Source organism: Ochotona curzoniae, unplaced genomic scaffold (genome assembly GCF_017591425.1).
Source record: "Ochotona curzoniae isolate NIBS_2020 unplaced genomic scaffold, NIBS_Ocur_1.0 scaffold_3223, whole genome shotgun sequence".
NCBI lineage: Eukaryota > Metazoa > Chordata > Mammalia > Lagomorpha > Ochotonidae > Ochotona > Ochotona curzoniae.
Genome location: NW_024467108.1, coordinates 13693485 through 13981842, shown reverse-complemented (window position 1 = coordinate 13981842; position 288358 = coordinate 13693485). Strand labels below are relative to the sequence as shown.

The 288358-nt window shown below is 41.2% G+C and overlaps 3 protein-coding genes and 1 pseudogene across 7 annotated transcripts; 2 read left to right on the top strand and 2 right to left on the bottom strand.

Moving 5' to 3' along the window:
* The first annotated feature begins 68221 nt into the window (after positions 1–68221).
* Positions 68222–231968, top strand: ME3 (malic enzyme 3). The gene is made up of 14 exons (XM_040964089.1): positions 68222–68421; positions 149952–150085; positions 152583–152732; positions 180184–180259; positions 186998–187159; positions 192824–192927; positions 210035–210144; positions 223451–223548; positions 223811–223924; positions 225713–225818; positions 226415–226557; positions 227133–227306; positions 230273–230371; positions 231732–231968. The coding sequence occupies exons 1-14, from the start codon at positions 68239–68241 to the stop codon at positions 231891–231893; spliced, it is 1815 nt and encodes a 604-aa protein (XP_040820023.1). The 5' UTR covers positions 68222–68238; the 3' UTR covers positions 231894–231968.
* Positions 231969–236624: 4656 nt separating this feature from the next.
* On the top strand, positions 236625–238142 carry LOC121145234 (annotated as a pseudogene). Its single transcript, XR_005881993.1, has one exon. The product of XR_005881993.1 is annotated as a cellular nucleic acid-binding protein-like (transcript).
* Positions 238143–240468: 2326 nt separating this feature from the next.
* Positions 240469–241060, bottom strand: LOC121145444 (protein tyrosine phosphatase type IVA 1-like). Of its 3 annotated transcripts, none has more exons than XM_040964287.1 (2): positions 240877–241060; positions 240470–240807 (listed from the first exon to the last, which is right to left on the bottom strand). In XM_040964287.1, the coding sequence occupies exons 1-2, from the start codon at positions 240997–240999 to the stop codon at positions 240478–240480; spliced, it is 453 nt and encodes a 150-aa protein (XP_040820221.1). In that variant the 5' UTR covers positions 241000–241060; the 3' UTR covers positions 240470–240477. The 3 variants fall into 3 exon arrangements, with proteins under 3 accessions (XP_040820219.1, XP_040820221.1, XP_040820220.1); XM_040964286.1 differs by having other exon boundaries at positions 240478–240606; positions 240664–241060; XM_040964285.1 differs by having other exon boundaries at positions 240469–241060.
* Positions 241061–249156: 8096 nt separating this feature from the next.
* Positions 249157–285726, bottom strand: CCDC81 (coiled-coil domain containing 81). Of its 2 annotated transcripts, XM_040964100.1 has the most exons (15): positions 285579–285726; positions 277025–277086; positions 276000–276156; positions 272813–273069; positions 270513–270592; positions 268686–268804; positions 265902–266025; positions 263012–263105; positions 262431–262577; positions 261004–261108; positions 258667–258839; positions 256771–256849; positions 256322–256542; positions 251879–252004; positions 249157–249684 (listed from the first exon to the last, which is right to left on the bottom strand). In XM_040964100.1, exons 1-15 carry the CDS (start codon positions 285655–285657, stop codon positions 249543–249545), a joined length of 1965 nt encoding a protein of 654 aa, XP_040820034.1. In that variant the 5' UTR covers positions 285658–285726; the 3' UTR covers positions 249157–249542. The 2 variants fall into 2 exon arrangements, with proteins under 2 accessions (XP_040820034.1, XP_040820035.1); XM_040964101.1 differs by lacking the exon at positions 272813–273069 and having other exon boundaries at positions 270513–270594; positions 276015–276156.
* Between the last annotated feature and the right edge of the window lie 2632 nt (positions 285727–288358).

Below are 288358 nucleotides of genomic sequence, written 5' to 3'. Positions count from 1 at the left end.
TAGATGGGATCTGCATATGAGAAGGGGATATGTAACCCTATATTTGCAGCAGCACAATCTACAATAGCAAAGACATGGAAACTATCTAGATGTGCATCCAAAGAAAAGTGGTTAAAGAAACTATGGTACATCTACTCCATGGAATATTATTCAGCTGTTGAGAAGAATGAAATTATACTATTTACAACTAGGTGGTCCCAACTAGAGACCATTATACTCGCTGAAATGAGTCAATCACAAAAGAACAAATACCATATGTTCTCTCTTACATAAGGAAACCAGCATGGGAAGTGTAACTTCAATAATCTGATCCATACTGTTTTTGTTTTGTTTTGTTTTGTTTTGACTGCATCCCATGTGCTTTGATGTTTTTTATTTCAGTTTTTATTTATTCCAAATACTCTCTTTTCTCTTGTAGAATTCATTGCTGGCTCATGGATTATACAGTGGCATCATTTTTCCTTTAGCTTGAAAGAAATGGTTATTGTAACACTAATGTGTATTCCTATGCCATCATTGACAAGCCCCATGTCACTTAAGATCATGTCTTCCTGGGTACAAATTGTAACTGTGTCCCTCATTGTTTTGTGACCTACAGATGTATACTTAATATTTCCATATCTCAATTTTATCATCTTTACAATGAAGACAATTAATGTATTACAAATTTGTTGTAATTAAGGATTAATTCAATCACATGCTTAGAACAACACGTAGTACAGCATATACATACAGAAAGTGTTGTTACAATTAGAATTATAGTTTATACTCACGGAATGCCATGGTAAATGATAAATAATTCACCATGTTCAATTTGTTGTAACTCAATAATGAGGTACAGCCTCTAATATAAAATTGGGTTAAATGTTTTACTTTTCAGATAATTAAAGCAGAGATGTTTCTGGGAAATTAGCATAGAAAAAGCAATGCCCTCACTGTGTGAATGAACATGATAAAATATGGTAATTTAAGGCATTTGAAATAGGGTCAGGGATGAGAGAGACTTAAAGGAGATGATAGCATGAGGTTGAAGGCTTTGAGGAAAAAAAATGTTTTTTCATTACTGTTCGTAATTACAAAAACAGAAAATACTGTATTAAGTAAAACTCTACAGATAAGGGAATAATAGTAGTCTGGATAGCAAGAAAATGCCATTACACTCCACTTATAAGGAACCCAGGATCCAGTAGTACGGAGAAGGAGGTAATTAAAAGACTTGCACCTCTTGTTTGAAAGCAGGTTGGAGCCACTAAGCAAATGAGAAATTTATAGGATCAGCAGAGGTAAATATGTGTTCTCATGGGTATTAGAAGTAAGTACTTGCATTAACTTTGTAAAGAAGAAAATCAAGAGTGTTCTAAAGTGCAGAATTAGGAAACATTTGTATTCAATTATATTCAGAAGAAATACAGATTCTATTTTATTTATTAATGAAATTAAAGAAACAACAGAAAGTAATGCTGGAGAATTTAAGAAAAAACATAAAATATGTTTTTTTTTCTTTATTAAAACTTTGTTTTTCATTTACTTGGGGAGGGAGGGTGTAGACAGTGAGAGAGAGAAACCTCTGATGTGATGACTCACTCTCCAAAGACCCGCAGTGGCTAAGACTGTGGGTCAGGGATCTATCTGGGAGCTGGGGACACAACTCTAGCCTCCAATGTGCGTGGTAGGAACCCAGCTCCTTGAGCCATCATTGCTGCTGCCCAGGATCTGTCTAAGCAGGAAACTGGAGTCAGGAGCTAGTGACAGGAATTAAACCTAGGCATTCTGATTTAGGATGTGGATATATTAGCTACTAGACTAATACCTCCATTTCTTTTCTTAAAGTAAATGTGTGATGCCAAAGAAATTGCTTTTAAAATGCTATATCCTTTTTTTTTTTTTTAAAGATTTATTTTTATTATTTTTTCATTGGAAAGGCGTATATACAGAAGGAAACAGAGAGGAAGATCTTCCATCCGAGATTCAACTCCCCAAGTGAGCGCAACGGCCCGATACTATGCCGATCCGAAGCAACCTCTTCCGGGTCTCCACGCGGTGCAGTTTTCCCATAAGTTTGGCCGCCTCGACGCCCCCCGGCCACAACAGGAAGCTGGAAGAAGCGGCCCCATAAACCCGCCAGCGTGATCCCCTGCAAGTGAGGACTTAACCACTTGCGCCACCGCGCCGGGCCCAAAATGCTATATCCTTAAATAAGCAATGAAGATGTGCATTTAGTGTGTTCATTTTTAAAGTATTAGAATAGAAACTTTGAGCTATTTCTAGGAGCATTTTAATTTAAAGGTAACTTTCTTTGACTTTCTGTATGGTAAAGGTGGTTTTAAGTTTTGTCTTCAGGGATTGGGTTTGGCTTAACATTAAGTCACCAGCTGAGACACCCACATTTTCATGCACTCTCCCGGAGGCAGCAGGTGATGGCACAGGTGGGTGGGACTCTGCCTTCCATGAGGGATATCTGGATAGAATTCCTTCCTAGCTTCTGACTTAGGCATGACCCAGCCCTATCCCTTGTGACCATTTGAAGAGTGAATTGATACATGGGAACTCACTCTGTCTCTCAAATAAACTACATTTTAAAATTTAACAGTTGATGTGTTGTTTTTAAAATTATGAAATACCCACTAGTGTAAATAATCACAGTGACCACAAAAAAGCAATCTAATTAAAATATGTAAAAGACTTGTATAGACATTTTTTTCCGATGAATTTCTACAAGTGGCTAGTAAGCATATGAAAAAGATTCTCAGTGTTATTAGTCATTAGAGATATTAATCAAAACTACAATGAGATATAACCAGCAGGATATTATCAGCAAAACAGAAAAGCATGTGGCAAGGTTGTAGAGTAATATGATTATTTTTATATTCTGTGGAGGTAAAATGGTTAGTTTAGTGTTGAACAAATATGAATTCTTTAAAATAGTGCAGAATTACCATCACTTACAGTTCATTTCTAGGAATATATTCAATAATTGAAAGTGGAGATTCAAATATTTGTACATCTATGTTCATGGCAACAGTGACCCAACAGCACAAGTTAGGAGTTACTCAAGTGTCCATAAAAAAAAAGAGTGGACAAATACAATGTAATGTGTACATTTAGTGGATTATTCAGTCTGAAAATGATGCATGCTCCAGCATGGATGAATCTGGAAGACACTATGTGAAGTAAAACAAGCCAATCACGAAAGGACACATATTGCCTGGTTCTACTAATATGAACCACTTTGACTAGTAAAATTCAACAGAGTAAAAAGTAAAGCAGGGGAGCTACTGTTCGGGAGGAAGGCAGAAGGGACTTACCGATGAATGCACAGTTTCAGACTAGGGAAGATAAAAACTTTTCAGAAATGAACAGTTATGTGACTAGTGTGTATGTGCTTAGGGACTCTGAACTTTATACTCAAAAATGGTATATTTTATGTTCTGTATATTTTACCACAATTTAAAAAGAAGTCATGTTCATATCTAGACAATAGGATGCTGGACTGTTTGACATCATCTGTACTAGCAATGTAGGCACACTTAAATAACAGACTGATGGACTTAACAACTGCTTATCAAGGACTATACTATTGTAATAATATGTGGAAAGTCAGTCAGGGGAAGGGCATTTGTGGAGGGGGTAGGGAAATCCCAACCCTATGGAATTGTACCATAAAATTCAAAATTTTAAAAAATATTTTCCTGTTATGTATGTTGAAAATATTTATCTTAGTCTTCCACTCACAAGTGGAAGTTTTAGCATAAGTTTTATTAATTAGCCTTAATATTTTTCTTTACTTTAGGTCATCAAATTTCTACATCTTGGTGGTTTTATAAGATGTTCACATTGGAAGAAGCGGGAGAAGGGTATGTAAGAATTCCGCACTATCTTTACAACTTATTATAAATAAAATATTATTTCAAACTGAAAAAAAGTCATGTTGATTAAAATTGACCAAAATATCCTAGAGAGGATTGGAGTCGGCTTATCTTTGTTGGGGTCATTTCAGAAGCTGGTGCTAGAAGTTGGATACAGTCCCATTGGCACACATGAGATGGGTGTGGGCTAACTGATCCAGACTGCAGCACTCACTGGCAGTTGAATGAAACTGCAGTACCCCTTGGGCAAGTGCAAGATCCAGGGCTGAGAATAGACTTGGTAGGGAAACTGTGGGTACTACCCTGCTAGTCTGCAGCTCCTTCTGGTGAACATAAGAGCCAGAACTTGTAGTGGACCTGGCTGGGCAAGGCAGAAGCACCACTCATCATGAGTGTGGGCTGTGTCTGGTGGTGGAACAGGCTGAACTAAGCTGCAGCATCCATGGATATGCACAAGAGTCAGATGGGCTGCAGGAGAGACTAAGTTAAGCTGCAGTACATGCAAAAACTGGGACGGGGGTGGGCCTATTGGGGGTTATTAGGGATTGCCCCAACAAGGCCATGGTACCTCCTGGTGGACATGAAGACCAGACCTATGGCAGGCTGGGCTGGGCTACGTTGCAGCATTCTTCAATTAGTGTGAGATGTGGGGCTGGAAGTGGAACAGATCAGGCAGCTGCATCCAGAGGTATGCGTGTTGGCTGTGCAGGTGAAAAAACAAACCTGATTCTGTAGTGGCTGGAGCACATAACAGTCAAGCCTGAGGTCACCCCATATGGATGGCAATATATGTGGTCCGACCTTGGAGTGTATGTGTCAGGATTGGGCCTCTTCAGTTGCTGATACCTGTGTTGTGGACAACTTGCCAAGATGCATGCAGGGCCATGACAGCCAGCTCATGTAGGTCAGCAAAGTATGCTGAGTACCCTGCCAGAGGATGAAAAGCAGAATAGGTTGGTCAATTCTCCTGGCTGAGTTAGCAGCCATGTTCTGGGTCTGTAGATGTACTAAGATGGGCTTGGTCAGCCAGGAGACCTTGGAAAGATTTTTGCAACCCTGGTGCAATGAAGCCAATGATGTTTCAGAACTGTTAAAACTACTCAAGCAATGTCCTTGGAACACAGTTTTCCACACTGTCCATCTCTGGATCGTCCCCCATCTCCAGGTGCTGATATAGTTTGACAGCAAGAAGTGACTCTCTTTCTCCTTCCCTTCTTGAAGACACAGCAGAAAAAAAAAAATGAAATATTTGTTCCGCTCACGTTCTTCCATACCTCAACCTTCCCCATGCTAATCGGAGACCCACATGGATGTGTATCCCTCTCAGCTATGTAAACAATGTTGAAAATAAAATAAAAAAGATTGTTTCTTAAATTTGGGAGTGATAATGTAGAAGAAACCAGCATAATACAAATTTAATTTACATTTGAGACTGCAATGGTAAGCATGGTGGGTATAATCAAGATGAAGAAATAACTGAAATCTGACTCAGAGATGCTATAAATAGCTTCTGCCTCACAGCAATTTTAGAAAAGAGAAAGAGCAGGCACAAGTCTGATGCTGCACATTTAACTTGTCAACATTGGTTGGAAATAGGTGTGGTATGGTGAGAAGAATGCATTAAGTGTTTTTTGCAGTCAGAAATCCTCAGCTCAAATCTAATTGTGTCTTCCAGTAGCCCTGTGAATTTTAAAATTAGGATCATAAACCAAAAGGTTCTGTGAGCATGATCTATTCTCTGAAAGGCTATGAGAATATTTAATACATTGATGCCCCAAATAATATTTATTGGAAATAGCATGATACAGTGGAAAGAACAACACATTTAGGAATGTATAGACCTGAATTCACCAGCAATTAGATTGCATTTTTTCCTCTTGGAGGCTATTACACATTGAACAAGTTTGTCTCACAGAGATACTCATGAGTATTGAATATTTATATGTATATGCAGTCCAAAGAGTCCTTACTAGGGTTCAATGAAATAATCTACCTGCATAACCCCTGCAACAGAAAATTCAAAGTGAGGTTAGTTATCCTCCTTCCTCTAACTCTGAATGGAATATGTGATTAATACAAAGGTATGTCAAATCACTATGGAAAATAAAATTAAAAGGTAAGCTTATGGGCCCATTGTGATAGCCTAGTGACTAAATCCTTGCCTTGTATCTGTTGAGATCCCATATGCGTGCCAGTCCATATTTTGACTGTTCTGCTTCTCATTCAGCTCCCTGTTTGTGACCTGGCAAAGCAGTAGAGGATGACCTAAAGCCTTGGGACTCTGCACCCACGTGGGAGACCCAGAAGAAGCCCATGTCTCCTCCCTTCAGATCAACACAGCTCCAGCTTTTGCAGCTACGTGGGGGAGTGGACCAACTGATGGAAAATCTTTCTCTCTGTGTCTCCTGCTCTCTGTAAATCTGCTCTCCAATAATAATAATAATACAATAAGCTTATTTGGTGAAAATAAAAAAGGTTGAAATTCATGGTTATGAGGGACTCTTCTAGAAACATTCATGCAAAATGTGCTATGATAAAATAATGAATGGATTTCAAAAAATTTAAGATTTTTTTTTCTTGAAAGAGTTACAGAAAAAGAGGGAGAGAGGAGAAAAGAGAGGGAGAGAGAGAGAAATATCTTCTATCCACTGGTCACTCAACAAGGTCTCAATGGGGCTGGACCACGTGGAAGGCACGGGCCAGGCACGTCATCTAGGACTCTCACAGCAGGGCAAGGGTCCAGGCACTCGTACCATCATGTGCTGTTTTCTCAGGCTGTTAACCAGGAGTTGAATTAGAAGCAGAGCAGCTGGGACTCAAATCAGTGGTCATGTGAAATGCTGGTATTGCAGACAGTGGCTTTATACACTATGTTACAACACCAGCCCCTCAAAAAGCTGTTTTGAATATAAAAAATTCCATTTCCACCACTTTTTTGAAGTACCCTTGTGTGCAGGGCAAGCATGATGTGTATGACACAGTCTTTGTGTGGAGCTGTGAAGATGGTGGACAGTGGCAGGTCTAACAGAAAGCAGACTTTGGCAGAAGTTCAGCACTGTATTGTTTTCTGGGGGCTCATGGCTGAGTGATGCTCTCAGAAGAATCATGAAAGATGATACAGAGGAAGTGAACTACATCAAGGCCTTCAAAGTGATCAGTTAGGAAAGGGATTTTCCTAAGATCAGAAGAAGGAAGCTGGTGAATTGGGGCATCTTGAGTGTGTCTGATAAGTAATAGCCAATATTATTGATCAGTGTGTTAGCTTTTTTATTGCTGCCATTGCAAAGTACCATTTGTTGTCAGTGAAAACATTTCTTACTGGACGCTCTAGGGAAGGATTCACTTCCAAGCTCATTCGCTTGTTGGTCAAATCAGTTTGTTACACTTCCGTACGATGAAGTCTTTGCTCCCATGTTGGCTGTTGGCTGGGGTCTCTTATTAGTGCGTAAGCACCCATCTGCCCTTCTCATTTGTGGATTGCTCCATTCTTAAGACCACAATGGCAGCTCGTCTTTCTCATGTTTTGAACTTCTCTCAATTTTCTTTCTGTTGTATCTCTCTCACCTCGAATCTGAGAAAGTTCTGTATTTTTAAGAGTTCATGTAACTAGATCTGGTCTCTCCAATATTCCAGGATATAATCCTCCTGAAAGTTTTAACCTGTTATACAGCTATTCCATTTTCAGGCTCACAAATTTAGCAGGTGGACATCTTTGGGCAACCATTCTGCCTACAAAAAGCACTTGCTTTGGCCCAGGCACTCAGCTAAATACTTTCCATGAGTTGTGCATTTAATTCCCTCAATAACTTCATGTAATTTAATTTTGCCACTCACTTGACAGGAAACTGAGACCCATAGATGTAAATTGGCTAGCTCAAAGTCACATTAAGAAGTATAGGAACCAGAATTTAAACTCAGATTGTCTCAGTCTGGAGCACATGTTTCGGAAGGCTACCTCATCAAACTATAGGGCCTTGAATGCAAGGATGAGATGCATGGAGTTTTAAGGGTGCATCAATGCTCTTTGTAATACATGTCGGGATAGAAATATTTAAACTTTAGGTACATTGTAGAATATAGAATGCAATTTGGAAAGCATGGATTAGAAACTTTGAATGAACAACAAAAGGATTGAAATGATAATAGGACATTGAATTGGTATCATTAAATTCTGTTAGTTTTTATTTTAAAGACTGATTTATTTGAAAGAGTTACTGAGGCAGAAGGTAAGAGATGGACAGACACACACACAGAGGGAGAGAGAGAGACAGTGAGAGAGAGAGAGAGAGAGAGAGAGAGAGAGAAAGAATCTTCCATCTGCCTGTTTACTCCCTATCCCTAGACGGCTGCTGTGGGCAGGGCCAGGCTGAAGCCAGAAACCCAACACTTAGGCTATCTTTAACTGTTTTCCCAGGTCATCAACAGAGAGCTGTATTGGAACCGGAACAGCTGTGATGCAAAGTAATGTCCATATGGGATGCCAGTGTCAACAGGTTGCAACTTTACCCGCTATGCTGTAATGTCCATTCCACAGATTAAAATATCTGATACAGCTTATGAAGTCACAGAATGTAACTACAATATGGAACAGATATAACTACATTTGCTAAATGGTGTTATGGGAGGTCTCAAATGCATGTGCTGGACCCTAATGTTTAATCTTATTCCATTTATCATCCACTGTATGATCTAGAAACAAGAAATAGTCATTCTTGTTAATGAAAATTACTGAGGTAACCAAATGGTTGGAGTTACAGGAACCAGTGAGGACAGAAGAAATGTTGACAGGAAACATTGCCTGTTATGCTTGGAGGGGGGCGGTGCATAAAATAGCTAGGAATTCAAAACATTGATAGTCATTAAGATAAGGGATTCTGGATGGAGCTATGGCAATTAAAGAGGCCCAAACTAGAAAGGGCAGAGCAAATCATACAGATAGTGAAATGTGGTAGCTAGCCTGAATATGCTTGCCCAAATGTGCAGATTTCCAATTGCCACAGAGTTCCATGTCTGGGGACACAACTGGGGGAAGGTCCCTTGTTGTACACTGTGCTGGCTTACTGGGTACTAGAGAGAAAGGAATGATTTTAGAAGATGCTGAGATGAAACATACAGGGGTGGGTTGAAAGAACAGGGTCAGAATGTGAGGTAAGTGCACATTGTGGAGAGCAGCTGTACTTCCTCTCAACTTGGTGGCCCTCCCTCTCCAGTGAGCCGGGAGTCATGCCACGCCAGCCCCAATGGCAGGGTAAGGGGACACTGTGCTTCTCCCTAAAGAATCCCTCAGGGACCTCCTGTATCTTCACAATGCCAGTGCATGTCTCAAGTTGATTGAAAATCATTGGCTTTCTTCTTTAAACAGGGAATTTGAAAGACTACTTGAGGGAAACACAAGTTAGGAGACTGTTTTAAGACATAGCTCTTAATTTGGGGGGAATCCAAGATGCCTTTAAGAACTTAGCAAAAGCAATGATCTTGTCTGAAAAATTGCGTTACACTAATATTGATGTACACTCTCAGAGTCTCATGGAATTGGATTATTTGGGAATATCAAGGGGCTCTCCTGATCTATAGCTTCCAGTTTAGGAAACTCTGGATACAATGATGGCAAATTTTGACTTTCTTGCACTCATTTCAGTTCTCACACCCTTATTCCTAGTGCATCAGTGCATTGAGAAATATTGCTAATTAATCATATTGTTCTGCTATGCTTGCTTGTGGCTTAAAAATTCATCTCCATGTAGTTCTCTTAATAGTCCTATCAGTTCTTTAGAATTTGCACCCATGCTCACTCCTGGAAAGTAGAGGAGCTAAGAGATTTATTGAAGTCTATGGAGATTTTATAGGTGAAATGAATGGATAGGGATTGAGCAGGTTGAGACTGGGAAAAAGAAGAATAATATTAGGCCATTAGGAAAAATTTAATGACCTCAAGGAATGCCAAAGCTGTAGGGTTGAGCAAGACTGCAATAGGTTAAGTTGATGGGCTTCTTTGGTATATTCTAATGACTAAATTAGAACATATTCTAAATATGTTTTTTGAAGGTGTTACGAACTATCATACATCTGTGAGTTTATGTACAAAGATTTATCATGGCTTTGATAGAATAAATTGAAACAGTTTAAAGACTTAGTACTGGGAAATTCAGTTAATTTTAATTTACCTATGTGGTAAAATAATATTTTATTAGAAGGGATCTTTCACTTTAAACTAGTTCAGCAAATAAAGAAAGAAAGAAAGGAAGGAAAAAAGAAAGAAAGAAAGAAAGAAAGAAAGAAAGAAAGAAAGCAAGCAAGCAAGCAAGCAAGCAGGAATTTAGTAACTGATAAAATTGAGACTCCAGAAGCTAAGTGGCTTTAGGCAAGTCTGGAACTAAATGCTCACATAATATTCTCTTATATTTATTCTCCACATTTCTCAATGCTCTTCTCTTCTGATATGGGCTCATTTTTTTTTAGATATGATCTTTGTTTTTCTTTTTTAATTTTCTTTTTGATGATTTTTACACAGTTGATTAGGGTGCAAAGGGTCAACGGCTACAGTAAAGTGAGTAAGACCATTGTTTACACATTCCCTTTTTTCCTTCTCGTATCTGGGGGAAGGGGAGAGATACAGGGAGAAGCCACACTCAGCCTTCCAAACCTCCCAGGGTCCCTAGTGTGGGTCATGCTCCTAGGGCACTGCTCAAGTGGTTTTGCTAATTCAATAGTACTGAATTGCTGCTGATCTCACCACTCCAAGCACAGTGAAATCTCTCCAGAATCCACTAGATGACATAGTCAGTTCACCTTAGAGCCTCTGTTTGCCCAGATTTTCACTGCTAACACTTGTCTGGGGTAGTTGATCAATTTGTTCTGTCCTCTATCCTCTGTTATGGTATCAGGTGTCCTTTACAGGTTCTAATGTACTGCCGTATCCTCCATGTGCATCTGGATATGCTGTCCATTGTTCCATATAAGCCACTTAGGAGGCCTAGCTCTGACACATGCACGCCATGGTCAGACCATGGAACCTGCTATTCTCCTCATGATTGTGGTTCTGAGTCCAGCGGTTCAGTTGGGGGACTGCAATCCCCAAAGCAACCTCATCTGAGGTGATCTCAGACCCAATTCTTGGGTGTTCTTGCCAATACAGGGTCTGGCATAGTTTGTCACCCCAATCAGCCCATACGCACACTGGTAGCTGCAATTGCTGGGTCAGTTCTGTCTCCAGCCCTATCTTCTATGCAAATCAATGGGTGTTGCACTCCAGCTCGATCTTGCCCACTACACACTCGGCCCTGTAAACCAATGGGAACTTCAGTCTAGTCAGAGTGACCCGCAATAACCCCACCAGGCCCTCACCCATTCCAGTTTTTACTGTTGGGTGCTACAGCCCAGCCAAGCTTGATCCACACCCAGACACAGTTCATGCATGGCTTAGCAGGAATAGAGACTTAGCCTAACCTAGCCTACACCCACCCTGGTTCTCACAATCTCCAGTGGGTGCTGGAATCTAGCCCAGTATGGCACACCCCAGACCCAGTCCACACTTGTGCCAAGATAGATTACAGCCATGTCCAGAGCAGATCACAGCCCTCATTCCAGCCCTAGTGTCCACCAGTGGCAACCACTACCCAGCCAGGGCATCCTTTTAGCTCCCCAATCAAACCTGTTTCCAGCCACAGATATTGTTCATGTCAGTGGTTGCTCTGAACCAGCTTGGCATAGCTCCTCACCTAGACAGGATCTTTTCAAATGACAAAAAGAGATGGCACTCAATGATTCTTGCATTTCTGGAGTTCACAGTGTCAATAAATGACAAAACTTCCTGGGTCAGCATCTAAATCAGGTCCCTTTTGCAAAGAATCAATTGGCCTGCTTATTCTCATTAGTTCCTCAAACAACTGCTAAGCTCAAAGGGTTAGAATACAATGTGTGATTGGTCAGCCTGTTAACATGCTAACCACATGGTAGCACTGGGTAGCGTTACAGGCTCCTGGCTTTAGCCTGACCCAGCTTTGGCCATTTTAGCCGTTGGAGGGAATGATTTGTCATATGGAAAATCTCTCTCTTGCTTTATCTGCAACTGCCCTTGACATAAATAAATACATTTTAAAAAATTAAAGCATTTGAAGTCAACCTCCCACAACTTTTAAGCCAAATATAATCCTCTTTATAAGGAAAGTTAAGGTATATAATTTCCTCTAGCTGGTTCTAAAAGGATTAAGATAATGGCAGGCTCTTTAATCTGAAAGAGTAAAACCACACCAGTGTTTGTAGTGGGAAATCATCCCTGGAGAATTAAATTGTTTTCATTAATCCCTGAAAAAGAAATGTGTCTCAGAACCAAGGTTAGGTAGGAAGGAGAGGGAGTTTTCTTTTAGCTTTGTCAATAAAAAGAATCAAGATGTTTAAAAGAAAGTCCTGAAGAGTGGGTGTGGCAACTGGTGGAAACTTGGAAGCAAAAGCTTAGGCTAAGACCCTGGGAAGTGGTGCCAGCTACTTAGATGTTAGCTCATAGCCATTCTTACATCTCAAAGAGACAGAAAGAGATAAAAATCTCCAAGATGAACTCAGCTTAGAGCCCTATGCTGTGGATGTTGCATTATTTAAGTGATTCGTTGTTTTTTTTTAACATTTAGTTGCTTTGAAAGTACCAGTCTTGTTTCAGTTGAGCAGTATTTGGAAGTGACTTGTTGCTGTTATAGGTGAAAATGAAAGGATGCTTAAAGACGGTGGAAAATGCTGAGGACCCGCAACTCCCTAGGTTCTAGGTGACACTACAAGTGGAAGATGTGAGCAGGTTGATAAAACTCAAAGAGCAAGGTGAAACTCAAAAGCCTGAGAAACCAAAGAAGGGGGTTTCAAGTGTCAATAACCAATCTCTTACACAGCATAAGCATTTCCAGATTAAACAGTGAATTCAGTGTTGGATAAAGCACAGCCAATAACATTTAACATCGAAGCTGCTTTATTCAGTTCCTTGTCTTTTCCACCAAGTTCACTCAGGCTTTTTTTTTTTTTTTTTTTTAATACAGAAAATAAGACCTAACACATTTAGGAAATCTGTCACTATAATAGATTGTACATTTTATGTTATTGTTTTTAAATTACCCTAGAAAACTTTAAATACAGATAGAACTATTGAAAGAAATTTAAAAATGTTATGAATATATAGTTGTCAAAATAAAACATTCTTCTGTAAAAAAAAATAACCAATCTCTACTTGGAAAATCTCTTAATAGGCCAAACAGCATAGAGTTTGAATTTTATTTTAGTGAGAGACAGTGGTAGTGCCTTCCCTTATCAAAACATGGTTGCTATAACTTGAGACAGGACATTTCCTGTTTCTGACTTCTAGTAAAGACAGATCTTTACATTAGGGAGGGACTGAAACATCTGTTCTCAGTGTCCACTTGCAACCTCCACCAGGGATCCCCACTTTCAGTCTTCCCAAATGCAGAGATGTTCAAAACACAAAACAGATAAAATTAGACACAGTTAGATTGTGATTGAATGGGACTGGGGTTGTGAAGCCTGTGCATACCTATTGGCCTCCCCCTCATTCATGGAGGAAATTCTAAAGATTGAAGGGACACCTGCATCCCATAAGAGCACCTGGGTAGCATTCCATCTACTTATCTTCCCATCCAGTTTGCTGATGGATATCTGGGGGTGGCAGATGATGGTTCCAGAACTTGGGTCCTTGCCATTTATATAGTCTTCTGAATAGCCTTGATTGTTGCAGGTATTTGGGGAGTGAGCCAGTAGCTAGATCTCCCTGTCTCATTTTGTTTTTCAGTCTAAGTTTCAGATATAGTTGAAGTAAATAATTTTTTAAACCCTCCTGGGTACATCTGATGAGAAGCTGGAGTTAGGAATTCCTCCTCTAGATTGTGAATTCCTGGAAGGTAAAATTTTTGCTTTATTGTTCCCTCAATTCATGGATCATACAAAGAGTAGCTGTTGTTTGAAACCAGGGATGGACACATAGCTGGAAGCATTACAGAGAGTTGCTATGGTAGGGTGGATACCTCTTAATATTTCCATGGAGTAGCTATATAACCTTGAACGCAGCAGGATTTGTGAGTCATTTATACAATGAGTAGTAATATAATATCAATCTATTATGGATGTTGTAAGATTCAGCTAAGATCATTTAGCTACCAAAAAAAATCTTGGTAACAATAAAGACTAATTAAGCATCCTTGATTTTTAAAAAGTTTTATTTTAGTTTTACTTGATAGATACAGTTACAGAGTGGAGAGTCAGAGCAGTTGGTCTTCCATTTACTAGCTCACTACCTGCATGACCACAATGGCCCAAGTTGAGCCTATCCTCAGCCAGAAGATTCTTCTAGGTCTCCCACGTGAATAAAGGGGTCCAAGGCCTTGAAGCACCCTCTTCTTTTTCCCCAGGCCATAAGCAAGGAGCTAGATCAGAATCAGAGAGCCAGGACACAAACCAGCATTCACATGGGATGCTGGTGCTGCAGGCAGAGGTATAGCTGACTATGCCACAGAACCAGCCCCAAGCATCACTGTTTCTATTAAAAATGGAAATGGGGCAGCTTAAAAAAGAAAAAAGGGGCAAGCATATACCATCAGAGGTTGAGACTCCTTCTTTCATAGTATCTGGGTTTCATATCTGACTCGGATTCTGAATAAAGGCACACCGAGAGGCAGCAGGGATAGGTCAAGTGATTGGGTTCTTTCAGCTACATGGGACACCTGGATTCAATTCCTGCATCCTGGTTTTGGATCAGCCCTGATGGATATAGGCATCTGGTGAGTACATCGATAGATAGGATGCTATATTTCTTTCTGCCTCACTTTTTTCCCCTCTCTTAATCTCTGATTTTCATAGAAACAGGTAAATTTTGGCTAAAAGAGAAAAATCAGTTATATGTAATTATCAGAATTTCTGTAATAAAAAAGTAAATACCACCTGTAATTCCTCTATAAGTATTTTGTCATTTCCTCTTCCATTGTTTCCCTTTGTTGTTTATAGTTGTATCAACACAAACACATGTTCACGAGCCTGGCATGATTACCTCAATGACTAAATCTTCACATTGCACAAACCAGAATCCCCACGTGTGCCAGTTCCTGGCTGTTCTACTTCCCATCTTGCTCACTGCTTATGGCCTGAGAAAGCAGTAGAGGATGGCCCAAAGCCTTGGGATCCTGAACTTGTGTGGAAGACTCAGAAGAGACTTCTGGCTCCTGGCTTTGGATCAGCTCAGCTCCAGCCATTGTGACCATTTGGGGAGTGAACCTCAGTGGTTTAAAGATCTTTGTCTCTTCTCTGAGTATGAGTAAATCTGATCTGCCTTTCCAATAAAAATATATAAATCATAAAACAAACAAGCAAAAAACACACATTCACAAAACACAAATTTCTTAAAAAAAAGATGGAATTGTGCTCACCTTCCATGTTGACAACTGTAGTTCTCTGTGATCATGAGTTGTTTATTGTAACATTTTTCTAGCATAATGATTTAGTGAGCAGTTGAAGCAGATAAAACAAACAGGAAGAAATGAAACAAAAGTGAAGCCAGTTAAAATGTGCAGAGAACGACATATTTTTTCCGCTTAATCATTTCTTAAAGCTACTTTTAAGTTTCCACTGAAGCACACCCACTTTCCTGCATGAGAATACAGATGTTTCCCAAAAGAGCTTGTGAACTGACGTGGATGGCAAGGAACTCTCATCCCTGCCCTCTCTAGAGAACTTCTTTGTGTAAAAAGAACTTGACCATAGCCTGAAGATCCTTCCCAGGAACATTTACTTACACATGATTTACAAGATAGTGAGGAATATAATGGAAGGAGGATCATAATGTGCTTGTTCAAATTAACAATTCACTGGGGAGAGGGATGCAGAACAATTTTTATACCCAGGTCAGCCTAGAGTTGATCCAAAAGACAGCAGTTGAAGAAGCCAGATCAAACACCCAGGCCAAATATCCAAGACTGATGTTGCCTGGCAAAGAATCCAGCTTTCGGAAAGACATGAAGACAACGGAACCCTTTGCAGCGCAAGCCTCGCCTTTTCTGGACTGAATTGCTGACAGTGTCAGGGCCTGAACATGTCTGTTGCCTGGGATCCTTGCCCACAAGGAGTGTGTGTTTACAGAACGTGAGGAACAGGAGAAGGGTGACCATAATCTGAAACAAGAGGGTCTTTTTGAAGGATATTCCCAGCATGAGCATGCCAAGGGAATGTGGCTCTACCACAAAGTCCATATCCTTGTCTTGTTCTGCTTGGATAGTGCTGCTTAGAACAACCTTGGATTTTTCTTTGAACCCCATCATCACAGCCCATTAAAAAATTTTAGTCATTTTTTTCTGAACATGAGCGTCTTGCTTAGAAAAATAAAAAAAAATTAGATTTGTAGAAAGTTGTGTGTAAAACCCAATTAACACAAATTATAACATATGATATTTGAAAAATCATATACCCTTTGCCTTTCTTAAGTTCCTTATCTAATAAAGTCTTATTACCTAATCTCCATGATATGTTAAGTGGAAAGTTACTTTGATGCAACGGTAGTCTCTCCCGGGCAAAAGTCACTGCTAGGCAATCTGGTATTTTCTATCAGAGGTCACAGCACGAAATGTCTCACTAATCAAATCTAGATGCTCAAATCAATGGAGTATTAAAAGATAAACTAACACTGAGCAACAGAGACAAGATAGATCGTGATTAGTATAGTCACTGCCTGGATGCTGGAGTATGCTCTGTTCCCTTCTCAGCCACATTGGCCTTTTCCACAGGCCGAGATCTGAGCTGCAAGCACAGGGGCTCAAAGACAGGAAGCACCCTGGGTAAGAGTACATGCTTGCTATATTGGAGAGAAACAGAGACAAGTAATGAGTAATAGCTGTAGTTTGGCTGATGAAGAGTCAGCTATGAGTTTCATTGGTACTTCTTGTGCCAGAAATGATGTCATGGATACATGGTTGAATTAAGTCCTCACAAACATTAATTGTTCATGTATGTTTATTAGACCCATAATGTTTGGTATAGTATTCATACCACGTTAAATATGGTATGAATACTGTCATTCATCATCGTATCATATTCACATTGTATTATTTATCCCTTCATAACTATGTGAAATATACACATAGTTTCTATTATAGTTTGTAAATTTCATCCATCTAATTTTCTTCTTGTATAGCATGTATGTTGTCAAGTACTACAACAAATTTGTTACTCAACATTCTGTTAAAGATCCAAGCTAAAAGGCATTTTACCAACTATGAAGTTTTATAAAACTTGAAGAGCTTACTTATATTTACCTTAATATGATGAACACAATTATTTGTGGCCATTTGGAAAAAATAAAATCTGCCTATGAAGTTCAAAATGGAAGCAGTTTAACTAATGAAGGAGAGTTGTGAATTCTGCTTTGCTCAAGTTCAGAGAGATATATAACTTCCTTGACACTCAAGTTTCCTCTTTTGTAAAATGACAATCATAACATGGCTACTTTCATAAAATTATGACTATATGAGACAAGACCTGAAAAACATTTAGGCATTGATTACTTCATAATAATGGTGATATCTGACTTTTGTTTTGTGCTGACTGTGACACAGGTCCTATAATCATGCTCATATTGCAAGTGAAGGTTTTAAGGCAGAATCAGAATTCAACACAACATGACTGCAAACCCTTGCTCTTAATCATTCTACAACATTGACTCTTGCATGGCAGATATTCAGTATCAATTTCATGTTAATAAAATTGGCTCCCTGAACACATAGCATGTGCCAAATAAACTCTATTGATGTGAATATTTGAAAAGCAGAGAGACAGAATGAGATCTTCTAACTTTTGGTTCATTCTCCGATGCCTGCAGCAGTCAGGGCTGGGTCAAGGAGAAACTAGAACCCAGAACTCCAGTTGGGTCTCCCACATGGGAGGCAGGGATGAAATTATATGAGCTGTCATCTGTTACTTCCTTGAATGTGTTTTAGCAGAAAGTTGATTGGAAGTGGAGGCAACCAGAACTCTAACCTGCACTCAGACATGGGGTGTGGCTGTCCCAGGAAGTGAGCAAACTGCTGTGCTTAATGCCTACCACTGGTGTTAATTTTATAAATTGACTTTCTCAATATCAATTCTACCCTTCCCATGATTGACTTTTCCTCTTCAGCATGGTTGGCAGAGGGGTTAGGGGGCAGGGATTGGGGAACCTGTGGGTTGCTTCTAACCAATTCAACATGGCAAGTATTAGGTATATTTAATGATTTTGCATTAAATTATAACATCAGGGACTGGCACTGTGGTGTAGTGGGTAAAGCCAACCGTGGTGCCGGTACCCCATTTAAAAGTAAATCCTGGTTCTTCCACTTCCAATCTAGCTAATATCCTGGAGAAAAATAGTGAAATATGGCCCAAATGTGGCAGTTGTGGCAGTTATCTGTGATAAAAATAGAATCAGTATCAGCTTGCTAAAGTGGGTCAGCAGTTCTGGTTGACTGGAAGTCCTTGCACTCAAGTGTCTAGTGGTGGCCCTTGATAGCCAACTTTGCATTTCCCCAACTCCCTGCATTAAATCTATTTCCTCTTGAATTGGCCAGAGTGATTTCCATTAATTTTGGATATATTATTACCCTATTTCTGAACTGTGACCTATCTGCTTCAATATTTCATCCAGGTTATGCTTTTATTTCAAAAGATCAAAGGAGAAAGAAATGATAGCAACGGTCTTGCTGTTTCTTTGAACAGATACCTTTTAGGAAGATGATATAAAATCTACTTTATAGGGGAGCAAACTGAGCCTCATACCTGGAGTGATTATTTAAACTGCACATTGGGGCTGGGCACGATAGTGTAGTGGTTAAAGTCATTACCTTGCACACACCAGGATCCCATATGAGCGCAGGTTCTAATCCTGACGGACCCGCTTCTCATCCAGCTCCCTGCTTGTAGCCTCGGAAAGCAGTCATAGATGGCCCAAAGCCTTGGGACCCTGCACCGGCGTGGGAGACCCAGAAGAGCTCCTGTCTTCTAGGTTTGGATTGGCTCAGCTCCAGCCATTGTGCCTGCTCGGGGAAGATCTTCTTCTCTGTCTCTCCTCCTCTCTGTATATCTGCCTTGGGGAAGATCTTCCTCTCTGTCTCTCCTCCTCTCTATATATCTGCCTTTCCAATAAAAATAAATAAATCTTTTAAAAAACAAAAACAACCCCCCCCCAAAAAAAAACCTGCATCTTGAGTGAGTAGCCTACTCAGCCATTATCCTTTACCCAACAGACATCTGATTGCACATTCTTTCCACCGCATCTTGCTGTTCATATTTTGGGTTCCTATACATCTCTTAGTCATTCCTCTCTCAATTTTCTATTACATACTTATCAATGTTTTCTTTTTTGTGCTAAGTGCATGGATCAGACAGTACCTTTCTCTAAAGGATTTTGCTAACCACTGAGGCAGAAAATGAGACCAAAAAAAAAAAAAAAAAAAGCAGGCATTCGTGCCTGTGATGGACTTAGGCACAGAATGCCAAAGGAATAATGCAGAGACATCAAACTATCTGACTTGGGGGTCAGAGAAGATTTGGGAGAAAGGTGTAGTGGTGGTGTGGGATAGCCAGATTCCTCCTTGGTCAGTAACACAGCTCTGGGCACTCCAAAGCAATCTTGCCAGACAGGGGCAGTGGCAGAAACGCTGGTATAGGTCAGTCAGAGATCAGGCAGCCTTGAGTGGACACAGAGTTGACCCGACAGAGTTCTGTTCACACTGCCAGGCCACAGTGCAGATTCTTGGAGTTGCCTTGCTTATTTCCAAAGCTGACAGGTTAGCAGGCCATAAACTTTTACTTTTTAGTTGTTGCTCTTTGCAATGTGCTTCCCACTAATTGCAACTCTCAGAATTAAATTAAAAGCCTTTGATTTATTTTAAAGATAGATTTGGTTAACTTGGGTTAAAGTTTAACTAGTTCTTCTGTGAGGAGAGAAAGAAAACAAAGATTTGGGAATTTTAAAATTTTATTTTATTATTTTATGATACAGTTCCATAGGCTCTGGGATTTCCCTTTCTCCCTCCCCAAACCCCCTTCTTCCCAGTGATTTCCCCTATATTATTACAATAGTACAGTTCTACATAAGCAGTCACTTAAACTCTCACGTTCAAGCAGAGTTTAAATTAGGTAGGGCACCAAAATATCTTAGCTTTGACAGTGTATGGATAGTGTCTGTAATGATAGTTCAATGGCTAAATTCTCAACTTGTAAGCATTGGGATCCCATATGGATGTGATTGTGTCCCAGCTGCTCCATTTATTTCCAGCTCCTTTCTTATGGCCTGGGAAAGCAGCAGAGGATGGCCCAAAGCTTTGGAACCTTGCACCCATGTAGGAGACTGGGAAGAAGCTCTTGGCTCCTCACTTAGCATCGACTCAGCTCTGGCTATTGCAGCCATTTGGGGAGTGAACCAGTGGATGGAAGACCTCTGTCTGTCAATCTCTGTAAATCTGCCTTTCAAATAAAAATGAAATAAATCTTGAAAAAAGAGAAGGTAGTAGAGATTAGAAATATATAGAGAAGTGTGGTGGGACATGTTGGGGATTCTTAGTACATGTCTGGCAAACAGGTGTTCAATAAATTGTGGCTATGATGAGTAGGATTCTTGCCCTTCTGCCGTGGAGAATATAATGAGAAACACTACTTTGGAGTTAGAAGAACAGAAAGATCCAACAGTTTCTGTTGCCAATTTAGCAGCCCTCCAATGCCTAGAACCTGGTTCTGAGTGCTGGGAAGAGCTGGCCTCACCCAGTTTAGCGTCCAAGATGTGACCATTGGACCACCTAGCAGGGTTGATCCTTCTGCAGTGTCTTTCTAATGAAGAGCAGAATTTTTCCACCCTCTCAATCCAGGGTGAGATTCTTCCTCTTGACCCAAAGAACATAGAATAAATGTTTCAAGCATGTTTGTTGCAGTGATTTCTCTAAGATCTTGCGTTCACATTCCTGTTGATAGCTTTCCAGCCCCATGTCAGTCTGTTGTTTACGTGCTGTGACCATCCTACTTTCATTGCCAACAGAAGCAGAGTAGGAGAGTTCATAGCATGCCTCAGCCCAGTGCAGTAAGAGTTTGACATGGAAGGAAATTGGACAGTTACTGGACTGAGCTTCTGGTGTTGAGAGGCAAGTGCACAGAGTACTGTCTGGCACACTGGGAATGGAAGTGTGTCAAGTATAGACCTGATGGGAAGGCTTTGAAGGGAGTGTCCCTCCATATATCATCACCAGAGTCCCTGAGCAGCAGCCATGAAGGCGTCTTATACACACCATTGCTATTCTTCATACTAATCTTACAGGACACGGTTCTCAAGCTCACTTTACAGTTATTGAAACTGAAGCTCAGTTTAAGTAAATTTGTAAGCTGCACAGCTTGTCCTTGACACAATTAGGATTCAAAGCCATGTCTTTCGGATTCTAAAACATGCTTTATTTCAACAACTCCACCCTGCCTCTGACACTTCCATGGTAGTGTATGAATATATTCCATGAACCACAGCACATAGTTTGCAGCTGCCTTACTGAAAGCCTGGGTGGGTCCTGGTTGGCAGAGCAGAAGACAGAATTTTTTTGAGCCCAGTACAGACCACTGCAGTCTGATTTCTAGGGTCTCTCCTGCAAATTTGAAGCTTAAAACCAGCCTTGTCCCAAAAAAGTGAAAGTCAACTATGCAGGACATCTGGAAGTATAGGAGCTCTGCAGAAAGTTTGTTGTATATACCACAGCTCCCGTTGTTCTCCCTGGGGTTGAATGATAAAAAAAGAGGTGATAGTTGTGACTGGGGAGAACTAGCCTTTTATTGGTAAGACTGGTTAGCACTACAGTGAGCAACCATTAAATTAACAGAAACCCAAACAACAAAATCATAGCTTGTGAGTATCCACTTGATGAATTTCCCCTTCCACCTTACATTTTATGACCTGAACATTCCAAGCATTATAAAGGCAAGGGTACCGAGTCTCCACCTATTTGGATGCCGAAAGACCAATTATTGATGGGAACACACCCCAAACATTTCTGAGAAGCCCCAGGGATGCTTACACATGTCCAAGAAGTGGTGTAGATTGTTTCTTGCCAAATACGACAGCTGCTGCCTGAGGCTGAATGTTGCTACTGCATGAATGAAGAGAATAAGGGAGAGTGCCTTGTATCACCCTCACCTAGCAATCCACATCTTCAGCCAGTTGGGCTGGTGTTATTGGTGGCAGAGCTGCCTAAGTACACACACCATTTACATTCCTGCTGTGCAATGTGACTAGGTCAGGGCATGAATAGTTGTCAGCGAATGCAGTGGATCTGGAAACATGGTTCCCCTCTGGGCTCAGCCTGAGCTAGATCTTTCCCCCCACAACTTGATGTGCACTTAAATCACAGGAGAATCCATAATTCTGCTTGGCAAAACTGGCTCTTACCTGAAAATCCATATGGTTCAAATTGTATATAAACCTTACAATATGCAAATTTAAGTTCCCTCTTTCTGTGATTTATTGTGGAACTCCTCCTTATGTAAACCCACCTATTTTATGGATGGGAGAATACAAGTTCATTGGGGGTAAGACTAGACCAGGGTCATAAGACGCACAGAGAATCAAACTTCATTTATCCCCTTCCTTATCCTTCTTAGGCCCAACCAGAAGCTCACTGATGAAGGCCATAAGACTCTCAGTTTGTCGGCAAGGAACGGTTTCCAGTAGGTGCAGATGTTTTCTGCAGCATTTATACTATTCACTTTCATCTCACAGACTTCCCAGCTCATTATGGACATTCAGTTCATTGATCTGTCTAGGTTTGGCATTTTCTGACTCTTGACCTTGGCCAGTACCTCTGTCCTCCAACATTGCCTGCTCCATCTTGCCTTTTGGTAGATATCACCAGTCCTCCCAAATCTTATTCCCAGCTGTTGTAGGGTGAATGTGTATCCCCATAATTTTTAAGGTGAAGTATAATGTTCAGGTGATGTGACAACTTCTTTAGTGGCTTAATGAGATTATGAGGATGATATGCCCTTGCTTGGGATTAGTGCCTTATAAAAGTGGCTGGAAGGAACGTCATATTTGAACCAGGAAATGGGTCCTCTCCAGATGCTGAATATCCTGGTGCCTAATTTAAGTGCCCCGAACTCCAGACCTGGAACAGGATAAACTACTGCCAGTGAGTCACATGGCTTCTAGTGTTTTTGCTCTTTAGTCAGAATGAAGCACATAGCAATTTTGCTTCAAAAATTTTTGCAAGACCGTTCTAACACTACTAGTCACTTTTTGGCCTTGAATCTTCTCTACAACTTAGTATATTTTTATGACATTCTTTGTGTGGATGGCTAAGATATGACCCTCCATAATGTGTGGGACATAGCTGTACATACAGTTTCTTATTTGATGAATGATTTGTCCAAATAAAATGGTGCCAAACTAGAAAATTTTAGTGAGAAAAAATAGACAATTTAGTCTTTTATAAGTCTATAATCACTTATTGAGTAATTTATGTCAGGCTCAGATCAAACATCACCTCAAGGAATTTGTGTATCATGGGTAGGTTAGTTTCTGGTGCTATTTAACTTCTTTTTATAAGTTGGCATAAGATTAAGCTCTAATACAAAATCATTTTATTTTATAAGTAAAATTATAAGTAAAAATAATAATGGATATAATTAAATATATTTATCATGGATAATATAATGTATATTCAATTATTAGGTACATCCTTTCTGAACCATTTACAAATGATAGCACATTTATTCATCCAGGCAGCTCTATATGTGTACTGTCATTTCAGTTTTAATGGCAGAAAAAACAAAGCCAGTTACTTGGTCAATATTCCATCAAATGTAACATCAAGTTCCAAACCCAGGTTTGTGTAATAGCTAAGCCTGCGCCCTTAACCATCGCTGGCAACCACTTGGCATCAGGATTTCATAAGTCGAGAAGCTCATGCAGTTACCAGAGGGTGCTGAGCACTGAGCAGTCACCAAGAACAGCGGAGCTGAGGGAATCAGTTTGCTATCAGTGAAAGGGATCAGGGATTGCAAAACATTAAAATCTGCACATATCCCTAGTCACTCATGGAATTGTGCAAAAGCTCTGATGTGTCATTCCTCTTGGAGGAGAGGCTTTGCATTTCCTTAACCCCCTGCCCCATACCATTTGACCTGGAGCCTTCTGTCCTTCCAGGGTGATTCTCTAGGGGCACTCTGAGGAATTTCTATCTTAAAAAGTTTGTCCCCAGGCTTCTGTTGCATGACTCATTGTGTAGTCCCAAGCCAGTGAGTCAGCAACCAGTGACTCAGTCTTAACTTCCTATGTAGGGCTCAGAGTGACTGTTGGACCACCAGGGATGGGTTTAAGTGGATGTGACAGAAGGTTTTCTGTACACCGGTATTGTAGGTTCTACTTCTCTACTTTAGCTTTAAATATGGTGGAGGTGCTCCTGTGGGTGCGCTAAGAATAAGGAAATGAAAGTGCTCACACCTGTGGGCACAGCCTCCATTTCTGATGGTGCTGAAGGTGGATGCTCCACACTAGGGGTGTCCCTCTGTGGCACTGAGCTGTCTGAGAGAGACAATACTGTAGAGACAAAGAAATCCTCTGTGGGGAGAAATACAGGTTCACTCTACACCTGTCCTTTCTCAGCTATATTGAGAAAACAAGTACAGCTTACATTTCTCAGTCTAAAACACAACACCGGGCCCGGCGCGGTGGCGCAAGTGGTTAAGGTCCTCACCTTGCACGCCCGGGATCCCATATGGGCGCCGGTTCTAATCCCAGCAGCCCCGCTTCCCTTCCAGCTCCCTGCCTGTGGCCTGGGAAAGCAGTCGAGGACAGCCCAAAGCTTTGGGACCCTGCACCCGCGTGGGAGACCCGGAAGAGGCTCCTGGCTTCGGATCGGCACAGCATCGGCCGTTGCGCTCACTTGGGGAGTGAATCATCGGACGGAAGATCTTCCTCTCTGTCTCTCCTCTCTGTATATCCACCTCTCCAATAAAAAAAAAAAATAAAAATAAATCTTTAAAAAAAAATAAAACACAACACCACTCACAGTCCTCTAGGTAAGCTCTGGAATTAATAAATTCCAAGGGATATGAGCAAGGTGATCAAAAGACTAGATCTTTGGGGTATATGGATCTTCAAGAGATCCTTGGCCTCTTGTTTGAGAGTAGGACGTAGCTCAGTTGAGCATTCCAGGACATGCCAGTAAAGGTTATAAGCACAGAGTGACATTATGAGAGATTGTGAATGGGGTTCTTGCTATTATCTCACCTGAGAAACCAATATAGCAAATATTATTATTTAAAGGTGAGTATGACAGGGCCTGGCACAATAGCTTTAGTAACTAAAGTCTTCACCTTGAGTGCACCAGGATCCCATATGGGTGCTTGGAGAGTGAATCAGTGGATGGAAAATCTTTCTCTTTGTCTCTCCTTCTCTCTGTAAATCTGATTTTCCAATACAAATAATTTTTTTAAAAAGGTAAGTATGACAGCAGACTCCAAGAAGCAGATTTTCAAGAAAAAAAGCTCATGTAGTGTTGACCTTCAATGAGGTAAAGAATAGAAAAAAATTGATCAGAGAGTCTTGAGTCAGAATGGAGTCAGAGAGCTGACTTTTTTCAGAGAGCTGTTATTGCTCTTTCCCTAATGGAAAAGGGATGAAGTGCTGCAGAATGTGGAACGTTGCTTCCTGTGCCTGCCATGATAGAGAGAGCATGACTAGGCCTTGGCCCCTGCTTTCCAAAGCAGAGGATTAGGGAAAGGTGAGTTGATACCAAGGTACAGGAGGCAGGAGACTTACTGGGTAAGTTGTAGATAGCAGTTGTAGAGTTTTTTGGGTAAGGCACTAGATATTAGATGTGGGTCACTCAGAGAGTGATCCCTGGTTGGATCATCTTAAATTCTAGCTGAAAGTATCTTCTGGAAGAGTAAGGGGCTTGGGCAGGAAAACAGGCCATGCTGCTCTTCAATGCAGTAGGTGGCATCAGGAACTGAAATCATCTTTCACTGTCAAAGGAACTGCAGGTTGAGAAGGGGACTTTGGAATTTTCCATCGCAGGGCTCCATAAGAAAAGGTCTTCTCTGGTTCACCCAAGGAGTGCTTTCTTTGGCCAAAGATGAGGCTCAAGTCTGAGCTAATCTATACTCTTACCTTTGCTTCTGCCCATGACTTTAAGCATGAATCAGCTAAGACATAGGAAGAATATTGTCAGGTATCTTGCTTGTTCAACCTACTGATTATGCAACGCAGAAGTTTCACTTGTTTTTTCTTTATTTCTTAATCACTAACAAACCTCGTAAAGAGGTTTTTATCTTTTTGTTCTGTATCTTGTAATCTGTGCAAGTTTCTAGGACAGCATACGATTTTGCAGCACAGATAGCTCTTTACTGGTATTCCCATATTAAAGCATGAGTTTTGGGCCTGGCATGGTGGCCTAACAGCTAAAATCCTCATCTTGAACATGCCGGGATTCCATATGGGCACTGGTTCTAATCCTGGCAACCCTGCTTCCCATTCAATTCCCTGCCTATGGCCTGGGAAAGCAGTTGAGGATGGCCCAAAGCCTTGGGACCCTGCACCCACATGGGAGACCTGGAGGAAGGTCCTGGTTCATGATTTTGGATTAGTGCAGCACTGACCGTTGTGGTCACTTGGGGAGTGGATCATCAGATGGAAGATCTTCCTCTCTGTCTCTCCTCTGTGTATATCTGACTTTGCAATAAAAATAAATAAATCTTAAAAACAAAATAAGACATGAGTTTCTTGTGGCAGTAGATTTTAATAAGACAACTTGCTTATATCTTATTCATGTAAATATTTTCTATACCCAGCATGGTGATAGCATATTGTTGGTATGCAATCAATTTGTATTAAATGAATGTCAAAATGAATGTATGCTTATTGATAGAACTTGGCAAAAGGGAGACATATTCCAGCATTTTGCACTTTCTGGAATCTCAACAGTTGAGTTGTACTGACAGCTTGTCAATCCAATATTGCTCCACGTAGATCCAGATAATTCTTCACTCAATTCAATTTATTGAGGTGAATCCTAATTATAACCATGAAGCAGCATGTCCCTGACAAGTCGTGGATACATTGAAGAGAAAAAAAAATCTTCATCAGGGTAAATAAAAAGTGGGAACTGAGCCATGCCTGCCCCATTTCAACAGAACCCTCTGTTGTACAGGGAACAGTGGAGAAATTGTTCATCTATGTCGCATGCCTGGTGGAAATTTTCTGACTGTAAAGTCAGTGTCAGCTTTGATTTCTTGCTTGGTCAAAAGGCACAAAGTGGGCCTGTGCAAAATTAGAGGAATTAGGTTGGATTAGGGGAGACCCTCACACTCCATCTTTGTTCAGTGGTGCAACTTCTGCTCTGGGGTGGTCAACCCAACCCAGCCTTAGCCCTGACTGCTCTGAGAATCTCTTCTTGGAGCCACAACAAGATCACAGACAGAAACACAAAGGTCAGAGCAGGCCTGCAGGTCAGGGCCCCAGTGCACAGAAAGACTCTGGAGTTTTGGCTATCTGAGAGACTAAGGTCGGGCAAATGAGGGGAAAGTTCTCTCAATACTTTTGAGGTCCCCTTAAAAGGCAGACCAATGAAAATAACCCGGTAAAGGTGCTTACAGTGCAAAAGCGGAGCCAGTTGTTGTCTCAAAGCTAATTTTAAGAATGTCCTTTTCTCTTGAAATTTCATCACCATGACTCATCACACCACAGGCCAAGATTCTGAAGCTCTGAGTCAGACTGGACTGTGGGAGCTGAGGCTCAATGGGAGTTTTACCTAAATAAAGCCTAAGGGCCCAGCTTGTTATGATCCAAGTATTAAGAACACGTGAATCTAGCAATGCATATGTCCTGCACATCTGCTGTCCATACAGTTGCTCACATATGCTTGAGGCTATTAGTGACAACTCCTCTCTTACAAGTGAGATCCCACCTCCCATTTTCTTGAAGTTTCAATTTCAAGAGTGTTTCCATATCTCCTGTGCAAATGCAGTTCCTTTTCCATACCTGCTAAGCATGGCTAGAAGTGCTTTTTTGATACATGCATCCAGAACATGCAATAGTAATATGCAAGAATTCAGTATCCCCTTCTTTAAGACATGGTATTTGAATTTGATCTTAGAAAGTCAGAGTTCAACTCATGTCATCAGCACTCCCTGTCATTATAGATAAGAAATTCAAGACCTTGAGATGTCACCCAGCTTATCTCAAATAATACAGCTGGTTAGAAAGAAAACCTAGATGAGAGGCCAAGGTATAGACGTATCTTAATCTCTTCATTAAAATGTTTCAGCTTTCATTGATCATGTTTGGATTTAAGACTAATTTCTACTAAACCCACTTTCACCTATAGAAGGAAGAGGGTCACTCTTGGGGGACCTATAGGAATGGACTAGAGACAGTGTTCAAGACTGACCAGCTGCTCCTTAGTGTATTTTGAACTCTAGGATAGTGGCCCTACAAAGTGGCTATCACAGCCATGGAGGCAAGAGGCATGGATATAGCTATTCTTCAACTTGTGCACTTCTGCAATTTGACCATTTGTATTTTGCTCATGATTTGGGTCAACACTCTTAACTTCTCTGTACCTTACTTTTCTTGTCTGTAAAACCAAAGAAATTACTCCTGCTTCACAGTGTAATTGAACAGATCAGATTAATAGATATCTAATGAACTTATACCTTGTACATAAGAAAACACTTAATAGATTATTGTGATTATCGGTTAGTACTGCTTATAAGAACCAGGGTCTTCAGTGTTTGCAACAAATCCTAACCTACAGCCTTCTGCATTTGTCTGCTTTTCTTATTTCTCTATTTGGAATCTCTTTTTGTGTTTCTCCCCTTGATATTTCTTAACTTTTCATTTGTTTCCAGTACTGTAACTCAGTGTTTGAGGACTTCACAACATGATGCATGAAAGCCATGGTTTTCCATTTGGATGTGACTTTTATATTCTGTCAATAGCATTAAAGAGGTTGAGGGTGTGGTTTGTTATCCTGAATAATGCTGCAATCTGCGCCTTTTAAAATTGTTCCAGCAAAGGAAAGAAGTTGTCTATGATGACATTACTAGCTTTAGTAACATAAACATGAAGGTCTGATAGTGTTTGGCTAAAATCCTGAAATTTTCCCCAAGCAGTTTAGGGCCAGCAACAGAATACAGAGACATATTTTCATAAAATAAAATATCACTCCAGATGCCTTAAATTGTTATAAACAAATATCTTACTAGATATACACAGTCTTTCTCTCCCCATCAGTCCCTCTCTGTACAGATTAAGAAGCTACTGTTTATGAAGCTGAATGGGAGAGACACACACGAGAATGTCAGGGTGGAGGACTGGCTATGGGGAGGTAGGTTACTGGGAATTCAGGAAATCAGAGGAAGAGTTACAGAGTGTGGGAGGGGCTGACAGATGAAGATCAATCCTACCAGAGCCATGGTGAAGGCTGCTCTGTTCTAATGGAGGTAGCCACGTATGGTACAGAAACAGGAGAGTCTGTAGTGAAAACAGGGATTATTTGAAACCTTGCTGTGAAGACTGTCTCAGTGGCTTTATGGACCTGTGTTGTGGAGAACTTTATGCTACATTTAATGTTCTGCTGCTGCCATCTTGACATTTTAAATTAATTTCGATCAAAAAAGTCTACATCTTAATTTTTTAAGTTAGTCCCCCAAAGTATGTGGCTAGGAGCAGTAGAAAATGTAACCAAACTCACTTCCAGGAGTTAAAGCTGAGAGGAAGATGGAGAGAAGCACGAGAGAGTGGTCATGGAAGGAGGTAGAGAGAGACATGAAGTGATTTTGGAGCTTACCAGGAAAGGGTCAAGGGTATATGAAGTATTTTTTTTAAAGTGATTGAAAGTAGAATCAAAAGATAACATTGCTTTGGTACAAAAAATTCTAAATCCACATCAGAGTCTTCAGAAAGTTTCTGGAAAATGTATTATGAGACTACTGTACATGGGTTCTTTTAAAAAATCTGTATTAAAATAAACTTACATCTTAATTCAAAATTTCCCTGAACTGTTTTTCAGCACCCTTGTATCTTGAATGGGCAAGGGCTGTGACATTAAATGACACTCCCAATAGAAAACATCTTGAAGTCTGGCTTGAAGTCGGCCTGGGCTCATGTCGGGAAAGCTACTTTTGTGGCAGGTGTCATCCATTATCAAGTCAGCTATACTGGCAGCAGCAGGGCTTGTGGGTACAGCTGAGGAACAGGAAGGAGAGTCCGAAAGATGGAACAAGTTCAGCAGGGTTCTGGGGGGATAGATCTAGCCATGGACTCCAGCTTTGTCATTTATGGATGTCGCAACTTCATGAAGGCTTCATTAAGCCTGGTTTCTTCATCTATAAGGTCAGGGGAAATAATACCTTTTTATAAGGTGGATGAGAAGATTAGCTGAAATCTGTTATATAAAGTTTCTATCGCCTTGGCTGACATCTAATCAACAGCTGTTGTCATAACCTAGCATTGCTTTAAGAGAATCAAGATTAAGAAAAGTAGAGTCTAATCTCACAGACTGTGACATTGAGCAAACTATCTTATATTTCTGAGCCCCAGTTTCCTCTAAAATAACAGAGAAATAGAAACACAGTCCCTGGAGCCAGAACAGTGGGATATCAGGCTAATCAGCTAATCAGCCGCTTATTCTTGCAGTGCCGGCATCCATGTGGATGACAGTTAATATTAAATCATCCCCATCTAGCCCACTTTTGGTCCATTTCCTTGTTGATGCCTGTGAAAGCAGCAGAGGATGGCCCAAGACACTAGGCACCTGCATACATGCAGGAAACCTGGGAGAAAATCCTGGCTCCTGGTTTCAGATCAGCCCAGGCCTGACTGTTGTGGCCTTTTTGAGGAGTGAACCAGTGGATGGAAGATTTCTTTATCCATCTCTCCTTCTCTCTCTCTGTAACTCTGACTTTCAAGTAAAATAAAATATTTTTTTCTTAAAATTAAACGCAATGCGTAACACAGTGTCTTATACATGTAGGTGTTAACTAAACATTCATTAAACATGCCCCGCTTCACTGTAATAGGAGATCTGCACGTTAGTTGCAAGAAAAAGCAAATGACTTTCTTTGTAATTTTTTTTGAAGATTTACTTTATTTTCATTGTAAAGTCAGATATACAGAGAGAAACAAAGACAGAGAGGAAGATTTTCTGTCGGTCCGATGATTCACTCCCCAAGTGAGTGCAACAGTGGGTGCTGCACCGATCTGAAGCTGGGAACCAGGAACTTCTTTCAGGTCTCCCACGTGGGTGCAGGGTCCCAAGGCTTTGGGCCGTCCTCGACTGCTTTCCCAGGCCACAGGCAGGGAGCTGGATGGGAAGTGGAGCTGCTGGGATTAGAACCGGCGTCCATATGAGATCCCGGGGCATTCAAGGCAAAGGCTTTTTCTGCTAGGCCACGGCTCTGGGCCCAGACTTTCTTTGTAATTGTAATAATTTTTGTTTGACTTTAGAGAATAATATGTATCATTTTTCTGGTTGGAGATGAAATATGTTTGGGATCACCTCACCCTGAAAATAAAACAGCTTTGTGAACATTTGCCTGCTTAGGATTTGTGTCATTTTTTTGTTACTGGCATCATCGCATAGCTAGCTAATCCCAATGTAACCAAACTGCGCTGGGAGTTTTCACATCGTTTTCCTTTCTCTCCTCAAGCTTTATTTGTAGCATAAAAGAGAAATACTGTTATCGCATGCATTACCACAAATCCAAAAGCATAAGTAATGATAAGAGAGTCAATATGTATAGATCTGAATCAGATGGAACCAGAGGATGCCATTTCTTTTCATCATGGCTCCTGAAGCATGAAAAGTATTTAGGGAGAAAAAAAAATCTCATTCATTAAACTCAAAGATGTCAAGGGCGGAAATACTCAATGTACCGATGACTTAAAGCACATACTTTTCTTGCTCTGAGTTTACACGTCCCATATGCGATAAAAGAAAACCTATATCATCACCATGCCAGAAGTCTTAAATGAAAGCATCTCCAGGCTTCCAGAATAGAAGAACAACACTAATTGCAAGGACACCAAATGTGAGCCTTATCAAATAAGGTGACCTTCAGACCGAGTAGACTCCTTAGCCATACCAGGATGTATCTTCTGCTTTGAATGAAGGCGGTGTGATATGGTTAACACTTGCTGCTTGAACAGACCTGATTCCTCTTCCACCAAAAGTCTGTATCCTCCTTTCTCTGTATAGAGTTGTGGCTCTTTAAACAGGTGTTGTGCTTTCGGTCCTCGAGCATTTGGTAGTGCTGTGTGGATGCATTCTCCCAGTTAAATATGAATGTAAATGATGTATTTCCTTTGGAGAAATGTCTATGGAAATCCTTTGCTGACCTTTATTAAGTTAGCTGTCTCTTTGCCATTGAGTTGTAATAGTTATTTGTATAATTAGTCTTTTATTACTTATGATTTGCATATATTTTGTCCAATTTTGTGCTTCTAATTTCCTTAATAGTGATCTATGAAACCCCCAAAATTTAATAGATAAAATCTATTTTTTTCACCTATGTTTTTGGTGTTATATCTAGACACTATTTCATAACTCAAGATGACAGTGATATATGACTACTTTTTTTTTCTAAGAGCTTCATAGATTTAGGTCTTATGCTTTGATTAAGTGTGATTTTGAATTAATTTTCTATATGGTATACAATCCATGCTGTTTCTGCATGTACACATCCAGTACAATATGTTGAAGTGACTCTTTTTTCTCTGTTATGCATTCTGTCATTTTTGTTCAAAAGCAGATGATTTTCTGAACTAATTCTATTCATTAATCTATAGGCTATACGTACACCTTTACCATAACGTTTTGATTACTGTAGTTCTATGATAAGTTTGAAAACAGAAAGTAGAAAGTATTAATTTTTCTATTTTGTTCTTATTCAAAATTGTTTTGCTTTTTTTGAATTCTTACACCTGAAATCTACAAGCAGATTTTCAAATCATGTGAAAAATATGAGAGCTGGGATTTTATTAGCATTGTGTTGATCAACTACTTAGATCACTTCAGAAAGTATTGTCATCTTAACAAAACTAAATCTTCTGTGAATGTTGGGAGTATTCCCATTTATTTAAATATTCTTTAAATTATTCCAGCAATATTTTGTACTTTTTAATATTGTGTTTTGCAGTTTTTATTCCTTTATGGTTTTTTTTGGCTAAGATCATGTGTATTTGTATTTATTTAATACTTATTTTTAAATTAATTAATTAATTAATATTGGGAAATCAGATTTAAAGTGACAAGGAGAGACAGAGAGAAAGGTCTTCCATCACTCGTTCACACTCCAAAAGGCTGCAATGGCCAATGCTGAGCTAACCTGAAGCCAGGAGGAGCTTCTACCTGGTCTCCCACATGGGTGCAGGGTCCCAAGGCTTTGGGCCATTCTTGACTGCTTTCCGAAGCCACAATCAGGGAGCTGGATGGGAAGTGGAGCATCCAGGGCAGAAATCAGCACCCATATACGCAAGGCGAGGATTTAGCCACTAGTCTATAGCACTGGGGCTTTTGTGCTTTTTATGAGCTTTAGCTGATCTTTTTTTCTTTCTTTTTTTTTTGGAGTGGAGTAATTTCTTCTTTATGATTTTCAGTTTTGTGTTTCTAAGATTATATTAATATAAATGGATCAAGTTTCATATATTTCATAGATACAATTCCAAGAAGATAATTGATTTTCTTCCTCTCTCTCTGTACCCAAGTCTTTGTACCTGAAAACAGAAAAAAAATTTACTTCTTTCTTTCCAATATGGATGCCTTTTGTTTGTTTGTCTTGTACAGTTCTCATGGTTAGGATGTACAGTCACGTAATACAGTTAAACAGAAGTGACAAGAGTGAAGATCCTTTCCTGTCACCATGAAGTGTGAGGGTAACTGCAGGGTTTTCACAGATGCTCTTCTTTAGCTTGGCATTCCCTTCTATTCCCAGTTTAACAAAAGTGCTGGAGTTTGTCAAGTATCTTTTTTTTTTTTTTTTGCCTATTGAAAACATCATGTAGTGATTCTCAAATCTTTATTCTATTTACACAGCATACTACATTGTTTGGTTTTTGTATGTTGAACCAAACTTGTATTCTTGGGAGGAATCCCAATTGGCCATGGTACATGATAGTATTTTATATTAAGCAACTTTATAAAAGTTTATGTGAAAGTAGATTAATTGAGCTTATTTTGGTTCTAAACTTTTTGAAACCTGTATCATTTTCGTATCACACATCTTCCATGAAATGTTTGGAGGTTTCTCATACACAATCAGTTTGGGTTTGCTTCTATTTTGTTGAGGATTCCCGAGAGAATGCTTTCCTGAAAATTTTGAAGAATTTGTGAAGAATTATTGTTAAGTTCTATGAAGAATGTTTAGGATCAGCAAAGAATCCATCTGTGGAATTTTTTTATGGGAAGTTGTTGATCAGTATTTCAACTTCTTCATTTGCTCAGGATCTATTCAGATTTCCTGCTTGTTCTCAAGACAGAATCAGTGTTTTGTGGCTTTTTAGGGAAGTACATGTGCTGTCAGGTTGGTTTATATTGAGGCTTCAGAGGGAAGGATCTGTTCCAGGATGTTCTCCTCTCCCTTGTCTCTGCCTTGTCTTCCTCCTGAGTGAGTCTCAGTGTTCATATTTCCCATTTTCATACAGACACAAGCCATATAGGATCATCTCCTACTCCCATTACCTCAACTTTAACTTATTTCCTCTCTAAGGAAACAATTTCCAAGTAGATTCCCGAGATACTGGGATGTAGGACTTTAATAAAGAAATTTTGAGGGAACGCAATTCAACTGATAACAAAATGAAGGATAAAATGTATATTTCTAAAAGGGAACACATATAACACTGACATTTGGCAAACTGTATTTCTGTTCACTGACAGGGGCTTTTCAGGGTATTTCAGTTTTCTTACCACTTTGATCTTTGTCTTGGCCATGTCATCTGTTTTAGCCCATGAAATGCAAGCAGATTTGACAATGTGTTTCCTCTAGACAGGGTCTTATGTGTCAGTTTGTGCTTTGTCATTTCACTGCTAGTGTCTCCGTGTCAGGTGGTTCCTGCTCTATCAGCTTGGATCCCAAAATGAGGCCAAATAAGGTGAGCAATATCTCAAGGAAAAATAATGCTTTGTTTTATAAGCTGCTAAGACTTGGAGGTTTTTTGTTACCACAACCCAGACAAGGGCTGACAAACTCTATGGGCAAAATCCTTGCCACCACTATATTTGTAAATAAAGCTTTATTAAAACATAGCTATGCTCATTTATTTCCCCATAGTCTGTGGTTGCTTTTAGGGTTGAGTAGTTATGGCAGAGACTGTATGGGTATAGGTTGCAAGTCCTAAAATCTTAACTCTGCCACTTTTTATCCATCTCTGACTTAAATAATTCTTACTGATGTAATATAGTTAAGACTTAAGCTAGTTTTTAAGCCGTTTAGATTCTGTTGTTATTTTGTTCATTATAGTTCTATTGAAGCAATTCATCTGAACTAATCCTCAAAACTTTAGTTATATTTATAAATTAAACATGACTGGATGAATTTTTAGGGAGAAGAAAGCACATGTATTTGTTTCTAGGTCAATATTGACTTCTTCCATTTGCAAAATTTTTTTTTTCTGCAATGGAAGCTTCTGAACACACACAAAGCTACAAGGTAAGAAAAAGGACACAGTGGGACTGCCTCTCACCAGGGTTCAAGTTTCTTCTTTCCTAATTATGATGCATTAGATATCTTTATGAGTTCTTGCAATTCAAAAGGGACAGTCACATGTACTTAGCATCTGCATAGCTCAAAAATCTTATTTCCGTGTCTTAGCTTTTTATTTCTCTTTTTCTTCTCATTGCTAGTTCATTCTAATTTCCTCACATTTTGTGTGCCTCTCATTGATGAACTCATTTGTTCTTTCACTGATACAGTCAAAACTCTCTGAATACCTAAAAAAGCAACAGATATTAATGACACAAATATGAACAAAAGATATATTTATTTTTCTTTAAAGGCAGAATTATATAGACAGAGGTGAGATAGGGGGAGGAAGAAAGTGATATCTTTCAACAACTGGTTCACTCCTCAAATGGCCTCATGGCCAGAGCTGAACTGGACTAAAGCCGGGAGCCAGGACCTTCATCCAGATCTCCCATGTGGGTGCAGAGGTCCAAGCACTTGGGTCATCCTCCTTAGCTTTCCTAGGCACATTAGTTGGAAGCTGAGTCAGAAGTGAGCAACCAGAAATAGAACTGACTCCCATATGTGATTCTGACATGCAGATAGAGGCTTAATCTTTGACTCCACAGCATCGTCTCCAAGAGCTTGTTCTTCATTGATGGACAAGGAATATTTTATACAAAAGGAAGAAATTCTTAACAGAATGAAAAGTATGTCCAGAATTTTTCTCTTCTCCCACAGTTCTTCCCTAATAAGTCTGAATGACTTGAAAGTTCTAAATGACTACAAAGGAAATAGGAAAGTCTCTCTACTGAGGAAATTTTGACAAATTTCGACAAACTCATTCCTCTGGCAAATTTCTTCTGGTGGGAAACAGCTCCTCTTCTTAGATTTTGTCTCAGTCTTTGGGGGCACTGTGAGTAGTTTCTGGAATCTGTCAGAAACACCAAACAGGGTGACTATAGACATGGGAGGAGGTAGTGCTCAGTCATCAACTCCCACTTCTGGAGGGATCAATGCACAATCCATGAAAGCTAACATTTCTTTTCTTTGTAGAAAAATCCTACTGAAGTTGGGCATATCCAAATTCTTTGGGATCTGATAACTGCATAATTTGGGTCTGGAAAGCTTTAGGAAAGCAATACAAAATAACAAACTGGAAAGTAGAAACCTTGGAAGTGGCCTGTGCAAGTAAACTGCCCTGGAAGTTTCATTCCATTAGCTTCGTGGTAAGTCATCACCTCCTGTGCATTTAGGCCATGAACACACCAGTATCTGTTTTTGTTAGCATGACATTTTCATGACACAGCCAGATACTTCCATGACATAACCTTTAGTATCAATTTCACTAAACCCTGCAGGGTATCAAAGTTTTGAAATATGGGATCCAGGCAGGTGATCAAGAAGAGGGTGTGTTGAACATTACAGGGGACTTAATACACAGATTTCTTTCCTGGCATGATTGTTGGATCTCAAAAGAAAGAAAAAAGTTGTCATTCCTTTTGGAGCCTGTGTGCACTTTGAATCACCAGGACCATCTCTGAGACTCTGTTCAGTGCAGATCAAGCTGCTCTGCTCTGAGTCGTTAGGCACATTCCATGTATACTTATGTGTTAATGAATTCAAATTCTGCGTAAAAGGAGAAAGTTTTATCTTGAAGACTATGTTGGGGTGCTTGTGGAAGTTTTCGATGCCCCACTTGGAAACCAATACTTGGCTAAACTTTAGAATAAAAACAAATATATGAAGCATGTTAATCAGGGTTAATGCTTACTAAGGAAGACTCCTAGGCTGACCTGGCAGAGAAGGAATGTCTACAGGACACAATGAATTACCCATTGGACTTAACATCTCCACTTCCATTTGATTTCCTTTTTTATAATCCAGGAATTTTAGCTGGTGCTTTATGTGCCTAGTCATTTTGTCATGCATCAGTCAAAGACACAAAAAATACCAGGCAGTGAGGTAGAAATAGGTCTTGTCTTTTAAGGGATACTAGACAATAATCTGAGAAAGACACTTATTAAATGTCACTAAAATAAGTAACACTGGATTAAACCAAATGAGCACAGAGCTGAGGAAGAGTAAAGAGTAAAAATGTCTGAAAATATAATATATTTTTAAACTTAGAAAAAAATCAGGATTATGTAGAGACTAAGGAATCTAGATTTATTGATTGGTAGAAATCCAGGCTCTAATCTTTAATCTTAACTCTGTCAATAAACACCAGTGTGCCCTTGAAAAACTGCATGATAACTTTGAGTCTATTTCCCCATTGATCTAATGAAATTAAGGAGAATATCTGAAAGTGCTATTTAAAGTCACCAGAAATAATGCATATAAAACATATAATAAGATATGTGATAGTATAGCTAGTATCGAGTGCATTTGTGTTGCAAAGGAATTTTCAAAGACAAAGAAAGTACCCAAAAAATGGAAGGGAAGGAAGATTTGTGTGTGGATGGTCGGGGATCAAGAAATGGTTTGGGGTAGATATTCAGATAGAGGAATGGATGGAGGAAGGATTGTGTAGATGAATAGAGGAATACAGGATGGTATTGGTGGCTAGGGACAGCAAAGAGGTCAGCCCAGGGTCTCTCGTTTTGTTTCTTTTTGTGTGCTATTGCCTTTCAAACCATACAGAGGATGGACAAGGTGGGACAGAGGCCTGCTTAGGACTCTGTTTCCAGTTCTGTACAATTCACAAAATATGACCCTGGAGCAGTGAAACACATGAAGGTTTAAGGACTTGGCTCAGACAGCCAGATAGAAAAGGAAGATTCTCGGGGAAGGTATTGGCAGTTTGGTGACCTTCAGGTGATTTGGGGACATTGTTCGCCATGGGCATATGAGTATTTTGAATTGAAGGGAATTGGGAAGACCTCAGAAGCAGGAACTTCTCTCTGATTCTTTCTCCTACTCTCTCTTTCCCTTGCCACGCTTGTTCTCCAAATTCAGGTAAGAGAAAGAATTCCTCTTCCCTAGAGCAAGCCATAAAATATAGTAACATCACTTCGTGGCATCTACCCTCTCCCTTGAAGACCCTCATGTGACAGGTGCCCCGCCCTTTACCAAGAAGAATCTGACCAGACAGGCCTTGCTGAATTTTCCCACAGTCTACTATTTTTAGATCATCTGCTTATTGTTCAGTCAAGTTTTTACACAGTTGTCCATTGACAGCTTTCTTGAACCTTTGAGTCTTCATTTCTGGAGGCTCCCATATCATGTAAAATTCTGGTTAATAAATTTGTTTGGTCTTTCTCTTAGTTGGACATGGGACTGTCAGTCATGGGTTGTGATGGATGTGGAAAAGGTGTTGCTTTTCTACCTGTCCACTCCTCTTGATATACTGAGGGTTACACACAATTCCTTCCTTGCACGTTCACTGTGCCTTGACCCCTCCTTTTTGACTCAAGAAAACTAACAAAAAAATTGCATGACAGTAATGGTATTGTAATCAGAAACTTAAGTCTATTATTGCAAATATTAAATAGTGCTAAAATACACATGACATAAAATTTGCCATCTAAACTGCTTTAAGTATGAAGTTCAGTGATCTTAAATTCTTTCATATTAGGTTGTAACCATCACCACTATCAATCTCTAGAACTCTTCATCCTATAAAACTAAAACCCAGAATTTTTCTTTATAGCTCTTTCTATCTTCATTGCAAACTGGGAGGCAGCAGTAGGATCTTCTTCACATTCTTGGAAAAGTTTCTTACACACTATTCTTTCTGTCCCTGCCATCCTGTTCTTAAAATCAAAAGAAATATATTCATCTTTACATGTTATCTAGTAATATTATATGTTTGTTGCCCAGCTAAATGAAAAGTCTTTTCTCATTTCCATATTTTCAATATTCAGTGGTATCTGCCTCTAAAGTACAACAAAGATCTAAAATAACCTTTTACCTTGTACAACCAATCTCTTGGTGTTGGCAAGAGATCATTTCTGTCACATTAAAATTTTAACAGTGGCCAAAGTGAAGAGTTAAATATATGCATATTATTGACCTCAGAAATTTTCGTATATGAGGGTACTTTAGAAAGTTATGATAAAATGAAATAGAAGTTTATTTTGGTGCAAACATTTGTTTTGAAAATCATGTACAGGGGCTTAGAAATTGACTGGACAGGTCATCAGAAAGCCAGCATCTCATATGGACACCAATTCTAGTCTCATCTAGCTCCAATTCCCATGAAGCTCCCTGCTTATTATCTGGGAAAGAATGGAGGTTGACTGAAGTCATTGGGACCCCGCAAACATGGGAGACCCAGAAGAAGCTACTGGCTTTAGATCAGATCAGCTTTGGCCATTATGGCCATTTGGGGAGTGAATCAGCAGACAGAAAATGTCAAGCTCTGTCTCTTCATATCTGCCTTTCAAATAAAAACAAATAAATCTTTTTTTAAATTCATGCACAGTTTTTTCAAAATATGAATTGCATCTTTTTTCTCTAAATACACAACTGATCACTGTCATAGCAGAATATCAGAAAGAGAAAAATAAAGAGGAAAAATCTTAAACCCTAAATAACATAGTTAGGACCCATGTGGTGGCATTACAGACTAATCCTCTGCCCTGTGGTACCTGCGTCTTGTATTGGTTCTGGTTCTTGCCCTGGCTGCTCCATTTTTGACCCAGCTCCCTGCTGTGACTTGGAAAAGCAGCAGAGGATGACCTAGTCCTTGGGCCTTTGCATTTACATGAAAGATGGGGAAGAAAGTCCTGGTTCCTGTTTTCTGGATGGGCTTAGCTCTGGTTGTTGCAGCCATTTGGAGAGTGAGCCAGTGGAGGAAAGACAATTCTCTCTTTTGTTCTCCCTATAAATCTGCCTCTCAAATAAAAATAGATTTTTTTTTTTTAAGAAAAGGAAAACAGGCAATAGCAAAACTTCCTTTACTATACTTCGACGATTCATTTTTGCCAGTGCCCTGCTAAATGCTTTACTCTTTTTTATTATCATTCATTTTCCATTCACAACTACCCTCAAAGAAAGTATTTAGTCTGATTTTAGAGATGGAGAAAAGTAAAGCACAGGGAGATTAAGGAATTTGTATACAGCAGAGCTGGGAATCTGGCTTGCGTGGTGACAGATGACATTATGTGAGTATTGACAGGTTCTTTGCTTGGGACTGCTGAGACACATTCATTGCAATCATTTTGAAAAAAAGTATCTCATCCTGGTGTCTCATGATGTCTTGCAAATTCCTTGTGACAACACCGCAAACCCAGGACTTACTGCGTGTTCTCATGTTGGCTCCGGCCAGTAAGAATTGCTGTGCTTTCTGACTACAGAAAGTTCCAGCTTCTGCAGCCCAGAGGGTCAGGGATCATATCTATTTCTAGTCCTCCAAAACGGCTGAAGGCCAGAATGTAAATAGCCCATCAGTATGAAATAGAACAGGGCAAATCCACCTAAGGGCATTCACAGGCCTCAAAGTTTGTTCAATACACTGAGCTCTGCAGCAAACACAGCAGAGCAAATGTGACAAAGAATAGAAAGAAATAATGAGACATGGGAAAAGCCTACTGATTGTACATAGAGGCTTATCTGCCTGAATATCAGGTTCCTTGGAAAAACAGAGCAAGGAATCTGGGCTACCCATATATACTTCTGACACTTGCTGGAATAATTTTGGCCTAATCCACACCCGGGGCAGTGAAAGTCATTTGAGGAGGGACTTAATTTGTCCATATTCCAATTTGGTTTCCAGGATGAAAACATCCTGAATGTTGAAATTCACCTCAGCTGAATTAAAAATGAAATGAAAAACTTCAACTGAAATTATGCTTAACTTCTAAGGCCCACAGGCAATGTTCAGAGTTGCTTTTCTTGGATTAATGAAAACTTTGGGAAATGGAATGTGTACTGATGAGAACTTGGGAGCACTTTGTCTAAAGAAATTCATGCTATCAGCTGCTAAATGCACTTTCTTTGGTAAAGGTTATCTCCAGTAGGGGTCAACAAGCTAGCAATAGAATCACTCCTGTTGTTCACCGACATACATTATCCTAATATCTGAATCTATCAGAATTAATAAATGTTATAATAACCAGTAGCTTTTTAGTAACTGTTGATCAATTGCACTAACATATCTGATGGAGTCAGTTGGATACTAAGAGATAAGCCTCCTCAAACTTTCTGGTTTTTCATTTGCTAAGTAGAAAATAATATCACCTGTGGATTAGTCAAACATATTTGTTGACAGGACTGGAGATTCCCTTCAGATGAATAGTGAATAGTACTAAAGGCCAGCTACAGAAGGTACAAAATGATAAATGGAGATCACTTTTTAAGGCACCTTTTCATAGTTCAGTATGTCTATGGTCTGTCTTAAGAGGTAATGGGTTTTTAAAAAAGAAGGATTCACACAATTCTCTGACAAGTGTGGGAACTACTTGACCTTCAGGCATTCTGATGACTCTGAGATCCTGTTTCTTCTAATGTTTCCTGAGCTTCTTCTCTATGTCCTAGCCACAGTGCTAGGTATTGGGGGCCCAGAGTTACTGCAAGAACATAAAGAATGGGTGTGAGGACAGATACCCAGACAGACATGTTCCATTGGGAAGGTGGATGCTAGATAACAGTTGTGTGCAGACACCATTGAAGCTTGATGGAAGGGCTCTTTAGCACAAAGAACATTCTGGTAAAGGAAAGAGCCAGGAGGAGCTTCTTGGGAATGATGACTGAGATGAGTGTGAAGAGTGGGCAGGAGATAGCCACGTGAAGGCAGAAAGTTAAAAGCACAACAGCAGTATGGATTTTTTTCCCTGAAGTTAGAGATAGGAAGAATCTGAAAATGATGCTGGAGACAGGCAGGACCAGGTAACAGAGACATGTGTGTGAAATAGACAATCTTACCTCAAGTACAGATGATAAAAGTGATACTTGAAGAGGTTGGGTCAAATGCTTACACTTTGAAACCAGACAGTTCTATAAGAAAGTCTCAGATGTGCAGCTTGTTCATGAAGGGAGCACCTAGCAAGTTCCTGACTTCCCTGAGCCTGTTTCCTCGTCTGCAAGCTGGAGATGATGACAGGAGCCACCTATGAAAGTTATTGTGTACATTAAATGATGCAGTGTATGAAAAGACTTCAGTGTGGTCTCAGCCACATTGTAAGCGCTCAGTAGAGATATAAACTAGGTTTAAGAATTTATAAATTTGTTCGAGATATGACTTCATCTTAAGTGACCATGCAGGTGACACAGGAGTGACATGCCCTAAGTGCTGGCAAGGATGGGGTATGTGGTAAGCGAAGAATTTAAAAACAATGATACTAGAGCTGAATAAGTGATGATCTGCTTTTTATTATTGTCAAGCCTAGAGAATTCCAAACAATGTCAGTGATAAAATACTCCTCTTTCAAATCTCTTTGTTGGTCTAAGAATTTCTAAACAATTGCTTCATGGTTACTCTTGAGTTTTATGTAAGATGTGTGAAAACCACAGGGGCCTCTGATGCACTTTATGAACCAGAGAGGGTGGCCTGGACCTCCCTCAGCTGACTCTGTCTCCCTGTGTAAACGTTCAACAGATCAACCTTCCAAATATAAACATGCAGGGTGATAGAATGGAGATCACTCAGATTTTGTTCCTTTATTTTTTTTTTCAACTACTGTGCTGAATCTGTTGTGTCCAGGAGCAAATATATGCAGTTGCCCTCCCTCATCTGTGGGGCATATATTCCAAAACTCGCAGTGAATGCCTGAAATTATCATGTAGTGGCAAATACAACCTGTTCTTAAACACAGGAACAAGTGAGCTGATAACTGAGACAGTTACTAAATGGCTAACGGGGGTGGGGGTAGCACTTGCAAACTGAATATGCTGGGCAAAATTTAATTCATGTCTTGAGTAGGGTGGTTGTAAGATGTCATCACTCTACTCAGAATGACACATCACTAAAACTTATGAATTGTTCATTTCCGGATGTCTCCATTTAATATTCTCAGTGGTTGTCAGAGTAACTGAAACTGCAGAAAATGAAGCCATATGTGGTGGTAGCAGAGAGAGTATTGCACGTCTATCAATATTGGAAACACACACTGCACCCAAACTGTGCCCAGGTGATAGGAAACAAAGGAATTCTCTCAATTAACTTCCATGCAAGCAAAATATTCAGTTCACCCCCCAAATGGCTGCAACGGCTAGAACTGAACTGATCTGAAACCAGGAGATTCTTCTGGGTCTCCCATATGTGTGCAGGTTCCCAATGACTTGAGTTACCCTCTGCTTTTTTTTTTTTTTCAGATAATAAGCAGGGGATTTGCTGGAAAATGGAGTAGTTGGGACATGAATCGGTGTCCATATGGGATGCTGGCTCTTTCAGGTGGAGGATTAAACAATGCCAGCCCCCAAGTATCAGGGGTCTCCCGTCCCGTGGAAGAAATCACCCGACACTTGAGAGAGAGTCTCCGAGGCACTTTATTCCGATCCTCCGTTAAAACCGTTATGTCCGTTGTGTCCGTTATGCTGAAGCCCCTCCCCAGCCAAGCCCCCGCTTTTCTGTCAAACTTGTCCAATCAGCTTAAAGATAACCAAGGCAGACCAATCAGGGCAAAGGGCCAATCACAGGGCAGGAAATGGTCAGTTCCCCCAACACCCAAGAGGATGTTTTAAAAGCTATCTGCTCCCAATGTCTAATATTCAAGGGTGTCCAGCACTTCAAGTCTGTCAGGCTACAATGCCCGTGAGGTTTACTGTATTCCTTCCTGACCCTTGCAGGGCTGCAACTACACCACGTGTCTTCCCATTTACCCTAGAAACCTGACATCCTTTTCAGTCAGGTATGAGTTACACGTTCATATTAAATTATGTCTGTCCAAAGCCTCACAGAAATGTCAGGTTAGCACCCTGGCAAGGGCAATAGTTTAGTGCTTAATGATCACAGTTGCTTGGTGCTCTTTGGAATAGAGGGCTCAAGGTAATGGGTTAAAATGGGCACTGTAAAGATAGGAGAGACACAGGGTTCAGGATGAGGGAGTTGGTCACCTGAGAGTGACAGTGGGGAAGATGGTCCAAGTCAGGAGGTAGAATCCAAAAAAGAAAAGAAAACTGACAATGTGGAGTTGAAAGGCAGCATAACAATGAAGATTTTCCATTTCCAAAAGTTTGCCCAAGGCAGGAATATAAATTTATTCTTTGTGTTCTGTTTGATTGGAGGAGTTCCAAAAAAGAAATACCTTAAGTCTCGGCACTTACCATATGAGATGATAGACACTCTTGTAAACACAGAGGACAGGAACAATGCTTTTTTGAAAAGAGAATTTGCATGAAGTAGCCAAAACATTGACGACGACAAGAGTGTGGTATCTACTCATGGAAACTCTACAAGCTGAACTTGTTGGAAGCCAACGTCTACCAAGTAATCGGATTTTAGCAGTTGATGAAAGGTGAAATGAAAGATCATTGCAAGGCTTATGGACACAATCTACAGCACAGCAGTGTACTTTTGGGCTAGTCAGTGCCACCAACTCTCCACTATTTAACAACACCAAGACTTAAGGCAGTCAATGATTCAGTGAGCTTTATTTCCTGGTATTTTACTTTGCCTCAGGTATTTTATTTGACCCTGGGCTTGCAGTTATGAATACATTCCTTATACTTACTAGGGTTAGAGTTAGCAGTGGTGACAGGCTTTAAACAAATGGTTATTTATACAATAACAAATTAAATGACTCAAGCGGACTAAGCACCGCGAAAGAAAAAGTACAGGGTGTTAAAGGAGTGTGTGAAGATGAAGTAGGAGTTAGAGAGGTCTTACTCTTACCTGACTTTCATATGATTAGATGATTCCATGTAGGGAATTAGAGGAATTCAACCATGGCAAATCTTAGTGGTAGAGCAAGAGTAACATGAGGTTATGAGTAATGTGATGGCATCGTGTACCCCCAGATGAAACTTGCTGTCCACATTAGGGGTGGAAGTTTACTGGTACATTCAGGCTAAAGTATACTGAGGAATTACTTAAACTCATATAACTTTACCTTGTGGAGAATAGCATTTATATCTCTAAGTAGAGACATATATATCTGTGTCTCAAAAAACCTATTAGGCAATTAGTACACATTGGCAACATCTATGTTAGAAAAACTTTGTACTAGGGAAATTGATCCTACCCTGGGGGACCTAGGAAAGGTGAGTACACTTGTAGTGAGGAAAGACACCATGAAAAAGGACTACTCTGTTGGATTTAGGAATTGAGGGAACAATTAACAAGTTTATTTCAGGAGGACAGAAAACGATGTTCAACAGTCTTGAACAACAACATAGAATTCACAGATTGTATACCACAAACAGGACAAATAATTACCATCGTGTGCTAGATGTTGGAGATGGGCAAGAACTTGCACTGTGAAGCAAGAAGGACTTTTAAGGCGATTAATTCAAATGGGAGAAGAACTAGCTAGAAGTTGTCCAATTTAGGCTACAGAAAAATGCAGAATAAATCCATGAGAAACTTATGGTTGGAGAAATGGTGACTGTACTTTACATAATGTTATTACCAACATTCTTCAAATTAAGAAAAAAAAAAAAAAAACCAAGGCAGGCCCAATTGTACATTTGTTGTTGATGGGAATGGGGATAGAAAATGTATTAAATTTTATTCAGTGTTCCACTGTATGGAAAGGGATCTAAAGCAATGAAAGAGAATTACATTTTTACCTCCGGAAAAAAACAGATTCATTGTATTGACCTTAATTTCCCACTGTTTTTAATGATCTGGAGTGATTTCAACTATTAATGTATTTATTGTAAAAACTTATATATTTTTGTGAAAATAGTTTCTCAGGGCCTGGATCCTGGTTTTCAAGTACATCCTCAGTTTCTCACCAAACCCCTAAAACAGGGTAGGCACTGAAGTATTTGAAGAATGAATGATTAAATGACATAAAACACTGGGATATAATGAATAAGCCAGATTTATTAGGCAATGAAAGATATATTTTCCAGTAATACTGAGTGGAGATAAGGCCACTTGATTCAACCCTAGAAACATCACACAATGAAGAAGACTCGTCCTCATGTCCAGGTTGAACATATTCCCTGTGTGGGAAACCAATAAAATGTAACAAACATTTAAGCTTTCCAGATAATAAGCCAAAGATAATAAAACTAATAAAAATTTAAGAGTTTACATTTGGATATTATTGGTCTGAGACTGCCTGTTGTCCATCCAGATGAAGTTAAGTATAAAGTTGGATATATATGTTTAGAGTTCAGGAGAGAAGTTGAGATTCAAACTAAACTGAGAAAACAGATGATATATAAATTGAATTGTAAAGTATGAGGAAAATAGTAGTGGAAGACACATCTGTGAAGGTCGGCCAACCTATTTGAAAACTTCAAATAATAAAATACATCCTGGGGCCGGGCGGCATGGCCTAGCGGCTAAAGTCCTCGCCTTGAACTCACCGGGATCCCATATGGGTGCCGGTTCTAATCCTGGCAGCTCCACTTCCAATCCAGCTCCCTGCTTGTGGCCTGGGAAAGCAGTAGAGGATGGCCCAAAGCTTTGGGACCCTGCGCCCACGTGGGAGACCCGGAAGAGGTTCCTAGTTCCTGGCTTCAGATCGGCACAGCACTGGCCATTACGGTCACTTGGGAAGTGAATCAACGGACAGAAGATCTTCCCCTCTGTCTCTCTTCCTGTCTGTATATCTGACTTTGTAATAAAAAATAAATAAATCTTTAAAAAAAATACATCCTAAGCCTTGACGATGAGAAAGCAGAGGATGACAATGACCAGTTATCTGTTGGACCAGATTCAACGTGAGTGAGCATCAACACTTGCATTTGGGAACATGTGCCTAAGGTCACAGACCATCTGAGCTGGCATGACCACGCTGTGGGTCCTTGGACGCCCATGGATCTGCTGATGCACTTCCACTGTGCTTCATTTAAGGGAAAAGCAACAGGAGTTGATGAATATGATTATACTATGCTCAGTCTAGCTCTCTGTGCAATCTTTCTTCTGCTTGCAAGGAACTGAATATGAAATTGTTCATACAAAAATACATATAGCAGGAACACTTAAAGAGGATATACAATATAAACCTGTTCTCTCTATCATGGATAAGAAATTGCATAGGATGTAAGTACTATTTTGTATGACCAGAATCGTAGAATTATAATATATCAAGCATTGGATTTTGGTAATTTATTTGCTTAAGTCATGGATCAGAGACTGTACTGAAGAGCCAGGCCACCAAAAGCCATTTGTGGTGGTAGTTCCATCTGTGAAATGACAGAAAGAAAATAGAGAACGGGGTACTAACTTGGGAGAGCTTCTGAACATGGATGTTATTAAGTTCTTTGTGCATGTAAACACCTTGGCTTAACCTTTTATATACATTCCCATTTGATTTACTTTTTAAATTTTGTGTTTGTTTATTTGATGAGCAGAGACATAGAGAAAGAGAGCTGCCATCCCATGGGCCATTCTCTAAATGCCTGTATGCTCAAATGGACTGGGGTGAAGCTGGGGGCTAATAATTCAATCCAGGTCTCCCGCATGGGCTACAGGAACCCAATGTCTTCAGCCGTCATGTTTTCCCTCAGCCTTAGCAGGAAGCTGGATTCAGGTGCCAGAGCTGGAAGTCTAACCTGGGGACTTGATAAAGAACTCAGAGCATCTTAGTCAGGTTCTTAACCCCTACATCTGTTAAATGCTTGTTCTTCCTATTTAAACTGCAATAAAAATATTTTCTGGTAGCACAACTAGTAGGTGGTTAATAATTTACAGTCATGACTCTGGTTGAACTCAAGGGGTGCATTCTAAAATAAGGACTGCAAGATTTTGTAAGCTTCAAATTCATCATAAAAACTTTCGGTTTAAATTCAATTGGAGACATTTATTCCTGCTACTGATTTATGATTTAATGTATGTAACCCTATAATTTGCTTAAGTTTTCCCTGAAGGTATGGAACAAAAAGCTAAACATTTTAAAACTTCAGTGAAATAATTAATTGCAACCCTGAAAAACTACATATGCTATTTCATGAGTTTTGGCCTGACTCCTCTTCGTGTGTGGGGTAGCGGGGGGGTTGCATAGTTCTCTTTTCCAATTACTTAGGAGTGCTAAGAAGTCTTTGACTCAATGTGTTTCAACACTAAAAAACTGGTTGCTAATTTACATGTGACAGTACCATTTATGAGAATTGTGTTTTAATTCAAAAAATTTCTCCTCTGTTTTGGGTATAGGAACATTCTTGTAAGGAAAGAAAAATTGCACTGTTTTGTCAGCTTATACTCATGACAGAACAAAGTCATCTTTGTTGTGGGCTTTTTTATTCTACAAAAATGTATGTTTTCAGCCAGTCTTCAGAGGGTTCCAATAACTAGTAAAATTGCAAGCAGTATGCATTTGTTATACATGCGGATTATTTTAGATGGGTCCACAACTTTCATTTTAGTCTCAAAGATGTTTTTGACCCAGCCAATGATTAAGATCATAGTTGAAGAACTTTCTAGAGATATAACTACTCAAATACATGGAGTAGAAAGATTCATTATACTACTTTTATGTACATAATGCATTGAACCACTTGATCTTGAGAGTATGGAATGATTTATATGGTCCATGCATTTAATCACATTTTTTTCCCTGTGAGGCTGTCTGAATCTATCCCTTTGTCCCTAATATCCCACATATACTCTTGTTATTATTTCAATGTTTTGTTGTTGGCTGAGATTTAATGTAGTGATGGTAGTTTGAATTTTTATTTCACATAGAGAGGATGGATTTGCTCCAATACAACTGTCCTCACTTACTAGTTTCTCTTGGATATCAGAAATTAGTAACTGCTCAGGCTAAGTAACAGTGTATACAGGAAAAACCTTTGAATGTATACATGATAGTTATAAAAAGTGTCTGCCATTTACTACTTAATATGCAAACCACCCAAATCTCAACTACCTCTTGACTTCAGCACATGGAAAGCAATTAAGTCCTCATCCAAAACATACAGGAGAAACTCAAATTTTATTTGAAATTTGCCACAAATCACTAATTGGAAATTACTTAAAGCCATATAAACTATTTGACATTCTGTTTTTGCATTTCATAAACTTTTAATATCTCTTATATGAGATACTTATTTCAAAGTATTTCCCCTCACTCTATTTCAAGATCTCCACATTTCCCCCAATTCTGCTGTCTATCTTCTGGTGTCTCCTTAACTCCCTGTGTTTAATTTTGTGTCCTATGGATCCATCTAATTTCTCTTGCTGACTTCTTCCACTTGTCATTATCCCTCCTCTTACTATTTTCCTTCCCTCAATTTGGGTGAAATGGGGGTGGGTTTGAGAAGTTTTTATTTACATCTTATTTTTTTTTGTCTGTGACACCAGTGTAAGGTAAATGTAACTTAAATCTGAGATTGTAGCTATTTTGATTAACCAGGCCAATTAAACTGTTTACACTTGAATAATCTGTAAGAATTGACTATTTGTACATAATAGTTAATACCTAATTGCTTTGGATCACTGTTAGCAAATTGACTCACTGCATGTAATACACACACAGAGAGAACTCCCTTTTATGTTCAACTTTTTCATGTTAATTAAACTGATCTTTCAATCTGAAAGCCTTTGGCAAGAGGTTGTTCCAGAAAGGAAGAGCCTCAAGCCTTAGGCAAATGGAAAACAGAAATGCATAAAAGCATCTCAGCACCAGTGAAAGTTTGGCACATTCTGTATCCTGTGAGTTCTTAGTCTCCTTTCTTTCACATTAAAACCTGGAAAACAAACCTTTTGGGGAAAACGTCATGACGGAACTTGTGGAGTCAGGCACATTAGTAACTAACACATTTCTCTTTTTATTCTGCAAGAAGGGGGTCTGTGTGCCACCTGCCACAAAGCTTGGACATGTATATACATGGCTTTCAAAACATGCCAGAGCAGAGTCCCAGCAGCCAGTAATCCTTGAAATGATTGCTGCTGAAACTTGTCTGGGTTTTAATAAGCGATTTTCTTGTTTCATTGATTAATATGTAACACTTGCACATTTTATGGGCTATAGTGCACTATTTCAATACATATAGACAGCACTTACTGATCATGTCAGGCAAGTAGCCATTTGTTTCTCTATGTTTGTGTTTGGGCCTCTTCCAGCTCCTTCTGCAGTGTATGACACACAGCCAAATTGTGGTCATCCCTGCTGTGCTGTGGATCTCTAGAGCTCGTTGCTTCTGTGTTCTAGTACCTGTTATCCAACTTTCATCAATTCCTTATCCATCACCCTTCCAAATCTCTAGTAATCACAATTCTAAGTCTAGATTGACTTTTTAAAAATTAAGCTTCCACATATGGAGGAGGGCATATGGTATTTGTCTTACTTGGTCTGGGTTACTTTAACAGAATAATCTCTAGTTGATTCATTTAACTACAATGTCAGATTTTCATTTTTGCTTATGGCCAAATAACATTCCATTGTGTAGCAGGGAGAACATCTCGGGCCTATCAAACTAGAAAACATCTTTTTATAAGTTCACTCTGGCAGGAAGAACAATTTGAACATGGTGAATCAACAAGTGGCCTTGGGATGATTGGCTTTAGCTTCTCCATTCTCCTCCATCCCAAATAGGAGTATTATCTCATCAGAAACAATTGTCACGCATTGCAAACCGATCAACAGTTAATCAATAACTACTATGAGATAACCACAGAGAGTTTGAGATCAAAGAACAATCAGACTAGGAATTGGAAGATGGTAATTTTCTTGATTCTGCCATCAATTAGTTGTGTGACCTTTAAGTCTATTATTGTCTGATGGGAACACCTTCAAAGTCCATGATGAACATCTTCCAAAACACATGACAGTTTACAAAGCAGCATGAACATAAAGATATTTTCTGGCTCTGGACCTTCGCTTTATCATTTGTGAAATGAATGGAAACAGAGGGAAGAACCAAAATTGTCTCCTAACCTTGAGTCTACCTTAATGTATCTGACCATTCTTACAAAGAATACACAAGAAAGTTCCAATCCAGCTAATGGGAAAAGATCTGTGCATACACACACAAACAATTTAATAATTTATAAACAAGAATTTGACAATTTGGTATGTGTCAATTTGAGCAAGAGATTATGTGAAAAAGGTTGATAGGAAGAAATAATAAGATAATATTAAAGGAAACTTTTAAAAGTCTAGGGAAAATGGGATTAAAAAGATGCATTCACTCTGTTCAAAAATCTTTTAAATATTTACCTTTTACTATTTTAGTTGCACATATTTATGAGGTACAGCATGAAAATTCAATATGTGGTCAGTGTGTGAAGATTAAATCACATTAGTTAGTATTTCCTGTTCCTCAAATACTAAACTTTTAAAAATAAACACTTAACAATTGCACTTATTTAGAGTACGGTATGACATTTCAGTAAGGTATATCAGTGTGCAAATCAAATCGGAATAACTGAAATCTCTCCTGTTATTGCTTCATTTCGGGGGAGCTTTGAACAGCCCTCATGTCTTTGCTAATAAAATTTGCAATAAGCAATCATGAACTGGTTAGGTCACCAGAGCACCTTGACAGATTTGAAATTCATGCACAAATTTTTAATAATCTACATTTTCTATAAACTTTTTGAAAGATTCCACATATAAAAACCACTATTTGTGTAACATAAGAAATTGTGTGAAAAATAATAATCCTGCATTCTTGCCCTGGCTTCGAGCTTTCACATGGGTTCAAACTTTTCCAGCTTTTACAAGTAAATCTGATAACTTTCATTTGCATGTAGCTCCAAGCACTTCAATTCGATCCCTGATCTAGGGGGACCACATCACCAGAGGAAAGGTGCAATGATTATAGCACCTGAAGGGAAAAGCTAGGATAGGAGTACGCACAGGGTGTGCCCAGGGTGCTGGAGGAAGCTGAGGAGGCTGTAACCTTCCCTGTAGCCACAGTCACTGGCTGAGTTGCTGTGTCCTTGAAGTTAGATGGCGTACATCTTTAGAATTTTATTCTTCAACTTTATCTTAGAAATCTAACTGCTACACTGGAGCAATGGTCCCTCAGCTAGCTCTCAGGTTTTCACTGGAGTCCTCTGCTCCCTCCCACTGCAGGTCACCTCAACTCTCAGTCTCCTTCTTCTTCAGTCTTGGCCATCCAGTGCCAACCAATAGAGCCAAAATATTAGGAGCAAAGCAGAGAGCTGTACATTCTCCAGTCAAGATCCCAAGATCCAAAAGTATGTGGTTTTGAATCCTTTGAACTTAAGGGCACAGTCAGGCCCTCAAGAGGAAACTGTGTGTCTTCTGCTCTTATTTCTCCTGCAAGGCAGGCCATACAAGTTAGACTTCCTCTTCCGCAAGATTAATTATAGAATCTATTACACCATATCCCAAAGCCAACAATAAAATACAGAAATAATACTCTAATCTCCCACCAACCTTATGTCTAGAAGCTGCTCACAAAAAACAAAAAAACAAACACAAAAAATATTTGATCTACGTGGTCTGACTTTGAATCATAAGATTCTTATTCCAGAGGGGTTTTTACCCAAAACTTGGGAGGCTAAATATTACACTGCGAAGTCAAGAAGAATCAGAACAAATAGGTCTTTTTGAGTTTTCCTTTTCAGCCTATTGCTGGTAGATCAGACCCTTTTAGTTCACTCACATTTCTACTTGATTCTTCACTGGATCTAAACATAAAAGTGGATATCCTTGCTTGAGTTTTTGGGTCTTCATTTCTAAAGACTCCTGTGTCATGTAAAACTTTAACTAAAACTGTTATGCTTGTCTTTTAATAATTTGTCTTTTTTTAAATTACAAAGACATGCAGAGAGGAGGAGAGACAGAGAGGATGATCTTCCATCCAATGATTTCCTGCCCAAGGGAGCGCAACGGCTGGTGCTGGCCCGATCTGGAGCCAGGAATTTCCTCCAGGTCTCCCACACGTGTGCAGGGTCTCAAAGCATTGGGCTGTCCTCGACTGCTTTCCCAGGCCACAAGCAGGGAGCTGGATGGGGAGTGGAGTTGCCAGGATTAGAACCGGCGCCTATATGGGATCCCGGCGAGTTCAAGGCAAGGACTTTAGCCACTAGGCCACCACGCTGGGCCCTAATAATTTGTCTTTTGTCATAGGGGTGTCAGCCATGACCCCAATAATGAATGAGAAAAAGTATCATACTTTTTTGCCACTGCACAGTCAACCAGTCAGATATATTCTGACTCTGGTGTAAGGAGGAAGGAGACAGAAGAAAAGATGCTTCTTGTTGGGTTGATAGCCTACTTCACTTGAGCTCTTTGGTTTTCCATGTGTAAAACACAAGTTAATAACAACAGCAGTGACAATGATCTACTATGTGAACTAAACTATCTGGAGTATTGGTCTACAGCTACAGAAATGTTATACTTTCCTATCACAGGATTTGTTGGGCATTGGTTGTGTTTGGCTTTCTCTGCTTAATTAGTTATGGCCTGACCTTGAATTGGCTCTGAAGGTGATTTCATCATTGTAAAAACAACGAAGAGGCGAGCTAGAATGAGGAAGTTTCTCTTCTTACACTGACAATGTCTGCTGGAAACCAAGAAACAATTTTTCTCGCCATGCTAATAGTGGACTATGTGTTTCATCAAGTAACTTCTGGAAACACAGCCCTTTTTCTTAACTCCAAATGTTTACTGTGTCAATCTTCCAGAGTCATTCTATTTCTGTGGCAAATTTGGCATATATTCAGGACTTGAAAGGAGAAATTCTGAACATGGGCTGTAAGCATGAAGAACTGTCTCTTTTTGTGAGGTATTGCCATTGAAGAAGTCCTCCTATCTTGGGATATGTGTGAACTCTACACAAATGGAAGAGATAATCCCTGTTAAGGTAACATTTACTGCTGCAATACATAAATTCCAGAACAGTAATAACTTAAAGAAAATAAAATGTGCTTCTTGCTCACTTAAATGGGTGTGCCTTCCTAGTTGTTCTTATTCTATGGTATGATTAAAGCATCCATACTCCCTCCTTTTTGGAACTTCTTTGTATATGGTATATAGATCCCAGGGTGGTTGTCTTAGGAAGAAGAGCATAGAGGATATCAAGTGAGTGTTTTTATAGACCAGTTATACAAACAGCTCCTGCTATTGTTGCTATTTGGGCAGTGAACCAGCGGATGGAAAAGCTTTCTGTTTCTCTCTCTCTCTCTCTTCCCTTCTCTCTGTAACTCTGCCTTTCAAATAAAAATCCGTCTTTTTCTTTTTTAATAAATTAGTGAAACCCTTCTTTTTTTTCATAGAAATAAAAGAATAACCAGTTGTCAGCATGATTCTCATACATTTACATAGAATTAGCACAGTGCCAATGAGTTAAGCAAGTTTTTGCCTTAAGGAAATATAGTGCTGTGCTACAAACATAGCTCGGAATTCTATCTGGGTTTAAATTCTATCCAATAATAGCTGCATTCGTTTACTGCAAGTAGTAATGGCAAACTTGAGCTACTCTAAATTAAAAAGGGGTATTTCTCATAAGGAGATAGGAATATCTTACAGAATTCAGAAATGGAAATTCCTTGAGTCTCAGCATGGTAAGAAACAGAAAATATGAGCTTGTCAGCTGTCTCTTCTCTTTTCCCTGGGAATGAATTCACAGTGATATCAAGCCTTAAGATATGTGAGGGGAATAGGTACAGTGTAACTGCTCCTTTGTCATCATCTGCTACCATATCCTTCTCTCTGGGTGACTGTGTCCTCAGATCTGCAACTATGTGGTTCCACTTCCACAATGATCGCAGCACAAGAAAAAACATTCTGCTGCTCACTGAGTGGCATTGAGGTCCATAAAGACTCAACTAGCATGCTGAAGTTCCATTTTTAAAAAGATAAAACAAAACCAAACCACTATGTTCCATACTTTGATCCCAATGTTCCCACTTTCATTTGAGGCCACAGCAGGGCACCCAGTTAATCCTCCTGCTGGAGACCAGCCCCCAAAGCTAGAGAACTGTAAAATGAAATAGAAACCTGCTTTTTTGAAAGCTACAAATAGGATCCTGGAGAGAATGGAAGCATGCTACAGTAAGCATGGCTCTACACTACTTATCCCGTGAGGCTTTCATTCATGAGAAGCACGCATGTCTGGAAAAAGCTGAGCAGGAGACAAGCAGAGGCCGAAGCTGGAGTTAGGCCACTAAATGCTGTTTTCTAGTTTTTTTCATTGTTGTAATTAGTGCCAAAAGAAGAAAGTGACTCTTGTGGTTAAAAATTTCATAATTCTAAATAACAAGACATAACTGAACATTTTAGTTTTCATTTATTTGAAAGTTGAAAAGGGAGAGGGAGAAAAAGAGATGTTTCTCATTTTCTGATTCATTACCCAGATCTCTGCAACAGCCAGGGCTAGGCCAGACTGAAACCAACAATTGGCAACTCAGTTTGGTCTCCCACATGGGTGGCAGAAATGCAGCCGCTTGTCCTATTACCTGCTTCCTCCTAGAGTGGTTAAAGTCATTATTATTTTTTGCTTAGAGTATTCCCATTTATGCTTCTGTCATGGCTGCCTATGTCTTTTGTGTGGCAAGCATCCCAAATCTAGATGGACCAACAGATGTAAGAATGGGACCTGACTTAGATGAGGAGTTCCTTGGTTAATCTTTATGACCAGCTCAGTTCCAGGGTGGAGTGATGAACCCCAAAGCCTCTTGCTGGAATGGTTCTCTTTCCCAAGCAACTCACCTTCAAATGACTCAAGCTCAGCCACTTTGTGTGGTATCCCTTTGGCCTTCAAGAGTCTCCTCTCATCTTGGCCATGGTGAAGAGTAGGATGCTATTGGCACCTGCAGCAGATCTCTCATTGACTGCTCCTGTCAGCATTTCCCACCTCCCAGGGCATCAGGATCTCCCATTAGTTGCCTCACAGTGTCCTCATGAGAATCCACACAGTGGGCCCACTTTGGCTGCCCTGTTCATTCAAGCAGTTGGCTAAGTATGCACACAGAGTCTGAGGCACCAGGTTGGTCTCCTATTGCAGCCCTCATCTCTCTGTATGGCCAGCCTGGAGACTTCTTTATTTGTCTCTCAGTTCTTCCCAGTTGTGAACTCTAATAGTCAACTAATGGAATATGAGAGGTGGTGTAAGGGTAAGAAGACCTGTGGGCCACTTCTCAGAGCACTGGAGCCCATGTCTGGTTTCTCCTCAGTTTCTTTATAAAGAAGGGGTACTGCCTACTGACCTATTGATATTAGCTTGGGAATTTCACTGCAATCCTAAGATAACAACAAAATCCCACTCAATATCCTGTCATGCACTAAAAAGAACTGTAAGCAAAACTTGAAAAATGCAAACATATTGTTCCAATTTGACAGTTTTTCCACTATCTCCAATTCATTATCCATTATTTTTATTCCATCCAGGATTTTCATCTTGTTGATTTAGTAAGAGCTGATTGAGATTCATGATTACTTTTAAAATTCCAAATTTAGGCTACATTAATCGCCTTAAACTTTCCCTCTGTTTTAGCTCCAGGACTCGGTACCTAGATTACTTATCAATCCAACATTTTGCTTTACTCAAGAAAAGAAAAAAAAGGCCTATCTGAAATATGAAGCTTCATAAAAGTAGAAAAACAGGGCCTGACACGATAGCATAGTGGTTAAAGTCCTCATCTTTAACACACCAGAATCCCATATGGATGTCTATTCTAATCCGACAACCCTGCTTTTCATCCGGCTCCCTGCTTGTGGCCTGGGAGAGCTGTCGAGGACGGCCCAAAGCTTTGAGACCCTGCACCCATGTGGGAGACCTGGAGGATGTTCCTGGCTCCTGGCTTCAGATTGGCTCAGCTCTGACTGTTTTGGTCACTTGGGGAGTGAATCATCGGATGGAAGATCTTCCTCTCCATCTCTCCTCCTCTGTGTATACCTGCCTTTCCAATTAAAAAATAAATAAATCTTTTTAAAAAAATGAAAAATGAGAGAGGAAAAAGCCAGATTGCTGAGTGTGACCCTCTGGATTGAGTCAAAAGGAATGATCTCTCAAAGGAGAGGGTCTTCCCCATCTCCTTGGGTGTCCTAAGGGATGCAGAGTGTCCTTGTCTTCTTGCATGCAGAAAACTCTTCCCAAGGAGGAGGGTTCCTGTTCTTGGCACTATCACTGATTTATTATATAACCTAAATGATTTCTAATGTCCCTGCCAACTTTGGAATTATGTAATTTTGTACACCATGCAATTATCAGGAGATTTTGAAAGCACCTGACTTGCATATTTCTGATTCATAAAGAAATTCCAATCCTCCCTACATCTCTATCACACTCATCTTGTTACAGCAAATGTTTTTGGAAGCTTTATGACAGGGCATCTCAGCTAGACCTGCAGAACACACAGCTTCCCCTGGTGGCCCCCTGGATGTATATAACAGGCAGACAAATGTCTTTCAGGTGCCACAGTGCTCCAGGACATTGACACATTGACATAGCTGTCCGGGCACATCACTGATTGGCATAGGAACCTCATGAAGAAAAACTTGAGCCTAGTTCCAATTGGCTGACAGATTCTTACATTCTTGGATCTGTCAAACATGGCAAGCCTATTACAACTCAAATGCAGATAAATGTCTCCCCCCCACCAGAAACACCAGAATAACAAAAAAGTATTAGCAATATGGTTTGCTGTCAGAGGAAGGGACTGGAAGAAGCAGAAGCTCAGAATATAGTATAAGTTTGTCCTGGGATTCACTTTTTCTTGGTCCTCCAACAGGATCCTTTGTAATTGGATCTGTTGAATCCCATGATTGCCTTTTAGCGATCTGTCATATTTCAAGACGGTGGAAAATCTGAAAGAGCCATGTTGAAAAGACCTTGACTTCTGGTTCCCTGCTACAACAAGGCAAAAACAGAGAGAAGAAGCACAGAAATGCAGAGAAGAGAGTTTCCAGCAGCCTGGGCTTCAGACATTATAGTGACCAATGCTACAAGTGGGCATCTAAGAAGGATTTCAACAGTGCAGAAGACTGGAACAGGCAGCCACAGCCTCAATAGCAAAGGTGGACCAGAGGAGCCACAGCTGTTGCTTGGGTTATGTATTAAATCTGCCTCTTTGCTTAGCAGACTCCTAAGTATGCACACAGTAGGGATGTGCTGAGGTTCTGGTATTTGATAGGTTAATGTCTGTATAGGAAGCTAGTGGTGCAAATAAACTTACTTGTACTATGAGACAGGTGAGGTCTGGGGGACAGTCACATGACTGCCACTCTAATAAAGTCTAAAATAATATCTAACATTGCGCATGTGCATGTGTTGTATAATAATTTAAATACAAACACTCACACTCAACATCTCGACTCTTCCTATAGGCACTACTGGCCTTGGGGATATATCAATATTTTACACTCAGTCTTTGGAAGCTGGGTCTTTGAAAACCCAGGTAAAATTTAATACTTATTCAGCAATTACTACACATTTAGAGCTGTTTCGTAAGAATTCAGAAAAATATTGAAATGGTAATACTGGGGCCCAGCACAATCCTCAGCTAGCAAGTGCCAGGATTCCATAGAGCACTGGTTTGTGTCCTGGCTGCTTTACCTGCCATCCATCTCCCTGCTTGTTGCCTGGAAAAGCAATAGAGGATGGCCCAAAGTCTTACAACTCTGTATTCGCATAGAAGACCTGGAATAAGCTCCTGGCTCCTGGCTTCGGATCGGCTCATCTCTGTCCATTGTAGCTATTTAGGGAGTGAACCAGTGGATGGATGGTCTTTCTCTCTGTCTCTCCTCTCTATAAATCTGATCTGCCTTTGCAACAAAAATATGTAAATCTTAAAATGGTAATATTGAATATTTACGGCAAATTTACTGTGGGCCAGGTATTTACTCTTTACAATCACCTTTGTAGCTAGATGATATTGTTTTCATTCTCATTTTATAGACAAAACTGAGCTTCAGAGAAACCAAGGAAACCCCCAGGATCACTCAGCTAGTGAGTGGCAGAGATGGGATATAAACCCAAGCGGATGTGGCTGACTCCAAGAACACTATTAACCACTGTACCAGGAATGTAGGATGCATATTGGCAAAGCATGGAGATAACAGCCTGAAATGGCAAGTTCGGTTTATATGCTTTATGTTATCAATCAAATCGAAGTGTTTAAGTAGTAAACTTACAAAGTGCTTTTCAAAATCTGCTTTGAAACAACAGCCTCAAACCTGTGAAAAGCTAAAGAGGACCAATGTGGTGTGTGGTTAATTATGATGCTGGAAAAATAAAGTGGAGTCCCTGCAGCCCCTAATTCTTAATCACAGCTGGATCTGTCTCCCTTTGCAGCTGTGCTGAGCCAAACTTTGAGATGAAATGCCAAGCCCAAAGTTGAAGCTAAGGGAAAGTAAACCTCCCCTGCTGTTTGAGGGATGGATAATTCCTGACACTGAGGTGCCTGTGGTGGACAATGGGTACGACCTGGAGGGAGAAATTTTGGCTTTGGGGTGAGAACCCACTTTCAGATTCACAGCTCAGTGAGTGCTTGTTTCTAAGGCTGCCTGATGACACAGATAACATCTACTACAATAATAAACCACACATGCCTGTGGAAGGACAAAGGAAACAAATTACTTCGCTTTGCAGGAAGGCTCCTGAATCAGGCAAAGGGATTTGAGGCAGAATAGCGGCTGAGAGGAGGGGGTGGAGTGGTTAAATCTTGTGAGAAGGGAAAACAAAAAACCACTGAAGTATTGAAAAAGCTGAAGAGAATCTAGGTTCACTAGGCATAGCCTGCCCTTTTCTCACCAATTATACACATAAAAGACCTGCTTTAAAAACCACTTAAAGATAACTCAAGCTTAGATTCCTCCTGATGGCCAATGATTTATTGTCCCACTCAGAAATAAGAACTGAAACCATCAGTGGGAAGAACTGTTTTCCCTGGTATGCAAGTGTATCAAGACTGATACAATGTCAATTCGGAAACTGGAGGATATGCTCATTACAGTTTAACAAGTCCAGAGCATGGGAAGGAGCCCATGAAGCGGCCGGACGCTGGGGTCAACTGATTCACGGGATGCTGAATGGGCCAGATGGTCAAATCCCACAGTGGACAATGCATCATCTCCTTATCCTACTGGGCTCCACCCTGACCTCCAAACGAACGCTTAGGGCACGAATTTGTTCCCCTTTGTCAGTTGCTTAGCTCAGCAGCTCCTGCCTTGGGTTTTTGCTTTCCTGTTTTTCCTTTTCCCAACAGTTGCCTTTTTGTCCAACTCTGCCTAAAAAAGAGAGGAGGCTGGGAGGCCCAGAGCATAATGGAAGAATGATGCAGTGGTTGTCGGGATGGAGTACCTGACTATAATGTTTCAGGGGGAGTAGAGAATAGATTTTTAAAATAACCTCCAGGAAATCCGGAGGCTGAAAAGGTACACAAAAATACTGACTATTGGTTCCCTCCTGGTCATTGCCATCAAGGACAAGACTTCCTTCTTAGAACCCCTAGTGCAGGGTAGAAGTAGGGGCGTGTATGAAATAAAATAAAGCTGCTTAGATCAGCCATGAAGAGAAGAGGTTACATGTATCCAGGCTAGGAACGGAGACAAGCCTGTTAGAACATAGCTGAAGGACCAACCAAAAGTCAGGCAGACAGGCTGGTGAGAAACACAATACGAGAATATTGCAATATTCTTTCTGGAAGCAATATGCTTGGTGCAGCAACAACTTGAGTAGATAGATGGCCAAATGAGTTTACAAACTAAGATTTCAGCATATTTTCCTGAGTCTGATGGGCCATTGTTTCAAAATATTCAAGATGTTCTTTTTTTTGTTAAAAAGATATTAAAATCACAACAGTGGAACTAGCTTACTGTTGTAACTGCTAATGTGCTAGTTAAGGCCCTGGCATCCCAGATAGAAGTGTGTGAGTTTGATCTTCAACTCCAGCTCCACCAAGTGCAACCCTACTAATACAGATCCTGAGAGGCAGCATTCATGGCTCAAGTAGTTGGGTGGACAAAGTTCCTGGCTTCCCGTTTTAGCCTGGCTTAGTCATAGCTATTGAGAGAATTTAGGGATTTAGTGAGAAGACAGGGTTACTCTTTCTCTCTCTTTGAAATAAATAAGAAAGCAAATAAAATTACTGCAGTGAAGCAAAAGAATAGAGAAAAAGAATGTAGTGCTACAGAAAAACGGTTCTTCTGCTATCTAACAAAATTGTTCTTTCAATTTTTTTGTGTGTGGCATTTTTATAATGTCAGGGAACTGTTTATTCTCACATAACAAATGCAAAAGCTGAAGTCAAGAATCTAAGACATAACAGTAGCAGAGACAGACAAAAGAGAGGTAGATAAACATAATAATTATCCTGATTTGATAGTTACACAATATATATGTATTAAAATATCACATTGTTTTATATATAACTATTTCATGTCAATTTAAAACAAGACTTTTAAAAATAAATCAACCTGGAAACAGCTCCAAACACCCAACATCAAAGGAATAAGACATTGTTTTCATGTCCCTACCACAGCCCCATGTGCTTTTTTCACTCAAGTTCTTTCTATGCTACTTTGCCCTTCCCTAGTCAGATTAGACCAGCTCAGTCCAGCAGCCACTGATCTCACAAAACCCTGTGGTAGGTGTCCCGCAGGATGCGAGGCTGAAATGAAATGAAGACAGATCATGGAAATGACACATGAAGATCAAAAGACTTCTTTTTTTTTTCCTTTTTCTTCCCCCCATTTTTTATTTTATTTTGACAATCTTTACATAGTTAATTTGGGTAAAAAGTTTCAAGGGCTATAGGAAAGTGGGTAAGTTCATGTATCTGAAGTAAATGGGGATATTGAGGGAGAAGATCAGAAGACTTCTTTCCATGTATGACTCAGCACATGCCAGCTTGGCTGAGTACTTCACAGATGTGCGCCCTTATTGCTTTGGGACCCCTGTGTCATCCAAAGCCTGGGTTTCTGCTATAGTCCAATTCAGGCAAACTCTTTGTTTCCTCATCTGTAAAGCGGTGGGGGATAATTGTACCAACTCTGTTAGACCTGGGCCAATAGAAACAATTGAATCAAGCAGGTTGCATCCAAGAAAAGAAATTTAATACGAAGGACTGGTTTCACTGCTGCTAGAAGGTGCAATGAGAAGGAAGTGATTGCTGAAACAGCCACAGGTGGCAACTGGAGGAAGGGCTCCCATCTCTAAGGCTGAAGGAATAGAGTGAAAGGTTGGGATCTCAGCAGCTAGACACATGGAACAAGAGAGTCACTACTTAGTCTGAGGGACTGAGGAATCCTGGTGTGTTTGGGAATGGGAAAGGATGTTGGCAGCTGGGACCAAATGACTGGTGCAGAGTCAAGAGTAGCTATTAGGGTCCCTGAAAGGAACCAAGAGCAGGAAATTTCCCTTCTCCAGCCTTCAGTCTCCCTCTAGGTCCCCTACTGGCAGAAGTTAACAGGAAGCCACCTCCAAAGGAATTCATAGGACTCAAGCTCTAGCCATAAATCAGAATATAGGAATCTGGAGTTAAGAGAAAGAATTAACCAATTCAGTATTTTATAAGAATTATGAGGTTGTGAGAGTTAGTATTTATTAAGTGCTTAGACCAGTATGTGGCAGGGAGGAAGTACCTTCAAAATTTCCTTCAGGAAACAGACATCTGGCTTAACAGTTAAAACATTTATATCCTACATTGAAGTCCCTGGGTATGATGCCTGCCTCAGAAATGCTGCTAAACCCACTTCCTGATAGTGCCGACCCTAGGAATCGGGAGTCAGGGGCAGCTGTAGCAGCTCAAGTAATTCTTGTCACCCACATATGGGATATCTTGATTAAGTTTTCAGGTCATAGACTCTCCATCTAGGGAATGAAACTGCAAATGGCAATTCTCTATCTCTGCTTAGAAAATGAACCGAAAACAGTAAAAGGCACTTCTTTTTTTATTACATTGCATCATGCGACACAGTTTTATAGGCACTGGGATTCTCCCCTCCCCTCCCCAAAACCTGCTCCCCCCCATGGTGGATTCTTCCATCTTGTTGCATTACCATAGGTCAAATTTAGTTGAGATTTTTTTCCTTGCAAGCATCTACAAAGAAAGCATAGAGTCCAGCATCTTATTGTGCAGATAAGTTCAACATTTTCATGGGAAGACAGTCTCTGGTCTGAAGGTATAGCCGAAAGAGTATCATCCCAATCAATTGTAAGCCCTGACATTACATCAGTAACAATTTATAACGTAATGGAATTAGTTGGCATGGTATTGTATAACCAGCATGTTCAAAGAGAGAGAGAAACAACAATAGCAACAAAAGAGTGCAAGTTCTGAACCACATCCTATGACTTCTACATTGATGTTACAATTATTAGTTTATATACAGCTGGGTTCTATACACCTTAAAATGGCTATAGATTACTATTCAGCTGTCTCATGTCTATTTTAATTTTAGTATTTAGCAGTTCATAGCATTGAAGCATGATTTTGCAGAACCTGGCTGTTTTTTGGGTAGTCTAACTCTATAACTGTAAAAAGATATATGTCAACAATTTAGGTGAACGGTTTTAGGAGGGGTGTGCAGAGAAATCTTCAATACCCTAGTGAGGAGTAACTAATCTTCGTGTCCCACCCAGTGAGTTATAAGTGCATCCCCACTGCCCATTTCCTGTTTCCAAGCTTTCCTTGCTATTCTCCACCTATTCTAGGTTTTAGTAAAAGGCACTTTAAATAAAAAAAAATTCCACCAAAAACCAGTGTGGGAAATCATGTTAGGATCTCAGTTCTATTCATGAGGATGGTAAGTCTTAAAAGGGTCATACAGACTGCTCAACATCACACAAGCTAGTCACTGACAGAGTCTGAACTACCTGAACCCAAAGCTATTGCTTTGCCTCTGTGATCCTCTGTGAGACTCTGAAAAGACAGACACATTAGTAAATCACAGAGAAAGAGGGTGCAAAACAGCAATAGGAGAGACACAACAGGACTTGAGGAGTGGCCGAGAGGAAAAAGCATGATCTGCTGGCTGGGGAAGCTGGGAAGACAGGGCAGGAGGTAATGTGTGAATGCAGTTGTGAAAGTAAAATAGATATCTCTGGAAGATGCAACACATATCTACAGTTGAAGTGTTGCTAAAAAAAAAAAAAACTTGCAACAGTATGAATTAGTGAATTCTCTTGGGGCAATCATGATTATATAATATTAGAAATTATGACTAAATGTGTGAAGTAATTGAATTAGCTGGAAAATAGTAAATTTTAAACTGACCTTTAAAAAATTCATCTGTATGGTCCTAAAATATGTATTCAGAAGACAATTTAAGTTTCAAGTTATCACACTGAATTAAAATGCTAACTTGTAACTCTTATGAAGCCTTCCAAAATCATAAAATACTTGGTTACCTTTAGGTCCTCTCCTTGGGAAGTTATGTACAAATTTCAATCATATGAAAACCTGAACCCATTCTTGGTGCTAGGCACTGTCCTAGGTACTGGAGTTGCAAAGTCAGTCGTGGTTTTAGTTCTTAAGGAATTTGCAACCTTATTAGAGCCATAGGTAGAGGTGTAAATCTCCATAATTACAGTGAAAATGTGTTAAGTGCAATGAGAATAAGGAGCCTATGTTCAAGACAGCATAGGATGGAATCCCTTCCTGTCACTCCAGGAAACAATACTATAATGATGGCAAAAATCGTAAGTGGGATGTGCAGGGAAAGGGGCCAAGACAAATTACAGACTCACTAGTTTATCTAGTGCTGGCCAGACTCCAAGGCTTGCTAGCTAAGGAAGTCAGAGCTGTGTGAAGTTGGAAGGAATTTTGGAAGTTTCTGTCATTCTAAATCTGGTCTCTGAAATCCTATGTCCAGCTTTAAAAACAAGGAAATTGCCATAAAACTAGAGATGGATGCCACAGATGTCAATAATAATAATAATTGCTAAAAGTTTTTGAAGATTCACTGTATGCAGAGTATTTTCATATAAAGGTGAGTATTATATAATCTAGGCTTCCAGTTACTGGTCTTCAGGAAGCAATCTCCCTCAACCCTTTAGTAACAGGCTCCCCTGGTGAGATCTGGTAGAGCAAGTATATGTCTTTCTTATTGGAAACACTGTTTACCAGCCCCTATGGTTTGACATGCCTGTGTGACAGTTTTCACCTAAACGACTGAGGTAGAAGTAATGTGTACAACTTCTACATCACTTTGTTAAAAGGAATTGCTTGCTTGTTATTCCTTCATGGCCCTTTCCTGCAGGCTAGGATGCCACTGTGGTGCCTGTGCTTCTGTACAGAGAACATCAGTGACTGGGTAAGAGAAGAACAGCAGAAGAAGAGGAACTTGGGTCCCTGGGCAACTCTGGGACCAAGAAGCTTCATTTACTGCTCCTGCTGCTGCACCCGGTTCACCCGCCCTTCCCATATTCCCTTTATTGTGGCCAAAACACAAACACATGAAACAATATTGTGAGAATAATGCTTGGATTAAGGGAATACAGACCACAGGTGAGTACATGAAAGAGACTTAAATATAAATTGCACAAATTTCAGCGAACTGATGCTGTAAAAATTAAATATATATATTTTTAGACCTGTGTTTACGTCCTCGTTTCTAGCTGAGTTACAGGTAACTGAGATTACAATTTAAAATTTCCTGCAGGTGAACAAAAAGTCATTGTACTAAGCAATGGCAGACTCATTCAACAAACCATTTTAGATAATTTACTAGGTACCAGGTTCCAAATATGAACACACACACACACACACACACACACACACACACACACACACACTCTGTTTTCAAGCTGCTCGTAGAGTTGTGGAAGATATGCAAATATAAAAAAGTGTTGTAGTGACTTAGTTGTTCTTGTTTGCAGATAATCACAAATCTGACCCACACTGGCTTAGGGGAAACAAAAAGGTCATTTGCAGGCTTATAAAAAATAAATGGAGAGTTCAAGAGTAAACCTGACTTCAGGATTATAAACTCTACTAAATGAAAATCTCCATTGGTGGGACCTCGATATCCGCATTTTTTCTCTCTCCCACATCTGGCCCCTTATTAGGTAATTCCAATTTCATTTCAAAAAACACTGCTTGGCATTCATTTTACAGAGTGCAGCCCAGAGAGAGGGAGGAGGCTCAGTGGGAAGGTGATAGCTAAGCTTCAGGACACCTAAACTCAAGGCAGGAGCATCCTTGAACCCGTTGTAGTGTATGTTCATAAAGACCTCTGAAGGGAAGTCGGTAGAAGGGCATGCCACCTGTTTGGCAGTCACTGAGAGTGGCTGCCACTGCCCTTCATCAGCCTCACAGCTGTTTATTGTGCAGCTGTGAGCAGGCAGCATGTTATGCAATGAGGAGTTCCATGCAGAGCCTCTTGTTGTGAAGTCTGCTTTCTACGTGGGAGTCAGGAGACAACCAATCAGAAGAACAAGCTATTACCACCTGTGTCAAGTTCTGTGGAGGCAAACTTACTGCACTCTGTATTCCCTAGTGGAGTTTTAACCCTGGATGGGACAAAGGCAAGTCGTTACAGTTGAGGGATTCGTGGAGCAATGAGAGATGGGGGTGAAACAGTCGTTTGAGAGGCTCAAGTATGAATGCTCAGAGAAACAGCGGTTATGGCAAGCTCAAGAGCTCTAAGGGATCTGTGTGGGGTAGAGAAACAGGGAGGAGCAAAGGAGGCCAGAGCCCAGGAGAGAGCCATGAACTTGCAGAAGTAATTAGGCGCCAGAAGCCCCCCAAACAAATAAAATGCTTGCTTCGAAACTCATCTTGCCTACTCTGAGGGCAAAGCATATTAAGTTCATGGTGAGAGATACCAGAATGGCCCCAATAATCCGCGGCAGATTCAGTGGATCCCTGGGAGCACTGACGTCCACTGGACCTCCAGGGAAATATGGAAGTGCTTTGTGTCTGGGAACAGGTGGCTCTCGAACACGAGTCACATGGCCGGTGTGATTTAGGAATTGGATTTTTAAAGTTTTTCTACGTTAATTGATTTTATTTAAGCACACACAGCTGCATGTGACTCACGGCTGTTGTGTTGCACTGCACGAAGCAGAGCAGGGTCCCAGACCGCCGACCATCCTCCGTACTTTCATTCCGGTCGAGGTGTGGAGTCTCAGGGCATCCTTCTGAGCCTCATCTTGTCACTGGCGGGGCAGGTGCAGGCAGAGGTGAGGCGCTTCGCAGAATCCTCAAGGCAATTCCGCACTGCGCTGCGAGGAAACCTTTCAGGGCATACTAGCCCCTGGAGCTCCAGGCCACTGCAGCCGCCCAGCCATTGGCAGGAGAGAAACATCGAACCGCAGCGTGTCGCCCCGCCTGCCCCGCGGGGTTTGCATTGACATCAGCTTTGGGACCAGCTCAGGTGGGCCGGGAGAGGAGCGACCCAGGGAAATCGCCGGGCGGGATTTGCGCTGCGCAGTCTCGTCTCCTGGATGGGGGAGGGGTGGCGCGGGCTGTCACCCGCACAGAACGGCTTTCCCGGCTTGCTTTCTCTTTGCCCGGCATTTGGCGAGGGAGACGTGGCACCTGCAGCAAGAACTGAGCTAGTGGCCTTGATCTGAGGAGGGGTGGTGGAGAGGCAGCGGGGACTGGAGCCGTTAATCCTTGGGGGCTCCTCTACTCTCTCTCGGAGGACCCGTCCAGGGCTCAGGCCCAGTGCCCTACCGCGCCTCGGTCCTGGCTGGCTAGCAGGCGCCCCTGACCTTGGTCTCTCCCTGGTGCCAGGTCTGCTCAAGGACCATGGGCGCAGCACTGGGAACAAGTTCGCTGCTGGCTCTCCGCCCCGGCCAGGCCTGTGGCTCCCTCGCGCGCTGGGCACCCTGTGTGCCCGCGCGAACCTGCTATTCCAGGTCTGGTCTAGCGCGCCCTGTGCCCCTGAAAAAGCGAGGATACGACGTCACCAGGAACCCGCATCTCAACAAGGTAACGGGCCCTGGAAGGTAGAATGAGCCAGTGGGATCTGATGGCTGGCGGGGACAGGCGCCCCGCCCCCAGAGCTTGGGAAGGTTTCACCGGGAGCTGATCTAGCAATTTTCTGCTTGGCCTTGCAGGAGCTTGGTGTAATTTGCTTTGACTTTCTTTCCCCTCCCTTCCCCCTGCCCCCTCCCCCAACCCCATCCTGGTTCTTGTAATGCAGGGAGCCTTGTTTCTTCTGCAGTAACAATATAGACCAGGTTAAGGTCAGGGTGGTCAGTCTGATCTTCCTTTGATGTTACTTCTCTTTTCAATTTGGGGTAGTTCATTTAACTACATCCTCCCTTCTGAGTCTAAGTTTTCCTATCTGTCAAAGAGGTGGAATTGTTCAGCAATGCTGTGAGGTGTGCAAAGAATGTGGAGGTGGAGATTTTAGCACAGTACCTCGCAACCTATGAAATAAATGTCACATAAGGTTTTGATTATTATTCTGAAAAAAAAGATTAACATTGGGTACAGGAAGACCAAGAATGACAGAATTTGCAGAGTATGATGAGGCTTTGGGAATCCTGTTGAAGCATCCCCTTTCACTGAAAATAAAGAAACTAATTTTAAAAACATGAAAGGGACTTGCCCAAGGTCACCAACTGGATAGTGCTGGCTCTGTCTCTAGAATCCAGATCGCCAATGCTCAGTTCCTGCTTGGTCCACTGCTAGTGCTGGGTAATTTCATAACAACACGCACAGTTGCCCTGGGAACATGGTTAGTATCTTTTAATTAGGGGATTGGGTAAGGAGTAGAAATAAGAGCCTCAGATTTGAGATCTGCCTGCCTCCTGCCTCCTCAAATTAACATGAGCATCTCCTGTCACTTGCTGGAGGCTCAATTTCCTCCCATCTAAAATGGATGCTTAGGGTAAACTCAACATGCCTACTTCATTTGGTTATTGTAACAATCAAGGGAATCCTCAAATTTGAAACCCTATTTTCCACTATATAAACTACTGGATAAATATAAAGTCTTGCTGCCAAATAAAAAATGTTATTAATTGCTTTGTTTCAGGATTGTGAAACTCAAGTGTGCAAAAGCTAGTTTTGAAAAGTGGGAACAGTTGTATAAGGCTAAGTAATGTTATTATTTACTAGAGAAATAATTATAAGCAGCCAAAGAACACGTTTCTTGTCCTTTACCTTTCACATTTACTATCTGCTCTCCCTGCCCCAAAGACTTTAATTTCTATGTCTATTACTAATCTTCTAAGTTTTTCACATATTTACACCACTTTGACTTACTTTGTAGTAAGTGATAAAAAGAGATGCATTTAGATGCATTAATTGTCCTTTCTCTTTCAAGTAATTGCATTTGAGAGGCTGTAATTTGAGGTCAAACCACAAAATATTTAGAGGACGGCTTGCAACAAGGTTTGACCCAGAAGTCCAGCTGACATTCGTCAGGATATGGTGTCTCTGGCTCTCACTTTTGTCTGCAATGTCAGCTTCAACCCAGTACTGCTACAACTGCCTGTCCTTACACCACCCCATCTAGCGAGGAGAGAGAGACTCTTCTAGCAACTTCTGCGGAAGAGAAAGGGCAACTTTCTTCCTTTTTTTTTTTTTTAAGATTCACCTATTTTTATTGAAAAGACATATCATAATTACAGAGAGAAAGATTTTCTGTCTGCTGGTTCACTCCACAAGAGGCCACAATGGCTGGAGCTGAGCCATAATGGAACTGGAGCAGCAGCCAGGAACTTCTACAGGTTTCTACATGTGTGCAAGGTCCCAAGGCTTTGGGCCATCTTCCATTGCTTACCCAAGCCACAAACAGATAGCTGGGTGGGTAGCAGAGCTGCTGGGACACAAGCTGGTGTACATATGAGATTCTGGCACTTACAAGGTAAGGATTTAGCCACCAAGCCCACTGCACCAGGCCCAAAAGGACAATTTTCTTAAAGCTTCAGAAAGTGAATTTTCTGCCTTATTAACTATGATTGGATTGTCTTCCCATTCCCAAACTAATTACCATTAACTTAAGTCAGTTGTATCCTACCTTGGAGTTAAAAATAGAGATTAAGGTGGGGCTGCCTCCACTAACCAGCTTAGAATAAAGGGAACATGAATTCCTTACTGAAATGCAGATATTGTTATTAGAGGTAGGAGAGATGGAAGCTGGGGAGCAAAACAAATACATTCCCACAGTATGCTTCACTCATGTTGGCAATAACTGCCTTGGAACTGCCAGCATATCACTAAATGGCACCTGTTTCACTGTGAATAGATAAGAAAATAAAAAAACTCAAATGCAATTTGTTAATTCTAGATTTTAGAACTCAGGAAGCATACTTGACCCTACTCCCATCCATAATGTCAATCTTTTATTCCCAAGTAATATAAATGGGAATCTATCCATAAGTCTAGGAGACCTGATCTTTTCATGATGTTACACCTTGTCTGTATATCCCTGTAGCCAGTGGATGCCTGTGTGGGGTCGGGTGATCATCTAAGGTGATGCTGTTTGCCGTTGACTGACCACTGAGGAAAGAGGGAGGCTGAGAAGGGAGCAGCCTAGGAACCTCTGCACATGCCACCCTTCCTCCCAGTGGACTGCCCTCTTAGCCTATCCTGCTGACTTTCTGTGCTCAGTATACTGTCCAGGGAAGGTCTGAGATTTGATACTTGCCGTTGGCCAGATGAAAGGATTCTGTGGAGGAAACAAAAGTGAAGGAGAGATTTGTAGGATCTTCAGGGTTGCAGTTAGGGTAGGCCTGTGGGTGGACTGTTTTCTGCTAGAAATTCAACTCTTCTGGCTCAGGGACTGAGTTTTGAGCATATGTGACTGCCAAATATACTGGTGACAAGAAAGTTCCTGAAGAGTCTAGCAACCAGCATTGAATCCTTAGAATGGGCCCAGTAGTATCTGCTTCCTATGTCTGACAGATCACGCAAGGTTATTTAGTAGAGCTGGAGGCCCAAGGGAGGCCAGGAGAAAAGCTACCAGGCAAGGCAAACCTAGTGCCTGGACTAGGTCTTGGGCTCAGCTCTGTCAGGCCTGGTTGTGTGATCTCTGATGAATCTCAGAAACTGCTCTGCTCACATTAGTTCTCTTCTGTGAGGACTGTAAGAAATAGCCCGTATGAAATCACTTTACAATGTTTTGACTACTGGTGACCACATGTCCCAGAATTGGGGTGGGAAAGGCCCTAACAGAAAATCTAGTGCTGAGTTGTTCAGAAGGAGTTTCACAAGGTATAGAATGTAAAACTATCTCAGTGGATCTGTCATCAGTTTTTCCTCCTAGCAATGAACATGCTAGCAGCATGGCATGATTAGTTTGTCTCCCACACAGGACCTGGAACATGGTAAGGACAGATGCTCTTCACTACATGACAATCTGTTTGACATGAGATGCTTCATGAACATTTACTCTTTACAAGGTCTCAGTCATGTTAGGGCCTCTTTCCTCTTCACTGTATTAATTTAGCATCATGACTTCAGGCCAATTGCTCTCATTGCCTAGGTAAGTACTTATATTTGACCCATTTTGGAGGAAATACACCTACTTGGCCCAGATCATTAGGGATTTCAGTGAAGATACCTATCATATTTTTTTCCAGACTGCATCAATCTCTCCCTTTAATACACATACCAGTGGTGATTTTTGCCATAAAATTCCTCTAATCTTTTAATTTCCTATCTGCATTTTTAAAAATTTCTTCAGCTTGCTATTCAGGGAAATTATTTATAAGAAACTTTCAATCAAATCACTGTGACTGTGGGCCAGTCACAATGCAATCACTGTACTTTTCATGCAGTGGACCCTCAGACACTGCAAGGCAGTACGGGTGATGATTTTCCACACAGACTGCACGTGTTCCGCTCAGCGGCCCTATAGAAGTGGGGTAGTCGGTAGTCACTGCTACAACATTGACTGAACATTTGAAACCATGAAGGTTTCAGCCAAAGCCCTTCTGTGATTTATTAGAATGCCACCGCATCAGCTAAGATTTGCCTTTGAATAACATTTGTGTTATTTGATGTCACCCTTGCTTCCTGTTGGTAAGAAGGAGTTGGCCACACAGATTTGGCTGAAAACTCAACCAGGACATTATGACTAGGTTTCATGGAGCATCAGAAGTATGTTGATGGGACCAGCACTGTGGCATAGTGAATTAAGCCACTGTCTGCAATGCTGGCATCCCATTTGGGTGCCGGTTCATGTCCTCACAGCTCCACTTCCAATACAGCTCTGGGAAAGCAGCATTTGATGACTCAAGACATAGGGCCTCTGAACGTATGGGAGATGTGAGAGAAGCTTCTGGCTTTGGACTGCCTCAACCCTGACTATTTTGGCCATTTGGGAAATGAACCAACAGACAGAAGATTCATTCATTCTCTCTCTCTCCTCTCTCCTTCTCTCCTGTAACTCTGCCTTAAGTAAATGAAACAAATCTTAAAAAAGCAAGAGATGTGTTGGTAGTGCTGTTTTCTGCCACGAAGGCAGGTAACATATATCTCCCACAGTCCTCTGCTTTAGATTTGATGTACAAGCAGATCTCCTGACTAAAACAGAGGCAGGGGATTATTAAGTTAACAATAGGCCCATGAGCAGCAATTTCCTACAATCCTCACCTCATGTGCAGTGACTCAGAGCCTTGAAGCTCAAATACTGTTCCAATATTTTAGGAACAAACAAGCAGTGGCAGGTTGGAATCAAATCCTTGCCTGCTGAATACTGTTCTAGGTTCATGAGATTAGTAAGCATGTGGAGTTGGGGCATGGTGCTGGGAATTGTTGAAAGAATCTGTATCAGACTGAGAAATGAAATGGGTAATTATAAAGAAGCAAATTCTGAATATAGAAGTTTACTAGAAAGAAGTATGTTTTTCTCAAGAACAATCTCTGAGCAAATTTTTGGGTCTTGGTAGGCAGCTTGATCTTATTGCTTTGCCATTACCATCTGCATTTTACTCTTTTATTGTGAAAGACGGCTATTCTTGCTCACACTGTCAATTTTATACAGAAGGCATTAGAAATAGAAAGTGCCTCTGAAGGGCACAATTTGGAAGTTGCAAACATCATTTTTACCTGTCTCCAGTGGCCAGAAACTAGTCATGATGTTCCTGCAAGAACAATCTGAGAAACGGAATCTTTGGCTGGATACTCAATTATTCAAACACCATTAAAGGAAAGGGAGATGGGTATTGAGGATACTGACACAAAATGATAATCTAGAACTCATTCATTTGTTCTGTTAGTTCACCCAGTCTTTAAAATCCCATATGGGAGACCTGGAAGAAGGTCCTGGTTCCTGGCTTTAATTGGACCCACCCTGGCCCTTGTGGCCATTTTGGAAGTAAAACAAGAGATAAAAAATTGTCTCACCCCTTTTCTGTAACTCCACTTTTCAAATAAGTAAAATATTTTTGTTCATCCTCATTACCATCAGCTGTGTTCACTCCTTCATTATCAAATGTCTACCTTAGTGATGAACCTCCTAATTGTTTTTCCCGTTCCTGTTTTTTTTTGCAAGCATTGCCTCTGTCTGTCTGTTAGGCACACTTTGAAGGTGGAGACCTTGTGCACATCCTTGACCATTCTCTTTCTTTTTAACTTCTTTTCCAATGCATTAGAACATCCTGTTGCTCTGTCTTCAGACTAAACTTGGAGTACAGTCCCTGTTTGAAGCACTCAGCTTATTGTTGCTGGTTGACTGTGGGAAGTCTCCCTGTTAGCCTTCCATTTTGCCTCCTTGTGTTTATTATTAGCACAATGGTATAGTCATGCTTTTTTATTCTGTGGTCATTATGAAGACTTTAGGAACATTGTCTTCTGTTTATGATCCCAGGATTTGACCTTATTTTTGGTATTCCTCTTCACTGTTCTAAGTACACTGGCTCTCCTGCTTTTCCTATAACATTCTAGGCTGCTTCTACCCAGAGTCTTTGTGCTGGCTGACCCCTCTTCCTAGCTTATGCATTTCCTGAACAATGACATAGCTAAATATTTCACTAATTAGAGCTTCTCACTTCTCAATGAGACTTATTCTGACCCAGGTAAAATCATAAACAGTCTAGTCAACATTTTCTGATACTCTTTAACATATTCTGCCTTCTTTCATTTGGGGCTAAGCATATTCTTTAACTCATTTACTATCTGTTGTGTGCTGTTTACATATCTTCACTGCTGTTTAGCATTCATTTAGGCAGAGATTTTTGTCTATTTGTTGCTATATTCCAAGTATTAGGTTGATGTTCAGATGGCAGGTAGTAAACAAATAAGCCATTCTGAGATATTTCTGCTGAGACTTCTTTCTTATTTTCCTTTGCCTCCCCTTCAGCAAAGCCCTCTTCTTTCTGCCTGGGGCCTACCCTCCCCAATCTGGGATGTGGTTCTATCTCATTTCAGCCTCCAGAGGCCCACCACAGAACGAAGTGCTGGAGAAGCACAGCAGAAAGGTTTGCTCTGTTTATTTCCAGCTTTCCCAGCATGAAACAGAGTCCAGGAAAAAGGAAGCCTCTAGGTGCCTTGGAACCAGAGGTTTCACAGGAAAACAAAACAAAACAAAAAAGGGAAGATATTGTCAGCATGGGCCAGGTGAAAGTGGCCCAGCCTGTGCCAGCATCCTCAGCTCCCACCCCTTCGTCCCAGCTCTGAGCCATTTCTGCTGTCCTGTGATACAGCCCTACAACTGAAGACAGGGAAACCATACCAGGAAAGCCCCTTATCCCAGGCGTCTAAAGCTGAGGGAGTCATGCATGGGGATTTAAGAGTTCAGAAGGAAGATTTGCCAGTTTTTGAACTTGGAGTTCATGTGCAGAGAAGTGTTTTATCACAAATATGTTGTTAAACATTGCCAAATTGTTCTCCAAACAAAGGATATTGGATATTAAATGCACATTTATGAGTCATTATGAAAAACTTCAGAACTGTTGGCTCATGTCAATGAAATCTAAGTTCAACATGTAAAATACTAAGTGAAATCAATACATGTTACTGCAAAAATAGGTAAGCCTGTAAAAAACTTAGGAAGTAAACATATGAAAATGATTGTTAGGGCAATGGGATCATGGGAAGTTGGCGTCCCCCATTCTGTAATTTTTATACATTTATTGTCTTTCCAATTTTAGGTTACAGTTTCTGTTAAGAATTAACTTTCTAAACTCAGTAAATAACATCCAGACCAACTTTTTGAAGTTAACCTATCTGTATTCATACATGAAAATCCTTCTGGAGTAATCTTAATCTTCATAATTAGCTGTCTTCTAGAGCTTCATGTAATAACAAAATGTTAACACAGGAATCTGCCGCCAGTTCTAAAAGCAGTTATAAACAGCAGTATCTAGATTCCGTTAGCAGCAGTACTGGAGGGCATATCTCATACAGAAATATGTGGTGTTGGCTCAGGTCTGGGCCAACTGGCATCTTAAATCAGTCTAAGTCTGGACTCTATATATAGACTTTCTTTGGACAATTTTTCAGACTCATCTTGCTTCTGTTTATAGTTTGTCTTGGCTGTCTTTGGCCCTTGTAAGTTCTGGGTCTTAAGGCTTTATTTTAGTTCATATTTTTGTGATTTCCATCAGATGTTTCCTTTAGAATATTTCCTTTTCTTTCAAAATCTGTATTCTGTGAGAGGTGGAAAGCTCTTTTGATGTATGGTTGCTGTGTGTGCAGTTCCCCTCCTTTTTTTTCTCTTTTTGAAAAAGCAAGAGTTACAGTCAGCTCAAAAACTTTACTTTGATGTGTAGAAAGTACATTGGGAAATCCTTTGGGGTAGTGTTTTAAACGCCTTTCTGGTGCAGAGCACAAAAGATGCTCTATGATTGTGTGCAGGAAATCTGATGAATACCCTACAATTGGGGGTGCCAAGGTCAGTGGTTAAAAGCACGCATTCATTTTGTACTCAGGAGTTGCTGGGCAGCGTGATTAAAACACATTCTGTACCATAGGATACAATGAAAGAGTAAAAGGTACCCAGTCATTTGAGGAGAGGGATTTTTGATGGAAAGATCATCTTCTGAGGAACTTGAATAAAAGAAAATGGAAGCTGCATTTGTTCTTCAGAGTAGCTACTGAAAGCTAGAGGGGATGCAGTTGAATAATCAGCAACTTGAGAATATTATTTAGTAGAAAGCATTTGTCTGGTTCTGTATGGTTTGACTGTGAGCCACATGAAGCTCACACATCATTGGTCCCGTGGGATGGAATTCTGGAGAAGGAGGTCTGTGTTGACTCCTTTGTTGTGTTTTGTTTTGCTTCACTCTTTCAGAAACCAGAAGAAGAAAATTCACATCTCCACCAACTGACATTTTTTTTAGGTCGAGGGGCTATCGTGTGACTTCCATATCAAGAGAGGACCCACCAACTGTACAATGGGACTAGTCTCCAGGCAGTACACAGTCTCCATTCCTTCTAACTCTCCGGTTTTGAAATAGACTATTGAGAATTCCAACCCAGATCATGACTGAATTTCCTTTCACTATTCGGCAAATGATAACTAATGGTTTTTAAGATATATAATGTGTTGGGAATCGTGCTAAGTGGTTTATATAGATTAGCCCATTTTATACAATACCAAAATTTTTGAGGTAATAGACACTGATATTATTTGATTGTTATAAATAAGATGCTTCAAATAAGAAATCTGAGGCAGGAAAATATTAATTACCTTGCCAAAGACATGCAGTGTGTAACCGGCAGAACCAAGTCTTGAATCCCTGCCATCTGTTTTTACGACCTGCACCCTCACCCTCTGTGCTGGATTGTCACTTTCTGTGTGCAAGTTCCATCTTATTTTCTATGAGTGCCTGAAGTTAGAGGTGTTGTGACTTTAGGTGGTAAGTAGGTTATTCCTTGCTATCTGTTATAAACCTCCACTGCTCCTAATAGATTATTAGAATTCTGAAGTTAGAGGGATTTCAAAGGTCACTGGATGCCTTATCTTCACCCTCTAACCCAGCGATAGAAGATGGCTGTCCCATGGGCCTAAAAGGCTTACAAATAATTTGATCTAGCCCAGCCAGGCAACTGTGGGAGAGATTGGAAATTTGATAAATATATAGCAGGGTAATTTTTAACTTGGTAATTTTATATGGCCTGTGAATGATAGCAAAAATATCCAAATGGCCCTTGGCAAAAAAAGTTTCCCAATCCTGCTCTAAATACATGTAATTATTGCAATTCACATTGTTTATATATTAAATCTATTCAGGGGATAGTGGCTGAGTTCCTATTCTGTTTTAGGCAGTGGAGACACCATGGAGAATATAGTATTTCTTCTTCTGCCTTTGAAAAACTCATAGAATAAGAGTGGTATGAGAAAGCATCAGTTGAAAAGAAGACAGTTTCAGCTCAATGTGGCAATATAATGGGAAGGATATTTATAAAAGTGTTATAGAAGACAGGTGCAGAAACTCTTCCAGTAGCTGTCCTGCAAGTGGGGGAGGAAAAGCTGTTTAGACGAGAGAATGACATTCTGTCTGGGAATGGCCATCTATCATGTTGAGAAACTCAGCAACAGATCTGTAGCTAGAATGAGCTACATTTACAGGGAATCAAACAATATTACAAAATTTCTACTTCTATAGAGTCACTGTCTCCAGGAGCTCAACATGACTTTGATTTTATCCTTTTCCTTGTGTGCTTGCTGCTCAGTGTTGGGGGACACCATCCACTTGTCAAAATTGTGTGCAAACTTCAGGACTCAGCCTCTCCAAGGTCACCTGCACCATTAGCCTTCTTCAAAAAATGCCTTGTGGAAGCAGGTTGTTCGGTCTTTGCATTTCTTTAGTGTTCAGCATATGTCTTGGCTATTTTCCATGTGTATCCTTATGGTACACTTATTAATATGTAGGTCTGTCTCCATCACTCCTGTCATCTTCAGATCCAGGAGACTAGCCGGTATGAAAGCCTCTTCACAGCTCCCGCTAGAAAAATTAGTAGCATGAGCACCTTGCACATTCCCTCCTCCTTAACAGACCAGAAACCACTGTGGTGAAGACTAACAATGCACTACCCCAACCTGCTATGTTTTCTGAAAAGATCATGGGAAACTTGGTGTGATCACGTAAATTATGTTTAGAATTGTTCAGAGAGCCTGGAGACATTGAAAATCCAAGAGAATTCATCCATGATGGCGATCTGCATTTCTGAAATGAATTCCATTAAGAGAGATCGTTTCCCATTCTAAAGCTTTGCTGGGGTAAATTTTTTTCCTGAATACCCCCTTCATGATGACATCCTCCATTCTCATCCTTGGGCTGCTGTAAAAACATCAACTTTATACCTGCTCTAACTAGCAGGTGGTAGTGGCAAAAGAAAAGTAGTCAACTAGAGTTATGTGTGTGTGACCTTTGGTAGCCATAAGCATAGTGTAAGACCAGGTATTTGGAAGCAGAACATGTGGCTTAAAAATAAGGAATTTGGAATTTTAAAATAAACAAACAAACATCCCTAATTTCTAATCCCAGCTCTGATATTCTCTAGCCATGGAATCTTAGGAGGGCACTCCCTTTCTCTGAGCCCCGTTTTCCTCATATGTGAATGGGCATGATTTTTAAAAAGAATGTATGTATGGGCCCGGTGCAGTAGCTCAGAAGCTAAAGTCCTCACCTTGAATGTGCCAGGATCCCATATAGGCGTCAGTTCTAATCCTGGTGGCCTCATTTCCTGTCCATCTTCCTTCTTGTGACCTGGGAAAGCAGTTGAGGACAGCCCAAGACTTTAGGATCCTGCACCCACATGGGAGACCTGGAAGAGGCTCCAGGCTCCTGGCTTCAGATCGGCACAGTACTGGCCATTGTGGCTGCTTGGGGAGTGAATCATTGGATGGAAGATCTTCCTCTTTGTCTCCCCTCCTCTTTGTATATCTTACTTTCCAATAAAAATAAATAAATCTTATTAAAAAAGAATATATGTGGCAGATTGCTGTAATAATTAAATGAAATGTGCTAGTTTAAGAACATTGGGAGTATTTGAATAATTATCAAGTACTCTGCATCTGTCTTAAGCTACTACTGTCTCAATAATATAGTGTGAAGCTCTGTGTGGGCTGCAGAAATCACAGACATGACAGCCATTTGAACCTGCTCCACACTCTCCTGGAGCTCCATTTCAGAGGAAGAGGTGAAGACTGAGGGGTCAGAACTTGTTCTCCTAGGGCATAGGATGAGATAGATTTGGGAGGAAATTTGAAGAAGGGTGAGACCAAAGAACAGCAGGTTAGGTGGAGACTTCTGTTACTTTGATTTCAAGCCTGAATAAATCAGAAATTTGTTTGAAGTAACCTTAAATAAAAATGTCACTAGCAGCAGAAATTCAAGTATGCTTTAAAAAGCTGACACTTTTGAAAGTTGAGGCTGGTGTTGAAAATGGGCCCAGACCAGGAATTTCAGAATTTTGTTCCAAAATGTTGACACATTCTAACCAAGGTTTTAAAAGCTAAGTCTGAAAAACAATTCAAATTTATTTAAATCTATCTTTGTCTATCACTATCATGTCACATTTATGAGATGATATAACAAGACAACAAGATAAGATAACATCTGCTATGTTAGTTTAGCACAGAAGTTAAAAGTTTGTATTAAATCAGCCCGGCGCGGTGGCGCAAGTGGTTAAAGGTCCTTGCCTTGCACGCCCGGGATCCCATATGGGCGCAGCCCCGCTTCCCTTCCAGCTCCCTGCCTGTGGCCTGGGAAAGCAGTCAAGGATGGCCCAAAGCTTTAGGAACCTGCACCCGCGTGGGAGACCCGGAAGAGGCTCCTGGCTTCGGATCGGCATAGTATGGGCCCGTTGCGCTCACTTGGGGAGTGAATCATCGGACGGAAGATCTTCCTCTCTGTCTCTCCTCTCTGTATATCCGCCTTTCCAATGAAAAAATAATAAAAATAAATCTTTTAAAAAAAAGTTTGTATTAAATCAGCAGGGTATAATAGGCTAACTTCTTCCATCCAGCAGTTCTGTAGTCTCCACACACATAGCTGTGGGTAATTAGTAAATATTCGCATCTACATTCTTTAAATGGACAATGCTCCTCTATTAGGACTAAGGAAGAGTCTAAGGCAGAGGTCATCTCATCCAGCCCTTGGTCCCTGGGGAAATTTTTCTTTTAAATTAGCTTATCTACTAATGATACAGTTCCATAAGCTCTGGGATTTCTCCTCCTCAAAACCTCTCCCCTTCATTGATTTTCCCTATGTTACTGCAATAATATAGTCCTTTATAAATACTCATAAGTCCATCATTCTGCTATTTAGGTGTATCTTGACTTAAGTGTAACTGTAGTTATGGACAATGGCAGAGAGTCCAGTATCCTGTCATCAAGATATATTTAACACTTTCATTGGGAGTCCATCTTTGATTTGGGTGTAGAGATACATACTGCATTGTATCTTCACATCTGAATATGGTAGTATCCATTATACAGTTACTATACATCCCCCTAGATGAAAAGCCATAGAACAAAATCAACAAAAGAAAGAAAAATAGAAAATTTACAATATGAAGTTAAATAACATCTACTGAAAGAGCAATGGGTCACTGAAGAAATGAAGAAGACAACCAAAAACTCCTTGAAACAAATGATGCTACTAAATGGCCTATGTGTCACTAAAGCAATTAATAAGAAAAAACATTTTCTTGAACAAATGAAAATAAAAACCGAAGTATCAAAAACCATGAGATGTAGCAAAAATACTATTGACAGATACATTTATAATATTAGGTGCTTACAAAAAATAGAAATAGTTAAAATAAATAATCTAATAATGCATCTCAAGAACTTATTTAAAAAGAAAACGAACAGGAAGCATGAAATTATAAAAATTACAGCAAAAATAAATGGAATTGAAGTAAAAGAAAAACTATAAATTACAAAAAGGAAGAGCCATTCCAGGAAGAGACTCCGGGCTCCTGGCTTCGGCACAGCTCTGGTTGTTGCGGCCACTTGGGGAGTGAATTATCAGATGGGAGATCTTCTTCTCTGTCTCTCCTCCTCTCTGTATATCTAACTTCCAAATACAAATAAAAGAAATCTTAAAAAAAGAAAGAGCCATTTTTAAGAAGATAAGCTAAACAAACTTTTAGCCAGACTAGCAATGAAAAGCAAGAGAAAAACCGAGTAAAATTGGAGATGAAAAAGAAAACGTCATCAACTACTAAGGTGATCTCTTCCTCTAAATGGATCCTTTGCTCGTTATGTAGTGTCCTTCTTCATCTCTGTTAATATTTTTCACATCAAAGTCTATAATATCTGATACAAGAATGGCTACACCAGCATGTTTTCCTGAGCACCTTTTTGACAGATACAGACTTTCAGTGGTTCCGGGGTTCACTGTCCTGCCCAAGAACTGAGTGGCAGTTTCTCTTCCACCTGTTGCCTTCACCATGTAGCTCTTTGCTTGGCATCCTTGAGAGGGCATTGAGTCAGTTCCTTCCAACTTAGAAGTCCTCTTGACTTTGTCTATAGAAATACAGAGGAAACACCTTGATAGGAAACATTTCTGCATGCTGTCAACCTGAACGCCTTCTGCGTGGCTCCTGCTGACACCTGTATGTCTATTTCTCATGAATGGATATGTTCTGGACTCCCATTTTCCTTTCAGGCTCTCTGGTTTTGTTTACAGTAACATCATTCTGAAGACAGTCCACAAACTGTCTAGCAGAAAACTCACCATCATTTCATTCTCGTCTTTCTTATCTCTCTTGTGTTATTTTTGTCTGTTCTACTTCAGTTGTTTGTTTTGGCCAGGAAAACCACTTGGGTTCACAAATATAGTGAGTAGTAATGCTGTCACTGATTGGTTAAAAAGAGGTAGAGATAGCTGGTGTGCAAAAAAAAATGTTGTTATCAGCTGATTTTAGAAACATGTTTTAAAATCTACCAACAAAGCTAAGACATTTTCTTGTTTTTCAAGAACTGCTGGCAGCTTCTCCTCACATGTAAGGAGCCACTGAAGTTGCTTAGCTTTGCCTGTGGAATGATGGTGTAGATCGTGGTGGGGCAGATGAATAGCAACTTCCAGGAGGAAGACCCTTACCTAGCACAGCAAGGATCCTCCTGAAACTTCCAACTATCACCAATAATTGGTCACCCTCACCAAATGGGCTCAGCTTCAACTCTGGAGAGCCTTGCATGATTATTGACTAAGCTTTTCAGTGTTCTGACTAGTAAGTTAACTGGGCAGAGTTGTGTTTGGGCTTCATAATCCCTTGGACCACAGCTTTAGGAATAATGATAGCAAGCATTTATATAATGCCTGTCATACAAAGTACTCCTTTCAAAAATATGTATTCATGAGGGAAGAAAGAAAAGAGGGAGGAGGAGGGGGCTGGCAGTTCTATCCACTGGTTAATTCCCCAAATGTCCTCAACAACCTGAGCCTGTCAAACCAAAGCTAGGAGCCAAGAACTCATTCCAGGCAATCAGCATGGTTGCAGTGACTCAGATACTTGAGCCATCATCTGCTACCTCCCAGGGTATATATTAATGGGAAGCTGGAATTTAAAATGGAAGTGGAACTTGGAACTGAGACTTGAACCCAGGCACCCCCACACTGAATGTCAGTATCTTGCCTAGCATCTTAAACACTAGTCTAGTACAGATTCTGCCAGATGCTCTTATTATTATGTTTCCTTTGTACCTATAAGGGGTTACACTGGGGCCCAGAGAACTATGTTTTGCACTATCTTCCAGAGAGTAAGTGGCATCAGGGAGACTTAGTCCCAGATTCCATGAGATCATTCGATGATTTATTTAACAAACACTGAGCATCTGCTATATTATAGGCACTGTGCAAGGTTCATGGTCCTAGTCCTCAAGGAACTTGGAGTAAAGAAGGGACAGATTCTTGCTTCTCAAGCAGAACACTAGCTTTGTGGCATGAGATTAGTAATGTGTCCAAGTAATTTTTACCTTGACAAGAAGAAAGGAAGGGTGGAAAAGTTCCTAAATGTGAGTGAAATTTAATCTTTATATTAACTTATGTAAATAATGTGTTGCATAAAATAAAAAAATCTGCTCTGATCTCTATCCTAGGGTGATTTCTTTCTTTTGATTTGCTATTGCTAAGACCAAAAAGATGCATTTAGGAGAAACTTCTTGGCAGACAAGTTGGGCGAAATATGTTCCTAGCTTATGCACTCAACCCTTCCCAGCTGTCTTTTCTATATCCAACCAACAGAAGCTTGACAAAAAAGTGATTTCTGTATTGAAAACACTCTCTTCCTGGACAATATTGTTTTATAAGCATTGATACCATTGACCTTTATTGACTAACCATTTATATTTTGGTTCTGGTCTCACAAAGCCATGATCTGGTTATATGTTTATCTCGCAAAGTGGAGACCTGGCTCAGACTTGCTGAGGACATGGTGTCCTAGCTAGTATTCTTGACATTATGATGACAGTGCCCAACTTCCTGTGCAATAATTAGTAGCACTGCTTTAAGCACAAAGTCATTAGTGAGATTGTATCTTTTAGATGTATTTATTTATTTGAAAGATAGACAAACAGAGGGAAATATATCATCTGCTGGTTTACTCTCCAAATGGTCACAATGGCTGAGGCTTGACCAGGCTGAAGCCAGGAGCTTCATCCTGGTCTCCCATGTGAATGTTAGGGAAATAAGCACTCAAGCTATCTTCTGCTAATTTGGCAGGCATATTGATATGGAACATTGGAAGTGGAGCAGCCAGGACTCAAACCAGTACCTGTATGGGATGCTGGTGTTGCAGGCAACAGCTTAACTTGCTGCATCACAATGGGACTCTATTACAACACCTGTAGGAACTTAAGAGAATTCCTTATTTTTCATGTGTGTGTGTGTTTCCCCAAATCTCTGGAAAAAGAATAATCCTTTATGTTGAACATGAAAAGAATGTTTATACATTGAAAAGAATGTTTATACATTGAAAAGTATATTTTCTAGATGAAAATATTCTTGTGTTTTTTTTTTTTTTTTTACTTTCTTCAGTTTTTAAAAGAAAAGTTGAGTACGATAAAAATAAGGATTTGGAATTCATGCAGTATGAACATTTCATAGATTTGGCCCTCTGTAGGTAGAATGTTGTCACTTTCTCCAGTGGATTGAATTTAGCTTGCCTTTTTCTTTGCCAAGTCCTAGTTTGTCTTTATGAACCATGATTCCTGAAGAACCAAAAATAGAAAGTCAGAAGCTTGCAGGAATAATTTTCTTGGCTAGTTCAACCCAGTATCAGCCACTTGTCTAAGCAAAAAGTTGTTTAAGATGTTTTAAATGGGGGAAGTTTTAATAGAATCTGCAACAAGAATACCATAGTAAGCCTACTCTTGTTTTTCATGCTTTTTTTGTGTATCGTCTGGGCAAGGTCATCTGTCACATGATATGACTCCAATCATGATCCCATACACATCATGGAAAGTCCAATGATGGAAAGTTTTCTGGAATGAGAAATTACTAGGAACCAATTGACTTACAGTTCTTACACAATTATAAAAGCTCTTTGGCTGTACATTATAGATTTCCTGAGACTTTGATCTTGTTTAACTTACTGTGTGCAGTATAATTGTAGTTTTTTCTTTAATTTGCTTCCTCCTCAAAACAGCAAATTTTTTATAATAGAATCTAACACTGTAAACATTTCATGATATTGTAACTTCAAAGGAAAAAGGCTGTAAACACATTTGTATCCATTTAGCTGCTGGTTTATATATCTGAGGGGTCCATGGGTCTCTACTTTTCCATGGGGAAGCATTTACTGCACTGTTTTCACTTCTAAAGTACAGTTCCCACCAGCACACTCAGGCAGGAAGGGCTCTGCTAGCTAGCATTTTTGATCAGATACCTTTTCTGTGGTATTTCCTTTGATTTGAGTGTTATTACTCAATTTCTGCTTTAAGTTGTCTCAACAATTTTTCTATTGCTTTCTTAATGTCATTAGCATGTTAGTTAGGACAAGACTCTTCTACTTACTTCTTTTCTAGCTGTTATCAGGACATGATACTGAGCCTGGAGAATTCTATGAGTTTAAACAAATTTATCCTTAATTTAAATATATATTGGACATTCCCTTTTTGAGATCTACTCCTGTGTTTTCCATTGATCCTTTTAATGCATTAGAAAAAAATTTACTTATGTAGACTGTAATCCCCCGCCCCTGGGGCTCACGAACCCAGTACCCACCTAGTATGAGGGCCCTGATACCTGGGTCAGGAGACCCAAGCCCCACTAGATTCCCCATCCCAGAGTTCGCAAAACCAACACTCACCCAGCAGGCAGGCTCCAGGATCTGGCTCAAGTGACCCACAACCCACGAGTTCATATGTGGGCTCCATGGCCTGAACTAATTTACCCAATCCCTGTCAGATCCCCTGTCCCTGGGATTCACATACCTGACACCCACTTTTCCCAGGCTGACATGATTTGCCTCACCTGACCTTCTGCAGTCTTAAGACACCACCAAGCCTCGTCTAGTCTGTCTCCTGTTTAAGCACCTCTTGATGGGTGCTGCAGCCTATCCCAGACCAGCCTGATTACTATCCCTGTCCCGATGTGAACTGGCTGGTGTTGCGGCCGATCTGGCTTCTCCTGCCCCCTGCTCTGGTTCTCAGAGCAGTGGATGTTGTGTGCTGACCCAGACTTGTCTGTCCCCAGACCTGACTTTGTCCACCTCCTGTCCTGGCCAGAATAGTGGCCTTGATCAGCTGGCCACTCCCATTCTGGTTTTTGTTGTTGGTTGTTGTAGCCCAGTGCTGCCTGGTCCGCATCCAGACACAGCTTTCATAGTTCAGTGGGAGTCAAGACCTAGTCTGGCCTGTTCTACATCCAAACTGACTCTCACAAGTACCAGTGGGGGCTGGAGTTAAGCCCAATCTGATGCTCCACTGTCCCAGGGCACACCCATTCCGGTGCAGTCTGTAGCTATATATAGTCTCACCTGCTGCACTCAGTCCTATTCTTGTACTCACTGATAGAAATCCCAACCCAACTGGGGTATTCCTTACCTCCCCAGCAAGGCCTGATCCCATCATCGGTTCTAGGAGTATCCAGCAGAAATTGCAGTTCCACAGGGGTGAGCCCACATTGCCCCCACAGATTCTGCTGACAGACCAACTTCTCTCTTGTTCTCCCTTCCAAACCACTTTGGTGTGAGTCCCACACATGCACATGTTAAGTACTTGTCTATAGAAGTTCCTCAGCTGTAATTCCTAACCTGGGCATAAAAACCAAAGGTCACCTCCCATTGCCAGCTGAATTGCACACCTTTCTTACTAGTAAGGGAATGGCAGAATCTGGGGCAGAAGCCTGTGGGTAGCTGAGAGTTTGCCTGAATGTCCAAGGCCAGCTCTGGCCTCACATCCATTCTGTCTTTCCAATAGTAAATGTTGAGATCACACACAGAGACGTGGGTTCCAATTTTTACCAGCTCTGCTCACTCACTTTTCTCCCAGCTTCACCCAACCACAGCCTGGTGTAGTCACTCACCAACACCAAACATACAGGAAGATTATGTTCCCCATTATTTCCTCATCTCAGAGACTTTGAACCACATAACCCTTAGAGTAAAAAATGATGTCTGAGGTCCTGTGCAATAGCCTAGTGGCTAAATCCTCACCTTGCACCCACCAGGATTCCTTGTGGGCACATTTTGTGTCCCAACTGCTCCACTTCCCATCCAGCTCCCAGGTTGTGGTCTGGAAAAGCAGTCAAGGACGGCCTGAAGCCTTAGGACTCTGCATCTGCATGGGAGACCCAGAAGAAGCTCCTGGCTTCAGATCGTCTCAGCTCCGGCCATTATGGCCAATTAGGGAGTGAACCATTGGATGGAAGATCTTTCTCTGTATCTCATTTTCTCTATATATCTTCCTTTCCGATAAAAAATAAAATAAAATGTATCTTAAAAATTATGTCTGTAGCTAAATGTGGAAGGATAGTCAACGTTTTTACCTTGAGTATTCTGCTTTAATGTGCAAAAATTAGAAGCAATTTCTGTCTAAGATATTATCGAGGTCCACATTCTGGAGTCTATGAATTATTTATTCCTTAAATGGAAGATTGGTTTTGTATGCAGACCCAGAATGAACTCAGCTCTAGGGTCTGGAACAGGCACCACCACATGGACATTTCTTCCGAGCCCTTGTTATGGGGGAAATCTTTGTTTGCTTAGATGTATGCTTTTACACCAGCAGGAACTGGTTACAAAAACATGTGGGGGAGCTGTTTATTCTGGAGATAAATATTTGGGTGGGAGGTTTGTGTTTCAAGACACTGAGCACTAATTGTAACTAAAGCTGTTTTGCTGTGTTTTAATCACTCCTTATTCATCATCTTGTAGGATCCTGTGGAAGCAGATTATGTGCATTAGGGAGTTATAGCTCATGCATTTCCATGGAATAAATCTGCAGAACTAGGTAGTATCACTTTCCCAGCTCCTTTTTAGACTCAGGCAAAAAACAGACACCTCATTTAATTACAATAAAACCACAATAAATTTTTGTGAGAAAACATTAGTTTTGGAGACAAGAATGCCTTCAACCTGACATAGCTGAAAGAACATTGGCCAGGGAGAGAAAAAATATCAATGATAGAGTTAGTGACCCTGCTTCTTAGCTCTGGGACCTGGGATGTTGCCCTGTTTCTGAGGCATTGGTGATGATTACTCCGAAGTTTCTTATAGTCCAGCATTCTCTAAACACATGAGAAAGCTCTGGAAGTGATTTCCTGAGGGGATTTGTAATCAGGTTTGGAAATGTGTCTTTCAGGTAAATAGGGTAGTGCAATGGAAGAGGCTCAGGCTTTGGAATTTAAGGGACATGGCGTTCATCTTGACCTTGCCTCTTACTACCTGTGTGTTTTTCAGAAGGCTATGTAATCACATTTTCCTAAAGTTTCCTAAATATGGAAGGTGGATAACAGTTCCAAACTGCTTCAGTTATTTCGAGGATTAAAAGAGCCTCTCTTTGTCTCTCTGTCTCTGTCTGTCTCTCTCTCTATATATATATACACACACATATATATATACATATATCATATATAATTTATATTATACATATATAATATATAATATTATATATAATGTTAGTCAATTGTCTTAATAGACACTGATACCCTAATAGTAAGAGTCCCAGAAACTTGAAAAATGTGTTGTTCAAATTCATTCTACATTCCACAAATATTTCTATGTTTTCATGGATAAGAGCTTTATTTTAACAAAGACACATTAAGTACTACCTATTTTTTCAGTGTATACTCTATCCCTTCTTTTACATATTTGTTTATAAAAATCTGGAGTAAATACTAACAGTTACTTCCCTTGGTAACTGTAATTGCCATGTTACTTAGAGATCTGCTTGCAGTAATGAAAACAGCTGTGCTGCTCTTCAGCCCTATGTGTGTTCGTGTTTGTGTGTTCGGACACAGTGCACTCTCGGCATTTATGTTACTGGGGAGGAAGTTTCCACTACCGCAACCTCACAGGCAGCATTTAATCACCTCAAATTCTGGGTTTGAGGTTAGCCTGGAAGTGAAAAGCCATTTTGGGTTCACCACAGCTAAGACATAAGAGAATGTGACACATCCAAGGCAACCAAGGTGGAGAGGGGTCAGAGTGAGGCTGAGGGCAGAGCTTCCTGTACAGAGCTGGGAGCCATGTGAGATGCATGCTAATGTGTCACAGTCAAGATAGAATCAGCTAGTCCTCTGTGTGTGTGTACATGTGTGTGCATATACACATGTATTCACGTATTCACACACAAACCCATACATACCAGTTCTATATCTTGACTCTCTGACTTCTTCAAGAACTATATGTCTATGATTGTGTAATTTAAGATTTTTTTTCTCAGGTGGACATTTTCATTGCCTCTCTATTAGTTTCCTTATCTAAAATATCTCCTCACTCCAGCCTAATTTCTACTTCAATCTCCACCAGATGAAAAAAATATATAAAACATGGACTCTCCTTACAAAGCTTTCTTATGGCCTCCATGTACCTGGAGCCAGCACTTAGCCTCCCATAGCACATATCTACAAGGTCCTCCTTGGAGGTAGTCTCACTCCAGCCCTATCATCTCCCTTCACCAAACACATAGTTCTCAAGTGTGCTCTGGGCGCTTTCTTAGTCCGTATTTTTGTCCCTGTTATTTCCTTAGTTCCCTGAGCTCTGCCAGCTAATTGTTACTTGCCCTGGAAACTTCCCCTGACAGCTCCAGACCAAATACATATGGGCCTTTCCCACTGTGTATTTCATGTGTGTTCCACTGCCATCACTGTTATCACATTCCTATTGTTGCTTTTAAACCCATGAACTGCTGTATGATTCCCACAAGGACAGCACCTGCTCTGTCATTTTCTGTGCCCTCACTAGCCTGGCATGGTGCTCCACACACATAACCAAGGTGTTTGTTGTTTGAATGGGTCAATGACGCCTCACCCAATGTCCATGTGAAGATAGGAGTGTAAGGCAGAACCACTACTACTCTTAAACACATCTGCAGTTCATGCACCATGAATAATTTGCTCTGTTTTTACCCTACTTACACTTTTATTTCTGAGATCAGGCGCGTTCAGGGTGGTATGGCCGTAGACGCACTTGTACTTTTATCTCTTTCACATGTTCAAGAGTGAAGATAAGTGAACAGAAAATTCTTGACATGCCATTATCCAGACTCTCACATTCGCCAATGCTGTGTTCCCTTCTATAGCCTCTAAAACTCTAGATCTTAGATCCACTCTGCAGTTCACCAGCTCCAGAGTAGAAAAAAAACAGCAACAGACATTTTGCAAGACACCTTCACACATCTTTCTCACTGAATCCCCATCACACTCCTTGGGCAAGTTATTTTTCAATTCTGTTTCCTTTTAGGATGAACAAACAGAGGATCCCAGAAGTTAAGTAACTTGCCTGAGATTCCATACAAAGCAAATGGAAAAGCCAGACTATAAAGACAGCCCCGATCCCCAGACTTGTGCCTGTTCTCTATGGGACTGCTTTGTACTCTCTGAATTTCAGTGTCCCCAGCTGAATTCTCACAGGAGTGCTAGGATGGTAAGGAAGGGAGAGAGGCTGTACAGTGCCCTCCAGGCTGTTGCAGAGTGTGAGTTTGGAGAGTGTTGTCACTGTGTACTGGCTTCCCCTGAGTAGGCACTGGTTGCAGCAGCTCCGGAGCACTCAGCTGTTGCTCTCCAGGTCGGGCCATGACCTTGCTCCCTCTCCCTGTGAGTGTTTACTGTTTGCCAAGTAGTGCCTTAAACATACTTCACAGACATTACCTCATTGCATGTTTATGAAAACCCTAATGGGCAAATACCGTAACTAATCCCAATAGACAGGTAACTGCCCCCTGCCTTCCCAGAAGCAATGAGAATATAATGGGCATCACTAAGGTCTTACAGGGGTCTTAACCTGGGAGGTCTCAGACCAGACATCCTTCACTCACCCCCAGCCCTCTGACTCACATCACTGGATTGCCTCCTGTCCCTTCAATGCGCTGGTTTCTCCAAGAGCCCAGATGTCTTTTCTCTGCCTCTTACGAGCAGGCCAGTGGCCTCTGCCATCTCTGCAGGAGCTATCCCAGGACATCAGAAACTCTGTTAAACAGAGCAGCCCATGAAGAACCAGGAATCAGTGACCCTCCAACCTTGGACCTGCCATTTGGCTGCACTGTACTTGCCTTCCAAGCTCTACCTAGTCTGTGTGCTCATCAGTAAGATGGATCAAATACGCCTCTCAGTTACTCTGGAGCATGGCAGGTAGTCTGTAATCTGTAAAGCCCTAGACTTAGTTGGCTCATGCTTCCAGACAAAAATACCATAGTCTCAGAGGCTTAAATTTCAGATACTTATTTCTCATCACCCTGACGGCTCAAAGTCTGAGATATGGGTGCCAGCATGGCTGGATTGGAGCCCTAATCATAGGAAGGGTCCCTCTGTGACCTTACGGAGCCTTTCTGTGGTGTGTGGAGATACAGATAGCTCCCTTGTCTTGTGTCTTATAAGGACACTAATCCAAAGATGAGGGTCTTACCCCCAGAATACCATGTTAAATATGTGCCAAGACCTCACTTGCAAATATCATTGGGGGGTGAGGACTCCAATGTATAAATTTTGGGGTGGGGACAATCAGTCTTTAATAACTCAAGTTGGCAATGATCATCCTCATGATGCTAAAAGGGGTTGGGAGAGAAAGAAGGCTGTAAATCGGAGGGGCATATAGACCTGTCACTAAGACACCTCTGTTTTGGAGACATAATGAGGTCATTTGCAAATCTCTCCCGCCTTAGGCCCTTGGGCAGGTCGTTGTTTTCTAACAGTGCCTGGTAACATCCAGAGTTGCCACTTGACATTGTTTGAGTTGTTTTATTCTCATTATAACAAGTTAATAAAGTCAGGGAATGCGTCTAAATGAACTTTCATTGTTCCTTATCACCTATCACAGTTTCAGTTTGCCCTAAGAGAGCAAGCCAAGGATAGTGTTTAAAGAAACTTGCCGAAAGGTTTCCCAGAGAGAAGATAGTGGACAGAGTCGCTGCTGTCTATGCCCCCTTTTATTTTTCAGAATAAATAACAAAAAAAAAAAGTAAAAAAAAAGAAAAAGGCCATTTTACAACATGTGAACATGATCTTCTTTCTAACTTGAGCTTTCATGCACAGTAAACAATGCCCCAAGTAGAGGAGTAAAAAGCTACCATTCAGGCATTGTTGTTTGGGGAAGTTTTCTTTCAGAGGCCAAATCATTTATCTCAAGCCCAAACCCCATGGCTTTGCTGAGAGACAGGTAAGTTGAGCAACAAGCAAGGGAGAAAATCTTGAATCTGATCATGAGCTATGAAGACAGGGAAGTCTGTGTTGAAGAGGCTACCCCCAGGGCGCATGCTGTCCATTGGCTGGTAGTGTCCTCAATGTTAGGTTGGGGGACTCACGGCTGCCCAAGTGCTGGGTTAAGAAAAGGAGACCAGACAGCGCTAGCAGGAGTGATGATGGCTCACAAGCAGAGGCCTGTCCCCTGGTCTTGGCCTCACACAGCTTTGCTCACTTGGGAGGAGGATGTCAATCAGGGCCCCCTTTCTGGCTGACCAGGTGAGACCTCTCTCAGGTTTCCCACCTCTTTTCTCACTCTTCTCTTTCTTCCTCCTTCCCTTCCTCATGCCCAGGGTGGCTGTGTGTAGGCATGAGAGAGTGAGAGGAGAGCTCTATATTTAGGGAGGGCTTTGGGTGCCCTATGATTAGAACGTACTGGCATCATGGGAGAATAAGTACGAGAAGGAAATTCTGATTTCTTCTCCATCCTTCCTTCTGGATTGAAAAGGCAGCAAGGTACCAGAATCTTCACGGGGCTCTAAGCTGGTGACTGTGCTCTTCGTCTCTGCTGTACCTTTGATGGTAGCAGCCCGTTCATTTAACCATTAGAAGCCTCACAATATGATCACGAAACGCAACCAGATGTATATCGCAAAATTCCTTTTGGAGATAGGTACTGTTATATCCAATTTACAAAATTTGAAACTGAGGCAAAGAGGCTTAAGCAACTCACTTTATAGTGGAGCAGGGATTCAAACAAATCAGACCACTCCAGCTTGAGCCTGTGCTCCTACATACTCCTGGGCAAACACTGCCTGCAATCACATTAGGAGAAAGATGCACCAGTCCTGGTACTGTCCTCCCTGTACCTTAGTCCTCTTTGTCTAATGGCCTCAATCTTCTTTCCTGAAAGCACCACCCCTTGTCCCTAGCCTCCAGGCATCCACCTTATTTGCTGCATTACTAGGATCTTCTCACCCTCAATAACCTAAACAGTCATAAATCAAAGTCGCCATCTTCCCACCTACTCTCTTAGACACCAGAGAACTCTGGTTTTTGCTTCTCTGCCCTCTGTCCTAGTCCTGTCCATTATTCTTTCTCAGTGTTCCTCTCAGATTGGATTTCCCGGTGCTACTGTCAATGCAGTCTCATCATGTGCTGCTGTCAGTCTAGCACCCCTTTGCCAAGTCTTTTTGTTTACAGTTCTGCTCCTGTGTCTGTGGCCACACGCTCTGCCCCAAGGCAGTCCCCAAAATCTTTCCTCTATTATGCTCTGCATGTTGGGAAAGATTCTCAGCTTCCCGATCAGTACAACCCATCCTCCTTATTATGGGTTTTAGTTCTCTGGCACTCTGGCTTCCCCAGCCTAGCTCCACATTGTCTCTCCCCACCCTTGCAACCTCCAGTTCCCTTCTCACTGAAATTCAAGAAAGCACAGCTCCTCAATCTTGACTTTCTGCCTCTTTGACTTTGTTCATGCCTCCCAAGATTGTACTACCAATTCCAGGCCACCGCCATTATCATCTGTGCCTAGAGAGCATTATGGCCTTTGATAGATGCTTCTGCCACGTGAAACTCTCATGGTTGCTTCCATTGGACACACCATCTTCCCCTCTAGCTGTCTGCTGTTGGCCTCTGACCTAGGAAAGACCATGCACTGGGGCTTTAGATCAACCTGGATTTGGCATCCAGTTACCAGGGAAAGTACTTCTTATCTTCACTACCCATCCCATAGCAATCAAGTCTCAGTTTTCTTCTATGCCCTCTCTGGATTCTTTTTAGTCTCTCTAGTTATCTATCTTCTCCATGCCCTTACTTGCTAGTAATTTTAATGTAGACAATGGCCCAGGGCATTTACCAGCAAGGACTCTAGAGTCAACATGATCTGGGCTCAAATATCAGCTTTGTCTCCCTAACCAAAGAGACTATGGGCAAATTAGGTAAGCAGGTTACACAATATTTCCATCATTTGTAACATAGGATTAACACTAGAACCTCTCATGCTTGAAAGATTTTAATGAGCTGATAGACTCCCAGTTCCCAGAACAGTACCTGACAAAGAGCGCACGATGAGCTGAGTGTCCGCTCTCTAGAGACAACAAAGGGGCCCATAATGCAGAGAAGAGTCTGTATGGCAAAGTCTGCAGAAGCAGACCCTGAGCCATGCCACACAGTACTTGATGGTGACTCAGTGGTCACAGAATGTAGTTCATATCGAAAACCCAAAACATTTCTCTGTGGAAACCTGCCATGTTCCAACTCCACACTCTGAAATGGGGACTCCTTGTGTGGTATTCTACTGGGGAGCAACTAAGCTGTGGTGAGTGACTCAGGAAGAGAGGGTGGATGGGTGTAGACGCTGAAAGCCCTTTCTCCCTGTACTCTTCCTGTAAATACAGGAAGGTAAGCAGGTTGTCACAGACCTGATCAACCCTTTAGCACATAGAGAACTGGTACAGGTGGTCCTGGGAGGCACACTGGGGTTTAGAGTAGCTCCTCATTGTGCAGATTTGTGGAGAATGTGCAAAGAAAAGGGAGTTAACATAACAACCAGGGCTGGAGCCCTCAGGACTAGCCTCAGTCTCCTGATGTAGCAAAGAGTGAATGTACTTGGCTGTATGTTGAAGAAAAGGCAGAGAACGGCATAGGAGAGCATGTGGCAGGCACACAGCTTCAGTTTCCTCTGTGCAGCTCCACTGGGCTGCCTGGTTTCACTTTGTAATTAAGCAGGTTTCCCTTGATTTCCCCCAGCAAACAGTGAGGCTTAGGTGACCCTACTGTTCCTGGGTGGGTCTTCAGCTATCTTGCTATCACCATCTCTCTAACATCACTTTTTGAGGTATCTAGTCCTTGATACAAGCATCTTGAAATTAAGCAGGTCCAAGCTGAGGCTGCAGGCTAGGGATAAGGCCTTTGTGAATTGCAGCTTCTTCAAGGGCAAACTTTAGCAGTAAAGATTAAATGAAGAAGCTTGTAGCCGTTTCCCCCATAAAAATAGCATAGAAGGTGCACTGCAATTCCTGTATTATTATTGCTTGTTATTGTAAAGACATCCTCCCAGAACATCTTTATTATGCTCATGGCTCCAAATGCATCAGAATTCTCTGATGAGAGTGGTAAACAATTTGGTTCAACCAGAGCTCTGGGAAAGGGCTAGCAGATTTTATTCATTTAAAAAATTTTTTTTTTTTTTTGCTTCCCAAGGAGATCATAGTATGTGTTTGGATTTGGATTCAGGAACCACTAAACTTTGTGATCACCCACAGTAACCCCATCAAGAATGTGGCTCTAGTTCTTTCACATTTTTAATTGCCTACAAGTTTAGGGAAGTTTTGTAGGTGGGCTGACCTTAGCTTTCAAAAATCCTGACTCAAGTCTCTAATTTTTCTATGCCATTTAATGATCTACATTCCTCCAAGATATCAACATGTGGAAAAGAAGGAGGCTAGAGAGCAATGGGATTGAGAAGACTGCTTCAGAATCACAAATCCAAGCTCTATCATTTACAGGCTATGTGACCTTCGGCAAACTGCTTAATCTCTTCAAGCCACACTCCAGGATCACCATTTTCAAACTGCTGACTAAGTATATTTTGTGTTACCCAATACTTGCAATTCGGCACACAGCATCCTGCCCCTAAATCAGTGGTCCCTCCAACCTCCTGCAAAGTCTCAGGCCCCTGACCAGGGCTCTTCCGTTGACTCAGTCCTTCCATCCAGCATCGTCTCTATTCACACCCTTCCCACCAATCTCACTGTTGGACATCCAGCAGCACTTCCTACCTCCTGCTGTCTCTGTCCTAGATCCTTTCCAGATCCTTTCCCAGAACAGTCTCCTCATGGACTCCTGATTCACCCTTTCCAGCCTCCCCTCTAAGCTGCGCTGGACCCCTAGTGCCCTTAGACCCCTGGTGCCCCTGCATGCCCTTAGTGCATGCAGCGCTACATACCCCGCAAGCTCTGCCTTTACAAATCCAAAATCAGCTCTCTAACATACTTGCATTACTCACACTTGTTACTGCAGTTACTCAAGAAGCAACAGCAGTGTCAGAAGAGAAACACTGGGAATTGATATTCCAAGAAGGTGCCAAGGAGTGGGTTTCTTCACGCCAGAGACCTCATTGGATCAAATCTGCCTTGTCCTGTGGATTTCACTTGGCATTTAGACTTGTTGGAAGCAAGCACCATGGGAGGTTAGGTTTTACCTAAAATTACAGTGTTGCTTTGGGACTGGGAAACCAGTGTGTAGAGCACTGAGTTGCTATTTGAACCATCTCTGGGACAAAGAAAGAGCCAGGAACATATTTCATTGACTGGCTTCACCAAACTCAAAGAGCAAAACATTATGGGGACACAGGAAAGTCATGGGAGACAGAATCCACTCAGGTGTCTGCCTCAGGCCCCTTTCACTGGAATGAGGACCCAAACCTACAGAAGTCTGGCTCAGAGTTGTCAATCAGGGCCTCGTATTTGGAAATCCATACTTGTTGGTTTCTCTTTTTTATTTGATAGCAGAGGAATGTAAGGCTTTTGTTCATATGCCATTAGCCTGGCCTTGAACTCTGTTCTTCAAAAGAACTCTTTTGAGAAATCTGCACATAAAACAGATCAAAGCAATGAGAAGTTCATCAAGGAATTTAAAGCCTGATTGTTTGTGGCAAGTGAGCCATTGTTTGCAGGTCCTCTGAAGTCCCTCTGGGTCTGCAGTTCTGAAGCCCGTGCTCATTCGATGTTATTCAGACTCAGTTTGCTCCACTGTGTGCCTCATACTGCCTCATTATCATAGTGTAGGCTTAGCAGAATAAAGCCTCAACAGTTCACATTTAGACTGTCTATCACATCCCACTTCAATCACCATTTCTCAGCCATCAGTGCGGGCTCAGGTGGCACCTAGCAACAGCAGGTGGATGGTAACCCCAGCCATTCTGGCAAATTCTATGGGCTGCTCCATGGAGTGGAAAAGATTGCTTTGCTCAGGATTCCTGGGCCATTGCCTGGAAGAACACTCTTTATCACTGGAAAAAATGTTGGAACACCAAGGTTTAGGAGATAGTGAAGACAGTGAGAACTAACTTTACTATTGGAAGACAATGTAGACTGCTATTTTTCCCATCAGATAGGAACACTTTCTGTGTGGTTTTATCTTCATGCAATGGCCAAAGTTCTGAGTGATAAAGGAAGTTGTGACCATTGTGAGCATGCCAATCCTGGTGAAAGAAACCACAGCATCTTTTTTCCCTAGGGTGGGTAGGGAGAGGTTCTTTTCCAAAGCTTGGCATTTAATCAGCTTTTTTTTTTTTCTTTAGCTGAGAGGATTGTTCCTCTGTTTTTGATTTTTTTTAAAGTTAAGATTTCTTGTGAAAACAAATAAAAGAGTACATATTCCGCATCTTTCTCTCAAAATGTGTTTTGAAGCCCCACAGACAAAGTCATGCTTCTGGGAATAGTACAGCTGCTCCAAATGTTATGAAAAAAGAACACAAGTCCAGGGACATGAACTTGAGATGCTAGACATTCTCATGACCCCATTAAGAAAGATAGCAGGGCTCCAGTTTCTGGGACTCGGTTTTCTTTCCCCAAAAAGCAAATCATCAGTCAGTCTGGTTGAATGCTCTCTGACACCAGTTAGCAGCAGCAAGGGCTAAGCCTGTGGCTTCCAGGTTGCTCTTTGCAGATAGTGATTAATTGAAGTGTGAATCCAAGACAGCACAGGAGATAGAGGGACTTCATGCTTAGGGAAAATCATGGGATGATCACAGTCACCTCATCTGTGTTTGCCTAATCCATCCCTTATATACTGATGGAAAATGCTAGATCTGAAAGTTTTTATTCATGCGTAGCTTTTTCTTTATCTTTATAGTCTTTCATGTAAATAGGACTAAGAAGCTGTGTCTCAGAGGCTCCATGCACTGGAGGGGTTGGAACCTGAGGACACAGAAACCCAAAGTTTGTATCTCCTTCCTGACTTAATTCCTTAATTAATTACCAAATTAATTTAAAGAACTTGGTTACTAGACAAGTGGCCAGAACAGAAACATTATTTTAAGTTTCCAAGTAAAACTGATGACTGGATCAAGCAGGCCCTATTGTCAAATAATGTATAAGGCTAGAGGGAAACCCCAAATTTCAACTCTGATGGCACTTGACAGCAATTTGAGGAACTAAAACATTCCAAACATAGGCCCATCTTTGGAGATTCTCATTGAAATGGTCTGTATCAATGGCATGGGCATTGGAGTTTTCAGAAGCTGCCCCTGTGATATAAATTTGCAGCCCAAATTGAGAACTTTTGAGTACAGAAGACAGTGAATATTTGCAGTCCTGGGTGGCCATTAGTGTTCAGAGAAGGTTGAAAGTGGAGGCAAGCAAGAGAGCTTAGATAAGATGGAAAGCAAATAGCTTCATTGACCACCCATAGTAACCAACATAAGAGACAAAGGATTGACTTTTTATTTTTATTCAAAAGGAAAGGCAGAAAAGAGAGAGAGGAAGAGAGAGAAAGAGAGATCCCATCTGCTAGTTCCTTTCCCCCAAATGCCCACAAAGTTCAATTTCAAGTCTGGTTCAATGCCAGAGCTTGAGTCTGGGAACTCCATGCAGGTCTCTCACATGGGTAGCAGGGACTCATTTCCTTGAACCATCCTCCTCAAGTCTTGAGTTGGGGTGCAGCTGTGTATTCAGTCCGGGCACTCTGACATATGGCACAGCTGTCTTAACCAGTAAGGCCAAACATCCACCCCAAGTTGACTTTCTTGTATACTGAGTTGTAATTGTTCTGTGTACTTAAATCTTTACTCTCCAAATCAATTATAAGCTCAGCTTTCAATGTCATCCCCCCAGTCTACCACCTTCTCCATTAATCTGCCTGCTCTGGAGGACAGGAACTATTCTTCACAGTCTCCCAGGTTGCATGGCACAGGGCCTGGCCCATGGTCACTTGCAAGGAGAAGTGGTGGAGAACCTTTGCCTGAGGCACAGACATCCCTGGAAAGGATGAGATTTTTATGCTAATTGATTCCAGAAGCCATTCTCATTTGTCTCTGAAATTGGGAATGTGTTTATGCATGGTGTAACTGAAGCCACCCACTCCTCATGAGTGCTTAGGCCTTGTGCCACATGTTTTGCCTCCTCTGCTCTTTGCTTGGTCCAGGTGCACAGACTTCTGCTGCACAGTAAGTTTTCTGTAAGAATGGGCTTGGCAGAGGAGCCCTAAGGATAGTCAGTGGGTCCCGAGGTCTATGATTTTGAGGTTGACACTAAATCCTTCAAAATGAGAAAAACTGACAGGCTTTGCAATCAGCAGAAAAGTTGCCAAGAATGTTACTTGCCAAATGGCTATGTATATGACTCTTAGAACTTTGGTAATTTCATTGTATGTCTGTTTGAACAATTATATTGTAGACTTGGGCAAGGCAAGAATAAAGAAATAATACACTTAATATTTATATGCATATTTGCAGAGAGGCTCTCACTGTTGGAAAGTCATTCTTCCAAAGTAAAAAAAATCACAAAGGATGAACAGATTTGGTCACAGTTTTATCTGAAGTCCAGCATTAGCCCATATTGCCATGATAGAGCAGTAGGAGATGGTGGTTTGTTGAACGTCTATTAGATTTGTTTTATGTTAGATCATTTTATTTTGTCACACTCTGTTACTCATGAAGATATTTTCAAAATACAAATATGAGTCTGTAACTGCAGGAATATTCTATGAATCATCAAATTAGTTGACACTCTGTGTCTCTGGCTCCTGTATCCCTGGATCAAAAATCTTTGGAAAAACAAATTGCTTCTATACTAAGCATGTACAAACTTATTTTTTTGCCATGATTCCCTAAATAATAAAAGTTGTTTACATAAAATTGACATTTTATTGGATATTCTAAGTTATCTAGAGACGGTAACAGTAGGACTGTGTGGGTTATATGCAAACACTACATTGTTTTGTATAAGGGACTTGAGCATCTGCTGAATTTTGGGATCTGCACAGGGTCCTGGAATCAATCCCACACAGACTCTGGGTGCAAATATAAGCACAAATTCATTAAATATGTAAGATTCAGGAAGTAAAACTCTAAGATGGGGTTGTCAAACTAAGCCTTATGAGTCAAGTTCAGTTCATGATCTGTTTTGCATAATCAGTAAACTAAGTATGGTTTTTACACTTGCATAAGATGCTAAGAAACAAAAATGCAATGAATATCACATGGGATACATGAAGTTTCAGGCTCTTTAGAGAAAAAAATTTAGTGACCAGAGCTCTAGTGTATCTCAAGGATAGTGCTGAGGCAAGTGGTTGCCCCCTCCATGTATGTAGGAACAGAAGTTGGAATTATTAAAATGTACACTTAAAAGGGTCTGGGAAAGAGATTCCAGTGAGAGGGTCTGATGCAGCTCACTTTCCAAACATTCCCAAAGCTGCACACTCCACTGGGCCACTGCCCAAGGAGAAACTGCTGCTGCCCAGAGCAAGAAGCACCACCTGGTTGTCCCTCACACGTACCAGAAACCACAGAATTCATACAAGAACTGGATGGAAAGAAGGAAATTCCTTCTCTCTTTCTACGCTTTCAATCTCTCTTTAGTGTGCCCTCTTGACAGAACTAAATATAAAGACAATTTGCACAGCAAAGCCATGATAGGCAGGTTCTGACCCCAACATTACACACACACACAAGGGTAGCTTTGAGGCAGAGCAATAATAGGGCAGTGACTGGCCAAGGGAGCTCTTCCTGAACTCCGTGATGTGACCAGTGCCCTGTCATACCCTTCCCCTTCTGTCTATCTTTTATCTATATCGTTTAACACAGTGAATGAAAATAACAAGCATTATATACCAGAAAGGTTCTCAGCGCTTCTCAACATTTAAAGCTTACCAAGACTGAGTGGTGATACACACGCATATGATTCTCAGTGAACAGGAGAGGAATCTGACACATGAGAAGCAAAACAATGTATGCTCATCTGGAAAGTGTAAGAGCCAGGCCTTGCACTCAGATTGTTCTTAACACCATATCACCTCTCACATTCAGCTTTCCATTCGTTTGTGAAGCGTCTGTGTCTCTCATTAGACTGACTTTATGATAGCAGGGACTGGGTCTCTTTCTACTGACCATTGAACCTGCTGTGCCTGGTTCAGGATTTAGCATACAAAAGGCTACTGACATCATATATACTTATCTATTTATATTATATTAATTCATTTGTTTATTAATTCTATCTTTCTGTATGGTAAATAAGTTATTTTTATTTGATTCTGTATTTGTTGACTTTGAACGATTTGTTAGAGAATTCCAGATTTTTTTTGCAGCCACCATATCTTTTCTGGATAGAACAAAAACAATTTGCAGAATATGAAACATTGGGGCTATGTGATTGCAAGTGTATCTGATGGACCCTGATAATAGATTTCCAACAGGGGAGAGAAATGCTGTAAGCTAGGGCTAGTAAACCCTCAGAATACTTTAGCTTCTTTTTGATTGCCAGCAAGCCAGCTTAGTTTCTCAAGTCCTTATTTGTGTGGGGAACATGGGAACCCTAAGCTCCCCAAAGACATTCCAGCTGCTCTGTCTCTTAGTCCAATAATTAGATTATGAGAGTAAGCATGGCTTGAATATGCTCAGGTGACCATTTTTGGTCCAGTCAGTGGCTAGAGGAAAGAAATCACATTATATACATTATCATAGCACTGGAGGACAAATGTATATGGACGACACTGATGGTGAATTTGAGGGGAATGTGTATTCCCACAACACATCTGGGCACCCACAATGTACCTGATTACTGTTACTGTTGACCCAGGAAGGGCTGTGAAATGAATGATCGGTTGGGCCATGCATTAAGCAGATATATTTATTATGGTGCTGTTTCTATGATTATGCCTTGATTATTTGACTTTTGACTATCTGGTAACCTCATTCAATATGAAACTAGAATGGGGGGCGGAGAGGAAAGACAGTGATTGCTTATATAATACCTTGGCATGTCAGACTCACTAATGTTAATCCTCACAACAGTGCCATGATGTAGTATACTGAGTGTAATGGGAGAGGCAGAACCTATTATAGGACATACATGTATATACAGGATGAGATTTCCCAGGCCATAAGCAGGGAGCTGAATTCCAGCGGAGCAGCCAGGATAAAACTGGTGCCCATATGGAATGTTAGTACTGACAGGAGAATTAGCCTGTTGAGCTACTGTACCAACCCAGGCAACTATTTCTATGTTCTGATTTATTTTGAGCAACATGGAATCACCCTCTCCATTATCCATTCCAATCTAGATTTTAATTATAATTTATCCTCAAAATCATCTAAATCCTTATTGTTAAATTTGCTAATAAGTTGGGCTACATTACCTTAAATTATAAGATTAGCGTGAATTTGTAAAGTTTCTATTCAGAGAAGCCAATTCAAAGTTTAAGAACTTGCTATAAAGGAAGAGAGGGAGGGAGGTAGTAGCATAAAGGGAGGAATAAAGGCAGGGAGGGAGGAAGGAAAGAAGGAAGGAGAGATGCAAGGAAGTAAGGAAATCTAAGGACAAAAATAAGGAAGTTTTAAAATACCTTATGAATTTTAAAATATTTTAGAAAAAACACATAAATTAAAACTTTCTGAAGTGATGAAACCAGTCTTGGCCTCTTGATGACTCTAGAGAAATTCTCGGGCCAATTAAGTCAAAGGTTTACATTTTTCTTTTCCTTTAGAATCTTTGAGTCATGCTTACAAGTTAGTCAAGATAAAGGAGGAAAAGTTTTAAAAATATCTGATGCATCTGACTTCTATTATTCTTAAACTCCATGAATTTTGTGCCAATAAAAAATTTTTTTTTCACTCATCTTAGACCTGGATTGAAATTGCTGAAAATGATGATTTTTCTCTCTTATTAATCTCAAGGAATATTCTGTCAGGATGGGAAATGGATATTTCAAGTTGGCAAATAGTTTTCCCAGAGAAATTTGGAGATGGCATGAACAAATAGGTTTGATTTTCTGATCCAAACTGAAAACAGAAACATTTTGGTCTGACCACTAGATTTTGATCATCTGATCCGGCCTTGAAACAGAAACATTTTGGTCTGGACACTGCCTCATGATGCCTGGAACATCAGTCATCGTCTAGATCCAAACCCAGACTTTATTTCAGAGGACACTGGGTTAGAAGCTTGAACCATGTTCATTATTTAACCGATCACAGTCATGCAAAACCTCACACTCTAATGGGAAAATGTACCAAGGCAAGCAGCCCTGGATCAGATGAATCCTCTCCCCGCCTCCCTGCCCCGCTTTTCTTTCAAAAAACCGCAGGTCATTGGACTGCGGCCATGGAAGGCAGAGAGATTGGCTGAATTAGCAACATATTTGAACTTTAAGATACTGGAACAGAAAAAAAGGTCATTGTGGCCAGTGTTGTGGTACAGTGGTAAAGCCATCACCTGCAATGGCAGCAGCTCAAATGGGCACCAGTGTCCCAGTTGCTCTACTTTCAGTTTAGATCCCTGCTAGCATTCCTGAGAAAAGTAGTGGAAAATGGTCCAAGTGCCTCCGGCCACCGAAGTGAGAGACACAGTCGAAGCTCCTGGCTCCTGGTTCCTGGCTTCAGCCTGGCTCAGCCCTGACTTTTGGGGCCACTTTGGAAATGAACCAGGGGATGGAAGGTCTTTGGCTCTCCTTCTTTATATTAATTCTTTCAAATGAAGAAATCACTCTTAAAATATGCATGTGATGTGGTATACAGGATATAAGCAGTTGAAACTAACACCTTTAATGGGTTACCTAGGGGAAAGATGGATATATTCTGGGAGGAATAAAAGTAATCCTTTGTAAGAACCAAAATGGGTGGTTAAATGCATCCTGTAAGAAGAACCCTTGAATAACTGCTCTCTTACATATAATTGGCACTCTCTCTACTGCAGCATGGCATGATGGAAAAGGATGGTATTTTCAATCCAATGATCTGAGTTCAGGCTCTAGGTATAAAATCCCTTTTATAAAATCTATTTACTCTCATTTCTGAATATCATTCTTTAATCAACCCCTTAATTTTCAAGAACACAACGTATTAGAAGTGAACAGATTCTTAAAGGAGGAGATATGATAATAGCTAGCAGTGAGGGCTGAGGCTATTTCAATAGTAGACTAGGTGAAACACACACACACACACACACACACACACACACACACACACAAGCACTTTTAAAACAAGCTGTAAAATTTAAGAGATCAGGTGCATGAAACTATTTTGCAAAGTCTTCATTCACATGACATGATATGCAGTCATTGGGTAGGTGTAATGGTTATAGCCATTAAGGCAAGAGTGAATCACATTTATGAACATAGGAATTAGGAAGATGCATCATATATTTCAATTTAATAACACATATAGTGAACACCCAAGCGCGTGGCACTGTGCTAAGAGTTAGGGTTTAGGGAAATATGAGGCAAGGGTTTATAGTCTGGAGTGTGCATTACATGATGGAAACAACTGAATTTTACCTTTATGTTCAAAAATAATGAAAGTTTAGCACTTCAGAGGCTAAAACTCGGTACACTGAAAATTTATGTAGAAGAGCTCATCCCATAGGAAAATGGTTTGTTGTTGTGAATTGTTCATAGTTGGAAGAACATTAATCAGCTAATTAGGCTCACACTCAATGAATGAATTTCATGCCCCAATTAATGAATGATATTTAATACAAATCCTCCCTTCTCTTCATTTCCAAAGAGTATCAAGTTAATATGTAAGATTGAATTTGTCAGTCAAAAGGAAATAAAAATTGGTACATTTCTAAATCTCACCTTACTACATTATCACGCTGTTTTATTATTATTACACACCTTTTCATATGATAATTCTTTCACCAGCCAATAAGGTCCTATTTTGTGATAAGTTCCACAGATGGTGAGACTTAAATTTGATAAGTATTTGTTTCCTACTATACATGAGCTCTCTGCAAGTTGTTCTTCTAATGTTCCTCAATTAATCCCTGTAATAACACTGCAAGAATCTTGTTTTGGAAACTGAACCTAGATGACCTGGGTTAAATAATTTTTTATCCTACCTTTAGTAAGTGAATATGAACTCAGGTCTCAGATGACTTAAAGTCTAAAGGTATTGAAAAATGAGTTTTAGCCATGCCATTCACTGTCAGTTTAATTTCTTAGAACGTTTTTTAGATTTGGATTATTTACTTTTCCATTGTCATTTAAACCCTAACTTGTAGATCAGGTTGCGCATCTGTGCTTGAGTTTAACACCCAAAAAGGAAATTTTATATATGAAAGAGCCACAGTGTATTTTTCTTTATCCTTCAGTTATTTTTTCTTTCCTACCCATGTAGCTTGTGGGTAAATTATTTTCCTTAGACTTTCATACTCAAATAATTTGCCTTTGGGCAGAGGCCAAGCACAGACCATTTTCAATTCTCCACAAGATTGTTTTTCTAAGCAGCTCACATGAAAGAATTCCCATGCCATGTACTTTAGGCGATAAATGGTAGAATGTAGGCTCTATGAAACTTTGCCTCTTCTTACTCCATACACCCTTAAGAAATAATCTAAAAACTACATGGAAAACAAGAGCAATGACCCAATAGTCTGCAAAAATTTCCATTTCCAAATTCATAAAGCATCTTTTTTACTTGAGTTTAAAATTTTAATGAGGCTTTTTAAGTTTATAATTTTTTTTACATATCTGTGAATTTCTATGTTATGAAACTCTAAATTGCCTAGATAAAAGTAAGAATTGCAAAAAGAACCTTCAAACTAAATTTTAAAAACATATGGATTACATTTACAGAGCATTCAGCTTGTGCTAGAAATAATGATAAGTGTTTCATCTGCATTATTATAGTTAACAGCATAAAACACCTTGTAGGAGGTAATTTTCTTCATATATAATGGAACTGAAGTGCAAAGAAATCTTTTTTTCTTAGATTGCTCAGCTGTAATGAATGCCAGATTCAGGATGCAAAAACAAATCAGACTGGCTCCCCAACCCTGATCTTCATCTTTTTCTTTTTTTTAAAGTAAACTTATTTTGGAACACTTAGATTTATAAGAAAACTGTAAAAGTAGGAGAGAGGATTAATGTGTATGTTTTATCTAGTTTTCCTACTGGTTGACATTTTCATGCACACTTGTCAAGACTAAGAGACCAACTTAATACATTCTTATTTAAAAGTTCCAGGAGTAAGTAGGATTTCACCAGGTTTTTCCACTAACAACATTTGTTTTTGTTTTTGTTTTTGTTTTTTTTTCTTTTCTATGATCTGTTTGAGGCTATTATTCTGCACGTAATTGTCATGTCTCTCTGCCTCCTTTGGTCTGTGACAATGGTTCTATAGCTCCTTATTTTTCATGATCTTAACATTCTTGGAGGAGTACTGGCCCTCTCCACTCACTAACTGATCTTTTCCAGTGTTTTTCTCTTGGTTAGTCTGGGATATGAGGGTTTTTGAACGTATATTAGATCTAGACATAGAACACTGTTCTTAACCGCCTATTATCGCTGTTCCATTTTCAGACATGCCTAAATTGTAAGTGGACAGGATGTAGTTATTTGCCATTCTAATTACTATTCCTTTAAAGGATAAACTTGAGTTCCTGCATGATTTAGGAAATTATTATTAGTTCAAAAAGATAATCAATTTTTAGACATCATGGTAACTTATTTTCATATTGACAGTGGAAAGCTTGATAATTAATGAATTATTTCTTTTTATTTTATTTGAGAGGTATATTTACGCACACAGAGAGAGAAAAAGAGTCAGAGAAAGATCATCTATCTACTGGCTCACTCCCCCAAATAGCCACAATGACCAGAACTGAATCAGTCCAAACCTAGGAACCAGGAGCTTTCTCAGAATCTCCACCTGGATGTGGGGCCCCCGAGGAATTGGGCCGATCTCTGCTTCTTTCCCAGGCCACAGACAGGTAGCAGGATTGGAAATGGAGCAAGCAGGACTCAAACCATGCCTACTTGGGATGCAGGCAGTACAGGCAGTGGATTAGCCTGTGAGTCACAGTGATGGCCCCTAATGGGTGGTTTTAATGAAGGAAAGTGTCAGGTGAAACATTACAGTGTTTCCATGTAGAAAATCTTATTTAAAAAAAGTAAGCCTAAATATCACAAAAGAAATTTCATTCAATTGAAAAAAAACTGAATGTAATTTACTACATAGAAGAATATGAAAATAGCATAAAAACCTAATGGCTAATAAATATGGCTTGTGCATCTAATGTTAAAATTTTTAAAAAGATATTTGGGGTTGGTGTTGTGGCACAGCAGAATAAGCTACCACATGCAACAGTGGCTTCCCAAATGGGCACCAGTTCAAGCCTCAGCTGCTCCATTTCCAATTTAGCACTTGGCTAATGTGCCTGGAAAAGCAATAAAAAAAAAAAAAAGATGACACAAGTATCTGGGCCCCTACTGCACATGTGGGAAACCTGTATGGAGTACCAACTCCAGGCTTGGTCTTGACCCATCCTTGACTGTCAAGGCTATTAGAGGAGTGAACCAATTGATGAAAAATTCTCTTCCCCTGTAACTGTGTTTTCAAATAATTAAATAAATCTCCTGGGAAAAAAGTAAAAAGATGTTTACAAAATGTATATCATAACATAGGTAATATTTAGTGGAGAAAAGCAGGACATAACCCTAACCAACAGCATGTGAGTCGTCCAATAGCAATCAAGAGAAAATGTACTGGAATGTCAATAATACTTGTCCTTGGGGTTGAGATTTATGTTTTTCTTCCTTCTACTTTTCTATACATCCCATGCAATCACAATGCTTATGCTTTCTTTTGTTGTTATTTTTAAGTCTTTTCAAAGACTATGCTCTTAAGCCAGGGCAGGAGTATTTTGTGACTTAAAGGAATTGTTTATACAAAATAACCCTTAAGAGCGAGACTCATGAAATTGGCTTTATTTTGCCTCCTCTCAACTTCTAAAGCACCTCACTGTAAAGATGCTAGGATGACGTTAGGATGATGGGGACTTAAAAAGAGGAAGGAGGTAATGTATAACTGTTTACCTCCTATTAACTGTGCAACCCTTGAGACCTCAACCGCCTCCAAAAGGCAAGGCATACACTCAGAAGTGTACTGATACCAACCTGGTGATCAGCAATGTCTCATCGCACCTCAAAGCCTCTGTTTCTACCACAACTAAGAGGCACTAAAAGAGCACCACCACCTGGATTTGAACCTAAGATGAGTTACTTAGCCCTCTGTGCTTCTATTCTTGCATCTATAAGATAAAAACAGCAAGATATGCCTTACAATACTTGGAGGAGGAAAAACAAATCTAATACATGCAAGCTGCTTTAAACAGTTCCTGGCATGAGGTAGGTAAGTCAATGCATGGTATATTACACAGTGTTTTATAGCTGAATACTCTGTTTCTGCTTACCAGGAATTTGGGAATACTATACTAAATGATTTCTCAGGCTTTAAAGTGGCATAATTCCAATTATCCATGGGCTATAGCTTCTCAAATGGTAAACCTGAAAAATATTTGCAGGATCCAGATGTGGCCAGAAGCTCCCTATCATTTATTCATGTGGAACATCATTCATAAACGATTACTTTGACTGCAAAAATCAGAAAAGGGTGTCCCAAAATGACCTGCAGTCAAAGGAGATAGCTCTGGGTTTTTCATGCTTGACCATTAAGGAAAAAATGTTTCTGCCAGAATGGGCATTTTTAAGGTTTATTTATTTTTATTGGAAATTCAGATATTCAGAGAGGAGGAGGGACAGAGAGGAAGATCTTACATCCAGTGATTCATTCCCCAAGTGACTCCAACAGCTGGAGCTGACCCGATCCAAAGCCAGGAGCCAGGAGCTCTTCCGGGTCTCCCACGTGGGTGCAGTGTCCCAAGTCTTTGGGCTGTCCTCAACTGCTTTTCCAGGCCACAAGCAGGGAGCTGGAAGGGAAGCAGGGCCACCAGGATTAGAACCGGCGACCTTGGGCCCGGCGCAGTGGCTCAAGGGGTTAAGGTCCTCGCCTAGCACGCCCGGGATCCCATATGGGCGCCGGTTCTATCCCGTGCGGTACTTACACAGAACCGGCGACCACATGGGATCCCATTGCTTGCAAGGCGAGGACTTTAACCACTATCTTATCGTGCCGGGCCCCAGAATGGGCATTTTCTTATAGCCAGAAACCCTAAAAATCTTCTTGTGGCCACATATGATATGATTTAACATTTTAAATGTTTTATATATAAGCAGCTCATTAATATATTTGAATTGTTAAACAGTATGGAATTGGAATGCCAACCACTTAATATTTAATACAATATTAAGAATACTAGCATTGGAGAAATGACTTGAACCATTTATAGATTACTGAAGCACAGAGAAGTTATTGAAAAGCTCAACTTGCAGGCCACTTAACTCAGAAAAATGTTTGGTGGATGAGGTGAATAGTTGAGGTTTAAGGACTTAGCTTTTGGAAGTTGCTAAAAGAAATCTGGTTGGTGATTATTGTCAAGAGGTTGAGAAGACAAGGTCTAAGATTAGAACAAGACCCTGGGAATCAGGAGACGTGGTTTCTTCAAAGAGGGTGGTCCTTGCTGGGAGAGCCCTTCCTGTCCTAGAGAGAAAGGAAAACAGGTTCGCAGTCTGCCCATATCGACTAAAGGAGCACAGTGGACCCACAGGACACAACCTGTGGAGTTTAAGTCAATCCCAAGTCAGGCCAGTTCAAGAAAGAATGTTTCAACTAGTCAAGGCAAGTTTACAACTTCTACATAAACTTTATATAGCACTTTTATACAGAACTTTGCAGCCTTTGGTGCAATAGTAGTCTTTGGAGCCAGGCAAACCTAGATATGGATTTCAGTTCCATAACTTCTTAGATGTATGACTTGCTCTAATCCTTAAACCTGGCCTGACTTGGACCTTTCTGGTAAGTGGCTGGAATATGATGGGAGATTATGTTGTAAAGTGTTCAAAGTAAAACAGGGCACGTGGTGAACACCCAATCTCTGATAGACATTGATGTGTTGTCCCAGTATTTCACAGCAACCTTCTGATTACCTCCATTTTACAGGCAGATAAACTGAGGTTTATAGACACCAAGTTTGAGTTGTCCAAGATCACACGTGTAGAACTGGAGAAAGAGTCACAATCAAGGTCCTGTTCTTATAGTGAATATGATACTATTTTGTACAATAGAACTCCTGAACTTACTCATAAATAAAACTTTGCATTCCTCTGTTTCCATAAGTTCCACTTTCTCATTCTCATTAATTTATTTTTTATTTATTGAGTTCTGCTTATTTGAAACACAAAGAGAGATCTGTGCTGGTTCACTTCCCAAAAGCCTCCAAGAGCCAAGGCCAGGCCAAGTCGAAGCCAGGAATCCATGGCTCCATCCAGGTCTCCCTTGTGGGTTGCAGGGACTTGACTGACCCAGCATCTGCTGCCTCCCAGAGCATACATTAGCAGGAAACTGGAATTGGGACCAGAGTCAGGACTTGAACTCAGGCACTCTTGATATAGGAGTCCTGAAGTCTTAATTACTATACCAATTGTCTGCCCACAACTGTTATAGATCCATGCAGTGTGGTTTTCTGATTCTAGATTATTTCATTCAGCAGTGTCCTCCAAGCTCACCCATTTGTTACAAATGCCAGAGTTTCCTTTTTATTTTAGGAACAAATTTATATTATTCACAAATTAATATTATTCAATATGTAAATATATAATACATGTGGAATAGATATTCACAGATACATGTGTGTATATACTCACACATGTATATCTGTACATACATGCCACATATTCTTTATTGTTTTCTCCATCGATAAGCACTTAAGTTAATTCCAAGACAGTTATTCATTTTTAATTAGTCATTTTTTGAGGGGCTGAGGGGCTGTGTATTTTGGCGTGACCAGTACAGCCACCGCCTGCAATGCCAGCATCCCATTTAACTGCAAGGCAGAGTTCCAGCTGCTACATTCCCAATCCAGTTCCCTGCTAATGGTCCAGGAAAAGCAGCAGAAGATGGACAAATCCTCAGGCCTCTGCCACCCACATGGCAGACCCTGAAAAAACTCCTGCTTCATTGCTTTGTCCTGGACAGCCCTGGCCGATGCAGCCATCTGGGAAGTGAACCAGTAAGTGGAAGTTGTCTTTCTCTGTGTCTCTCCCTCTCTGTAAATTTGATTTTTCAAATAAACAAAGAAAGAATTTATTTTTAAGATTTAGTTTATTTTTATTGGAAAAGCATATTTTTTACAGAAACAAGGAGAGACAGAAAGATATTGCATCCTCTGGTTCACTCTCCAAGTGGCTGCAACAGCCAGAGCTGAACCAATCACCAGGAGCCACGAGTTTCTTCCAAGTTTTTCATGTGGGTAGAGGCTCCCATGGCTTTGAGCCAACCTCCACTGATTTTCCAGGCCATACACAGGGAGTTGGGAGGGAAGTTGAACAGCTGGGACATGAACTGATGCCTATATGGGATCCCAGTGCATGCAAGCAAGGATTTTTAAAAAATAATGATAACCTTTGAGTAACTATTTCTCTTTGAGAATCCAGTTGGGAAATCAAGTAACAGCTGTTGTCTAGAGCCCCTGGTGAAATGGCATAGGTTCTGAGTTATGTCTCTTCTAATCATCTAACCAAAACCATAGACAGTCAAATAGCAAGTGAGAAGAATTCAGCAAAGTGACCAGGTATGGTGAGTCTCCATAGGCAGTGGAGTAGATTCTAAAGCCCAAATCCAGAACAGTGTCTGAGAAGTCAAATTGACTTGAGAAAATATCTGCAATTTGGGGATATTGAGACCCAATTCAGCAGCTGCCTAAAGACTGGGCCACTGTTCTTTCACTAAACTATACCTTTCTGGTTAGAAGTTGGCTAATTTTTGTTCAGTAACATTTACTACCTGTAATTGTCAGTAGGTCACCATCTGGGTTTCAAGTGGCATTGAGTCTTCATAATTTCTCCCAAAATTCAGTGGTAGACACTGTCAGTCATGACACATGCATATGAACAATCTCCCATCCCAGACCGTCTGCCTTTGTGTTGCAGACAAGAGACCCTCCCACCTGCGATCTGAAAGAGGACCACAGGTTGCTAGCAGATTCTTGCATTCACTAGGAAACCAAGTCTAGAGGCCTGGGAATCTGCTTCCCAGTGTGGCCACAAAGGGGAAGCCATGGAGGTAGTGTAGCTCCAGGTGCTGTTCATGGAGGCATTGCAGCTGCAGGTATTGTCATTTGTGAAGCTATCATAGTTCAGGGACTGACACCTTTAGTGGAGCTTCGAAACAAAAAAAAAAGAACTTCAGTCTGAGTCCTGCTGCAGCTGTCTCACTCACATAATGCTTGCATAGATATTTACATGGACTAAATCTCCCATGTTATCCTACTTACAATATTAAGCCTTAATTTAAATGCTCCCTTTTCCATGAAATATCAGGAGTAATGTCTATTTCCTACGAGTCCCCAGGGTGTTTCCTACTTGAACATCATCTTCCTTATAATGAAATTCTTTCGATGCAGAAAAAAGTATTTCATTATAAGGAAGATGATGTACAATTAGGAAATAGACATCACACAGCTTTTTTTCTTTTTGCAATTTTGTATGTGTGCGTGTGTGTGTGTTATACAATTCCATAGGCTCTGGGATTTCGCTTGTCCCCTCCTCAAATTCTCTCCCCACCCTCCCCCCACTAATTTCCCCTATATTATTACAACAGAATAGTCCTTTATAAGCAATCCTAAGTGCATCATTCTCCTATTGAAGTCTTTCCTGACATTCTGGATATGGACAACGGCAGAGAGTCCCGCATCCTATTGTCAGGATACATTTAATAGTTTCATTGGGAGTTCATCTTAGATTTGGAAGTAGAGATGCATACTGCATTGGTCATACAGGTTTCTTATGTGGATGGCAGGAACCTGAGCACTTGGACCACTTTCTGCTGCTTTCCCAGGCATATTAGTAGGGAGCTGGATCAGAAATAAAGTAGCTGGGACTCATACTGACTTTGCTTTACTATGCTGCAATGTCACTCCAAGTCATCCTATCTCTGGGATGGAATTGCTGATAGTTTTGACCTATCAGGGACTGTTGTGAGGACTAAATGAAAAAATACCTGAAAAATATATAAAGTAATTGCCTGTTACAAAATAAGTGTCAAATGAGTGTTAGCTATTACCATTTGTCCTTGTTGCTTTCTCAGTAGTTACCCATGCTATACATTTACTTTTAGATGATTTATAGTAACTACTATATAGTATTCCATGGACTTGATGAACTAAAATACACTTACCCATATCTGTGTTGGTAAACATTTAAGGGGTTCAAGTTTTTTGATATTGCAAAAAATTTGTGATAAATATTTTTATATATGTCTCCTTGACTTGAGCAAGTTTTCCTGGCTTGTTCCCAGTGTGTAGAATTGCTAATATATGAAGAGATTTTGTTTGTGGAAAATAGAATTAAAAGACAACAGTAAAAGTGTAGACTTTGTTTCTCAACATAAGCTCTATCTAATTTAAGATTATTTTGGAAGTAACTATTGCAGCTGTTTGGTCTTTCCCTAAAGAAGTGAGGGTTCTAGGAAGCTAACCATGTCAATGTAGTTATTTCTACATTATTAACTAAGAGACAGGTGTCCTTTAAAGGTTTTTTTTAGGTGAGGGATGAAAAAGAAATCAAAAGTGATTCAACTCAGAAAGTAAGATCAAAGTCAAATCATTTTCTATTCAACTCCCCAGATCGCCCCCTGGCTGACGGGAGGAATGTGCAGGAGAACTGTTGTAGAGAACAACGCTCATTTCTCCCGCCAGCCTTCTCAAACCACTCATGATAAGCAGAAATTAGTACTACATTCTCTGGCCCTCAAAAAGTCTACAAAATGCCCTAAGCACACCCAAAACTGTTGCCATGACTGAGCTACTTGTACTTTGGCGGCATCACTTCCACCTCTGGGCAGCCAAGGCCTTGACTGGGCTTCGTATCAGTGAATGTGTCCTCTCTCCGTATTTCATTTCTCATTACAATTCTTTGAAGAAATGGTGCAGGATCTTGATCCCATTTGTGTAACATTTCCTTTAAAATTCTAGCTTAATCTGCGGCTGCGAAAATTCTGATACCCAGCGAGCAGAAAGGCCACTCCTCTTTATTTTTTTTAGTTAGAATTGTGAAGCTGAACCAATTGAAATGTCAGAGATGCTGGTTATTGATTCTGCGGTTGTTAGTCCTCTTCAGTCTAAGCATGAACAAGATGGAGTTTTCTCATTACAAATTGGTATGGATGGTCTGTTACCATGGATTTCATTTTCACTTTGTCAAAATAACTTGTGCATTTGGAAATTGCTGATTTAGAGCAGGATTGCTGCATAAGTATTTCATAAAGCCCCAATGATGTCACCATCCTCCCTCCAAAGATCATAAATTTGTTCTTTGTTCTTTCAGTTTCATCAGAATTCAGCTTGTTCTGATAGGCAGTCTACTCAAATGAACTTCTCTTTCTTAGCATCTCAAAACTACATCCTGTCCAATTGTGTTGTAACAAATTAGTATTAGTTTACTTTGGTACAAAAAAGTTGAAATCCATGGTAATTTTTTCATAATATCCATTTCCCAAGAACTTTTCAAACACCTCTTGGATACAACTCAATAAATTTAAACTCCTATCATTTGAGAGTGGGAAGCCTTTGTGTACACAAATCTAATCTTTCCTAGTAGATTCTAAGATACTTGGAGACTTAATGGAATTAAATCATTCACTTAGCAGCTGTTCCTTGAGTACCAAGTATAGAAAAATTTCAGCTCAGTAAGCAGGATGCAAGGATTAAGTGACATAGGCTGTCTTCCAGGGCCTTTTTATGCTCTGTAAAACACATTCCACACTTGTATCATCAGAATCACAATTACTCCACAGGCGAAGGGCACTGGTTTTCATTGAGTATTAATGCTGGAGTAGGTATCGTTTTGTACTCCATGTTAGTGGCATGATTTCTTCATTGGGTATCAGAGATGAACCATTTATCTGGTCTAGCCCAGCTTCTTCTAACAAGAAAGAACTGTTTTTGTTGTGGTCATGAGCACAGACCCAAGTTCATATCCCCAAATCACTGTTTTTCTTTTTTTAGATTTATTTTATTTTTATTCCAAAGTTAGAGACACAGAGAGAAGGAGTGTCAGAGAGGAAGATTTTCCATCTGATGGTTCACTCCCCGAGTGGCCACAACGGCCGCAGCTGAGTCAATCCTAAGCCGGGAGCCAGGAGCTTCTTCCGGGTCTCCCACATGGGTACAGGGTCCCAAGATTTTTGGCCGTCCTTGACTGCTTTTCCAGGCCACAAGCTGGGAGCTGGATGGGAAACAGGGCTGTCAGGACTAGAACTGGTGCCCATATGGAATCCTGGAGCATGCAAGGCAAGAACCTTAGCTGCTAGGCTGCTGAACCAGGCCCATCACTGTGTTTTGACTGGATAAACTTGGTTGAAGATTTTAACTTCTGTAAGTTCCTTCTTTCTGATGTGTCCAATGATACTAAATATTCAAGATGACATCAAATAATTCATGAAAATACATTTTATCTAGTAATTACACTTACCCATTAACTTTCTGAAACATCCAACACAATAATTATCTAAAAGAGTTTGGAAGATTACATGAGAAAAAGCAAATAAATCATTTGCACAGTGCCTGACACATAATATATGCTTACTTATTGGTGACTTTCATATTGATCAGGTTGTTGATATCATTTGCTAACTGAATTAGCCGAAAAATACATGCCTTTGTAAAAGTCAGCATCTCCAGGAAGTCATGAAGTTTTCACTTCTTCATCACACGGTGAATTATCAATGATCCTATTATCAAATTTTATGATCAGACATTATCAAATTACCTAATTTGAAACTTTAAACTATTATCAATATTTGCCTTTCCTTATGGTTGTATATTCACAATGAATTTGGTCTCAACCATGCTTTATTTACCAGCATGGTGAGATTTTATTTCATCTTAATTTTTTTCAACAAACTAGTTTTACCATCAAATCTCTGTGTTCATCTTGACTCCTCTGGACACCGACGGGTTGCTAAGTCCAGGAGCTGAATTGACAGCTGTGTGCATCAACCTCCAGGGGGAGCTTGGTGGATACTTGAGTCCATTGCTCTGACTTAGAGCAAAATGGCATTTAAACTCTAAAGTATCAAAATTGTGAGTGGATCTTCAGTGAATAATTCCAGAGTCATCTCCAAAAATCAATTCAGGTAGTTCCCACACCACTTCTATATCATGCATACTTAGATTTCCCAAAATTGAACCTGTTTTCCAAGTCTCCGGCTCCCCGCAGTGGCCCCTTCTAGGAATTTTTCCTAAATTAAACAAGGAAGCCTGAACTTCAAGAGATGCATACTTATCTCTTAGCTACCGTTTTGTCCCTCTACATTTCACAAATAATGTGCAGCTTTGCTTTAATCTGCTGGATCCAGAATGTATGGAACCTTCCTTGTTTCTCTAAGAAATACTTCCAGTTTCTGGAATATCTGATTTTTGTTTTTGTTTTTGCACTGCAACCTGATAGGATTAATAAGGGCCTTCAAAAAGTTTATGGAAAAAAGCATATTATGAAAAAATTATTTGTGGATTTCAAGATTTTTTTTACCAAAATAAATATCTTTTAATTCAATTTATATCTTCATAGAAAGCAGCCTGTGACCACATACTTGGGGAGTATCTAGTAGGTGTATTGAATTTATTGGGACAGTCAAGGCATGCCCCTCTTCCTGGTGTGCCACTAAGAATGACTCCAGGAACACATTATCCTTCCAGAGGGCAGAAGGCAGATAGGAGTCCTCCACGGATGTCTGAAAGGCATCAAGTAGAATGAATAGTTAACTTATTCTGCAAGGTTCCAGAAGACAGACCAAGGACATATAAGTAAAATTTACTGTAAATCAACTTCTGTGCAATGTAAAGAAAATATTTCTTAAAACAGCAACAACAAAAGACAAAATCCTGACCTCCCTGTCTTTGAACATGCCCAGCTACAAACTTAAAAAGTATCTATTGGAAGGAAGTGGGAAGTACCCCATTCAGTCCCCTCCGACTCTCGAAATCTGTACTTCTAGCATGGAAAGATGTTACTTTACTATTTTGCCTGTTTCTTGATGGTATTAAATTGGCTCCTTTTGGATTCTTCCCTCCTATACTGAAAGGTCTCTGCCCTTTCATTCATTGACATGTATATTATACTCTGGAATAAATGAGGATGAAATTACTAACAATGTGCGCGATTGGAAAAGGTAAAAGCCTGAGGTGAGAGGATTCCACAGACCTGAGAGCATTTAAGGATGAGAAGAGTCCGAGAAAGTGGAGGGCTCCCCAGGCAAAGGTATGAAAATATAAAGAAGCTTTGTTCATTCCAGCCATGATGTGTTTGTTTTCTGGGGTGACTTGACTTAGTGCCATAAAGGGTAAAGGGAGAAGTAGAGGTTAATATAGTAGGGCTGATATCCGAGCTACTTAATGACCAGTGTGGCATGGATCTTAACCAACCAAAATGGAGGTCAGGCAAGGCAGAGTGCTGATGGAATTCCAGGTAAATATCAGCCCTGCCAATAAGTCTGGAAAATAATTCACAGCTACCATATCCCAAATATGGAAGCAGAGTTACATTTGCAGTTTGGAAAGGCCATGCTGCAGGGAGGACATGTTGTTTAATTTCTTAACGACTGTGAATGTGTTAAGCCGATAGAATCTATTCTGCAAGTTGTTTCAAGAAGCAGTGCTATATTTAATCCAAAGCCCAGCTATAAAAATAAACCTGTTCTTCAGTTCAGAGCAACAACAATAACAACAGCAAGAACCCACAATGTGCCAAAACGAAAATCAGGCTGTTCATTTATAAGAAATGTAACTCTATCTCCTTCTTCTGGTTTTCAGGCAAAGCCTGGTCTGGCATTGCTTGCTGAAAACTAACTCTGATGTTTACATTTCTTTCTTTAAGTAATACATGAATTAGGAAAAGAAGAGAAGATTAAGGCAGCCAGAATAAGTATCAGTTAATCCAATGCCAGATTTTCCAGACAAACGATCTCCAAATCAAAACCAGTCTACCCACCCCAGGCATCCAGACACTGCCTTGCAATTCCTCCACTTTGCTGTACAGGAAGAGTCGTCAGGACTCTGGACCAGCTGCCACTCAGCGTGTGATGGATTTCTTCCATTACACTGTGAAGCTTAAACAGTGTTGGTGGACAAAAGTCACTGGGCTTGTCAAGGATATTTTGGGGGACTGTCAAAGTCATAGGGCAGATGGCATAGCCTGTGCAGTGGAATAGAAGAGGGTCAGGAATGTGAGAGCTCTTACAGCACCCTCAAAATAGCTTCTTCAGAGGTGGCACTGATCGATTGTTTAGGGTCAGGCCAGTGTTCTGAGACATACTGCTGTGTGTAACTATATATGGCCAAAGATACTCCCCTCTCCCCTTTGCTATCGACATTGAGAACCTCAGTGAGACAAATCCTTGAGATTTTGGGTTTCTTTGTTTGTTTGTTTGTTTGCTTATGTTTTGTTTTTTACGTAGAATCCAGTGGACTTGAACTCAGATATACAATCTAAGGGGAATGACTTCTCTGAGCCTGAGGCCTCTCATTTATAAAATCAATCTTCACTTAATTCATGGAACTGTTGTCACAGCTGCGTAAGCTAATAGAGAGTAAGCCCAGTGTAATGGCTCAACTGACTAATCCTACCCTTGCAAGCACTGGGATCCTATATGAGTACTGATTTGTGTTCCGGCTGTTCCACTTCCCATCCAGCTCCACTCCTCATCCAGTTCTCTGCTTACGGCCTGGGAAAGCAGTCGGGGAAAGCAGTCGGGGGTGGTCCAAAGCTTTGGGACCCTACACCCATGTGGGAAACCGGGAAGAGTCTCCTGGCTTCAAATTGGCTCAGCTCCAGCTGTTGTTGCTATTGGGGAGAGCAAATCAGCAGATGGAAGATATTTCCCTCTGTCTGGCCTTCTCTCTGAAAATCTGCTTTTCCAAATAAAAATTAACTTTAATAAAAGATAATAATGTTTAGTAGATAAAGTGATCATTGCTGTGAATCACAAGATATTGCTGTTATTGTCATGTGGGTACAGGCAGTTTTGGAGTAGGGTGGAGAGGAGAAGCGTGGATGCACTTACAATTCTTTCACTGGAAGGATGAATATCAGCTTCTAGAAAATGGGTACAGTGGAAATAGAGTTTTGTAGTCTTCCATTTATATGAAATATCCAGAGTAGAGAAATCTATGTACACAGGAAGTACATTAATGCTTGTTTAGGGCTGGGGATGCTCAGACTTTAGGGAGCAGGGGAAATGGGTAGTGGTTGATTTTATAACAAGATGAGTTCTATAAATGATACTAAATTGTTCACTTTAAAATGGCTAATTAGGTAAGATACACTTGGTTAACTTAAATTATAGTTACTGGCACATAAATATTTAATAATTCAGTAACAGGTATACACATTTTCAAATAATCTTTTTCTTAGCTATCTGTTTCAAATCCAAAAATTTGGTGTTCAAACTCCTTGGGAAGATGCTCTCAAATTACTCATACTTCTTGTCTATGTCCCAGTTTCTTGATTTATAAAATGGGCTTAATATTATCCATTTCATTCCTTTATTGAGAAGACCGAGTGAGTTACAGTTGTAAATATATTTAGATCTATATTAATCTGTTCACATAAAATTATAGCTATATAAATCTATTTACATTTATGTAATGGTTTGTACATTTATATATCTATATAAGATACATTTATATGTAGTCTAATACACTACATGTGCAATATATAACATAATATCTAACATATACATGTAATTTATCAACTTCATACTTACACATGTTTTTCATTGTTCTCAACTAAACAGGCAAATATCATATGCAGAAAGCACTGGTTTTATGAGAGACATGCCTTTGTTCTTCCTTCTTACAGAAGACAATCCCTATATGACAAGGTGTACTTTCATGTTCAAAGGCATTTTCTATGAGATGTTAAATACTCAGACTTAAAAATCATGCTCCAAAGAGAACACAGCTCAGAGCTGGCATAGGCTCACTCATTAAGTAGCTGATAACAAGCTTGTCCTCAAAGACTTCTGGTGTTCCCCCTCCCCACCTGGATGTGTGACTGACATAGGCTCCACTTCCACTCACAGTCCTTTGACTTGATATAGGTCACATGGCTCCAATCGAGCAACCAAGCAGACTATTTAATGACTACCAACTATCACTGCCTTAACTTTTCTGGGCTCATTTAAGGAGTGGTAGGCCAGAGGTTCACTGCTGGTTCTATCCAGACCCCTGTTCCATGGAAGTAAGCTCCCGGTTATGTTTCAGTTCCCTGGGCCCCTGTGGCTCCATCCCCACCTTGGCATTATCTTTCTGTGCTCATGAAGAAGAGTCCTGTCCCTGAAATGAAGTGAGTGGTCTGGTTCTGTTACCCACTGACTCCTTCACCTGCTTACTGCAGTTCTGCAACCTGAGGCCAACTGTCCTGCTAACCCCATACTTCCTGGTTCCTCCCGGACCTTGGCCTTCTCTAGGCTTGTCATGCAGACATTTTCTGGATGCCACCTTCCTTTGAACCTTCATATCCTCTTCCTCTCTGAATTTGATCTCTGCAACCTTGATCATTCTAGTCACAGACTAAAGAAATGATCCGTGAAAGTATAGTTTTAACCTTGATCATTCTAGTTTGGTTAGTTCCATCACATTCAGAACCTGGTTACAGCACTGAAAAGAAAATGGTGAAGAACAAGAAAAGACACATTTATAAAGCAAAAGAGATGCAAAGTGCTATCATAAGTGGGTAGTATGCAGAGAATGAGGTTCAGGCTTATACCTCATAACTTTGGCCAAGTCACCAAATCCCTGAGATTGCAGTTTCTTCTAAAACATGGAAGAAGTAGTAGACAAGAGATCATTAGCATCCCTCCAGCCCTGGCACCTTATGACTCTACAGGTAAGTAAGAAATCTTCTTAAAGAAAGATAGGGAGAAGAAGGCCAGGTCACAGCACTCACTGGAGAAGTCACTTTGGAGGAATTCTGGGTAGAAACTGCTTAGGAGTATGTGTTCCTTTGGTTAAACATTTCTCTGCACTTTGTTGACTGAAACCTGGAGCCTGGGCTTTCAAAATGGAGGAAGAGCAAAGTTGGCTTTAAATACTTTTCATCTGATCATGATACAAGTATTTAAAAGTGCACAAGTGGGCAATGTGTAGGGCACTTTACATTCTACCCAGTTATGCACTAGTCAAAAGAGACAAATTCAGTATGTTCTCAAATTAGTCGAAGATATGCCTCATCGAAGTCCTTCCAATCCATCTGGTTATCATTATCAAATCCTTGTGGGAAAAAATGAATAATCCCTTCAAGTATGTAATTTCATAGACTCTGAATATGAAGGCAACTGCTAAGTGAGCTATCAAACAAACCTGAAGTACAATATGAGTTATGAAGGGAAATGTATTAGAAGAATTTTCTTTTTTTTTTTAAAGATTTATTTTTATTATTGTTTTATTGGAAAGGCGGATATACAGAGAGGAGAGACAGAGAGGAAGATCTTCCGTCCGATGATTCACTCCCCAAGTGAGCGCAACGGGTCGATACTATGCCGATCCGAAGCCAGGAGCCTCTTCCGGGTCTCCCACGCGGGTACAGGTTCCCAAAGCTTTGGGCCGTCCTCGACTGCTTTCCCAGGCCACAGGCAGGGAGCTGGAAGGGAAGCGGGGCTGCCGGGATTAGAACCGGCGCCCATATGGGATCCCGGGCGTGCAAGGCGAGGACCTTTAACCACTTGCGCCACCGCGTCGGGCCCGAGAAGAATTTTCAATAAACAAATGTTCAACAGACTCTAACACCAAAGCTCAGGATTACAAGAATACCACATGGAATTCCAAAAGACTCTGCCTACTTACACAGAAGCATCTGAACCCAATAGGTAAATGCTCAACCACTGATGCATATTAGGGTGTCTGGGACTCAGATGTGGTGAGGGGCCTTCCCAGAGGTGCCATAACACAGCCACTCTCCCAAAGCATGGAACTCCTAAGAGCTCTGCTCATCTATCTGTGACGTTTGCTGCAAGAGTGCCATGCCCAGTTCTATCCTTGCCTTTTACATGTAAACCAAAAGAATTAAATATTTTCCATTAAGCAAGATGAAGTACAGAGATTAGGGGCTTGGATGCAGGGAGATCCTGAGCCAGTTCCAAGCTCTCAACCCTTCCTCACACAAACTGTCACTCTGAAAGGGCAATGTCTGTTTCATAGAAGAACTGCATTAAATCCTCTTCACCTGAACCAAGACATTTACTTACTGGATCTGTTCATCAGTTTCTTTCTTATAGGCTTGTGTTCAAGGACACCGATTCCAGAGGCAGAGTAGCTGGGGTCAGATCCTGATTTTATAGGTAATTAACTCTATGTTTCAATTTCTTCATCTATCAGATGGAGATAATGGCAGCATGAACTTCATATGCTGATTATGATTTATAATGACAAGCTTGAAGTGTGGAAAATAATGCCTGGCATTAAATGTGTATATACATATACACATGCATTTACATATACATATATATACATACACATTTTAAAAATAGGGCGAGTCTCCTAAAAATTTCTAACATTTGGTAACACCTCCAAAACATTATAAGCAATACTTTTACTTTGTTTATTTGTTAATATTTACTAATTCAATTTTTTTCTTAAATTTGAAAAGCAAAGAGAGACAGCAAACTTCCATTCACTGATTCACTCCTCAGCTGCCTACAATGGCCAGGGCTCCACAGGGCTAAAGCTAACAACTGTAAACTCAATCCAGGTATCCCATGAATGGCAGGGATACCATTTCTTGAGCCATCACTCTTGCCTCCCAGGATCTGAATTAGCAGGATGCTAGAGTAAGAAGCTGGAAGTAGGCACAAAATCCATATCGTCTGATATGGGACGTAGAAGTCCTCCCTAGCCTCTTGAGTATTTGGCTAAATGCCTGCTCTTATGGGCATTTATTCTCTGTCCCTCGTTTTAAGCTGCTGTCAAAGTTTTCAACATCCTCCAGATATCCCAGAGCGACATTCCATTTTTTCTCCTCAATTTACTTGACTTTAGTGAAACAGCTTCATTTGATCCCGCCTTCACATCACTTCCAGCACTCCCAGCCCACCCCGTGAAGACCCCATCTGGGGTGTCCTGGCTTATCCATCAGGAAACTTGGCTGAAGATACCGCCGACTTACCATCCAGACTTGCCAGACTCTAATGAGTTACAATTTTGTCTTCATCGTTTCCTGTTACCTTCAAGGGCTACCTTACAAATCATGGGATGTGATCTCACTGCTGCATCTCTGCTCTGGAGCCGAGATGGTTTTCTCACGGGAGGGCGTGGGTGGGAGCTTGAAATTTGCCATTCTGAGAGCAAATTTTGGATGAGTACTTAAATGTGTTTTCAATTTACTAGCGTTGTTGAGTGAGTGAATACATGGTTGGAGGGGAAACGCCCTGGAGGAATGCAGCGTTGCCGTTGAGCGCTAGGAAATTCACACAAAATCCATGTAAATCACAGTACTCTACTGGTGAAAGGCAAAGAGACAGTTATTACTTATACACTGATAGTGAGCTATAGATTACTCCAGCCTGATCTAGCAGTCCTGCTTAAAGAGACTGAAAATCATTTACAGTTCTCTAGAATGGAAATTTCATGAACACAGGGGTATTTTTTCAGATTTTTTTTTCCTTTTCTGCTTATTACTATATTGCTGATTTAGAATAGTATTCATGCCTAGTGGGAGCTTATCGAATATTTGTAGAATGAATGAATGAGACTCCTCAGTCTCTTAAGTACACTTCTAATAGTTCAATATAAAAAAATAACCAGAAACACAAAATTTTATGTGTGTTCATCTTATTACAATGAAAGTTTGGAAACAATTATTCGAAACAGGGGAATTATGAGATAATTGTTTGGAATGTTTTTCAGTTTTGTAATGATGTCTTTGGCTGAATTTTTAGTATAGAGAAAGTGCTAACCATATACTCTTAATTTAAAATGGAAAAATATAGTGTCTAAAAAATTTTGCATATGCAATGATCTCAAATTTGCTTAAACAAACTGTTTTTAAGCATAGAAAATGATTGGAAAAAGATCATCCGAAAGGATACAACAGCTGTCTTTCAGTACCCAGACCAAGATGCAACTAATTTTTAAAAATTTTTGTGTGCCATAAGCATTTATCCCTGTTAAATTGGAAATGTTTCGAAATCCCTTTTGCACTTAGAGAGAGGAAGAGCAGGTTTCCAGCCCAGTTCTGCAGCTTGCTGAGTGGCTGTTGAGGTTCATAGGACACCCGTTGGGGTTCATGGGACACTCGTGAGTGCTGTTTTGCACAAAATTAAAGAAGGAAGTGATAGCTGTCATTCCTACTACCGCAGTAGTATGTAACATCCCAAACATCATGAGATCTATGTGCAGCTTGCAGCCTGGGAGACTTGTAGGAGTAGAGGATCTGCCTTTGTATGGCATGCTTGGCTCAGTGCAAGTGCTCCCTCACTTTGTGTGAGTGAAGGGAGATTAAAGCATTTTCTGATCTCCCATATTCGTTTGTCAGGGGAGACACCAGAGCACAGGAGTAAATTATTTTCCTGGCAGTGATACCAGAAGATTGTCCCACCTCCATGCAGTTTCTTCGTTCTTTCATCCGCAGTCACACTGAATCCTCATCATCACCTGGGCAGAGGAGTTCATGTTAACGCTTAGCTCATACATGAGAAAGCTGAGAGAAATGGAAGAAGGTTTAATAGCCTTGTCAAGGTCACATGATTTAGAACTAGTAGAACCAGGATTCATAAGTTTTATTTCATAAGTTTTATACTCTTCTCCTTTCACTATATGCCTTTCCAGTAAAGGAACTAAAAGATACATTCTCAATGATTTGCTGAATTTGGATGTCTTCCTTAGATATTCTAGACTGCATTATTTTTTTTAACCTTTTTCTGTTTTTTATTATATTTTGACAATCTTTACATAGTTAATTAAGGTAAAAAGGTTCAAGGGCTACAGGAAAGTGGGTAAGACCACTATTTCCACACTGTTTCCTTCATGTAGCTGAGGTAAAGGTGGATATTAAGGGAGAAGTCCCACCCAGGCTCCCACCCATCCCAGGTCCCGGATGTGGGACATGCCCTGAGGGTCTTGCTCAAGTCGTTTTGATAGTTTAACAATTATGAATTGCTGACAATCTTGCCACTCCAAGCACGATGAGGTTGTTGACAAATCCACTGATTGACATAGTCCATCACAGAGTCTCCATTTGCCCAGTTTTTCACTGCCAACATACAGCTGAGGTGGTTGATTGACTTGTTCTGTCTTCTGTCTTTTCATGGTTAGGGTTCTGAGTCTGTTAGTTCACTTGGGGAGATCCCCAAAGAAACGTTGTCTGAGATGTTCCCAAACCAGATTCTTGTGTGTACTAGCAAGTACAGGGCCCAGCACAGTCCATCGCCCCAAGCAGTTGGTGGTTGTAATTGCTGGGTTGATTCTGTTTTCAGCCCTGACTTCCACTGGAACCGATAGGTGTTGCAGTCCAGCCTAGTTCTGCCCAGCACACACTTGGCCCTCACATAAACCAATGGGAGCTGCAGCCTAGTTGGAGCAACCCCACCAGGCCTGCCCCTTACCCTGGTTTGCCAGTATGTATAGCAGACTAGTCCAGTCTGTCCCACACCCCATTCAGCTGTTGTACATGTCAATGGGTGTAAAAGCTTAGTTCCATCTAACCAGTTCAACTATCCAGCCCTCACGGATGTTGTTGGGTGCCTCTCTTAGACTGCATTATTTTAAACTTTTCTGTTGCTAATCAGCCACTGGGCAAATATGGCTTCCCCGAATCTGGATAGGATTTGGAAAAAATGTTACTTTGTTAGGGGTTCAAGTAATAACCCTTAACAATAGCTCATCTCAAATCTCAAGATTGACCTGGTGACATGAAGCAATTGTCTTTGAAAACCTTGTCTTTCCATTGGTCACAATGAGATCCCAAGCAATGTCTTTGTGTTTGTCTGCTTCAAGCCACAGGTTCACAGTTCCCTGTGTTAGGATATGGAAATGGGGTCACCACAGCCAGGAGGAAGCATGTTGTGTGAAGTGTTTCTTGACCCCTCTGATGACCTTTGCCTTCTTGAAGTTGGATTCTCTTTATACTATTACTCCAAGTGGTATTTTGTCAATGCAGCACAATAGTTATTCCAGTTTAAATGGAAAATTCATCCTCCCCAAGGCCTAAGGAGCTGCCTTTGAGCAAGTGCTGGGAGAGGAGTTATTGTGAGCTTTGTGAAGGAGTTCGCCGGCTCTTAGGAAACAGCAGCAGCCTGGATGTTATAACCCAGGTGGCATTCTTATTCAAGGGATCAAATTTTTATGACTCATTTGCCTTGGTTGTCATGGTGCCCAGGACTATGATAATAGACTAGGCCACTACAGAAGCTGGGCTAGCTAGCGAAATAAAAACAGGGAATGTGGTCCTAGTCACAAATGTTTCTTTCTATCTCCTGCATCAGGCAGGCTTGGACTTGATGAGATTTTATTAAGCAAAATATTCCTTTTCTTGAGCTGTCATAACACAATACGCAGGGTGGGTGGTGTAAGCCACAGGCATTCATTTTTACACAGTCGGGGAGCCATGAATCCAAGATAAAGATGCCAATAGATTTGGTTTCCTCTGAAGCAACTTGCCTTAGTTAGTGGATGACAACTTTTACTGTGTCCTCATGTGGTTCTCCCTCAGTCTAGGTTGTCTATATCCTAAGGACCTTTATCTAAAAGTTCATCAGTCAAGTAGGTTATAGTCCACCCCCAACAGCCCAATTTTAAATGAATGACTTCTTTAAAGGAACTACCTCCAAATATTGAAGTACTAGGTGTGAGAACTTCAGTACACAGATTTTGGGGACAACGGGTCAGAACTTATCCTATAATAGAAATCTGAAAAGAATACAATTGGTATATGACAAACCATAAGAAATGACATCAACAACTCCTTCCATGTAGTGGCATCTGTGACCCCTCCCCCCAGGGAAGGGAATGCATCTTAGGGATGCTCATATTACAGATGTCAAATGGGGACCAGCCCAGTCTCCTAGACTGGAAACATCCAAGACCTCTCTGTTTTCTACCTCCCGCCATTGCTGAAGACACAAGGAGGACTCTATCCTTTTTCCTCCACCACATTTTCTCAACCCAGTACTGCATCTTCTTCTTACACACACACACACACACACACACACACACCACCATGACAACAGGCTTATCACTGCCTCCCGGACTCCAAGTTCAGTTCTTGTGCAGTATTCCACTCAACTCATAGAGTGCTTGTTAAAGGGAAATGTGGACCAGTCTTTCCTTGATGAGTTGTGTTCAGTTTGCCTTCAAAATGATCAGCTATCCCTTAGTCCAATTCACAAGGCAATATTTAGAACTGTCAGTGGTTCCCCACTGCTTCCAGAGTAGTACAGTTAGAAGGGATTACACAATGTACTTCCACCTGCTCTGACTCACCCTTTAAGTTCAGGGTCCTACTAGTCAAGTCTCCTAGCTGGGTTAACACCCCAAACCTTCTCATCCTAGAGGTGCTCTGTGGTGGACACCTCCATTCTTAAACTGCTTTCCCTCTCCTGTGTCCAGGCTTAACGGACTAGCAAAGGGAATGCTCAACTCAAGTTTCATTTTTCTACAAATCTTTTCCCACTATTCTTTCCAACCCACAAGAATTTTCTTTTCCTTACTCTGAATTCCCAGGGCACCTGATATACATATGTGTCAGTGCTGCATTTCACCTTTCATTTTTTCAGCTTTGTCTCCCTCCGTGGGATGGGAACTCCTTCCCCATCTTTGTATTGCCAATGCCTGCACAATTCCCTAGAAAGCAAATACTCCATAGACGTCATAGGAGTCTCTCTGACCTTGGTGGTAATCCATGCCCTTGGGTTTCTGGGTTTTCTGATGCGAACCTTTTCAAGCGTAAGAAACCAACTCCCCTTCCGTAATGACCTATCTGTATCAGCACATCAATCTCGCATGGGCCAAGTCACCACCCAGCTAGGGACAGTCAGCAGAGTGTGTGAAGTTGAGTGCCACATATGCTAAACTTAGGAGTAAAGAGACAGAGCTGGAGAGAGATGTTAAACATCTCACACCCAATCACTATGATGGGGAACAACACACTTGAGGGAACCAGGATGTGTAACTGCCTAGCAGCCTAGTTTTCTGAGTTCTAGCACAGTAAAACACACTGTGGAACTTTACAAGTAGAGTCCCTTATTTTTGTCATTCTTTACACAGCCTTCCAAGGCACCATGCAGAAAATGCTGTGATGGTTGTCAAAAGCAGACGCAGTGCTTCCCCATCATGAACCTATCAAAGCTGGAAGAGATCTAAGAAGAGGAAATACCTAGCCCACGGTTTCTTTCAAGAAGTTCTCTTAGACACTGACACATTTATTCAAACAAAAAGCAGATGTGGGTTAAAGCACAGTGGAGAAGTGAGGCAGGCCATTGTCATGACAGCCTTTCCGATCCCTGCTTGACTTCTCTGTGGAGCCTCTGGAAACCTACACAAGTCTGAATAGTTCAGATTCATGTCTTCTAATAATTTGGAGACCGATATTCATTCACTTGCTCACTTACTCATTCACTCATTCATTTATTAGTAGTCTCTCTCCCTTGTCTATTTCATTATTTACTCTGTGTCTACTACACACCAGGCTCTAAGGTAAAAAATAACTATGTGTAAGACATAGTGGTTGCTGCAGGAGACCCAGAAGTAATTGGACAGAGAGACTTGTAAGGGAACGATTTCAGTAAATCTGAAAAAGTATTTTTAGGTTATTTTGCAGTAACCTCTGACAGCAAAATTACCAAGAAACTAGAAAGCAATTGTTTCACCAATCAATACCTGGAGCAAGATTGGCTGAACTCCCAGGCCAGTGAGCTTTATTCTCACACTGCTGCCACCATAGGAATGAAATCAAAGAAGCAGCTTTTCTGTTAGGAACTTCTGTTCTTCCTTCTCACTATGACCAGCCCGCCCCCACTAACACACACACTCTGCCATTATCCCCAGAAGTGCTAAGTGCGAGGGAAGCTGTGGGAGGAAATCTCTCCAGCACTGGTGACACAGCTGCTACCTCACAATCCTCAGGGTGGGGAGCAATCCTTTTGTTCCCATCCTCTAGGGAGTTGGGAGAAGTATTGTCTCCAGAGATCTTTAAATAATGTTGTCACTCATGAGGAAACTTCAGGGAAACTCAGGCTTTATTTCAAAGAAATGAACTGAGGCCATGAATAGAAGAAAAATCCTTCCACCGTCCTTCATACATTGGTTGATGGAAAGGCTAAGGACAGGGTCAGGCCTCTACATTCTGTTGCCACTTTCCAAAGAACCACTTGAGGCTGCCATTTTTGCTTACACACAATCTAAGTCTTGGGACAATGGCTCAATCAATTGCTTAGTGTGACTGCGGTTTTTACTCTGGTGAGCAATGGTTTTGACACTGAAATAAATGATTTGATGCTGTCATTTTCTATTGAACATCCTTTAACCCAGGAGCCTCAGTGGGGCATGAATCTAGTCATTTTGCTGTGATTTTCTCAGTGCTTCATCCATATTTGCAGGGGCTGGAGCTAATCCTTACTTACCCCAAAAATTCTGAAATAAGCAATCACTGTATATTAGCAAAAAATATATATTACTTAATTTTGACTGAGAGAACCTAAGAAATAAGGAAACTAAAGGGTTTTGAGAATGACAACAGAACCAATCAGTGCACTTCATGTCTCCCAGATTGTTGTGGTGTTCTTTGTCCCTTTCTCCCTTGGGTCTGGAAGATCCATGAGGGCAACACTTGCATGTGTTGTGCATTGCCATAGCCCATCATGACCTAGCGTACTGCCTGGCACATAGTAAGACACACAAGAAATATGTTCAATGAACACAACAGTGAAGATTTTACATGATCCTCTCATGACCTGGTAGAATTTGGTTGGTGCTTTTATTAAATTCTTTTTAAAATGAGATTTGAAGAAGTAAAATTACTTTGCTTCATGCCATTCAGCCAGTCATCGACAAACACAATATTAACCCAGGACTTTTTTTCTTAAACACTTATTTATTTATCTATTTATTTATTTTAAAGTCAGCTCTAAAGAGGGAAGGAGAGACAGAGAGAAAGATCTTCCATACGCTGGTTCTCTCCCCAAGTGACCGCATGACTGTAGCTCATCTGATCCAAAGCCAGGAACCAGGAGCTTATTCTGGGTCTCCCACACAGGTGCAAGCCCTAAGGCTTTAGGCCATCCTCTACTACTTTCCCAGGTCACAAGCAGGGAGCTAGAAGGGAAGTGAAGCAGTCAGGATACAAAGCAGCTCCTATAAGGGATTCTGGAGCATGCAAGGTGAGGACTTTAGCCACTAGGCTACCACACCAGGCCCTAACCCAGGACTTCCAAAGATGACCAAAACTGGGGGAAGTCATGAAGGGTATTGAGTTGGGCATTCAGGATGAGAAGGATTTACTTGGATGGTCGAACATCAAGTTCACTGTGAAGAAGAGAATGATGGCAGAGCAACCAGGAACCATGAATACTTCTGTGTCATATCCTTCAGGAACTCTCCAAGACATATGGTACGCCAGTGGGGCATCAGAAACCTCTACAGCCTTGACTTTCCCGTCTCACACTTGCCCAGGCCTCTAGTCTCATCCTGCAGCATGGTTCCTCTGTGACGCTGCAGAGCAGCCAGACACACTGCAGTAAACCACACTGGCCCCGAGCATCATGTCACTGCCTGGAATGCTTTCCCCGTATTTCCCCTATTAGCACAACTTATACTTGATCTAATCTAAGACTGCAAATGTTCCCAATTACCCCCTTTGGAAGGCCCCTCTTCCACACTTCTAACTCCTTCTTCATTCTCTTTTATTTCTCCACTTGACTTTTAAGGCTGCACTTTCTTGTTCCTAACCCAGCCTTCCATTATTCACTCTATTTTGTTGCCTTTCATGGACAACAACCCTCCTCAATACTTTCAGATCTTTTTTTAAGTTTTTCTTTTTAAGTTTATTTATTTTTATTGCAAAGTCAGATATACAAAAAGAAGTAAAGACAGAAAGGAAGATCTTCTGTCTGATGATTTACTCCCCAAGCGGCTGCAGTGGCTGGAACTGAGCCAATCTAAAGCCATGAGCCTGGAGCCTCTTCCAGGTCTCCTTTGCGGGTGCAGGCTCCCAAACCTTTGGGCCATCTTCAATTGCTTTCCCAGGCCACAAGCAGGGAGCTGGATGGGAAGCAAGGCCGCCGGGATTAGACCTAGTGTCCATATGGGATCTTGGCACATTCAAGGCAAGGACTTTAGCTGTTGAGCTACTGTGCGGGGCTCTAATTTCAGATCTTTCAAGAACATTTACTTCAACTCTATCCATCAACTAGGACCTACCCTTATCCTGAATTGACTGTTCCATTCTAATACTTTGCACATGTAAATGGCTTATTTTTCCCCCAATCCTCCTAGTTAGGGTATAGATAGATCTCCATTTCTTCCCCAAAACCACTTTTAAAGTTGTGATCTCTCATCCTCTTGTTTAAGGAAACAGCCACTGTCTTAACAAAATTTGTTTCTTGTTCCCTTTTAATGAATTGTGAAATTAGAAACACTGCCCTTTTGTCTTTTCCATCACTTGGATTTAGCATTTTCCATTGTTGAGAGCTTTGGGACTAGCTTATAGCCTTCTCCACCCGACTCTGCCATCATCCTGGGTGACTTCCACATCCATATAATGCTGGCTCCACTCAAACGGAATACTTTCCCTCAGCTACTCCCAGAATCACACCCTGGACCTTGGCCTCATGTAAAAGTAATCCTCTTTGGTTAGAAAAAAAAAATGACTCTTCCAATGCACGGTTGCCTGAGATGCTTCTTGGCCAGTTGTGCCCTGTGAGCTCACTAAATATGTGTTTCACAGAAACACACACACAATTAAGAAAAAGTTATATATACACAATTAAGCAGAAAGTTATCAAATGTAGGTATCCTCACTAAATGTGATATAATTGATCTTTCTTACTACAGTCCATTTAATTGTTTAGGTTGTTCCCTATTCTTTGTCAGATGGAGGTTGATTGAGATGAACACTGCTCTAGTTTGTTCTAGAGAGCATTTTTCATGTCTATCTCCAGCCCTTGTCATACTGCACATTGGGGAGACAGCACTATCACAGCATGCTCCTCCATTTTTTTGTAGGAAAATAATCATAGGTAAAAGTCAGTTTATTGTGGGGTAAGACTGACTAGGAAACACTTGCTTTGATAGACAGATCAGTCTTTAAACTGACTGATAAAAGTTATTATAGAATGTTCAAAATCACAGCATAGAGTCTAATGCTATAAAGTTTGTGCAACATAGTAATTACAGGCACAGGCTTTAGCAGCATGTAGAGCTGGGCTCACATTCCAGCTTCCAGCTCCGAAACAATGTAATCTTGGAGAGATTTTTCTCCTGCATGAGAATGTTGTGGAAGAAATATATAGTTCATTTAATACATGCCATAATTTTGTCTCATAGTAAGATTAAAGAAAATAATATTAATATTTATCAATTTTGTTATAAGATATAGATTAACTGCAAGCTGAGTATCCATCTGTAAAAGCAGCTGTAGGATTCTAGACTCCTCAATAATGGGTCAGTTCATCACTCAATGAGCTACGTAGTCAATCAGTATTAATTTAGATTGTTAGTAGGTTATTCAAAGGAGACTTTAAGTATTTGCTTTACTTATCACAGATACAGGTTTTAGAAGAGCCTAGTCACTAAATGGTACTAAATATCACATAAGGAATGGAGGCGTTCCTTTTCAGGAACTTAGAGGGAAGTTGCACCTTGAGGTCACTGAGAATGTCAACATGTCCTCACCTAGAGTGGATGATATCCGTCTAGAATAGCCAAGACCCACCTCAAGGACATCCCATGACTTTTACAGAAATCAGGAAGAATTTCACCAGATACATGTAGTTCCTAAACAGAAATATCTCAACAGTAGCCGTGTTTATGAAATGAGAAGCTTTTTATAAAGACCCTCAACTTCAGTAAGTACATAGATCAGATTGTGTCTCAGGAGGGAAAACAGAAGACGGCTCAATGCTGATCATATAATCTGAGCACTGACAAGATGAAATGCTCACTGGCTTGCCGAACTACATTTCCCATTCGTTTTAATATACTCTATTTTAAAAACCGGCAATCTGTTCAAAAGCATTTCCTGTACTTAAAATTTCCACTTTTGATCCAGTTCCCCTTCAAATTGTTCTCATTAATTTTAAATCCACTGTAGATCATCATTACTAGTCAAAGTTTATATTTCAAATGTGTGGTATTCTGTTGTGAGTATCAAGGAGGGTGGATAGAACAGATTGACAGTAGAGATTAGAGAGAGAGAGAAGATTGCACAGAATGACAAATCCTGGGGATCCTCCCAGGCTGCGCTCTGCTCAGGAGCATGAGAATCACTAGTCCTAAGCATATGGTCAAAGTTCTGTTTACTGGTAACGCCTACATGGTCACCATTAGCTAGGGACGTAACATTCAGGGTATTTCAGTTGCTTCTCATGGCTCTATTTTGAAATGGATACTGTTCTCTTCAATTGAGAGATAAGGAAATTGATGATCACAGAAGTTAAGATTGTGCATGATCATACAGTTTGTTGTAGCAGATCCTGGAACCAACTCCAAGGGCCCATCTCCCTGCTCTGTGACCAGTCCCTTTCATGACATACTTCTTAAATGAGAACATAAATTGATTAATGAAGCCACAAACTGAAAAATTCATGATTCAAATCTCTTTTGTGCAACTTCCTAAGATTATGGTTTTAGGTAAACTATTGAATTTCCTTAGTAACAGCTTTCCTATACGCAAAACCGAGATGGCACTCACCCAGCCTACATCATAGAGCAGTGTTTCTAATGGGTAGCAAAGTTTGGGAATCACAGCCATAGGAAACTGAACTGTTTTAACTCTGGACCCAGGACATAACCTTCCTCTGCCATTATCTTGTTGAAGTTCAACCAGTTTAGAGAGCCATCAGAGTGCCAAGAACAATATTATTTAAATTTTAAACAATAGTGTCTTGGGACTAGGGGTCACGAAGCAGTCAGACTGCTGCAGGGAACATTTCCAAGAGAGTGATTCATAATCTTTCCAACCATCCACCTCTGTACCCTTGTTCTCTGAGGACAAAACTCTGCAGTTACCAAGCATTTCAGGAGCAGATTCTTCCATCTGTCTTCTATGCTGTTATGCAGCAGCTTCATATAAATTAGTCTTTCAATGGCAAAACAATTGAAGTAAATATGATTTTTGAATGCTTTTGAATGGCATTTACTAGTTATATACCCTTGGCATGTCATTGACCCATTGGCACATCAAATTCCTCTTCTATGAAAGAGGATAATAACAATTTCCCTGACTAGGATCAAATGACATTAGCCATTTGAGAGTATTTGAGAAGCAATAGCTTAGTGAAAAATATCCAAGGTCTTTTTATCATTGGCAAGGATATTGGGCAAGGCATGTAGTTTCTTGTGTAATTCATTTCTTAAAAGATTGTTTTTTTGAAAAGCAGAGACATGGAGATGGGAAGAGAGAAGGAAGAAGGGAGGAAAAGGGATAGGGAGGAAGGAAATAAGAGAGAGAAAGAGAGAAGAAAAAGAGAGTGTATGTGTCTTTCATCTGCTGATTCACTCGCCAAATGGATACAATGAGTGGGACTGAGCTAGGCTAAAACTAAGAAGCAGGAACTTGACTCAGGATCCCAGATACCCAGGTCATTTTAAATTGTTCTCCCAGGTGCATTAGCCAGGAGCACTAGCCAGGAGCTGGTTCAGAGGAGAACAGCCTGGACTTCAACAACCACCCATTGCAGGTGGTGGATTAGTGTTGACATTGCACCATATGGCTTAACCCACCTCAGCAAATGCCATCTACAGTGAATTTTTTAACAGAACATTTGAGAAAATAATATGGAATATAAATATTTGTTCACTTAAAAATTAAGATTCTTTTCCCTTCCCTAGCAATGGGAAATTCATGTTGGCTAATATGCTGCATGAGGCACAAGCTTGCTAACACCAATACTGAGCTCAGTGAGGTTTTTAATAGCTGACTTAGGAAGGTAGTGGCAGCAGCCCTCAAATCCAGTAAAACACCTAGACCAGAAGAAGCATCCAGCACCTATTGAATGAACAAGTGAACAAATAAATGGGTGTCAGCTGTTCCTTTCCTCCAGGGGTGGAAGGCATTGTTAGGATAGAAACCTGAGCCACAGAAAATAGTGAGGGCTCAAATGGGTGTATGCATGTACACTGGGGACATCCTCAGCATTGAATTTCTGCTCCTTCTACTGTACAATCTATTTGGCAATGACTTAGACTAAAATGAACCTGAGCTGAGGAATTTTGTTTTTGCCATGTGAATTTTGGGTCTTTGCTTTGTTTCTGTTGAAGGGCAACACAGGCTACAGAATGGGAGCAGGGGAGGGTTAGTCCTGCCTGAAGAATTGTGGGCATGTTGTTTTTCCATCATGTCTTCTAAACCAATAGTTCAGAATACTTGGTTGCTGGCTTGAAGTGGGAAAAAAAAATGGCAGAATAAGATTCTGGGCATAATGAACTTAAATTTCAGGTAAAGAAAAAGACCCAGTCCAGTAGTTCCAAAAGCTGAACAATACCAGAGTCATCTGAGTTTAAAAAGATACAAGCTCGGGAGCCAGTTAGGTGGCATAGCAAGTTGATCCTCTGTCTGGGTACTAGCATATTGTACGGGTACCTGTTCCTGTCCCAACTGCTCCACTCATTATTCAGCTCCCTGCATATGGCCTGGGAAAGCAGTGGGGAATGGCTGAGGTCCTTGGGCCTCTGTACCCATGTAGGAGACCCAGAAGAAGTTCCTGGCTCCTACCTTAGTGTTCAATTGCTCATCTCTGGCCATTGTGCTCTTTCCTCTCTGTCCCTCCTTCTCTCTGTAAATCTGACTTTTGAATAAAAATAAAGCATGTTTTAAAAGATACAAATTCGCTGACAGCCATCTTGAACTCTCAGTCTTCTGATCATCTGTCTGCCATGCTAACACAGATGGGGCTTGATGAGGTCTGAATTAGCAGGGGCACAGAAAGAAGCTGAGCCCTAGGGTACTTCAGGCTGGACCTGTTGAAGGGTACCTGAAGAGTGGTGTAAAGCATCTCCAAGAAGCACTGTAAAGGTAGGAGGGAAGACGACACATCAGCAGTGTGGAGGAGCTGAGGGATAAGAACTACCCTGAGAGTCTCTCCAGCAGCTGCAGCAGGGATGAGTCTTTTTTAGGAGCTGCCTCTGAAGTTCCAGTTGCTGAAGGCTCTGAGGAAAGTGGGAAATCAGGAGCCAAGCAGGTGGGAGGAGTTGGTTGCTCCAAGAGTGGATGCCTTTGGTCTCCATCTTGGTCTTCTCTTACCCCTTAGGACCTGAAGTGTGCTGAATGGGAGGGCTGACAATGAGGGCAGGTACCATCATTAAGATGCAAGTAGTAAGGTGTCTGGGGCCTCTATCCTCTGGCTATCTGCTGGAATTTAAGTCTGAGAACAACTTGGTTATCTGCTTCTCCCATCCAACCCCTCCAAAAGCTTCTCACAGAATCAATCACACCCCAACCTTCATTTTAAAGGAATGAATAAGAATATCAGCTATCACTTGGTGTGTTTAGATATTAGATACTTCACATATCTTAGGACATCTAATCCTCAGGGACTAGATGCAGAGTTGGGTCTATGAACCAAATGGTGTTTGAAGAACTCCTTAGTATGCATAATGCCATAAAGTTATAAAGTTATAGACTTGCAGATATTAAAGTGCCTGACTCCACAGCTCAACTCTCCATCACTTTTGCAAGTCAGGAAAGAAAACCTCAATGTAGAGTTCTTTGGCAGAATGAGTACTTTGAACTGAAGACACTAGAAAGTTTCAGGAACAGAATTTCTCTGACCTCCTCTCTTTCTCTCTCACTTTTGAACAGGGAGTTGCCATCATTCCTCTTCCTCAAGATAAATCCTAGAAGATAGAACTCTTCCCCTACAAAACCTAGAAAGTTTATTCTCTTCCCTCCTCTTTCTTACTTTCCAAAGGGGTCCTGTTCAGTATTTGAGAGGAAGGAATCCTGCCTGGAGGGGCTGAGGGATCTGAGCAGACAAATGCTGGGTCTGCTGTCCCTGTCTTCTACCATAATGTCATCCCTTTCTGTCGAGTCATATGTCATATGTCTACCATCCCTGCCCCTGTCTGCTACCATTAGGTCATACCCTTGCTCTCCAGTCATATCTCTACACAGCTGTTCCTTCCTCATCCTTCCTAAACATAGAAACAGACATTTTTCAGTGGATTTGGAGTCATCATTTCTGAAGAATTTGTTATGCTCTTCTCTGGTTAACCTGTCTTTTGTCACAGGAGTGTCAGCAATGACACTTAGATGAGGAAAGCTATCAGATGCTTCAACATCACCAAATTATGCACTAGTTAATACACCAATAAGTGCCTCCTACTCCAGCTTCCTTAATAAAGGGGAATCATATAATATGATCCATCTTTATTCATTTGCCTCATCATGAAACACCTATTTTATGTGATAAATTTGTCAGAAATGCAAAAATAGTATCCAGTCCCTACATTCAGGGGGGACAAGCACATAAATAGGTAGTCACAAGACAACATATTGAAGCCTGGTAGAAGTGTGCACAGGGATCTTTGAGGACCACAGCCAGCCTGGGAAGGAAAACAAAAGCTGCAGACCACTTCCTTGCTTTTCTCTAAAAAGCTCCACGAAAGGGTATTCAAGGGGCTGGGCTTTGTGGCACAGGAGGTTAGGCTGGCATTTCAAATACTTTCATCCTACCTTAGAGTACTTGGTATTGAGTCCTCTGTTTCCTGATTCCATATTTCCACTGGCATGCCTGGGAGATAGCAGGTGAGTGTCCAAGTATTGGAATCTTGCTATCTGATCACGAGACATAAATGGAGTCCTTCGCTCCTGACTTTGGCCTGGCCCAGTCCAGGCTGTTAATCTAGGGAGTGAACCAACAAAAGGAAAATCTCTCTCTCTCTCTCTGTTTCTGAAAATATAAGCAAATCTTTTCAGAGTGATTGTTAACAGCCCTAAATATAATCTTTCCTTGAAGGAAGGAACCAATAAAGCCACAATGGTAATTTGTGTTATTAATAATATAAATAATATAATATATAATATACTCAAAATCACAATAATATAAATACACTCAAAATCACAGTTGCTTAATCTACATCCTGGTGCCCATTCATATAGTCCCCTTGTCCTCAAATTTCTTTCCTGCCATTGAGTTCATCGCTAACCCCAGGCTGCTCCACATACCAAATCACTTCTTTCTGCACTAAGATAGACTAAGGTATCTCTGCTGAATGTCAAGAGACAACATCTAAAGTCAGGGTTTGAATTTTTCAGTTCTGGGCTTTCTACAGGGCTAGGCTGGCATTGATGCCCAATGTGGGAGGTAGCTGTGCGACCCAGCACAGTATATGGCTCTCTGTAACTTGTATATATTTTAAATTAATTAAAATCAAAGAAAACAAATCATGAAGTTTCCCAGTTGTACTGGCCAGATTGCCTGTGCTGGATAGTCACATGAGATCAGTGGCTACCATGATAAACAGAGCCAATACAGTGCTTTCCCCTTATCACAAATGTGTTGATGTGGTAGTGAAAGCAGACTGGTAGGGACTTCCTGCAGAAATAATTTACCTATGGCCTATGGAAAGCTGAAACCATCTGTCTTTACACTGCTGTTTCTCAGGATCTGAAATAGGAGGAAATTTCAAAAAGTTCACAGGAAGTTAAATCAACATGTAAGTTTATTTGGGTATAAAAACTTTGAGTCCTGTGTATGAATGATATTCAAAAACTTTGTGGACATATATTTTATTAAAAAACAATGAATGGATTTCAAAAGTTTTCGTATCAAAATAAATACCTTTTAACTCCATTTTCCACTTTCTGAAGTTCTCTTGTAGCATCTTGCACATAGGTGACAAGTCTTATGTTGAATGAATGAATGGGTCCATCTATTCATCTGTGTTTACTGAAAGCTTCCTGTTTACACTAGGGAAAAGAATCATTTAGACATGATCCCTACAGTCAAAGAGAGGAGACAAATATTAAATGTACATCATAGAGTGCACTTCCTAGATTGTTCAGCTACTCTACTTCCCAACCAGCTCCCTGCTTGGGGCCTGTAGAGGATGGCCCAAAGCCTTGGAACCTTGCACTCACATGGAAGACACAGAAAAATGTTCATGGTTCATGGTTTTAGATAGACTCAGCTCCAAATATTGCAGCTATTTGGGAAATGAACAAGCAGATGGAAGATCTCCTCTATCTCTCCTCTCTGTAAATCTGACTTTCCAATAAAAATAAATAAATCCCTTTTTAAAATCTTTACTATAATCCTTCCTTGCAGTGATGATTTTGCTCAGAGGAGACCTAGCTGCCTGTATGCCCAAGGTCAAGAGTGTAAACTTAGAAATACAGGTGCATCTGTTTGCATATGAACTGACCAACCAACTGATGTGAAAAAAAAGCAGTAGCTGAAATCATTAGATAGCTGACTTGACATGTAGAAGTGGCATTATCATTTCTAATCTGGCAAAGCCAACTGAGTCAACAAATTTTTCAGTGTGTCCAGGTTCAAAAGCTTCTTATAGTTCAGAGGAAAGAGTATGTATGAACTTGGGAAACATTTGGGCTTTGGTTCTACTCTTGACTTTTCTGCCAAGTAGCTGGGCTTTTCTAATGACCCTGAGTAAGTGACCCCTCTTGCTACCCCTTTTCAGCTTCCTAATTAACAAAATGAAGACAACAGTGCTAACAGATTCCTGAAAGGGTCACCATAAGGGTCTGATGACAAGAATAAAAGTGCCTGTATCTCAGGGACTGTGCACCCGAACTCCTTGCTTTTTGCTCAATGAAGGTGATCACTCACATTCTTGTAAATAATGATAGTATTGTGTTCCAGCCTTGTACGGTCCTGTTCAATGAGTCTGCTTTGTCACCACTCTGAGTTCATTGTCTTCAGAGAGCACGTTGCGTGTGCTAAACTGTGTGGTACTCACTCAGAAGTGAGAGAGTTGTGGGAAATAGGGTAGGCAAGGATGCCTGTCTGGACCCTGACTATTGTGGTTGAAAGACATGGGAGGGAATTGGTCAGAGCATCATGAGCAAGGACACTGTTGTGAGTCTACATGTGACAGTCAGAATGAGTATATCTGTGGGTCCACAGAGGTAATGCATGAGATCACAAAAGTAGGAGCTTGCCTCAACCTGCAGATGAGCAGTTACACTTACATGGCAATGACATGTCCATCCCTGTCTTCCAGTCTCTTCTGCTAGACTGCCTTCCCACTGTCACTCCAGGCTTATCTCCAGCATCTGCTGATTAGCTCTTTTTATACCACCTGCCCCTTGAACAAAAAAAAATAATTGTGAGGAACACCAGCTGGTGTTTCTGGAGCGCTTTCTGTGCCAGCATCTACAGTAAACATCTCACATGCATATTTCTTTCTGCCCCACAACACAGGAAATGAGCAGCACTCTTGTTTTGAGGTGGGAGAATTGACTTGTCTCGGAGGTCCAGGATTACTATTAAATGTTAACTCCTGTCTCCCATTAGAACTTCCCAGTACCTAAGGTGGCAGGCCTGGCACAAAGCAGACTCCTGGATACCCGTAAAATGCACAAAAAGAGACTGACAGGTACACAGCAGAGCTCTGCATGCAGAGACACTAGGCAGATCTCCAAATAAGGCTGAGTGATGACTCTGGGAAAGCTCAGTCATAAAAAATTAGGCATCTGGGGCCCAGCATCGTAGCTTCATGGCTAAAGTTCTCACCTTGCATGCACCAGAATTCCATATGGGTGCCGGTCCATGTTCTGGTGGCCCTGCTTCCCCTCCTCCCTGCTTGTGGCCAGGAAGGGCAGTTGAGTATGGCCCACAGACTTGGGATCCTGCATCCACATGGGAGACCTGGAAGAGGCTCCAGGCTCCTTGATTTGGATCGGCTGAGTTCCGGCCATTGCAGCCACTTGGGGGGGTGAATCATTGGACAAAAGTTCTTCTCTCTGTCTCTCCTCATCTCTGTATATCTGACTGAAATAAAAATAAATTAATATTAAAAATAAATTAATATTAAAAAAAAGAACTGGGCACTGAGAAGCCTGGGACTCCCAACACCAAGATTCTGGGTCAGAGGCACAACCTGGTACACTTACTGCCTTTAAATTCTGTCATTTGGTGGTGGAATCTATTCAAATATCCTCTCTTGGATGCCAGCAAATTTTATCTTGGTTTCTTGGACAGGCCTGCACCTCTTGGTAGAATTCTGCAGCTATTCCAGGGAAAAGGTGATGAAACATGATATACGTCAATGATCAAATGTCTACAGCATAGTCAATCACCAGTTGAAATGATTACAAGCCTTTGGTGCTAGAGCAGGGTCTTGAGCCCCCATCTTTGCAGGTATTAATCCACTGGTTAACCCATTGCTGTCCCTTGAAAGAAGTTTAGATGCTCCCTTGGAGAAACATGAGTAAGTAGGGAAGAACACATGGCTGGAGCATGGGCGAGGGTGAGGTAGGAGGGACGATCAGAGTGCTGGCTCACAGGAGTAGGAGGTTGAAATAGAACCATGAGAGTCAGCCATTTTTCAAAAGCCTCTTGTCCCAGTCTGTGAGTTTACTTGAAAACCAGATAATAGAATCTGTAATTGTGTTTATGAGGCAAACAAAGTTACTTTATCAGTATGGGAAGAGTAACTAAGAGCTCTGTTGTCAACCCCTCGTCCATTCTGTGTGATTTGCATTCTTTCCTTAGAACTCTCAGTATAAATCATAAAAACTGTGACATTTTGATATGCTTACAAAAAGCCAGAGTGCCAATTAGCTAAGTTTATTTCTCATGCAGGTAAATATAAATTCTAATACTTCCCCTCTTGGACCTAGTAAATCATCAGGTACCTATCCTATTTGGGAGGCCAGGTTGCAGCTAAAGTGCCTGCATTAATGCTTTGCAAACTTGTAAAGCTGGGACTGCTTTAACATTAACTTCAGGATGAAAAGAAGCTTCTAGAAGCAATTTCTTGAAATCCCTGAAATTCTCAGTTGCTAAACAGTCAAACTTTTACCTCAAATGCAAAAAAGTTGGTGGCAGTCAGCCAAGAAAAACACTTAGCCTTGTAGAGAGAAGCTGACTGTTATTAAAAGCTGCAGTGATCATTAACAAAGATGATGTCATTATTAAATGCCTGGTCCTCCTGGAGTCTTGAGGACCAAGCAGAGGCAATCGCAGTCTTTACCAAAGCACTAAATAGTCACCTACTTAATGGTGTTTGGTGAAAGTGTCCAGTCTCTGGGGTGAGGTGGTTTCCTGCAGAAGGATAAGGGATCTCAGTGTTGCTCCCTGCTTGCAAAGTTGGTGGTGTTATAACAGAGAGAATTTATGGACTGGTAATCCTGGGTTTTAAAGAAGAAAGTTTGGAACTTTCTGTGCACAGTGCCTTGAGAGTTTATGTTAATTATACTTTCAGATCAGAGTCTCTCGGATGGTTTCCACAGATTTCTGGGTGGAAGAACAGTTCAAGATCTCCATTAGTTGGGTTGTCATTGTCAGAATACTTCATGTTAAATGAAATAAGCCAGCCATGAAAAAGACAAAGACCTCATGCTCTAATTCATTATTGGAAGTGAAAAAGTTTGGCCTGATAGAAGTGCAAAGTGTAAGAGTGGTCAGAGGAGACTAGGAAGTGGAGGGGGGGTGAGGATGGGAGGAAAAAGGTTGGATAAAGGGTACAAAAACAGTGAGATGGAAGGAAGAGGGTCTAGTGTTGTATGCACAGTGAGGTAAGTAACTACAGTCTGCAACTTTTCAGAATAACTCTAAGTTTTTAAGGTTACCAACACAGAGAAATGAGAAATTTTTTGAGGAGTTTGAAATGTTAATTACACCTAATTTGATCATTATGTATTGCTCACATATATAGAATTGTTGTATTGAGTCTGAGAAATGTACAATTATTATATCAGTTAAAATTCTTGAAAATTTTAATACTTAGGAGAAACTCAAGAGGAGCTCAGTATTAGAAATCCACAATTTTCAAAACAAAGACTAAAAGGATATTAAGAGTAACTCAAGAGTTTGACATTCATTCACTTGTTCTCTGTTTTTCCTTTTTTCTTCTCCTTCCTCACAACGCCCACCTTCACATTTTTTTGAGGCCCATCTTACCAAGTTCCTGATATGACCAATATTCTAGTGACAACAATGCAGTCTACGGTCAAACCCTGGTTGTGTCAATACCTGTAGCTGAGGGAGAAAAATCATCAGAAAGTAATGATTATTGCAAATGTGCTTACAGATTAAAATGTGCATCCTGGCTTAAGAAGTAGTATGCTGTGAAGTAATAGCCTGATAACTTCAGGAGTATCATGTAACTTCTCCAGAAAGCTCTCATATGAAAAGAATGCTAAAACATCTCCCTTATTGTAGTAGCAAAGAAAGTATCGTGTGACATTGGATATTTGCTGGAATCTCTCTCAGAGTCGACAGTGGCTTGAAGGTGTGGATGATCAATGCATGCGTTTGGCTATTAACTCCCTAGGAAAGAAACTGTGATGGTTGCAAAGGAGAAATATTTCGACTGGTAGAGGAATGAGGGAGGCTGTGATATTCCACGCTTTTGCATGCTTCCCTCGCACAAGGGAATATGGAGGAAAGCAAGATGCCACCAACATAAACGAGATCTCAGTTATTACCCACACAATTTTCTTCACTTTTAGGAGGAGCTTTGCTACTTGAGTCGATTGCAGTTTAGAAGCTCAACCAGAGTTGCTCCAGAGATCATCAGTCTTGGATATAAAAGGAGTCCTATTAAAACAATTAATTAATTTAAAATAGTATTCAGCCCTCTATATAATCTTTCTTTGGAGATCCTAGTTCCTTCTTTGTTGATGCTTGCCACCATGAGCTGCTCAAGAACTTTCTACTGTTACCATTGCCAAGTTCTGTGAGACAGCTGAGCAAGTGACTCCTGGAGCTGCTAAGCAATGCCAGGAGCCTTCACTTCAATAGAACCACCCTGACTTACGTGCACAAAAGGTCTCTGCATTCACCACAGGCTGTACATTGTCTATCACATTAGGGTAAAGAGGGTGGTGGCTTGTGTCCCACTGTCTCCCAGCATTCTATATGAGAACAGTCCTTCCAGGAATCAGATTCCATGGCAGCCTATGTATTTTCTATTTGTTTCTACCAGTGCCCAAGCTCAAAATCCATGTTCTGCAAAAGACACTGCTAAAAGAGTGAAAAGACCAACCACGGACTAGGAGAAATATTTATGAAACACACACCCAAAAAAAGACTCATATCCAAAACATGCAAAGAACGGATTTTTTTAAAATGACAATTTCATTCAGGTAAAATTCATATACCATATAAGTCAGTCACTTAGGGGCAAGTAATTCAGTAGTTTGGAATATATTCATAATTATTCAAAGCTGTGCTCAAACATGCATAGGATATAACGTTTGCCATTCTAGCTATCTCTAAGTGTACAGCTAATGATACAAAATGTATTTACATTATTGTGTATCATCACTAATTATTTCCAAAAGGTTTTCTCACCCCAAACTAGAAACTCTATAGCCATTATATAGTAACTCATCACTTCCTTTGCCAGCCCCTGATAATTTCTGATTTATTTTCTCTCTATAAATATTCCTATTCCAAATGTTTAGTAAAAAAATTATTTTGTCATTTTTCAAAATTTCATTTTATGTATTTTTTTTATTACATTGCATTATGTGACACAGTTTTATAGGCACTGGGATTCCCCCTCCCCCTCTCCCTCCCCCAACCCTCCCCTCATGGTGGATTCCTCCACCTTGCTACATTGCCACAGTTCAAGTTCAGTGGAGGTTCTTTCATTGTAAGCATATACCAAGCATAGAGTCCAGCATCTTATCGTCCAGAAAAGTTCAAAGCTATTTCAAGTAACAAATATCTTTAAATTTGGTCCATGTACTAGGACATATAAGAACTTCATTTGTTTTTTATGGTTGGGCAAATTTTCATTGCATGAATATACATTTTGTGTATCTATTCATTTAGTAATGAACACCCAGGATATTCACACCTGCTGGCTATTGCTAATGGTGTTGCAATGAATATTAGCAAGTAAGTGTTCAATTCCATGTTTTTAATTCCTTAGAGTATAAATTTAGGAATAGTATTTCTGAGTCAGATGGTGTTTCTATGTTTAGCTTTCTGAGAAAACACTAAACATTTTTCCATGTAAGTTGCAAAGTCTTACATTTTCATCAGCACTATACAAGGAGTTCCAATTTCTCCATATCCTGCACCAATACTTACTTTTTGAGGGGTGTGTGTGTGTGTGTGTGTGTGTGTGTGTGTGTATGTTTGTGTGTGTGTTTAATTATACTTTTGCATATAGAAACACAATTGTTCTTTTGCCATCTCTTGAAGAAGTAATTCTTTCCCTATTGAGTAGATTGCTATCCTCATGAAAAATTAACTTGCCATTTATCTATGGATTTATATCTGAACTGTTCATTTTATTCTCTAGGTCTCTTTATTTTTCTTCTTTATGACACATTATCTCACAATAAAGAAAACTGATGGGTCTGGCATGGAAGCCTAGTGGCTAAAATCCTTGCCACGCATGCACTGGGATCCCATATGGGTGCTGGTTCTAATCCCTGCGGCCTTGCTTCCCATTTAGCTCGCTGCTCATGGCCTGGGAAAGCAGTCAAGAACGTCCCAATGCCTTGGGACCCTGAACCCCTGGGGGAACCCAGAAAAGGCTCTGTGCTCCTGGCTTCAGATTGGCTCAGTTCCAGCCATGCAGCCACTTGGGGAATGAATCATCAGACAGAAGATCTTCCTCTTTCTCTCCTCCTTGCTATATATCTGATTTTCCAATAAAAATAAAATAACTCTTTAAAAAGTTAAACTGACAAGATCCAATTGATGAGGAGGATGAGGAGCATCATCAGTCATGGACAGGAATGCAAATAATACAGACACCTTCAAAAACAGCTCAGTAATGCTTAAAAATCTAAATGTAGTCTTACCCCATAATCCAACAGCTTCATTCAAGTGAATTTGTCCAACTGATCTTAAACCTCTGTCCACACAAAAATTTGGACAATATAGTAACTTTGTTATGATCCCCCAAATTGGTACACTCAAATATTTATCAACAGACAAATGAGAAGGAAACTATGATACAAAAATACAATGGGATATTGTTCAGTATTCAAAAGAAATGAGTTATGAAGCCATGAAAATACATGGATGAATCAGAAGCCCCTGTGCTTAAGGGACAAGATCCAGGTTGAAAAACACTGGATACTGTTTGAGATCACTCATGTGACATTCCAAAAGAGACAGAACTGCAGAGATAGAAAAAAAAAAAAAGCAAAACAAAACAGGGTGATTACCAGCAGTTTGGGGAAAGAAGGAAAGAGAAGTAGGTAAAGCATAGAAAATTTCAGTGCAGTGAAATATTTTCTGTGGCACTGTAGTGCTGGATGTATGGCATTATCCACTTACCAAAAATCCATAGAACTTTACAGCACAAAGGATGCAAACTAAGGTTATCATATTTTTAAAAATCATTTAATAGGCTGGGGAAATCCCACTAAGGAAGGTATAAAAATCTAATTGCCACACAGATATATTTGGAAATCTCAGTGAAGGTAAAGGGAAAGAAGTACGGAAAGTACTGATCAGTAATTTTGCAGATTTACAGAATTGCTGCGGCAAAAAGAATGTGTAATCCTTGAAAAAGAACTGCACATAAGCACTGTACCCTTGCTTACAAAGTGACTTCTATGATGGTAGGGGTTAATAATTTTAGTATTGCTATCTTTACAAGAGAATTAAGTAGATAGGTGGCAAATAGGGAGAGTCATGTTTCTTACCATTGGAGTGGGAGTTTACAGATTACTAAAGTGATAAAGCTACAGAGACCGACGTGGCAATGGATTACAATTGGAGACACTATAGTATGGATTTTTGTTTGCCTAAATCGGTTTGGAAAGCTAAGGGCAGAAATGTTTATAGACATGTGCTTATACACAGGTTGTAGAATGCACATGTGTATTTCCTTGGCCTGTCAGCTAGAAGGGACAAAACAATGAAAATCAGAAACAAGGAGCACAAGCAGGAGTAGCACGCAGATGTTGCCTCCTAATATCTTGCTGCAAAAACAGGACATGAGGGCACTTTGAAGAAATGTCTGATTCTAGGACCAAAACAGGCAATATACAAGAATAACCTGGAGCATCTTATAGGACCAGAAAATAAGGAATTCCTCAGCAAAACGTTGCAGGAACATCTCAAAATGACACAGGGACTTAATTCCCAATGGGCAAAGGCGGAGCAATTTGAACCAAAAAAAATTTATTATGTAACTTCTATTATAATCTAAATTATGTAATAAATATTCATGAGTCTAGTACAAAATAAACGATTGAGTAAATGAAAGATAGCAAAGAAATCAATTTTCCTGGCAGAGAAGAATTCTGAAAGAGGAGCCACTTTGCAGGGAAGAAATCTGACAAGCACTCCCAGAGACAGGTGATTAAATTCCAGAACAGTGAAGAATCGTGCTGATTGCAGATACCATTGTCTTAATGTGACACAAGGCACCCCGTCTCTGAATGAAAAAGTTGCAGCCCCAGAGGACTCATGAGAAAAACACTAGACATATTCTGGTAGAGGAAACTCCTACAAAATACCTGATCAGTGCCCCTCCAGACTGTCAAACTCATGAAAACAAAGAAAGTCTGAGCATCTGCCAGAGAAATCTGAGAGACTTGATGACTAAATATAGTGTGGAATGCTGGAACAATAAAGAGAATTAGCTCAAAACTAAGACATACTCAGACTATGACAGGTTACAGTACCCGCCAACATACATGTGGGTTAGGTCTGGGGCAGGCCAGGTTAGGCCAGTTCATAACACCCATTGGCAGATCCGAGAACAGGGCCAGGATGCAGGACAGACCAAGTTGGACTGCAACACAAGCCAGTTCACATTAGGGCAGGGAGTGGTGGATGGCTTGGCTGAGTTAGCTCAAGTAGCCCCCAGCAAGAGCTGGAATTAGAAGCGGATCAGGCCAGGCCAGTCTACAGCACCCACCAGCGAATGCTGAAATGAGGCTGGCCATGCCAGACTGTGCCACAGCACCCACACTCTGGAGGTGGGCACACTCTGGGTGCTGGGAAGAGGCCAGGTGGAGGGGCTGCTGGGGGTTCCCCTGCTGGGCCACTGCTCCCACTGGTGAGCATGAGAACTGAGATTGGGGCAGACAGGCTAGGCAGGGCTACAACACCTGTTGACCTGCATGTGAGCTGGTTGAGGGAGAGTGCCAGGCTGGGCTAAGCAATCATAACCACTGGTACATATATGAGCCAGAGTAAGTGCAGGCTGGTAGGGTCTTGCCACAGCATCAGCTAGCAAGTGCTGGGAATGGAGGCAAATCCTGTCAAGTTATATGCCTGGACTCAAACTCCAACCACAGAGAGAATCGCAGGATCTGTGGTCAGACTATGGACTGCATGTCAAAACTGGGCCTCATCAGTTGCTAAAGCAGTGCATGTCCAGATGCACAAAGGGGATATGGCAGTCTATTGGGGCCTGCAGAAGACATCTAGTGCCACAGCAGAGGATGGATGGCAGAACAAATTGGACAACTCTCCCAGCCAGTACTGACACCAAGTATCTGGGTGAATGGAGACTCTGAGATGGACTATGTCAGCCAATGGACCTTGGTAGGATTCTCTCAGCCTTGGAGCAACTAAATCAATAGCATTTCAGAACTATCAACACCACCTGAACAGAACCTTCGGGTCATGCTCCACATCATGGACCCTAGGATGACAGCAGATGGCCATTTTCCATCCTTGGGTACTGATTTGGTTAGGATGGAGGGTGCAGTTTCTCCCCTTATCTTCCCTCCCCAACTTTTCCCCTAGATACTGGAAGAAGAAAAGTCAAATTGGAAACAAGGATCTCATCTGCTTTCCCCTGATCCTCAAGCCTTCACACCCTAATCAGTGATCCACATGGGCATATATCCTTCTCAACTATGTAAACATCACCAAAAATAAATATGAATAAGGAAATTTGAAAATAAAAAATAAATCATATAAAATAAAAAACTAAGGCATTCTGAATGAAATATTGCCTTAGTAATACCAAGTCACTATTGGTTGATTAGTTCTAGTAAATATGCTAAACTAATGTGAGATATTAATACTCAGGAAACTGGGTAAAAGGGTATTTTATGACTCTGTATGTTCAAAGTTTCTTTATAAGTCTAGAACTGCTATAAAGTAACATAGTTTAAAAAACTAGTGATATAAATATTTCCTCCTTTTATTTTTCCAAGAAAGTAGGTCAAGATCACCCCTCATTTACAAGGCAGAGGTGGGATTTGAGTTCAGGGCTCTTGTTGGGAAGTCATACTGGTGTCTGCCCCTTTGCAGATGAGACTTCTATCGCTTCGTGTCCTGCGTGTCCACTTACGTGTGTGCTTCATTCCCATTCTGTCCAGGGAATGGCCTTCACTCTGGAAGAAAGGCTGCAGCTTGGCATCCACGGCCTGCTCCCCCCTTGCTTCCTGAGTCAGGACGTCCAGCTCCTTCGGATCATGAGATACTATGAGCGGCAGCAGAGCGACCTAGACAAGTCAGTGCCTGACATCTGACCCCTCTACCTGAGCCCTGTATCCAGCATGCTGTTTGCCAAGGCCCCCTGAAGGCTTTCTGTACACTCTCCAAGCCCTGAGAGATTCCAGACCCAGCCCAATCCTCTAATTGACTGATGGCTTCCCTGGTTTCAAATGAGGCACAGTTTGGAAACTAGAGTCCAAACAGGGAATCTGGGAGGGCCTTTGGGAAGTATAGGAACTGAGTCAACAAGGAGTATTGACACCAGACAACAATGGGGACCCGTGAGGGCATCTCATCAAAAGGGAAGAGGTGAAACAAGGGTGTAGCAATGGGCTGTTTAGGAAGGGTGCGTGGCCTGAATTCCTGGAATATGGGGTATGTGGGTGGGTGGGAGAAGACAGGGGCCACTCAGGAAAGACCCAGTTGTCATGCTATTGGCAGGATGTAACTCTGCCTCCTCTCTGAGTTCGCCACAGTGGAGATGTAGACACCAGCAACGCAACTGTGCACTGCAGGCCATGTTCCTTAGCTTTGCCATGGAAAGACTCCCAGGTGACCAGGCATGATTCAGCCCATCCAAGATTTTAACAGTAAGATGACCGGCCCCCGAATCTATGCTTTTAACTTTTCTGCTATGTCACAGTTAAGAAGGAGCAGACTAGACTCTAGTTCCAGACTGAGTTCTAACCCACATTCTACCACTTCATTGCAAGAGCGACTCAGCCTCTCTGAATCACTTCCCAGCTGTGGAATGAGTGTGTCAGAGGTACTTAACTCTTAGGGTCATCATGAGAATTAGATACCTTCAGATTTTTTCATGTGTTTAGCATACAGTCTGGCACAATGGTGGTTCTCTGTGGGCATTTGCTAAATAAATGCATAATCCTGCTAGGGGCTCTAGCAGAAATGCAGGAAGAAGATATGGTTCCCTTGAATATATCCATAGAGTTAACTTGCTAAGACTTTGGGCCTATGAGGGTATGACTGTCTCCCTAGGGACAGAGCTCAGTAGCAAGCCAGGGTCATCCTTTACCCTTCTCTCTATGTTTCCCCTGTACTAGTCACAGCTTCAGAGTGATAGTGAACAAGTAAGCCTGCCTGCACACTGTTTATCAGCTACTCTACTTTTGGTCCAGTTCCCTGTTAATGGCCCAGGAAAAATCAACAGAAGATTGCCTAGCCCAAGTTCTTGGGTCCCTGCCACTCATGCGAGGACCTGAAAGGAGCGTCCTGCTTTGGTTTGCCCCAGCTCCAGCCCCTGGCCATGCAGGGACTGAATCAGTAGGCAAAAGACCTCTTTCAAAGCAAACTAACAGAAGTGGAGATAAATCTTTCATCTGCTGGTTTACTTCCCCAATGACTGCAATGGCCAGGGTGGAACTAGGCTGAAGAAAGAAGCCAAGAACTCCATGTGAGTCTTCCACATAGGTGGCAGGGGCCCAAATGCTTGAAATATCTTCCACTGATTTCCAGGGAAGCAGAAGCAAAGTAGCGGGGATTCAAACTGGCACTCTGATGTGGGATGCTGATGTTGCAAGTGGTAGCTTAACCACTATACCACAGCGTCAACCTCCACACAGTTTTTTTACTTCTGCATAATGCCTTTGATGGAGAAACAGAGGTTGAGGCCCCAAGAGTTCCTAAGATTTCTCCAAAGGTTTTGCGACTCAAGCCCAGGACCCATCCCAGAACAGTTTCTTTCTCTGCCACTGCATCTCTCTCATCTCACACCCCCAACCCCGCCATGTCTAGGAGGGCTGTAATATCAGAAATTGCACTGCATTATGAATTTCAACCCTTGAATTTTCTCTCCCTGAAGATTTTATATTTTATGGAATGTGACTAGAAGGCTGTTTCCCTGGTTTAGTGATTTCAGTCTTCAGCGAAGAGGTAAAAGACTGTTTTCTGAACATGCCTCTGAGAATACTTCTTACTCAGTCACTTTGAACTCTGCTTGTGACATGAGCCAGCCATGAGTGGCAGAAAAGGCCAGTTCACACAGTGCATGTGTGTGTGTGTGCAGGTATGTGTATGGGCTACATATAGACCATATTTTCTTTGCTCTTACTCCAAATTCAGAATATTATTGTTCTGTTGTTTTTAATCTGTCATTTCACTACCTTTACCACCTACCTTTGAGAACACAAATTCTGGATCCAGACTTCTTAGCTTCAAATCCCTACACTGCCATGAATTTGGACGAGTTATTTTCTCCTTGTTATTAGTCTCTATGTCTCTAAGCAAAACTTATAATACCTACCTCACAGGTCATTGGTGGTTTTAAATGAGCTCATATGAACTATTCAGAAGAGTACCTACAACATGCAGAATAAGAAGCTTAGTAACCTAGTGATATTCTTGAGGTTCCTGCAGTGGTTCTTTGCCAATGAGCTCAAGGGAGTCTTGCTCTTTGCCATACACTCACATTTTTTTAAAACAAAGAGGCATCAAAAGCAATTGGTGCTATCATATATGGTATTCTGTTATATTCTTGCTTTTTTTCTCTTTCCAAGGTACATCATTCTCATGACACTCCAAGACCGGAATGAAAAGCTCTTCTACCGTGTGCTGACATCAGATGTGGAGAAGTTTATGCCCATCGTTTACACACCCACTGTGGGGCTGGCCTGTCAGCACTATGGCCTGACCTTCCGCAGGCCCCGGTGAGACATGTGTGGAGCGGGACGCAGGTAGTGGCATCTCACAGAGGGGAAATCTTACTATGCTTGTTGGGATCCTGCAGGCCAATTCCCACTCAAAAGACTTCTGCCTTATGCACCTGCTCAGGGAGATGACCACTACATGAAGAAATGAGCTGGGCAGGTGGCTAGCAAGGGGCAGCTGATCTTCTCCACCTCCAAATAGTACACATTCATATGTTGCCCAGAGTTGGTCTCCAGGATAGGTCAGATCATTTTTATAATCAACCTGCCACCTTCCCCAACACCCTGGCTCCTTCCCTGGTCATCTTCAAAGTGCCCACCATTCTCCATCCCTCTCAGGCTAAAGGATAAATGAAGCATTGGATACTGAAGACATAATTCTTTTGTTGACTCAAATAATCCATATGTGGGTTTTTTTTTTTTTTGGTGCCTGACTTAGATTCACTTAAAACACTACTTTGTTAGGCAATATGTTTGCATTGCATTTTCTTCCAGAGCAAAAGAATTCGCAGGATTTTTAAAGAGAAATCTTTTTATCAAAATTAGTTCAGAACATATTCTTTTTTAAAGAAAGGAAAAATGGGAGGATTTTCCAAAGGTTCTCAGTGCCAACAGCATGATGGTCATAGGCATATAGTTCTAGTAGGAATGATAATAGAGTTGCCTTGGTTTATTGCATGCAATGGGACATTGCTCTAGTCTGTTAGAATATGCAAGTGCACAGTGTATTGTGCACATTCTTTAATTTGTAAATCAGTGCTTATAAGTCAGATGTTCAGAGAACATGTAATCAAGGATCTACAACAGATTTATTCATTTGGAAAAATGATATTGTTTTGAAGCCAACTTTTGAATGAGAATTTCAAGTTGATTATGGGGTCCCTGATGCTGGCCCGCTTCTTCTGGAGACCCAATTTATCACTGGCAAAGCACACCCCATTAAGCCTCTCTTTCATGAAGGTGTCCGGATGTTGTGACAGACATTTCCTCAATGATCAGAATAACTACACCTTTGTCATCCTAGCAGGACCTCTCTATCAGGGCCCTGTAGCAGTTCTGCTCTTCAGCCTTCACTCTGCAAAAAGGTGTTCTATTTGTCCTGAAACAACAGTGGCAGAGGCATTAGAGATACTGGTGCAGTTCTGAAGTATGTAACGCCCTCAATCTTATTCAGAAATGGCCTTCCAGGTCCACTTTTCTTCCCAGAGAAGGTCAACTAAGTCATATCTCTTCTGAGACCTCACTTCCATCTATTGATGGGCTTGTTGCAGCCCAATTCCAAGTTCCAATGTTCTAGCTACAATGATCTATTCTCCATAGCCAGCTACACTAGACATTGTCCACTGTGCCTTTGCACAGCTAATTCTATCTATCTCATCCTCCATCTATCACAATTCAGATTGCCCTTTATATCCCACCACACGCATCAACTTCTCTGTGATACTCTTCAGTTGCCGACAATCTATTACATAAACTTCTACTCCATAATTCTCCCTTTTATATATTTTATGTGCTTTTATATTTTTATTTATACAACTGAGTCACTGGGCATGTAAAAAACCAAAGGTTTGAGTTTCAGAGGCAACTCAAACCTAGTTTTATATAAATATATTTGTTTGATCTTTTTGAGCCCACTATTTAGCCCCTGAAAGCATGGCTCTGGACCAGCACTGTTTATACCTGGAATTTTATGGAAACACAAGACCACTTGCTTCTTCCTCCTACTGTCAGGCTGTGTGGGAACCCTCATGCCACAGAATCTATCAGCTAGATTGTGAATTAAATTATAGGTTCCAGATAAACTAGTATCAAAATCTGGACTTTGCACATGCACCAAATGTGTAAAGGTAGGATTTGTCTGTAGATTCCACTTCCAAAACCCAAAGAGTCACAAGATTTGAATTTGAGTTAACAGAAATCTATGGAAAAAACTATAAGGTGCTTGGCATTGCATTAGGCACTATGAGATTACCTTCAGAATATAGGTTTTGACCATAATTAATTGACTAACATGGTATGAGAGAAGAGGTAATAATAACATGTTAAACATAATAAAAATTAAAAAGAAGTAAAAGTATAATAGGCACAAAGAATCATAGGAGTTCAAGGAAATAAGAAATTTCTTTTCCCTGGAGGTAAGAAGGATACTTCAAAGAAGACATGACATTTAAACTTGACCTTCCCTGGAATGGCATTAATTGTATAGGCTCTATATACCTTGGGTAATCAGCTCACTGCAGTATCTTCACATCCTGGCATAGCAAAGGAAGCAGGAGGGGAAGAGACTTAAGCCTTACAGCATCCTCTGCAGTCCTGCAAGTTTAGCTTTGTTATAGGATTTCCATTTTACTGACAAGACGACTGAGGCGATCATAGGAGAGGAATTCACTTGAGATCATATAAGGAACAACTGGTCAAGTCAGAATTCTGGCTGTGGAAATCTAAGTAAGCTGCACCAAGCAGATATTTGAGCTGGGTCATAAACAATAAATGAGAAGAATTGGGACAAAAAGCATTTTTATGATTCAAAATTATGTTAATCCCACCTGGCTGGAATTAAAGCCTTTGGGACCTGTTGAGAAAAGTGCAGAGGCTGAGTGAACTGTCCCATGCTTCCAACTAACCATGTTCCACTCATGGTTCTCCAAGGAGTCAGCAGTGGACAGAGATGTGGCAATAGAATGGAGTTCCCACATGGATGGGAGCAGGGCTCACCAACCACTTATTCCCAGGAAACCACTTCAACCCTGGGTGGGGTAGAGAGGGTGCTGGAGAAGCAGAGCATACAGCATGGAAAACAGCACGTGAAAGCTCTAGCAAGGATCTGACAGAAGAACTAAAGTAGGAGAAAAGCATGATCACAACTACCCACTAAAGACCAGATACTGTCTTAAAAGTCCTTACATTTCTTAATTCACGTAATTATCTTAACCCTATTATGAGCTAAGTGCCATTATCCTTCCATTTGCAAGTGGAAAAACTGAGGCACAGTGAAATAATTTATCCAGAGTCACATACCATTTACAGCCACCAAAGTCAAGACTTAAAACACGCAGCTTGACTTGCCCTCTTACAGTTGGGTATGTATGCCTTGGAATAGAGAACCACATTAAAATAGAGAACCACTGTAGCTCTAGGAATGCCTGACTTCCCTGGTGGTCTAGGGTGAGGATAATCAGATGCCATTTTCAGAGCCTCTTCTGGAAGGAACTGATCCCACCAACTCCTGGGGCCTGCCGCTGGCAGAGGCTGAGGCAGCTGAGGCAGACTGAACCATCTCCTAAGATCAATCCTTCACACTCTTAGTGCAGACATCTCTCACTTGTTTTGCAAGAACCCATCCTCAGATGATTACCCAATTAAGTAATCTGACATATGACATTCTGAAATGTTTCTCTAGCTTTCTATTTGGCTGCTTTCCAGGTGTCGATTCCACACCTGCCCTACTCCTGAGGGAAATCAGCCTGAGCCCCACCGCAGCCCTGTGCTCCATCTGAGCTCTGCCTCCAAATGGCTTTATGGATTGGCATTAAAGGGGGGACAGCCCCAAGGCCAAGAGGAAGAGAGCCAGCACCTTCTCGATTTCTGAAATGATAAATATTCCTGCCACATTACTGCAAACAATGGAGTTCTTTGTGAAAGGGAATGCCAGCTCCCCTCACTCCCACCAAAGCTAATTAGGTTCATCTGGTGCTAAAATTCAGCCTCCCCACCTCAAAGTGCCTGGATGCCAGAGTATCTCAAGGTACCCGACTGTCACTGGGCAGGTAGACAAAGCAGAAGGTTCTGGGCTCTGTTCAAGCTTTCCTTGCACCTCCCTGAATCTTTCCTGCTTCACTCCTTGTACATCCTCCAGCTATACCTCCCTAGAGGGAGGCCTTGCTTAAAGGAATTTCCCCTGAAGGTGACTGGGGATAACTGATTCATCCTCCAAGTGACCACAATGGCTGGAACTGATCCAATCCGAAGCCAGGAGCCAGATAGTATTTCTCCCTCGCAGATTCAGGATCCCAAGGCTTTGGTCCGTCCTGGACTGCTTTCTTAGGCCACAAGCAGGGAGCTGGATGGTTAACAGGGCTGCTGGGATTAGAACTGGCATTTATATGGAATCCTAGGCTGTTCAAGGTGAGAACTTTAGCCACTAGACCACCATGCCAGGCCCGACATGGTATCTCGTATTGGTGTCTATTCTCCCTCCCCAGTCACCTCCTTCTGAACCAGCTCCGGTTTTACTTTCCTTGTCTTCTTAGGCTGTGAGTTCTGTGTACATACCTGTAGACTTAATATTTTCCAGTTTTCAGTAGGTGCATGTTGAATGGGTATTGGAGGACTTAAAGAAAAATTCCTTGGGCCCGGCGTGATAGTGTAGCAGTTAAAGTCCTTGTCTTAAACATGCTGCGATCCCATATGGATACCAGTTCTAATCCCAGCAGCTCCGCTTCCCATCTAGCTCCCTGCTTCTGGCCTGGAAAAGCAGTTGAGGATGGCCCAAAGCCTTGGGACCCTGCACCCGCGTGGGAGACCTGGAAGAAGTACCTGCCTTCAGATTGGCTCAGCTCTGGCCATTGTGGCCGCTTGGGGAGTGAACTATCAGATGGAAGATATTCCTCTCTAACTCTCCTCTTCTCTGTATATCTGCCTTTCCAATAAAAATAAATAAATCTTAAAAAAAAAGTACTCATGACACTTGTTACAGATGACGAGGCAGACTTCCTTCAAGGGGCCATGGCAGTAGTTTAGGGATATGACAGCAGGAGAGAAAGACTGATTCCAACAAGGATAAATGAGTATTTACAACAATGACCAGGGTGAGGGTCACTGGATGAAAAATTGGAAGGAACATCAAGAACAAGGGGCTTCCAGCTAAGCTGACTTGATGGGTGATTGCTGAAGTCTAAGCCAGCCATGGTAACAAGATATCCAGGGTGGTCCAGTTGGGGACTCTGACTAAGCTGACTTTGCAGGATTCTTCCTCAATCTGGATTCCGCAGGGACAGAAAAGGTAGTCCAAGGCCTGATCTGGTTGCAAAGGCCTTGGGGCCCTGACAAGAGTTTTGGTCAGCAGCATTTTCTGTCAGACAGTTAGGGGTGAGAAGTGCGTAAAGGAGACTCTGAGGCTAGGCAATCTTGACCTTTATATTCAGCTTTTGGCAATTAATTCAGCACCCTTCAATCCTCTCATGTGTAAAATAGGAATAAGGCCTTTGCACATGAGAACTCAGTGAGATTCCCAATGTAAAGGACTTGAATTTACTACGTGCTCAGCAACAGTGATGAGCCTGACCCACCAACTCCAAGATCTGACTGGTTTGACGACATCTCAGTTCTCTGAAATATCTCCACACTCTATTTGAGCAGTTCTTGTTAAAAGGGCATATGGTTTCTATGACCTCTTTTAGCTCTAACAGTGTAGGATATAGCAATCCACAATCTATAACCAAGTAAGAAAAGAGATCGTTAAGTGAGTCACATTCATACTGAGTGACCAAGCCTTAGTTTCCCCATCTGTGAAACTAGAATATGTTAAGGGTCAAGTGCAGTAGCCTAGCAGCATAAGTCCTCGCCTTGCACACACCAAGATCCCCTACGGCACCAGTTCTAATCCTGGCGGCTTTGTTTCCCACCCAACTCCTTGCTTGTGTCCTGGAAAAGCAGTTGAGGATGGCCCAAAGCCTTGGGACCCTGCACCCACATGGGAAAACCCAGAGGAGGCTCTGGGTTCCTAGCTTTGGTCAGTTCAGTTCTGATCGTTGTGGCCACTTGGGGAATAAATCAACAGGTGGAAGATCTTCTTCTCTGTTTCTCCTCTTCTCTGTATATCTGCCTTTCTAATAAAAGTAAATAAATCTTTATATGTGTGTGTGTTAAAAGTACTTGAGGAACTTTAGACTCTAGGGGATGCCTAGGAATGCTTAGTTTTCAAAAGTTCCTCAGCAGAGTCTAAAGGATAGACAAGGCTGAGACCCACTGTACTGGAAAATCTTTGAAGTTCCTCCCAGCTTGGATCTTCTGTGACTTATTTAGAGTTGATAAACCTCATCCCATAGCTTGCAAACCACTCAGCTAGGAAGTATACTTGAAGATTTAGGATCATGGTAACACAACAGAGTTCTCTTCAACATAAGTCTCAACAAGGCAGCTCATTGGTCCTCCTGCCAAGTTCTCTCATGTCTCATTAGCTGGGAGGGTGCAGCAGAACTCATCCCTCTCCCAAACTGCAATCACATGCTCTTGATTCCCTCACTAATTACCCAGCTTGTAGTGGTTAATAGTTACTCAGCACTTGATTAAATGGGAGCATGCATTGTACTCAAGGAGGACCAACATTTGGGTGGGCCTGTGACCTGCATGACCTGCCTTAAAAGATGAGCTGGGACGTTGGAATCCCTTTCAGGAATTTGAACCAAGACAGCAAAATTGTAAAGGAAGAAATAAAGCAAAAAGAGTGCTACAATGTAGACCTTAAAATCAGATCATGGTAAGCCAATGGTAAATATCAACTATGAAGGAAGAGATAAAATGTGAGTAGGTATTAAAGGAGCAAGTTGAAGGAGAGAAGGAAAAGGCATGTGAGAGGAAAGGTTGGGGAAGGAACATAGGCAGAGAGAGGGATTGGTCCCTGAAGCTGTCTGAATCATGACAACACTCCTGTTGTTGACATTGTCAACAAATCCTCATTACTCAGAGCTAAAGTAAGTGAACCTTTGCCTTAAGCAACTAGAAAATCCAAAAAACGGTTGGATAGGGAAGGAGCTATGAAATCAGAAGGATCTGATTTGAGTCCTGATCCCCTTGTTAAAAGACTAGAGGGGACTAACAGATTAAAGTTCTTTATTTCAGTTGTTAGCATGGGTTGAAATCACCTGGAGGAATTTTTAAAATATTAATTCAACAGGTCTGGGAAGGTGCCAGAATTTACATATCCAACAATGTGCAAGTGATGCTGATGCTGCTGATGCAGTGTCCATACTTAGAAAGTGGCTAGATTAAAGGATGGGCAAAGGCAGCTCACTGTAAAATGAAGGGAAACCATCTCAAGGAAATAGGAGTAGATACCTCCAGACCCCACAGTGCAGAAACAAAAAGATCTGGAAATAATAAAAAAAAAATGCATTCTAATCTCCATCCTCATATCCAACTGGCAGTGTGACCTGTAACCCTCTCCTACATTCTGGGCTTAAGTCTCCTTCATAAACCAGAAGCACTTTACTGCATGAACTCAGGGACTTATGATTCCTAAGTTTGGGAGTATATTACAGCCCTGTGGCTATGTATTTGCCTCTAGAGTTTATGGTACTTAAGGGAGAAAAAATGCAAAAGCAGCTGAAAAGGCAGCTTTCCATTTTCTGTCGAGAGAAAGCTTACAAATTATCTACAGAAGTGTCACTATTTTGCCAAGAACTCTGATTCACAAATGGGCACCTTCTCAGACAGAACAGCTGAGCAGGCCAGAATCTGTCATGGATAATTCATGCTTGTGTTTTGGAAACTGGTGCTGGAGAAGGTCTGAGGAAGGTGGTGTGAGGAGCCTTTCCAAAGCATGAGGTTGTTCAATTATTTTGGATATGAATGTCATACAGAGTAAGTTAAATTGTACCAGAATCTACACTGTTGAAATGCTTTGCAAGGAGCACTCTTATTTTTATGTCTCAATCACATCGATTTCAGTCACTGAGGAAACTAACTTATTATCAGAAGGAATTTTGAGGTTTACAAACAGAAACTGCATTTGTATTTAATTGCATGTGATGTGCCTAGATCTTTAGCATCTAGAATGAGCCACTTGTCCTGTAACACAAAGGATCTTCATCAACCATCTCTAGTTTGGGTGTAAGAGGTTGCGGGTAGTAGGTGGGGATGACTGGACAGCTCACAGATTCAAAGATTACATATGTTTTCATTACTCAGGCTGGAGACAGATGATCTTTATTAACTAGAACAGGATGCTCTGGGTTTAACTTCCTTTAGCCAAAGGTGTCTTTTCCTGGTAACTTAAACAAGCTGATTTTTGTTTATTATCTGGCTCTGTCTTTTTCCTCTTTTGTCACTGGCAGTCCCAGCCACAATGATCAAGAGATTCAGTGTGGGAAGAACTTCCTTATCCTAAGAGGTAATTACATACGTACAAGCTGATGTTGGGTAGACTTTACCCTGTATAACATTGATCTCCTATTAGCTTACAAAACAAACTAAAAGTTGTATTGTTCACACTGGGTATAGTTCAAATCCAGTGGAAAAGATGCAAGCAGTGCAAATGTTTTGAAAGGTTCTGGGCTGCAGGAAGAGAAAAAGGAGAAACAACAATGAATGTCTTGAGGAAAACAAAAACTGTCTTGCCAGAAAAGAACATCACTGCTATTTGCCTGGCCCGTAAAGTCTATTCTTGGACTCAACGTCCTTGCATCAGTCCTTTACACCTACAAATATTTCCCTCAATTGTCCTGTGTACTCTGGAGGAGTAACTCTGAAAAAGGAATCATTTCATCAATAGTCTCAGAGACTCATAATCCACTGCTTTCACAGGCATGGGGCTTGGATTTTAGGAAGGATAGATTGTCTTTCAAAAGGACAGGGATGAGAATAAATAGGTATGAAGGTCCCATCTGAGGTGCTCTAGAGGGAAGCAAGCTTTGGGTGGTCAGCGAGGTGTCATCAGCACTGCCTGAAATATTGCAGGAGAGCAAGTGGACAGATCAAAAGGGCAGACTGGATTGTAGAACATGGACATAGCCAGCTTCACATGGATGACATGGTGTCTAGCTGGATCACAGGTTTTCGGCAGAAGGAGCTATAGACTGTTTTTCTCTGCATCTGTTGTACTGTTGAGCATTGTGTATCCAGGTTCCTAGCAGAGGCGGTGCTTAAAGACTGCTTTCTAATTGCACTCAACAAATATTTGCTAAGAACAGTTTTTCTGCTTGATCACTAAGAGTATGTGAAAGAATCAAATGAAATCAGAAATTTGATTTATGGTTCCTATCCTTGAGGAATCCTTGGCTCACCTGAAAAAAGCAATTCTATGCTCATGAAGTGTGGTATACATTGGCTGACTGTAAATAATGAGGTAATTCATTATGGTAAGAAATCTTTCCCCTGAATTGATTGTTTCTTTATCTATAAACCTTGTAGAGATTCTGATTCACATTGGAAAGATGTCCCAGTACAGGGTTTATTGGACTTATTGGATGGATTTCGAACGGAAGGGAATGCATAAACAAAATATGTGATTGAAATCGGCAAAAAGATCATAGACTCTCAGAAATAAGGATGTGAAAGATACTGCTAAGTTTCCATTCTTCTTTCTTAACAATTCCATTTCTTATCATGTAGCCTTCTTCCTCCAAACGGTACCTTGAAAAAGTCTTGACCCTTTTTGTAGCCAAGAAGTGAATCACAATTGATTGAAGTCAATTATACTGGCCTGGTCCCTTTGCTAGTGATGAAGTGTAAGTGTGTGAGCAAATTTTGGACAAATAGCCAAGGGTGAACTGCCAAAAGAATTTGGGGACCTCTTCTTCTATGAGCATTTTTGTGTCTGCTTGGGAAGCCTGAAACTGCAATCGTCATTCTTGAACCTTGAGGGGAAAAGCCCAAGTACCAAGCTTACAAGGAAAAGAATGGCAAAGTAGCAACATGGAGAGACTGGGTCTTTGGTGACATTGTTGAGTCATTAAATAAACAAACTCTAGGGACCATCTACCCTACCTGGACTTCTTGTTACATGAAATAAATTTCCTTTTTTTTTTCAACCTGTAAAGTCAAAATTCCTGTTACCCATGCTGGAAAGTATTCCCCTTCCTGATGGGATGTTTGGATTGTACTCTAACATATCAGAGGTCACACTTTACCCTGAACTACCAAGTCACCGAGTACTTTTTTAGAATCTGAACTCAGACTCCATAACGTCTCCTGTGGTATGAAGTAGAGTGAGTCACATTCTTTTAAAGAACTAAAATATTCTTTAAAATGTATACATCTAATGTGTGGTAGAACCATGATTCACATTCAGATCTAGAATTGGTCCCCTTCATCCTCTCCTTGTCATGTCCCTCATTGTCATGTTATCTTTATGTAAACAGATCATTTCACCAGCAAGGGTAGGAGGGATAAGGCTGAATATATGACAAAGTGAGTTTGAGTTCATGATTTTGATAGGGAGACCTTCAATGAGAGCATTCCTGAGGAGGCATATTCTCAAATGACCGAACAAGAGAGTCCATGGGGAGCTTTTAGATTAACTGAAGCACAAGGAAAAAAGATCCTGGAAGGTTCTGGTGTGGAAATGAACGGAGAAGCCCAGTTCACCAAGAAAGAGGAATCTACAGTACACAGAATAGTTGGATGTGAAGGCAAAAGTTAAAGAAACATTACTCAGGTGGTGAAGATTGCCATGGTGCCCTTTGAACTTGGGTTCCAGAAATGGAAGATTGAGCTCAGTTATGGCCACAATCCTCACTGCCATTTATGTTTATTGTAAAACCAGTGCTGAAGCTCAGCTCAGTCTGACCTACCCCCAGACCCAGCCCATGCGCATACCAACTGATGTTGCCACCTTGCCTAACCTGGTCTGCTACCAGCTGTGGCTCCTGTGCTCATCAGCTGGAGCTGCAGCCTAGAAGGGGATTTCTGCTCCTGGTCAAATCAAATGGACCAGCCTGACGAGCACCTTTGTCTGGGTTCACCTCCTGAGCTCCCAGTCAAAGTCCCTTCCCATCTGGTTGTTGGTGCAATTCTGGCTGCTGGTGCGATTCAGATTGCCACTCGCTGAATGCCACTGGAGTATCAGTCATTCAACACACACCATTGTGTCCGCTGCTTTCCTGTGTCTGTCAGTCTCCAGGTACCCCTCTGCTGTTGTTTTGTCCTCTCCTGTTTCCTGGAATGTGGCCTGTCTGCTTTACACGGCTAACATTTCTCTGTCTGTTTAAATGTGTTTTTACCCCATTCCACCATCTTGATTCTTAAAAGGACAGTGTTTAAGAGCAAATATGTGTGTGTGTGTGTGTGTGTGTGTGTGTGTGTACTAGTGGCATTAATTTTTGTAATCTACTTACATGAAACTACAGATTGCAACTCAGTTTCCCAAGGTCATAATTAATCATGTTAAAAGTGGCGCTCAAATTTCTCCATTTAAATACTGTCTACAGTTTATCCTCATTCTGGATCAAATGGGCAGCAAGTGGACCATATGTTTGTGAAAACGGCCTTAGGTGAGCACAAACCATCAGAGAAAAACTCAAACTGAAGTCCACTCCACTCTGCAAACTTCATAGAATGTTTATGGAGAATAAATTCTACTGTCTGTTTAAGCCTAGCCAAAAACAAAGCAAATCTAAAATTTAACTAGTTATTTTTAATAACAGTTGTTTCCCAAATAAATTGCTTTAGTTTTGATCTTGCACTTCGTTTTAATCTTACGACCAAATATTTCATCAGCTGACCGAAACCAAATGTTATTTTCTTTGTCTTAAGCTCTTCTTCCACCCTATCCAAAGACAAATTCAGGTCACTTTCTTTTTTTTTTTTTAAGATTTTATTTTTATTATTTTTTTTATTGGAAAGGCGGATATACAGAGAAGAGAGACAGAGAGGAAGATCTTCCGTCCGATGATTCACTCCCCAAGTGAGCGCAACGGCCGACGCTATGCTGATCCGAAGCCAGGAGCCTCTTCTGGGTCTCCCACCTGAGCCTCTTCCGGGTCTCCCACGCGGGTGCAGGGTCCCAGAGCTTTGGGCCATCCTCCACTGCTTTCCCGGGCCACAAACAGGGAGCTGGATGGGAAGCGGGGCTGCCGGGATAGAACCAGCGCCCATATGGGATCCCGGGCGTGCAAGGTGAGGACTTAACCACTTGCGCCACCATGCTGGGCCCTCTGGTCACTTTCTAAATCCAACTCAGTGCCTTTATCTCTCAGCACTTCCTTGGTCTCTGTCCTCCCATCCTCATTTGCAGGATACTTAGCTCCCTCTTCTACGTCAGTTGACAGTGGTCTCTCCTAATACTATATTATAAAATTAACTGCATCATAATATGTGCAAGAGCTATTTAGAGATCTTTTCTACTACCTTCTACTCTGTCAGAGAGCTCACAATGTCTTATATACCTTCCAGTCTGGTTTTTCCCTTTTCTTAAATTTTTATTATGACATTTAACATAAAATAAAATGAATGAATGAGTGAACAAATGAAAAAAGTGGGTATAAATTCCATAAGGGCAGAGATTTTTATCTTTTTTATGGAAATAAATATCTCAAGTGCTTATAAGAGTCTAGTATTAAGTATAAAGAAACCCAGTATAAGTAAATAAGTATAAATAAATCATAAATGAATAAGCTTTAAAAGTCAATTAAAAATGGAAGAATGGGTCTATTATGTTTCCCAACATTGTAGTATAAATTTTTCAGAGTAGCACCGATATTGTCACTCTTTCATGAACTAGTTGCATTTGAGATCCCTATTGGATTTTCTGTCCCTGAATATTTTAATCTAGATGAATTCAGTTTCCTGTTCTTCATCTATTGTCTATTGATTACCATGTACACTTTTATTGGAAATGCTTCATTATCCCTATTCTTGTAAAGATTCATTTAATTTTATTTGAAAGTTAGAGCTACAGAGACACAGAAAGAGAGAGAGTATGCTTCCATCCACTGGTCCACTCCACAAATGGCCACAACAGCCAGAGCTGAACTGGGTCTGTAACCAGGAGCCAGGAGCTGCTCCGGGTCTCCCACGTAAGAGCAGCAACCCAAGGACCTGAGCCATCCTCCACTGCTTTCCGGGACCAACAGCAGGGAGCTGGACCAGAAGTGAAACAACTGGGATTTGAAACTGTACCCTCCCACATGAGGTGCTTGCACCACAGGCAGAGGAGGCTCAGCCTGCTACACCATGGCACCAGCCACATCATTATCCCTGTTCTACACTGAAGACACTGAGACTCCAATGTGTGGTCATTGCCAAGATCATTCCTTTGCTAAACAGAAGACCTGGAATTTAGATCTCTATCTGGCCCTCTGCGATAACACTGATGCTTTGCAGAGTGGAGCTCGTCCAGTTGGGACTTATTCCCAATCAGAGATGCACAGATTAGCATTTCCATGCAAATACCTCTTCAGCCTTGAACAGCCCTGATCTTGAATTTTTTGAGGTTTCTTGCTTTAAAGCTATTTGTGGTCCAGAGGTTAAATTTAGTTAAAACAATAAATTAGGTCAAATGTGTCCTGCTCTTCCCCTGCTTAATTGTATCTGATGAGCGGCTCTTTCAGACCTTTGGTTTGGGGCACTTTTCTGCCTTACATTTGCTTCCAGTGATCAGGGTCCTTGAAGTTTAAATGTGTGTTTTCCAAGTGAACTTTTGTCCTCTTTGAAAATTGCATTTTGTTCTCTCTTATTAAATTCCAGCTTTCATGACTAATATGCAATGATAGCTCCAGGAATGTTTATGTGGTAAATTAAAGCGGGCAGGGTCTTCCACTTACAAATTGCTTCAAGATCGGACTCAGATGTCTGCCCATAGAATTGCCTCATAAATGCTAGCACAAAATGAGTTCTGACTTATGCAGTTTCAGCTTGGCCTTGGCTTAAGGGCCTATTTTCTTCATGTGTCTCTATAGGTTTCTGAGCTCCCAGCCTATTTCTGAAACTGAAACTGCAGAGATCTGCGATTTACTGAGGAAAAATGTGTTGACCACTCAAACCTGCTGAGGAAAAACAAGTGAATAGGATGTTTTCCACTCCCTATCTGGCATGTTACGCACAAGACTTGGGGAAGGGGGAAGGGAAATCCCAGGGCCTGTTGAACTGTATCATAAAATGATAATAATAATAATAAAGAAAAAGACAAGTGACTCATGGGCAATACTGCTGAGTCAGGGAGATGGCAAGTTCAGGATGTGAGGTTTGATGACAGTTTGCTTTGGATGTCAGAAGTTTGTGTTAGAACACAGATAGGTTCTAAAGAACTTGCTGCTCAGAGACCTGGAGAGGCCAAAGGGACAGCATAGCAGCAGGGTGTTTGTTTTACAAAGTGGAGGCATGTGTGGGTCTGTGCCATGTTCACAACCATGAAAGAAGGCGAGGAGTGTTAAATGTGACTTCTCAGGGAAACGGGGAAACTGAAACCTCTGTGATTATTATTTCTGGAGGAGTAAATATTTCAGTAGAAAAAGAAATCCCTTTGTACCAACGTTCTCTGGGTTTCTTGGCACATGTTAATATTTCAGCTAACAGCTGAAGCGACATTAACCATCTGTATTCTAAGTGGAAGCATCTGTGAGCTGCAAAAAGGTGAATTTTCAGATTCCAAAGTGATTTTTTTGTTGGGATATAGGTGTCAGTGTCAGCTGAAATTTCCATCAGTGGAATCTATCTTTGCTCTCCTGATTAGAAAATGCTTGGTCAGCTCCTGATGTGATGTAAATACAAAGCGCTCTTCATCAGCCTTCCCATCCACTCATGCCTTTAATGAAAACTGCACTTACCTTAAATTCCAAAGGTTGGGGGACTTTCTCCATCTAGTTTGTTTGAATGAGAAGAATCCTGAAAAGGTATGCAAAAAGCTGAAGAGGTCAAGGCAGTGAGTCTCTCATAATCGACAAATCAGCTGGCAGGAGATATGATATTTGCACATTCCAGGAGAGGGAAAAAAAAGAGTAAAAATAATTGGAGACCAATTTTTGTTTTTCTGTGTTCCTAGAAGCCTGTGTTCTAATGACCTGTGTTTTATAGATGCTTCCTCAAGCTTAACAAGAGAGACAGGAAGACAGATGGTAGCTGAGCTTTCCTTCACTTGGGCTGTTGATTTGTCTCAGTGACATCTCACTGATCCTCTCTCCTCTCAAGTGTAAATGGGAGCAGTACTTGCCTCCTGACTTGGGCACTGAGTAAACAGTGTGATATCTCTCAAACGTTCCCAAGAGCAGCCGAGTACATACTGGCTTCATCGGTTTCCTTCTTATTTTTTGTACATGATAACTAAGGCAATAATGACAGTGATTCACCTGAAGCCCAAGATTGAGCTTACCGGGAGTCAAGTCCAGCCTGCGATGTGCTGTTCTAACACTTCTGCGGTTCCATCTTCTCTCTGCATTCAAAGTTAACTCTAGAGTATGGCAAACAGTGCATTGTAGGCTCAACCAAAAAAGTCACTGAATGCAAAGACTGGGTGAAATAGCCACTTTGCAGATGTTTTTTGTTGTTATTTGAATTTTATTGGCTGATTCTGTGGGAAAAGGACTGACAAAAATACCAGCAAAGACATGAACTTGACTTTCTGTAGTGGGCACCCAATATGTGTCCACATAGTGAATTTAATAGATTAGGTTTGCTAATCAGTGAGCTTTGGGTAATGGGAAGAAAATAATTGTGTGAGGACACAGGGAAGCCAGAAGATGCAGTTGTCCTATTTGTGAACATGACACAGAAGTTTGAGTTTCAGGAAGAGGAACTAACACTCATTGCTTTGGCACTAGTTTTAAAAAATTCAAACTTAACATTATCAAGAGGCTACTTTATAAGGGACATTGAACAAAATATTGTTACATATTTATATCTACTTAGTTTAATGATTAGAAGTCCATTTCAGTAGTAAGAACCTCAGAAGCGAAATAATTTTTGAGAATTGCAACATAAGTAAGGCTTGGATGTGAGATTTCAGCGCAGCTCTGTCCAGCTTTAAATCTAAAATCTCCTATTTCTCCTACAAATATTGGAGAGTCAGGCTAGATTCTAGTCAGAATCAAAAAATTTAAGGGCTCTCTGATCTGCTCCCTTTGTTTTTTAGGTAACAAAACAGCTCAGAGAGGTGGATAGAGTACTGAAAACATTTCTACTGCCATAATCCTAAGTGTTCCATCTCACATTTGGGAAAGGCAAAAAGGAATCATCATTTATTCAGAAATCTGTGGATAGAGTTGTGCTAGGGAACTCAAAGAAATCTCTCTCCTTCTTCTTCCTCTTCTTCTTCTTCTTCTCTTTGTTACTCTGCCTTTCAAGTAACAATAAAATCTTTAAATAAAATGAAAGGGGTGGTGCTGTGGCATAGTAGTTTAAGCTTCTGCTTGCAGCACCAGCATCCCATTTGAGTGTGATTTAAGTCTTGATTGCTCTCTTTCCAATTCAATTCTCTGCTTATGGTCTGGCAGAGTAGCAGAGGATGGTTCAGGTCCTTGAGCCCTGCACCCATGTGGAAGACCCTGAAGAGGCTCTTGGCTCCTGGCTCCTGGCTCCTGGCTCCTGGCTTCAGATTGGCTCAAGTCTAGCCAGTTGCAGCTAGTCTGGGAAGTGGACCAGTAAATAGAAGATTCTCTCTCTCTTCCCTTTCCCTTCTCTTTTTCTCCCTCTGTGTGTGTCTCTTTCTCTCTGTTAATCTGCCTTTTTTGAGATTTATTTTTCCTTGAAAGCCAGAATTACAGAGCACACATGCGAGAGAGAGATGGAGACCTTTCATGCACTGGATCTCTTCCCCAAATGATTGCAACAGCCAGAGCCAAGCTGATCCAAAGCCAGGAGTCAGGAACTTCTTCTGGGCCTCCCATAAAGATTCAGAGGCCCAAGGGCTGGGCCAACCACTGCCACTCTCCCAGACCATAAGCAAGAACCTGGGTTGGAAGAGGAGCATCCAGGACACAAACTGGAGCCCATGTAGAACACCAGGCTGCAGATGCAGGATTAGCCTGTATGCCACCATGCTGGTCCCATGACCATGCCGTTCAAATAAGAATAAAACAATATTTTAAAAGATAAAAGAAATCAATGAAGTAGAGAATATGGTTCCTGCCCTTCCAATTCTTCAAGAGTAATTGAGGAAAGTCATTTCACAGCAGCAAAAGGGAAGTACAGTAAGGGAAGGGCCAAGGGCTCCTCTATGCCCAGCTCTGCTGCAACTCACATCTCTGTAACTTAGTAATTCTCGGTCTGCTTAGTCTGATTCTTCTTGGACCTCCAGTAATGTCTGACAGCTGGCTGTGCTGCATTTCTTTAGGATCTGCTTAAAACTGAAATCTATTGTGGACCAGAAAAAATGTTGCATTTGTCCTCATCTCCCACCTCTGCAGCATAATGCCTGGAACCAAATAAGAAAGCCCATGCAAGGTCAAGGTGATTGTTAGCCTGATGCATGTGAAATTCAGGAAGCCCTGCCCGCTCTGAGGCTGTACTGATGGAGTCTTGCAAAGAGACACCACCGTGCATGCCATCAGCCTCACTCCCAAGACAGGCACACTCCACATCCACTTGTTATCTGAGAAAGTCAGAAGTAAAGGGGACCTCCATTGGGCAGGGAGGGGGCACACTCCGAGGGAAACAAGATGGAAACAAGATGGACTGTCCAAGGCACAGGAAATTAGCTGTGGCCGTTCCAAGTGACTAAATAATCAAGATGTTCCTCTGGATAGAAAGTGAGGATTGTGAGCCCTAATATAGTGAGCTATCTGTGGACACACATCCCCACTTCAATTACACTGCACTACAGGGCAGTGTAGGATGAGGTTCTGAAGCTCCCCTAGGGCCAAGGCACTCACCCCACTATGGGCTCTCCAAGGGCTCTCTGCTATCCATTTCTAGCAACTCAGCCTGCAGAGTCCTGGGAATTTTCTTAGATCTACTTCCTGGGCTGCTTAGACCTTCTTTGTCCTGTTGTGCTGTTGATTCCAGGAGATTGCTGCCAAGCTTTAAAAATAACCTTTTGCAGGTTTTCATAGGACATGTTCTCTTCCTGCCAAAAATGTGTAGAATGTCGGTTTTGTGGGCAACAGTGAGCCTTTGTTATGGAGTTGAAATGTCCCTCCTCCCGAGCCCGGCTGCAGTAGTTTGCCTAATGTTGCTGACCCTGCTTTAATTAAGTCCTCGTTTTGTGTTGGACTTGGTGCCAAAAAGCCTAAATGAGCATTTCTATTTCAGCAGATTTTGTTTCCAATTCTATTTTAGGAGATTTCTATGGGTTGCTCCTCTGGCAGGCCCAGATAAGGGTTAAGAATCTTATGCTTGAGAAATAGCATTCTTCTAAGTGAACATTATCTTTGTTTTCCTTTCTTGTGTAACTGAATTCTAAAATTCAAGAGGATTTTTCTGGCTCATGATGGAAACTGGAGATAGTGATGTAATTTACAGGCCTCTGTTGGGCAGCGGAAACTTCACCTGCACTTGCCCTTGTGAAATTCCAACAGACTTTGTTTTAAGAGGTGCACAGAGAAGGAATTAGGATCACCACTACTCACAGCTGCTGTGCAAAAAGTGAATGATTGGTGTACCAGCTTTGTGGGAACACTGTAACAGAAGAATAGTACAAACTAGGAGGTTTAAAACAGCAGAAATGCATTGCCTCACAGCTCCAGGGGCTGGAACTCAGAGTCCATGGTGTCTGAGGGTTATGCTCTCTCTGAAACCTAAAGGGCAGAGTCTCCCAGATTCATGGTGTTTCCTACAATTGCTGAGGGATAGGTGAAGGCCCCCGGTCCCTGCTTCCATCGCTGCACAGCCTTCTTCTCTATGCTTCTTCTCCTCCTTACAAGGACACCAGTCCTGATAGATTAAGTCCCACAGCTCCCAAGCGGGAAGAGCCATCTCAGATCTCCCGCCACTTCTTCACCTTGCTCAGTGGTCCCCAAGGACCAAGCCGGAGTTAAAAGAGAATCTGTGTTTTGTTTTCTTCTGTTTTCTAGAAACTGAAGCAGGAAAGTCCTAACTTCTGAAAACATCAAATTCAGAAAATCAGTGAGTTATCCCTGCATGCCCTTCATGTTCCCCTTAAGTTGCATTCTCCCAAGTGCAGGTGCTATATCATTTTGTTAGAAATATTTTATTTACACAAAACTTCTCATGAACATACTGACTTTCATGCAGTGCAAGTTAAGGATTCATTTAAACCTTGGATTTCGTAGGTCAGCAGCTTGTCCTGGTCACTAAATACATTTTTTCTCCCTCAAGTTCCAGAATGACTTCCTGGGAAATTAACAGGAAAAACTCAAGAGAAATTGTCAGCCACTAAAATTGTTCTTATTTTTGTCCTGTTCCAGTCAGTGGCTATTTACAGCCACTGTCCCCTAAGTGCCTCTTTCCCAGATGCCTGTCATGCTGTTATGAATCAGCCTCAGGCCCCTCAGCCTGGCTGATGGCTAGGTTGTTCAGCACCTGTAAATCTCCAGAAGCCTGCATTTTGCTCCAAAGCTGAAAATGTCTCAGTGCCTCAGAGCCAGGCTTCCCAAGGCTTCTGCCCTTCCTGCTTCCCTTTATGCCTCAGAGTGTGATTATAACAATGGGTTCTAAACATGTCACACCGCATGTCAGAGGCAAAGCCTCCCAGGACATCATTCATTCCAGGGATGGAGGTTGGCTCCTGCTCAAGGAGAGACAACTGGAACAGACCCAGCTGTGAAACACAGAGCACTTTTTGACACCAAAATTACTACCCCAGTCACTGGCACTGCACTGCCAGGAAACCAGAGCTGGCTGTGATCTGGGAGCTTCACTTCCACACCCTCTCTCAGACTTAGCATCCAGTGCAAGGTCAGAGAAAGGCTGCACTCCGAGTGCTGGGGGGCTATGTAGCATGTGACAATGTTACGAACTCGCCTTCAGTAAGGTTTACAGTTGCTTGTAATAGAGAAGTCAGGCTCCCCATTGCACCAATGAAGAAGCCAAAGCACAGAGAGGTGAGGTGACTGAGCCACATCACACATCTAAAGGCGCATGTGTCTGAGGTCTGGGTGAAATCTCTACCTTCACAGTACTACCTCTTAGTTTGAGCTGCAACACGGTGAGGATGACCTCCGGAGAGGGTTGCCTGAGTCTTAGGATAATACATGTAGAGGGCCCCAGAAAGGCTTCTTGAATGGATGAGTGAATGAGTGATTGAATAAATGCTGTCCTTCTATGACTTTTCCTTCCACCCTTCTTGGGTACTAGCACTTGTAGTATCACCAAGACCCTTTTGTTTCATCTTCTTTTAGAGATATACCCATTATATGTTTTCGACTCACTGTATTTTACTTGCAACATCTATTTCATCAGTAAAAGGTACATGTAGCTGTCAGTTATGGCTCCTGACAAACATGTACATTGTTGGGCATACCTCTAACTTAAAAAAAAGGTGCTCATTTATAATCTGATACATTGTTAAGATACCTTGCCAGACATTTTGTTAGAATTTGAATTCTGGTCTTTGAGCTACACTCTTAAATAATACACTAAATCAACAACATGAAAAACTACCACATGCTGAATGCTAAATACTAGCAGATCCTAGTGTTACTCTGTACATGCACTTTGTCTAACTTCATTGTTACAGTAAAGATGTGAAGCAGGTGGAGTCTCCTCTTCCATCTTCCCCATGAAGAGCTGAAGCACCAGGAAAGGAAGAAACTTGTCCATAGTCACATAGCCAGTGGGTGGCAGAGCCAGGCTCTGAGGCCAGATACTGTGGTGCAAATACATACATTTAGCCCCTGCTCTGTGCTACCTTCCCTTGGAAGTTCCTTGAAACTTTCCTTGAGACCTTTGCAGCCTCATCCGTGGCCAGTGCTTTGGATTATTGCCAATAACTTAAAAATCCCCCTTGCCACCTGTAGGGAAATATATAAGTCTGAAGTCTCAGGGCAGGACTCAACAGGAACACTTCTGAGACATCTGAGCAGGAAAGAGCCTCACTTTAGTGGAAGATGAAATGAAAAACTAAGTTCACTTTGGTGCAAAAGAGTTTGAAATTCATGCAAGGCTTCTTCATAATGCACATTTTCCACAAGCATTTCTGCAGACCCCCTTCGCACTGTCTCTGAGGCCACTAGGAAGGAATGCAGAGGGGTGAGTGTCTGCATTCCTCACTTGATCACGTCCTAGTGCAAACAGATAAGAACCACTCCCATCAACAGTTACCACTGGAGAGAATTGTATGTCCCACGTGAGCAATTGCTAAACCTGAGAATGGATTGCAGAAAGTATGGAAAAGGAGATTTTATTCCCAGGGAATATCTCCTTTCAGGGTTGTCTAGATGCCGTCTTGCTGAATTCAGGGATGGGTGACAGGAGACCTCCTTCGACCCTCCCACTAAGGCCTGTAACTGGGTATTAGCAGAATCTTTGGCTCCCTGCATTCTGCTTCCTCACCAGCACACAGCAAAGAGAAATGTATCCTCAACGTTCCAAGCCTACACGCCTGTTAAGCACTCTTTGCCCTTCTAGCTGTTGGTCACAAGAGGCAATCTGGTGCAACAAAAAGAAGAAGAAATTCAGGACCCTAGTTTAATCAAGTGCTATGGCTTGTGGGCTGTGTGACCCAAGACAAGCCATGTTGCCTCTTTGTACCTCACTGTTCATTTGTCCAAAATGAGATGTTTGGACAAGACATCTCAAAATCCCCATTCACCACAACACTTTTGGAATTGTTTTCAGATGCAGTTTAGGTGCTCTTTTAAAGAAGCACCTTGAGAAGTGGTTAAAAGATCTTAGTACATCCCTAAAGTATTCTTTTGCAATATAACCACTGCAAAACATGAAATTATACCTACAAAAAGTGGAGAAAGAGTCTTTTGAAATTTTACTAGCTTAAGTTGAAACGCAAAAATTTCACTTAAAATGTCTTCTCTTCTCTTAATATTGCTCCAGATAATTTTAGTAATCACCCTTTCCTGTTTTTAAGATTTAACCACACTAGAGCTTTGTTAAGGTGGACATTACCCCTTACTAAATGAGGTTGGTTTTTAAATCTTACTGAGGCTGTGTCTGAGCTCATGGCATAACAAGGAATGTTGTGAAGCAGGGTGGTTTGGATGAGACATTTCCAGAACAGAACTAAGCTAAGAGCACTAAGAGGCCAGGCATGTGTCAAGGAGATTGGTTAGCATCACTTAAGTGACTTCCTCAGGGTGACTCACAAGTGAGCTTGAGACTGGGATCCAGTCCTTAGAGATTGAGAGTTGACTTCCTTTCTTGTACAGGACGAAAAATTATTTTCCCTTGACCCTTCTTGCTTCTTAGTTCTAGTTCCAGGTCTAGTCCTAATTCTAGTTCTGAGGGATGGAGTGCTGTAACAAAAGATAAACGAACAGGAGAAAAATAAACGAAATTGGAACATGTATACCTCATGTATGCTTGGGTGCTTCCAGGCAACAACTAGTTCTTGAGATCAGTCTTTCATACCATCTTCAGCTGCAGCAAAGAAAGAACAGTGTTAAGCAGGCCAGTCCTGAGGAAATAGTGTGAAAAGCACAGAAACCAAACTCAATTGTTGCCTTCTCTAGTGACAAGAATTTTTAGTGATTTAGTACCATTCCTTTTTCAGAGATGGAATGAATTAGACTAGTCAAAGACATGAAGAGAAAAACAAGACATTTAACATGCATGTCCACATAGGAGCACCCAGTAAGGAGTAACCCAAAGGGATGGTTAAAACTTGGGCCTAAATATCATTTTAGGGTAAAACAGGAGAAAAGAAGTTTGGAGTTTAAAAAGTGAGCGGGAAGAAAATTGTAAGAAGTGAGAACTTAAGATATTTGTCCTTTTGGGATTGGCTTATTTCATTGAGCATAATGGTCTCTGGTTGGGACCATTTTGTTACAAATAGCAGAATTTCATTCTTGGGGTCTGGCTTAAATGCAAATTTAAGGCAATGCCTTCTGCATTGATGAGTCTTCCTCTTCCTAATGCAGGAGATGAATGAATCTGCATTCATTTTAATAAATGAATGCTTACATTTTCATAAATGCAAATTGTCTTACAAAAGGAAAAATCAATGCCCATTTTTTTCCCCTGTATCTTCCAGTTTTCAAAGGACTTAAGCTCAAGCTAATATCTAAGCCAAAGACATTTGTTAGGGGTGACACCTTCTGGTCCCCTTCAAGAAGACTTGTTTTCACCCAATTGAGTGAGTTGATTCAAATGCCTGCACTGTCTATCCACCACCCTCCATGTGCTCATGTCTCCACTCTCAGCCACAGGGTACAACAGAGCCCAGCACATCCCACAGAGCAGACAGCATGCCTTGAAAAGGATATAGCTTTCCTCCAACTTTACTCAACATTTTTGATCCTTATCTCACAATTATCATCATTCATTTAGTCATTTCTCGATTTATTTAAAAAATGATGTCTTGAGCAGCTATAATGGACTAATCCTGGGAATATAATGATGAATAATATCAACAAAAACAGATGCAGATTTTGCCCTCACAAGGCTTGCAATCTAATGAGGTGTAAAGCTGTTAGCTATGTAGCCACACAAATAATTATGATAAGATGGTTTGTGTAGAAATAAGGTGTGTTGAGCACATACAGTAGATAGGTTCTGTTTTGACTTCTAAATCATCAAAGGCATGAGTGGAAATTAACTGCATTATGAACAAGGACAGGCAGAGTGTATCAGAGAACTGTCTATGAACTGGTGAAGAATGAGAAGGGACAGTGTGGCTAACAACTGAGAATGAGATAAATGGGTCATTATTTTTCTTTGTGTAACAGTGGTGAAAGATTAGATCAAAAATTTGATTGCAGATGTGTTTAAGTTTGAAGTGCCTTTAACACATGAAATGGAAGGTACAAGGTAGACAGTTAAATGTGAAGATTTAGAGCAAGGGCTCTCAAATCAAGGCTGGCTCCCTCAGGAGTATTTGCCAGTGTCTGGAAACATTCTGTGCTTATCACAGTGGGATGCTACTGTCATCTAGGGAGTACAAGACAGAGGTGCCAAACATCCTACTAATGTGCAAGATGAGATCATCTCTCAAAGTGTAGAACTACCCAATTCAAAATGTCATTAGTGCCAAAGATGAGAAACTTTGATTTACAGGTAAGCCAAATGATAGGCATTGATGAGCTCTCACAGAGAAAGGGTGAGAGTAAGAAGGAAATGGGAACAATAAAAAATTTTGAGTTTTGCCATGTAATGGTTGGACAGCATAGCATAAGAAACTAGGAAAACTAAAAAAAATGAAGGTTCAGAAGTTAAAGGTTGGGTAGGGAAGGGGTGGAAAATGTCAGATTCTTCCGAGAAGCCAAAGGAGATGGGGAATGAAAAGTGCCCCCTACATTTAGGGAAATGATCATCAGTAGCCTTGGCAACATCTTTTTTGTTGTTGTTATTGTTGTTTCTTTGTTTGTTTTTAGTTATTTTAACCTGAAAGTAAAAATAACAGGGAAAGAAAGGGAAAGGCACACAGAGGGATCTTCCATCAGTTGATTCACTCCCAAAGTGGCTGCGATGGTCAGAGCTGAACTGATCTGAAGCCAGGAGCCAGGAGCTTCTTCTACATCTCCCACAAAGGTTCAGGGTCCCAGGACCTATGCCCATCTTCTGCTGCTTTCTCAGGTCATTAGCAGAGAACTGGGTCAGAAGTGAAACAACTAAACTCAAACCAGCACCCATGTGGGATATTAACACTAACAGGTAGAGGATTAATCTAATGAACCACTGCACCAGCTCCCAGCCCAACCCCAGTATCAGTTTTAGTAGCACACTGTGGGAAAAGACAAATGGTAGTGGATTAAATAGTGACTGGGAGATGAAAAAACAGAGGCAGCTAATGTAGACAATGTTTGTAGAAGGTTTGGTAATGGGAAGAAGAGAGAAACAACAGTCCCAGCAAGGAATGTAGGGGTCAAGAGAGTAAATTGAGGTCCACTGGTATTTTTTGTTTTATTTTGTTTCCCTTTTCTTGCTATGAAATATTTAAAAACATATAAACTGTTATAATGATCCTCTCTATATATCTTGGGTTCAAAGATCTCTGGATTGTTTTGTTTCACAGAAAAATAATTTTTGTTCCAAAAGGGACTTGATTCCAACTCTGTCTATTCCAATCTCTTTTCTGTTCTTCCAACTTGCAGCTGCAGTTTTTTCCTCCCAGCTCCTCTGTGCGTGCATAGTTTAGTGGTCAGTCAATGATCTGGGCAGATTTTCTTTGCTGATTTGGGGCTTCATCTTCTGTACATCTCTATTGGTTTCAGAATTTCCTTCCTTTAATGAAACTTCCTGGCTACTCTTTGAGCTCTAACTCTGTTCTCTGATTCCTCAAATTAGTAAAACTGGCTTTCCTCTGCTTCAAGTTGCCAGCAGTTTGGATTGCCCTCTGGCAAAAAGCTGCAAACTTTCACTTTTAGTAGTAGTTGCTGCCTATTTTTGGCCAACCTCCATTGTCTTAACTATGTATTCTAAAGGACTTTCAAAACTTAGAAGACTGAAATGTAGAATTTTTAAAGGTTTATTTTGGTGCAACAATATTTTTAAATTCATGGAGCTTTTTCATAATATGTATTTCCCATGAACTTTTTGAAATTCCCTTATATGCATGAACTTAAAAATCTTTTGCACAAAAATAATTTTATCTTTGGATTAATTTCCATGGATTTAAAGTGACCTATTAGCTAATGAATATTTTCTATCTATACACCAAGGGGACTCAATATATTCAAGAAAATTCACATTTCTTTTAGTTGCATCTCCTATGAATGTTTTGATGCCCCTTCGTTTATACATGCATATGTATAAATGTGTCTGTATGTGTGTGTGCAGACACACTCACCTATATTGAAATTCTATATTATAACATAAATTATCTTAAAATACATAATTTTATGATGTGATCAACAGAAAGGTTGCTCTGTTTAAGCTATTTTGTCACTACCAGATGTCTGGTTCTGTTTTAAGGGTAAAATCTTGGGTATGCTTTAGGAGAAGCAAAGGGAAATCTAGGCAGGGATGGTATGGTGGACTAGAAGGGATAACCATCATCATGTAAGTTCCTTCAATATGCCCTGCAACAGGAGAAGCCATGAAGTTAGCTTCAGAGGCAGTCTGCAGGTTTGGTGGTGGGAGGTGACAGAATCATCTATGGAGTGAAAAGGAAAGTAGGCTGTAGATTTTATGTGAATAGAGAGGTAGTGCAAAGAGTAAAAACAGTGAATTGGCCAGAGATAATCGGAATAAATACTTGCAAGTACTAGATAGCTGAAGGAATAGCAAAGATGAATTTATGCTCATACTGATCAACCTGTCCTGTGATAGTGCTCTTTTTCAGCTGCCTTTGGTTGCCTAGTACACACTCTTGAGAAGTGAAAAAGGCTTGGGGCTCTGCAAGACTGACAAGAACAAAGAGCTGGGCTGAGGAGGGTGTCAATATTGACAAGGACACTGTTAAAATCCAAGTACTTTGAAAGCTTGAAAAGCAGTCTTAGAAGCCCTCACTGATTTAGGTAGAGCACCTTAAAAGGGGGAGAAACTTCTCCCAAATATTCGCCTGTATTCGTACAACTTAAATATTTAACTATGGGCATTGTATGAACAAAAGAAGCTTGTCTCTTGAATACACTGGACACAAATTTAAAAAGAAAAGAAGGAAGTGGTCTAAATGACATGCTGTCTTCCTCAGACAAGTCCACACCTTCTTTTACCCCAGAAGATTCAGGTCCACATAATTAGGTCTAAATGTTGAAAATGATAACTCATTCTAATAAACTTGAATAAAACATGTTACACCATCCCATCTTTGCAAATATACCCTCAGGACAGATTTGGAAGGCCACATTTGAATTTGGAATTTTCAGACTCTGGGGATGCCAAGAAAACTGGCTTAATGACTGGCATTCGATCCTCTTCCCATGCCAATTCCTTCCATACTGAAGGCCAATGTTATACCTCTGGACATCATGACTAATGTGTCCATATTTAGTCACAGCCCCAAGTCTAGAGGACCAGCCATTGCAATGTAGTCTGTACTCAGGAGGAAGGACTGAAGGAAAGGTGTACAAGGTGTCAGGAAGCAACTCTGGGGTTATTGGCAAGGAAACCCTGGAGCTCTAGAGAGAGGAGAGGACTCTGGCAAACCCAGCTCCTTGGGGGCACATGCTTCGATCCCATGGACTCGACCCTGTGGCGATAGGCAAACAGAGGGAGTTCCAGAGCAGGACTGGCAAAACTGCAGGGACACTGGGTAGTGTATTAATCAGGTTTTCATTACTGCCCTGAATATAAGGGGCAACTAACTTTAAAGCGAATAGGTTTATTTGGGTTCAGAGTTCTGAAAGTGCAAGTCCAAGGTCAAGCAGCTGTATTCGCTGGCTTCTATGACCGCTGCAGATGGTCATGGTGGAGAGTATGTAGAGGAAGGGTCAAGTGGTAAGTCAGGAGCCATACAAAACCATTCGGGTCCAAACTTGGGTTTTTGTAACAACCTACTTGTAAGAAATTCTTTCAGATAGCATACCTCCACTGGCCTAAAAAGCTCCTGCTAACACCAGAGTTGCATGGAGTTTCTACCCTCTCAGTACCACTAACCCTTGACTTTGGTATTTACAGTCCTATATGAGTTTAGGAGTCAAATTACGTTCAAGCCACAGCAGGCAGGGATCCCTCTCCCCTAGGTCCATGGATAAAATTACATGATGCGGTAATGTGGAACTCATGGGCTTGGCTCTATTCCTGATCTGGTCACCTAATTTCCCTGTATGTATTTTCTTTCTCATAGTGGGCTGTTCATCACCATTCATGACAAGGGTCACCTGGCAACAATGCTGAACTCTTGGCCAGAAGACAATATTAAGGTAAGATCCTGTTTCCATTGCTGCAGCTCTGTTGTTGGAAGGATTCTTTCAACCTGCACCACAATAATTTCCAGCCATAAAATGAAGCATTATGAAACTGTGAACAGCAGACTGCTTACTTTCCCAGGTCCAGATGAAGGAGTTCTTACAACCAAGCAAAAGCATACCACAGTACAGTTTTGTCCCAGCCATGCCTCTTGGCAAATTGGCATGCTACTATTATTGCTATTAGTCTAAAGATTTGTCCAACATTTATTGAGTGTCTACTAAATATACAAAGATCCTCTTCTCAAGAGGTTAACATGTTGTGAGGGAAATAAGACAGGGACAGTGAAGTCTGACAAGCTATCACTTGATTGAAGATAAATGAGATATACAAAAATAGGTCAAGGTGTTCAAAGAGGCAAAGAGTTTTTCTAGCTGAAGGTGACCTGGGAAGTCTTCATGGGTGAAGTGACATTGGAATTGGATCTTGAATTGAAGTGCAGAGTTTGCATAGTCAGGCATAAGAGAGACTAGACTACAGGTAAAAACATTCTGAAACAAGAAGAAAAGTTGGTGACATGGTATATGTTCACCCTTGGATGTATTCACCTCAGGTGTACACAGCAGGGAAGGAACCCGAGGCAGAACACACAGAGAGTAAGAAAACCAGCAACCTTTCTTGGAGAACTAATTCTACTAAGAAATTTCAGAAAGAAAATATTTGCATCTAGCAAACAGGATATACCATGGGAGAGAGTAGTTGTGTTTATTTTTGAACATGAAGTTGTGACTTCAAAGATACTTGCTAGTCTCCTTGTAACTTCCCAGGTCTCTTCCTGCACCACTATAGAAGGATTGGAGGGTCTCATTTCCACTGGATTCCAAACACAGCTTTCTCCTTTCTAGTTCTTTTGCATTCCACTCCCTTCTGGCCTTCTACAGGGAGTGCCAGCATTAAGAATCAAAGCAGGGCTGAAGGAACACGGGCAGGATCTTGACTTTCAGGCTTCAGGATTGAGTCACAATCAAGGCATTGGACTTCAGGCCTGGCTATGATCAACACCTCATTTTGAGTCTCTCTGCCTGCATGTGATGTACTCTCTGCTTCTCCTTCCTGCTTATCTGCTTAGACTATAGTTATGTGCTGACCCTGGCCCTACAGAATTTGATCTCAGTCCCAGAGAAGACAATTTCCAGGGTATATCTAGGAACAAAATATAATAAAGTCTCAAGGACATTAGGAAAGCCAGATCACTCAACAAGAGCTAAATTTGGCTAACCTAAGTGGACATCCTGCTGAAGTCCTTAAAACCAGTCTTTCCCAAATTTCTGGACATGTTAACCATAGGTGTATAGAGAAAGCACTCAGTAGAGACTTGCCAAGTGTAACAAACACAGTCAATGGACACTCTGAGTGCCTTGCATGCACTAGACACTGTGCCAAGAGCAAAGATACTGAATCACTGCTAACACATGCAAAATAGCAGCAAGTAGGGAAAAAGTAAAGGAAAAATCACCCCATCCTCCAGCTGGCGTGCGGGCTTGCTGAGAAGGGGATTGGTGAGAGGTTCATGGGCTGGATTTCAGGTGTTGGTTGTTCCTCCTGGCTGGGCACAACTTAACGCAACTATACCCAGTGTCTTGCAACAAAGGATGAAAATATGCACCCTCCTGCTTCCAAATTGTTTCATATTGTGTTTGGAAAACCATGATATGCATACAAAATAGGACCTTAAAAGTTAAAAAAAAAAACCATTGCAATAAGCATAGTTTGAGAAACTTCTAAATGCCAGAGGGCTGATTACCAGAGGAAAGGGGACAACAACTACTGTGATTTTAGAGGAGGAGAAGCAAGGACTTTGAGGTCATTTTGAAATATAACCGAGAGAGACATATAGAGCCTCAACAAACACTCAAAATCACACAACTTCCACAGCCTATAGTCTCGTTAAAGGAACTGACCTGGAAAGGATGACAGCACACTGTGATGGTACTGCTGACGAATGGAGCGCACTGGATGTGGAGCAGACAGGGGAAAGCCTGCCAGCCACCCTTCAGTATCCCAGCATGTACAGATGAATGAGGTCACTGCCGCCTTTTATTCCTGTCTCACTTTGGAGAATCACACAGGTTAGCTCCAGGGACTATGTAGAGGAACCTGCCTTGGCTTTTTAAATCAAGACAGGTCTGAGTTCTGCTCTTGACTCTTCTACTTACTTTCAGTGTGTGCAAATATCATCTCTGAGCTTTGTCATCCTGTTGTAAGGACTAACTGTGATAGTTTACACACACTGATGGACACTTGAAGGAAGATAGTCATGACTGGAGTTGGCAGAGGTGGCTGTGGTACACACAGCATGTCAGGTGCCAAGGGCAGCTGTGATGGCTCCTTCTGACCCTGGACTGCAGCCCCCAGCAGTAGTCAGATGATTTGTGCCCAAAACATATTTGATTTGACTCTAAGCAGTTTTTGAAAATTTTGAATTTGTGGACAACATTTTTAAAGCAAAAAGCTTGTTTAAAAACATACATATCACAATATGTGGATATTGAGCTTCTGTGGAAAGAATAGAAGCTCTGACTATCAGACCTAATGTTTGACATGGAAATAAGAGCACTGGCATGGACAGGATGGCCCATGATTTAGTCCTGCCCCTATACTGCTGCTTTCACCTGCCTCTTCTGGATGTTTCCCCTGGCCAACACACACACACACAACCATTCCCTGTGATGCCTCTCAAACATCATAGCATTTCCACTCAGTGGTCAGTCTTCCTTGTGTCCTGTGTGTTTCTCCAGTTGCCCTGAAGAGAGGAGAGGAAGGTTCTCTTACTAGATTGTGAGTCTCTGCTCATTGTCCTTCTCACGGCCCTTGGGAAATGAAGAAGGATGTCTTCACCACTGCATTTGATGCAAGCAGTTCCTTAATCAGAGTGCAATAGGGATTGTGAACCAGTGATATGGTCCTAAAGATGGGTGGGAGTGTGTCTTTTCTCAGGTAGGCAATTTATATTGCAAGTGCAGGCAAATTGGGGTCCTGACAAGGTTGGCTGCCCATTTGGTAAGGAGCCAATATTTGGAAGAGCTTAAGGATCAACTTGGAAAAAATTTTTTTTAATGACTTTCTTCAACTTCACAGCTAGATAGTAGAGCTACATAATGAGACTTAAGAGAAATGGGAGGTAGGAAAATGGGTCTGGGGATGAAGTTTTGTAGTCTGCTCTTATTTGGGGAGGAGGAGTTGGGTCAAGCCAGGCTGCCCCGAGCTGTCTAACATAAATCATGAAAAAGAGTGAGAACTACTTTTCTGAATCTTTCCCACAACAGCCACTGCCCTGGCCCAGAAGAAGACTTATTTGAGAACAGCTCCCTCCCCAAACATTTTCCCAAGCTAAATCTCTCCTTTATACCAACCCAATCAGCTTTGGGTACAGTGGAGCTAAAGACTGTTGGGGGTGAGCCCATGGGAGCATCCTCTGCCACTGGGCACCAGCCACTTGGGTGATTAAACCTGGACCAGTCTGCCTGTGGGCCCAGATCCCCCTGTGCTCACTCCATGTTGTGTTTTATGTCAGAGGCTGCTTTCCCTTGGGAGTTCTGATACAGAAATTCGTATTTGGGGAGTTGTTCTTGGGTTAACACCTGCTGAAGAGAAGAGAGCAGGACAGAGCCAAGCGAGAGATGAAGCCACAATTAAGGACTCAAGGAAGACTTGGCAGGGCCTGTGAGGCTTCTGGAGCTGGCTTTCAAAGTCATGTCAAGGTGGGGCAAGGAGCAGGCCTTTGCACTCCTGCATTACTCAGTCATGGTTTGCAGGACACCTCTGGAAGAAGCTGTGACTTCAGCCAACACGATTATCTTCAGTCAAGGAAACTCCTAAGTGGGCTAATAACTGAGGGTAGACTAGGGGCAGTAACTCCTCCATTCTTGTAATGAAATATAGGTGACACATCACCATATTCATGTCATAGAGTAGCGTACCAAGTATTTTATGTAGATGAATGCATTTTGGAGTCTCCTGATAACCCTATAAGAGGTAGGGATTTGATAGACAGGGAAACTGAGAGGCTATGTTCTTTGCAAGTGGGTAATAGAATTAAGATTTTAAACTAAGGAGTATACAATATTTATGTTCTGGATGGGAGAGAGAAATAGAGGAGGAGGATAAAAGGGAAGCTGAGAGAGATGATGAAACACACAGAAGAAGGAAGAGTTATATGGATCGTGCTATGGGCAGTCCATGATCACAACTACTTCTGAATAATGATTGTTGTTATTATCATAGAACAACAACCATTTGCTGTCACCCTACTTTGCATAAAATACCAAAGGGAAAATAAAGGATGTATTTTTTTCATTTTGTCTCTAAACCACCTGATTAGCTGGGTATGATTATCACACTCATTTCATAGACAATGAAGGGCTCACAACATGGACAAGTTGAACATTTTGGGCTCTATTCTACAGACAGGGGTCATTGAAAGTCATTAAATGAATAAATAGCCTGAGGAAACTGATTCTTTAATACAATGATTCTGATATTGGTTGGCAGAGAAGACTGCCACAAAGAAGGGGGTTAGATTAGAGCCAAGAACCCAACTGAAATTAGGTTAGGAGTTAGAAGAAGCAAGAGGTGGAGATGAGGCATTCCCTCAGCAGAGGTGGGTACAGTGTTGTATGCTCTGGGACATTTTCTGGCTGGGAGGAAGCTCCACCGAGCCCTATCCCTATCCTAGGATATTAGGGGAATAGCTAATTTTCCATTCTCACTTTATGTCTCTCACTCCCCCACCAGCAGATTCTAAGAAAATGAGGACCAGAATAAAAAAAATCTTTAAACAGAAGAGATAATAGTTTGGGGCACTTTAGAGGCAAGGTGATGCTTGATTCAATAGCAAGAGTTGCCCAGAGGAGATCAGAGGCTGGTTACAGGAGAGTGCCCCCAAGCAGTGCAAGACTGTGCCAGGTGCACTGGTGCTTTAGTCTAGCTAAATGGAATGGCAGAAGTAACCATGTACCAGGAACCAAAACCTTGCTGGAATCCTAGCTTGCCACGTACACAAGCAAAGTGACCTTGGTAAGTCATCCAATCTTTCTAAGATAACTGATGCAGAAATATTTGGCTCAGTGCCTGGCATGATTCTGATACTTCTATATGTGTAGATAGAACATGTTGGCCTCAAGTTTCAATTTGCTCACCTGTGAGAGGGGACAATAATCTCAGCCCTGCTTCCCTTTCCTAGAAAGATCTGCTGAGAGGCATCTGTAAGCACGGTCCACAGAGGCTGTAGATCAGTCAGGGAGTGAGCAGCATGACTTTCATAATCTTGTGTAACAATGTTCTTAAGTGAACAGTGTGCTTAATAAATATGCATTTCTATACAGAGGCAGCACCAGTCCCTACATGTTCTCAGCCACAGAGAGATGGAAAAATGAGAAGAAACCATGAGCCCTTTGGCTACTGGGTCATAAATTCTTTCAGGATCTCAATGGGAGTTCATCTCTTTATCTCCAATTCACAAAGTCATCCTAGCATGGAATGGATGAAACCCATAGCACCATGCTTAAAGCAAACCAGAACATTAACCACTTAAGCATGGTCCCTAGACCCCAACCCCAACCAGGTTCCAGTATATTGATGGATGGCCTATTTCTAGCTGTTTAGGAGATGGACGGAACCCTGATGGTAACCACGTTGCCATGAGTATAAACAATTTCACTGCCCCTCCCTGCCCCACAGAGGGATTGCCCTTGGTCTGACATGTTAGGCCCTTCACAGTCTGACTTGTGCCCAAACTTTCCATTCTTCCCTCTTGTGGAAAGTTGTACGTTCTTCTTTCCTGTGCCTCCTCATTCTCCACACATGTCCTATATCTCGTTTATCTTTACCCAGGATCTTAGCTTTTTTGTGCGTCACATGTCTTTATCTCCACCCACACCCCCATAATGTCTCCAGGTCTGGTATGTGCTTACATATTTTTAAAGAGGAGCAAATTGAAGCCTCTTTGCTCTGCGTCAGGCACAGTCTCTGATGCAAAGTGCATGTTTCATGCATGTCTCCTATGTGAACGAATACATGCATTATCATAATCCTCTAACAACATCTGTCCTCACCATGAGTCTCATCAACATCTGGCAATTCAAGTAAGCCTTGCACTAGCACTGTGTCTCATAACAGTAGGCTCTCTCTGACTCTTCCAAATGCAAAAGGTATTCCCAGCTCTGCACGAGGTCTGTAACGATTTCACATGAGATGTCATGTGATCCTGAGAGATGTCACAGAAGCTTTGTTCTTTGCACAATGGATTTATTGCATCCCAGGAGCAGACTGAGGAAGCTCTGATTTAGTCTGTAAACTCTGGAGCCACAGCAGCAGTACAAACACTGCTGCTCATTTTCTCTTTCCATCATGTTTCTTCCTACCCCCAAGTCTCAGGCTGACCCCATCCATTGAGGTGCTTTGCAGGTGAGTGACTAGTCAGTTGCCCTTCAGCTGCTTATTTTTTTCTGCTTGCCCCTGATCTTGAATCTCAAGGTACAGGGCAGGAGTCTTGCTGTCATCTCACTTCAGTAGAGTTTCTCACCCACTTGCCACAAAGGACTGTCCAACTGTAATTGAATAAATCCTTTGGCCTTATCCTAAACACACTGTTCCATTCCAGCAAAGTCAGCAGGCATCCAGGTGCCGTTCAAAGGAGCCCTTCGTCACTGGAGCTGCTATCCCTGATGGATGACACCTGCTATGTTTTTCAGGCTGTGGTGGTGACTGATGGTGAACGCATCCTGGGCTTGGGAGACCTGGGCTGCTATGGCATGGGCATTCCTGTGGGCAAGCTGGCCCTGTACACGGCATGTGGAGGGGTGAACCCGCAGCAATGCCTCCCTGTCCTGCTGGATGTTGGCACCAACAATGAGGTAACATGCTGCCCCTGCCAGGAGCTTCAGGGACAAAAGACACCAGAGGGTAGATGGAGGGGGCAGCACCTTGGTAACAGGAGCTATGTCTGCACAGTAATGGGTTATTTCTTTCCTGATGTCTCCTTGACAAGAGCACACACCCTATGCAGTTGTACCACAGAGGAGAGTCCTGCTTTCTGGTAGCTTTTTCTGGTCCCCCAAATCCATTCTCTTATCACTTACTTCTAGGACCCGATGCTTTTCTGTCTCTATGAGGTTTGTATTATAGAACTTATTGGCTTTTCATTCTTCTCTTGTTTTCACGACCCCAATAGAGCTTCCTTGCTCCTCAAGGTCACTCTCTGAGCCATTGGTGGAAAGAAATGGTGCAACAAGCTGTATTGTTCAGCCTGGTAAAGGCAACCTGCCTCAGTGGAAGGATTAAAACTCAAAGCACCAGACCGGGGTCTAAAGTATGTGGATTAGACAGATGAGCGTCGTGAAAACACAGTAACAGAAACTGAGCACAGATGTAGGTGAGTTGCACCTGCAGGATTCCAGGTGCTGTGGAATTCAGGTCGCTCAGAACTCTTCTAAGAATTTCCCTGCACTGAGCATCACGGTGTTTGCACTGTGATACTTAGCTTGGTGTGTCTGTCAGAAAACATCCAAAAAATCCAGGTATTCCTTATTAGTGACATTTATATTCGAGTCTGGAATCAGACTCATGTTCATCATTTAAAAATCAAAAATATCTAAGCAACCATTATAAGATTAATGTTAATCATTGTTTACATTTTGATAATGCACCTTCCAGCTTGTTCTTTCCAAAGTACTTGTACAGCCAAGATGGGTTCCTTCTGCATATATGATTTTTATAACTAAAAATACATATAAAAATTTCATGACTAAAGCAACATGAGAATATTATTCAAAAGTTTAGTTTAAAAAATGGAGTTTCTCTCACACTGCTGTATGTGTGTTTCAATATTTGTGTATGCCTACACATCAATGGAATTATTACCTAGTTGCAATCATAATGTGCCCATGGTTAAGATTATTTTGTGAACACTTTCTCTTTACTTATTTCATGGAAGTTTATTGAGTGTTTAGTAGGTGTCGGACACTCTCCAGGCACGAGGAGACAAATGAGAGCCAGGCCTGGGTGGAATATCCTAGCTGTCAGCATTTCAGCATTGTCACCTACTTGATCATTTTAATGGCCATATGTTGCATCTGCACAAAAATCCAAAGTTGCAAAATGCCCAACACAAGGAAGACAGTGATTTATCTCTTTACAAACAGATTTACTATGTGATCTCCAGCACTATAGTTCCTTTCAGAAAATCAGTCTGCGAGCAAAATTTTTCCTTGCTGAAGTATTGGAGTACATCTTTTGCTCAGAGCAAAGTCAGAACTGCAGGCAAGGGAGGCACCACCTGGTAACTTTTGTGTCCCACATCACTGTGTGGAGGATGCTGCAGCGGAAGCTTCCTGTGTCAGAATATTCTGGCCATCTCTGTGTGGGTCGCTATGAAATCTCCTGAGGCAACAGAAACTTCCATGAGTCAAAGGAAACACCCTCCAGGGTTCCTGTTGAAGGAGAACCCCTTGTGTCTACAGTCCTGAACCTCTGAGTCACTTCTACCTGATAGAACCTATACATATGCAGTATCCCTAGAAAGAAGGGACATGCCATGGTAAAGTTCCAAAAGTGTTTTCTCCTATGTATGGCTACATACAGATCAGTTTCTGCAGTTTGTCTTATTCACATGCATCCAGATACTCACACTCAAGATGCATGGCTGAGGGAAATACTCTGATTTAACCAGCTCATTTTGTGCAGATAAAGAGATCCAAAGCAGAAATGACTATTCAGAGGATTGACTCCTTATGGGGCACCTGGCCATGTTGCTGGGGTGGGGTGGGTGAGTAGACTGCTAAAGAAGCAAGGAATTGACCTCCAAGCTGAGTGTTACAGGGCTTCTTCTTACCTTGCAGGAGTATTATGCCCGTGACTAGGGACAATTCACCAGTCACTCTGTAGTGCCATCAGAGGGCTCAGTCTCTGTATGCATGTGATTCATACGGATGCTCAATTTTGGTTCTTTATAGCCTACCTCTGGGCTTAACAAACTTCCAAGAAGAGGAGTAGTAGGCACAATCACCACCCTAAGGGACCCCAATAGCATGACCTAGATCCACAGGTACTCTGAATAACAGGATGCTAGTTGCTATGCAAGATAAATATTTTTCTCAACCATGAGTTTCATTTATTTTGCAGTTTACACCCAATGCTCATTCTTACACCTGGTGAAGAGGAGGATGATTTCCTTATCTGTCTTCTATGACATTTTATCTCCAAAAAAACCTTGGGAGGACAGAATTGGGCATCCAGTCACACAGGAAATAGTCAGCTTTCTTAACTTCCATGCCAGCTTCTCTGGTTTACCTGCTTTGGATGAATGCTTTCATTGATTTCCTTAATTCAAATGAGGCTTGCAATTGAAATGAGATATTTAGCTCCTCAATTAATATTCCCATGCCAGGCACCAGATGGGTACTAGGGCTTTGGGAGTGATTAAGCCCAGTTGCCACCCTGAGAAAAGCTCTTCTTCTAGAAACCATGTTTTCTGCCCTGTTGCTTTGATAAATGTGTTTTATGATCTTGGCCAGCTGATTTAACCTTCCCAAGTCTCAAAATCTGTGCAGAGAAAGACAAGCAAGTGATTTCTAATGAATTTCTTGGTTCTTTTTAAAATTTTTATTGGAAAGGCAGATATACAGAGAGGAGGAGAGACAGAGAAGAAGATTTTCTGTCCATTGATTCACTCCCCCAAGTGGCCGCAACGGCCTGAGCTCAGCTGATCCAAAGCCAGGAGCCTGGAGCCTCTTCTGGATCTCCCATGCAGGTGTAGGGTCCCAAGGCTTTGAACCATCCTCAACTGCTTTCCCGGGCCACAGGCAGGGAGCTAGATGAGAAGCAGGGCTGCCAGGTTTAGAACCGGTGGTGCCCATATGGTGTCCCGGTGAGTTCAAGGTAAGGACATTAGCTGCTAGGCTACCATGCTGGGACCAGATCTTCTTGGTTCTTATTTTAATATTTCCTTAGTTTAGTAATGGGACTCCTTCAACTGAGATCCACAAATGCTTTTTAGAGACTTAACATGAGCCAGCCTTGTGCTAATCTCAGAGGAGACGCAAGTGGACATGGGACAGATCCTTTCTTCAAAGACTCTGCCCTACATGATAAAGCTAATTATCATCCCTGTTTAAATACCCTGCCCAAAGTCACAGAGCTAGCTAAGTGACCACATCTGAATTAAAACCTAGGCTCATCTAAGCCTAGAGCTGGAGCGCCAGTCAGCACATCCTGGGGATGCTCAGAGGAGAGCTTCAGAACTGCAGGCACCATGCCCAGGAATGACCCTTCCTTAACTGTACATTTCTTCCCCCTGTTGACAGGGTTATCACATTTAACTGATAAAAATACAGCATGTCGGGCTCGGTATGGTGGCCTAGGGATAAAATCCTCACGTTGCACATTCCTGGATCCCAAATGGGTGCTGGTTCTAATCCCAGCAGCCCCGCTTCCCATCCAGCTCCCTGTTTGTGGCCTGAGAAGGCAGTAGTGGAGGGCCCAAAAGCTTTGTGCCCTGCAACCACATGGGAGACCTGGAAGAGGCTCCAGGCCCCTGGCTTTGGATGGCTCAGGTCAAGTCATTGCGGCCATTTGGGGAGTGAATCATCAGATGAGGATCTTCTTTGTCTCTCCTCCTCTCTGTATATCTGCCTTTCCATTAAAAGTTAAAAAAAAAATCTTAAATAAAAATACAGCATGCCAGTCAAATTTAAAGTTCAAATAAACAAGTAACTTTTTAGCATAAGTACTTTCCATATAATACTTGAGATATGTTTGTGCTAAGGACAAACATTGTGGCATAGGGGATAAAGACATGACTTGGAACACCAGAAACCCATGTTGGAGTGCTGTTTGAGCCCTGGCTGCTCCACTTGTAACTCCCTGTTAACATACTGCAATAGCAGCAGATAACGGTTCAATTATTTGGACCCCTGCCATCTTTGTGGTCAACCTAGCTGGAGTTCTGGGCTCCTGGCTTCAGCCTGGCCCAGCTATGACCATTATGACCATTTGGAGGAGTAAACCAGTGAATGGAAGCTCTTTCTATCTATGTCTCTCCCTGTGTGTGTGTGTGTGTGTGTGTGTGTGTGTGTGACTCTTCACTTAAAATAAGTAAGTAAATCCTCTTTAAAATAATATAAAATGTTGATTACTTGAAATTCAGTTTTAAATATTTTATCTGGCAGCAATACTTGCTGAAAACTTTTCTTTCAGTGTTTATATGGGAAAGTCAGGGTAGATGAGGACTACAAGGAGGGTGTCCAGGCTAGGTAGCAGTCCCACACTTTGATAGCAGGAATTCTTGCAGCCAGGGATACATAGCAAAACGTGGATTGTTCCACATCATGTCAAGTCAGCTATCATAGTTCCACAAGCTGCTTTAGGGAAGCCATTTTCACTCCTGCTGGAGGAAATCTGGGCAGGCTGGAGACATAGATACTTCTTTCCTCTGATCCCCTTCTACCCGAGTCTGATTTGCAGGACAAGATCCTGGACTTTTCCCATTCCCTGCTGAACTTGTCCAAGAATGGCAGGTACTAGGCAGGGGGCTACTGCCAGATTCCCTGGTCCCCAATATCCCAGGTGACATGGCACTGTCATGGGAGCCAGCCAAAGAAGGCTCTGTGTCACTTTCTAGCTCTGTAACCTTGTGCAGTATAATTGCACTATGGACAATTTTGTCATCTGTCAAGTGGAGGTGACAGTTAAGTCAGACTGTTAAAAGGATCAAAAGCTCAATGCAAATACAAGAAGCTATTTTTTAGTGTCATTTCCATGTAGAAAATTTTTTTCATTTTCATAGAACATGTTACTGTAGAAGTAAAATGTAACAAATGCTAAATATAGATACAGTCACCCTTGTATCTCTAGAGTACTTCATTATGGTTGATCCCCATCTGTACTGCAACTATACTGAGAAATATTATTTGTCATCTCAAGAATCCTTCAGTTCCACTAGAGAATTTGACTCTCCCCAGACATTGCATGTGCAGTACTGAGAAGCTCCTACTGTGCCATGTATCACATCAAGATTCAAATCTATGACTTGGCAGCATTACAAATTAGAGTCCTCCAAGAAGACCTTTAGCAACATTAAAAAAAAATTTTTTTTATGGTTACAGATGGTAGTATCACTGCCAGAGGTGCTGCTAAACATCCTAGGATGTGCCAGTCAGCCCTCACATTAAAGAATAACCAATGCCAAAATCAGTAGTATCACTCCTGAAAATAAACCAGGAACCTTAATCCAGGGGTCCAAAGGCTGTATCTGAGTGAGGCTTGCCTTATTCCAACTATCCTTGACTCCTCAAGTGGGAACCACCTGGGAGTCCACCCTTAGTGGCCTGATGCATACATTTTTGCAGAGATGTCACCACCTGGGCTAAGATTCGAAGGTGGGAGATCCACTCAGCTTCCTATTGCCACCTCCCTTACCATGGCCCCACCCACAAAACTTCTCACTGAACAGGCATACTTGATGAAATCAGCAAAACAGATGTGCTGGGGCAGGTTCGGTAAACATGTGCTGTCTTTTACAGGAGCTGCTCCGAGACCCTTTGTACATAGGCCTGAAGCACCAGCGTGTGCGTGGGAAGGAATATGATGACTTGCTGGACGAGTTCATGCAGGCTGTGACAGACAAGTAAGTGGGCCAGGCTGCTCCTTTGGAGAGAAGATTCTTAAAGATACCATATGTGAAGTCAACACTGATCCTGGTAGATTTACAAACATGAGGCAGGGATGTGCTTTCCCAGATGATCTGAGAAGTCCAACTTGTTCCCATGTTCTTAGTTGAAAGATTAGAGCTGGATATGCTCATTCTCTGGTACAGCCTGAGAGCAGAGAGAAGAGGAGAGGGGAGAGAGTTGACAGCTGCTGGCTTTGTGGTCTGAGAGTGATAAAGTATGTGTTGTCCCGGGAGGACCCCTTACCACTAGGCTTGAGCTGTTCAGGATCCTCAACATGAAAAGGGCTGCTTCAAGAGATGGAGGAAAGACATGTGCTCTTCTGGTGAAATGGTTTTGGCAGGCCCTTTACCTGTAGTGAACTTCAAGGGCCCTAGACTGACAAGATTTATGAGATATCCTCTCTTCACTGAGGTGCATGGTTCTACAGCATCCTCTCCCATTTGCCCACAGGCTGCCTGATTGCTCTGCTCTGACATAAAAGAGCCCTCAAGCATTCATGTTTAATCTGAAAGGCAAGCTAATTAAACCAGAGACTCAGGAGCTTGTTGGAACTCTTAGAACAATGCAGGTACCCTTCTTCTTTGAAGACCTTCAGCCTTTCTGACTACCCCAGCATGCTAAGGTAATAGCAGTGATGGCCTTCCTGTCCTAGGCAAAGTATTCTCTTACCCAAGCTCAGTGTCAGCCACTTGAACTAAACAGTGGGCTGGAGCAAAATCTTCCTGGCCCCTGGAGCTTCTGATGTCTTATTGGGATGGTCATTGGTGATGAGCAAAGTGTATTTGACTCTTAACCCTTCCAGTCTCCGGGTCTGTGACTTTGGGCATTTTATCAGACTTTTCTGAGTCTCTTTATCTGGAAATTTTAAAATACATGGGTGCTTTTCTTGTTGTTGCATTTATTTTCAAGATGAGATGGAAAAAATAATGAAATCGCATGGGATAAGGAGTGAGGGCAGGATGGGGGCACCTGCTCTTGAGTAAGCAGAAGAAGCAAGGATCCAGGGCACACCTGTAAAGCTTAGTCTTAAGAGAACAGAAGACAATAGTAATGGTGGCAGCAGGGGAGGCAGAGTTCTGGGAGAGCTAATCAGGTAGATATGGTGGTGGAAGCATGTGGGAGTCCCATCTAGATGAAGAAAAGTCATCATCCAAGAATGGGGATGGTTAAGGCGTAATGAGAAGGTGGTAGGATTGTTGCATTGTGAGTCCTGGTGAGGTGTGAAAACTGCTGAGTTGGGTTCTAGTTGTAATGCACTGGCAATATAAGAGGTAAACAGCAAGCTGCATATTTACAGCTGAGATTATGGAGAAAGCGCTGCTAATGAGACGTGGCCATCAGAGAAGCCCATTCACTCAAGTCAGCTGCATGAACAGAGGCACGGCCTCCAGAACAAGGGAGATGAATGTTCACTTCATTGTCTCCCTTTCAGGTTACACTAAACACTACATTCAGTCCTGGACAAGATACCATCAATGACCTAAAGCATTTTGGAAATCAGTAACCATGCCAATATCCACGCTGTGAAGGAAATCAAAGGTTTAACTCAGTGGAGAAAAATTCAGACTTGCCTGCATCTGGAATATGGCACTACCTCCAGGCAACTGAAAGTTGTTCTTGCAGACAAGAATTGAACTTGTTTCTCTAGGTCCATGTGGGGAAGAACCAGTTGTTGTAACACCTAGGAAAGTGATTGTAAGCACAACATTGAACAAAGCTACTCCTTGGTGTACTAGATGCTTTGTAGGAACGAGTTTCATGTCACAGAAAGAACTCAAGGATACATTATACAGGGTGACTTAAGAGTAAATTCAGGCATCAAATAGTCTGTAATATGTCTTCATCCCCTCATTATTCTATTCTGATTTCTTAAGCACCTGTGGCAGTGACAGGATAAGAATCATTATTCTGATTTTATGGAAAACTGAGAGTCAAGATCATTATTCTTGTGTCACACAGTACCTGGCAAGACTAAGTGTTGAAGCCTGATCTGCTGACTCCAAATTCATACTGGTTTCTACAATGACAAGTTACCTGTAGATAAGATGAGAAGGGAATAAAATTGGCTGAGAGCTCATTTTTAGTTTCCTGTTTCCAGGGTTCACTGCTTATCTAGTGAGGCAGTAGTCATCCCATGATTCCCTGAAGAGAAGTCTTGCTATTCGTGTGAGAAGGTTAAATAAACTAGGATGTAAACGGCTCTTCAAATTATCATCAAAGTCAGCTCACAGATTCACAAACATACGCAGGCAGCCCAGGGTGAACCCTTGGTGGAGGCATGAGTCAGCCAACAGGAATGTGTCCTTAAGTGGGAAAGGCAGTGGACTGACGTCTGGGGATTTGCCTTTCTAGTAAGCAAAAGCAGATGTTTCTGGGGATCCTGTAGGTGAGGAGTGAGCTGATCTCCCCAGGCACTTTTGGAGATTTAGTAGCCCTAATATGGATTGCTCAGCCTGGGGGTGAGACAGGAGCTCCGAAACTGGACACTATGCATTTTAAGAAAGAATCTTGGAAAGCATTGACTCCTGCCTTCAATATCCTTGTCTTGGCCCAAACATCCTGCTAATAAAAGCTCTACCTTCTTGCTCGCCTACAACTTGGGATATTGTCTTAGGATTTTTGCTCTTACAAAACTCACTGTAGCTAAGTTCCTATCTTAGAAGCTCAGCTCCTGAGAAGGAACCAACAGGACAAAAGCAATTTCCATTTAAGTATGCAAAATATAGCGATTGATAGCTAGGAGTATTCTCAAAACAAAGCCACAAACAGATGTCTCACAGCAAAGATTAGTTTCTCCATTCTCCTTTCTCTTTGCCATCCATATGGGAGACTTCGATTGAATTCCTGGCTACATTCTTTGACCTGGCCCAATCCCAAGTGTTTTGGGTATATGGGGAGCAAACTAGTAGATGGGATAATCTCTCTCCCTCTCTATCTACCTCTCCAATAAATTTTTTAAAGTTTATCTGAAAGGCAGAGCTGCAGACAGAGAGGAGCAAGAGAGACAGAGAAAGTGACAGCAAGAGAGATTCCCATCAGCTGTTTTACTCCTCAAATGGCCACAACAGCCAAGACTGGGTCAGACAGAAGCCTCCTGGTTTCTGGAAACCCATTGGGATCTCCCATATATGAGTGGAAGAAGCCCAAGTACTTGAGCCATCTTTCTTGGACACATTTGAGGGACCTGGATCAGAAGTGGAGCTGCTGGGAGGGAGCAAAAGTATATAAATACCAGAGGCACAGTTCATTGAGACCATCAGATTATATCTCATCCGGCATGGAAAGAACAAGTGTTCTATGAAAATGTAATAAGGAAATTCAAGGAAGGAACAGAAATGTACAGGAGAATTAAACAAATAAGCAAGGAGATGTGTTGTTTACAATTGAAGGGTATTTTTATGGAGAACCAGCTATGTACTAGACTCCTGACCAAGCATGGTGAGCCATCCACTGGAAATAAGCAGCCCTATTCCCAAAGAACTTTGCAGTCAAAAAGACTAAGAAGGCACAGAGGACTGAACTATCTAAACCCCAGTAGATAAATAAGAAATGTCTTTGGCCAATGCATAAATGGCACATGTCCAGTGCTATCGGTCACTGTAATGAGGGTCAAAAGAAATAAGAGGAACTTGACAGCCCTTTTAAAGAGTCAAATCTTGGTTAAGTTTATTTATTCACTTGAAAGACAGAACATCGAGAGAGAGGAAGAGAGAGGAAGAGAGAGAGAGATCAGCCTGGAACTCCATCCAGGTCTTTTACGTGGGTGGCACAGACTCAACTATAAGCCATCACCAGCTGCCCCCCAGGATGATATAAGTAGGAAGCTGGATTGGAAGTAGAGTAACCAAAACTCAAACCAGGAACTCGGATATGAGATGGAAGTATCCCAGGCAGCGGCCTCTGTACTGCTACATTCCCAACCTCACCCTCACCTGCCCGAGAAGATCAATTTTAATTAGACCATAATTAGAGAGAAATATTGAAATGTTTGCTGCTGATCTTCAGCTCACTGAAAATGTGGAAGAATGAGTAATTAGGAGTGATTGGGAAAAGGTGAAATTGTACAAGTTTGGGGCTGAATTTGAGCAAACACCAGCAGGAAGAATGGCATTCCATATGGAAGAGGGGAGAGGAGTGTATAAGTGCTGGAGTCAGACAGGAGAACCTGGAGTTCTAGTGTTCAAGCACAGGAGAAAGTAAAAGTCACAATTCCAGAAAAGAGAGAAAATTCACCTCTCCTGGGTCCTTGTTCCATGTGGACCTCAACTGGCTGGAGAACACGTGTTCATGTGGGGTAAGGGCAGATTTCCCTTCTTCATTGATTCAAACACCAAATCTGACATATACCCAGAAAAAGTGCTTTACTAACTGTCTAGGTGTCCCTCCACCCGGCAAGTTAACACCAAAACCTAACCATCATTATAACAGGCCTTCAAACCCACACAAAGAATCACATTACTAGAGCTGGAAAGTGTAAAGGGTTTTAATCACCTAATCTCAGTATTTTAAACCACACTCCTTAAGCCCATGATTGTACATTGGGCCTCTGAGTGATAGAAATGAAATAATTTATACTAATTATAATATATTTAACCAACTCAAAACACTTAATTGTTCTAAATTGCTTTCTGCATTAAATTTCTTCTCAATATTTCATTAAGAATTTTATCTGCAGGCCCAGCATGGTAACCTAGCGGCTAAAGTCCTTGCCTTGCATGCAACAGGATCCCATATGGGCACCAGTTCTAATCCTGGCAATCCTGCTTTCCATCCAGCTCCCTGCTTGTGGCCTGGGAAAGCAGTTGAGGATGGCCCAAGGCCTTGGGACCCGGCCCCACCATATGGGAGACCTGGAAGAGGCTCCATGATCCTGGCTTCGGATTAGTGCAGCACCAGCCATTGTGGCTGCTTGGGGAGTAAATCAACAGGCAGAAGATCTTTCTTTCTGTCTCTCCTCTTCTCTGAGTATCTGGCTTTCCAATAAAAATAAAGTAAATTGGGCCCAGCGCGGTGGCACAGTGGTTAAGGTCCTCGCCTTGCACACCCCCGGGATCCCATATGGGCGCCGGTTCTATCCTGGCAGCCTCGCTTCCCTTCCAGCTCCCTGCCTGTGGCCTGGGAAAGCAGTCGAGGACAGCCCAAAGCTTTGGGACCCTGCACCAGTGTGGGAGACCCGGAAGAGGCTCCTGGCTTCGGATCGGCATAGCATCCATCAGCCATTGTGCTTACTTGGGGAGTGAATCATCGGACGGAAGATCTTCCTCTCTGTCTCTCCTCTCTGTATATCCGCCTTTCCAATAAAAAAATAATAAAAATAAATCTTTTTAAAAAAATAAAGTAAATCTAAAAAAAAAGAATTTTATATGCAAAAAAAGTTAAAGCTATCCATCCAATACTTCATTTGCAACCGGATAAAGTCAACAATGCCAGCCATAACCAGCAAAAATAGAAGAGGGCTTCAAAAATTTAGTGGGGGTGTGGTAGATAAAGGGAGGATGGTTGAGGTGGCATAGTTCATTAAGTTACCTTTCAAGACACCTGCATCCACATCGAACTGCTTGGTTCATGTCCAATGTACCTCACATTTCCAATCCAGGTTCCTTCTAATGCCCATCTTGACAGGCAACAGGCAATGGCCCAATTGCTTAAGTTCGTACCACCCACATGGAAAATGCAGATAGCATTCCTGGCCGCTGACTTCAGCCAGCCTGAGCCCTGGCTGTTGCCATCATTTGAGTGAACCAGTGGACAGAAGATTCTCTCTCCCCTCTTCCCTTCCCCATCCCATATGTTTCTCTGCCTTTTAAATATATATAAAGAATTTTTAAAACAATGCAAATTTTCTATGAAATTTTAAAAACTCCCTCATAGTGTTAGAAGTTGACAAGATGTAGGAGGAATTTAGAAGCAGGAGCCATAGTAATGGCATAGTCAAATTCCTCCTCCCCCAAGTAGATCCACCCTGACTAGCCCAAAAACTTTTATCCTGTTTTTAATCATATTAATCATATAACTGATTTGCTAATTCATCATGCACTGCATCTATAATATCATTTTTTGTTTTACTTTAGTACTTTTGCTTTAAAGCTTTTGTTGGTGTTTAACCTTTCAATTAGAGAAAAGACTGGAAAAAGTCCTACATAGACTGCTGTAGAAGAGCTCAGATATTAATGTGGTCTGAGTGAGTGGTTAGTAATTAAATAGGGAAAAAGAGAGAAAGACAGAGCGAAAGAGAGAGAGATACATTCTCATGTGCTAGTTCGTTCCCCAAATGCCTTCATTGCCTTAGGCCAGACTGAGGCCAGAACTAGAAAATCAATCCAAGTCTGCCATGTAACAGGAAACCTAATTACTTGAATCATTACCACGCCCTTCCAGGATTTGACATAACAGTAACCTGAGATTGGAAGTCAAGGCACTCTGATACAAACTACAGGCATCTGAACCAGCATCTGGCTGATCAGACCAAATGCCAGCCCAAAGAGAATGAGTTCTAAAGCTCATTGCTACTTCAAGTCCTCTGGCGCTAATGACTCCACCAGACAGGAATCATGGCTTTCCCCACGGTGCACCCAGTTACAGGGAAAATTTGGGACCCATTGGTTGATTGGCAAGTTGGTACATGGAAAGCTCTCATCTGGCCAACTGTCAGAATGGACTGAAGCCTATGAATCTGACCACATAGGAGGAAGCTCATGGGAGGAACTCTGGAATTCATTCATTTGTAGCTTGTCTGGCCTCAGGAAGAGCAGGACATTTTCCACTCAGCCTGACATGGCTAATTGTTGACTCTCCAGCTCTAACATGTTCCCATCAAATTGGAGCCAGATGTTGCATGTTGATAGATCCCCAGGCCTGCAAGAAACCTGTCATGGGTCACAAAAAGGCCTGAGAGATTGTACCAAAGTTCAAACTCACACCGAATTCCAAAACACCTATTCATTTCCACTGTGGCCAGGTAGACTGAACTATTGCAGGGATGCACTTCCTGAGTGAAGGTCCAGTCTCAGGACTAAGAACAAAATGTTCTGGAAGAAATTCACTGGCTGAGAAGGTGAATTTAGTGACACGACACAAGCTAGCTGTTTCTTTCTTTTTTTCTTTTTCTGTTTTCTTAGCTGCCTTATTGCATTGCTGAAAATCAAGAATAGGAGCAAAATTATGTCCACATTTGAAGCTTTCAGATTGCAATAGAGGAAATGAAGGAATAGAAGGGAGAAGTCGTAATTCTCCTTAATGCAATAATAATAATAACAGCAATATGCACAACTTTGGTTCGTTAAATTGCTTATTGTGTGCAGACACTGACATGGCTCTTTACATAGCTGTTAACTCACTTTCTCAATAAGCTTGTGACATAGGTACTATCACTAACATCATTTCGAGACAGGAGATACTAAGGTTATAAAGTTTGAATACCTTGCCTAAGAAAGGGGACCCTACTAAGATTTCAAATACTAGCTGTAGTTGTTCAAAATTAAATATTCTAGAGTTCAATATTTATATTTGAACTTCTACATTTTAAAATTATGTTTATTTGTTGTTTTCTTTTTTAATTTAAAAGACACAAAGTAAGAGATAAACAGAGAGAGATCTCCCATACACTGGTTCACTCCCCAAACACCTGCAAGAGCTGGCACTGGGCCAGACTAAATTCCCAGACATGGGCATTCAATCTAGGACTCCCACAGAGCCTAACTATGTAAGCCATCACCTACTGCCATGAGCATTAGCAGGAAACTAGACTAGGGAGTGAAGCCAGGACTCAAACCCAGACTCTCTGGCACGGAGATGTCTTAATCCTGATGCTAAATGACTACCTCTGAATATTTCATTTAAGATATATTTATTAACAAGTTACTTAATTTGTCTCTGTCTTGGTTTCCTCTTCTCTGAGACTCATTGTTAAGACCTAACTTGTAGAGACAACTTCTGATGGCTAGATGAGACTATCCAGTAAAATATTTAACATTACCTGAACGACAATAAACATCAAATAACGTTTTCTACAATTAGTTATCATTGATAACATAAACACTTACAGCAAACTGCCTTTCCAAAGCTGCTTGCAGCAATGATTAGTGGTGCTCATTTATGCTTATGTTTATATATTTTTATATCTGTCACTATTTACCATGATCCCCTCCTACTTACCCATCCCTTCCATTCAAATATTATTTCCCATATCTTCCCCAATGAACTTACAAAGGAAAAAATTTTTTTAATTTAAAAATCAGCATTGGGTGTGACATACCTCCATCTTCAATTCCTGGAACATACAATTAGTAAATACCTTTGCTAAGAAAAGGGATCATGTTAAGATCCCAAATACTAACTATGGTTGCAAAGATCACATATTCTACATTTTAAGTATCTGCGTTTGAACCTCTAAATTTTAAAAATTATATTATGTATGTACTATGTATGTATGTGGGCCATACAGACCCACCACCCTTAGATAAACTGTCCTTTTGCATACCTGGACCACTCTGCTGGGAAACACATCTCTTAGAAATGAGAAACAGAAACTGCCCCCAGGATCAACTCAGTGACACCGGTTTCTTGAAAGGCTCCACCTGCAGCAACCTTGTACTCAGTCTGTGGGGCTGGGAGGAAAATTTGACAGCTTCACCTCCTGCTCGTTTCCTTGTTCCCTTAGCTCCATTCACTCTATCATTCCTATTGCTCCTCAAACAGCCTTGGTCACCTGCATTACAGCTCCAGAGCCCTTGAACTTGCGACCTTGAATGGCCTTCCATGCCCATGGATGTTTCCTTCTCATCATTCAGGCCTGGTTCACACTCAGCCAGTGTCGAGTGTGGTGGGCATTGTAACTGAGAGTGCTAACAAGGGGAAGTAACGAGCCTTCTTCACCATCCCAGGGGAATGACAAGGAGCTTATAGGTGAGAAAGTGGAGGAAACCTCCATGCAGATTTGTTGTCCACAGTAGCAATGCATACATGGTGCAAAAATCCCCCTAATTCATGAATATACAAGATTGTCCCATGCCACTAATATTACTGGGGAACCTGCAGAAGGAAAAGTAAACCATCTCTAAAAGGGCATGTCTACAGTTTACCACATGTGGGATTCAATTTCCCAGAGAAAATGAATTCATTATGTACAGCCACCGACATGGCAAAAACCCTCAATGTAGGAAAATAAAATATAAAATAGAAGAACTAGAGTCTCAAGAAAAATAACTATGCTGAGAGACTGTAAAAAATTGATATAAAGTCATTGAAGATTTTTTAAAAAGCAGAATCTAATGCTAACAATACCTAACACTATAGAAAAAAATAGCAGCGAGTTTTGAAAAATAAGCAAAATTACCAGGATTGAAAAAACACTTATAGGAATCCAAGAGGATCCAGTAGTGTCAGGGCAAGACACAATGAAGAGTCCATCTCTGCAAATGGCCATCTGCAGGCATTGCAGACACCCTTCTTTCCTACTCCCAAATGCCCAGAAATAAAAAAAGCTTTATCAGGAAAGATTTTACAACTACTAAGGAGTAGAGCATTTCTAGAGGGAAAGAAAGAATAGATAAGATTGGAATCCACAAAGCCAAGCCTTGTCAAAAAGTGGTAATTTCCAACAATCCTATGGCATGTTGTTTTTATCCCCATTTTCTTTTTTTTTTCTCCCATGTATTGTGCACCAATACACAACCTTTTTTTTAATTCTAATTACTCATTTTATCGGGTTCTCCCAGTTTTTTTTTAATAACTGGAGAAAATTCTAAAAATATGTGATTTCATCAAGATAAATCATTTAAGTAAAAAAAAAAATACCTGGAGTATTTTTTTATAAACACACCAAACTATTAAGGAATGAAATTGCCAAGGATTTTTTCTTTCCAAACCATTCATCTCTATAATGTGTGTTTACATGCAAGCATTTCCTTTGTAATTCACAAAACACAATTTATTTAAATTATGAGTTAAACAGCAATAGTGGCTCAGAGACAATTGCTTACAAAAGCAAAACAAGGCCACAATAATAGCATCATCCATAAACTAAATAATCAAAAGATAAGCAAGTGTCCCACTTTTTACCCTCTTGTGAACTGGGTGCTGGACTCCTTGAAGGACAATACAGCAGGTCAAACATTCACTCATATAATGCAACAATCCTGTGCTGTGGATACAGTGTTTGTCCTCCTATTGAAATATAAATTCTGGGGAAGCATTTTTGTCTCCTCTCTTCAGTGTATCTGAAGTATTCAGAACAATGCCTAGTGCCATGTGGGTTTTCAATAACTGTTTCTTTAATGAATGCATATTTTGTAGATGAGGAAACTAACAGAGAGAGTAAGAACCTGCTCAAGGTCATGCAGTTAATAAATAATAAATGATAGAACCAAGCTTTGAACCTAAGCAGTCTAACTCCTGAACTCACTCCTAAATTGGAAACTCATCATGCTGTTCTCTTGGATGAAACAAAAGATATTCCAATACATTCTAGGCTCATCTGGATATATCAGACTAGGAGGACAAATAGGAGGAAGGTCTCATGAAAGTCAGTCTAGTTTATTCACTTGTGTTCAATGTCCTGCTTGCCCCAACCATAAGGAAGGGAAGGGCTGTTTTGTGATAATTCAACACACACAATCTGGGCAGACATAAATGCTGAAGTACTATAGCCAGCTGGTGGGTTGGTAACTGAGAAAAGGACATGGGCTTGAAGGAGAGGAGGCTGAGTGAATCACTGGTTCCAAGAGAAAAAGCTCAGTATTGACCACTGACCTTTGAGGGGTCAGGAGGGCAGCAGATACGCCATCGTTCTTTTCCCAGCCCTAGCATTCCTGGTGCCATTTGCGTGCTTGCCTCGGAACTCAGGCCAAGAGGGAAATTCAGGAGGAAATCGAAACTGTTCCTGAAGTGCTTTCTGTCTGGACTCATTGCCAGAGCAGTGACGGAGGCATAGACACGTTCTCCTTGGACTTTTGCTTAGAAACTGTTGCTTCCTGTGACTGTCATGCTGGTCAACGGGATTTCCACCTTCAGTAGGAATACCAGCCACAGGAGCCCGCCAGTCTGTCCAGCATACCAGGAAATCTCCCAGAGTCAGGACTCACCTCCGGGTTGGGATCCCTTCCACTGCTTCCGTGCCAAGGGCAGCTCCTGTGGCTGCAGAGTCTACTCCTCTTCCCACCCAGTATGGAATGTCTCTGTCTTTTATGACATTGAAACCTGGGATTTTCTGCCTTCTAGCCCTTGGTCTGCTTTTTCCCCTCAAAACCACACAACATAAGTGCTTAATTCCTTGTCCACAGATCAGCCCTTCATTTGTTTAAAGATCCCACTGGACATCACTCCATGTGCTCTTTTCAATGTTCCCTCTTTCTGCAGTCTACTGCATTTGATGTCCTCACCCATCCAATAATCTCCCTGCACCCTCTGCCTGTAGCAGAGTGAGTCACAGGATTGGCTTGCTGTGCAGTAATAGCTTATATGTAGAAAATGAATCAACACCTTAAGCAAAAACATGTGGCTGCACAAGGGTACACAGTAATTGGGAAGCAGTAAAACGTACCGAGAGTGTCCAATGGCATAAACGCATGTTGAGGGACAGGGTAAGGACCAAAGTAAACACTACTAGAATTTGAAAATAACCCCAAGGCAGTGAAAGTTTTTCTAAGAGTTTCAGGAAACAAGTGATCTGCACCAACTCATGCCTAAGAAGATGTAGAAGGGCCTGGCACAATGGCTCAGTGGCTAAATCCTCACTTTGCATGCACTGGAATCCCATGTGAGCTCCAGTTCATGTCCCAGCTACTCCAATTCCCATTCAGCTCCCTGCTGGCAGCCTGGGAAAGCATAAAGGATGGCCCAAAGCCCTAGGACCCTGCATCCATGTAGGAGACAAGGAAGAAGCTCCTGGCTCCTGGCTTTGGATCAGCTCAGTTCTGGCCATTGTGGCCACTTAGGGAGTGAACAGTGGATGGATGAGCTTTCTCTCTGTCTCTATGTAAATCTGCCTTTCCAATAAAAATAAATAAACCTTTTTTAAAAATATGCAGAAGACAGTATGGGGAAAGGGAGACAGGGGCTGATATGTGCCATGGCAGCCAGCATCCCATATGTGCACCGGTTCAAGTCCCTACTGATCCATTTTCAATCCAGTTCTTGAAAATCTCCAGAGCTTTTCAATTCTTGGGCTCCTGCAACCACATGGGAGACCCAGAAAAAGCTCCTGGCTCCTGGCTCTAGAATGGTCCAACTCCAGCTATTGTGGCCACTTGGGGAGTGAACCTGCAGGGAAAGATCTCTCTCTCTCTCTCTCTCTCTCTCTCTCTCTCTCTCTCTCTCTCTGTTTCTGCCTCTCCTTTGTCTCAGTGTAAGTTGTCTCACTATAAGTCTGCCTTCCTAATTAATTAAGAGAAAGAAAGAAGGAAGGAAGGAAGGAAGGAAGGAAGGAAGGAAGGAAGGAAGGAAGGAAGGAAGGAGGGAAGGAAGGAGGGAAGGAAGGAGGGAAGGAAGGAGGGAAGGAAGGAGGGAAGGAAGGATTTGAGAGAGGTAAGATCAGTGATCTTCACCAAAAGCAGCAATTACAGTAGCCCCCAGCAAGAGATGGCCCCCCTGAGTCGACTCACCTCAGCCCTATATAAGCTCTTTCTGCAAAGTCTTCTCCCCAGGTGCATTATGCCAAGGCTACAGTGCAAGTTGTCTGGTCAGATACACTTAGAAAGTGCTAGATTAAGCAAGTTTCTTAACATAGGACTTTTCAGAGCCTTTAATATGTGTTGTATATGTTACATGCAATAATTGAGTTTTCCAAACTTGTTTAACCACTGAACCCCTTTCTGATTGTACATCAAGGGACTAGAATTCAGTGAAATATGTAGAATAGAAAAAAATACCTAGCGTTTTCATGAGCTTCCAGGTACTTTGGTTCTTGGAAACAAAGATAATGAAACAAATGGTTTTCTTCTGGTTAATAACCGATGTTCTCATTGAACACTCGTGATCAGAAGGTGTGCAATTTGTTGAAAGAAAGAGCAAATTCCCACAGTAATATGAGCAGTAACTTGAGTCATTCTATTTGGAGACTGGCTGAGCAAGTTCACCAGCTCCTTTCAGATCTCTCCTGTTTATTCAGGCCTGAAAAAGGTCAGGTCCAGGTGTTTGAAAGAATGACAGGTCCTGACCTTCAGAACAAAGAAATGATGTCTGCAATTCCTGGAATGTTCTACTCTAGCACCCCTTATTCTGCATCTTGTCAGCTCCCTGGGGAAGGACAGACAGTCACCTGCAATCTACCCTGTGCTGGGGGGGCCGTACCGCAGATGACACGTGCCTGGCTCTGTCAGACATGGTCTAGGTTTTGTGCCCCTGGCAGGCTCCTGAGCACAGGTCTCCAGATGCAAGCATCCTCTTTGCTTAAGTGCTGTGGAGGAAAAAAAAGTGAATCAAATATCCACTCATCAGCCTTGTGATCTAAGTGAGTCCAGGCCTTTAACTGCTTTCCCTGGTAGCTCCTAGGCCATTTCCTAGCTAGTCTCCAGAGTTGGAAAGTCTGGGCAGCTAGTGTGTGGCTTGGGGAGGTGCCTCTTTCCCCATTGCAGGAATTCTCCAGTGGAGAATCATCAGATGTTTTTCAGCCACTGCCAGGGCTGCAGGGTGAAGAGTTCAAAAGCGTGAAAGGAAACAAACAGGAATCAGCTGGGTAACGGATGGTCTCTGGACAGAAAGGACACTGCCAGCCCTAAAATCACAGCTCTGGGAGCGGGGCTCTGAAGGGATCCTGCTGCTGCTGCTCCCACAGTGTGTCCTAAAGAGTGGCCTCTGCAGCCCTGTTCCCTCAGATAGCCTAGTTTGTGTAAGCATCTGGAGGACTAAGTCACAAACTCTCCAGGTTTTTTTAAGCCAGGTTGTTTTTACTAAGAATGGCCACTAATCCCTGCTTTGGCTTTGGAGAAATATGAGTTGTACCCTTTACATATCAGCACCAACTCCATACAAGGAGGTTCTCAGACCAGGAAACAGATTCAGAGTAATAAAGGGCACGTCACCAAACATCATTGTGAGAAACAAAAAGAACATAGTTTTTTTCTACCTCTGTCTTCAAAATTTTCTACACCATGTAGAAATCTCTGCCTTTCAAAATGGAGAAACACATTTAGCTTTATCATATATTTAGTTTCATCTTTTAAAAATCAGTATTTTTATAAAGAGCCAAGTAAATATGGTCAGAGTCACATGGAGCCAAAGTCAAATTCCAACTCCACCTCTTTACCAAGGGCGACAAAGGAAAGAGTCCCTGGGTAAACAACATCCTTATGCAGCTCGGGATTCCTTCTCTGAAAGCAGTGGCTATGTCAAAAAGTCACACAAGCATTAACAGGGAGTGTATACAAAAAGTTTAGTTTAGAGGCTGTTTTTCTAAATATATATTTATGTATTTATTTGAAAGGCAAGGTTATGAAAAGAGTAAAACAGACACAGAGAGAAAGAAAAGAGGAAGAGAAGCTGGAACAGCAGGGTGAAGATTGCAAAGCCACAGATACAGACAATGGGTAGATGAAGCAACAGGGAGGAAAAGTAGGAGAGAATGTTGTCAGAGACTGAAAAGAAGCAGAGTGAAAACCTAGAGTAGACGTTCTTCCTGACTGTGAAAGATTGAGGGAGCAGCCATCGTCATGGATGTCTTTGAGGGTAGGGGTCTACAGGATCTTAATCCAAGGAGCTCTGGGCCTAGGCTATTGCCTGGTGGTCCACAGGATCTTTCATGCAGTTCCAAGTAAAGATTAAAGTGACTTGCATTAACAAGGTTTGTATTCCACGTGCCCTTAAAATGCTCTATGAGCCAGAGGAAGGTTTCTTATATAAGACTAAATTAAACCTTGAGTAATAATCATACATACACTGAATAAAGGTATTTGTTTATAATCTTACCTTATTTTCACCCCCTCTGAAAATGAATAGTGATGTCTCTTAAAGGTCAAGTGTGTGTGTGCGTGTGTGTGTGTGTGTGTGTGTGTGAAAGAGAGAGAGAGAGAGAGAGAAACGCATGATTTGTTTTGTTATCTGACCTTTTCAATGTTTTTGCTCTAAGCAGTTCCGGAACAACACTGGAAGCCCTGTGGAAATTATTTACAGTCAAATGTCACCAACATCCAAAGACATTCTGTTTCCCCCTCCCAATTTGAATTCTTGAAATTCACACCATGAAAAAAAAAAAACTTCACTGTAAATGGTTGCTTGGCAGACAGAGAGTTATACTTCTGCAAGGTTTTATCCATCGTTTCTATTTCCATTGTAACAGAAGAGGTCTGGGTGGTAGGTCAGGAGACACAGTAACCCCCGGCCCACTATCCACCGTCATCAACACTTTCTCTGTGGTTGTAAATACAAATTGTGATTCGAATGATTCTTGTACTTAGCAATTTACAGTCTATAAATCAACCTCAGAGTAGAGTTAATAATACAGCATTATACACTTGAGATTTGCTAAGAGAAGAGCTCTTAGGTTCCCATACCACATTTATGAAAAGATGACTATGTGAGTGTGAGATGATGCATATGTTATTCAGTGTGGTGATGGTCATAATTTAATAACGTGTACGAATACCAGATCTCTACATTGTACACTGTAATGTATATGACTTTGTCAGGTGTACCTGAATAAAGCTGGAGAAAAAACACTCTCAGCTTTAAAAAAAAAAAATTGCTTGCTTGTTTATTTGTTTGAAAGAACTAAAGAGAGAGAAATTTTTCATCCACTGGTGCATTCCCCACAATCTCCCATCTGGGCATCTTCTACTGCTACACATGGTCAGAGAACTGGATTGAAAGTAGAACAGCTGGGACTAGGATTCAACACCCATATGGGATGCTGGTGTTTCAGGCAACATCTTTTTACACACTACACTGCAATGCCAGTCCCCACCCTCAGCTTTTAATCCTCACAACCACCCTCACCCATCCACACCAAAAGTTGGCTGGTATTGTTGTGCCCATTAACAGGTGGGAAACCAATGCAGAAGAGAGTGGTGCAGAGACACATGCAAGGTCACTCAGATGTCTGTGGCGAGGAAGGTCAGGCCTGCCAGCCTCTTGACCCAAGCCCAGCACCACTATCGGCATGGGGCTCAGGCAGGTCACTGTCTCTGTTTCTGCCCTTGTATTATGAACACAACTTGAACTACTCTGATTGGAAGCAGCTCTGACTGGCTAAGCTTCTGGAAGGACCAAAACATGAGTAAACGGATGTTTACCCACTACAATTTCTGCTGAATAATATAAGCCATGCACAGCATTATTAAACTAGAAACAATGTTTCCTGGACCAACCACACCAAAAAGATACCTGCTTGAATGGGCGTTTAGCACAGCATTTGAGATGCCACCTGGGACACACATCCCACCTCACAGTGCCTGTGTTTATGAGTTTTAACTCCACTTCTGAGTCCTCAGCACGTGCTCTCTGGTATTCTCATGTGCCTCAATCCCTTCCACTCATGGTGAGCCACACTCTTGAGTTGAGTTCTAGGCTCCTGGCTTGTACTTGCCCCAGCCTAGCCCTCATTTGGCAATGAGCAGAGCAGCCAAAGAGGAAGCTCTCTCTCTCTCTCTCCCTCTCTCTCTCTCTCTCATCTTTCTCTCTCCCTCTGCGTTTCAAAATAAATACTAATTTTACAAACAGGATAAGAATAGAAAGAAGCCTGCAGAGCACAGATAGCCTGTTGGGTTCATGGAGGACCACAAGCTACACAGAGAGCAGGCCCATCTCAGTACTCTCAGAACTGCTGGCTCTTCCATGGCAACCCCAACAGCTACAAGTCACATTGGATACAGTGGTGGGGGGGACTTAGCTGACCACCAAACCAAGTGTCCTCTACTTTCTCCTTTCCCTGTCCTTACCCATGACAGGTAGGCAGAACTCCAAGACTAGGAATCCAAGAGCCAAACGGCTGTCCAAAAAAAAAAAAAAAAAAAAAACCACATGAGGAAGCCATGCTATACCTCCCCACTCCCACTGCGGGCTGAGATCTGCCAGGGACCTGCCTGGGAGACACAATCATGCATTTTCTCTCTCCCCTCCTCCACCCAATAGATTTGGAATAAATTGCCTCATCCAGTTTGAAGACTTTGCCAATGCCAACGCTTTCCGCCTGCTCAACAAATACCGCAACAAGTACTGCATGTTCAATGATGACATCCAAGGTAAGTTTCCACCCACCTGGCAAAGCCTGAAGACTAATGCCTTTTCATGAGACTCATCTGCTTGCCAAAGTGGGGGAGGGGTTCCACCTCTTGGCTGGCTTGCTGCTAGCAGCTGTTGAAGAAAGAACATTAAACTTGGATTCAGCCTCCACTTGTCTAATTCTTAGATTTGGGACTTTAGCAAATGCTTTAACTTTGCTAAGCCTCAGGATCCTAATCTACAAAATGGAGATCATTATTACTGCCTTGGAGGTAGGTAAGAATTTTGTGATTTGATATATGTAGGAAATTCAAAACAATATTTTCTTGTTTGAACTTGAACGAGCCACTTCTCTGACTATAGTTTTATTATCTACTCAGTGGAAAGGTTATTACCACCTTGAAAGAATATTATGAAAATTCAGAGTGAATACACTCATAAAGCAAGCATTAGTGCAATAGGACAGTCCCTCATAAGGAGTTATATTTCCATCAGTCTGTTATTTAAGTGTGCCCTGACATTGGTGATACAGACATTGTCAGAGTCCATCATCCCATTGTCCAGATATGTCCAACAGTTTCACTGGGAGTCCATCTTTAATTTGAAAATCAGTCAGGTGGTGTGAATTGGAGGAGGGGAATACCAAACCTTAAGGAATTGTATCATAAAAATCAAAATTAAAATATAAAAGCAAAAAATTCTTACTAAATTGTGTAGAATTCTCCCCTAAATTAAATGACTTATTGCATATAAATGTTTTATTCATCACCAAAAATTACAGTAAAACTAGGTTACTTACAAAAAAAAATAAAAAAGAAAATACTAGTGCATAGGATTCATCAGACCAAAGCATTAATTGCTGTAAAAATGGCCTTGCACAACCATAACATACTTTAGGGTCTTCTCAACACAGCTATACCTCTGGTTAAGAGTTAGGACAATTCCTGTCCTCTATCATGGCTGAAATGTGCACTGTTGAAAAGGATAACCTTCAAAGACATCAGCACCAGGGACAAAGACTACTTCAAAAGCCAATATGCAAATGAGCTTTGAGCCTACTAATTAGGCCTCCAATGAAGACACCTACATCTCTATTAGAGTACCTAGGCTTTAGTCCCAATTCCAGTTCTTGATTCCAGCTTCCTATAGTACAAACTCTGGGAGACAGCAGGGATGGCTCAAGTCACTGGAATCCTGCCATCCACGTATGAGTTCCTGGCTCCTAGTTTTATCCTGGTTCAGTCCCACTAATTTGGGTGTTTGGGAAGCCAATCATTGGACAGTGTCCTTTCTCTCTCTCTCTCTCTCACACACACACACACATACACACACACATCTGCGTGTGTGTTAGGGGGCAGAGGGGAGGATTATTGTGTCTATAACTCTTTGCTGCTCAAATGTAAAAAACAGAATGTTAATCCCAGGCGAAGCATCTCCACTTGGCCACCCATCCACCAGAGCCCAGAACTAGCTAAAGGCATTTACTTTCTGCCATGGCGGTGCCAGGATCAGAAGGTGGAATGGTGAGTGGCCTCTCAGAGATTATCTCAGCTGATTCAGGAATTTTGAATAAGGAGCATTTTGAGTTTGAGTTACTCTGAGTATTTTGTAGCTTTCCAGAGACACCATGATGAGTCCACATAGATTATTATTTACAAATGAAGTTGCACAAACAAAATCATTTAAAACAAAAGAGCTTTATAAGATAAAGGAAATGAGCACACTCAGTCCCTGTCCTTGGGGCCCAAAGAGCAACCACATTCTCACTTTACAATGATTCCTCTAGAGCTCCAATGGAGTCGCAAAACATCATCAAGTGAATCAGGGACAAACTCAAGAAGATTCAAACCCAGACAACACAGCTAACATTTAAACATGAAGATTTATAATGTAGGCACTGTTTTAAGCACTTGGCATGTTTAATACTATGAGATAATGGGTTCCTCTGTCTTATGATTGAATAAACTGAGGCACAGAGAGAGTGAGTAACTTACATAATCACTGAGTGTAGAGATTTGAGTTCCAGTATTTAGACTTCGAATTCCAAGTTTTTTTTTTTTTTTTTTTACCACTCACCATACTATACCGATATCTGAGACCCATACAAAATCAAGTGCTTTTTCTTTTCCTTGTGGTCCACATCATAGGAAATAAGAAATGTGATCAATGATATTTTGGTATTTGTCATGGATGATCAAAAGGTAGGGTAGCACAGCTGTAGCACATTTAGACAATGAAGTTCAAAATACAAGACTCCAGTATCTGAAGCCTGGTATCCAGAGAGAAGGGAAGACCCTCAGCTTTTCTACTTCCCCCCCTTTATCCTGATGGCTGAGTATTGGGCAGGCCTGGGCTAGGACAGCCACAGATCACCCAGACTGCCCATGCAGCTGACTCTGCACAGAGTAGTGTTGTCCTGGAGGACTGGCTGGAGGAGGGAAGTGTGCTGTCATCTGCTCACAGTCAGCTGCATGGGCAGACTTGTGCCTGTGGCTCTGCAGGAAGCACCTGCCAGTTAGCCCCTGACCAGTTCCCCTGCCACATCACACACCTATGAATCAGTAGCAGGATGTCCTCCCCGACTCCTTCCTGGGCTACCAAGGCCAGAGTGGAAGTGGAAAACAAGCTTATGTGGGCGGCACACCTGGGGCACATGCTCCAGATGTAGAAACACAGATAGCCCCACGTGCATGCATCCCCCACAGACCCCACACAAGGACACACCAGGTCCAGGGGGTCTCCCCCAACATTGCTGCCAGAGTGGGCCTCTAAGATGAAAACCCTCTTATCATGACAGCCTATTCTCTTTTCCTGAAAAAAAAAAAAAAGGCTTCAGGAGTCTCTTTTCTACCTCCTGAAAATCTCTTTAACCCCCATGACCTCTTGACCAGTTGCTTCTCTCTGTGTATGAACATGCTGCTCCCACTTTGCCATCATCTTAGCCTGCAAAAGTCCTGCTCACCCCCAACAGGCAACCTGAGCATCTCCTATCCAGGAATGGGGCACATCAGCATCTGCTCCTCAGTCTTCCTGGAGTATCTGCCCAGGTGTATCCCAAAGGGGTACTGCCTGTATTGTGTTGTCTCCCACTCAAGGAGGTAATAAGAAGCTTCCAAGTAGGAATTTACTTCATTCGTTCTTGTTCCCCAGTTTCCAAAGCGCATTACACACTTTATAAGTGAAGAATGAATGAATTGACATCTATACAAAGTGACATTCACAAAAACTCAGTCACCCATTCATGTGGATGCATCTACACTGGACACCTGCCCCTGTGAATTCATTCGTTTAAATTAATATTTTTAGTACTACCTAAAGATCCTCCAGGCAAAATCAGATAAGATAATCTTCCAGGTCCCACAGAAAATGAAGGGGAAATATCCCATTTTCATGTTGTTTCCCAGAAACAACATGAAAGTCATGAATCTAGAAGTCACATGTAGATCTCATATATAGTTCTGGAACGGCAGAAACTCTGTCATGTCATCCAGCGTTTGCCCTGCGCAGCCTGATGACCAGGTGGAGTGGGCCTGGAGAAGCTTCACCTAGAGGATCCTTCCAGAAGGACTTGCTGCCCCAGCAGATGGCAGCACCTCTGCTACAGAGACCTGCCTAGTCCATAGTCCTCCCCTGCCAGGGCTGAGGGAAGATAAAGGCTCCATGGTTTTGGCCCCTGGGTGAGGTTTGGGGGTTTCCACTGCAGCCAACCCCTGACCCCACCCAATCCAACTTCCTTCCCCTCTTTTCCATGAGGACACATCTTAAAAACATCCTGAGCATGTCATCAGATCTCAGAATATGCTTCCCAGGAGACCCAAATTATGCCAACGAGTAGCACTACCTCAGGGCTGAAGAGGGGTTGCATTAATTCTACCTCACAAGTTTCTGACAGTGCTTCACAGTCCCTCATAAGGGGCAGTGTTGTCCTGTGTCACTGCTGAGGAAACAGAAATACAAGGGTTGAAGGCTCACTCGAGATCACCCAACCAGACAGACACCAAGACCCGTCATTTCTGACTGGGAATTCTCTGCTCTCTGTGTGACGCTGGGCTACTATTACTCATGTGTGTAGCGGGTGATGGAACAGGTCTTCCCATCACGCTAAGGGTCAGATTTTACACCCTGCCTGAGGGTAGATGTCAGTGTTCCCGTACCCTTCTGCTGTTCTCCTCCTCTCCTCCCCATCACTATTATTCCCTCCTCTGAAAATGGCTGTAGCTTTCAGAGCTGACAGCAAGGCCCAAGGAAGGAAAGGGCCATCCATGATCACGGGCTGGTTAGTGATGGACCCAGGACCAGAAGCCTGTGGTGTGCATTCTCACAGATAAGTGGGTGGTCCCAGCTCACTAAAGACAGTGAGGAATCTCATGACCAAGACGTCAACACAGGAGATGCACTCATGCTAACTTCAAAGTAAGGAGAAATGAAACAGAAATTGTAGAGCAGTGCTCAAAAATAGGAGAGCACTCTGTGAAGAGAAGCGATGAGAGTTGTGCATGAAGCAGAGAGTGAAGGATGACAAAGAGGAGAAATGAATAAGCCATGAGGATGAGCAGTGAAATGCAGAAACCAAAGCCACACTGGTGTGAGAGCTGAGACAAGCCCTGGCCACTCAGAATGACCTGGAGACATATGCAAAACCTGCCTGAAAGTCACAGCTGCAAGACAGCCCAGCGGCCCTTTGAAAATGAGACTAAGGCAGTGCCACCGGCTCTGAACACCAGCCCAGCTGCACACCCTCTCCAAAAAGGAGGACATCACTGATATTCTCAGGGACCCCATTCAATCAAGCTCCCTGATTACAGGTCATGGGCTGGAGCTGCGAGGAGCCCGGTTGCACATTAAGGGAACTGCCTCTTAGGCAACCCTACTGCACTTCCCACCTCAGAATCATGGCGCCCATAGGGCTGGGCCCCTGGAACCTCAGCACTGGAAGGCAGAAGAGCTCCCCAAGGCTTCCAATTGTTTACTCAGTTCCTCACCCTAGCTCAGAGCCACAGAAGCCTCTTCTGGGGCCAGTCAGGTCCTTGCTGGGCAGAGCTGCCAATGAACTGACTCATCACTGGCTGCCAATGAAATGAATCATCACAGGAATTTTGGAAAAGGCAGAGGCTCAGGTGACTTTGTTATTTCAGCTGGGGTCAGGCATGCCTCTGAGGGCTCTTAGGCAAGGAAAAACAGACACAGAAGGGAAAGGCAATGGGAGTGGTAATACAAGGGGCCAGGCCAGTATTGTCTTTGGGAGACAGACTTGCAGATGCCAGGACCAGGATGCTGCCAGCTTGGTGACTGATATGACCCCAAACCTTTAACTGAAGGCTAACCAACCATTGAGCCTGGAGACAGGTGTCTCGACTTCCAAGAATCCTGCACATCCCTTCCCCACAATCACCTGGACCAGTACTGCCCCCAGTTCTGACACCTCCTAGGGCCAGATAGCTTGTCAAGTTGCCTGTGTGGTGTGTTCAGCCACTGTCACCCCCTATATATTTTTTAATATTTATTTATTTATTCATTTATTTATTTTTAATGGAAAGTCAGATTTAGAGCCATGGATGGGATTCTCAGATGTGGAACACACCCCTGAACCATAACTTCAGTGGGTGAGTGAAAGGGGACAGGTAGGAAGGTAGGTGGGAGAGGCCCAGCCCTGGAAACTTCACCTAGCTGCTTTGTGCTGTTTACAAAACACCAAGGGTTGTTTCCAGCTCTCAGGAAGCTATTGCCCCCTTGATCACTCCTTGCCCTTCAGCACCATGCTAAGTCCCTGCTTCTCGCCCTGTGAAAGGGTCCCTTAACTCTTTCTGGCCCCCAGAGTTGTCCCTCTTGCTAAGTCCTGTATTTCAAAGCTGCTCTTTATTCTGAGGGCTATGCCCAGCCTTGAAGCTCACCAGGGTCTTCTGAATCTGAACCCATATTGCGTCTTAGTCTGTGTTGTAACTTAGCCTGTTTCAACCATTGCAAGCCAAAACCCTAGAGAATCCCAGAAGTTCATGAAGCTCTCTCCCTCTGGTTCCTTCCCAATGCCTGATTCTGCCTTCTCTGGGGGTCAGGAACTGCCTCCAGAAAATCCAAGGGCTCTAGAAAAGTCCCTCATGATATAGAAATAAAGATACAGTCGCCTCAGCGTGGTGCCCAATGAGTGGAACCTGAATGAGCTTTTGTGCTGACAACTGAGGCTTTGTACATCCACATACAGGCACAGGGAAGGCCCTGAGCAGGCGTTCAAAAACCACTAAAGAAAAAATGGTAACAGCTGCTGACAACTGGGTGTAGGTGATCCTTGTGGGTCAAAGAAACAGGGCTGGCCTTGGGAGAGAGGCTGTGCAGTCCTGCTGGGGCCAGGCCGTCTAAACCACTTTGGCCAAGCCCTCTCCAAGCCTAACTCTTCCCCTCCTTCTTGCTGCCTGGGTCAGCAGTGTGACCTTTACCTGATAAAGCAGTAAATTCTTTCCCTTTGCCCTGATAATCTGTTACTCAATATGAAATTTCTGTGACACTGTCATATGTCACTATTAAAAGCAGAGACTACCTTTTCAGCTTGTCCTTTTGTGTTATTTCCTGAACCTACAACCTCAAGTTCTCAGTCTACAGGAAATATAATTCTGGAAAACTCCCTCTGCAAAATAAAACTTGTTTTCCTTTAATTGTAAATGGCAATAACTGGTCAGCTGCCTGTGACGTTAATGATGGAGATGACAACGTTATTTGCCAAGCTTTATAATTGGAACCTAAAACTGCTGTTCTTCCTGCTTTTCCGTTCTACTTTTTGGTTAGTCAGGATAGCTTGCCACCTCAGAATGGCGTCCAAGGAGGGTCCCAGGAGGGAGAACAGGAAGCAGGAGCAAGTGGAGGGCCCAATGAGTATGACATTTCAGGAGCCAAGTGCAAGAAGAGTTCCCCAAAGGAAGTCATGTGCATGGCTCAGGGGGAAGGATGACAAGTGGCCACTGGATTTGACAAGGGAGAGGCATGTCATGTCAACAGGCTGAATTTTAGGGAGACTGAAAAGAAATGAAAGCAGTGATTTTCATCTCTTTACGATTTTTGATATAAAGGGCAGTAAGGAATAACATGGTAACCATATGGGAGCCAGGGACATCTTTGCAAGTATGGAAACCTCACCATATGGGAATTGCACACACACACACACACACACACACACACACACACACACCTACCTACGAGAATGATGCAATTAAAAAGGGGAAATTGAGGGTGTGTAAAATGGGAAGAAAAATAGCAATAGGAATTTTTTGAGAAGAAAAATTGGGGGATCTAGTACCCAAGTGGAAGTGGCTTTAGATGGGAGCAAGACCAGTTTCATGGGTGCCAACAGGAGCAAGGACATGAATAGAAGCCAAAGGTTGGAAGACTTGATGGTGAGAGGATTCCGATGTTCTCTCCTGACGGTTTCTATGTCCTTTGAGCCTCACTTTCCTCTAGAAAGATAACATAGCAGTGGGTACATAATAGTACCTACTTCAGACTAGTTGTAAAGAGTTAAATGAAAAATAAAATGCAAGTAGGCACATAACTCAAGCCCAAGCTCATAGTGAGAGTGCTCAACAAGTAGCAGCTGCCCGCATATGCTTTTAGGGAAATTTGAAACTCTGTCCTATCAGATTTTCCATTGTTTTGTGTTTCCCACCTCTTCCAACTGAACACTGATGCTCACTGCTCAGTTTTAACTTTTGTCTGCCTCCATTACCACCCATTAGTTCCAACCCAGTAAAATTTCATAGTGCCTCGTCTGCTGCCTTCGGCTGCAGTCAGAAGAGGCTTCCTGAGCTGTACAGACCATGAAGGGGATGAAGGGGTGGAAGCTATGTCCCAAGTTTCCCTGCTCCGGTTCCAATTGGGTGACTGACTAGAGTGAGCCTTCATCTCCCTTCCTCTTTTTGCTTCTTGGTTTGTCTGTACAATAATGGAGATTCTTGATTTCCATTTCTCATTCAATTCTGAATTTCTATAGGTAAGCCCAGTTATACAACCCTTGTGTCCTAACTCCTAAAAATACTTGACACCCAAAAGCACAAATTCGTCTAGTGTTGTGTCCTTGGGAACGATAATGATGAAGTATCTTTACCGCCATCTAGTGGCGTATGCTTCTCACAGTCCTGAAACTGACAGAATACTGCATCTACAGAGGTCATTATTAGTTTTGAGTGTCTCAAACTTGAACAGGCACACAGATCATCTGGAGATCTTTAACAGTACAGGTTTTGAGGTACACGCCTAAGAGCTATAGAATTGACGTGAAGAGTCAAAGAAGTGGCAAGCAAGTACCAAAATAACTAGGTTTTTGTGAAAAGAAATGAAGAAAGGATATTTGGAGATTAGAAGGACGTTACACAATACAATTCTAACCACCTCTTTATTTCAATTTTTAAAAGTTTTATTTTTTACTTGAAATCCAGGGTTACAGCAGAAGAGCGAGAGAGAGGCATCATCCCTCTATGGGATCACTCCACAAATGGTTGTGCTAGCCAAAGTTGGCCCTGTCTGAAGCCAGGAACCAAGGAGCTTCTGGGTCTCCCACATGGATGCAGAGGCCTAAGTACTTGATAATCCCCTGCTATTAGTAGAGTGCCGGATCAGAAGTAGAGCAGCCAGATATACTAGCACCCGTATGGGATGCATAGTATGCATAGCAGAGCAGGCGGAATAGGATTCCGGCACTGCAGTCAAAAGATTAGCATGCTGTGCCACTGTGCCAGCTCTTCCTTGCCACCTCTTTAAGTGATTTCAGTAATCATTTAAACTGTTTCTGATGCTTTTCTTGGTGTTAGTTTGGAGTTTCTGTGGAAGCTGTTCAGAGCTGAGGTTGGCCATGATATACATTAGAAAGGAAGAACATACAAGGAAAGAAGGGATAATTAATGATCCATGAGAGAAACAGGCAGTGCATCACAGTAGCAACTGATTTGCTGCATCTTTTATTACTATTATTGGAAAAGGGGAGACAGAGAAAGAGCTGTCCTCCACTGTTTCACTCCCCAAATGGCCGCAACAGCAGGATCTGAGCCAATCTGAAGCTAGGAGCAGGAGTTTCTTCCATGTCTTCCACATGGGTGCAGGGTCCCAAAGCTTTGGGCCATCCTCCGCTATTTTCCTAGGTCACAAACAGGGAACTGGATCATAAGTGGAGCAGCTGGGACACAAACAAGAAACCATATGGGATTGTGCACTTCAAGGTGGAAGATTAGCCAGTTAAGAAAATGCACTGACCCCTTGGGCTGAGTTTTAAAGGAATAAATCATGAGCTTTAACAGGCTTCTACAGAATGTGGAAGCATAATGGGAAAAAATGCATAAATATAAATGTGTGGTGTGCCTAAATAGCCATGACTAGCACAATGAGCACACAGATTGCATGGGGAGACATGACACTGCAAAGGTCTGTGGGTACTAACACTATGAGGGTACAGCAGAACCTTGTGGAATAGAATTGAAGGATAGGGTTATCTGTGAAGAGAAAAATAGAAATTCAGGCATGCTATGAATTCTCCAAAAACTTTACAAAGATCCATCATGTGTGTTTCTATATATAAACAAAAAAAAACAAAGATGTTAATAGTGACTTCTTCCTAACAGTCATCACACTTGCAATCGCTTAATAGCCTTTTCCTTTATAAAAAGGAATGCACCTGATCCTTTCTGTAACCAGAGCGTCCTCAGTACTCGAGCCTGGCTCATATGCAATGCTGAGTAACTACATGAATCTGAAAATTTCCAATAATGGCAGGGAGCATGTTTGATTCATCTCTGTCCTCCACCATGCCTGACATGCTGCCTGTCAGGCAGTAGGCTGTTAGTAAACACACACTCTGGGAACCCTCAGTCCAGGGCTCCCAGCCCTGCCTTTGCATCCTATTGACAGTTCATGGCCACAACTGCACAATACAGCACTGGAGTGTAACAAGAACACATTCATTACTGAGGACATAAGAGAATAGCACTCTGAGCAGTAATACACACAGTAATACCCACACTAGCTAATGTACTTAATTAGCAATAATGACATTAGTCATTTCTTACATATTCAAGCTATTTCCAGTGATTCTTTATTATAAATATCACTATCATAAATACCCTTATTCATATGTTTTGGATGTTCTCCATATAAATTCCCAGAAGCAGAAATGAGGTCAAAGGGAAAAAACATTTTATGTATTTGTTCTATATTGGGATATAGTTTTCAAAAAAATAACTGTAGATCTTGCAATGTAAGGAATTCTTACTTTCCACTGTTTCCTAATAGCCCTGGATAACATCAGTTTTCTTTAATTTGTGCAGTTTCATAATCTACAAACCGTCCCAGTATAATGTCCTTGGTTTTGGCTGTCCTGGAGGCACTAGTGTGCCAATTGTGATGATCATAAACTCTGTATCAGTCATGACCTGCAGTTGCCTTCACAGAGGATGACAGGTCATGGGAACAAAGAAAACAGGAAGAAGAGGGGCTGCCAGCTGGGTGCTTTTGGTGTCTCTGAGGTGTGTACCGCAAGGTTGGCCTTAGAAGCAAACTACTGTTTGGCAAAAGAAGCAAGGCTGTGGGAATATTGGATTTAACAAAAACAAAATGCAGGGTTCCCTATTAACTTTACATTTTAAATATATAACAGGTAAGTTGTGGAATATTCATATTGCATGAGACATACTTACATTAAAATGATTGGTAACTATCTAAAATTCAAATCTCATTAAGTGTTGTACACTGAATCTACCAATCCTGCTAGTTTGGGGGATGCTAGAAAAAAAAAAGCACTTTCCCCTTCGTGTGGTTTTTCAGTCACTCTGTAGCATCACCTTTTCGAAGAATTTGGCATAGAGCCAGTTGGCAAATGAGAAGAGGCTTGTAGACCACGGAATGTAAAGAATGGACTTGAAACAGGCACAATTACTCAAAAATTGCCACAATCAGTCCATTTGGTTTTTCGACATTCATGCACACAGTTCTAAATATTTATACTCCAAGACATTAAAAATCAACCTCAACAAAATGTCATTATCTTTCACATAAGAGAAGACATTTTCACTTTCTCCCTGCAGTAGAGGGAGATTTAATCATTTCTGGAATACAGCCATGCTACCTGTCTCTCAGAGGGATTAGCTACTCTCAACAATTCAGATAGCCACATCCGAAAATTCTGCTGTGTAAAGACTAAGGTGCAGAATTAATCTTCAACAAAACTAACACAAAATAACAAGAAAGAAAAGGGAAAACAAACTGTCCCCACAATAAAAAGCAGTAACAAAGGAAAAAAATTCACACATGTATTGCTGCTACACTCTTCATTTCCATACCTAGTCATGAGAACACAGTCTATACTTATAAATTTCTTCCTCACAGTTGAAGTTTTCTTATCTTGACATAGGAATTAAGCTGGATAATGTTTTTTTCCAGGACGGTGTCCCACACCTTTATTTTGGAAGGATCTGAATGCTTTGTAGTCTCATTTTCCTTAGCTGTATCAGCATTCATGAACACAGAGTATGGAAGTAGTAAGACAATCACCTGGGCTCCACATATAGTTCCCCCTGCTCCCAATTTACCCTTAGGTTATTAAGACAAATCACCACAGCCAGGAAAGTAAGCCTTTGCCTACCGGCTTAGTGCCATACGGAGTCCTAAATGGCCAAGTGGCAGTTTCCCATTCAATAGAATCATATTGTAAATGCTAATGGAAGCATTTCCTTTTTGGAGACAAGCCTCTAATCCAGGAGAGAACAAAGTTGAAAAAATGGGCAATAATAGGTTGAAATGATGAGGGGAGCCCATCCCATTTCTATGCTCTCTCTCCCATAATTTTCATGTCATATATTCTGTCTCTAGAAGAATAATACAATGTATTCTAAACTTTGTTTACTAAGTCAAATATATGCTGCATTTTTAATTTTTTGAAGACTTATTTTTACTAGAAAGTCAAATATACGGAGAGGAAGAGAGACAGAAAGAAAGATCTTCCATCTGATGATTCGCTCCCCCAAGTGACTGCAATGGCTGGAGCTGAACCGTCTGAAACCAGGAGCCAGGAGCTTCTTCCAGGTCCCCCATGTGGGTGCAGGGTCCCAAGGCTTTAGACTGCGCTGGACTGCTTTCCCAGGCCACAAGCAGGGAGCCGGATGGGAAGTGGGACTGCTGAGGTTAGAACTGGCACCCAGATGGCATCCCGGTGTTTGCAAGGCAAGGACTTCAGCCACTACGCTACCATGCCTGGCCCTATGCTGCATTTTTTTAAAGACAGAATTTTTCATTTCCATAGAGTGCCGCCTTGATTCAGTCTTAGATAAATCTTTAGTGAGCTCTTCTACTTATTTATTAGGTCAGTTGCCCCTGGGTGAGGGCTGTGTATTGAAACCAGTGAATTTGTGAGCATGAGCCCATTGCTTCACTTCTCTTACTGTAAAATTAGCTGCTTGTTTAAAAGTCCTGCAGTCTGGAATAGATCTGGATGATGAATAGGCATTCCAAGCACCCACACAGGTACTACAGACCAAGAGGCGCACAAATCCAGAAAATATCTATTCCAGTGAGGAATATCTTTTCTGCCTATAATAGAAAGAAGCCAATGTATTTCTTCTGCCACAATGTGCCCAGGCCATCCAGAGATTGGCACCATAGCCATTTTATTGTTATTATTAAGAATCTATTCCATTATAAACCATAATGCTGAGGGAAATGAGCCAATCCCCAAAGGTTAGATACCACATGTTTGCCATAATCTAAGATGAAATGATGTCAATATGAAAAATAGTACCTGTAAAATGTAATATTATCTCAACCTCAAACAGCCTATCTCATATACAATAAGATATTGTGAAGTAACCAACGAACCAACAATCAGTGTGATTCAGACTGCTTATGATCTACATCAAAGAACTGTAAAACCTAATATACTTTTAATACCCTATGTTATTCTGCAATGGGGCGGGAGAGAAATCTTCCATCTGTCTAGAATGTGTGAGGAAGATGTGAGGTACAGCCTACCAGGATAATAATTGGTGACTCATAGTCAACAGACTCGAATCAGCATTAGACAATAGTTAAACTACAAAGACATCTAGGGGAATCAGGAGTGATCCTGACAACCTCTTAACAGGAGGAGGGGACCTCAGAGTGGAGCAGGGGGACAGGAGGAGGCTTGTGTCCCAACCCTGAAGACTCCCGGATCCTCACCAAGGACTATCAGTACAAGCGCCAAGGACACAGCTAAGGAAAGTTTCCTTCACAAGTCTCAAGTGTGGGTAACTGTTCTGAGAATCTTCTCTTGGATCTTGGGGACAAGTGACCAGGGGTTGATCACAGTTTATTATGTTGCAGGTACAGCATCTGTTGCTGTGGCAGGGATCCTAGCTGCTCTGCGAATCACCAAGAACAAGCTCTCTAATCATGTCTTTGTTTTCCAAGGTGCGGGTGAGGTAGGTGCCATCAGTAGTTTTCTATTGCTGCCCCAGGAGAATAAGAAGGAGTCTAGGAGTATCAACGAGGGATAAGTTTTGTTCTGTGGAGAGGAAGAATTCCTGGGTCGCAGAATGTGGGTGTCTCAAAAACAAGGACTCAAGTGGGCCTCCTAGAAGTAGGAGATTAAAGAAAAGAATGGTCTCTTACATTTAGCCTCTGATAAAATGCTGCACAGCCATTTGTCTTGTTTCTGAATGTCCTCTTTATGATATCTTCCAGGCAGCCATGGGCATCGCACATCTCCTTGTGATGGCCCTAGAGAAAGAAGGAGTATCCAAGGCAGAAGCCACAAGAAAGATCTGGATGGTGGACTCCAAGGGGTTGATAGTCAAGGTACTGCCAAGGGATCCCTGGGGGTTTCCTGACACCTATAGCTCCCACAAGATGGACTGGATGAAGGCTCCAAGGGGAAAACCATTCAGACAAAGTAGAGAAAAAGCAGGCATTGGCCTAACTCCCAAAGCACAAATCCAACCCAAAATAACTAATTGCTCCTGAACAGAAGTTTTGAACCAGCACGTATGTGTGTGTGTGTGTGCCTCCTCTCAGTCTTATTTCCCACCACTTCCTGCCTCACAATACACTCCACATTGAATCATAGTTCTTCAAAAGTTTTAAGCTCTGTTTTTTAAGATTTATTTATTTATTCATTCATTTACTTGGAAGATGGACGAGCAGAGAAAGAAATAGGGAGACACAGAGACCTTCCATCCTCTGTTTCACTCCCTAAATGTTTATAATAGCCAGGGCAGAGGCAGGCCAAAGCCAGGAACTGCTTACAGGTCTCTCACCTGGGTTCAAGAGCCCAAGCACTTGGGCACCCTCTGCTGCTTTTTCAGGTGCATTAGCAAGGAGAGAGATTGGAAGTAACACAGCTGGGACACAGACTGGTGTTCATTTGGGAAGCTGGCATTACAGGTGGCATCTTAGTCTGTCGTGCCACAATACCAGCCTTCTCTCCCATATCTTTGCATATTTTGCTCTCCTACGTGAAATGCACTTTCTTCCTCCTTGTGCCTACTCCAAATCCTCAACCCCTTCCCAGTTTCCTCCTTATCTTCTTTTAAAATTTTTTGATTGGTTCTTTGTTTTTTAGTTTCAGAATGGTGATATATTCATAACACAAAAATTACGAGGTAGGAATATAAAGAGTTTCCTATATACCTCTCACCACATTTCTCCCATTAACATCTCATAATGATATCTGTTACAATTAATGAACCCATTATTATTTTTTTTCTGTCTGCTAATTAAAAGCAAATGTTACCTCCTCAAAGAAGCTTTCTCTGTGTATCTGAATCACAATTTGTTTCCTACGTCTACTCCCTTGGGACTTTATTCAGCGTGCCATGCTTTAATTGTCAAAATTCCGGTAACATAGGAAGTTAGACAGATAAAACACAATAGCAGATGGGAACAGAGAAGCACATGGGGTAACTAACGAAGAGTAGCAGAAGCTGACTCCACAAGGGTACATACTACTGCCACAAAGAACGTGGACCCAGATTCCTCTCCGTAGTCCACTCCATTCTAGAGCACAGGTTGCCAGAAGTGTGACTGTTCAGTTCTGCCCATGTTTCAACATCATTTTCTCCATCCCATGGATCTCACCTCTAACCAAGAAGCTCTCAAATCTGACATTTCATTCTGGTTCACATGAAGCCATTGAGGAGTTATCAGAAACATTTGTATCTATTTACCAACACAAGCTAATCTGCCACCTACTGACTTCTATTTGTATAATGGAAAGAATCTAGAGTAGAGCTGTTTGGGCATAGCTGGCCATTCTGAGCCTGTCCTGGATCTCAATTTAGTATTTCACAGAAAGGTTATGGCTTTTGTAAAACACATTCAAATTATATCGGACTTCCCATCCTTCAATCAAACTTGGTACCAGATTGGAATAAAGAAGTGCGCACACGCACACACACATCTCTGTGGTTTCACCTTAGGTTTTACCAAGAAATCTGACCCAAAGGATAGACTCTAAGGCTTCTGATCTTTTAAGACCAAGACAGGGGTCACATCAGAGAATGTTCTTGGTGTCTCCAAGTGCATCCGTGCCCTGGCCCACCAGGCCATCATCACTATAGCTTTTTCATGCTCCTTCTTTTCCCACAGGGACGAAGCCACCTCAACCATGAGAAGGAGATGTTTGCCCAAGACCATCCTGAAGTGAACTCTCTAGAGGAGGTGGTGAGGCTGGTGAAGCCTACAGCCATCATAGGTAGGAACTAGAAGATAACCCATTGTCCAGATTGCTTAACCTTTAACTTCCAGATGGAGAGACTGGGGCTCAGCGCATGGAAACACAGCTCTGTTCCCTGAGCCCTGTCCAATTCAGTGCCACAAACTTCTGATAAGAGATGAGTTTATAAAAACCATAGAAATAAGGAACCAAAAAAAAAAAAAAAGATACAAGGCACCAGGCACCAGGGTTGGGTCTTGGTGGTGCAGAATTACATAGCGCAATGGAGGAACCCAGGGCAAGTCTCCAACCAGAATATGTCAAGCATTCTTCCCCAAAGACAAACTGTGGCATATCTCTTCAAACTGGGAGAGCAGGCCACACTCAACATCAATGCCCTGAATACTTTCCAAGATGGCAAGGAACTAAAAAGAGTCAGTAGTCCCTTTGGAATGAACAAGACATCTCAGCTCACATAAGAATGCCCTATCCCCTTGTGCTCCTTCAGTCCTTACAACAGATAACATCCCCAACATCCCTGAATTGTTGATAGTGCACTTGGTTCCTTCATGCTGGAGAGGAATGGGCTGTTGGTGAAGAGCAGGCATCCCCACTACCCGCCCTTTTCCCTGTAGGTGTTGCTGCCATCGCAGGAGCCTTCACGGAGCAGATTCTGAGGGACATGGCCTCCTTCCACGAGCGCCCTATCATCTTTGCCCTGAGCAACCCCACCAGCAAGGCCGAGTGCACAGCTGAGAAGTGCTACCGGGTCACTGAGGTCAGAGGGGAGTCTTTCCTTCCCCTGGCTGAAAGGATACAATAGCAATAACTATGAGTAACACTATAAGACTGAAAAACAAATCCGCATATCACTAATGAGAAAATTGATGTTCAGAATAATTAAGTAACTTATCCCAAAGTTAATGAGGAATGGAACTGGCCCCAAACTCAGGTCTGATTCCAAAACCCAAGCTCTCAGTATTATGCTATACTGTCAGGGTTTCCACTAAATACATAGATCTTTGACCAGAATCCGGGGCCTGAGGCACCTGTAGGCTCTAAGCCACTTTCATTCCTGAAATGTCCTCAGTTGACCCTCCCAAGAGGTGACATATGAAAAAGATATCAAGAACTCCATCAGCATCTAGCACTTTCTTGATTCTCAGTAACTCTGGTGGAGGCTAGACTGGTTTGGTCAAATAAACAAGCATACTCTGAGTGCCTGCCATGTTCTCAAAACAATACTGTCAGTTGGGTGGGTGGCGCCAACATTTGGGAGACAGGGCTGGACAACCATTACTTCCACAAAAGCCAGGCTCTAAGATCCCTCTCTGGTTTCCTTCCTGCCTCCAGGGCCGAGGAATTTTTGCCAGTGGTAGTCCTTTTAAGAGCGTGACTCTGGAGGATGGCAAGACCTTCATTCCTGGGCAGGGAAATAACGCCTATGTCTTCCCTGGAGTGGCACTGGGAGTCATTGCTGGTGGGATCCGGCACATTCCAGATGAGATCTTCCTCCTGACAGCAGAGGTATTACTGTCCCTGCTCCTTCACACATTTCTAGTGAGGCCTGCGTATCAACACCTGGTCTCACACAGGCACCCTTCTTATTCCACTTCTACTTACTTGCCGCTGAGCCTGACAGCAGATCCCCAAAGTACTTGAACCCCAAACATCTTGTAAGATCACTTTGAGGATTGGCCTTCTTTCTCATAACTTGCAAGTTATTTCTTTTTTAGGATATATGGAGAATAGTTTAGGGTAGTTGGCAGAAGATACTGATGGATAAGGGACATACTTCATACTGCTTCCTGCCTCCCAGCAGTGCCACTTGAATGCTTAGACAGAGGGGGATGTCATTAAACCACCTGAAACTAGTTGCTTATGGACCATGACAGGCTGTAGCTTCTTCCAGCCACAGGCTGTGGCCTCCTCACTAGAGTAACTGTTCATAATAAGCCCCACCAGGACAGCGTTCTGTAAGACAGCAGTGGGGTGCATGCCTGGTTTTGCTGATGTGATCTTGAGCAACCAGTATGGGGCTGTAGGGATATATTAGTTCCAAACGTCTAATTAGAAAAATCTCCCAGAAGGGTTTTGTGTATTTTTGTTAAAGCTGGACCTGACAGTGAAAGAATTCATTACGAATTACAGCAGTTTGGCATAGTCAAGACACCACTTGGGATATTCGTGTGTTGATGTGTATGTATTCTAGTCCTATCTACACTCCTGACTCCAATTTCCCTCAAAGACACACCCTGCGAGGAAGCAGGTGATGTCTCAGCTATATGAGTCCCTGCAACATGCCAGGGAAACCTGGATTCAATCGCTGACTCCTGGCTTCAGCCTGGCCCGGTCATTGGGAGCATTTGGGAAATCAGTCACTGAATGGGAGATCCCTGTAGGTCTCTTTGTCTCTATGCCTTTCAAATAAAAGCATTTTGTTATTAAAAAGGAAACAATGATAGCTCACATTCATAATAATGGTTATTACTGACATTATTAAATGCTTACTGAGTACCATGCACACGACATTTATTCTCATTCAAGAAATCAAGAAGTAATAATTTCTCTTTGGGGAGATTAAGCTGATCATAGCTATATACAAATGTTTAACAGATTTATACCCAACAAGTTCAAAGACTTTCCCAGGGCTTCTAGCTTCTTTCTCCTTTGCAGAGCATGAAATCAATCAGACATGGGATTGGCATACATGTCTCCCAGTCTGGATTCACTTCTGTGAGTCCCACAGAAGACTGCCTCCTGTCCCAGGTCCCTTCTTACCACGTCTGGTCTATGAACACTGACTTCACAATATTCCCAATTAATGTCTCCTGAAGGCATTCCAGCCACCTCCAGTGCACCCCCATTATGACTTTGTCCACAGCCCACTATCCTTGTTTCCTGAAATATTCTGTGTTAGCATATCTTCTCATTAACATGATAGGTATTCCTGCCTTATGACTGTAGACAGAGCTGTTTGAAATCCCCACTAGATAGGAAGAATCACCTCCTGCTTAGAGTCAGCAGAACAAATTTTCCTATTGTGCCTGCACATTGTTTCTGAACCCTTCCTGTGTAACTCCATGCGACACCCACCTGCCCACACCCCAGTGCTGTGGATTAGTTCATCTCCATCATTTTTCAAGTAATGCCCATTAACTACAGAGGAACCCCTCCTCTGCCTACTTATTAAGCACTTTTGTGTGACTTCTTGGGCCTTATAGGATAATGTCCAATTCCTTCCCATGACTCCAACACAAGGCACTGCATCACCAGCCTTCTTTTCCTCTCTAGCCTCACTTTTAGCCTCTCCACACCATCAGGCCAACCCATGTGCTGCTTTCAGTCTTGCATTTACACTCCATCTTGTTCTCTCACCTCCACACTTGTGTATGCTATTCTCTTTCATCTTTTTAAGTCATTTGTACTTCATTCTTCAGCTATTAGTCTATGATACTTCTGGGAAACCTTTCCTGTACATGGAAGACAGGACCTGCCTTTTTATGCTTTTACATCCCCATCTCCCCACATTCACTCTCTGTTTATAATTACTATTGCATATTGTCCACTGACACCAGTTCCCATGAGGCAAAAGACAATGGCTTCTTCAAAGCTCTTAGCAAAGATCCCACTATACCACAGAGCTCAGTAAATGCTTGAACTAATGAATGGAAAGGACAGAAGAGAACGTAGTATGAAGACAGAAGGGAGGAGGCTTCCACTTACTTAATGACTGCCAACTCTGATGCAAGACCAGCTTTTATACCTCTTCACTTCTAGTTCACACCATTCTCAGCTTCCCCCGGGGTTTAAAATGGACACCAGACTACTTGAGAGCAGACGCAGAGACTACATATGAAAGAGGCTGATGTGCAAGGCTGGCTGAGCCCCAGTCCCTGAGGCTAGGAATGAGGCTTGACCCTCAGAAACAGACTCTGCACCTGAGAGAAGCTGTGGGAATTTCCCTCCCCGGAGTGTTCCTGTGGGGTTTATTCAGATAAGCCCATCAGATACATCCACTTAGAGGAGGACAGTCCTTTCTTGGACTGGAATTAGGGCTGGAAAGGAGAGCTCAAGGAGCCCTGAAGACAGAAAACATCACTTTTGCGGTTACCTTGGAAGGTTCCAAGCATGTAAAGAAGGCTATAACCCAGAAAGAAAGGGATACAGGGAACCTGGTGTAACAGGTTAAACCAGTCAAAAGGAGGCCCATAATCTTTGCTTTGTAGTCCACGAATGTATTGATTTTGATCTTGGTGCTTTTCCTTTAGAATGTTGTTTCAAACATAAGCTAGTTTCATGGTACAGAAAGAGTGTATCCTTGCTCACACCAAAGCATTACACTCTCCTCAGGCTGTAAGATGGCAAAGTCGGGACAATGAGGTTTGGCTATTCCTTTGAGGCCGATTGTTTAGAAACATTAGAGGTGATGGGTTGGACTTGTTCTGGGAAGGCATTAACTTGTTCTTTTTGCTGTTTTTTTTTTTCCCTAGCAAATTGCCCAGGAGGTTTCTGAGCACCATCTATCCCAAGGGAGATTGTACCCACCTCTCAGCACCATCCGAGATGTGTCTCTGAGAATTGCTATCAAAGTAAGAGGCAACCTAACCCTGCATTGTGGGTAGTGAGGCTCCACCCTCTCTGACCTTAGAGCAGTAAGGGGCTGGCAACTGTGGAGATATGCTCAGCTCCAGGGGTTGTACTGAACACGACCCAAAGACTGGATGGTAGACTCCTACCTCCAATTTGAGCCCTGCCCTCCAACACCCACCAGACCAGATCCATGAAAGCATCTGGATTTCAAATAAAACATTAGGCAAAACATCACCAAAATCCATGGGCTGGAATGTGTATAGATATGCTTTAGTCAATCAAAAGTGTCCATTCATAAGACCAGTATTATTAGCACAGTATCGAGGGAAAGCCTAGGGTTTGGAGAATCAGATCTGATAATCAATAGCACCAACTTTGGTCCAATTACTTAATTTCCTTTTAAGCCTCAGTTTCTTTCTTTTCTAAAGGAGCCAGCAACTCTCCTCTCCCAGAGTACTGGTAAAAGAGTAATGAGAAATGTGTGGCTGTCTGGCCAGAGTATATGGTCATTCTTCCCCTTTCTCCCATAATGGCTGGGTCATGGGATGATCAGGTTCATGGAACAGTCCAGACTCTAGAATTATGTAGAGATGACGGATCTTTTTAAGAACCAAGATGTGGTACAATAAATACTAACCCAACACTGATAACTGTTGAAACTAGATAATGAATACATAAGGGTTTATTTTGTTAGTGTGAATATTTTACATTTCTGTAATAACTTTGTAATTTCAGAAAATGCATTGTACAATTGCACACTCCTATGAATTGTCCAGAGCCAGATTAAGAATTAGCGCTCAACATCAACTGCTCAGGTCATAGTGCAGCTTTGCACTATGTTCCTTCCTTTTGCACAGGTTCCTTCCTTTTGGGGATTTTTACATTCATGCTTTTCTAAAGCTGAGTCTAACACTCAGAGAACATTGCCCTGAGACTGCTCATTCAATCTAACTCATACCCAGGAGAGGAAAAAGAAAATAACAGTTACTAAATCCTTTCATATGTTACCCAATTATATCTCTCATCACTCCTGTGCAAAGTTTTATTAATCTTGGTTTACAAGTGAGGAAACTAAAGCTTGACAAGGATAACATCACCACTGAGGACCCACAGTAGTTGGAAACAGGTCAAACTTAGGTTAAAACCTCCTGACCCTGGCCCAGTTTATATTTCTCTGTGCCATCACTGCTTATAAAGTCAGAAATCTTAAAATCCCTCCAATCCATTGGCTTTGGTGGCCACAACTCATGAGACACGGCTGATTCCTCAAGGTATGTTATAGTCTGCTTCTCCAGGCTCCCAAGCTGCTAGACAGGTTCCCCTGGTGCACTTCCTTTGTGAAACATGCTTTATCCTTAGGTCCTCGACTATGCATACAAACACAACCTGGCCTCCTACTACCCGGAGCCGAAGGACAAGGAAGCTTTTGTGAGATCACTGGTATATACTCCAGACTATGACTCCTTCACACTGGATAGCTACACTTGGCCGAAGGAAGCCATGAGTGTTCAGACAATCTGATACGGTTTCAAGGGCTGCCGTGGAGCTGGATGAAGACCAGAGAAACACCCACAATACAAACTGATTCCAAAATGGTCATCTTTGTTGTGTGTGTTTTTTTCCTTTGAACTTCAAACCATTAGTTGCAAGTGACTGGCTAAGCTTTGTGGCAAATTCTATAAAGAATCCTATCTTTATGGAGCTCAGGATCTTGAAGAGATCATTGGACAACTCATATTGCGATTAGAAAGAAAGTGGCAAGTCCACATATGGAGTACATATAGGGGCCGAGGACCCTCAGAGAAGGGAGAGTTGAGGACATAGAAGACTTTAGGGGGAATAGTTTTTACAAGGAGATTCAAAAGCGAAGGAAGAGTAGGAATCATGGGGAAAAGAGAACTGAGAGCACCATCTCTACCCAAAAAGCACAGAAAACATCAGAGTTCAGTCTCTTTCAGAGAATATGTAGCATTTAAGATCCACTAGATTGTGAGGGCTGAGTGACTGCAGACAGCTCGCTAGCCAGGAATGGTTACTGTTATGTGATATATTGATTAGACACTCATTTTAGATATTATTAAATGGAAAATTGGAGAAATGTAGGTAGGAAAGATCAGCGTGTCAGGGTGTGAGGAGGGACAGCAGTGAAAGGATGAGTACAATGGGGAGATCTAAGGACGCTAAAATTTCATTCCCTGACTCTGAAACAACTCTGCCTTTCATCCTTCACTCAATGGAATAATTGAGCAACCCAGGCATCATCTATAGGAAATACTCATTCTATAAGTGATCCATTCTATGTGTTTTATAGGTCAAGTTCAGCAAAAGCTTTCATTCTCTCATGTCCAGCAGATCCCAGACCATAGGGAGTTGGAGTGGAGGAAGAGTTTGCAACCCCTTGCAAAAACATTGTGGAGTTGCTAGGACCTCGTGGGATGGCAGCTTCTGATCTTTAATTTTAATGTATAGTAAAGGAAGTAAAATGCTATTCTTGGGGCATAATTCTGCTGACACTTCAAACCCAGGGTCCCCAATGTTAATAATGAATAAGTCCCATTTACCACCTCTCAGTGACAGAGTAGATGGACTACTAGGTCCTTAGAAAAGATAACTAGTGCTGCATTCCCACAAGAGTAGGTTATAAAAACAAGAAGTCCAGCCACCTGACTGGATCTGGCTTCCTCTCCTGGGATGAGGATCCCACCATGATTCAATTTGCCCTGTTCTGACATAGCTAGCTGGGACTTCATCTGAGACCATCTGATTTTAGATTTTCAACTTCCAAATCTCTGAGCTCTGGGACATATTGTGTTGTAGTGGGTAAAGCTTCAGCCTGCAATGCTGGCATCCCAAATGGGCTCAAACTCAGGTCCCAGCTGCTTCATTTTTAATTTGGCTTCTTGCTAACGTGCCTAGAAAAGCAGCGGAGAATGTTCCAGGTCTTTGGGGCCCTGTACCCACACGGAGGATGCAAAAGAAGCTCTTTATTCCTGGATGCTTACCAGCCCAGTTCTGGCCATTGCACCCATTTGAGAGATGAACCAGTGGATGAAAGATCTCTTTCTGCCTCCCTCTCTCTCTCACTGCAAATTCTGTCTTTCAAATAAATAAATCTTTTTTAAGAGAAACTCTGTAAACTTAATAAACCACTCTTTATAAAGTATACAGCTTCAATACTGTTCCAACATAAAATAGACTAATGCAACCTCTTTAATAATCAATGTAAAATAAAAGAATAATGGGGAAAATTAATGAAAATATTTCTTTGAAAAGAACAAACTTCAGATATACTGATAAAGACAAAAAATAAAAAGTATATTACAGTTCTTAGCTTCATTTATGTTTGAACTTCTTGGCAGAATCCAGCATTTGCACATTCAAGCCTATGTCCTATACAGGCTTGTACAGGCTTAGGCTCTCTGCCATTCTCTTCCCTTTATCATTTAATTTTCAGTTGACCACCGTTTGTGTCTGGAGAAATCATGCATCCTTGGAGTTCAAATGCAACGACCTATGAAGTCTTTCTAATTCACCTATGCAGAATTAATAATCAGAGATCAATGAAAGAAAAGATTTGAGGACAAAAGACCAGGTTACCCTGTGTGCTGCCTCCATCCTATTTGGGAGTGTTCTCTGCTTCTGCTTCAGTTCCCTGCCAGTGCATTCTAAGGAATAACAGATGATGGTACTTGGCTCTTGACCACCCATTTGGAAGATCTGGATGCAGCTCCTGGCTCCTGACCTTTGTCTGCGCCAATCTTGACTGTTGTAGGCCCTAAGAGTAAACCAGCCAATGGAAGATGAGTTTCTCTTTCTCATACTCCACTCTTTAAAATAAAAATAAATATAGGCCCAATACAACGGCTAAATTGGCTAATCCCCTACCTCCAAGTGCCAGGATCCCATACGGGTGCCAGTACATGTCCTGGCTGCTCCACTTCCCATCCAGCTCCCTGCTTGTGGCCTGGGAAAAGAATATCTTCAATTTGATCAAGGATTAATAAGGAATAAGAAGTTAACATTGCATCATATTTTATAGTGAAAGAATAAATACTTTTTCCCTGAGATTTGAAACAGGCAAGGATGCTGTTTTTTAACACTTCTAATCAATGTGGAGGTTCTAGCCAGTGCAATAAAGCAAGAAATTAAAGCCATCATGGCTTAAAATAATTTTTAATTGAATTTATTCACAAATAAGATGATCAGACATGTAGAAAATCTCAAAGCATACACACATACTTCACTCTATCAAACTCATAAGCTAATTTATAAAGGTGGTCAGATATAAGGTCAATGTAAAAAACTCATTGTAAAACAAAAAGATCATGCAGAAAGTTGTATTTCTATGTTCTAGAGGGAAACAGCCTACAAAATAAAACTTTTTTATTCTTCCTCATTTCAAAAAGTAAAAAATGTGGGGCTGGCACCATGGGGAGGTGGGTTAATCTGCATACAATGCTGTTATCTCATGTGGATGTCAGTATGAGTGCCAGCTGGTCCACTTCTGATCCAGCACCCTGTTGATATCCCCGGGGAAATTGTGGAGGATGGCCCAAGCACTTAGCAAACTTGCACCCACATGGGAAATCCAGAGAAAGCTCCTGGCTTCCGGCTTCAATCCAGCCCAGCTTCAGCTGATGTAGCCATTTGCAAAGTGAACCACTGGATGGAAGATATAGCTCTCTGTGTCTCTCCTTCTCTTTCCCGTAACTATTTCATTCAAATAAAAATTAAAATTAAAAAAAAAAAAGATTGAGGGCCAGAATTGTGCCATAGTAGGGAAATCTACCATATTAGAATCTCATACAGATATAGTTCCAAGTCCCTGGAGTTTTGCTTCTGATCCAGCTTCCTACTCATCACCTGAGAAAGTGGCAGATGATGGCTTCAACCTGCCCCATCGCCAGGGATTGAGGCTGTCAAGCAAGTGAACCAGCTGATGCAAAATTTCTGTGTTTTCCCCTCTCTCTGTGTCACTTTTTCAAAAAAAAACTTAAAAAAAAATTTAATAGATTTTTGAAAAAGGAACAAAGTACTATTTGACTTCAAAAACGTACTATACATGTGTGGCAATCAATATTGTAGTTATATTTTAAAAATTAAATAATTACAGACCTGGTGCGATAGCCTAGTGGTTAAATCTTGCCTTGAATGCACCGGGATGCACCCATGGGTGCCGGTTCATGTCCCAGTTGCTCCACTTCTCATCCAGCTCTTCCTGCTTATGGCCTGGGAAAGAAGTAGAGACCTTGGGACCCTGCACCTATGTGGGAGACCCAGAAGAAGTTCCTTGGTCCAAGTACGTCTGCTCAGAGGCAAGGGTGTCTAAATCTCTCAGCCACGTGACTTTGACTCGCGGGGGGATCCACCCTGGGCCAGGCTTCCCGCTGGGGATCCTAGCTCCCCGTTCGCTGCCAGGCAGTGGGCAAATCCTGAGCTTGTCCAAACCTGAGGTCCGAGGATTTCCTCCATCCACAGCGAGCATGCTGGTCGCAGAGCTCGTGTGGCTCTGGGCATGCTCAGGATCATAGCTCCTCCCACCACCACCATGTTGGTTGGTGGAGTCCAGGTAACTCCTCAGAGGCGTGGGTGTCCAAATCTCCCAGCCACATGGCTGTGGCTGGGGTAATCTGTGCCAAACCAGGCTTCCTGTTGGGGCCCCTAGCTTCCCCTCCGCCACTGCGAGGCAGTGGGCAAATCTTGAGCTTGCAGGTGGCCAGAGCACCAACAGTGCCAGGCTTTACCCACTGGCAGCTTGGTGACAAGCTCTGGGGTCTTGGGGATGTAGAATTACTGCCTAGGGAGTGCCACAGATAAGGCCACTGTTCACATAGGTGAGGAATGAATCCTGAGGGACACCCAAAGACAGAACCACTATACTTGCAGGTAAGCAAGGGGACTGAGACCTAGTGATTTGGAGGTGAGAGACACAAACATCTTTATGGGCCAGACTGATGCACCAGCCTACATGGGAGTCCCAGGTTTGGCTTGTTAGCATGGAACATTGTTGATCGCCACATACCAGTCCACGCAAAAGCTAGGGCTGGGAGCCTATCTAGCAGGGTTAGACCCCAGTGCCTGACTGTTGGAACACATGACAGGTCACACTAGGCAGGGCCATGACACTAACCAGCACACAAGAGAACCAGGTCCAGGGGTAGATTCTATGGGGCATATGTAGGCCAAACCCTGTGGAAATACAAGTGCTGCTGGTTAGCTCAAGAGTTGAGATGGGTGCAGACCCACGTGTGGCGCAGGCAAGGAAGGACCCTGAAGATAAGCAGCCGCTGCCTGGCGAGCCGCCGTCTCCGGGGCTGCATCTGAGTGTCCGCTGCCGCGGGCTCGCTCCGACACCTGAGTATTTCAGAGATCTACCCGCAGCCATGAGTAGCAACGAGTGCTTCAAGTGTGGGCAATCTGGCAACTGGGCCCAGGAATGCCCCACTGGAGGAGACCACTGCGTGGTCGTGGGATGAGAAGCCGTGGCAGAGGTGGTTTTACCTCGGATAGAGGTTTCCAGTTTGTTTCCTCGTCTCTTCCAGAAACACCTGAGTGAGTCTGGCCACCTTGCCAAGGATTGTGATCTTCAAGAGGATGCCTGCTATAACTGCGGTAGAGGTGGCCGCATCGCCAAGGACTGCAAAGAGCCCAAGAGAGAGCGGGAGCAGTGTTGCTACAACTGCGGCAAACCGGGCCACCTGGCTCGTGACTGTGACCATGCTGATGAGCATTGGTGCTATTCGTGTGGAGAATTTGGACACATTCAGAAAGATTGCACCAAGGTGAAGTGCTATAGGTGTGGTGACACTGGCCACGTAGCCATCAACTGCAGCAAGACCAGCGAAGTCAGCTGTTACCACTGTGGCGAGTCGGGGCACCTTGCACGGGAATGCACGATCGAGGCCACAACCTAATTAGTTTCCTTTGTCACCCCTCCTTTTTCTGATTGATGGTTGTATTATTTTCTCTGAATCCTCTTCACTGGCCAAAGGTTGGCAGATAGAGGCTCCTCCCAGGCCGGTGAGCTTTACTTGCCATGTAAACGGAGGAAAGGGGTGGAAAAAAAAAAGACTTCCTACATTTAACTACAAAAAAAAGTTTATGTTTAGTTTGGTAGAGGTGTTATGTATAAAGCTTTGTTAAAGAACCCCCTTTCTGCGCCACTGGTGAATAGGGACTGATAAATGGGAAGAGTGGAGTCCAGCCAGTACGCCCATGCTGAGCTTCCCATGTAGGAGGTAAAACCAATTCTGGAAGTGCTTATGAACTTCCATAAATAACTTTAATTTTAGCATAATGATGGCCTTGGATTGTCTGACCTCAGTAGCTACTTAATAACATCAAGTAACATCTGTATCAGGCCCTCACAGAACATACAGTTGAGTAGGAGTAAACAAAATAAAGAAACATGCATGTTGGTGGCTATGTCAGAGAAATCGAGATCAAAGCCTAAACCACTTCATCACAGAGTTGATGCTGCACATACAGATGGTGATGGCACAGGTATAGAACACATGTTTGCAAAGACTTCTAAAACCCAGAGTAGACATCGATGCCCAGGGTTGGCATAACTTGGGGCTATTCAGGAATTGCAGAGAAATGTGTTTTCACAGAAATCAAGATGTTATTTTTGTATACTATATCACTTAGACAACTGTGTTTCATTTGCTGTAATCAGTTTTTAAAAGTCAGATGGAAAAAGCAACTGAAGTCCTAGAAAATAGAAAGGTAATTTTAAACTATTCCAATAAAGCTGGAGGAAGAAGGGGAGTTTGAAGTTTTTTGTTTCAGTTTCATTCATGTATGTAATGCAAAATGCCACCTCCTTTTAAAGGGGATTGTGGAGGATTGAAAAAAAAAAAAGAGTTGAGATGGTGATCTGCTGAGCTAGATATGACCATGAACCCTGCCAACACAGGTCCAGGCTGCAGCACCCATATGTGCATCTTAAAAAAGGGTGTGGGGCTGACAGGCTACAACATGCACCAGCTCATACAAGGCCAAGATGGTGGGGCAGGCTATACTAGGTGAAGACCTGGCACCAGCTGGTGTGCATGACATTTGGGTCTGGAAGTAGAGCAAGTGAGAATTGGGAGGCTCCCCCAGTGAAACATAGCTCCCACTGCTGAGTACATAGTCCAGGCCTGGGGGTCAGGCAAGATGGGCAAGATAGCTCCAACTGTTGGCAAATGTATGGGTTGGTTTTGGAGGGGGGTTGACTGGGCAGGGCCAAGAAAACCTTAGCTAACTGGCAAGTGCAGAAACCAGGCTGGAGCACAGGTCATGCCAGGCTAGGCTGTCGCACCTAATGGTTTGCATGAGCAAGGGATGGGAGAGACTGAGAAGGGCCAGGTTCCAGTACCACCAGTGAGATTTGGGACTGGGGGCAAGCTGTGTCAGGCCAGGCTAGAGCATCCAAACGCAAAGGCCAAGACAGGTGAGGGATTATGCCAAGTTGGGTCAGAGCAACCACTGGCATGCACAAGATCTATGGTTGGGAACAGGCCTGGTTGGGAGCTAAGGGGATACCCTGGTTGGGTTGTGGTCCCCACTGGTGAGTGCAAAGGCCAGAGTAGGGGCTGCTCTCTTGTCTGGATATGGCTGCAGTGTCCTTGGGTACAAGTATGGGCTGCAGCACCAACTGGTGCTCATGAGAACCAGGGTAGGTGGAGGACTGGCTGGGCTAGGTCTCTGCCCCTATTGAGCCATGTATGAGCTGTGTGTAGGTGTGGGCCAGGCTTGGCTAGGCTATAACATCCAACAGTAAAGATCAGAATGGTTGAAGGCCAGTCAGGAAGAGCTACTGTTCCTACAAGGACAGGAGGTGGACTAAATAGGGTTGGCCCAAAGACCAACCGATGGGCATGAGATCTGGCATTGGGAGAGCTTCTGATGGTGGAGCATGGACACTCCTCTGTTGGGACACAGCCCCTGCAGGTGAATGCAAGAACCACAAAAGTGTGCAGCCCAGACCAGGCCAGGGATTGGTACTCCCTGGCACATACCACCAAAATGGAGTGTGGGTCAGGCCGGGTTGGATTGCAATACAACCCAGTTTACATTAGGGCCAAAACTGGGGGGCCAATTGGGCTCGGCTAGGCTGTAGCCCCCACCAGCACGAATTGCAGTCGGGGGTGGGCTGGGCTTGGCCAGGCTGCAACACCCACTGGCAAATGCTGAGGAGAGGCAGGCCATACCAGACTAGGCTGCAGTGTCCAATCAGCACATGTGAGACGCAGGGTCGGAGGGGGCAAAACCAGTAGGGAGATACATGGGGTTCCCCTGCTGGAACACAACTCCATCTCTTGAGCATGAGAGTTGGGATGGGGACTGATCAGGCCAGGCAGGGTTATAACACCTGTTGGCTTCATGTGAGCTGGGGATCAGGGGAAAGGCAGGCTAAGTTAACTGTTCCTACTGGTACATGCGTAAGTCAGAGTGGGTGTGGATTGGTTGGGCTTTGCCACAGCATCAGCTGGCAGATGCTGGTGTGGAGGACAAATTCTGTCTGTAAGACCTTATTGTAATACCTTTTTGTCTGATGACATTAAACCCATGTTGTTCTTGTTCAGTGTGAATTTTGCATGAACTTTTACCCAGCGGTTAATTTTTCAAAATAGAAATTTTCCTAATAATACCACATTGGATTATAGAAAGACTAAACAATTACCAGAAGACTTGGTAAGAACACAACCACATTGGTCATTGCACAAACCAGTACACATGTGGGATAGTGAACATAACGAAGCAGGCAAATACCCAAACTCTATTCGCAATGCTTGAAATGACTTCAGAAATAAATGATATAAGGCCTGTAGCAAAGTTCACAGTTTCTGGAATTTTAATTTTGTATAATATTGAAAATGTACACATAGGTACCTAGGTCTCTTGGCATCTAATTTCACTAAACCTTATATGTGCATATATATTCTTTTTGGCATAGAATAATACTAAGCAAAACAGGTTGTGATTCTGTTAAGCTTATGGTTTTCCAATATGTCTGTGGAAGCTCCATTAGACTTACTAAGATGTTGCCTAAAAGATGCGATAAAATAGGTCCCATCTCGAGTTCTACCTACAAGCAATAGCATCATGCAGCCAAGTTTTATTGAACGCAACAGTTGTTTCTGTGGCCATTGGAGTCTTTAAAGCGCAGCCGCCTTTTAGAATGGTATTTCTCCAAATACAAAAGTTGCTTACTGTTAAAAGCTCCACGTCGCTTTTGTCGAATCAGCTGCACTGCATCTTCATTTTTCATTCCACTTTCGATTAACGCTAGGGCAATCAGCACTGGGGTTCTGCCAAGCCCCGCAACACAGTGAACGGCGATACAACAGCCAGGTTCTTCACGGAATTTAATGCTTACAAGTCTTAACCAATCATCGACAATCTGTTTGGAAGGTGACGAGCCATCGTCAAAAGGCCAGTCCACAACCTGGATGCCTTCCTTCTCCACAAGAGCAGTGTCGTAAGTCGCTTCGCACACTCTTACTATTGTGGTCACTCTGTATTTCTTAAGCTCCTCTAGAAATCTGGTTAAGGTTGCCGTGGTTGGGCTGTGCGTAATCAGAAATCTCATGTTCCTGTACGTGACTTCCACAGGAGCTGGGCGGTTCATTGGAGGCATGTTAACACTCAGTATGCCCACAGAGAAAGTAAAATAGCTTTGGAAGACCAAAAGGATGTCCGCAAACTCAAGCCCACACTTCTGTGTCCCCCACTTGAAAGTCTCAGCGCTTCAAAGATGAAGGCGGCAGACAACAGAAGAACAAGTTGCCTGAGGGACAGCAGCAGGTCCCGGACTCACTGCTAACCGGAAGTTTACCCCATCCGGCTCAGAGCTCTTGTCAAACCTGCTGCTTCTCTCAATTCAAGACAGCTGTGTACGGGTTAGCCAATGGGGACGTCCTGCTGGTGTGGGAATGCCTTCCCAAAGTTCACTTGTCCTCATGAAGGCCGTGCTGTGCTTGGCAGTAATCTCCAGGGCCCTTCAGAAACTCCATCAATGAGTGACCCAGAACACCACAGAAAGGGATCCTCATGAACAACTGTGGCCTAATCATACAGCCAGGCCCGTGGCGGCGACACACGCGGCGGCAGCAGCAGCGCGTCCTGGAGCGGCAATGGTCGTCGTGGGGCGAGACACTAGGTTCCACCGTGGCCAGGCGCCTCGTGCGGAGCGTCCAGGAGCCAATACCCGCGCCGCAGCGCTCTGCGTCACAAGCGCTCCCTTTTATAGCCGGCGCGACGACGTAACACTACCCGCCTCAGCCGACTAAGAGCCAATGAGCGAGCAAGGAAGAGGGGCCCATCCCCCGCCCAACGCCCAGGCATCACCATGGGCAAGGCTGGCAAGAACCTGTTGCCAAAGGGAGAAGCAATAGGGGACTTAGGAAGGACCCACAGGTGCGGGTGGTGGAATGGGGTGCCTGGATAAGACTGAAAGGAATTTATAAGACTGAAACCAGGATAGGCTAAGAAGGTTCCCAGCCATTGAACTGGATTAAGGTATCATTTCTTTCAGGTTTTATTCTGTTGGAAATCACACGTTTGTCTTCTGTTTTGGCAACTCACTTTGATAACCTTTGTCTTTTAACCAAGAAACAGTAAATTTGCCTTTTGATCCCTTTTGGGATGCTTTTTAACCTGCATTTCCATATTTTAAAAGTCCCTTTACATTTCTTTGGGATTAAAATCCCACCCACACACAAATCCAGCCATATATTCCGGTTTTCCCTCTCCCATACAGGAGGTTGTTGTCATGGCTAACACATTTGTTTAGCACTTACTACAGGTAAGGCAATGTTCTACATTTAATATCTTTTCCTAAATTTTACAACTCTATATTTCTTTTTTTTTTTTCATTTCTTATTATTTTATGGTACAGTTCCATATGCCCCAGGATTTCCTTAATTTCCACCCCAGAGCTCCTTCCTTTCACTGATTTCTCCTACATTAATACAGTAGTATAGTTCTTCATAAACAGTTGTAAGGCGCTCATTGTGGGCATGGACAATGGCAGAGTCCAGCATCCCATTATCATGATATATTTAACAGTTTTATTGGGAGTCCATCTTTAATCTGCAAGTAGAGATGCATATTGCATTGTATCCTCACATATGAATATGATAGTCTCCATTACACAGCTACTATATATCCCCTTAAATGAAAAGCCACAAAACAAAAGCAACAACCAGAAGAAAAATAAAAATTAACAATGCCATAAAGTGAAATAAGATGCTACTGAATGACTGATGTGTCACTAAAGAAATGAAAAAGGAAATCAAGAACCTTCTTGAAGAAAATGATGCTACTCTATGACCTTTAAATCAGTGAAGAATTTAATGTGAGAATAAAAGCTGTTTAGGAGATATGAAAACAAACACAAAAACATCAAAGTTCATGAGATACAGTGTCTGCTGATCTTTGTTGGTGAGATATGTCTCCTGTATGAAACAAATAGATGGATTTTGTTTTTTTCAATCCAATCTACTAATCTATGACATTTGATTGATGGGTTTAAGCCATTTACATTCAGGGTTAATATGAATAGGTGGTTACTTGTTCCTGACATTTTAGCAATTTGTTCATTGTTTGATTTAGTCTTATGATTTTTTTTTTTTTTTACTGGGATGTTCTTCCCATTTGCCTTTGATTTTGGCAGGTGCTATTCCTTTCTCTGTCAAGATCTTTAAGTGTTATTTGTAGGGCATGTTTGGAAAAGGCATATTCTTTCAGTTTGTCTTTACTGTGGAAGAATTATCTTTCATTTTCAAAGACAAAGAAAAGCTTTACTGGGTATGTTATTCCTGGACCAAAACATTTTTGCTTTTAAAATCTAAAATATATCACTCCATTCTCTTTTGGACTGTAGTTTCCTGTGAGAGGTCAGCTGTGAGTGTGATTACCGTTCCTCTTATAGGTCAATTGATTTTATTACATGCGCACTTAAGGATCTTAAAGAGAGTATGATTATCATGTGTCATGTTGAAGACTGCTTTTGGTCAACCTTGTTGGGAGTTCTATGCCCCTTCTGTGCTCTGTCTCCAAATTCTTTCTCTACATTATTTTTAATTTTTTATTTCATTGAATACATTTTTAAACCCAGTTTCTCTTTTGGTACCTTCTGGAACTCCATAACTCTTATATTTGACTTTTTAATAGTGTCCCTTACTTCTTGAATACTTTTTTTAGCTTGACCCAGCTCTGTCTCCATTGTGACAAGAAATATCTTCCAATTCCGAGATTCATTCTTGTGCCTCACTCATTCCATATGGAGACTTCCCAAATTTTTAATTTGCTTTATTGTGCCCTTCGTTCCAATAAGTTGACTTGATTTTGTTTCAGTGTTGCTATTTCCTGTGTGACATATTCCTTAAATTCCTTGAAGTCCTCTATGTGCTTCTCATTGTTGTTCAGAAGCTTTATAATGAGTTTTTTGAATTCTGTATTCCCCATTTCTTGAATGTCTTCCTCAGTTAACTCTGAGATTGGCAAAGGCTTTTGCTCCTTTGCAGGTGAGTTCAGCAATATTCACTGTGTCCGCGTTTCTTCTTTTGCTCTTGGTCATTGTACTTCCGGTTACCAGTCTTCTTCTTAGGGCAGGTTTCTAAACTGTGCCACCCACAGGTCTACAGTATAGTTTTATTGATTGCAGTTGATACCCAATTCTTTATAGCTACTTATGCCGCTCTCCCCTCAACCCCGAGCAAGTTTCAGGTCTGGGATCTTGTATTTGACTTTCACCACGGTTTCCACAGCCCCAGCTCCTAGATCACCACTCTCCACCTCCTGTTCATGCTGTGGCTGCACTGTTGTCTATGCAATCTCTCTCCCACTTCTGGTTCAAGCAGTTCCCAGGATTAGGGAGATACCAGGTGTCCTAAATAACTGGGTTGTTGGTGTTGCCAACCTTGCTGGCACCTGCCAGCCTTTAGGTATGAGGGCCACCCAGACCTATTGTGATCTGTAGGATGACAAAATTGATAGTATTTTCCCTGAGGGACCAATGCACTGAGCTGGAAGTGAGTTCTCTCCCAGTTCAGCACATGTACAGCTCACTGTTGTTATTCCAGTCTCACAGCTTTTCCACACTGTACAAATGGTGCCTGGTATGCCACTGGTGGAGATCTGGATCTCTGGTCATTAGGACTGGGGATTACCCAGGCTTATTTTGGGTAGAATCTGTAGGATGCCACATCATTGCAATTCACTGAACCAGAAATGAGTTCACTGCCAGCTTAGTGCATGTGCAGCCCCATCCCAAAGTCTTTGCCTCCGTATACAAGGTGGAGACTGATGCAGCTCTGGTGGGGTTCTGGATTATGAAATCCACTCTGTTGCCATACAGCCTGTTTGGGATCTGCTGCTCCCTCTCTGTTCCTGTCAGATCAAATAAATTGTAGGACAGGCAGTTCTTTACCTGGGTTCACCTCCTGAGCTCCCTGTGAACTCTCTTTCCCACCTGGTTGCTGGTGGAGCTCCAGCTGCTAGTGGAGCTCAGATCATCACTCACAGATCGCCACTGTGTTGATATTGGGTCACTGCAACACTACACTGTTACCTCTACTGCTTTCCCATTACTGTCAGTCCCCACGTGCCTCTCTGCCATTGATTTTTCCCCTCCTATTTCCTTGAATGTGCTCCTTCTGCTTCACCTTGGCTAATGATTCTATTTATAGGTGTCCTTACGCTATTCTGCCATCTTCCATACTAGTATTTCTATTGGCATAATTTTAAAACCTAGATGTATAAATGTTAACTAATTTGTCCAAAGTCACACAACTGGCAAATGGCAGAGCTCAAATTTAAATTCTGTATTCTAACCCTGGAGTCTACCTCTCTTTGCATGTGATCTACTATACACCACACTCCTATTCTTCCAGTGCTCCAGTTGCTTAGAATTCAGCACACTGTAACAATGCTCCCCAACATCATGAATTATATTGCTTATAAAAAATAAATATTTTAAGTACTATAAACTCAATTTTTAGCTTATCCAAGTTATCAGTTTCTTTGCTCACTATTCCTTCTCAACACTCTATTCTTCTTTATGAGGCTATTTCCTTTATTTTAAAACTTTTATTTGAAAAGCAAAGTTACACAGAGAAAAGGACAGACAGAGAAAGATCCTCCATCCACTGGTTTACTACTCACATAGCCACAACAGTCAGAGCTGAGCCAATCTGGAGCCAAGAGCCAGAAACCAGGTCTCTCAAAGACTTAAGCCATCTTCTGCAGTTTTCCCAGACACATTATCAGGGAGCTGATTTGGAAATGGAGCAATAGGAAACAAATCAGCACCCATATGGGATGCTGCTGATGCAGGTGGAAGCTTAGCTTACTACCCCAGGGCACCTGCCCCAGGTTTTTTCCTATAACCAGAAGCATCCTGTTTTTTTAGTTTTTAGTGTTTTTATAGGTAATGCCACTGTGATGGTAAGCCACTTTATTTTCCCTTTTTAAAGATTTAGTTTATATGAAAGAGTTACAGAGACAAGGATGAGAGAGCCAGAAAATCTTCAACCCGCTGGTCCATCCACTCCCCAAATTTTTGCAATGACCAGAGCAGGGCTGATCCAAAATTGTGAGCTAGGAGCTTCTTCCAGGTCTCCCGCAGAGATGCAGGGGCCCAAAGTCTTCGGCCATCCTCTGCTATTTTCCCATGCCATAAGCAGAAAGCTGTATCCAAAGTGGAGCAGCTGGAACTCAAACCAGCAACCATATAGGATGCCAGTACTAAAGCTTCTATGCTGGTCCCTGCAGATTTAATTCTGAATATCTGTCAACTTAGATAAAAATCATTGCACATGATACACCTGTGCTCTGTTGATAAATAATTTGGGGTTTTGGAGGAGTTTCAGTCTACTATTTTTTAACCGTTTATTTTGCCTCATTAGTACTTGTTCTGCTGCATATGCAGCTCTGTGTTGACATTTATTTTCTCTCAGCCTTTTCAAGCTTACTTCTTGTACTCAGGTTTTTCTAGAATATTTAAACTTTGCTTCCTGACCTATGCATGCTCCACAACAATCAAGTCTTATTTCTCCCTCTTTCTCTTCCTTCTTTAATCTCCCTTCTCTCTTTCTTCGCTTTTTTTTTCCCATAGTTCAGTCCATTAGTAGGGCTGAGCAAGGTTGTGGTCTATGCAAGAGATCAGAGGTAGCAGCATCTGGACATAAATTCAATGAGGGTGAGAATGGCAAGCAATAGTAGGAGTGGCAGTAGCACTCTGGTGTATTAAGAACTTAAAGTGGAGAGGGCATTTACATGAGGAGGGTGGGCTCAGAGGTATGCTGAGGAGGGGACAGTAGTGATGATCAGAGGTTACACTAGAGTTTATCCAGTTACATACAGAAAATAATGGAAATTATGTTTTGTTTTTTATTGTTAGAAAACAGGAGTTTAAAAAAATCTTAATTCCAGAATTTTTTTATTGGAATTTGGCATGGGAGACCCCGAAGAGGCTCCTGGCTCCTAGCTTCGGATCAGCTCAGCTCCGGCCATTGTGGTCACTTGGAGAATGAATCATCGGACGGAAGATCTTCTTGTCTCTCCTCCTCTCTGTATATCTGCCTTGCCAAGAAAAATTAATTTTTTAAAAAAAAAATCTGTTATAGGGCCTGGCGCAATAGTGTAGTGGTTAAGGTCCTTGCTATGCACACGCCCAGATCCCATATGGGCGCCCATATGGGATCCCATATGGGGCTATTCCCGGTAGCCCCACTTCCCATCCAGCTCCTTGCTTGTGGCCCTGGGAAGCAGTCAAGGATGGCTCAAAGCCTTGGGACCCTGCACCTGCGTGGGAGACCTGGAAGAGCTCCAGGCTCCTGGCCTCGAATTGGCTCAGCTCTAGCTATTGTGACCTCTTGGGGAGTGAACCATTGGATGGAAGATCTTCCTCTCTGTCTCTCCTCCTCTCTGTATATCTACCTTTCCAATAAAAATAAATCTTTTTAAGAAATCTATTAGATTAAATCAGCTATTTCAATGAAGGCTATAATAAAGTCTTGTTCTTAAAATGATTTACTGATTAGAAAACACACAAAGTCTCACTTATCAAACAGATATAACCTGGCTTCCATCTTACCATCTCCGTATCACACCCCATTTCTTCACCTTTCTCCTCTTTTTAGTTAAGCTTAGGCTTCATCTATAAAAGCTTTTCCTCTTCATGTAGGACTAAAATGACTACAGTTGCTCTTTCACAAAACCCAGTGTATAGGACCTGTGCAGTAGCCTAGTGGCTAAATCCTCACCTGGCATCAGCTCAGATCCGATGTGGGCACTAGTTCATATCCCGTCTGTTCCACTTCCCATCTAGCTCTCTACTTGTGGCCTGGGAAAGCAGTAGAGGATAGCCCAATGCTTTGGGACGCTGGACCTGCATGGAACAGGGAAGACGTTCCTTGTTCTGGTCTTCGGATCAGCTCAGCTCCAGGTGTTGTGGCCACTTCGGGAGTGAACCAATGGATGCAGGATCTTTTTCTCTGTATCTCCTTCTCTCTATATATCTGCCTTTCCAATAAAATAAATCTTTTTTTTAAAAAAAAAACAGTAAAAAATTCTGTTAGATTTTCCTTGGTTTACACTGGATTCTTCAGTCACATCTCATTTCTGTATGAGACAGAAAACACTCTGAAGGCAGGAGGAAGGTACATGCCAGCAACAATGAGCTTAGTTACACTGCTATCAGTGTAAGAAATTACTAGGTCATTCTTATGGTTCTCTTCACTTGCACATATCAAAAATGTCTCAAATCTTTCTCTCTTTAACAAGGCAGTCTATGGCTTAATAAATGTTCATACAACATTATTATGGTTGTTTCGTGTATATTAGAGATTGATAAGTGCTCTAACAGTACAGCATGTCTGGATTCGGGCAAGTCAGTTGGTCCCAGCAGAGGCCATCATTTTTACAATTGGTTAATGAGAATTAGACCTCCAGGAAGTGATCTGGGAAGAAGTGACAGGAAGCAGCAATGTAGGAAGGTTGAGGAAGAGGTTTCAAACCAGTCCAATCAATATGCTGCTTTCCACAGAAAAACATTAGCAATGCCCTGTTTAACACAAATAAGTACCCTCCCCAAGATTTTTATATCTACCATAGTTTCTTCATAATATGAATTTATCCACAAACTTTTTGAAAAACTTTCATATGCTTCGACTTCAAAATAATTTTTGCACTCAAAATAAGCTTATCTTTTCATTCCAGTCTCCCACGAACATTTTGGCATTTTGGAGTATCTTTTACTTCCCTCATTTTATGAGGGAAAGATGTGGGCAGCCAACAAGTGAATAGCGTAAAGCACTTCCCTTCTTGCTTCTGTATTTCAGAAATCTAGATTACTCTTTCTTTTATCTGAGGTGGTAGAACAGGGCAGCTGCAAGACATATAAATGAATGAAGGTGAATAAAGAAGGTTTTTGGGTGAGAAGACCTGTTGCTTAAAGGGATATCAGTGTTTTTTCAGGCAGACAGGTCTTCCTCGGACGGAGCAGGTCTAACTCAAACGGAGCAGGTGAAATGAGACGTTACACTGCCAAGGGTAATGTAAGCGTACCATCAAGTGGTAAAAAATGGCTAGACAGTGATCATGAGCTCACTGAGAGAAAGGTTAATCCCCCACTACCCAAACAGAGTCCAGGTATATCAAGGGTTAGAAGCATGGCTCTGGCTGTCCTAAGATAAATGTCTGGACCACCCCTGAAGGGGAGAGGGGGTAAAATTTAACATCATGAATTGTCATTCATACTCAAGCCCTTACAATTATTTATTATGACATTATTCATCTGGATGAAAACAGATGATTTTGCCTACACAACACACAAAAGGAGTAACAGGGCTATGGCCGCAGCACCCTAGAAGTCAGAATGAAGCTGGGTTCCATTCAAAGTTCCTGTGACAGTGGGTTCTGGTTCTAGAGGTCATTCAGACACCTTTGCCACCATCAGGATCAAAGCTAGAGAGTAAGTAAGGATGGGATGGAGGCAAGAAGGGAAAATCTGCCAATGTGAATTCAGCAGGGGGTGATAAAGCAAGCTATTGAAAGCAGCAAACCCAAACAGTATTTTTTTTTTTTCTGCTGAGGTACAAACATGCAGTTTCACATCACACAAAACATATAAAAGAAAAAAACTTTCCCCCAGGAAACAGGTCCCAATTCTGAGTTTTACACCAGCAGCCGGGAACCATACAGGAACTTGTTCAAGGGCCACAGGTTGCTCTCGCCCACGTTGGAGGTGCGCCTTTGGCACTGCTTGCAGCGCCGGTACTTCTGGCACTGGTCCAGGAGAAATAGCTTGTCAGAAGCCCTAAGAAAAGACAGCAGAAGCAGTCATCAGCAGGTGTCACTGGAGCCATAGCCCAAATCTGGGGTGATAGGAGAGAAACAAAAGAACAGTATCTGACTTTCCCTTTAAAATAAATAAATCTTTATAAAAACAAAAGGAAAAGAGAAAATGACCTTGGTTGTAAACACACCTATCTGCCTTGCCTAGGCACTGCAGCAGACTACAACACATACATGTGATGCTTGGTTTTATTTTTGCTTTGCTTTCTTTTTCCACCCACCAATTCTCTCTTCATGTCAGCTGCCTGAGTCCCTGCCAACAACCTGACCTAGGACCCCAGCCGACTGGCCTGCTCTGTATTGTCCCTAGAGCAGATATGTTAACCTGTCCTTCAAGATTACTTTCTGTGTTTCTTCTGCTTGTTACCGCCATGTTGGCCAAGTATTCTTACTAAGGACAGCTAAAATCTCTCTGGTGTTAATCTCACTGTCTTTGACTCGCCTTGCTGCCATGTTGAGCAAATGACTTGAAATCTGCAACTTGCTTCTTCAGGCCAAGTGACCCCACTTCTTCTTTGGAACTTATTTTCCACAACAGCTTCCCTTCCCCCACCCCCATGAGAAACAGCACTCTATGCTAGGTGGGGTGACCTCTGAGATTCTCCCCATTCCTCCAGGACAAATGTCTTAGGGAGAATATGCTAGAAAATGTAAATTGTTAGCTGACTGCAGCTGTAGCTTGTGTCCTTGTGTTGACAGCCATGTTTTTGTAAGGAAACACACAGCTGTTTGGACTTTGGTGACCAACAGAGCTTGATACTTGATGCTTGCTATTTCATGCCATGCATTCTGACAAGATGGTATGGTTACTGACCAACCACATGTCTCCAATCACTCCTCTAAGTACAATAAATCCATATCTCTCCCAGGTAGACTTCTGTGTAGGTTCTTTGGAATCAGAGAATACTATCTGGGAACCCTCTTAGATCTCAAGCTCCTGTAGCATGACAAGCCTCATGCATTCATTATCACAAAACATAGGTCTTAGTTATTGCAAACACATATGAGAAATGATATATAAGGAACACTACAAGGAAAAACTGTTACAGACCAAGATCCACTTTAACAAATAATATTCTGATATAAAATTACTTGAAAACTGGCAACTTAAATTTTTATTTTTGTGGACTTAGATGTTAATAATTTGCTTGTATACACTAGAACTGCTTAATTAGTATTTAATATTTGTGGAATGATACCTAGCAACTGGAAGATAGCTGATTTTTCAAACTTATAAAACTTGGAATCTCTTTGATTTCTAAAACTCCTATGTCACTATAGTAAAACAAGTACTTGCTTTCCCATTTAACAACAACAAAAGATACAAGGCGATCAGTGGGACCTGGCATGATGCTCAATGGCTCAATCTTGACCTTGCAAGTGCTGGGATCCCCGTTCCAATTCCCATCCAGCTTCCTGCATATGGCCTGGGAAAGCAGTAGAGGATGGTACAAAGCCTTGGGACCCTGCATCCATGTGAGAGACCCAGTGGAAGCTCCTGGCTTCTGGTTTTGGATTAGCTTAGCTCTGGTTGTTGCAGCCATTTGGGGAGTGAACCAATGGATCTTTCTCTGTCTCTCCTCTCCATTAATCTGATCTGCCTTTCCAATAAAAATAAATCTTAAAAAAAAAAAGAGGGGTGGAGGAGGATCAATGTTGTGGCACAGCAGGTTAAGTGGATGCTTGTGACACCACATTCCTTAACTCAGCTCTTGAAGTGATCATTCCACAAGCTTTGGAAGTATTTCGATCAGAAACTCTTTCTCCCTGTTCCCCTCTAATTATCTTTAAAATAAATAAGTAGAAAGAAAGAAAGAAATACATCTTCCACAAGGTGAAAAAGGGGGAAAGGCACAAAAGTGACAACAAGAAATAAACAAACACAGAGGCAAAGATTAGGGCAGGGTTGGTAAACACGTGCCATGCAGCCATACAACCACAGCCTTCTCCTTCTCGCATCCCACGTACAGAACACAGCACCGCTTCTAACTGAGCATAGACTTGGCTTTCTTCACAAAGTTGTGTAAGAAGCCACTTCTGCTCAACTGGAGTTGGTACTTGAGATCTAAGTGCCATCCTAGGATTAAAGGACAGTCAACAAGGAAAGAAGAGAGTTCTTTTTAAACAAGGAACTTCTGGTTCCAAGCAGGCATTACCGCTCGAAAGCCTTCTCCTCCAGGTCGCGCTGCTTCTTCATCCCAGCGCTGCGCTCCCAGTCCTCCTGCAAGCATTGGTTGATTCTGTTCACTTGCTCCAGCTCAGCAGTTCTGTCCGCCAAGTGCCTGGAGAGAAAAGAATAGTCTGACTCTACTCAAAATATGTGGAAGGGCATGCACTGATTGAGAATCCTGTTCCTTTCATGTTAAATTAAACAGAAAATCATCTGGATTCATTCACTACTTTTTCAAAGACAATGAAACCCCTGCTTCTCAGCTAATTTATGGGTCTCAGATCTTTCATCTTCAGTCCTGGTTTAAATTAGCATGATGGAAACCTTTTTCCAATTAGCAACTCCAGCCTTTAAAGCCTTTAATTTCCTTTGAGGCTACTTAAATCATCTAAAGACTCATCCCCAGTGGATTTTCTATCCTGTTTATTTTATTTTTCTTCTTATTTCAGCCTCTCAGCTTTCAGTTAACAGCCTACTGATTGCTATAGAAATTTAGTAAGACAAAGTAGACAGGCATACAAATGGAGAGAAAAAGGAATATATGGGTCTGATTGAACAAGATAAGGGAAATTTAAAAAAACAAATGGTGGGGGCTTCAGCCTAATGGCTGAAGTTCTCACCTAGAATGTGCTGGGATCCCATACAGGCGCCAATTCTAATCCTGGCAGCCCAGCTTCCTATCCACCTCCCTGCTTATGGCCTGAGAAAGCAGTCAAGGATGGCCCAAAGCCTTGGGACCTTGCACCCACATTGGAAGACCCTGAAGAGACTCCTGGCTCCTGGCTTCAGAGCGGTGCAGCTCCAGCAGTGTGGCCACTTGGGGAATGAATCAACAGAAGAAAGATCTTCCTCTCTGTTTCTCCTCCTGTCTATCTGACTTTCAATAAAAATAAATAAATCTAAAAAAAAAAAAGGTGTGAAAAAGGCAAGGCAAAAGTGAAGGCTTGGTGAAGGTCGAGTTGTCAAAGAAATGGCTGTTTAGTATAACATCTCTTCAAGTTCAATGCCTCAGGATTCCTGGAGTTAAGTTTATATTAAATATGTGGTCACTATTGTTATCCATCTTAATCCTGATCCAAATTACCTGTATCTCTCTCTTTCTTGCCAAAGTAAAATGTTCTGTCACTTCTCTTTAAAGTCGAAGCTTCACTAAATAAGTTCATTGATTCAACCTGCTCCAAAAGGGTCTGTGGTACAGACGGCGGCAACCACCAGGTGTCAGGATTCTCCAATAAAAATCTTCAGCATCCTCTGAGCTGGTTCATGTTTTTCTTAAAGTAGCATAACCACCCTTCCACCTTGCAGTCAATGAACAATCCATTGATAAAATGACAGAACCAAATTACCACCCATACATATTAACCCTGAACATAAATGGCTTAAACTCAATCAAACGTCATAGATTAGTAGACTGGATTAAAAAGCAAAACCCATTATCTATTGCCTACAGGACACACATTTCACCAACAAAAAGCAGTGGAAACTATCTCATGAATTTGTTGTTGTTGTTAGTCTCATCTCTTCAAAACACTTTCTTCTGATTAAATTCTTCAATGACTCATAGATCATACAGTAGCAGGTTCTTAATTTTCCTTTACATTTCTTCAGCGACACATTAGACATTTAGTAGCATGTTATTTAACTTCATGGCATTATTAATTTCTTTTTTCTTCCTGTTGCTGATTTTGTTTTGTGGCTTTTCATTTAAGAGGATGTATAGTAGCTGTGTAATGGAGACTCTCATATCTAGTAACATGTTATTTAACTTTATGGCATTGTAAATTTCTATTTTTCTTCTTGTTGATTTTATATTATGAATTTTCATTTGAGGGGATGTACAGTAATTGTGAAATGGAGACTAACATATCCAGATGTGAGGATACAATGCAGTATGCATCCCTATTTCCAGACTAAAGACTGACTCCCAATGAAACTATTTACTATATGACAATAGGATGATGATTGCTCTGCCATCATCTATGCCCACAATAATGGACATATGACTGTGTATGAAGAACTATACTTTAGTAATGATATAGAGGAACTCAGTGTGGGGGGAAATTGGGGAGGGGATAAGGGAAATCCCAATGGCCTATAGAACTATCAAATAATAATAATAATAATAATTAAACATTAAAAAAACAAAAAATCAATAGGAAAGATATGCTTTCACTTAGGCATGTTTATGATTACAAGAACTTTGATCTGCAATTACCTCTACCCCACACAGCAAAACCCTTCATGGTTATTATTTTACTGTCTTTTAAGTTTTGAACAACATATCTGGTGATTTCAAAACCACAGAATCTGCTGAAGCTAGAATGATATGATAAGGCAAAAACTGGAGTAAGCTATTGTAGACTCTTAGAATTACTGCATAAATGGATTTGGAGTCGTAGACAAAACTTCTTACCACATTTCCAGTTACCAGGATAACGAAGACTGAAGTGGAGTGTGGCTCTTCTCCAATATCACATTGCTGGTTGTCAACTGACAATAGTCACACCACCACATCTATGGCCCTCACACAGAACTTACAGTAGCCTATGTTACAATCATGTTTGTTTTCCTCTTAAACAAAATTAATCTCCCTCTGAAACAGATATAATTTTCAGAACTGTTCACATGTATATCCTGGGAGTAGTAAAATGGGTAGTTATTTTTATACAAGTCAGATCCAGGAAAAATGCCAAATAAAACTATCTACACTTATATTGATATAACAGAAAACAGTTATGCCAATTTATAAACCAGAAAAAAGAAGAGCCTCATCCTCACTTTCTTCACCTGATAATAACAGTATCTACCCTTCTGATTCAGGCACTATGCTAGACTATCGACATGACTTAGGTCATTTACCCTCCAACAACCCAAGTATTTTCCTTAATAATTGCTGAGGAAACCACTCCACTCAGAAATATATGCCCAGCCCAATATCACAGAACCACACTAACCAATCAGAACCAACACATCGGAAAGGGTATTGGAGATCCCAGGTTTTCACTCTTTATTGAAAGATCATGGCACTGTGGGATGGACCTCCAGAAAACAGGTTATTTATCAAGAAGTATGAAGATATTCCAAGATTTTAGCAAATAACATAGACAAGCAAGTATGCATTGCCCTAGGAACATGCAAGTCTATTCTACATATGATTTGACTCCAGAGTCATTTTTTTTAACCATTCTCACTCTCACTACCAACAACCAAATGCCATTCTTATCAAAATATCCTCCATTTTCAACCTGCTATTCTACTCATGCTTTCATGTCTGCACCCACTTAGTATAGAACAGATCCATGCACTACCTCAGTGATCATTAATAAAGTATATATAATTTTAATATTTTTTATTTTTATAAGTACAACTGACTTCTATGGAAAGGGTACTCCTTTGGAAGAAGCTTTTTGGAACTCCAGAACACCCTGATAATCTCACAGAGTTACTAGACATCTACAAAAACGATGCTGAAATTCTCTGTGGCACTCTAGGGTAGAGATGCAATAGGAGATATGGATGATGAAAAGGTGGGGAGGAATCATAGAGGGGTTGCAAGGTTGCAAGTCAGTCAGCACCTTTAAAAGTTCAAACTAGAAGCTGAACATTTGAAGTTTGAACTGAAAGGTAATTTGCATTGATGCAGCATAAAGTCATCCTCTTCTTATTTTACCACCGTCTTCACCACTATAAGCAGCTTCTTGGAAGTTAAGGGTTTGAGTGTCATGGCTATGTCTGCTTAAGCATAACACTACATTTGTGGCTCACATTATATTTCCAAAAATGGTATGAGTAATTCGTTAAGAAGGTGCATTTTAGGAAGTGGCATTAAAGCATAGTAAGCTAATCCTCTGCCTACAGCCCTAGCATCCCATACAGGGGCCAGTTTTAGTCTAGGCTGTTGAACTTCCAATCCAGCTACCTACTAAAGGACTGGAAAAGCTGCAGAGGATGGCTCAAAGTCTTTGGTTCCCTGTACCCATGTGGTAGACCTGGAAGTGGCTTCCCGCTTCAGATTGGTACAACTCTGGTCATTGCAGCCATTTGCAGAGTGAACCAGCAAATGAAATGTCTCTCTCTCTCTCTCTTTCTCTCTCTCTTTGTAACTTTGATTTTTAAGTTAATTAACTAAATCTTTTTTTAAAGGATGCATGGCAAAGGGCAGGAAAAATATGAAAGGCAACTAGAGGGAGAAGTGGAATCAAGACAATTTTTTAAAAAATTAGTTAATTTGTTCTTCATAAGGTGAGTTACAGGACAAAATGAGATGAAGTGGATGATGAGCTTGGAACAATGTCTTATATAAGACAATCTTCAAGTTATTAACTATTATCCTACCCATTGTATGAGAAAGGGAGGGGGAAACAGGGAGGGAGAGAGAGAGAATAATAAGTAAATGTAGTAGGAGGAGAGAAGTCAAGGTTCTCCTTACTCTCTTCGTGTCCTCTGGAGCATCTGCAGATCCCGCCTCTGATCCACCAGCTGGTCCAGAATGGCTTTTCTCTTGTTGTTAGCAGCTGCCTCCAGCTGGTGTTTCATATACTGCTGCTCTCGCTTATGCTTTTCAACCAGCAAATCACGCTCAGTCTTACCAAAGATGGGCTCAGAGGAGTCTGGTTCAAACACAGGTAACTGGGGGGGTTTGTTCTTTATCTGAAATGGAGATATGCAAAATGCAGAATATGACTCTACTGGGGAACAAACTTTAAGCACAATCCTGTAATGGAGTAAAATACCAGTGCCTTAAAAGGGAGAAACAAAGAACTCAAAATCCACCAGAGGCACAATACAACATGTATTCAGAGCACTACAATATTTACACATGTTGTAGAATGCAAATGAAGCACTGTATAGTGACTTTTAAAAATAACCATTCCTCACCTGTGCATCCAAAGCCCTCTGGTAACACTGTGTTTCTTCCATCTTGTCTCTTAAATATCTGACTCTTTGTGCAGCAAGTCTGGCAGGTAAGAACAGAAGGGGGTGGGTCACACTTTGAGAATCTTCAGTACTACAGATTACCATTATAAAAAAAACATGAGAATGAAAGCCTGATAAATAAAAGTCATTGTTTCATTCTGGGAGCTTTCATTTTAAGAAAGGAGAGAGTAGTATAAAGGTCCCTGGGATGGTGTATTGAATACAATATAGATATAAAAGGTATCACCAGGTGACAAATCATACTGTACAGGTGTACTGCTAGTGAAAGAAAAGGCACCACCAAAAACACACTTGCCAATTCTGCAAAATACAATTCACTGTATAAGCTGAATCATTGTAAGATTCTTCTTAAGATCAGTGACGCTTTTAGAAATTCTAATTTATTTATTTATTTTTAAAAGGTGTATTTATTTTTATTGAACAGTCAGATATACAGAGAGGAGGAGAGACAGGAAGATCTTCCGTCTGATGGTTCAGTCTCCAAGTGGCCGCAACAGCTGGAGCTGAGCCAAGCGAAAGCCAGAAACCAGGAGCTTCTTCTAGGTCTCACACGCAGGTGCAGGGTCCCAAAGCTTTGGGCCATTGTCGACTGCTTTCTCAGGCCACAAGCAGGGGGCTGGATGGGAAGCAGGGTTGCCAGGATACGAACTGGTGCCCATATGGGAACCTGGCGCATGCAAGGTGAGGACTTTATCCCCTAGGTTACCATGCCAGGCCCTAGAAATTCTAACTTATTACATGTAGCCTCCAGATAACCCATATGTTCTCTAAGTGAATATAATGAAATATTTAAATTTCAGAGAAGCACCATCATGCCACAGAACCTGTAGAAATTGCTCCCAACAACCCAGCAGTTAACAAAACCTGAGGATGCTCAAGTCTTTTATACAAAACAGTGCAGTGCTTGCTGTAACCTACACCAATCCTGTAAATATTTTATTTCTAAACTACTCATTTTACTTAATACAACATAAATGCTATGTAAACACCTCTAACTTTTTAGGGAATAATGGCAAGAGAAAAAGTCAGTAGATTTTCAATATAGACAATATTTTTTCAAATAGCTTTTATCTGTGGCTTATTGAATTCAAGGATATAAAACTAGAGTACAGTTATCAAGGATACAGAGGGCTAACGGCTGGCAGTTTAGTCACAGAAATTAGCTTATTATTCGTTTTAGGAGTCTCTGCTCCTGCTAGGGTAGGCTATGAAGTTGCACTGCAGTTGTTAGTAGGAGAAATATAGGCCTTCTTGGATATATGGAAACTCCATGGATCTGATCCTTTCCTGCACTTCTGGTAATCCTTCAGGACCAATCAGATTATCTTTCCTGGTCACTTAAATTGACACTAATAATTCAAGTCTGAGCTCACAATGTCAACAGAAGGAAAGCTGCTCTACTTGTCTGTCCAGTCCACAGTTCCAGAGCTTGTGGATTCCCTGTACATTTCTACCTTTGGGTGCCTTGGGGCAGCCCTATATATTCTTATAATTAAACCTTAGCTTTGTCTTGAAGTCATCTGGACATCTAATAGCTGGGAATGATGCTTTCTCAAGACAAGTTCCTTCTTCCATCTGCCAGTATTGTCTATTACAACACAACTCCAGATAATATTCTGCAGTTTTAGCTAATTAAGATTGACAATGATAATTATATCAACTATGACCTTTTTCCACTTTTCTAACTAAATGTTATGTTATGGTACTGACTGCTGGCTGGGTCAACGTTTGCGCTTGGCTAGAATGTCCTTGTGAAACTGCCAAAGCTGAATCAATCCCACACGGAAAATCGCTTCACATGAAAATTATGAGTTTTTCAGAGTTAGCTGTACTTACTCCTCTGTGAGTTGAACTTGTTCTAGACGATCCATCAACTCCCTGTTTTGTCTCTGCTTTATTTCCTTTTCCCGTCTGTTATCCATTTGTTTCAGGAGACTTTGGGAATATTCCGCTTGCCTAATAGCATTAAGCTCAGGACTGAGTGGTCGTTTGTCAAATAAGAAAGATTTCTAGAATGAGAGAAGCAATACATTGAAACTAGGATGTCACAAAATACAGGTTATAAACAGAAAACTAAAATGAATCAAAGTATTAATTTCTTTTTCGCCCAGCCCTAAACATAAGGACCCTAACTGGTAATTAGGTAACCCACAGAGTAACACTAGCCTATTCTTGGAGGGAGTTGAACAAAGCTGACTGGCACCCCATTTTGGAGACAGACATGGAAAAGTGTAGCACAGAGTAGGTCCTGACTTACCATTTAAACATCCACATGGGAGAAAGAAAATTCTGAGTATGTGAAAAACATAAGACAGAGAATAAGATAAAAAAAAAACCACCTTCAGTGGATCCTGTCACTCTACACAGGGGCTAATCCTTTGTGACCAGGAACAAAAACCTATGTTCTCTTCTAGCTAGGATTCTGGTGTAGGAGGCAGACAGTGAACAAGTAAATGACACATGATATCCATTAAGGTAATGACTGAGTGCTATAAATTCCTTATCATAGCAAGAGACTGGGTGAGAACAGGACTAAATTGCTTGGATATTTGGAAGGTTTTCCTGTAGAGACCACCAAATCACCTGCGCCATGAATATCAAAGAACTCATGTCCAACAGAAAAGGAACAGCAAGTAGAAAGACACTCACTGGACACACGGTAGATATATCCTAGTAGCTGAAACATAAAGAACAGGGTAAAAAGAAGTTGGTGAGCTCAAAGGGGAAGGCAGAAATTAAACTACCATGGGCAAAGTCAGGAACTGAGATTTTATTATAATTCATTGGGAGGATAGTATAGGTTTCAAAAAGGATAGCAATATGCTTTGGAAAAGATTTTTTTTTTATTATTTTTAGCTAGGGCTGGATACTTGGCAAAGTAAGCTAAGCCTCTACCTGCAGTGCTGGCATCTAATTTCAGTGTCCCACAAGGGTGCCAGTTCATGTTCTAGTTGCTCCAGTTTCAATCCAGCTCCCTGTTTATGGCCTGAGAAAGCAGCAGAAGATGGCTCAGGTCCTTGGTATCCTGGATGCTTCATGGGAGATCCAGAAGAAGCCGCTGGCTCCTGACATTGAATTAGTGCAGCTCCAGCCATTGCAGCCATTTGGGAGTGAACCAGAGCATGGAAGATTCTCTCTCTCTCTCTCTCTCCGTCTCCCTATCCCTCTCCCACTTCTGTAACTCTGCCTTTCAAATAAAAATAAGCTTTAAAAAAAATCATTTTGCCACAGCACACTACTGATGGCACTTACTAGCATTGGGAGACAGAAAAATAGGTTGAGAAAGGAACCAAGTTTCTGTTTTGGTCTTTGAAAGTTTAAAACATATATCTCAAAGTGAGCAGTCATAAATATAATCTAGAGGAGATAGAGACAACAATCAAATCTCAAAAGCCCATGCTTGCTCGCCAGCCTCCTGTAATGCCCCTGCATGAAATCTCATTCTTCCTTCATTTCTTTCCTAATTCCTGTATGCAGGAAGTTTTCCAGGCCAAGTAAAGGGACTTTGCTCTCTGCTCACATATATTTTACCAGGATTTATCCTTGCATCTATCTTACCACACTCATATCTCTTTCTATGTTTGGCTCCTCAACTAAACTGAGACTATAAAAGGGGGACTTATTTCTAACCATGAGTACAATAGCTGGCACAGGGTGCCACAGATGTTTGATGATAAAGATAGTCTATTTTTGCTAGATTCATGTCCAGACTGCCAGACATGAGTGTGAAAAGAGAAAGCAGGTGGTCCTTCTTCAGTTGAAGATACGTTGCTCAAATTTTCATGCACATTGGAATCACCTGGCTATCTTACTCAACTGTAGATTTCTATTATGACATTATGGGGTAGAACCTTCAAGTGCATTTACAAAAAGATATCAGGTGTTGGTGATGTTACTGGTTCATTCAAGATCCTGCATCCCTACCACCTGTCCCAGTCCCTGGTTGAGAATTACTGTAATTGATGAGAGCTGCAGTGATAAACAGCAACTGTATTGTGAATGTGAGAGGTGTGAAAATAAACAGCAGACAGCACCTGTCTAGAAGAAAGTTTTAACTTTGTAGAATCCCACTTTTCAACTCCACCACATAAAAAATCTGCAATAAAGCAAGCAGAGCCAAAGGCTCACAGACAAGGCAGATGTTAGTAATAAAAAATGTAAAAGAATTCTTACATAAAATTCAGGTTTCTCATTCTTATGCCTTCTTATAGCTTCAGCAACTCCAAGGTTATAGGCAGCATTTTTCTGATTCTGTTCTCTAGTGGCCAGACTTTTCATCTGTAACACACACACACACACACACACACACACACGATTTTTGACATTTTTAATCACATACTAAAATACAGCTTATTAACAGTTAATTCACATACACAGAATCTAAAGAAGTCTATTTCATAGTGCTAGAGTGTGGAATGCTCAATACCAAAGACTGAAAGCATAGAAGTACAGAGATAACGAGGTTAGTCAAAGGACACGAAATTAAAGTTAGGTAAGAGAAACAAGTTCTGAAGTTCTATTGAATAGCAAGTGATTACCATAAGTAATAATGGAGTGTTAACTTCAAAATAGCTAGAAGAGATCATTTTGAATGTTTTATCACAAAGAAATGATAATGAAATAATATATATGCTAATTATCACTCTCATTACACAAAGATATGTATGTTGAAATATAATACAATTATTACATACCAATTTTAAAAACAAAATAAAACTACAGGGAATGTGCTTAGCACATCAGCTAAAATACCACCTGGGACACTTGGATGCCATATCGGAGTGCTGGATTCAAGTTCCAATTCCAGGCTCCTGCTAATGCCTCCTTGGCAGGCAGCAGGTAATGCACAAGCATTTGGGTCCTTATCACCCTTACGAGACAGCTGCATTGGGTTCCCAGCTCCAGGCTCACATCTGGCCCAGCCATAGCTATCACAAACATCTGGAGAGTGATTCAGTGGAAGGAAAATTCTCTCTCTCTCTCCCCTCATTTTGCCCTCCCTACATTTCAAATAATTTTTAAGAATAAATTAAAAATAAGTTAATGCCATTATTTTAAATAATCTAACCAAGGTGAAACCTGCCTTTGGGGAACAAAGTTACTGCTCATTGTCTTCATACAATCACGAAGTAGGTTAGGGTCAATTTTGTTTCTTATTTCCTATTCTTCATTTTACATATCTATTGCTACAGGAATGTTAAGAAGGAATGGAAAATTTCATCAAAAATTCAGGAAAGAATGGAAAGTTTTGCTAGCCCACAAAAATATAGAGGGGGGATAGACAGATAATGTAAATAAAATAGATAGATAGCATAGCAAATGGAGAGGTGCCAGTCTACCATTGGATGCTTGATAAAAGCCATGAATTCAATTGGCAAAAGCTTTACCAAAGTCATATTTTCTCAGAAATCAAAAATAAATCAACATAAATCCAGCATAAATCTTTAAAATTCAGTCCTGAACACAACTTAAGTTTTAGTGCAGCAGTTAATACATGGTTTGTTACAATGCAGATGCATTGTAGAACACTTTCAATGTTTTTTTATAGTCACATGCTATTGTTCCAGCTTAAACACTTGTTAAAAGAGGTATTCTTTTACCTGGTGTTTGAAGAGAGCCTCCTGATCTTTCAGCATCTGATACTGCTGTATAAGACGCTCATCTTCCAGGTCTCTCTTTCTCCTCTCCTCGTTGTAATACACCTGGGAATTACGCTGCGCTCGTTGCAAACATACATAGCACATTTCCTAAGAAACCCAAATTTCAGGAAAAATCCATGTTTACATATTACTTACCTGTCTTCACATTTCCTTCCCAATGTCTCCAACAGCTGAGTATATCAAGAAACATACATCATTCAACAATTTATTATTTACAATTAACCAAGTCAGATTTTCAGAATGGACCCTACAAATAACCAAAATGATTCATGAACTACTCAATCAAAAAACTTTTGCCTATCAAAAGTTTTTACAGTAATGGAAAATCACAAACTCATTTCCCAGCCCTATTTCTGTGAACTGGAGATCTTGACCTGTGAGTAGACAAAGCCCAGTCCAGTTCAAGGCCCTGAGTTCTGTAGCCACCCTGATACATCATACATAAGATTTCCAGAATGCTCTTTGAGAGGCAGAAGCAAGAGGAATATGCTGACCGGAATTTGCTTGCTTAAAGGTAGTACCTGTCCTGCCTTGTTATGATCCTGGCAATCTGGAGCTGGAGATGTTCTGGGCTTCATCTCAGTAACATTTTTCAGACAGTCTGGAGAGGATAAACTATGAAAGACAATCCAATATTAATTGACGTTTAATTAAATGTCATCTGGAGCAATGGTAATTTTGGACACACAAATTCCAGATAACAAAACCTATCTCAGTGGTTTTCTTCGGAACAGCTGTATGTCTAGAAATTAAGAATCTGTACTTTGCATTAGATAAAGCTAGATTTGAAACCCAGCTTTGACGCCTACACTCAGTTTGATTTTAGATAAGCTGTAGAATCTTGCCTTCAGTTACCTATACTGCCAAATGGAAACAAAATTTATGCATTCCACAATATGTTAAGAGCTTACCATATGCACTGCTTTAGGCAGTGAAGAGCAAAATAAACAGAAAAACAATCGCTAAACTCACGTAATTATCTCTCTGGTGGGAATTCACAGCCAACAAATATAAGGTAAATAAGTGATCTCTAAAGTATGTTCCATGATAATAAATGCTGGAGGGAAAAAGTGTAATAAAATAGCTAGAAAATTCCTCACCAACAAAATGATATATAAGTAAATATCCAAAGGAAGCGAGGAAGCAAAAATGTAAGTATCTCATAGAAAAGATACACCAAGTGAGCTAAGGAGTGCAAAGCCCTGAAGGTGGGGTGGTGCCTATATCTGAAATAACAGGGGATGCATTAAGAGCAAGGGGAGAGATCAGAGACCTGGCAGGATCTTGTGGGCCGTGGGGAATTTGGCTTTTACCTGGAGTGAGTATGGGATACTATTGGAGAGTCTTGAGCAGTGGATGAGATCATCAAATTTGCGTCTTACTGAATTACTCTGACTGAAATATTGAGAGTAAACTAAATAGAGATAATAACAGCATAAAAGAGAACAATTAAGAGACTATTCCAGTGACCCAAGAGACACAGAGGTTTTGTGTTGGGTAGTAGCCCTAGAATGATAAAAAGTAGCTGCTCTCCATATATATGCTGCAGATGGAGTTCACACAATTCTATGACTGCATACAAGTGCTTTTGTTTCCTATCCAGCCTACTGATTTGATGTATGTTAACAGCTTCAATCCTCTAAAAATTACAGTTCTGCTCACTTGATTTTACACAGGTCCCAGCACCTTGTCAGAGACAAAGACCTGAGTCCATACAAGATGTAGATATGATTTCTAACATATCCAGGTGGCCCAGGGCAAGACATTTTAATACTAATGTAAACTATAAAAGTTGGTGAAAGTGCATAGCTATACAACCTAAATGCTATAAAGACAGTATAACAAAGAGGTACACACAGGAAAAACCACACAAAATGAATTCTCAAAGGACTCCAAGGCCAAAACAGCACCTGTGTCAACAGACCCAAAATGAGAAAAACAGTGAAGCTAATAGATAGTAAAGTTTTAAAGAAGCCCACTAAAAATTCCAGGAGATAAAGATCTAGCAAATTAAAATGTATATTATGAAGTAATAAAATAAGTAATGTATTAAGATAAAAAGGTTAATTTCAAAAACTGAACAAAAGGAATAGACACTGTACTAGTCCACCAAGGTCTGTTAGTAATTCATTTCAAAATAAAGGTGAGGCTAAAACCTACAAAGTACAGAGATAACTTTTTGATTTGAGAAATGGAGAACAGATTCAGAAGATCAATCATATATTTAATGGGAATGATTGAACTATATCATGAGTGGAATTCAAGGAATAATATTCTAAAAGAGAATGGATAAGAACTTGCAGAACATCATATCTCCTAAGAATAGCAAAATAATAAGAACATCCAGATTAACCCAGGTGAAAATGGAATACGGAAAATGGTCCCAAGAGAAAATGGAGCACTGTCAAAGTAATAAGGGAAAGTAGCTATGAATGAAGAATTAGCATCCAAGAGTGAGAACATAATAAGAATTATTTTAAGCTATCAGGGCAAAAAAAAAAAAAGTGTATTGAAAACAGCTCCTAGAGGATTTACTTTAGATGAATCCTGAAAGAAAGGCAAGGATCTAAGAAACACAGGTGAGCAAAAGAAATTGGTAAAATGTGTTGGTAAATCTAAATTACTATTTACCATAAATAATAATAATGAACTACACATTTATAAGCAAGATGGAACAAAAGCTCTAGACAAAAATATGGAGTGCTTAGGAGACTAAATTTCTAAAATAATTCAAAGCATGCTGAAGAAATGGGATCAATCCAACAGAATGGAAAAAAGGAGAATAACAAATGGAAAACACAAAACAAGACATGAGCCTGAGTCCAAGTATGCCATAGCTACAATTGAACAGTTAAGTTCAGATTGAACTAAAAACTACTCTAATTTGTTTATGAAACAAGTAAAATAAAACATATACACACACAAATGAAAAAAGCATAAAGAGGAAATTTTTGTTAAAAAATAACCAAATGTTGTATGGTCAGTTAGATGGAACATATTTCAAGGCAAAAGCTTTCAGTACAAACAAAGGAGATTTTATAATGATAAAAAGATGTACAAGAAGTAAGAATCATGGACATGTGTGGAATAAAATACATTATTCAAGAAGCAAAAATCAAAATACCTTCTGAAAAACACACCATTGAAGTGAAAAACTCTTAGCATTTCTCTCAGAAGAAAGTTAGTATGTAAAAATTTTAACAATTTATTTAACAAAGTTTAGGTGCTAATTAAATATATAGGAAATTGTGTCCAAGAAATATAGCAGTCTCTTCAAGTATACATGAAATCAGTACTCAAGTCACAAAAGAAGGTTCAACAAACTACAAGAATCCAAATAGCTAATATTAAATGAAATTCACATAAGCAGCCTCCCCTCAATCTCCAACAAAAGAAATGTCAATAAATTACTTTTCAGGATTTATGTTCTTGCCACCACCTCCATTTGACTCAAACTTGTCCAGCAAGCTGACATTTGTCACTTTGGCAGGGGTGATAGCTTGTCTATCTCGAAGTCTCTTAGGAGATGAGATCTCTGTGAAACAACAACAACAGAAAAGAATGCAAGTAAGTTTCCTTCTAACTTTCAAACAACTAAATGGGTAGTATGTACATAGAACAGATAAGCTCTTATTGTTTGTAATTGAACAAAAAGGAAACTTCTACATAATATACATTATTTTCTCTTTAGAAGATTGCCTCTTGACTTAATGTGATCTAGAAAATGTTTTTGCTGTGTATGTGCAAAGAGAACACTGTGTGGGGCATTTAAAGGATACAAAAAGACAACATTTTCCCTTAAAAAATCTTCTCTACATAGCACTAGAAAGAAAAATAAAACACACAAAAGTGAGATGTCATTTGTGGAGGTTTTATTATGCATCAACAGTGTTGAGAAATCTAAGAACCAGTTTTGTGGCTATAGGTTAAACCACTTCCTGCAATGTCAGCATCCCACATGGGTGCCAGTTTTGAGTCCCAGATGCTCCATTTCCAATTCATCTCCCTGCTAATATGCCTGGAACAGCAGAAAAACATGCTCTGAGTCCTTGGGTCCCTGAACCCATTCAAGAAATACAGATGAAGATTCCAATTCATAGAATCGACCTGGTGCAACATTGGCTGTTGGAGCATTAGGGGAATGAACCAGCAGGTTGAAAATCTATTATATTCTCACTTGCTCTCTCTCTCTCTCTCTCTCTCCTCCCCCATCTCTGCCTTTCAAATAATGGATGAAATATTTTAAAATATTTATAAATAAATACATAAATAAAAACTTAAGACACATTATCTGAATCCCAAACAAATTACAACATCTTAAAGGATGGCACATTTAGAAACTATTTCAAAATCCAGGAATATGTTTTCATGCAGAAATTGAGATGTGAAAGGAAACTAAAAGGTGCTTGGGATTGGTAAACTGAAAGAAAATGCATTCCAGGCTGGGGGAAAAGAATGAACTCAAAGATGAACTCTGGGCAGGGAAGAACTATTAGAGTACAAATGGAAAATTTTGCTCCGAGATGGATTCTGTGTAATGAAGGGTGAGTAATGAGGCTAAAGAAGCAAACACATGTAAACACTAAGTCAGACATTTATATGAGATCCAGTTAGCCACAAATAAAAAATCAACAATTCCAAGTCAATGTGTATACATTGATACGTCTTGCTTGGCCCCAACAGCACTTTTTGTTGCAATATTAGTTATCAATATTTAACAAACAATAAATTCCACATCAAAATCAGCATCTTCGTTTCTCCTGAAAAATCAGAAGACTGACACCATGTGTCCCACATTTCCATAAAACAGCAATCTGATCAGAGAAACTAGATTCAAAGTGAGTTCTGGCAAGAAGTGAAGGTCTCCAGAGCTCTTAAACTGTCTTCAGAATCTCAGGGTTTTCTTCTTATGCATCAGCCAAAACAACCTATCACAACAAATTAAATACAAATGCAATTGTGAAAAACGAGCCGTCCTCTACAGCTCTCAAAGATGGGAAAATGCCACTCTTAACTGTTTCTAAAAGATTCATGTAAAAGGTTCAAGGCAGAGTTATAGAGAGACAGAGAAAGAGGGAAATGGTAATTGAAAGACAGAAAGGTCCTTCCATCTACCGGTTCACTTCCCAAGTGGTTGCAATGGCCAAGGTTAGGCCAGGCCAACCACTAGGAGCTTTCTGGGTCTTCCACATGCATGCAGGGGCCCGAATACTTAGGCCATCTTCTGCCACTTTCCCAGGTAATTAAGAGGGGGCCAGACTGGAAATGGAGCATTCAAGACTTGAACAAGTGCCTATATGCATTGCCAGCACTGTAGGCTGCAACTTACCTAGTGATGTCACAGGCCCAACCCCTCACTTTCGTTTAAAAAAAAAAGTCATAAAAAGGGCGGGGGGGTTAGCATTTGGTGCAGCCATTAAGATGCTACTTGGGAAACCTAAATCACATATCAGGGTGCCTGGGTTTATATTCTCACTCCACTCATTTTTCCAGCTCGCTGATAATGCACACCTTAGAAGGCAATAGTGATGGCTCAAGTAGTTGAATCTCTGCCATCCACATGAGACACTCAGGCTGAGTGGTGAGCATCTGACTTTGGACTGGTCCAGCCCCAACTATTGCATGCACATGGGGAGTGAAACAACAGTCTTTCGTCTCTAAGTTGCTCTCTCTGCCTTTACATAAAATAATAAGTGTTAATACAATAATAACAGTAAGTGTAACAACTTACAACTTATAAATGTTACATGTTTTCCTATCTTTTTAAATTTTATTTCTCATAATACATTTCCATATGCTCATTCCCTATCATCTTATATTCCCCTAATTCCTCCATTTATGGTAGCTGCCTGGATCCTATAGGCTTCTGAGTTTTAACTTCTTCAAGCAATGAGGGGCCAACAAACATAACAGTCTAAGAGCCTGATGGCTAAAGGATCTAGGACTCATAAAGTGGTTAATTTGATATAAAAATTCCTTATGAACTCTGCTTTTGCCCTAACAGACCATAAATAAGACAACTTATCACCCAAAAGCACCACATAATCACATTTATTTCTCTAGAATACTATTGCTAATAATGATGAAAATGTTTATTAGAGAAAGGAATACAATGATTATTCGTGAATCTAACTTAATGTCTGCACTTACAAGCAGCAAACCGTGGGAAATTATACCTAGAAAACATTGGCCTACCTCTGGCACCACCTTTGTCTGACTGGTCTTTCCACTTGGGTTTACTTTGTCTAGTCTCTCCACCTTCTTCTGCAATGGTCTCCATTGGTGGTTTATTCTCTGTCTCCTTGAACTCAATCCTAAGAATAAACCAAGATCTCCCTTTATATTATAGTTTCAAAAACAGCTTAACTGAGGGTACTGTGGGGAAAAGGAATTAAAAGATAAGTTTGCTTTCATATTAAACAATTTTGAAAGCTATGCAGTATTTTCATAACATCCATTTTCTTTTAACTTTTTGAAGAGCCTTTGTACATAAAGATACTGGTTTGAAGACCCCAACTTAAGTTTCCAGTTTTGGTTTTAGTTTGAGTTTTTCAAGTCCTTTCTAATTCTTTAACAGATGTCACAGGTATGGTACAGTGAAAGGTGGTTACTGGGAAGATTGAAAGTAAGCATTCATGGCCTGGGAGAGAATACATCCTGAAATAATCTTTTCATCCCAGCCTCTTTCTTCTTCCCACTGTCCCATCTCAATACCTAGACAAAAATGAAGGACATGCAAAGATACATTTCAAGGCACAGATGAGGTGTCTTTGGCTGATGTATGTTAACTGTAGAGTCCCGGGCTGGAGTTAGAAAGTCAGGAGTAGCTCCAGTACGTTCAAAGACTAATCCCACATAAAGAAAACACTAACTGGGCTCAGGGCAGTGGCCTAGCAACTAAAGTCCTGTCCTTGAGCGTGCCAGGATCCCATACGGGTGCCAGTTCTAATCCCGGCAGCCCTGCTTCCCATCCAGCTTCCTACTTGCAGCCTGGGAAAACAGTCAAGGATGGCCCAAAGCCTTGGGTTCCTGCACCTGTGTGGGAGACCTGGAGGAAGCTACAACTCCGGCCGTTGCGGCTGCTTGGGGAGTGAATCATCAGAGGGAATATCTTCTCTCTCTCCTCCTCCTCTCTGTATATCTGATTTTGCAATAAATATAAATAAATCTTTTAAAAAAAGAAAACACCAACAATTGTTTTGACCATTTCAGTCCTTACAGATGTTTCAAAACTCTGTTCTTGATCCTGCTACAGTTATTTCACTGAGGGTGTATTTAACCCAAAACATGTCAAAAGGGGACAGCCAAGTTTGCCTTTTGAAATAACCAGAATGAAATTATTACGAACCTATTGATTGTTCACAAGTAAGGCAGCATGTGTCAATGGAAATAATCAAAAGCCATGGTTCTTTTCCTGCTCACCACTCATTTTTGTATGGCCATTTTATCTGTAAGGTGAATGAGTTGGGCTAGGATTTATTCTGATCTTCACACAAATCTTCTGAGATGTGTGTAATAAAGCTCTTCCCAAACAGACTCAAAAATGTGTGTGTGTGTGTGTGTGTGTTTGTGTGTGTGTGTGTGTGTAATAAAGGCAAATATTTGATACAGTGTTAAGACAGCACTTGGGATGCCTACATTCTACTAGAGTGCGTGGGTTTGAGTCCCAGTTCTGCTTCCAATTTCAGCTCTCTGATAGTGTGTACCCGGTAGGCAACAGGTGATAGCTCAAGTGGTTGGGTCCCTGCCACCTACATAAGAGACTTACTGAGTTCTAGGCTTCCGAATTTGGCCTGACCCCAGCCCCAACCATTTCAGACATTTGGGGAGTAAATCAGCAGATGGGAGACTAAATGTGTGTGTGTGTGTGTGTGTGTGTGTGTGTGTGTGTGTGTGTGTGTGTGTGTGATAAATAATATGAGTAAAACAGAATATTTTAACTACAGAGTGAAGATTGGAGATAGAGACCATATTAAAAAGGGAAGTTGTTGCCTAGATAAACGCACAAAAAAGAGCACTCACCTTGGAAAGGCAAGCGCACTACTGGGCCGTTTCCCAGCAGCCTCTCTGCTGGATAACACTGAGTCCATGGTGCCAGGCCTCTGGAGGACAGAGACAGAACAAAGTTACACCTGGGCTGTGGTCCAGAACATAATAGATCTGAAACAACAGGCTGTCTCACAGCCATACTGTTGTCTTTGTTTGATGCTTAAAAATCTCGTGCTTAAAATCAAATGGAAAATAATCTTAATTCACTGAAACAGTCACCCTTGGTAGTTGCACAGCAGTGCCTTTCATGCTGCCTTCTCTCAAATCACTTTCTCTTTGGGAGTTTCCTCAAAGTATTTATAGAGTTTTGTTTAAGAGGAGCTCATACTTTTTGAAAGTATCAGGGAAATGAGTGGGCTGGCTCTTGCCTCTTAAGAGGAGTGTTTTTGAGTTAGTTGAGCTCACATTCTAATCCCATGCTAGGTTTGTGGGAATTATGATAAAATCAAATTCACAGGACTTTTCTGGAGTATATTCTGTAAGTTGCTAGCACATAGCAAGCACTCAGCAAATATTTAATGTATTTATTATATAATAATCATATCACTGTCACCACAGAGAAACATGAAATTACAAAAGACTTTGAAGAAAATTCTCAATAAAGGCTCTTAGAAATGTTTCTTTGAAAAAAGTAGCAGCACTAAAATAAGCACAAGGCTTCCTTGTTGATCATTCTATAAGACAGCACTCAGGTTCAAGTTTTGAGACAATTGAGACTCAAAAAGTATCACTCTATCCCCATACAACAGTTTCTAAAAGAGTTCTTATAAGGTTATTGAGGTAATAATGCACACTGGGTTGACCTAGTGTTCCATGACAGTATTTGGACAGTTCAACCAGCGGTTGACAGAGTTCTCACTTCCAGTAAAGTCTAAGTGTGCTTTGTGTTTCTGTCTTTGAGGGTACTGAACACAATCAGCAGTTCTCCATCATATTTGTCCTCTTTTTTTCACAGAATGTTTCTCAAGATGACGTTTTGTGGGAAATGCAGCAGATAAATGCAATGCTGTCTTCTCTTTTAAACTTATAGTGGAGCTACAACATTCAGTGGAATACCTGAGGGTGAGACATGAACTCACCACTCTGACCTTGCTGATCGTATTGCTATGTGTGTTTCTACTCTCCACACACAATTTTTGCATTGCTCTTAATTATCCCAAACAAAAGATTGTGTAGAAAACACCGAGAACCTCCTTGGGCACAAGTCCATCACCTATGTACCCAACCCAGAGCTTCTTGAAAGCAGAGACCAGTAGATTTAGCCCACTTCCACAATCCTCTCATTTGAAAACCAAGCTGTTGTTTCATGGGGTGTTCATTGGGAAGTGAATCAACTTTCCATTTCTTAGAAGTGTATCTAAGACATATTAATTATTCAACAAATCCTACTCATTGAATATTTCATTACCTCCTTACACCACGCTATGCCTAGCTTAGCTCGAAGGTCACACCACCTACTTAGTGGCTAACAATGGAAAAATCTACACAGGATACTTAAAGATGTTGGCCAGTTATGAAACTTCTACAACATGGCATTAAAAGCTAAAGATACAAGAGTCCTTGCAAAAAGGTTATAAAAATGGTATTAAAAGGTAAATGTATTTTCATGCAAAAATAATTGAAATCCATTTAGGCTTCTCATAAAGCACATTTCCCATTAATTTTGTGAATACCACTTTTTGTCATGGGTTTCAATTGCTTTGCACCAAAGTTAACGTATCTGTTAATTCCACTTTCCATGAATTCTTGAAGTACACTCACACATTCCCAAGATATGAATTTAATTCGATTTTTTAAATTTCATTAGAGTAAAACAGAACCAGCAAAAACACTATGTGATGGGGAAAGCAGGGCTTACACCCAAAAGTCAGGATTATCAGCACCCTGACCTCAAGCTTCCCACACAGCTTCTCTGTATCCCCATTCTTCACTTGTAAATCAGGATGATAAGAATGGAATTCTGCTTTCATAATGTTTGACACTCAAATAATAGATGTGGAAGAACCTTTTTTAGTCATAAAAGATACTTTCAAATGTTCAGAATTATGTTTCTAGTCAGCACTGACTCCTAACTTAGCCTAAAGTTGCCTTGCCTTTCTTCCTTTTTTTTTTTTTTTGTCAACAAGTTAATCAACTCTGAATACGCGCTTCTATAAACTTGTAGTAACTGTTCCTTAAAATATGTCAAGCTGGGCTTTTGTTAATGACATCACACACACAAGTGACTCAGGGCTACAGTTGGGAGTCACGTTAAGAGAAGAGAAACCATTTACATTTGCTAGTGCTTTCATCAAAGTCCCACTTCCATCCATGGTACAAAGGAAGTCCTTATAAAATCTCATCTTCACTTTGCTGTCTCTGATCACAAGAACTCCAATTCCTTTAAATGTAAATTCCACATTCTGTTTGATGGAAATGATTCGTGATAAGTAGAGCAATGTCTCCTTCACACATCCTTCTACAGTATCCCTGCTAAATGGACCATCCAGGGATATCATGACAAAATTCAGAGGAACAACTGGAATATCACCTAGAGGAAAAAGAATAGAGTAGAAGGGAATTAATAGGAAACTATAAGGATCTATCATATATATTTACAAATTATCTGATTTCCACTTAATTTGAATTAGCCATGTGAATCTAGCTGCACCCAGTGCAGTATTACTGCAGATAATTAGCACAAATTGTTACATACTGATCAGTACGATTTTCTCTAAATAATTGTTTTATATTCAAAATAAGAGTAATTAGCTTTCTAGACAACACTTTAGACAAGCTTTCAATTTCCCCTAGAAGACATGATTAAACACACACGAGTGCTCTGAAGTTTTCAGCCCCATTATCTTTCAAACTGAGATGCAATAATATTTGTCTATCCCTTCCCATTACCTGGTCTAAATTGATATAAAATATTTACAAATGTCAAATTTTTGAAAAGATAGTCCCTGAACATTATCATTCAAATGAAACTGGATCTTAGACGAAGATGTCAGACTGGTTGATTTGCAGAAAGCTTTTTCTGCCTAATGAACCCATAAATGACATTGCAAATATGTAATATTATAATATTGTTTAGAGCAAGCACAGACCTATTTAACTAGAAAAGATGTGGAGCCACACAAAGTTCACAAGTCAGAAAAAAAGAGGTGGACAGGAACAAGATGATAAAACAAAAAAGGCAAACAATAAGAAAACCAACTGGTAGAAGAACAGGAGATGTTAAGAATGTTCTAAACATTCATTTAGTAAACATGAACTGGAGCTTTTAAAATGTCCAATACAGAAAAATGATGAGGACTAACAGCTTTACAAGACAGAAGTACCATTACTTCCTTACCAGTGTTCACTCTGTCCTATACACTTGACATATTCATAAACTATTCCTGAACTACCTTCCTAAGCTTCTCTGCTGGCAAAATCTTATCATCATCTAAGATCTCGGACATCATCTTCCTTCCTCCACGCACAGTTAGGTGTGTTCCCTTGAGATCCACAGTATTTATTTCAGCTCTGAACAATGCTGACTTATAACACTTCATCACATTGTGCCATTTATTTATATAGTTATTGTCCATGCTTAATTCTCATCAAAGCAAGAACTTTGTGTAACCAATCTTTTAAAACCACCCTATGCTATTTAATTGGTTCACTAGTCAATTCAGGATTAAGAATCATAACTCCAAGCTAAATTGTGGACAGAATTGTTCTTTTGAATTAATTCAGTAATATACAAAACGATACTAAAGGCACAATGAAAAATTACAATTAAAAGATAAGCTTGGGGCCCGGCGCGGTGGCGCAAGTGGTTAAAGGTCCTCGCCTTGCACGCCCGGGATCCCATATGGGCGCCGGTTCTAATCCCGGCAGCCCCGCTTCCCTTCCAGCTCCCTGCTTGTGGCCTGGGAAAGCAGTCGAGGACGGCCCAAGGCTTTGGGAACCTGCGCCCGCGTGGGAGACCCGGAAGAGGCTCCTGGCTTCGGATCGGCGTAGTATCGACCCGTTGCGCTCACTTGGGGAGTGAATCATCGGATGGAAGATCTTCCTCTCTGTCTCTCCTCTCTGTGTATCCGCCTTTCCAATAACAAAATAATAAAAATAAATCTTAAAAAAAAAAGATAAGCTTGCCCTGTTGCTAAAAAAAAATTGCACTTGATGACCAAACCTTTCATAATACACACTTGCCATGAACTTTATGAAAATTCTTTGTATACCTCACTTTGAAATTTCTTCACACTGTAAAAAATGTTAATTGCTAGAGTAGGAAAAAAAAAAGTAATGTTATGTGATTGATAACTTGGGATTTGACTGTTGTTTATAGCCCTTCTCCATACTCCTACAGAATAATGGTCTTTATCTTTTTTACTTATAGAACTCTTTATTTAGTGGAGGATTAAGCCTATGATTATAAAGTAAATTGAAAATATGTTATTTTCACAAAATTTCAGAGACATTTTCACAAGAATTAAAAGAATAAAGGAGATGGGGAAGGTGGGAGAATCATTATAGTCTTAACATTGTATCTATGAAATACATGAAATCCATTTTTATGTTAATTTTAAGCAGTTAATTTCAGACTTAAGTTACTTTTCTAAGTATATGCTACAAGACTGAAGATGAAAAATAATAATCTAATGCTAAGGGAAAAAAACATGTTTGCAAATAAGTGAGTTTTGTTTTCATTTCCTCTGGCAAGTATAAATAATAGTTCTTCTGTCATAAGATTCTAGATAAAAGGAGCTGAAAATTCCATTAAAACCATCACAATGAATAAACACACAATGAATTCTACAAATGGTTTGTGCATATTTGTTTTTCTAATGTCCCATTTTTGGTAGAAAGTTACCCTGAAAATTTTGGGGAAAGGGAAGTTAAAGCACAGTTAGAGCTTTTTCATTTCCTGCTATTGGGGGTAGACTATCTGTGCAAAACTGAGTGATGCAAGAAGGGAGGGATCCACAAGGAATGCCAAAGCAACCAACAGTCAAGGATCACATCCCCAGCTTACTTAGTCACTAAGCATTTGTATTCAATATTTAATTGGTAAACAGTAGTTACACAAATAAAAAATATACACAATAGAAGTATGTATACTTACAACAGATATGCATAGTCTTTTCACAGTTGATATTGATTATAATTCTACCAGAGACCCTATTAATCTTTCCTCCCTTATAATCATTTCTAATTTCTTAGGACCTAAAATATGAATAAAGGTCTTGGCATTTGTTTAAATTGTTTTGTCACAGTAAAGCCTTCTTATGTCTACCTCTTAAGTTAATGAGGTTTTAAGCGACCTGCAGAAAGAGTCACTTTGGACCCTCATTTGGCTGCAGGTAATATGATAAAAGTGAGCACCTCAAATCAGAAGCTAATAAAGCAGCACTGGCCAAGCTTTGCTTTTTCATTTTTAGCCACATGCCAATAACCTTCTAGAAAAGTCCTAAAAGCAAAGTTATTTACCAGGAGTATGTATCTTGTTCTGTTTGAGTCCATGGGTCTGCACCAGCTTCTCTGCCATGATAAATACGGGCCTCTGTATTAGAATAAACTTGTTGTTTCCAATATCAAGTTTTTGTCTCATGAAAGTAAAAGTTCCAAATCCTGGAATTTGAACACCCTAAAAAAAAAAAAAAGGGCAAACAGAGCAGTAAACAAAATTTACTGAAGGAGTGAAGAAAACTTACTCTGCTGACTTAGTCAGAATACATGAGGAAAATCAGCCTAAGATTTTAAAAATTCAACAACCCTTTGGAGCTATAGCATCTTATGACTCTAATTTTCCATGTAAGTTCAGTATGAAGTATAATTTATTGAACCATGGAGGTTCCTCGTCTCTATGTCATTAGAAAGGCTGTACGGACTGAGAAAATGTGCATGGATACGATAAATTTCTTTTCATCTAGGTCTAAGATTGCTCTTATCCAAAATTGTCTTAATTATTCATCATCAGAGGAATGCAAGCTGTCATGAGAGAAGTTTTCCCTCTTTTGCATTTTCAATACAGATATCAGGCAATCCAAAATCCATAGTATAGTATTCACTGGTATAGTATTCACTGGGTAAAGGCGAATTGGTTTGGTTATCAAATTGCATATCTGACTCCCAGGAGATATGTGTCAATTAATATAAAAATATATTTTTAAATAATGTCTTGTAACAAAGTGAAATAATAAGCATTATATCCTTCCTTCCATATAACTGACAAACAGAAATCAACTAGTTTATCCAACCCAGGCTGCACCATATTATATTCTGTACCATGAGAAGAGAGGAATTCACGCATTCATTACTTATGGGTAAAATCCTCTTGGTTCAACTTATTACCCAAAACTCCTACAAAAGAAGATTCTAAGTCACAGAACTAAAAAATTTAATCAGAGGCTTTAACAGATACCAGTAATATTTTGATACCAGAAATATCTATTCAAGACTATGGAGGAAAGATCTTTTGGATGCTCACATTAAAATAAAAGTGTAAGTCTTACCTTGTGCATGATTAGCTGCCGTTCCACAAATTCTGAAACACTGCCCCAAATAATAGAGACTTCTGTAATTCAAAGAAAACCAAAACTAATTTGTTGAGCACCTGTGTGATAATATCTTAATGCTGGTAAATACATATCTAAATATGAGATGTAAAGTAAAATAGTTCTCGACTAATTTAGAATTAACAGAAAATAAGATTATTTCCAAAAATTAATTTTTTACCCCCTTAACTGTCAAAAATGTGATTTCTAATAATAATATTTTTGAAGCCAACCTTTCTCCTTTCCTAGAACAAGATTTTATTATTTTTATTATTTTTTTTCATACATTTGCCTTTATTCCAAAGAGTTAACCAAATATAGTGTTCTTTTTCTTAATGACTTATTCGACAACCATTTGTAAAGTGTTTGTCCTGTGCTATATGATTAATAAGAACTGTTATCAGTCATTTTTTGTTGTTATAATGCCTCTAGAAGCTTACCTTATAAAGAAGAAAGTTGTGGAGCTACAAGGTTCAAGTAGCACTTCACAGGCCCCTGTTTGAGGGCCACACTGGCTGAATCACAGCATGCCAAAGCACATGTGGATATTTCTGTATGATCTCTCTTACCTTATAAAGTTACCAAGAAAGATATACCCTTGTGACTTAATCTATTCTAATCACTTCCCAAAGATCCCACTTCTAAATACCATGGTTGAGTTAAGTTTTCATCTCACTAATACCATTAATGTAAGACCCTGGTGTTGAATGCCTGCATGCAGTTTGAGGGACAAACTATGCTCAAATAATTGCCCAAACATTCATGTTTTCATTTAAATACAGGAATAAGCCCAAGGTCAAATAGCACAAAAGGCTGCTTTCTGCACATGACCTGTCCCTACCCATGCACTTAAGCTTCTCAAATCTCCTTTTCTTCTCCATTTTCACTGTTAGACTACAAACTGTCATCTCTCTCTGATGCTAGGGCTCTGTACTAATTCACAGCTTCTAGTCTAAATTGTTTTATAAATAATGAACACGCTATTAATAAACCAAAAATTATCGTTTTTACAAACACATCTTTGAGTATAGGTCCAAGAGACTTTATTTTGAGCTAATGCTTTGACTCTGTATTATTTCCTTTGATCAGAAGAAGAAGGCCTGTATTCCACCATACCAAAGTAGAAAAACAAGCAGCAGACAATAAAGTTTTCAGATGAAATATAAAAAATACACTCTGGTTAGTATTAAGAAATCTAGAAAATTATGACTGTGTCAGCATCTTCATTCCAATCCTAATTATGCATCCAACTGGGATTCTGGTATTAAGTTAGAATTTTCAAAATAAGAGATCAAGAACAGTGATATTCATTAGGTTGTCACACTGGGATGTGGAAAAAGTGGTGACAAAGACAAATTATTTCCCTACTGGAAAACTCTTCATTTTATTAACATAAAGAATTTATTGTAATGGTTTAACTCATTAACTATAGCAGAGAGCTTACAATCTTTTAATTCTACTTCATCAAGACTGTTAACTTTTTTGTTAATGCTGAGGAAGAAGTAGTTTTTATGGATGATAAGTGGCACTTGAGCTCATGAGTGTCTGGAAATGAGTTTGATGATGGACATGCATCAACCATCAGAGGAACTAGGACTGTGTGGTACTAAGAGCATGAGGACCAGAATTCTGCTAACTCTCACTATAAGTCATGACTGTGCAGTTTCCATAATCAATCATTAACCCAAGTCTGCCCCCCAATCCTACTGCATTCCTCAGTCCTTGCCCCAGCTGCCAAACAATGTTTACTGCTTGTTCTAAGAACCATCAAAGTCTTTCAATCAGTCTCCACTGCATACCAAATTAAAATTTTATCATGGTCAAAAATTTTCTTCATTCACCACTAATCTAAATCTCACTATCCACATTTACTTGGAGAATTTTTTTAAGTCAAAACTGATTTATGACTAAAATTTTTTCATGTGTACTCCTAATATGTAGCTCAGATTTTAGTAAACAATATGCAATGAAGAGGAAATCATTTAAATGAGGGCCATGAGAAATTGTAGAGTTTGCAACCCTAGCAAAAAAGCATGACTGAGCTTCATTGGAAATTTGAGGACAGCCTTTCTGTAAGTGTGGAGGATATTTTCAAGTTACCATGTTGTTTCACTCCATCAATTCTGGTAGAGAAAGTAATATAAGAGCATAATCAATTATTCTGAAATCTTCTAATTGTTACTGAAGAAAAAGGAAAATATGCACAGCATTCCTCTTAGAAGCCATTTGGTCTCTAAATTCAATCAGAATAGATGTGGAAAGCTTAAAGATTGCAATTTGTAACACTCAAAATGAAAGTACTTTTACCAATACTAAAAGAATATGCTTTCATATTTTTAAATTTTTTCTTTTCTTCATATTATTATTAATTTGTAATAAGTTTCATAGGTCTTAGGATTAAGTTAAATAACATGGTACTGAATGACTGATGTGTCACTGAAGAAATGAAAAAGGAAATCAAGAACCTTCTTGAAGAAAATGATGCTGCTGTATTACCTATAAGTCAGTGGAAAATTTAATATGAGAAAAAAACTGTTTTGAGGAAATTAAAACAAAAACAAAAACATCAAAATCCATGAAATACAGTCTCTGCTGATCTTTGTTGGTGAGATATGTCTCCTGTAGGAAATAAATAGATGAGTTTTTTTAATCCAGTCCACTAATCTATGATGCTTAATTGATGGATTTAATTTCAGGGTTAATATAAATAAATAGGTGGTAACATGTTCCTGTCATTTCTGCAATGGATTGCTCATTGTTTTAGTCTTCTGTTGTTATTTTACTGGGATGTTCTTCACATTTGCCTTTGGTTTTGCCTGGTAGTATTGCTTTCTCTGTCAAGAGAAGATCTTCAAGTATCATTTGTAGGGCATGTTTGGAAAAGGCATATTCTTGATCTTTCGTTTTGCTGAATATGTTGTTCTGGGCTGAGAATTTTTGCTGTTAGAATCTGGAATATTGGGCCCGGCACCGTGGCCTAGCAACTGAGGTCCTCACCTTGCATGCTCTGGGATCCCATATGGGCGCCAGTTCTAATCTCTGCAGCCCTGCTTCCCATCCAGCTCCCTGCTTGTGGCCTGAGAAAGCAGTCCAAGACTGCTATGACAAAGAACATAGCTACTGTGACCCTAAAGGCTATTTGCTATGGCAAAAAATATAATTACTGTGACCTTAAAGGTTAGCCTGTCCTTGCAACTCTTTAGAACATAGAAAATGTAGTTGTTCTAGCTGCTTTCATAATTTTTTAACTAGAGGAAACATAGGGCAATTTTACTAACATCATAAAGATATATTTTTGATTATTGTTTGATCGTTTATGAGGTTGTAGAGCCTGCATTGTAGAGGGATTTAATGTTTGAAACTTTTTGTCTTAGAACTTTATGTTTTTTTCTCTTTTGATGTATTTCTCCCATTAAGTGATGGACAAGTTGTAGCATAAGAATTGTAGTAGCAGTGTATTACTGATTAAGATGTGCTGTCTACTGAGAAATTCTTAGCTATAACGTCAGAATGGATAATGCCCTCCCTGTCTTAAGGTGAAACAATTTGCAGAATTATCTTTGGAAACACTCACCTTTCCATTGTAGAGTTGAAACCAAGATGGAGTAATCATGGCTCATTGCTAACTGCAATTCTTTTTGCCGTTATAACTCTTGCTTTACTTGTTTAGCTAACAAACTGTGTGAGCTTGCAGGCCTAATGGCCAGCATGACCTTTAGTGCCAATGGCCCCCAAGCCCCATAAAACCAAGGCCCCAGACTTACTAACCCATACATAATTCAAGGTAGGGGTCTGGTTGTCACAGGCGGTGTCAAGGATAGAACCCAGACTTGAGAAGAGCAGGTGGGGACTGGCAAGCCGAAATAAGCAAGAAATGTGTAATCCTCTCTCATTTATCTCTCAAGCTGTTGTAAATTGTGCCCCCCTGAGGCTATGTCAAACTGCCCCTAAAGAAAGCATTGTACTGCTTCTGTATAAATAAAGCGGACAGATTTCTCGCATGGTCCACAATGATCTTGGAATTGTAGTGGTCTGTCTCTTCTCTATACGCCTCTTTCACACACCCTTCTCGAGTTCTGAACTCAGCTGGAGCTGGACTCCGGCAATGTTTCATGGATGTAATATGATCTATTTGGTAACTGTGTCATGGAAACTTAAGAAAAATGTATATGATGATGTTGGCTAAAGTAGATAGATAACAACTATATCTGATTCATTCAACTGTGGTTTTTACTGATTTTTCTGTCTTCTGGATCTGTGCAATTCTGAAAAAGGGGTATTGAAGTCTAGAAGGTTGATAATGTATTTGTATATCTCTCATTGCCAACCTATCATTTTTATTTCGGGTAATATGATGTTCTGTTGCTGAGCACATAACACATTGAAGACTGCTATGTCTTGGAGAAGTGAGCCCTTTATCATCATCTAATGTACCTCTTCATTCCAATAACCCTTCTTGATTTAAAGTTTTCTTTGTCTAAAATTAATACAGTTACTGTATTATTAGACTGCTACTGTTATTTCTTTCGCTTATTGTTAGCTTGGTCAATTTATATATTTATATATTTATATGTATTTTAAACATATGTCTTTATGTTTAAAGTGGGTTTCTTATGGACAACACTTGCTTTATGAATCACAATTATAATCTCTGTGCTTCAAACTATAGTTAAAATGATTATTGATACAGCCAGATTACAGTCTACTTTTTTTTTTTCCTCTTTTCTATTTTCTCTATTTAGTCCCATTCTTGGCTTCCAATAATCTTCAGTGTTGTGTGGCTTTAATGCATTATTTTATATGATTCAACTTTTCTCCTTTAATAATATTCAGTTAACTTTTAAAAAACATTTTCAGTGCTTAAGAGTCTGCATTACATACTTACATTTAAATGAAGGCTACACATTCCTAGTTGTTTTTTTTTTTTAATTTAAAGAAAAGCAGAGCTTTGGAGAGAGAATCTTTCACCCACTGATTCAGCCCCATATGGCCACAACAACCAGTGTTGGGCTCCACATAGGTAGTGGGGCCCAAGGACTTGGGCTATTTTTTACTGCTTTCCCCAGGCTGTTAGCAGGGAGCTGGGGTGGAGCAACTGGAATGCAGACTGGGGCCATATGGAACACCAGTATCGAAGACCGTGACTTTACCAGCTATGCTACAATGCTGCTTATAGTCTGTCTTTTCTTTTCTTTTCCCTTTTCTTCTCTTTTCTCTTCACTTCTTCTCTTTATTTATTTGTATTGGAAAGGCCACAAATTTACAGAAAGAAGGAATGACAGGAAGGTCCTCCATCAGCCAGTTCATTGCCTCAAATAGCCATGATAGCAAGAGCTGAGCTGATCCAAAGCTAAGAGTCAAGAGCCTCTTCTGGGTCTCCCATATGGATGCAGGATCCCAAGGGTTTGGGATATCCTCTGCTGCCTTCCCATGCCACAATCAGAGGGCTAGATGTGAAGTGGATCAGCTGGGACACAGACCAATACCCACATGGGATACCAGCACTTGAGTTGGAGAATTAGCCTGCTGAGCCATGGTGTCTGGGCACTGAAGTTTACCTTGTAAGAACAACAAAGAGCTCTGGTTTATTTCAATCTGGTTCCATTTCCTTTTTTCCTGCTGGAGCACAGATAATTTATTTTCCATAATTCACCCAAATATTTACCTGTTGGAATGTGACTAAATTCATAGAATTAAATTTTACAGTAATGCAAGGACTCATTCCTTCAATGTTAAGGACAATAGTTTTTCCTATGTTTTTCTGTCTTTTCTAATCCAATAGGATTTGTTGAATTTCCTGTCTTTCTAGGCTTTAGCGTGCAAGAATGAAATGAATGACTTCCCTACATGTAGAACAAATAAGGAGTTCAATAAGAACTTTTAATAGGAGGCTAGGATGGAGACATGAGGCAACAATTGTCAAAGAAGGATACTTGAGCTGAGGTGTAAAAACTGAGTTGGAATTAAGTAAGTAAAATGGATCAGGAGTAGCAATGAAGAGTAAAATGTTTTTGTCAGAGAATGAAAAGGGCAAAAACTCTATGGTAGGAAGGAATATAGTGTAACTAAGGAATTGTCATAACAATTAACTAAATTGTTAACTGGTTGCTCTATAGATGTAATTGTTGGCTTTGATATTATGCCTGATTTAAAGGCATCAAGTGCTTTGAATAGAGGGTAGACAAAAGAAAGAATTGAATGACATGATTTGTTGTGTTTTGAGAACATTGCTTGGGTTGCTATGTAGAGTGTCCATAGCAGTAGCCTAGGTGAGAGAAAAAGATAGCTTGGCCAAAATTGGTAGCAATAAAAACATGGGAAAGTAGACAACCTGAGAAGATATTTTGAGGGAGAATCTACAGCTTATCTAGTGCATGGGGAGAAGTCCTAAGGATGACTTCAGATTTCTTATTTTATTTCATTGAATTCACAGTAGTGCCAGCCACAAAGATCAAAACTCTGGATAATGAATGAGGTTGAAGAGAAGGAAGATCTTAGTTTTGGACAGTCAAAGGGCCTCTGTGAAGTATTTAAGTAGACATTTGGGTGCACAGGTTCAGAATCCCAAAGAAATGGGGCCCCCGGACTTACCAATAATCACAGACAGTGTGGACTGAAAAGAGAAGTCAAGTCTTGGCAAATACCACACTGCTCTTTCCAAAGCACTTTGCTCTGTGAATGCATTACTTAATTCAAACATTCTTCTTTGTATATAAAAGTTTTTTTTAAAAGAGGTATATTCATTTATTTCAAAGAGTTACAGAAAGACAATCTTAAGTTTGCTAGTTTATTTCCCAGATGGTCAGAAGACCAGAGCTGGGCCAGGCAGAAGCCAGAATCCAAGTGCTTCATTTGGGTCTCGTACTTGGGTGGAAGGGTCATAAACACTTGGGCCATCCTACACTGTTTTCCCTAAGAACTTGGCGAGGAACTAGATCAGAAGCAGAGCAACTGGGACTCAAACTGGTGCCCATGTGGGATGCTGGCAAATGTCAGTCGTAATAGAATTTTAACATCAGAAGATAACTTTTGGGAACTTGCTTTTTATTTTTTACATTAGTAACTATTTCAAGGATTTATTATTCTACAAGTTGTGTAATGGGCAAAGTCATATATAAGATAGAGTATTCTTGCTGCATAGAAAATGTTAAGGGCCTGGCATGATGTCTCAGTAGCTACATCATCACCTTGCACATGTCAGGATCCCATATGGGTGCCAGTTATGTCCTGGCTGCTCCACTTCCCATCCAGCTCATGTGGCTTGGGAAAGCAGTAGAAGATAGCTCAAAGCCTTGGGATGCTGTACCCATGTGGGAAACCCAGAAGAAGCTCCTGGCTCCTGGCTCCCAGCCCTTGGGCCCTGGTCCCTGATTTGAAATTGATTCATCTCTGGTCATTGCAGCCACTTGGGGAGTTAACCAACAGGTGGAAGATCTTTCTTTCTCTCTGTCTCTCCTCTCTGCAAATCTGCCTTTCCAATAAAAATAAATAAATCTTTAAAAAATAATAATGACATGCCAAAAAATAAGTGGGGTTTATCCCAGGTAGGAAAGGCTGGCTCAGCATTCAAATGTGAATATATCATGTCACAGCTAGAAAAATCACATAATCACATCAACAAATTCGTTAAAAGCCTTTGTTAAAACCCAGCACAGCAAATTGTAAATACTGGGGGCCAGAAAAGTGAAATAGTAGATTAAGCCTCTGCTTGAAGTGCCAGTATTCCATATGGGCATCAGTTCAAGTCCTGGCTGCTTCACCTCCAATCCAGCTCCCTGATAATGTGTCTGGGAAGGCAGAGGAAGACAGCCCATATCCTTGACCTCTGCACCTTCTTGGGAGATCCAAAAGAAACCCCAAACTCCAGCTTCAGATACGACCATTGCAACCATTTCAGGAGTGAAGCAGTGCATGAAAGATCTCTGTCTCTCCTTCTCTTTCTATAAATCTGCCTTCCAAATGAAAAAAATAATTTTTTTAAGAATTATAAATATAGAACTTCCTACAAAATAAGCTTATAGCTAACATCATACTTAATTGTAAGAAACTTGGAGCTTTACCACTATAATCAAGAACAAGACAAGGATGCCCCCTGTAATTCCTTTTCAACATAATTTACAATCCTAACTAATGCAACAAGGCCAGGCCAAAAAAAAAAAAAAGCTTTTCTATAGGCTTTTACCATGGGCACCAGTGGATGAGGTGAGAATGGTTGTTTTTAGTTAGCATATATTGAACTCTTTGTGCTACTTCCCTCACTAACCACACATATGCATCATCTCAGCTCATTGAAACCTCCAGTTGGCTCCTTCTGATTAGGGGAGCTGGTAAAGAAACTTGTTATCCAGTAGGGTAAAATTAATGTAATTACCAGCTGGTAGCCCTGACAACCTAGCTGCTCCAAGCCAAGCCAGGAAAAAGTGGAAAGTCTCCGGCTGGAAAAAAATCTTCCACTTCAGTCCCAAGCAAGCGATGATCCAGCCCTCAGGGCCTCCTTCCCCATGCCACTTACCCTCCTGGCTCAACGAGGGCAGTGTGGGTAGCACCTGCCTGCCCAGATCCTGCAGGGCAGGGACCAGAGAGTCCAACATCTTTGATCTGCAGTTGGCTCCCTACTAGGTCTTCAACGGGTCTCTTCTTGCTTTCGAGTTTAGACTGTATTCAAAAATGGTTTTTGCCACTCTCAAGTCCCTTCTCCTGGGAGCTTTGGATGTGACTTGACAGTAAAAATTATCAAAATCTTGAATTTGTATCTTTTTTTATATGAACGTAATGTTGTTTCTTGCTGTTTCTCTTCCTTTCTCTGTCTCTCGAGCGGCTGCCACCGCAGAAACCGAAGAGCGGGTCCGTGCTGAGTGGAATGTGCAAATCAAGCCTCCACACCGGGAGAGGGACCGGGTGAGAGTGCTGGCAGGAGCCCACGGGAGGAGAGTGACCTGGGGAGAATGTTAGGCCTGACCAACCCGAGGGAGGAGCACGTTGCCAGGATGCGACAAAGACTTTCTTGTTGCTAGGGCGCCAAAGCAAGCACTTAGCTCCGCCCCCTAAGGTGGGTTAGCCTTCAAGTTGTAAAACTGTTTTGTCATGTTTAAGTATAAAGATGGTGGAATGGGAGTCCAAAACAGATGATTCCTTCTCACTCACATGATTGTTTTAAAAGCTAAACAAGGGGTTTGGACGCTTTTAGATTGCTTGTACAGTTCCTGAAGTACCTGAATAAAAAAATGTGTCAATCGCCATCATGTTTGTTGGTACTGTTTAAAGAAGGAGTTTGAATTTCATCACATGTTATAAAGAATCTACATGTCAGAAGGCAACTAATCGGAGACATTTCTGAGAGATGGAAGAAACCCATCAACTAACTGAAAGGTTAAGCAGTGGACATGGAAGGCTGGCCACAAGAGGATTAGTATAGCAGAAGCACAGCTGATTAGAAACTTTGGATGGTTGAAACTACAAAAATGCCTTGCAACACAACTGAAGAAAAGTAAATTAACTTAGGACAGATTACCTTAAGAGTAAGCAGTGGAATAATTTCCCAAAGTATAAGAAAACTCACCAAGTCAGACTATTTAAATAACTAGATAACTTCAAGGGAGAGATGACATGCCACCACCATTCTACTCTGGACTCCATGCACAATGAAAGTCATACAATAGAGCTTTTCCATGTTTAATAGATGTGGTCTCAATGAATAATAAATGGGATACTGGTACCTCTGTATGTAACATTATCTATTACAAAGAGGAGGGAATGTTAATATTTATGCCACACTTAGCTAACATGCCATTCTTGTGAATATTTTGTACCTTTCTTCTATCTCAAATAAGCTAAAGTGAAGGATTTTATATTGGAATAACTAAGTTCAAGCCTGATACTAATTTAATGTAGCTGCATGACTAAACAAAATGTTAACATTTCTGATTTCTCATTTTATTGCTAAAATAAAAATATTTGTAATAAATAAATGTTAACAATGAAAATCCTAAAAAAATTAAAACAAAACAAAAAATGGTGAAAAAAACAATAAATAAAATAAAAAATAAAGGAAATCCTATTTTTTTGAAAGAAATAACAATAAAAGTTACAAAGGTTTTTGTCTTCCAAAAATTTTTAAATCTATAATTTTCTGGCTCCATTTCTGTATTTGATTATGCCTTTCAAATACAAATAAATCTTTTTTTAAAAAAAAGCCTGGAATAAATATGACAAAAATATAGAGATCTTGAGATTAAGCAGAATTTAAGTTTTAATCCTCTCATTGCAAGCACCAAGACCCCTTATGGGTGCTGGTTCATGTCCTGGAGCTCCACTTCCCATCCAGCTCCCTGCCTATGACCTAGGAAAACAATAGAGGATGGCCCAAAGCCTTGGAACCCTGCACCCATGTGGGAGACCCAGAAGAAACTCCTGAATCTGGCTTTGGATCAGCTCAGCTCTGACCATTGCAGCCACTTGGGAAGTTAATTGGCAGACAGAAGATCTTTCTCTCTTTGTCTCTCCTTTTCTCTGTAAATCTGTCTTTCCAATAAAAACAAATAAATGAAAACCTTGCTCTTCAAAGTCACCAATTTTTAAAAAGATAAAAAAATAAAACTACAAAATAGGAAAATATTCACAATACAAATACCTGACAACTGACATACAGAATATATTTTTCCTGATTTTTAAAAACAAGTTTCTAGAGCTGCAGAATCACAGAAGGAGACAGAGCGAGAATGTGACTGGGAAGGGCCAATCTGGCCAGAGCTATAGCGCCCATCAGCCACCATTAGGCTGGACCTGGGAACAGACCAGGCTAGGCTGTGCTACCATGCCCTCTAGCATGAGAAGGAGACAGAATGGGTGTGGGTCAGGCAGACTATGCCCTAGCACCAACTAGCAAGTGCTGGAACTGGGTTCAAGTCATGTCAGGTTGGTACTTATGCAGTACCCCTAGCATAAGATCTGGGGCTGGGAGTAAGTCTGATGGGGAAACTATGGGCACACCCCTGCTAGGATGCAACTCTTGTGGGTAAGCATGAGAACCAGAGCTGGGAGTGAGTCAGGCTTTACAAAGCAGCAGTACATGTCAGCATATATGTGTAGTATATCTGAAGGCAGGTCCAGCTGAGCAAAGCTGCAGCACCCACGGAATGCACAAGATCCAGAAGGAATGTGGCCTGGGACAGGTTATTGTGGGATTGATCCGACTAGGCTGTGGACTCAGCTAGTTTGCCTGAGGACTGGCTTTGGGGCAAGCTGTCTGGGCTTGGCCACAGCACCCATTGGTTCCTGTAACAGATGAGGCTG

Bases quoted from the DNA above. Each gene is read 5' to 3' on its own strand.
- CCDC81 (XM_040964100.1), bottom strand. From the start codon at position 285,657: ATGTTGGACTCTCTGGTCCCTGCCCTGCAGGATCTGGGCAGGCAGGTG. The intron at 277,087-285,578 runs GTAAGTGGCATG...TTTGAATTACAG, and splicing joins GCCCTCGTTGAGCCAGGAGG to AAGTCTCTATTATTTGGGGC. The intron at 268,805-270,512 runs GTGAGTGCTCTT...GTTTATTCTTAG, and splicing joins AGTGCGCTTGCCTTTCCAAG to GATTGAGTTCAAGGAGACAG.
- LOC121145444 (XM_040964285.1), bottom strand. From the start codon at position 240,999: ATGCCTCCAATGAACCGCCCAGCTCCTGTGGAAGTCACGTACAGGAAC.
- ME3 (XM_040964089.1), top strand. From the start codon at position 68,239: ATGGGCGCAGCACTGGGAACAAGTTCGCTGCTGGCTCTCCGCCCCGGC. The intron at 210,145-223,450 runs GTAAGTTTCCAC...ATTATGTTGCAG, and splicing joins GTTCAATGATGACATCCAAG to GTACAGCATCTGTTGCTGTG. The intron at 227,307-230,272 runs GTATTACTGTCC...TTTTTTCCCTAG, and splicing joins TCTTCCTCCTGACAGCAGAG to CAAATTGCCCAGGAGGTTTC.